At 46.6% G+C, this 212,524-nt stretch overlaps 6 protein-coding genes and 1 long non-coding RNA gene across 37 annotated transcripts; 2 read left to right on the plus strand and 5 right to left on the minus strand.

The window, feature by feature from the left end:
• Positions 1-486: 486 nt before the first annotated feature.
• CDIP1 (cell death inducing p53 target 1) lies at positions 487-22,838 on the plus strand. 15 transcript variants are annotated; one of them, XM_050713831.1, is made up of 10 exons: positions 2,638-2,677; positions 4,520-4,878; positions 5,057-5,199; positions 5,496-5,570; positions 5,644-5,886; positions 18,897-18,990; positions 19,470-19,568; positions 20,123-20,266; positions 20,567-20,831; positions 21,346-22,838. In XM_050713831.1, exons 7-10 carry the CDS (start codon positions 19,484-19,486, stop codon positions 21,455-21,457), a joined length of 606 nt encoding a protein of 201 aa, XP_050569788.1. In that variant the 5' UTR covers positions 2,638-2,677; positions 4,520-4,878; positions 5,057-5,199; positions 5,496-5,570; positions 5,644-5,886; positions 18,897-18,990; positions 19,470-19,483; the 3' UTR covers positions 21,458-22,838. The 15 variants fall into 15 exon arrangements, with proteins under 15 accessions (XP_035404966.1, XP_035404959.1, XP_035404968.1 ...); XM_050713828.1 differs by lacking the exon at positions 2,638-2,677 and adding an exon at positions 893-908 and having other exon boundaries at positions 4,520-5,570; XM_035549068.1 differs by lacking the exon at positions 2,638-2,677 and having other exon boundaries at positions 4,575-5,199; positions 5,347-5,570.
• Positions 22,839-23,478: 640 nt separating this feature from the next.
• Positions 23,479-32,824, minus strand: HMOX2 (heme oxygenase 2). Of its 5 annotated transcripts, none has more exons than XM_035549063.2 (6): positions 32,731-32,824; positions 28,423-28,532; positions 26,600-26,717; positions 25,414-25,905; positions 24,341-24,461; positions 23,479-24,257 (listed from the first exon to the last, which is right to left on the minus strand). In XM_035549063.2, the coding sequence occupies exons 2-6, from the start codon at positions 28,440-28,442 to the stop codon at positions 24,133-24,135; spliced, it is 876 nt and encodes a 291-aa protein (XP_035404956.1). In that variant the 5' UTR covers positions 28,443-28,532; positions 32,731-32,824; the 3' UTR covers positions 23,479-24,132. The 5 variants fall into 5 exon arrangements, with proteins under 5 accessions (XP_035404956.1, XP_035404953.1, XP_035404955.1 ...); XM_035549060.2 differs by having other exon boundaries at positions 23,479-24,260; XM_035549062.2 differs by having other exon boundaries at positions 23,479-24,260; positions 32,666-32,779.
• Positions 32,825-33,071: 247 nt separating this feature from the next.
• Positions 33,072-39,970, minus strand: LOC118249298 (zinc finger protein 501-like). 3 transcript variants are annotated; one of them, XM_035549080.1, is made up of 3 exons: positions 39,862-39,970; positions 38,466-38,579; positions 33,072-34,703 (listed from the first exon to the last, which is right to left on the minus strand). In XM_035549080.1, exons 1-3 carry the CDS (start codon positions 39,938-39,940, stop codon positions 33,505-33,507), a joined length of 1,392 nt encoding a protein of 463 aa, XP_035404973.1. In that variant the 5' UTR covers positions 39,941-39,970; the 3' UTR covers positions 33,072-33,504. The 3 variants fall into 3 exon arrangements, with proteins under 3 accessions (XP_035404973.1, XP_035404975.1, XP_035404974.1); XM_035549082.1 differs by lacking the exon at positions 39,862-39,970 and adding an exon at positions 39,061-39,130; XM_035549081.1 differs by lacking the exon at positions 39,862-39,970 and adding an exon at positions 38,753-38,876.
• A 4,573-nt stretch (positions 39,971-44,543) lies between these two features.
• On the minus strand, positions 44,544-76,781 carry SLX4 (SLX4 structure-specific endonuclease subunit). Of its 3 annotated transcripts, none has more exons than XM_035549077.2 (16): positions 76,711-76,781; positions 70,875-70,949; positions 68,368-69,127; positions 67,021-67,284; positions 66,033-66,198; positions 64,086-64,301; positions 62,855-63,069; positions 61,451-61,764; positions 59,107-59,389; positions 57,576-57,664; positions 54,302-54,448; positions 52,386-52,555; positions 49,071-51,532; positions 47,553-47,655; positions 46,822-47,304; positions 44,544-46,181 (listed from the first exon to the last, which is right to left on the minus strand). In XM_035549077.2, exons 3-16 carry the CDS (start codon positions 68,735-68,737, stop codon positions 45,842-45,844), a joined length of 5,622 nt encoding a protein of 1,873 aa, XP_035404970.1. In that variant the 5' UTR covers positions 68,738-69,127; positions 70,875-70,949; positions 76,711-76,781; the 3' UTR covers positions 44,544-45,841. The 3 variants fall into 3 exon arrangements, with proteins under 3 accessions (XP_035404970.1, XP_035404971.1, XP_035404972.1); XM_035549078.2 differs by having other exon boundaries at positions 70,848-70,949; positions 76,711-76,773; XM_035549079.2 differs by lacking the exons at positions 44,544-46,181; positions 46,822-47,304; positions 47,553-47,655 and adding an exon at positions 47,973-48,088 and having other exon boundaries at positions 76,711-76,773.
• An 8,481-nt stretch (positions 76,782-85,262) lies between these two features.
• Positions 85,263-109,568, minus strand: TRAP1 (TNF receptor associated protein 1). Its single transcript, XM_035548993.2, has 18 exons — positions 109,447-109,568; positions 106,251-106,418; positions 104,747-104,829; positions 104,201-104,341; positions 96,608-96,679; positions 95,700-95,860; positions 94,440-94,549; positions 94,178-94,251; positions 91,492-91,647; positions 91,005-91,125; positions 90,814-90,883; positions 89,523-89,670; positions 88,800-88,985; positions 88,074-88,212; positions 87,480-87,565; positions 86,900-87,045; positions 86,426-86,498; positions 85,263-86,139 (listed from the first exon to the last, which is right to left on the minus strand). Exons 1-18 carry the CDS (start codon positions 109,544-109,546, stop codon positions 86,038-86,040), a joined length of 2,136 nt encoding a protein of 711 aa, XP_035404886.1. The 5' UTR covers positions 109,547-109,568; the 3' UTR covers positions 85,263-86,037.
• On the plus strand, positions 108,614-111,015 carry LOC126913485 (uncharacterized). Its single transcript, XR_007708867.1, has 3 exons — positions 108,614-109,202; positions 109,935-110,158; positions 110,295-111,015. It is a non-coding gene; the product is annotated as an uncharacterized LOC126913485 (long non-coding RNA).
• A 1,064-nt stretch (positions 111,016-112,079) lies between these two features.
• Positions 112,080-206,843, minus strand: CREBBP (CREB binding protein). 9 transcript variants are annotated; one of them, XM_035549087.2, is made up of 32 exons: positions 206,525-206,766; positions 192,318-192,853; positions 192,141-192,191; positions 170,902-171,078; positions 162,036-162,285; positions 161,374-161,487; positions 153,762-154,004; positions 153,041-153,140; positions 152,434-152,580; positions 151,858-151,975; positions 149,068-149,260; positions 148,827-148,880; positions 147,830-147,924; positions 147,088-147,276; positions 145,196-145,612; positions 144,376-144,555; positions 143,957-144,143; positions 138,905-139,023; positions 138,531-138,770; positions 137,966-138,054; positions 132,415-132,495; positions 131,672-131,728; positions 129,698-129,775; positions 129,137-129,204; positions 124,671-124,821; positions 123,724-123,870; positions 123,172-123,285; positions 122,725-122,890; positions 121,111-121,278; positions 117,433-117,594; positions 116,897-117,178; positions 112,080-115,271 (listed from the first exon to the last, which is right to left on the minus strand). In XM_035549087.2, exons 1-32 carry the CDS (start codon positions 206,607-206,609, stop codon positions 113,100-113,102), a joined length of 7,230 nt encoding a protein of 2,409 aa, XP_035404980.1. In that variant the 5' UTR covers positions 206,610-206,766; the 3' UTR covers positions 112,080-113,099. The 9 variants fall into 9 exon arrangements, with proteins under 9 accessions (XP_035404980.1, XP_035404979.1, XP_035404977.1 ...); XM_035549086.2 differs by having other exon boundaries at positions 147,830-147,954; positions 206,525-206,728; XM_035549084.2 differs by having other exon boundaries at positions 145,196-145,609; positions 147,830-147,954; positions 192,141-192,853; positions 206,525-206,730.
• Positions 206,844-212,524: the final 5,681 nt, after the last annotated feature.

Here is a 212,524-nt window from a genome sequence, read left to right on the forward strand (position 1 = left end):
AAATCCCCAGGGACAAGTCCCTGCACTGGCAAGGCACCACACGGACACATCCCTGTGTAGGGCAGGACACCGTGTAGGGCAGCATGATGCACGGCATAGGACCGTGCCAGCAGCCCAGCGTGACTGGCACCCCGCTGAAGACGGGTGCCCTGCCGAGGATGGCTCCTGACCTTCGTCATCCCCTCCTCGATCACCTCCATCCTCTTGGTCAGCTGCGCCGTTTGCCATGAGTCGGTGCCTGGCCTGCCTACGTCCTGCCTGGGGGTCGGCAGCTCCGCGGTGCCCGGGGACCCGCCGGGGCAGCCTGGCTGCCCCTCTGCCTGCAGGAGGAGGGCGCGGGGCCTCCCCCCAGCCCCAGCCCCGGGCTCGAGGTGGCCCCTCTCGTCCTCCGAGACCTGCGTGGAGGCATCCTGCAGGCGCAGGTGCTCCAGGAGGCCGCGCAGGAGGAGGTGGAGGGCGCCGGCGTTGACGCTGCCGCTGTTGGGCGTGCGGAAGGCAACGTCCGCCAGCTCCGCCAGCCTGACCGAGACGCTCATGCTGCCTCCGGCCCCCGGGGCTGCCCGCCCGGCGCTGAGGTCACAGGCCCGTTACCCGGCGATGGCCCCAGGGTTCTGCCCCAGCCCCGTCCCGTCCCGGCAAGCGACCGGCGACCGCCGGGCTCCCGCTGCGGCCTGGCCGCCGGGCGCGGCTCCCGGCTGAGGCCGCGCGATGGGCTCCGCGGGCGGCCCCGCTCCCCGCCCGCTCCCACCGCGCCGTGCCCGGCCTGCCCAGCCACGCCAGGCCGCGGCTCCGCGGGCCTCGGCCGGGCCCTGACAGCGCGGCCGGGCCCGCCCCGCCGCCGCCCCGCCCCGCCGCCCGGCAGGTGCCGGCACCGAGCCGCCGGAGCCGGGAGCCGGGAGCCGGGAGCGGTGCGTGCCGGGTCGGCCCGGGGAGCCGGGGGCGCGGAGGGGGGGGAGCGGGGCCGGGGGCCTGCAGCCCCCCCCAAGCCCGGCGGGGTGCTGAGGGCTGGGGCACGGGGAGGCTCCGAGCGGGGGGACGCGGGGCGAGCTGGGCGCCGTCTGCCCCTAGGAAGCAGACAGGGGAGAAAAGCGGTTAGCTGCTCGGTGCGGGGCCTCGCTGCTCCCGCACCGCGTAGCTGCGTGTCCCGGGCACGGGGGGACGTGGGCCGGGAGAGGGGGAGGCGGCCCGCCGGCACCGGCAGCCTGGCAGCGCTCCTTCACCCGGTCCGCGACGTTGTCCTTAGCGGCCGCGAAATGCCGCAGGGTGCCGGTGAGATCTCACAAAGCTTCGGCTTGGTGCGCTCGGCAGGGCGGGGAAGGGCTGGGACAGAAGGGTCGGCATGTACCGGCGGCCTGGTGCAACGGACACGGGGTGAAATTTAATCGCAGGGAAGGCGAAGTCGTGCGCTGGGGGAGAGAAGGCTTTCCGCTGTAAGGCGAGCGCCCGGCCCGAGGTCGTGCCAGCTTGTGGGGAGGGAGGCCGTGAGCTGCCAGCAGGGCACAGCTGCGGGGGGGCCGCTACGGTGGTGCCCAGACAGATCCCCAGGAGAGGAGGGAGCCCGGTGTCGGTATAAACGCAGGCGTTTCCAGCCATCCCTGCTCGGGAGAGGAGAGCCGGGGCTGGAGCTGCCCGTTTGGTGGTCAGGAATGACGGGCCCATTTTAGAGACCGAACAAGCCCGGTTCTCTTGACAAGCAGGAAGAGAAATGACAACGACGGTGATGATGGGGATGGTATTATCTGTCAGCACGTTGGCAGCGTGAGCCCTGTGAAAGGAGGAGAGCCCTTTCAGCTAATGGATAACGTTGTGCAACAGCACATACCTAGCGGGAGGCTTTAACCATCAGAGCAGTGAGTTCTGGGTTCTGCCTCCCGGGGGGACCAGAGAGGCAAAACTGCGGGAGCTGTTAAGGTGGCGTTCGGTTGCTGTATGGGAAGCACAGGGTGTTGCAATTGCTGCTAAAGGGAGGGATGGGGCTTGGGGACCTGGGGAGCGCTCCCCGGCCAGGCCCACGCAGGGAGTGGGAAGGGGCAGGCTGGGATGAGCGCTCTCATGCTGGCGTCCTCCAGATCACCCGCAGGAGTCGTGCTCAAGCTGAAACTTCTCCAAGTACCTGCGAGCGTAGGTGTGTGCCCCTTGGCAGGACTGGAACAGTTGTTCAGAGACAATCTCCTTGCACCGGGGAGAACTGGTGAGCGTACCCCGGGTTGTTGTCATATTCCAGGTGTGGGACTAGGTCAGGCACAGTGATTTTAACTAGAAATGTTCTAAATTATAAATACAGTTATTTAGATGTAAAATGTGCCAAGAAACACTTTGTGAATATGCAGGCTATCTTCCTATTTGTTCCCTTTCAACCAATGTGCTTGAAACAGTGCTTTCTTTTCAGCAGGGGCCTTCTGCTTTCTAGAGTGTTTGATTGGAGGTAGGCAGTTGAGGGCTGGGAGGACTCGGGTGAGTACAGTGAATACTATATATCCATAATGTTCACTCGTTTTTAGGAACTAAACAAACTCAGGTCAGTGTGGAAAGCGCAGGCTGAAAACTTTCCCAAAGGCTTCTCTGTCTAAAGGTTGCAATGATGGCCACGTGCCCCAGGAAATCCCTGGAAGCATTTCGCAATGTATCTGCTCTGTTGTCACTAGGCGTTGTGTGAGGAGGGAATTGCTGCTTGGAGGTAGGGAGGCAACAACTTTGGGAACTCATACGAGGCTGTCTATGTGGCATGGACTGAGGGCAGAAGGGGCGTGAGGCTGTAACAAGGGTGGGATGATGGAACCACTGCCCCAGGTGTTCCCCTGAGACTGGTGCCAAGCGGAGCGAGCACACTCAGCCTTCCCTTGCTGCTGTTGTACGGCTGGTGAGGCTCTGGTGACTGCGTCCACACAGGGCTGCAGTCAGGGAGGTGCTGGGGGTGTGTGTTCGTATGCTGAGTACCAAAAGATCTTGTTACGGATGTATCTGGGACAGTCAACAGAGAGGGAACTTCTCTTCCTGAGCCTCAGCCCTTCCTAAGAAGACAGAAGGCTGTGCGGAGTTTCTTGTTGTGTTCCCTCAACAGGTTCTACGTGGGTCTGTCTGAAATTCAGTTCCTCAGGCACCTGTTCTGACTGGAGCCTGTCTCAGGAGGGAAGGTGTCTCCAGCAGTGCCGTGTTTCAGTTTATGAGCATGTTTTTGAAGCTCACTTTCCTAATCAGCCATGCTTTTCTGCATGTGAAGTCACACAGTGATGCAAAGCATGGTGGCTGCTTTCCTTTGAGATGAAACACGACTGGTGGATGCTTGCTGGGAGTGCAGCTAATGCTCTCCTGCAGCTAAAGGGCGTTCAGTCAGGGGCCAGACAAGAGCTTGTCCCCAACACCCACACTGTATGTGTTTTGTTGGGTTCTGGGTCCTTGGAGCAGCGTTGTGATCTGCAGAAGTGTTCCCATTGCCGGTATTGCTCACTAACATGGAGAGAGAAGGGCTCCAAGAAACTTTATTATGTAAAAGTTTATCTTTTTTCCTCCTTCAAATTAGAATTTAGAAGATAAACACTTGCATTTAAAGGATGTGATTGATGCAGACGTCTTCCAGTATGAGTGGTTTTGGAGGGAGACATGCAGTCTTCTAGTAGCTGCTCGGATCCAAGATCATTTTTTTTGCTCATAGGTAAAGAGAAGAATGAAGTTAGGTCTTCTGCGTCTGTCTGTGGTACTGTTGTAAAGTTCTACATTCAATTTCTTGTACTTGCTTTAGTCAGGAGATAATATCTTAGATTGAAAGAAGATAAGTTTTAAAAATTCTTTGAAATAGCAATTTTTGTAGGGCCTACAGCAGGACCGCGTGTTACTTCTGTTGGTATGGGTATTACCGTGGGTGTGTACATGGGTATGTACATGTGCTGCATGTATGGTCAGTGCTGTGGTAGCTTTTCTGTGTTCAGCTTTGCACTAAGCTAAGGGTAAGACTGCTGGCTGCCAGGTGAGACTGAGGAGGAAATAGTATTTAAGTAATATGGAGATTAAAATAATCATGAAGACAGCAGGACTGGGTATACTTTCAAGCTTCTAGGCAGGTATGCTAACTTCTGAGTAAAACGTCGGACAGCACAGGGATGAGAAGCTGTTCTCCCAGACGGGTGAGTGCAGAGCTGCTGAAAACAGGAAGGACAAGGAGTTGGGAAACACCACGTAGATGCTGATATGCCTCATGGCCCTTAGCAGCAGTCAGTGATGTTCTAAAAGGAACGTTGTAAATTATGCAGCATTCTTCCCTTCTGCCCAGTACAGTAAAAGTGATAATTTGTATTGGGAACTCCAGTTGTCCTGCAAATCTTTGGAGATTTGGGTTTGTTTGTTTGGTTGGTTGGTTGTTGTTTTTTTTTTTTTTTTTTTACTTCCAGGACCTGATTTTGCAGCTGTTACAAAGGCAAAGCATTCTAGGCTGAAATGGAGATTTACTCTGCTAAAGATTTCAGCACAAGGCATGGGAGCGTACCAGTTTGCAAACACAGATGTGTTTCTTTTTTATCTTCAGAAAACACGTGACCTGCAGCTCCTGCCTTGGGACGTGATGTTCACATCGTTGTTTTCCTGCTGTTTCCAGCGCTTGCTATCAGCCTCGCGGCTAGAGAGAAGCAACACGATTTTCCTAGGCAGTGTCAGACCTATGGCTGCTATGCAGAGGATGTATCTCCTTGTCTGATCAGAGGGAAGACAATTAACACAGAAGCCATAGGAAACCACAATCCATTTTCTCAACAGTACAAAGTCTCAGAGGCAGGGGGAGCACAATTTTTATTTCTGGCACAAGACGCAACGGAAGCTCTTGGCTGCTGTTAAGATTTAGCTTTGGGTTCATTCACTCAGAGGCGTCTTGTGGCTGCAGTCCGAAAGGTGTTGTGTTTGTACCAGTGAAAAAAGGCTGCTGGGGAGCCCAGCGAGCACAGCAGGCCTGTGCTGGTCACAGCCCCGGGCGGAGGATGGAGGCGGGAGGGGAACTGCTTCACGTGCACCGCTCCTGCGTGAGGCCCTGCTGTAGTGCAGCTGTGTCTAATCTGAGCTCTCTTAGCAGGCTTGAACTTCACGTGAACAAATACAAGCGATAGCCCCAAAAGATGGCAATGTAATTAGCATCTGAGGACTTGTGAGTAACAACTGTGAGCTGTGCGTATTGAACTTTGTAGCTCTCAAACCTGAGCTGATCAGAGGACAAAGGTATGAGCTGGGGCTTTACATGCGATTTAAGTAATATATGTCTCTGTCACCTATTGTGATTAGCAAAGTAGCTTTGTATTAGTAGCAGTTGTTTCTTTTACCCGTTTTATATACAAGAAAATGGAATAATATCCAGTTCCCTTATAGATTAAGAGAATTTAAGATTATAAAAGGAAGGATTCATGCTGAGATGGTGGTCCAGAACCAGACGTTCCCAACTGAGGGTGTCCCCAAGCCTTCTTTGATACCGAGTCGCAGCATTTAGAAAGAAAATCTTCTGTGCCTTGTCCTAACAGGCTGGCTACCTATTAGCGCTTTTTGGAAAAGGTGTTTTTGGAAGGAATGTGTCTAGCTTCCACTGCTGTGGAGAGGTAAGTTAGGGTGTCTGAGCTCCCCCCATGGTTTATACTGGCTCTCAGAAAATAAAAAAAAATCTACTCTCAGACCAAAAGGACTTTGCAGTCTGGGATTCTGCAGTACCTGTGACTTCCCGCTGGGATCTGCACGGAGGCTTTGCTCTCCCTTGCTGTTGGCTGCGTGTGCAGACACAACGCACCCTCACAACAGACCTCACCCGGCGCTTGTGGGCGCCGACATCCCCACGTGGTACCTGCTGCGTGCAAACTCCTGTTCCAAAGGAAGCCCTGACCGACGTCCTTCAGCGACTGAGTCTTTCACCAGGACAAGGTGCGGGGGCTGAGGGGCAGCTACACGTGGGCACAGGTTGTGTGCGGGACCCTGGGGCAGCAGGCGCGGCAGGGAGGGCTCGGCGCCTCCCCGCTTCTCACCCTGCTTCTCTGAGCCTCAGAGTGCAAAGTAGGGCAAGCCGGAGGCTTCTTTTCCCAAGCTATGTGTTTGAAGCAGAGTTATCTAGTTGAAAAGATACAGCCCCCTCTGTGGTTTGGGAGAAGTAGCTGAGCAGTTGTGTTAAAAATAAGCCCTTATTGCTCAGAAATCCCTCGTGTGTCCTCCCAGAGCCCCACAGCTGGAGAGTAGGTATAATCTTTTAGATTATAGGTGAGTAAGATTGCTGTTCCAGGGAGCATTATTGTAAAACTGGTACAAATTAGGTCACAGGACAAAGTTTGTCACGTGGAAAAAAGAGACTTCACCGTAGCCAGGCCTTGCTGGGGGCTGGCCATGCTGGAGTCTGCGGAGCGGTGTCGCAGGAGGCCCGTCCTGCTCCGCTCTGCCTCCAGCCCTCCCCGGCCCTTGGCTAATGGCAGCCCTCGCCTGGACAGCAATTCCCTGTTGTTCGTCCAGCCTGTAAGTCTGCTTCGTGCGATGGTCGCAGGGTGCTGGTGCTGCAAGGGCACCACCAGCCTTGCCTGGCTCAGCCAGGGCTAAATTCGCCTCCCAGGAGCAGAGGGAGGGCGACTGCTTCTTACGGCAGTACCATGTGCTTGCAGGGCTTTCGAAAGCAAGGGTTGGTTGATACGTTAATCGATACGGGATTGACTCGTTCACATTGCCAAGACCCAGGACAGCTGCTGTCCATGTTTTCTCTCCTTCCCTTTTGGGTTGATTTTTTTTGGTTTGGTTTGGTTTGTTGTTTTTTCAAATGGCCATGACTCAGCCCTTCCCTGCTGCTCTCCGAGTTTCCTGGTTTCTGAATAGGCTATTCTTGGGACAGTAATTCCTGGCTGATAGCAACAAGGGGAGTGTTGTTTGTGTTAGTTTATTTATTTATTTATTTTTTCTCCTCTGGCCTGTCTTTAAGCCTTGCTTGCCTCTGATCTTTTCCTTGTCCCTGAATTACTGAATCGTCCTAAGTTGCTGGATGCCACCTGGGATATGTTCTTGCCCCTGTACCAACGCAGTGCAGAATCAGGCTGGTCCAGGCCGAGCACCTTGCACAGCTCTAGCTTTACTCTAGTGGCAGGGTGATGGTGACACTTCTAAGAGCATGGAAAGTTATCCTGTTACAGCTACGGCTGTTGTAATGCTTTAAAGCCCCCTGTTTTGTCCCAGGGGGAGGTGCTGGGCTCTCCAGTGGTCTGCCTCGTGAAGGTGAGGGTCACTTCTTAACACTGTGTCCATACAGCACAGGTAACACGGTGACAAGTAAAGGGAAAATACGAACTGGGATTTAAAAACAAGGAAAAGAAGCTTTCTGATTACTTAATTAGTTATTGCCCTCCCCCCATGAATTGCAGAGGCTGGAAACCTGGAGCATTCAGTCACCTCCCAGGGCAGGCAGTGCTCCCAGGCCAGGCGGCACAGCCGCTGGTCTTGCTAAGCAGCTGGGTGGCTGGAAGCGAATGCGGTGCCTAATATTAAGCAATATTTGCTGGCTTGCAACGCTCTCTCTGTCAAGACAGTTACACGAGGGGGGAGTAGCCAGAGCTGTTGTATATTTTGCCTAGAAAATACAGTTGGCTTTTAAAAACAACAGAGGCGCTCTGTTTTCTCAGTCTGTGGTTACCAAGATAAATTTCTTAGACAAAAGTACCAGAGAACTGAAAACACAAGGGCAGTGTTCTTTAGCACCCCTCCACATTTTTGGATATGCTGTATTGTTGTTAAGCCAACCAAGATAAAAGCGTTTCTGTGCAAGGAGGCTTTGAGAACATTCACTGCCGGATTAAATTAGCCTTTCTGAGAATAAATTAGTAGTTGGGACGTAGACAGCCCCACTCACTGCAGCTGTAAATTCCACTCGTGCTAGGACCCACTGCAGATGACTTAAATGATAGGTGTGAAAGCTGTGTTTGGGGCACTGCTGTTAACTTGAGATTGGATTTCTACTCAGTTGTGAGTGCAAACCAGTCCACTGAATTTTCATTTATTTATTCATTTATAAATAAACTTAGGTCTATCCTGTGGGCATCTTAGCGTTATGCACTTGAATTTCCACCTGTCTCATCTCCTGCTGTGAGAGCAGTGACCCAGCCTTGGGACTCCTTTGGTCCTGGGACTGTTTGAAACCCTCTGATCAGCAACACTTGAAGCCTAAAAGTAACGCGCTGCAGTAATGACGTGACAGAGACGCAGAGAAAGGGTTTAGAAACGCTTAGAAGAGGGACTTGAGGAAGTGTGCTGCTGAGTATTAGAGACGCCTTGGAATCAGTCGAAATACCTGGATTTTCAGCACAAGGTCTTCTGCTTTCTTTGTCTGCTCTTCTGGGGTTGGTGTGGCTCTTGTCCCACGCATGCCAAAACTGGGCCGGCGCCTGGAGCCGTGTCCTGGAGAGGCATGAGGACGTCGACTCTCTTCCTCACCCTTGTTTTCCAAGGGAACACAGCCCTGCGCGCCCACTTGCAGATCTTGCTGAATGTGGCTAGCTGGTTTGTGTCTTGGTCAGTGTTCCTCTCAGGTCTGCTTGCGTTTAAGCGAGGCAGGCTCACGATGGGGCTCCGCGTGCCCTCGCCATCTCCCCTGCTAGGACTGCCCTGCGGCGCCTCCGAGCAAGCAGCAGCGGCGAGCAGGGGTTGCGGGGAGCAGCTTTTGGCAGGACCGGAGGCACAGATGTGCAGCAACTCGCTGCATGCCGTGGTTCGGCAGAGAGCGGAGTTTGGGGTAAGGGGTTATGAAGGAGTTGGCAAGAACTTGGTGCTGCAAACTGAAACCAAAGGCACGAATACTTAGGAGCAGGAATGACTTCTCTGGACTGGGAACTCAGCGCGGTCTGGCTGGAAGTAGAGGGAGAGATGGGACCCCAGGAGCTGTGCTGGACTCGGGGCGCATCCCAGTGTGCGTGGTCCTTCTTGGTGGCAGGACTCAGAAGAGAGTTTGTGTCTTACGTTGCAGCTGGGGTGAACCCCAAACCCTGCTTATTTGTCATGGTCTTAAGTAAAATTGAATGGCATAGAGCATTTCTCACGAGTCCTCAGAAAAAAATGCAAGGTGACACTGTACCTGTTAAATTGAAATGTCAGCAGCTTCTCTGGTGCGAAGGCAGGGGTATTTGTGGGGAGAGCAAATGCTAATGTTTTTGGAGGTTGGAGTCGGTCCTATAGCAAGCTGGTGCTATGCCTTGGCTAAGAAAACATCAGTACTTTGACGTATGTTTTGTGCATCTCTTGGAAGGAAAGTGGATCTGGAATCACCATCGATGTATTCAAAATTATTTCATTGTGTTGCAAAATCTGCAAGGGAATTCTGAATAGGCTCTTGGGCACTGATTAATTCTGAGACTGAAATGCGGCTACATCTCCACAAAAGTGCTGATCCTGTATGACTTTAATTTCCTCCTCCCGTGGAGCTCGGTGTGTTATTTGATGGAAGTCACACATCTAATCAGCTTGATTCAGCAATGATGTAGCTGTATTATTTGACTTTCTCTCAAAAAATTCTATTGAATGAGGGAGTAATGAACAAATAGTGTGGATAAAGGAAAAAAATATTTTTACTGTAGTGCTGGGAAAGGGATCTATAGAAGGCTGAGTTGTACTGTGAGAAGCAGTGGGTAATCACCCTGTATTCATCTTCTCTGTGAGAGAACTAGGAGGCAGGCACTGAAATGGGCAGGCAGCAGACTATAACAACTTCCTCGTGACTGTAACACTTCTTTTTCATGGGGGTAACTGAAGAGCAGAGCTTGCCACTGCCGTATGTGGCCGAGCTCAGCGAACCAGTGGGCTATGAGGAAATCAGGGTGGTCCCCGGAGAAACTCTAAGCTGCCTGATGCTCTGGGAGCGGGAGGGAGGGCAGAGGGCTCGTGCTGCCTTTGCTTGCTTCCTGACTCGTTTTTAAGCATCTGTTACAGGCTGCCGTCAGGGACAAGATACAGAGCTGTGGTTGTTGGTAATGCAAGGAACTGTGGGGCTGCTGCCCCGTCGTCTCTGGGATTTATACTTGCCTTTAAGCTGCTTGAGTGGTTTAAACAAAAAACAACTAATATTGTGGCACAGTTAAGCTTGGTGCAGTGTTAAAACACTGTAGAATTGGAGTAATCTTGGTTTTATTTGCTCTAGGTTATTGCAGGTTGCGTTATTACTGTACACTAGATAACAAATGGAAGATGTAACACGGTGTTTTTCCACTCAGGGTAAAGATTAGGTAGATGCCCTGGACGCTGGACGACAGCCAGTGATCTCGCTGGGTACTTTCTCATGGGTGTTACCAAGCGTGTGTTTGGGCTGTTCGTCACCTGCATTGAAAGTCTCACGGAAAAGCTCTGGTTCTCCAGAGATCTGGCTTGTGGCACCCCGTTTCTCATCTGAGTCTTTCGGGAGCAGATTGCTAAGGTGCAGAGGAACACAGGTGTGTCTTTCACATTTCTTTTAATTCACATCTTGTCACCCATGCCAACACCTGGCCTGTTGTAGTCCGTCCTCTCTGGAGACCGGGTGACTAGCTGGAAATGTCTGACGCAGAGCACCTCCCGAGGGGCAGGTGTTTGCTTCCTAGCGGCCAGTGCCAGCCTGCAGGGCAGCCTCTGCTCGCTGCGTGGGCAGAAAGCTGTTTTGCAGGGGAGGAGTACAGCTGCCCAGGCCCTCCCTGGTGCCCCTACCTGTGTGAGGGCTGGGGCTCAGTTTCATGGTCTGGGAAGACAGCCTTTCCGTGCCGTTAGCTCCCTTGCAGCCCCTCTTGGCTCTTGTCACATGCTGCTGCCGGCGCGGTGAGCTCTGCAGAAGTGTGACGCTTGCGGCAGCTGTGTGCTGCAGCTTGGGAACCTGCAGCAGAGAGCAAGCAGCTGCCCCAGTTTGTTCTTTTCATTTTGGATAGTTTTTCTTTAAATGCTCGGGTTAACCAGGTCCTGGCAATGCTGTTTCTGCAGCCAACAAGCACTTGGTCAGCCCATCTGGAGGCGAATAGCACTGGAGAGAATCCCAGAGGCGGCAGCAGGTCCTTGCAAGCCCTCCTCCCGCATGTAACCCTTTGGGGGTGTTGCGGATAAACCATCCTTGTCTTAAGCAGGGGGATTTTGTCTCTGCTTTTGCTGAAATCCGTACAGAGGAGCTGCATGAAGCTGTAATTTGAATTTCTGGCTGAGAACAGCTGTGCCTGGACTGCATCAGGGAGGTTATCTGATTGTGCTTTGGATATAATACCCTGAGAAATCTTGCTTTGGCCACAGCACCTGGCTTCCAGCGAGGATCCCGCTCGCGGCTGATTTTCCTGCTGGGTTATGGTGGCACGAAGAAGGTCAAACGGCATGTCCCAGGTTGCAAGGTAAAATGACTGCAGTGGGGATGCTCCTCCAGAGCCCGGCGTGCTGCACAGCAGCTTCAGCTGTCTGACACAGCCGGAGCGCTGAGGTGAATAACGTTCTCCTCCAGCAGTCCTTGTTCTGAAGGGCTGCCTCTGACCTCCCATCTCTGCGCCGAGGGAAGAGCCTGACCCTCCTGGAAGGAGCAGTTTTCTGCAGCTGACGTCTGACTGCAGAAGTGTGGGACAAAACCGCCTGGCTGTTTCTGCACGGCGGGTTTCCACTCCCTGGCAGGGATGCTGAGGGCGCATGGCTTGTGCTTGGGGAAACACAGCTGAGTCGCTCGGAAAAAGAGCAAACCTTTCCACTGGTCCTTACGCTGGGCTCCCATCCGCGCCGTGCACGCGTGTGTTGTAGGCATGCGCCCTCTTGCTGTTTGCCCAGGACCAGGATGCTGAGCTCGTGAGGTGCCGCTGGGGTGACCGGCGGGGTATAGCAGGGGTACGTGCTGCTTGGTCCGGTACCAGTGCGTGCCCTCCCTAAAGGAGGCTGCAGCACCGTCTGGTGTTATTCCTTCCCTCCTGGCCCCGGGGAGACAACACAAAGGCTGGAGGCAGCAAACGCGCACGGGAAGAGGCAACGCTGAGGGGGAAGTTTGGCTTGCTGACACAGAAAACATCTTTTTTTGCTCTGCGTAAAAGGCAGGCAGAAGGAAGCACCAGTACTGCTTTCGCGGCGGGGATTTTTGCTGTCTTTCCTCTCAAGGTAAGCGCTGCCGGCTGCGGGGCGCAGTGCCCTGAGGAGCGGTGGGAGTTGAGCCATGTCCCTGCGAGCTGCGCGTGAGCAGGCGTGCGGGCATGCGCGTGGCGCGGGCAGCGTCCGTGGCTTGCTCTGTGGCACAGGTGTGACAGCGAGCGTGCCGCAGGGGGTCCGGGCTGGCCTTTGGGGGTGCCGCTCACAAACGTCGGTGTGCTTGCTGCCGTCAGGTACGGCTCTGTCCACCTCCGAGCTGGCAGTGCTCCGTTCAGTCTCTGCTCGCGCCCCTAAAGCCCTTTTAAAGGGTAACAGGCTTTCAATCAAACGGCATTTTGCTAACATCTGACCTGTCTTTTGTGCTCGTACCTAGCAGATTTAACTTCCTTCCTGTTCTCAGTATTTCTCTTCTTTAAGCCCTGAATCAGCAGGTAGATATTTTTTGGCCAAGTGTTCTAGCAGCAGAACCCCTTCAAACCAGGCTGAGCTGAGGCAGCGATCCTGCCTGAGGGAGGTGAGGACCATGCTGGAAGCTGAGCCGAGCCCCAGCTGCGTCTGCGTGTATCTTTGTCAGTATTTGATTTCAGCAAGGCCTTGGCGTTACACTCTGAAAAGACTTTCAGACCCGTTTCTGAAGCAGAAAAAAGCCTGTGGCACATGGTTAGCTTCCCTGGGGCCAGGAAGATGAGGTGGTATTGGCCACGATGCTGTTCCTTTTTTAAAAGGAGCGAGGCTGGTCTTGGTGAGGGAGCCCAGTTTTTTTCAGAGCTCTTGACTTTGTTGTTGAAGATGTATTTACAAAGCCTGGAAGCCGAAGTTTGTGTCTGATTGATCTACAGTGAAGCTGGAAGTGGTTGCATCCTTTTCTCTAATTTATGCATTTAAATGTAGCATGTTTTTTCCTCTTAAAAACATTGGACATGGTTTTTTATGGAGGAAGAGCTCCATAAATGTGCACAGGCAGCTTTTGAAATGCCAGCATCACTGAACGTGGTTGAGTACTAGCAAATGCTGCTTCCCGGCTCAGTGGCTGGAGCCACTGCTCTGGTAGGCAAAACAAAGCTGAATCACCATGGTCTCCAATCACCAAATGCAGAAGGAGCAAGGACAGCGCAGAGCGTGGTGGTGCTCAGAAGCAGATCTGAGCTGCTCTGTGAGGCTGGCTCAGAGCTGTGCGGGGCCGGCGCTGCATCAGGACTCGCACGTGAGTTACTCGCCATCGACTTGGTGCTTCCCCCCAGGTTTGTCTCACCCTTGGCGATTCGGGCTGGGAGGAGGCAGCCAGAAGCACACAGGGCTGCTGCCTGGGCAGAGCACAGCGTTAACAGACTGAGCCTTTGCCTCTCCAAGCAGCGCAGAAATTAGCCGTAGCTGCCTTCTTCACGGCGTTACCTGTTCAGCCCGTGGAGCTGGTGGGTGTGCTTTCGTGGCACGTCACCATACATTTGGCTGGGACCTGCTCTGGCGGCGCAGCTTCACCTGTTCCCTGCTTCCATCCCTAAGCAGCTGGGAGAGCTTTGTGGTACCAGTTTGGGCCTCATCAGTAATGGGGCCTGTGAGCAATGCTTTGGGGAATCAGTCCCTGGTTAGCTAGAAATCTGGAGCCTGGTTTGTTGAGCACGGGGAGGAGGCAGATTCGGGAGTCTTGTGCTTACAGGTGCGAGGCTGCACGCTGCCCACGGCTCTCTGGCTGCGCTCCCTGCTCTAGGGACGCCTCTGACAGCCCTCTCGCTGTCTGGGAGGTGTCCAGAGACCTGCCACAGCTCAGTTCCTCTTCTTGCCCCAAAGCTGCCTGATGGGGGACCCTGGCCAGGTCAGGGAGCGCAGAGCAGCCGCGGAGAGGTTGTGTGGGTTGAGGCTGTGGCCGGCGTGGGCCAGGCCCTTTGCCCTTGGGGTTGCGAGGGAGTTGTGCTCTCCTGCTCGTGTCTGCTGCCGCTGTGCCCTGGCAGGGGGGAGGGACAGGGCTACTGGCAGCAGTGGGAATGCAATCTGCTCTCATCTCTTTCCTTTAGCTAAGCCACATCTCCAGCCTAGCCCGCTCATGGGCATCTACGTAGCTGCGGTTTGCTCCTCATGTCCGTGCTGAATGCAAGCCTCCCGTAACGGCCCCAGGCTCTGAGGCAGGAGCAGAGGACCAGGAGTGACCCGGTGCAGCCCCACGGCAGCACCGCAGGGCGGATGGAGCTCGCTGGAGCAGCTTGGCCAGCCACAGCTCGCTGCCCTGACTCTGCTGCAGCAGGCAGCTTGCTCCAGGGAGCGTGCCAGCGCAGGAGGTGCTCGCTGCTGCCACGGCTGAGCATGGCTTTGGGTCACTGCAGCAGCCGTTCGAGATGTGAGGGGGACAATGGGCTTGCACTGGAAACACAGCCCAGAAATACCCTGCGAGCGCTCGGTGTGCTCAGCCTAGCAAAACAAAGTCTGAGTCATGATATGATGGCTGCTCGCAGAGAGCAGGGAGCGAAGGAAAGCTGCTCAGGCTGAAGAACAGATGGGTATAATCTGGCTACAAATAAACCCAGGCCAGAAACTGTAAGGTTTTCATCCCACTGCTTTGATGGATAGTTTTTTTTTTTTTTCCTGCCTCTCAGAGCAGCAGGGAAGAGTGGGCTTCCCGCAGGAACAGCAGGAGCAGCATGACCAACGCATCGCTGGCAGTTTTGGTGGTGTCCCCAGAGAGGGAAGGAGGGATGGGCTGATCCAGCTGACCCAGCGGGTCCCGCTGCCCTCTGATCCTGGCTCCGCTCAGCTGGTTGTGCCGCCAGCCCACGCCTGCCCTTTGCTTGTCTTTAACAGGAGCTGTCTTCCCAGTGATCGCACGGTGGCCTGATCTTCTGTAGGTAGGTTAAAGCAGAGGAGCCAGTAAAAGCTGTACTCTGTTCTTCCAGTTTAGAAGAACTAACCTGCATTTCTTAGCCAGAAATATAACGTCTTCTGTCCACCCCCATCCCTTTGCTGGTAACCAGCTCCTGTTGAGTCTTATGGTCGTGAGATGGGTCCTTGCTCCCAAGGGACCTGCACCAGACATTCGTGATTCCATCAGATCTTAAACTTAAGTCCTGGTAAACTTAGCCTAAATTATTTGTAATTTTTATTTCCCCTGGGTGTTCAGCTGATTTATGAATGCGGTTATTCCAGTAAGCTCTAGTGTGGATGCAGTGTGTGGGGGAATGGTTATTCCCACGTGAGAAGAGCTAATTCGGTCTAGGCTGCTTTCATGGCACAGATGGCACTGGTGTTGCAGCTGTAATAAACCAGCATGGTTAAAGTGGGGCAGCTTTGTGGTCCTGACCACTCCCCTACACCCCACTGAGAGCAGGTTGGTTTCAGGGAGCTCAGACTTCAATCTGTTCCTGCAGAGGCATTCACACACTGAAGGCTGCCGTGGCAGGACAGGTCAGGGAGCGTGTAATCCTTTGCCGATGTGGCCCAGCGCGCTGCGCAGGTGCGGTCACGCTCATCCCAACGGCGGGCCGCTGACCCAGGGCAGTGGGAAGGGCGCACCAGGCTGTGAGCTGCCACCAGCTCCAAGTCTGGCCCTCTGCGGTGGTGCCACGGGCAGAGGAAGTTTACTCTTCTGCAAGGCAGCTTGATCTGCAGAGCAAAGGGAGCAAAGTAAGTCAGCTTCACCGAAAGCTAGTGGCTGAAACCAGAAATGGTCTCCAGCAAGAGTTCTTTTTACACGATTCTGGAGATCATGCAAAGTTCTGCCACGGTTTTGATGGGCTCTTTCACAGCTGGATATTCCCAGCTCAGTCGTTAACCTGCTTCAGCACGAGGTGCTCTCCCGGCAGGGCACGTGCCGGGTGCTGCTCAGGGAAGCACGGCTGCTTTGCAGGGATGCTGCTACAGAGAGCAGGACTCCTTGCACCACTGCCGTGGGCGCACAAGGGGAGGGTCTGTGCGCTTGGTTCTGGCCCCACTGCTTTTGAGAGGGGACAAGGGTCTGTGCCAGCGCTGCGAGTGATGCTGTCAGCGCTGACCTGGCGCAGAGGGGAGCCCTCATGCCCTCCAGCCCCAGATGACGCTCGCTAGTGGAAATGGGCTGCAGTAGGTTTTGTGCTTCTCATGTTAAGATAAAAGAAAGCACGGGAGAAACAGCTTCTGAGAAGCTTAAAAGAAGCAGGCTTTCCTTTCCTCCAGGGAAGGGCACGCAGCCAATGTCTTGCTCTTCATGGAGCTCTTTTAATAAGCAGAATATTGCATTAAGAGTGACGGAGCCTGCTAACTACGAGCAGAACCGCTCCGCAGCCCATGCACGTCCTTCCTTCCTCCCAGCGCCCGTGGGGCTCTGAGAGCTGCTGGCCATCGCCCTCGCGGTTATCTGCGGCCTGGAGCCGCAGCAGGACACTGGGGAGGGACCGCTTCGTTCGGCCGGACCCCTGGCAGAGCCCGTTGTCCTCCTGCTGCTCTGTAAGGGCTGGAGGGGTGGGATGGGGACTCTTGGCTTTCAAACAAGGAAGGGGTTCTAGGCGCACAAGGGTCTTGGCAGCGCAGCTCTTAGGTTGAGCTTGTTTGACCTTGTGTGCCGACCTGTCTGGCGACAGCCCTCCCTGCTCAGCCACCTGCCCTGCTTCAGGCCTGGGCTGCACCTTCGCTGCCTGCAGCCTGCTTGCAGCTGGTGGCTCAGTCTCTGGCCCATTGATCAAGGAACAGCGTCCCACATGCCGAAATAAGCCTGGCTTGCCCTTTCTGCTGAGGCTCCAGAGCACCGTCCAGGACTCAGCAGTGCTGGAGTCAGCCTTGCAGCTCTGGGGTGGTTCCTGCTTTGGGTGCAGCTCCTGTCCTCCGGGGCTCCGTGTCTCCACCACTCTCCTGCTGGGAGCTCAGCTGGCCTGCCCGCAGACGTGGAGAGATGTCAGCATCAGTGACTGCTGCATAAAGGTAGATTTAATGCTTACCTGGCGGTCTAATCTTTATTCCCACAAACTAGTAAACAAACACGAGTGTCCTGTGCTCCGAGCGGGATGTGCAGCAGCTCCTGGTACCGGAGGCAGCTGGGCAGAGAGCCAAGGTGTCCGCGGTGCTTCTGAGGGGAGCTTCCAGGGGCCACCCACAGCACGTGGGGGGCTTGCCCCCTTGGGCTCGTCGCCTCCTGTGGTTTCTTGCCAGCTGGGGGAGAAAGGCCGGGGCATGCTGAAAGATGTGTTACGGGGAGGCAGCATCTGAGCAGTAATGGGAGAAGCTCGTACACAGCTGGCTTGTGAGGCCAAGGAACTCAGGGACGCCCCGGCTGTGCTGGGTTCATCCAGGAACCCTGTCAGGCATGGGGACAGGCAGCTCCTGGCACGCAGGGTGGCTTGGTTGGCTGCTTTTGGAAGAATAAGCCCTCTTTTTCTTTACATCCCCAGTGAAGCTAAAAGGAACACGGCCCAGTTTGTGGCTTTGTAGGTCACTGAAGGAGAAGGAGGGCTCTGCAGTGCTCTGTGCGTTGGGCACAGGTGCTTTCCTCAGCCTGGGACTGCTGTGTGCTGCAGCGGCTCTGCTGAGAGCATTACACGGGCTGTATCCCCGTCCTCTGGCTTTTAAGGAAGAAAATCAAGAGGAAATGCATCGGGTCTGTGTGTCTGCATCTTAAGAACGCTGGGGAGTAAATACTGACATCCAGGGGAGACCCGATGGCTCTCCTGGGCTTTGCTCAGCTCTGGGGTGTATCAGCACGCTTCTCCATCGGTCACAGTGCTGACGGGGCTCCTCCGTAGGCTTGTGGCCTGCTCTGTGAGACAGGGCTGCCTTGGGGCAGGAGCAACGCCGTGCCTGCTCTGGTGCCATGGAGCCGAGCAGTTATCCGGCGTGCGGGATCAGCACTGGCATTGGAGGGAGCCCGGCTGCCTCCTCCTGAAGCAGGGACCCCGGCGGCTGCTGCCCAGCTCAGCACCCTCGCCCCGAGCTCTGTGGGGCTGTGGCAGCTTTCTGCAGCCTAGTTGTCGTCTGGGCGCATTTTTTTCCTGCTCAGCTGTGGGCTGCTGGAGTGGGAGCTGCTGAGAAAAGCCCCGTCCTTGCAGCACGCTGAGCTGGCCAGCAGGAGAGCAGCAGACCAAGGGACACTGGACAAGCACAGTCACATTTGCTCCTGGCCTGCCAGGGACAGGAGGAGGATTTGGCTCGTCCGAGGGGAGCTCCTAGCGCTGCCTCCCGGGCACTGACAGCAATGTCACTGCGTCCCCGTGCCTGATGGCAGCCTTCCCAAGCACGGAGCGAACAGCCTCTCACTTGTATTTCCCAATTTAGTCACGTCCTACCAGACATAACCGAGCCAGAGTAAACAGGAAAATCGCGTTGCTTGATGTCATCGCACTTCCTTGGAGTGCCGGAGCTGCTGGAGCTCTTCCCCGGCAGCCCCCCCTTGGCCGGCCGGGACGCGGCCAAAGGCGCGATGGCAACGCCAGCACTGTGGCCTGGGGAACCGCGGCTGCGTAACCCCACATCTGCAATGCCCGGCCCCCTGCCAGGGGGTTCTGCCTTCCCAGAGGGGCCTTTGGGGCTGCAGCCCCCTGCCTCACTTCTTGCTTTTCCTTCCAGCTGTACTGGAAGGATCTGGCAAGGCTGCAAGGCGGCTTTCAGGGGAACCACTGCAAGGTGGTGCAGCCCCCCCCGCCCTGGGCACCGCAGGGTCTTTGGGGTCCTGCCCAGCTTACGGGGCGAGAAATACCCTGGGGTGTGTATCAGCTCCTGCAGCAGTGGCTTTGCCATGGGCCGAGCCAGGTCGGGAGCTCCCCGCTGCTGAGCGGGAACACACACAGGCCCACATCTGCACTGGGCAGGGGGAGCGGGGCATGGCGGGCAAGGCTGCGCTGTCACGATGGCTCCTCAGCATCACTGTAACTTGCTCCCTGTCTCCTTCCATGCAGGTTTGGGAGAGTAAGACAGCTTCTGAAGCACGCTGCTGAGAATTTGGCTTCGCCATCGAGACCTCTGAGCTCTTTGCGGCAAGGAAGAGGACAGGTAAGCCTGCCAGCCATCGGTCTTGTCCCACGCCACGGTGATATTTAGGGGTGCTCTCTGTGAGTCTGCTCCTCTGCCCCAGTTTGTGCTTCAGGCTCAGGGGGTGCAGCTTTGCACGGGGCTCTGCCGGGGGGCTTTGGAAGCTGTGGGCAGCTCCTCCCCGCCTGTGGTCCTGGAGCACAGGGCAGGGCAGCCTCCAGCAGGGCGCTGCCCAGGGCAGGCAGGCGGTGCTGCTGGGAGCGGCACCCAGGGGCTGATGTCGCAGTGGGCAGGACAGGGGAAGCCCGCGGAGCCAGCAGCAGGCATTTGCCTTTGCTGCCTGGGTCAAAGCCTGTCCAGCCTCACGGCCAAAGCTTTGTGGCTTTGTGTTTCCCCTTGGTGGGGCTGAGGCCGATGACGCAGTGGTACCAGCCCCAGCCCCCAGTCAGCAGCCACCTCCTCCCAGCGGGCATCTCCCCTCACGGCGTCTTTCCTTGCAGGGCAGCCCTGAGCCATGTCCAATGACCCTCCGCCACCCTACCCAGGCGGCCCCTCAGCACCGCTGATAGAGGAGAAGCACGGCCCACCCCCTGCCACAGGTACCGCGGGGGTCCCAGCTGCTCTGGGGTGTCGGGGGGGGTCTCTGCTAAGTGGGCAGGAGCAGGGGGAGCGCAGCTTCCCCGGGAGCAGCTTGGTCATGGCCCCTTCTCTCTGCGGTGCCCTTGGCGTGCAGGCACTGGGGTGTCTGGCGCGACGCCCTGCTCTGTGTCACCACCTCGCCCTCCAGGGAGGCAGGAGGTCCCAGGAGCAATGACAAGAGCAGAAAGCACCCCCCTGCTTTGCTTGCTCGCTCTGGGGGAATTTCGGCTTCTTGTGGCCCAGAGGACGAGGCTCTAGCCTCGCTCAGCGCAGCCCCACAGGCCTCCTGCTGTGTCCTGGGGGAATTGCCCACTGGGCACAGAGGCAGTTCCTTCCCCATGCTTGTCACAGCCCCTTCCCATTTGCTCTGCCCCCTCACCTCTTCCCTGCAGCCCCCCCCTTCCCATTCCATAGCCCCTGTCCCTGCAGAGGCCACCCACCTCAGACCACCCAGCCAAGCCACCACCTCCCCATTCCCCTCTGCTGCCTCCCGTGACTCCGTGTTTCCTTCCAGATGGCGTCTCCCCAGCCGTGGGACAGCCCCAGGGGGTTCCCATCCCCCCTCCTGAATTTGGGCCCCCTCCCTATGAGCCTCCGCAGCCGGGGTTCGTGCCCCCGCACATGCCCACCGACAGCTCCGGGCCCTACGTGCCGCCTGGTGAGTGCCGCGAGGAGCCTCGGCAGCAGGGGGTGGTGACAGGTGGGGGTCTCGGGTGGGGGTCCCCCAGGTGCCTCAGGGAGGGGAGGCCGCGACCGGGCGCTGGGGCTGCCTTTAGGGGCATGCAGCGGGTCCTTAGGGCAGGCTGGGGGGCACGGCACCCGCCCCGGGCAGCCTGCAGCAGGGCAGCCCCCAGGCACATAACCAAGGGCGTGCTGCGGCAGCAGGGCGCAGTGCCCTGGGGACGTGGCCTCTCCTGCCTCCCGCAGCCGTTCATCTGTGCCCGTTTCTCCTTCCCAGCAGGTTACTACCCACCGCCAGGCCCTCACCCTCCCATGGGCTACTACCCTGCTCCGGGCCACTATCCCTCGCCTGGCGGCCACACGGCAACAGTGCTCGTCCCTTCGGGGGCTGCCACCACAGTGACCGTGCTGCAGGGAGAGATCTTCCAGGGCGCCCCCGTGCAGACGGTGTGTCCCCACTGCCAGCAAGCCATCACCACCAAGATCTCCTATGAGATCGGGCTCATGAGCTTCCTTCTTGGCTTCTTCTGCTGCTTCGTGGGGTAGGTGCTGCGGGCAGAGCTGGGGCCTCCCCACCACCAGCAGCCACTCGGTGATGGTGCTTGCTCTGCCCCGGTCCTGGTGGTCGTGATGCCAGCGGCTTTGGCCGTGCTGTTGGACGCAGTGGGGGGCGGGGGGGCCTCGGCACTGAATCATTACTGGAGCCGCACGGTTGGGGGGGGGGGGGGGGGGTTGGTTCCTGGGGGTGGCAGTGCCTGGAGCCCTCAGCTCCTGCCAGGGGAGGGCAAGGTGCCATTTCCAAAGCCCTGCTGTGGCACCACCGGTACAGGAGCCATCCGTGCCCGGAACCGCAGCGCTGCAGAGCCGTGGTGTCGCCTTGCAGCCAAGGGCTGGCCCTGCTGGCCCCCAGCAGCAGGTACTCACCAGTCTTCTGCACACGTCTGGCCCCAGAGTGACCCCCCCCCCCCCCCACCCCGTGGGCCCTTCTTGCTTTCCCTCCCGCACCTGCAGCCCAGGGCGTGAGCTCACAGCACTCTGCATCTCCCTGTGCTCCAGGTGTGACCTCTGCTGCTGCCTCATCCCCTGCCTGTTCGATGACTTCAAGGATGTGACCCACACGTGTCCCAACTGCAAGGCCTATATCTACACGTACAAGCGCATGTGCTAACAGCACCCCGGGAGCCCGAGCCACTGGAATGAGACCGGCCCCTCTCCCACTGCCGTCCTAGTCTACGTGTGTGCAACACTCCTTCGCTTAACCCGCTGGTGGTGTGTATGTGCATATCCCCGCCTCCCTCCTGCCCCGAGCTGTGACCACCTTCCCCGAGCTCCGGTCCGTGCTGTGAATGTTGGATTGGGGACGCTGGTGTGGGTGCACAGGGGACGAGGGGGCTGAGGACCCAGCTGCTGTGCACGGGGCTCCCTCCGGCAGCTGCCTGGCAGCACGCAGGAGCGGGACGTGGTTCTGCACCCCATATGCTCCAGGGCATCAGCGGGGCCCCCTCGCGCCTGGAGCAAGCTGGGGGCGAGCAGCAGCTGATGGAGGCACCCACCCCTCAGCGGGGGTGCTTAGACATGGTGCCCCGGCCGGGAGCTGCTGCAGGCAGGGGGCACGCGCTAACCTGGAGGGGACGGGGGAGCCCGAGCAGCCAACGGAGCACGCAGTGGAGGATGCACAGTCACCTGGCTCAGCTGCAGCCCTTTTAGGAACGGGCCTGGTGGAGGCTTGGCCTTGAGGAGACAGAGGGGTCGGTGTCAGGTTCTGGCGTGGCTCAACGCCCTCTCCAGCCAGGTCAGTGTGCAGCCCACAGGCAACACTTCCCAAGGAGAAGCACGCAGAGCTGCCTCCAAGGCGTGTGTGTGTGTGGGGGGGGGAACAGGGTGGCTGCCTTGCCCTGGGGCTGCAGCACTGCACCCTTCGTCAGCCCACCCGTCCTGCCAGAGCACCGCCACAGCCGCTCCAGCTGCATGCGCCTCCTGCCAGCCCTGCTGTGGATGCTTTGGGGAAGCAAAGCCCCCCGGCTGCTCCTCACCCACCCGGCAAGCCGTTAGCAGAAGTGCATCCAGCATGTTGCTACCTGCCCCCAGCACCGTAGAGTAGGGGAGTTTGTTACCTGGCTCCCAGCTCTGGAGCAGACCCGCTGCAGCAGAGCTGCACCCCCACCCCGAGCCCAGCAGGGTCTGGGGGGGCACCCCTGTGGCGTTCCTCATTGCATGTGGGCGTAGGGGTTTACTTTTAGCTCACTTCACGTGGGGCAGAAGGATGGGGGCAAGCAGGCAGCAACACAAGCTGCCAGCAGCGCTGTGACAGACAATGGCAAGAGGCCCTGGGAGGCGTTTTCAGTCCCTCTATGGCCACACCTCGCATCCCTTCCCTCAGCTCCTGCAGCTGGAGCACACAGCCCCCCCAGGTAAGCAGGGGAGGCTTCTCAGTAAGCAGGTCTGCAAACACAGCCTGGCCTGCACAGGCAGCTGCTGTTTGCTCAGAGGTGGAACTATGGCACTTGTCCCAGTGTTTGTATGTAAATAAACATCAGAGCCTGAGCTCAGCATACGTCTTTTCTTTCTCCCCGCTCCCAAATGCGCAGATCTACCCCAAGGAAGCTGAGAAGGGATTGTATAAGTGTGCGTGGGGAGGAGCAGCATGAACCCCAGGAAGGAGAGCAGCAGCATCCCCCCCAGCCCACGCTGTTAGGGTGGGAGGTAACAGCCCCAGGCTGCAGCCCAGGCACCCCGCTCCCGTCCACGCAGCCAGCAAGGAAGGGGGCAACAGGGGCAGTGCTGGAGGAAGGCAGAGCGGCACCAGCAGCCCTTGGTGCGGCCCAGCACAGCTCTGGGACACAGAGGGCACAGAAGCAGCTGTGTAACACAGGGCACCTGCCTCGAGGGAAGCATTTCCTCCCATCAGAGGAGAGGACAAGGAGGGGTGACCAGGAGGCTCCTCCGAAGGGGAAAGGCCCAGGTAAGCAGGGGCAGCAGGCACCTACAGCAGCAGCGGGTCACCTCACAGGAGCTGAGTAAATGAACAACCAAGAGGACGCAGCGGGGATGGGGTGGGCATGACAGGAGTGCCTCAGAGTGGGTGAATCAGAACAAGACAAAACTGCTTCACTCCACTAACCTCTGCCCCAGCCTTCCTCCCCCCCAGGCCTACATTCTCCCACACTGATACCTCTGGCTTTCTCCAGCTACAGCATAGCAAGTTTTTATTCCAGTCAAGGCTTCAGCAAAGAATTGATGTTGCACAATATACATCTGACACCTTCATACCCCCAGCCCACACATTTGGTCCTGTCCCTTCACCCAGGGAGCTTCCACCCATGAGTTATGCTTGGTCCCTGGGACACTGCAACAAGCAGGACATTCCTCTGAGCTAACGGGCTCGTGGCACAACCACCGCAGCATGACTGAAACATCAGTTTCTCAGGGTACAAAACCGAGTGCTCTTCACTGAAAAGACTGATGACACATTCTTGGGTTGCAGCCCAGGGCAGGAAACACCCTCCAGAGACTGCTCCAGGGAAAGAGATGAAAAGCCAAGCATGTGCAGACTTTGTCACTACAGGACAAGACGTCTCTAGCCTTAAAAGCTGCTCCAGCCTGAGCAGAGCAGCGCTGAAGTGGAATCCTCACATCTTCTCACCAGACCAGTCCTGTACACTAGTTAGCTAAAGACATTATATTACTGTGCTTGCATTATTGGTGTGCAAAAAGTCTTGGACAGTCTCCCAGATTTCCCCCCCCTTACTTCCCTGCAGTCAACTCCACCAATGGCAAGGGAACAGTTTGGAAAAGGACATGGTGCGCCTTGCCACCACCAAGAGCCGGGTGGCAGCCTTGGCATCACATTAGGTACCACGCTGCAGCTCCTGCTGCCACAGCAACGCAAGCCGCGAGGATCAGCTGCACCAGGGGCTGCTTTGCCAAGGCCACGGCAGCGTGGTAGGGACAGCCGGGTGCTGCCTTGCCTGCTAGAACACAGAAAGCATCGTTAGTGCTGCGAGTCTTTCGCCACATTCATGCAGCTGCTCCCTCACTGCCCGCAACCTACCTAGTGTGTCTGCATAGTAAGGGCATTTGCGTAGGTCTCCTTTTCCATCGTGGACTGGAAGGCCTCCTTCTTGGGCTTCTTCCGTCAGCGACTTGCCGATCTTGTCCAGCTCATCAAATACCTGTGCGTGGGCACAGTGAGCACACAAAGTGAGCGGAGCCGGGCAGCTTTCATCCAGACCCACGGGATGATCTGGAGAACAAGCAGGAGCTGCTTCTGCCTCCCTCCACCCAGATCCCAAACGCAGCATTTGGTACTCATTTCAGAGCGCCTTGCAGGCAGATGTGTGGTGACGTCTGGGATGCGCCACAGCTCAGAAGGCGCAGCCCATACCAAAAGCTGTTAAACCCAGCAGTGAGACGCGGCATCACCCTGCTGTTTGCCCTCTAGCCTGCCACAAGGCAGAGTTCTCCCCTCCCTGCTGCCAGAGCTTCTGCAAGGATCCCAACAAAGGAACCTGCCACGTCCTGCCACACTTCTGAGCAGCTTAAACCACAGTGACCTGCTATGGGCACAGATGAAAGCTTGCATCCAGTAACTGAGACTATGCTCATCCCCCAGCGCAGCTCAGTCACGTTTTATGAGAGGCAAACACTGAGGGAAGTAAAAAGGGGCCACAAGCTTACAGACATGTCTGGCCACTCAGCAACGTGCGGCATCTCTGGGTGAGACATGGGATGAGTAAAGTGCAATGCACTCAAATTGATTGAGGCTGCCTCAAAGGGAGAGCTTTGCTCTCGCTGCTGCTTCAAAGCCACACAGCCCTTGGCAATCTTATGGCAAAGTTATCTCAATTTAGCCTCCAGGGCTCAGCTGTGGTGCTGGTGTGTGGGAGGAATTCCTGCCTGATACCAGCCATGTCTCCAGAAACTAGCAAAAGAGCTATTCAACCTAGAATCCCACACAGCAAAGGCAGAACCTCCCCCCACACACACCAGAGCCCCGCCACCTGGCCTCTGACCCAAACCACTATGCCCAGGTGAGCAGTGGACTGAATTAACCCAGGCCTAAAAGCTGGTCCAGAGCTGGAAGTAGCAGCACCTACATCTATAGGGGCTCAAGGGATGTAGTACCTGCATGTTAAATCTGAAGGCTCTGTTGGCCTCTTCCACGATCCGTTCCTTACAGCTCTTGTCCAAGTCTAGTGCATTCAGCCTCGCTCTGTACAACTGCTTGAACTGCTGCGCATTGGAAATGTTTTCAAACACGTAGAATTGGATCCCTTCATCAGTACTGGGCAACTTCAGGGCCCTCTGGGCTACCTTCTTCAGCACCTGGCCACCTGAGAGGTCCCCCATGTAGCGTGTGTAAGCATGAGCCACTAGCAGCTCAGGCTCATGCTGCCCCACATGGTGGATTCTGTCCACATAGTGCTGTGTTGCCTCTGAGCACCGTATCTTCTCTTTCCAGTCTTCTCCATAGAAATATTTCACGTCTTTGATCAATGCTTCTTTCCGGTGAAGCTCTAGAGGGAAATACAGAGGAGCAAAGACTGGGTTGTCCTTATTGCGATCCATTTCCTCTTCCAGAGCAGAGTATGTGAAGTAAAGTGCCACAGTAGCCAGCTACGGACAAAGCACAGCGGATGTGAGAGGCCATTCACTTGAGAGGCACATGACACTTTGTGGCTGCCCCACCCCTGCACGGAGCTGGGGTACATGAGGAGAAAACCCCCCGGCTCGACACAAAACCTGCCTGGAGAGCCCGAACCAGGCACGTGTCACTTGAAGAACCTTCTCTACCCGTGTTCCTAACAACACTGCCTACAGAGCAGGAGCTAAGAATTAGCCTAATGTTACCAGCTGCATGCTCCGGGCCTCCTGTCACCTTGCTGGCGAGGCACAGGGACTAAGCTCATCCTGAGGGCACAACCAGCACCAACAGCCTCGTGCTAGAGAATACCGAGTGTGCCAAGACTTTCAGGACCAGACAGTGCTACTTGTACCCCAAATCCCACCCCTTCTGTTCAGAAGAAAAAGGAATTTGATCTGAAGTCAAGCTTTAGCTTTGACTAAGACAGAGACTAGCTTTGCCTCCAGAGGCCAAAATCAGTGCCGCAAACCCACCCAGACTTCACTCCTGAGCAGCTCACACCACCAGTGTCTGTGTGGCAGCTGCACCTGCCCCAGGCAGCCCGCAGACACGTGGCCAGACGCCCAGCACTTCCACCCAAGTTGTTCTGGGCCAGCACGCTCCAGCCTGCATCAGTCATCGAGTACGTCAAAGAGCTCCTCTGCCAAGGAGCACAGCCGCACTCACCTTGAAGAGCTCCTTCTTGATCCGTCCTTTCAGGAAGTCTTTGACAAACTGAGTGTTCTCCGCACGGTCGTGGGATTCCTTAGTCCCATCCTTCAGCAGCTCTGAAAGGTCGGTGGGGCTGCAGGCAAGCAGGGAGAGCTCCTTTCACTCCACCTCCAGGTACAGCGAGCAGCTTGTCCCTGCTGCGTTTGGAGGGAGCCTCCAGCCCTCGCCAGCCATCCTGGGGGGTCCCTCAGCCCACCCCAGGCTGCAACTGGCACCACCTGGAGGAGGTGACCGGGGCAGCAGCCAGGCTCCCACGGGCCAGCCAGACTTGCCGGTGCGAGAGGCCTGATCCTTACCGGAGGCTCAGACCCAGGATGCCGAAGCAATTGCCAAGAATCCCCAGGTGCTTGCACTGTTACTTTTCCTTCTCACCCCTGTGAGCCCCAGCAACGCTAAAAAAGGAGACCTTGAGCGTATGAAGGGCAACTACCAGGGCAGGCTAAGAGCTCAGTAGTATCCCTCCTTGGTCTCCACAGATGAACACACAGGCTTTTCTAACTGGGGCATCAGTGGTATTATATTAGTTGCTGAAGAAGAAATGAGAGCCCAGCAACAAAACAGGGCAGGAACATCCTTAAAAAGCTGACTTATCCTGAATTACACTGGTTTTGCAGGTTTTCACAGGCTCTCCTTCTAGAAATGTATCAGCTTAGATTACAGCCACTGCACTACCTGAAGTTTGGTACAGTTCTCAACACCCACGCTCACAAAATTATGCCACAGTGCATTTTGAACATGCTATCTGCAGCTAAGCAGTCATAAAAACTGTGTACGTTAGCTGTAAGGGAGACTTTGAACACTCCACACTCACGCATCCAACAGGCTAGAGAAGGCCTGGACACAACAGGAGCGCCTGGAAGCGTAACAGGCTCAGTTTCGTGAGTAGTCCAAGAGAAGCAAACCCGACCACTCAGGTATCCTGGGAGCCACCCTACTCACCCTTCTCATTTCCATACCTTAAGTTTTTGCTTTTAAGACATGATTCATGGAGTGCATTGAGTGCAACGGCATCACGTCTACTAGCAGGCAGCTACTAATTGCACAGAGGGACAACCAAACAGTTCTGTGTACTGTTGGATGAAGTATGAATACATGTATGTTCTGCAGAACATCACCTTAGAGAAGCAGCCCCAATCTCTGTAGGAATAATGCAGCTACTTATTTCCCTTCGCTGAGGGCAGCCTCAGTCCCAGCTGGACTTGTTTCCAGCTCAGCTTACTCAGGCTGCTCCACATCCACTTTTCAGATCAATCCTGTAGATACTGAAAAGGCTGGAGAAGAGCATAACTGAGCAAGGAGGCTGACGCTGTGCCTGAATCTGTCTTTTAAACTAACCTCCAGGAACAGACCCTTGCCTAGACCAGTGGGTGTTCTGCGAAGACAAGAGATGCAGCTCACTGGAGCAGAGTTCACCTCTAGAGTCATCTTTCAAAATAAGAAGCTGCTATCACACGAGGCTGTCCAGCAAGCCATGAAAGGCCAGTTCACCTTGGCAAGGAAGGCACAAACAAGACTGCTAAATGGCCAAAGCACTTCTGAAGGTTGAGTAAAGCCTAAAAAAAACCCTGCTTGTTGATCATTCCTTCCCATCCCTTCCACCCTTTCACTACACTGTTGATTAAACAGACTTCACTGCACATGCATTTGATTAATCACCTATTCTAGTCCCTCACTCCCTTTCGGATGCGGAGGAATACCACTCCTTTACCTGGGAGCTCTCCCGCCTTGCCCAAGACCCTGTCTGTACCACGTCGCAAGACAGGGCCAGCACTACTCACCTGACGTTGTCATCTTCCATTTCCTCATAGCGTAAGCTTTCCCCTTCGTCTCCCCTTCCGAGCTCTCCACAAGGGACGGCATTGCTGGTCTGTGCTGGGGATTAGGCACTCTGAAAGGCAAAGTTAGAGCGGGATGTTAGAGGGAAGCTGCCTTAATGGAAGGGATGTGTAGGAAGCGTCGAGCAGCCCAGCAGGGAGTCCTGCAGCTGCACCACACACAGGGCAGCAAGGAGCAGCCACCGGCCCTTTCCACTGCACACCAGGACACTTCCAAGAGAACAGCCTTGCTCGTTCAGTTCAGCTCCTCCAAACCTCAACACTAACAGCCAGCCGACAAAACCTTGCTCTCAGAGGAGCCCCACGAGACCGGGAGCAGCCTGCATCAGGTGTCACGCCTCAGGAGGGCTGCTGGCTGAAGGCTACCCGAGACCTCCACGTTAGCAACCTGTACTGAACCCGTGAGCAAGCCGCTTTCCGCTGCTGCTACCAAACATCTCGTCCAAGGCTGGAGTGGGAGCAGGGTAATCGGATGGGGAAGCACCTCTCCTCCGGGTAAGCTATCCGGAAGCTTGGAAGATGAACAACCACCTCAGCTGCCCAGCAGTACGGAAGCACTAAGTCAGACTCTGACGCCCCACAGCTCCTGGAAGAAACGAAAGCCTCCCTGCAAGGGCATATGAACAAGTCCCAAAGCAGGGGCAGACCCCACTGCTCTGCCTCCCCCAGGCTGTTCTCCACAAAGCATCAGAGCAGCTACTATTGAGCAGAGTGAGCTGCAAACAGCGTTCCTGCTACCACCCAGACACTCCTCTCCCACCGAACAGGGTTTACTCCAAACCCCAGAAGCAACTGCAATCTCCCCCCCATTTTGGGAAGAGAAAAGCCTCCGCGGATGTAGCAGGGTGCACGAGAAGCACCCAGAAGCAGCAGCAGGTTTCTACCTGGCTTAGCCCAGCTGAACACCCTGGCTATGCCACAAATCCAGCCACCTCATTTAGAAAATGGAGCTGTAATCCGTGCTGTGCTGATTACACCACCGAGTTCCAGGCAGCCTTGCCAGATGAGGCAGGCACTAAGCTCCCTGCTGGCTCTCCAGGAAGCCCTGGCTGCTCAGAGGGACCCCTCCTGCTCTCCCAGCTTGGCTCCCACCTCCCTGCGCAGGCTGCACCCGTGGGCTCACCACTCGGCCCCCGTCTGGAGGCCGGGGAAGAGATGAGCAGATCGACAGCTGCAGGCACGCCAAGCAAGTCTGCACAGAGCCAGAACAGGGAGATCGCCTGGTGGCTCCAAGCTAGCAAAATGCTAACGCCAAGAGTGCTAGTTATAAATTAACTGCCCCAGCTTCCAGCCCTCGGGTTACAGCTACCCTTACGGCCCTGCAGAGCAGCAGGAGCTGGGGCTGAGCTCACCCCCGGGTATGGAGGAGCAGGGCCCTGCCCCAGCTCGGGGACACACCATCGGGGCAAAGCTTTTACCCATGCTGGGGCGCTCCTTGCACTCACTGCCACAGGGCCTGCCCTGGGTGGGAGCGCAGAGCAGTGCCCAACGGGTCTAAACCAGGCTGCTCCGGGACAGCAGCCAGCCCCACACAGCAGCGAGAGCCTCGGAGGTGTTCTGAGCACAGCCTCAGCGGGACACGAGGGGATGCCCGCAGTGCTGCTGGTTGCCCCTGCCCAGGCCCAGAGAGAAGCCTGCCACGGGCACGAGTGGGCACAGGCTGCCCGCCCAGCAAGGCAGCCAGCTCCCTGCCGACAGAGGGGGAGCTCTTCATGGCGGCCTGGCTTTCTGCTCAGCTGACTTCAGGCCTGGCACTGCCCAAGAAATGCAGCTTCCAAGCCTGAGCCAGAGGAACTGGTTCTGATTTGTCTCATCCCTCCCAGGAGCTGCAGCCCCGAGGCAGGGCGTGCTGCCTTCCCGGCCCCGGATGCAAAGCAGCAGGCACCAGGAGCCACGAAGGGCGCTTCAGCACCGCTCATCGCCTGGAGGAGGTACAAAGGCAGAAGGTGAACCCAACCCAAAGGAACACACAGACCAAACTCCAGAAATTCGGGGGCAGCAATGGTCAGAGGCTCCCAGTGGCCAGACATACACAGCACAGCTCCTGAGCTCATCTTCGACCAAGGCAAGCTCGCTAACACACCCACGAGGCAAGCCCCGCGCCCCTGAGCACACTTTGTTTAGTAGCACTCGCCAACACCGGCGCTGTGCTCGCCAGGCTACGCGGAGAGCATCTGGGGGGGCTCAGAGGCACTTGCCCAGAGCTGTCACCAGCGTTGCGGAAGCACAACTGCTCAGCACGGTGAGCTGTTGTTCAGGTAGCACTGCCACCCCTCAGAAGAAGGTGTTAGCACACAAGAAGTCATTTAAGGACCTCGGCACGCTCTCAGACCCACATCCCGCGTGCCGTTTTTGTTCAAGCTCGGTTCGACGTGCTCACCTCCACAGCAAAACGTAGGGCAGGGACACCAGTCCCTTCAGCACGAGGTGAGGACAGCACACGTACAGGAAAATAAGGAAGCTTAGATCTTCCTGATACAGGCTCTAGCACAGACAGCTCCCTGATGAGCCACAAACTCAAGAGACAAGTCAGCACCAATCAAAACCCCGTCCTCTTCCATATTAGGATCCTGAAGAGAACTTGGAGGAGGGGAAAATCAAAGCGTTGTAACCCATCTCACCACAGACCGCTGTTTTTACTCAATAACAAGCAGCTGAAATTCTATGACATGGTCACTGGTCAGAGCACTGGCTTCTTGGGCCATCCCTCTCCTTCAAAGGAGGCAGTGTCCTACACGCCGAGGGGGAGGTTTGAGCAGCTGCCTGCCTCCACTTCAGAGGCCAGAACACGGCTGCGTTTGCTGGGAGCAGCTCTGTGCTCATCCAGCCCTGGCTGATGTTCAGAGTAAACACATACCTCCCCAGCACCCTGCTTGGGAGGAGTCCAACGGCCACGAGACCTGGGGTAGCAGGGCAGGAGAAGTGGAAAGAAGTTTTGGTACAGGACAACTCAGCACTCCAAGCGTTTATTTTCCAATAACAGCACTAAAGCCCTCCTAGAAGATATTCCCATCTCATCTAGCCGGCACTTGCTTTTCCCCTACAGACATCTGCACAGCGAGCTTCACGCTCGAGGTGCGTGGCCGTTGTTCTCAGCGCAGGACGACGCCTAACCCCGGGATGACCCTGCCCTTTGAAGGAAGTCAAAAGGCTGCACTGCAGTAGGGAACTGAGACTAGCAGCCCTGGCTTTGCTCAGGCACTCTCAGAGGTTCAATAATTCACAGAACACCCACTCAGTACAGAGTTCACAGTTGCCGTTCAACTAGCACGCGACTTGAAGGTGCTTCCCCAAACACACACAGCTTGCATCCTTGCATTGAGGATCAGCACAGCACGGCTGGACGTACTTATTCGTCTCACCTTTGAGATGCTTCCTACAGCTCCAGGCCTAGCAGCTTGAAGCCATCACCAAAGTAACCTGGCAATTATATCAGAAGAGCTTCTCAACTCCTTCTCCCTCTAGGGAGGTACTTGGCTGGTGGAAATAGAGACCCACAGTGTAAGTCACTACATTTCCTGACCCCACCTGAGTTTCAGACTCTGCCTGGACACAGCCAGTACCTCAAGCCTCAGGCACTCCCAGCGGTGCCCAAACAAACACGACTTCTGCCCCCCTCCAGCTGCAGCCCAGCACCTCAGCGAGTTCATCGTGGAGGGAAGCTCCTGGCGAGCTCACAGACCGCTGCGCTTGCCCAGGTGGGTGCTTCAGGGAGCAGCCCTCGCAGCAGGCGGCCCGTCAGCGCTTTACCTTCTCGTGTGGGCCAGGGGAGCAGCGCAGGGGGCAGCTCGGTCAGCCAGGGGCAGGCAGGGCGCAGCGGGACGAGCACCCAGGCACCGAGGAGCACCGGCCCTGCGGGCGCACAGCTGGACGTGCCGGGACCGCCGGCAGGCCGGCACCGGGCCGTTACGGCCCCACGCGGAACGCAGCCGCGCACGGGCGCCGAGAGGCCGGAGCAGCGCGGCCACTCCGCCCGACGGGGGGCAGCGGGAGGCCCCGAGGCCTCGGTCCTCCCAGCCCCGCTGCGGACCGGGCCGGCCCCAGCCGGCCGAGCTCCGGAACGGCCCCGGGATGTGACGGGAGCCCGGCGGGGCCGAGCCCGAGCGCCTCGGCCTGGTGGCGGCGGGCCCCGGGCCCAGCACCGGCGGCGAGTCCCGGCCGGGCTCCCCCCAGCCCCCGCCGTTACCTCAGGGGCGGCCCCGGCCCCGCCGCGTTGCCATGGGGACGGCGCCGCGCACGCGCACCACTCACCGCCCGTCGCCGCCGCCGCCGCTCTCGCGCTGCCCCGCGGCGCTGACGCGACTCACAGCCCGGCCGCCCGGCATTTATATGCGGGACGGCGCCGGCGCGGCCAATCACCGGCTTCTGACGACACGCGCGGGACCGCCGATTGGAGGAAGGGGCTGCCACGTGAAAAACTAGGGGCTCTCGGGCCCGCCCCGCCGTGGCCGGCGCAGCAAGCCCCGCCCCCGCCGCGCAGGCGCAGTGGAGGCTCCCGAAGGGCGGGCGGCCCCCGGCCGTGAGGGGGCGCTGGGCTCCCGGGGGAGGCGGCGGCGCCGGGCGCGGGCGGCGGGAGGGAAACGGGGTCAGCGGCGGTGTGGTGAAAGCTTTATTGGCGAGTCTTTTTGTTTACCTCGTCAGCGGTTCGCAGGCTCTAAGACGGTCCGTTTACTTCCCCCTGTACGTTCTCCAAAGGCACGGGATCTCCCCTCCTCTAAAACACACCACTGGGAATATTCCACGCTGCCCGAACGGCCGCCCTCCTGTCTCCCCTCAGCGCCACCCCTCTGAACACCACCTCCTCCCGCCACGGCATCACACCTCCAGTTCAGCTCTCTGCACCCACTCTCCCTTTCTTCCACCTCTACTTTTTAGGACCTCCTGAAGAATCTCCTTTCCATTCTCCTCAAAAGAAATTGCCTTCACTCTCCATCAGCGGGGCAATCGACAGAGCGAAGGGAGAGCGACGCTGGGCTTTGCTCCCCGGGGATGTCACTGGGCACCAGACCTAACTGCACCCCACTCTCACCCCTCCTGGGGCTCCCCGGCCCTGTGGATCTGCTGGTGCCGGAGGAGCGCAGAGCTCACGGTGAAGCCCTTCCCGCAGTCAGCACAGGCGTAGGGCCGCTCCCCGGTGTGGGTGCGCCGGTGCTGGATGAGGTGGGCACTCTGCCGAAAGCTGTCCCCGCAGTCCGCGCAGGCATAGGGCCTCTCTCCTGTGTGGACCCTGTGGTGGCGGAGCAGGGCTGATCTCCACAGGAAGCTCTTCCCGCACTCGGTGCACTCGAAGGGGCGCTCCCCAGTGTGGAAGCGGCGGTGCTGGATGAGGTGGGAGCTCACCGTGAAGCTCTTCCCGCACTCGGTGCACCCGTAGGGGCGCTCGCCCAGGTGGAACCGCCGGTGCTGGATGAGGGCAGAACTCACCGTGAAGCTCTTCCCGCACTCGGAGCACTCGTAGGGCTTCTCCCCAGTGTGGACCCGCTGGTGCTTCATCAGCTCAGAGCTCTGGCTGAAGCTCTTCCCGCACTCTGCGCACTCGTAGGGTTTCTCCCCAGTGTGGACCCGCTGGTGTCGTGTCAGGGCTGAGCTCACGCTGAAGCTCTTCCCGCAGTCACTGCACTTGTAGGGTTTCTCCCCGGTGTGCACTCGCTGGTGCTGGACGAGCTGCGAGTTCCCAGAGAAGCTCTTCCCGCACTCGGCACACTTGTAGGGCTTCTCCCCGGTGTGGGTTATCTGGTGCCGGATCAGCTTGGAGCTCATGCTGAAGCTCTTCCCGCACTCGGTGCACTCGTAGGGCCTCTCCCCAGTGTGGATCCTCTGGTGCTGGATGAGGTGCGATCGCTGCCGGAAGCTCTCCCCGCAGTCGGAGCAGGTGAAGGGTTTCTCTCCAGTGTGGATTCTCCGATGCTGGATGAGGTTGGAGCTCACCCGGAAGCTCTTCCCACAGTCCCCACATATCGTCAGTCTCCCCGCAGCAGGATTTCTCTGCTGGATGGTATCAGGCAGCCTCCTGAAACTTTTTCCATGCAGCATCACTCGACTTTGACTCCTCCCCAGGGGAGGTCTCTGAACCCTTTCTGACCTGTGGGGGGGAACTTGGTCATGTGCAATACTCTGGGAACTCTTCTCCTTGGATAGTTCTGACAGTAAGCCCTTGGGCTTCCCTGGCCCAGGAATGCCCTGGTGGGGATCCTCCTCTTTCTTGCTCGAAATCCCTTCCTCAGCTGCAAGAAAATGAGAATCAAGAAGAGTCACAAGCAAGAAAGGAAGCATTGGACACGGGAAATCAAAAGGGGACAAGTTCTAAAAACTCAACAGATTGACTTGAAGGTTAAAATTTTCTGGTATTTCCCTCCAACCTACTGGGTGGATTTTGCAGTGCTCACAGGAACAAACCCTGAAAATAGCCCTGCATGCTCTGCAGTAACTTGACTCTACTGAAATTATATGCACATCACAGGTAAAAGTTTAGTGCTCAAATGGAAGAAGATTGCTGCTATTCTGGGATATTATATCTGAAAATGCTATTAAAAGTTGAACTGGAAGTCAGAGAAGGGTCATAAAGAACTACCTTGTTCAGCAGAACGTTACTTTCATTACAACGGATGCAATCTCTGCTCTTACTTGTGCTGCTGGTAATGCAGAGAGAGCAAGTGCACGAAGAAGACATTGGCCCTAAGGCATGAAACATGCCCATCGCCTGCAGCATGGCTTATGCCAATCTTAGAGCAGCAGGAAAGTAACTTTCTGTTTCCAACAGTGCAGAACAAATCCACTGTCAAAGCCACTGTTGGTAGAACACAGTCTGAGCACATCGAAGATCCAGCACAGTTGATTCCAGATTATGAACTGCGGAAATCTGATAAACATGAAAGATGAAGGTACTGCAAGTCAGTGGAAGTAACGCCAGCTGAAGTTATGAACGCCTTCTGGGACACAGGCAAAAACCGGCCCTCTTGCTCACACTGTCTTGCAGAAGCGTTAATGATATCGATCTATGCTACGCAGACCCAGGTCACTTGAAAGCCTTTCGAGGACAAGGTGCTTGTATAGATTTCTAGGGCATTTACAGAGAGCAGTGACTCCTTCCACTGCTGAAATCTGGTTTGCTGAGCACCTTAACAGGCTCAAAAACCAGTAACCCCAACTGCGCTGTGGGCCTTGCTGACAGCGGAGGAACAGCTCTTAGCAGGCTTCTGCACTCAGTTGGCAAGACAAGAGCAGTGAGGCACGCACCCTTCTGCTGTCAGGGAAGGGTAAAAGGGTAAGTGGACATCAGAGGGAAGTACGTGGGATGTCGAAATGGCAACACCTATCTCTGAAGAGAGGTGTCACATCCAAATTTAAGACAGGTTAATCAGGCAAAACAGATTTCCATGGCATCTCTTTACATGGACTTCCAGAGATAAAGGCTGTCTTGCTGTTGACTATATGTAGACCCAAAACATGGAACAGGCTGAAGTCTAAAGCCACAGACATGGAGACCTCCAGATTTTTTTCTCCCCCAAAGTGACATAGATTTGACTGCTACCTTCTGATTCTGTGAAAACTCTTGTGAAATAAACTGGTAACATATCGGTCCTGTGGGACAGACGTACAAACCACAGGCGCTTCCTGTGGTCTGGTAGAGCTGCGATAAGGAACTGCATGCCTTGGAAGGCGAGAGTCACTACTGAACCGTAAGTATGCAATAAAGGAAGGACTTCGAGCCTACAATTTCTAACCAGACCAATATATACACATATTTAATCTTCCTCTTTGTAGTCAGTGTAAGAAAGCATTGCAATATGATTTCACAGCAAACTCCTGAGATAACTTTCATGGCAATCTGGCATGGTAGTTAGTCCAGTTTTTCCCTCAAAGTTTTCGTTAAAATCATCCTTTGAGAGAAACAGGAACTGGAATTTTGCTCTTCACCATGAAGGTATTTCCATTTGCCTGCAGTTACATCCATCCAGGCCTGGAGGAATAGTGTAAGATGATACCCAAACACAGGTTAAGATGACATTTCTGTCAGGCCAGCATGAAGCTCTTGACCTGTACCTCAGACTTACCAAGTAGACGATGGAGCTAGTGAAGTTGCTGTGCTGCTGTTGTGCCACAGAGAGATATTCTTCACCTTCCCTAAATTTGGTACTTACACAGAATTTTGTTTCTTTACGCAGAACTTGAAGAAGTCTTCAAAGCACACAAGAATCAAGTCTTCTACGGTGTTCTGTACTTTTTGGGGAAATTCAGAAATTTTAAGCTTCATATTACATTGTTTACTGCCATGGTTCCAGCTCTCCACTATGAAACTTCTACAACCATTTTTGTTACTTCTGACCTACCAGAAATCTTAACTGGTATCCAGGAAAAGCTGTATGTATAGGGTTTAATTGAAATCATGGTGACTGTAACTTTCTGAAAGTATTTTAAGTGGAAGAATGGTAGAGTGTGCTGGGGAGGTGTCACCCGTATGCTTATTCCCTTCCCTGGCATCTACTTCTGGCCAGTCCTGAAATCCCTGAGACATGGCTCTGAGCCGTACAGACCTTTGGTCCAACTCAGCAGCGCTGCTCACATGGCCTCACAACACAGCTGGACTCTTTTAACTGTTGTACCTCACTGTCAGGACTGGAAGGTGGCTGATGTGATGCCAGAGAAAAGGCTCAAGGGGAGATGCAGGGACCAGGAAGCCCGACAGACGTTCCAAGCAAATGAACAGAAACTGGAATATAAGAATTACTGACAGATGATCAAAGAGGGCATACTGGGGAAGAGCTGGCATGGCCTTTGGAAAAAGTAGTCTCATCTCACAAACCACTTAGAGTTCTTCAGAGATAACACCAGTGTTAGCAAAAGGGATATCTGGCTTCCAAAAACATTCCTGAACGACATTTTTGCTTCACCAAAACTGATGAAGAAACTAAATTGCCATGGAAAAAGTGACCCAAAAGAAGGTACTAATGGAGCAAAGGGGGAAGTGGAGACATCTGCTGATGAGTCTGTGTTATCCAGGGTTAAGGAAACAAAGGATGACTGTAAAGATCAGCTCTGGCACAGCCTTGTGATAGTGACCAATTAGGGGGCAGGGGAACAACAGGGGACATTCACTGCAGGTAAACAAAGAACTGCAGGGGAGGAAAGCCTCTATACCTTGCACTTATACGAGGATGAGCCTAGGGTGTTCTTGGTATCATTTAGGAACAGCATCTTGGCACTAGAACACATTGATGAAAAACACAGCTGCTGGGCATGCAAAACAGCTAACCAAATATTAGCAACTGTTGGGAAAAGAATAGAGGGGAAAAATAGAGTGTCATTCTTCCCTGCTTCTCTGAATCCACAGTAAATCCACATCCTGATTACATGCAAGGGGGAGGATGGATCCCCCATCTTACAAAAGCTCTAATAGCACTGAGAAAAATACATTGAAAAAAGAACGATCAAAGGAATGGCACAGCTTTTTACTGGAGATGACTCATCTGTCTGTTCTGCTTGCAAAAGCTACAGTTGATAGGGGATATAACAGATGTCTGTAAAAGCACAAGTGGCCTGCGGAGTGGGTAGGGATCCATTCTGCCCCATTTACTCTGAAAAAAGAGTTACTGGCATCAAATGAACTACTAGAAGGCGGCTTCAAAGCAAACCAAAGGAGGTAGCTAACTAAGCTGTGGAATTCCTTCCTGTAAGCTGTCATGGATGCTAAAAATGCAAATAAATTCAGAAGGCAAGAAAATACAAAGCGGGCTATGAGATACCAAGACATCTAGCTCAGGAGCTTGTGAAGACACAGACTGCTGAGGCCTGAGAAGACACATGGACACAGCACCGCCTGTTTGCTCTTGCCTGTGTCCAGTGACAGCCGTTGTCGGAGCAGACAACGCTCGACAGACCACGGCGTGACCCAGTACGACCACTGCTGCACGTTCTGGCAGGATCCGGGGGTGCCAGAGCTGTTTTCCCCAGCGGCAGGCTCCCAGACGGTCGCACCGGCCCCTTACCTGGACGGCTGCCATTCAGAGCTGCCTTCCCTTCGACCGCGCGCAGGCGGGAGGACCGCAGCTCTTCCTCCCGGTCCGCGTGGGAGATCATGGCCGGCTCCGCTCCGGGGGGTCCTGCTCGGGGAGAAGAGGGGGGACGTCAGCCTGCCTCTGCCCTTTATCGGGGCGCTCCAATGGGGGGAGCACAACAACCCCCCGAGGAGCCCCCCCCGGGCAGCCCCAGCTCCGCCGGGCGCCCGCACGCACCCCGCGGTCCCCCGCAGCCCCCCGCCGCCCCGGCCCCGCACCGCGGCGGCTCCCCGCAGCCGCTGTGTGCGGGGAACACGTGATGGCGACGGCCAATGGCGGGCGGCGCCCGCGCCTCTGAGGGAGGCGGAAAATGGCGGGCGGCGGCCCGCGGCCCTCCTGCGGCCCGGTGCCGGCTGCCGGCGGGAGGAGGCGGCCGCTGAAGCCATCTCCTGGCAGCGCGGAGGAGGCCCCCGGGCTGTGCCGGGCGGCCCCGGTGGGCGTTCGCCTCCTCCTTGCCCCCGGTCAGCTGCAATAAAAGGGGAATCCCGAGCAGAATGGCTGGTGGGGACAGCACCAAAATGCACACCTCGGTGTCAGATAGGCCCGCTTCTGTTACAACATGGCTCTACAGCACTAGTAGGGGTGCTGGTTCCCCTGACTTTTAGCTTTAACAATGCATTTTATAAGATCTTTAAAAAAAAAAATTCAGGCATTGCCCAATAAGGAACCTACTTTCGTTCATTACTTAAATACCATGGATATCTGCCTTAGTCAGAAGCACTGCTAATATATGTAATTGCCCAGAAAGCTCAAATGAGAGAAAATATGTTACAGAGAGCTTCATCCTGCTGACGTGCCCCAGCGGGGTGCAGCCAGGCCTCCCTCAGCACCCCATGGGCAGGGTGCAGCGGTGCTGCATGGACGATCCACCAAAGCCCCCAGGAACCCAACCAGCTCGGAGCTACCAAGGGCTCCGCAAGCAGGAAAGCTCCTGGCAAACACAAAAGCCTGCTCTGCTCCTCAAAGTCTGACCTGAGCTTACTGGTAAGAAGTGTCAGGCATAGGAGATGTTGAGAGTCTAGCACAACTGCTCCAGAGGGGCCAACCAGCCACAGAAGCAACAAAGAAACCAAATTAATAACTGCAAGCTGATGGTAGGTCCCTGGCTGTCAGAAAGCAAGTGTGCAGCCCTGCCTAGGTATTGCACAGGAGATGCGAAAGATGCACTCTGGGTCAACCCTGCTATTTTCGTGAGACACTGACTGGCTATGGACACACAAGCAAGCTCCATCTTCTTTCCTGCTCATCTCCAGAAGGGGATAAGACATTGGCAAGTCAGATTTTTACCTCTCTGACCGGCATTTCCCAGAAGTCTAATGTGCTTTACCTGCACAGGGGCCACCTGGCAACTCCTCCTCTTCAGAGCCCTTGAGATTGGTGACCAGCTGCCCATCCTCTTGTTCCATGCAAGAGATAATACCTGACTTAGCAATGGGCATCCTCTCCTTAGGAGAGGAGAAATGAGTTATTTGCTCCAAAGATAACTCCATAACACTAAGCACTGCCATGTGTTTGCAGGGGGAGCGCATCAGAGGGGAAATCCCTGCCTGGGAAGACACATCCCTTGGGAACTGTCCTTGCCCACAGTAGAAAATTGAGACAAATCACACGTGATAGGCGTGTGGGAGGGAGACGTGCAAGTGGCTTGGCTTTGGTCTCTTCCGACCTCCAGACTGGCAAAGATGAGTGTCTGCCAGAAAATGGAGGCAGGTGCTACAATACAGTGGCTGGGCTGGGCTGGGCTCCAGGGACCCAAGGAGCCGACCCACAGGTAGCTAACAGCTATTCTGCCAAAACACTTGCTAAGTGTGAAGGCAATGCTTCGCACATCTGATACCAATCGCTTTGGCATGGCTGAGACACATCTGGTTCCCAGCTTTCCTCACCTCAGAGTTTGAAGAGTGCCAGAAGCCAGCAGGGCTCTCCCAGGACACCCAGCCCACACATCGCCGTAGAACAAAGCTGTGCTGTTTTCCTCCAGCCAAGGACAACCTCTTTCAATGAAAGGAAAAGGTGTGCAAGTCAAACTTCCATCACAGTATCCCCAGTCCCACAGACGGCTTCTGTTTTAAACCCTCCTGGACTTAGCCACCTCCTCCTGGCTCCAGCATCACCACAATGGTGTGCACACAGTGAAAAATCACTCCCACTGGGAGACATTAGCTGCAGCAGAAGCTGTTTGAGGTATGTTGCTCATATGCCTCTGGTTCTCTGTCCCCATTTCTCTGGAGCTTGTGCTCACTGTGATTTTGTGCCACAAGGCGTGAGAAGTGGGCAGCGAGTCCAAGGAGGTGCAGGGCTCCTGTATGCTGCCCTTGGGACAAAACATATCCACACTCTTTGCACACCCCACGTGGAGTACATATGGCTGACAAACCTGAGCTCTGAGTACAGCACACAGCTCCCTGCCCAGCAGCTGACAAGACAGATGCTTCAGAGAAAGCAAAGAAAGAACACAACACACTTGAATAAGTAATACCAGCACAGAGCAGGGCGCTAAGGTGAAATCCTTCCTCCTCCTGGGCTCATGGTGCTGCGGTGACTCTGCCATCCAGCCTGTGCTGAAGGGACATTCAGGTGACTTCGCTCTCTGGCCTCCCATAAACGTCAGAGCATGAAAGCCTGTGCAGCTCCCAGCAGGTGCTGCTGGAGCTGGTTGTTCCTGCGGGGAAGGCAGGCACTGGGCACTGCAGGAGCTCACTGGCTTCAGGCCGAGGCTGCCTGGGCAGGAGGCAGCACCAGCAGCACCGGCTTTGGGCAGAGCACATCACTGTCTGTTCTCTCACGCCAGACAAGCAGCTGCCACATGAACAGGATGGCCAGTCACTTGACACTGAACAAGGGACTTTACTGCCCAGAAAAGCAGTCTGTTTGCCTCTCACGGCACAATGAGAGAGCCCTGGCATATGGCCGGGCACCAGTGAAAGAGCACAAAAGCAAGGATGATTTTAGCCAGCTTCATGTCTGTCATTCCCTTTGTGCTGCCATGTTTCTAAAACTGGATGTTGTTATTTAGCCCTACCCCTGTAACCTCGGCAGCTCTACGATGTGAGATGAACATTTTATGTTCATAAAACTGGGAGACTGGCAGGAAAATGAGTCACACTGCCAATTCTGGGAGCTGTCTCTGGGGTTGCCAGCAGACACAAATGTGCTGCAGCCCCTTCCAGCCCAGGATGTCCTATGGGCTGTTGGTACTTCCAAAGTCAGGCCATTCCTCTCTCCTCTTGGCTTCACTTGCTCGATCCCCTTCAAGCGCCTCTCTAACGTGCTGCCATGCCACTGTGCCAAACACGACCATCTTTCACCCTTCTCTGCACCAACACCCAGGAAAGTAAATGGTATAAAAGAGCATTTCTGGGAAGGTTTCTGTCAGGTGAACAGCAAACACGCACCCCAGGCTGAAACACAGACACCTTGTTGCAGAATTTCAATGAAGACAAACAAACATTGAGACACGACAATAACCAACGCTTTCTGAGAAGAAAGTGCCAGAAGGCAGCAAAACAGAGCTCTGGAAATTTGTACTTGGGCTCGGTGTCCTGCTGGCAGATCAGGGCCCACCAGGTGTGCTGCATGAGGTAGCTGGACAGTCCTAGGTCACAAGAGTGGACATGTGGCCTTCGCTGTTGTATAGTGCAACGGGAAAGGGGGAAGTGGGCTTGTGCTGAGCTTAGGCAAGGAGTGCGTCAATGTCCCATACTGAGGTGAATGTATCCCCCAGTTTAAGCTTACTGGATGACTGCATGGGCACTAGAGCAGCTGGCCAGCCAGAGGCAAGAGACCTGGGCAGAGAAATACCGCACGTACCTCCGAAACCCCATTCTGGGGGACAGCAGCTGAATCACAGAGACATCTTTGCTGAAGGCTGTGTCGTCTCTCCCAAGCACTTTGGTGTTTCATTAAACAGCAAGCAGCTTATATGCAATGTCTCTGAAAGAAATGTTATACGGGAATGATTTAAAGCATTAGCAAAAAGCAAATGAGTACATTTGAAATGTATTTCCCAAACAGATCTAGTCCTCTAAAAGAACTGCAGGAAGGATTGCTCTCATATTTATCCCCATGAAATTGAAATGCTATCACTATAAACATAATATTTGTAGTCTGTTGGCCCAGTACTACGGGAAAACACAGCAGTCACTACTCTATGCTTTATAGTACTCTCATGTTTTGTGGTTAAATTGGCTCCTACATAGGTCTTGGCCATGGTGATGGATTATATCCGTTGAAGAAATGTCATTAACAGACAGGGTGACTTCTAGAGTAAGAGGACAGATCTGTGTCTGTATAAGGAAACAGCGCTCTTATCATATGCAAGGTTATTACAAACACATCTGCCGCACAGCTTTTCAAAATAAACCTTTTGAGACTATTTTTTTAGGCAGGAAATGTGACAATAAACAAAACAACACAGCTACAAAACAGTATCCATAAATCAATGACACACATCTTTTGACTGCCACAGTGAATTTAGAAGCTGTGTTTTCCAAAGCTCATTCAGAGTTAATGTACATCCTGGTAAGACAGAAGGTTTCAGCAACGCCAGTAATGTATCTGCTCCTTTTTTAACTTAAAAAAACAATTAAAACCTTAACTGAAAAGGTGTTTTTTTCTGTAGCCTTGGAAGTGTTAAAACAAATAGAAGTATCAATATATTTTTTTAGATGCCACTACACAGTCAGAAATAAAAAATGATGACAATGGATTTTCCAAGGCAAAATATGAGTCTGCATCATGAAGGTAAGAAACACAGAATTACATACAAATCAAACTGGCAACATATGATCATTGGCAGATGGCAACGTCAATGTTAGCTTGGGGAGGCACTCTGCTTACGGATTAATGGAGCAGGCGAATGAATAATTGCTTTCAGAAAATTTGCAGTAAAACGTCAGATATGTCCTTGTGTTCTTAAAGGCTGTAAAAGATTTTAAATCCTTTATCTGTCATCTGAGAAAAATTTTGTAATTACAAGAGACATTTTGTCAGCTTCATAAACAAGAAAGCATTGTAGGTTATGTCCAAACCCTGACAGTACAGATGTGATATTTAAAATTATATTTTTACATTAGACAAAGACTGCCCAGTTGCAAGTTTTATGGATGACAAAAACAAGAGGATGGAGACACTTTCAGTGACTAAAATTCAGACTTTTTTCACAGCATGCTAAACAGTATTTTATGACAAAATGCTCTTATACTCGAACAATTGTAATTTATATGCACCAAAATGTGACACTGCCTTTACCAAAGGTTAAGATGTAACAAAGAATAGATTAAAAAATCTTTGATCATAAATGTAAGTCTTACTTTAAAAGCAGAGCAAAAAAGCTGGGACTGGATCTTATTTATTTTCCCATATTAAGACTGAGAAGTATGGCTGAAGCTTTTTCTGAGTATGAAGTGTGTGCTTGAGAGAAACACATGGTACGCTGAGGGAAACATTTCCTGGAATGCCACTTAAAGGCAAGCCTTGGCCATGTAACGAAGTTTTCTCATAGCAGCTCTTGCACAAGAAGGTGGGGGGGAGAAGTGATGTGATTGCCAGGGAAGAAAACTACCCCAAGTTCCTGAAAATTCACCAGACATGACAGAAGGTTTTGCTAGGAAGTCCCCACACCATTACACATGCTGCAGCGACACTTGAGGGAGGAGGTTCATAAGCCCTCGGTCATGAACCAGTTACCTGTTTCCCCTTCACCAGCAGCCCTCCCTCCAAGGCCAGAGCAGACCCTTTCCCGCAGCCGTCCTGGCAGACTCCAGCACCTTCCCCTGCCCTCCCTGTAGCCTCCCTTACCTTTGGGCCACGTGTCCCTGAAGAACGGGGCAGCTCGTCGCTCTCCAGGTCACCAATGCACCGCTCATCAGTCACTGCCAGGTGGCCTCTCCCATTCCACCTCTCTTTGCTGCAGGGCACCCGCCACAACCCCTCTTCCTCCAGGTTTCTGCTCAGGTTCCGGGCAGTACAGCCACAGACTGTGGAGCTCCTCCTGCTCTCAACCAGACCCAACACCGCTGCCTAGAACGACCCGACCCCCAAGTCTCTCATAAGACATTACTTATAGCTTAGCATTGTTACCTTACAAATTGTTTATTGTATATAAATCAAATAAACCCAAGGCTGTACTGTATCAAATAATAATAATAAAAAAATATTTTCCAAATATATAAATACATCTAGAAATTAGGCTTTCTTTTGAAGTGTTGTGTCCAGTTTGCTGAGTGAGACTCTTTGCAGACTCAGAACTGCCAGAACAGAGAAAAGTCAGACGATGTCATAAAAGTAAATAAATACAAGATGGTAATTTAGGGTCTAAGAGTTCTCCAGGTGTCCCAGACAGTTTACTACCAAAGATCAGTCCAGTTTGAAAATGAGACAGATCAAGGAAGTGGGTTTAGATCAGGTTATGAGAAGTGCTTAAGAAACCCACTGGCCACTATAACACTGTCTTTTTAAAAACATCTCTGTCAAGGGCATAGTCAAGCTACAATACCAAGGTAAAACAATGCTTTGGAAATGGAGCAGATGACATCGTTAGCACAGATCCCAGCATGCAAGTGAACATACACAGCTGAACGTTCAACAGTTTTCACATGACATCTGGTGTCAGAGGGCACTTTGGGGAGCCATCACAAATAGACTAGAAAAAACACCTCCACTGTTCTGCAGCCACTTCTGGAACACAGATTTATGAGTTTTACCAGAGACCACAAATTGAATCAAGGACAGAAGAGACGCACACAATGCTCCTCCCTGCCTTAACAATCAGCAGGAAAATCATATGGTGAAAAAAAGAAGATTGAAGTCACTGGGGTCTTAATACTCAAGTGCTTTACACAAAGGAAAGGGGACTGGCTGGGATGGGTTATTCTACTCAATACTGGAACTTGAAGGGTGAAGTAGGTCACAGCCCAAGACCAGGGCAAAGGCCTTGGCAAGAGTCACTGGAGGAAGCACCTGCTTCCAGAAGCACCAAGAGGAAGAAAAGTTGGGGACCTACTAGAAAAATGGAAAGACAAGAAAAGACAAAAAAAAAATGGAAAGTCAAGAAAATGTACAGGAGGAAAATCGTGGGATAGAAAGAGGCTCCGGAAAGAGGAGTTTGTGCAACTCCGAGGAAGGCCGGGAAGAAAAGCTCAGCTCAGATCCATTCTGCAGCATGTCATCTGGGCAGCGGGCCACAAGGAGGAGCAGTGCACCCACTGATCACACCATCACTGACAGCACCAGCCTGCAATAGGGTTTCCACCTTACGAAGAAGGCCTCCATGTACAGAATTTTCAGGATGGAGGAGTGGGCTCCGTTCAGTATCGTTTCCTCCGTCTTTTGTTCCCCTTTCCTTTCTGCTCCTTCTCTTTCCGTGCTGCAGCTGTGGTAAAGGTGATGCAGTGAGCATCCAAAAAGTCCAGCAGCTTTGCCTTGGCAATCTTAATGCCGTTCAGTTTCAGCTCTGCATGCAGCACAGCCAGCTCAATCGGCTCATAGAAGAGAATCTTGCGGTACAGGGCTGGGTTTGAACGGATGTAGCACCTCACTGCCTCCAGCTTTTCTTCTTCCCGAGCTGCTGCCTGAGATGCTGGAACCTCTTCTTCTTCTTCTTCTTCAGATGCAAATGCACAGGCCTCAAATTCTTTCACAAAAGAACTGAAATCAAGATCAAATAGACCAGAAATCAAAGAAAGAGCAAGTCATATCAAGGACAGGACCAGAGCTCCCCAAGTACCTGGTGGCCAGCCCTTGAGACTACCTTCTGCAGGATCATAGACCAACACCAGCACCCACAACGTGAGCGAAGAAGAACACGGCATGTGTTCTGCAAACTCCCCCATCCCAGCCATGCCAGCTCTGGTCCTGCTCAGCCAGCCCCAAGGCTGTCTGGCATTCCTTGCTCCTGATCCACAGCACCTACTGCGGCCGTACTGTGGCAGCCTGTGCTGAGTCGTGCTGTGCTCTCCTTTCCCTACTCTAGCTGCAGTCTCTCAGTCAGCGCTTTGAGTACTCCTTGTGGTAACTTGCAGAGTTGTTCTGACCAGCCATGACAGATGTGGGCCTTTCCCATGTGCAGTCTCAGCCACAAACACTTTCAAGCTCTGAGAATAGCCCACTGGGAATTAAACTAAAAAACACAAAATCTGTTTCTTTCATAGGACTGTGATGACCTTCAAATAACAAACCCAAGGAGGCAGCAAGGCCCCTTTCAAGCCACATCGACACTCACCTCTGCCATGTTCTTAGCTCATCTCTGTCCTGCACCATTGTTTTGTTTAGCATTTTGTTTCCCTACCTCTGTGAACCAAAAGAGATGTCGCTGCCATCCCCTGAAGAAGTTGTAGACTTCTGAGATGTTGACAGCATCAGGTCTTCACCATCATCTGCCAGAGACCATCCCTCAGGAGATACAGCTGACCTTGTCTGCTCTTTGGCTCCTTCTGGGTGATGTGTCATTTCAGTTCCCTGCTTGGGGGCTGCACAGCCTTTTTCAGGGGGTCCAACAAGGTCATCACCAGCCCTTCCCACAGTGGGCACTGAAGAAGCCGTAGCAACTTGCTTCCTTTTGCTCGCAGCCCTCGAGGCTTTGGGACGCTTTCCACCTGTGGTTTGTGCTGCCTTTGACTGCCTACAGCGTTTGGCAGGGGACTTCTGCGGGGGAGGCTGGGAGGATGGGATTTCATCTTCAAAGTCAGAGTCCACATCCCGGTGAGTATACTGGAATATCTCCTTCAGCTTCAACACCATCTGGCGCTTTGGGAGAGGACGAACTCCAAATCTGAAAGAGAAAGGTGGGAGCTTAGGCTAAGATAAATCACAGAATCATGCTGCAGCCTTCCACTGTCACAGCTTAGGAAGGTGCTCACACCAGGAATTCCAGTGGTTCACTGGAAGAGTGTGATATGACCTCAAAAAACAGTGACTGGAGTTTCACCAAGGCTTCCCTTTCAGTCCACGAGCTTTCTTTCACACTACCTGTCAGCAAGTTTTTGCTCAAAGAGATGTACTCAAGTGGGTAATGCTAACCTTTTCAACTCCTTCTTCAGCTGTGGGGTCTCCATCATGGAGTAAGCTGGCATTGGTGTCACTGGAGTCCTGGGAGACTGGTTGCTCTCCTGACAGGCAGGTTCTGCAGCAGGATGAAATTACCATGATCAGACTTAGCACAGAAAGCACTTAAAATGGCTGATAGCTTCCCCCCACCTATATCTGGTGGCAGATATTCTAATAATGCATAATAATTAAGTAGTACTACTTTTCTGCAAGCTCTTTTACTTACTACTTACCTTCATATTGGACTCAACAGTCAATGCCTTTCTTTTTCTAGACTGGGACACTTGGTTTTTACTGACTTTAAAATGGAAAACAGCTTAAATCAAGACATAAGCCAGGTCTAGAACAAGCAATTCTTGCAAGGCAGTGAAAAAAGTATGTTTACTGAATTCTGTAAAGTAGTTCTGCTCTCAGGAAGGAAATGTCATGAGAGACTTGACGAAGAAGAAACTGAGCAAGTCGAACTTCGGGGATCCTGAGTTAGACCCGGATTTAATGATACCTATTTACTGACATTGTAAAGCACAGTCAGTCTCACAGGTCGTGTTCTAAGCACCTGTTAAACTACTCACTTAGTATGGCACAATATTTTAATTAGATACTATGAGATCAATTATTGGTCTTAGGTGGAAGGAACCATGCAAGTGCAACACAGGTAAAATACGAATCCTTTTAAGTTCTTGAGACCAAAGAGGTTATGTCAGCATTTCAAGTACTGTCAGGCATTCAAGAAGGCTCAACTCCTGCAGATCCCAGTGCAAGCCGGTGGCAAAGACGGGAAGAGTGCTGTGGCTCTCAGCCTTACGTGTGCCCTGTGACCCTTCTCTGCACCCTGCACTCAGGGTATCTGATGGGCACTCAGAAGGCTGTTACAAGGGCCAGAACCAGCAAACAGAAGGCAGCACATGTCAAAACAACCATGCATCAGCAGAGTTTGGCAGGAAAGCATGCATGAAGCAAACCCACAGGCAGGGATAGGCACTCACCTCCAGCTGGCCTCAATACACGGAAACCCTCTGCAGCCTGTGCTAGCTGCATCTTGTTGCTTACCAGAAATCCTCACATAAGCACAAGCATCACTTTGCGAACGCATTAAAAGTAAAAGACTGTACAGAACACCCACTACTACAGGGAACAAATATCGACCAGCATGCAAGCTGAAGGTTCCTTTTTGTTTTGGTTAGTGGTGTTTTTTTTGTTTGTTTGTTTTTTTATTCCAGGTACCTGGAGTTTCTGCAACAAGTACTATCACTATCAAAGAACCAGCACAAATAAAACACAAGTGGGAATGCTCCAAGAATCTCTCATTTAGGTATGTTCTCCCCAACACCAGATGACCCTACCTTCTTTGTGCCTGGCCCTGGCAACTACTTCAGATTAGAAGGCCAAAAGCCCTTTCAACATATCAAGTGAACAACAGGTGGGATGACCACTTAAAATGAAAACAATTTAATGTAGTTCAGTGAATCTGGTATCAATACAAGCTCTTACCAGGAGTCTTTACAGGATTTGCATCTGCTGCAGCTGACACCCTCTGCGACAGAGGAAGCATCTCTGGAAATTCATCTTCCTCTTCTTCTCCATCCCAATCATCCCAGATTTTGGAGTTCAGGTAACTTGGTCTACTGCCCACTGATGTACAAGCCTCAATAGGACTCTTTTCAAGACAGAAGAAAGTTGTTCTTCTGCCAGCAGGATTTCCTTGAAGAGGAGTACTGCCCTTAATTTCCTGTGCTTGGTCTGGGCTCCCCCACTGGTCATGTGAAGAGCCAGGTTTGGGACTGCTGGCAGCTCTGGTGTTTGCACGGCCAACCTGTTTGGAGCCCTGGCTGTTACCTCTGACTGGTGACAGATACTCGACAGGCCAGCACTCACCAACAGGAACTGGGGGTTCATCACTAAGCAAGACACTACTGCTCAAAGAAGCTATACTTATTTCCTTCTCCCCCTCACTGTCCTCCACCTCAACCACGCTGATGTTTGTTTTATCTTCCAATGACTGCTCATGGCCAGGAGGCACAGATTTGGACAAAAAGGAGGTATTAGCACATTTGCTTTTCATGTTGGTGTGGCCAGGGGAGAGGAGAATGGCATCCACTGCAGAAACTGGTGGGGATTTCTCAGAAGATGATTCTGCTTCTGGGCTGACGGAAGGATTCCTTTCACTGACTGAGTTCTCCAGAGGCAAATGTTTGTCTGACAATGCTGATTCAGAAACTTTTTCTAAATTTCTATCCATTTCATGGTTACTGAAAGAAGCTGCTAGGCTTCTTGTGCTGGCTTTAGGTCCTGTATTCTCTGAAGAGTTAATACTTGTGACATGAGTCTGTGTTGAGAAATTTCTGCTTTTGGTCAGAACTGGTGTGTCTGGCACTATCCAGGAGCTGTCTGTACCTGAAGAAACTTCATGGAGCCTTTTTTCAGGGCTCAGGTCTGGACTCTGCTTGCCCTCTGTACAACCATCTGCTTGGCTGCTGAGAGGCAATTCAGTGGACATCTTTACACCATTACTTATATGCACCTTTTCTGTAATGACACATGAGACTTGTGTTGATTTCTGCTCTGTTTCAGTGACTGATGAGTTATATTCAGGTTTTGGTATCTCAGGACCTTGTTCTATATTTGTACATTTCAGTTGCCCAGAGACTTCCATTTCCTTCAGAGCAGAGCCTGACTCTGGTGACTTCTTGTCTTCTTGTAACTCCGTTTCATCATCAGAAGATAAAACAATAACATCACGCTTCTCATTCCCCTGAGCTGCAGGATCTTGAGTTCTGATAACCGGTGATGACAGCACTGGGACATTCATATGCTTGTTTAAGTCAGTGTGGGGAAGCTCTGCTGGAGAAATTGTGTTCTCGTTTCCTGATGCAGTATCCAGCTCATTAGCTTTCTGAAAGAGTATTTCGTTAGATGGGAATGATTTTTTCTTTTTATTTTGCTTTAATGCTGACACATGTTCTCTGGCAAGCTTTCTGTCCGATTTTGGAGACACAGGTGAAGAGCCGACAGCAGGAAAAAGGGGCACATAAGCTTTGAAAGGAGAACCGTACAAAGAGTTTCTACGTGGAGAGAGGTCTTTTTGTGATTTGCTGTTCAGAAGAGAATCATTAATATCAACATGTTTTTCACAGAGAGTCTTTTCTGATTCTTTAATACCTTCTTTCATCGGGGAAGGCTCAGAGTAATCTCCCTGAGTTGCAGAAAATAAGTGTTCATAATTTTCATTTACATTAGTATCATTGTGGAAGCTAGAAAACTGTTTTTCACAGTGACTTTCCCCTTCTACATCACATGAGACCTGAGATGACTCGGAATCCTTCCCACCATCACATCTCCTAACGGTCTCTCCTTCATTAGTGGTGGCATCATGGGATGCTACATCCCACTTTTGAGGTTCACTGTGGTGAGGCACAAAAGGGATCTGTGCAACATTCACTCTTTTGCATCTATTTATATTCTGCATTTTCTCTTTTTGTGCAGACAAGTCACATTTAGATCTTTCCACATCATTGTCATCCCTCAGGTCTTTGAAGCTGTTACTTATTGAAGCAGATTCAGACCTCTTTACTTCTTCCTCCTCCATCTGCTGGTTCATACCTAGGGCTGCCTCAGTGTCACTGCACGTGCTGCAGTCTGTTCCCTCACTCAATTCTGTTTCACGTTGAACTATCTTTCTCTGAGTCGCAGCAAACTCATAGATTTCCTCCAGCTCCTGTTCACCCACCCCATCGTCATCTTCTTTCTCACATTCAGGGTTCAGGACAGCTGCTTCTTCCTCATCTTCACCCACCCATACTGACTTCAATAGGTCTTGGAAGTTCTCAGCTCTGTCCTCACAATCTTTGTCATCCCTCACAGAGATCAGATCATCTTCTGAATCCACTCCAGAAGACACCTGGCTCTCTCCAGTGTTATTTTCACACTCTGCTATCAGCTCCCTCACACCAAACCTGCAAGGATATAATAGTAATGTTAATACTTTCCTCTTCCAGTATTTCTCCACCATTTGGCTGCCTGATCACTTGTGAGCCTTGTGAAGAACCTGCATGAGGATCTTGGTTTCCTAACATACACAAGCTCCAGTGTACTCCTAAAATTCGGAATTCCCTTTACCAGGTGTCACTCACATGAAAGCACCAGGTTCAGTTTTCCTTCTTTTACGTATGAGATTCAATGGCTATACCACTACACTGAAACCCCTTTGCCAATAGCACTGGTGGAAGTCCCATGGCATGGCAGGGGCTGGATGCCTGTTATGTGCAAGCTTCATGGCTTTTTGGTGTGACAGGGCACCTCTCTACATACATATTGTCAAGACCCAACCATCCACATCTCAGTTGCTCCTATTTCAAACTCTTTACTTAACGTGTGTCTAGGTTCATGACCGAGAGCACAGCTGATAAAACACATTAGCAAAACACATCCAATACATTCTGCAAGCGTTCTTTAGATTACACGTGTCAATAGTGCAATGCTTTACGAATCACACATCTTGATGATGTGTGTAGACACGTAGACACACTTGTCATCATTGACAACATCATCTGTCAATGAAAAGGTCCAGGCAAAACTCCTGGCAAAAGTGGGCTAGGCTTATACTGAAAATAGGAAATCTCACACGGATATAACCTGAAGAGAGTCATGGAAAAGATGGGGGTAGGATGCTGTTATGTTCAGGTTTCACTTAAGATGTAAGCAGAGGACTACGGAAGTTGTAAGCTGCTAAAAAAAACAATGGAAGATCTCAGGTTGGGGTCATGGCTGAAAGCAGGGAAGGACCCAAAACACGTTCACAGTACAAACCTGGCAGCCAGAGCCCCGACCTGGGGCAACATCCCAGCAGGGATACCAGCATCAGCAGCATAAAGGTATCGCAGGAACGCACAGGCCGCCTCTCCTGTCACGTCACTCAGCAGTACACGGTGCGTCTGCGCGTTCCCATCCTCCTCCACTAAGAACCCTTCCCTGTGAACCTGGGGTAAGAGGAAAGCAAACAAAGTCCATTTGCTGTTAACGGAACAGCAACATTAATGTTCTTATTCCTATCAGATTACTCCTTTCCTTCACCAAAGGCTTGGCCTAGGACCAGGACCTGATGCCTCTGAAGGAAGCTAAAATGACCAGTTATGTAGAGCTTCAGATGAACAGGCTATTTCCTTCCTGACCCTAGAGCTGTTAGCTTATACAAAAGTTTTTAGTCACACATATAAGAGATGGTCTTAGAGTTCTCCGGTCAGTTTTGAAATGCAGTTACTGCCCAGAGCACAAATTGGGAGTTATCTACACCTTTCTTACGAGAGAGCTTCCTCTGATCTGTCTTGAATTTACCTTCATTTGATACACTGCCAAAATTCTAGTTCTCCTGGTGTCTCACAGGAAAAGAGACATCGTATAAACACTACCTCACTGAACTGGACCGTTGTCTGTGTGGGTCCAACTTGATCTCAGGTTTTGCTGAAAATGCTTCTTCAATTCAGTAAGGTGTCACTTCCTTTGTAGCCAAATCATGTAATGTGCTATCTGAAAATCTGTCCAGAGTCAGGGGACATCATGCAACAGAAAGCATGAGCTCCAAAGCCATCTCTGATTCATTTCTTTCTCATTGTTACTCAAAAGCTGCAACAAATAAGAGCACCTATACAGAAAATAAATGTGAAACATTGCTTTGCAGGTAGGGACTTACTGGAAAACAACTCTCTGCAAGAATAAAAAACACAGCATGGGGGCCAATCTCACAACCGCAGTCACGCAAATGATTTCTGCCCATGAAAGCAGTCGTAGGGAATGGTGAAGCCAGATAGTGTTGCAGGGAAAAAGTAATAGAATCTCGCTAACACATTGTTTTTAAAATCCTGTGTGTTGTGGGCACAGGCATCTTTGCTAGTGGTTGAGAAGATCCCTTAATAAATTTCGCATTAAGACCACTGTATGGCATATATGAGCCTGCTTTTTCCTTTCCCCAACTCTCGTGGACCCCTTAGAAATGGCTTGAGGCACCTTGTGTAGGAAATGCTGCCAACATACATGAGGATAAAACTAATTCCAGTGTTTCCAAAAGGGCAGCTCTTACGAAAAGCTTCTTTTGTTAGGAAGCTGATTGCATGGACTGGTGACAACTCTGTGAAAGAGCAGAATTCAAATCCTAGGTTCACTGCCTTTCACCATGCCGACAGGAGGCTGCAAAGGAGCAGGCTGGGAACTATTCAACCCAAAATGTTTCTGGGAACATAGGAACTATTCACTACTCTTGCAGAACACACAGTTCAGTGCAGCTTCCTCCAAAGCAACTGTGAGAGTGACAAAACCTCTATGCAGGCAATTTTCAAGTACTGCCCAGAATTCCTCTACTCTGCATTCAAGCTTTGCAGCCTAGGTGGAAGGCAGGACACACCAAGATAGACAAGGCAATCTGCACTTGTACAGGTACAAAAATTCAAGGGCAAAGAGCACATAGGAAGTTTTTTCCATTGCTCACAGGCAGAATGCAAAGAAGGATCCTTGCCTCCCCATCATCTCCCCACATAAAGTACTACATTTTCCACCACTTTGTCAGGATTCTGGCTTCCTGAGACAAAAAAAAACAAAACACTACATGTCCAGAGGCACTTGTCATTAGGCCCAGCAGCACTCTGCGCTGATCCTGCAGCAGCACTGATTGTAGGTGTGAGCAGTCTGGGCTTTACTGAATCAGAAGAGAAAAGTGTATCAACAGTACTTACAACCTGAACGGCCTGTGGACACCGTGCATACAACACAAACATGTGGGCATAAATGACTTCCCCAGAGTCCACCTGGAACTGCACGTCACTGAAGTGGGGGTTGTTGACCATTGCACTGAAATCTTCAGCCAGCAACCTGAGGGAGGACTAGAACACGGAAGTAACACAAAGACAAAAGTTATATTACAGCTGTCAGACATTTTCCTAACAAATAAGGAGGGAGAAACCCAGTTGGTCAGTATTGCTTTATTGTGGGCCCCAGCCTGGATGCACTGCCATTGCCTTCTGCAGATGATCAGCAGCCATATCAACTCAAGGTCTTCCATAAGACAAACAACGCAGACAAGTCTGTCAGACATCTCTGGGGTTGCTTTCCTCCCCCTCCTTTCTACTTTTTCACAAACTCGCAATTGTGAAGAACAGGCAGCCATGCTGTATTCTACTCTACTTGCATTACAGCACATTATCACCATCAGATCTTTGCCACACCGTTTCCTGATGTGGTCTAGCCACTGCCTACAGTTGGCCTCTTGATCTGCTGCCATCCACCACATTTTTAGGAAGCTGTAGTTTCCACTTTGATTGACTTGAACTCAATTCACTGTAATTATAGTAAGAGGAAAGAGGATGACTCAGGGGTGGGGTAACGAGCCTTTCTTTTCTTGTTCACTGGCTGGCAGTGACAGCTGAGAGCAGCTCTGCAGCAAGGGGCCCACACAGAATAAAACTAATGTAGGTGTCTAGTTCAAAGGAACTTCTGTGCTTGCTATGGAAACTCTTTTTGAAAATTTCACTCAAAACAAACAAACAACAACAACAACAAGAAAACAAACAATTTCTATTGCAATTCTAGAACCCCTTGCTGGAATTTTGGGGAGGGCTTGTTGCCTGAGCTACCTGTGACTGGTTAATGGTGATAGTAAGGTGAAGCCTGGGGTATGCTGCCAAAGACAGCAGCGATATACATCGTTTCTGCTCTGGAGCTGCTCCCAGTAAAACCCAATCCAGGCAATCCTCTAAAGACTCAGATCCCTCTAGGCAAGTGTTGTGCCTCGGGAGGTGGCCAGCGTGAAATACTCTCAGCTCATGTTGAGAGGCTGTCTGACTGTAAGTGAAAAACAGTTTATACATAATGCAATAGTCAGCGACCTTGTGCTTTTTGAACCTACTGCAGAGCTGACGAAATGCAAGTTTTATTCTAGCAAACATCTGCATGAGATGCAGTTCCATCTGGACAGCACAGCTCTTTATTTTATTAGCAGGTTTCCACATTAGCTCAGTGGACTGTGGAAGCCCAACCTTTCTACTTGCTCCAGCATGTGTTTGCAGGCAGCCAATACTAATTAGCACTGAAACAGCAGCACACACCAGAACACGTCTTCCAGGTCTTCATAGGTGGGCTAGGGAAGACTGCGTGTCATGGCAGTGGTGTGGACTGATCTCCAAGGGGAAGACAGGAAGCTCAGTCTGGAAACTAATCTGATGTTTCTTGTTTTCTTATTCTTGGCAGGTAGGATACCTGCAAGACAGTACCTCAGGAAGCCAGCAAACAGACTCCTGATGCTGAGCTCCAGGCAACAAGCCCAGAACAGCTTTCCTGCTGATGCTAAAATTACAAGTCAAGAATGGGGAAATTAAATAAGACTAGAAAATTCCTGGCTGCACCATTCTCTGTGCAAAGCGAACGGATTGGTCCAAAGACAGTTCCAAGTGGGTATGTGCTCCTGTCAGAGAGCACACCAAGACACTCCCTCCTACCGAGGAGGCCAGCTAGACTGGACTCCACAGATGTGACAAGGCTCTTAAGCATGGGTGGGGGAGGTGTGCTACTGATGCAGCGGATGTATTTGCTCTACATGGTTACCACTGCCGTGCTCATATAAAGCACAAATCTCTTCAGCAAGACTTCGTTTGCTCAGCAATCATGAATCATAGAATCAAACCAAATGGGAACAAATGGTCATTCCGTTATCGCTGGTAGCAACTGAGTTCCAACAACAGTATCAAAACAGTCTCTGTATCGCTAAAGGCCTTTGTTTTAATGTACACAGAAGTTTATAAAACAAGATTCTCTTTCTACTAAGGATATTTTTAATACCTTTAAAGAATATCTAGAGCTTCTGTAACAAGTAGCTGGGATGCCCATATTTAGTACTGATTCGCACCTCAAAGATTTGTCTTCTTTCAGAAGTCTCTTAATTCTATATGCACAACATGAAATTGCCTTCTCAAGGCATCAAAATTTACCTTGCACCAAATTCTACTGCCTTTCATGGCACGATCATTTATTATCAAACCAAAGACAGTAAGTTTCACCCAGATAAAGTGGATGACCCCCCTAATAGGATGAGTTAGGGTTTTTTTATATGCACTTTAATTGAAGAAAACTGATTATACATCCATAGGAGAAAGGAGAGGTGCATCCAGGGTAAGATGTGATTTACGTAACACTACTGGCTTGATAAAAATCATCTGTGACCTTCTAGCCTATGGTCTTCACCTAGTCACCATAGAGCACACTGACTGTTAATTAGTTCCTTTGATATGTGTTCCCACAATTGAGAATTTTATGTTCTAAATCCTTTTGCTGCTAATGCGATCTTCTAAGAAGCGCTCACCTTCCATGGACCTCAGAGCATTCCACCTCATCTGCCAGGCTTTTCTGTCTAAAACTTTAGTGCAAGTCAGTCAGTCCTTGCAAGGATTCTCTCTTCCATTGCTTGGCATGGTGTGGGGAGGAAGATGACAGAAGAGGAGCAGCTCCATGCAGAACCACCCAAAGCAGCTGGGTATGCGAGCCTGGATGAAGCACCAGGCAACTCCGTCTCTCCTGGACTCTAGCTAACACTCTCTGAGGTTGCCTGGGAATTAAAGCAGAGTGCCACCTACTGCAGTGCAGCTACAGCCCTGGTCCCTATCCCAAATATTCTTTGTGCTATAATAACTGTATATAACCGTTTAACTTGATTCTCTTTACATAAATGATGCACAGTTTGGCTTTATGTTACCCGCCATTTTAAAACATCTCATCAGGTGGGACAAGTACTGAAAAATTCACAGCCCTACTTGCAGACATCAAATAAATACCATGTCTGTTGATCTCACCTGTGCCCATGATGATTCCTGAGTGATTGTGAACCTTAAGCACCTCTTTGTTTCCACAGAAAGGAATGCAAAATATTGCATTCTTCTATGAATTGCACAAATGTGACAGCTTCTTTTTTACAGTAGTAAGCAAATACAAAAAAAGCACACAAAAAAAGATTGTCCTTACTCTCTTACAGCTGCTTGTCAGGAATCTCTTCTCTTTGAGTGCTGGGACAAAACCAGTATGTGGAGAGTCACTGGAAGTCAGTTCTTTTCCTCAAAGAAGAAAAAGTACATCGCGGATCATGTACAACTTCCTCATCAGACAGAGTGATGTACAAACTGCTAACAGGATCCCTGCCACAACGGCTCCCTGAGACAACTGCTATAGTCAGCCTGACTGGGTTGAAAGCTCAGCCTCTCTCCCTCTTGGCTTTTTTGGAGGGGTGTGGCTCTGGGCTGTGACAGCCTGTGGGTCCTTGAGTACCGTTCAGTCATGAGCGGCACCAATCTGCAGCAGATCTGTGTGTGCCATAATCACCCAGATCAAGAACTGCTGACTGCAGCATGCTTCTCCACTTCACATCTCAGTTTCCCTCCAGTGAGAAAAAAAAACTAGGGCACAGTGCAGGATGGGGCACACCATGGCCTCTCTATCAGCCAGGCAGAATGCATCTTGGATCTGCATTTCAACTTAGAATAAATGCTCATGGGCCCTGGTGCTCAAAGGCAGCCAGTGAAATCAGTTTTGCACAGCCCGAGCCCTGTGGAAGTCTATACAGTGCACAGAACACGATGTGGAGCGACAGAAGGAATTCAGGTCTTCAGAAATGGATTCACTTGCATTAGTGTCTGCATGGTGGCTTTTCTGCCCCTGGGCTGCTTTATACACACAATATACATTTATGTGTAGAAATGATTTCCCTCCCCCAGGAAGTTATATCTTCAGCGAAAACCCACGAGTAGTTTTATAGGACCAGCAATCATTTGCTGCAGCTTAGTAGGGGAAGAGGAATATTATACCCAAGTGAAAACACAGACAGACAGGTGATCTTATCAACCATGTTCTGTTTCACAAGCGACTAGAAGACACACAGTACTTTCTGCTAAATGGCTAGGCCATTTTAAGGGATATCATTGACCTTAAAATGTGTAGTTGTGCACCACACGCAACTATGACTGGAGAGGTTAGAGTAGCCCAGGGAGGAATTCTAATTTTGTTTTTTTTTTTTTTAGCTTCTGTATAGGTACAGATAAACTTCAGGTTTATGTACCAATGTACCAACATAAAATCATCCTTCTTGCACCTCTCTTTCACCCAATTGTCTCAAGACGCAAAAAGACAGTGCACATAAGAGTGTCCAAATAGCTGGTATGAACATTTTGGCCCAGTCCTTAGACATGTCTGGGCTCCATCCTGGCAAAAAAAAAACCACAACTTTTAATAACTTTAAGAGAATTTAAAACTAAAATTTATTATCTGCTGTCTGGGAGTTCTCTTTGATGCTGGGATATATTAACCACTTTAGAAATGTCAGTTTCACTGTAACTAAAGTTTACAGCAGAAAAATGTCCTGTCCCCCCCAGTATCACCTCCTGGATCAACTTCAACATCCTGGGGGTAATGTCATGGCTCTCCTAACTTAGTACAGCATAAATCTGGCTCTGTGTAGCTGAAGGGACTTAGGGACAGGGCTCACAAAGCTGCCAGAATTTACCTGATTGCTCTGCTGCTTGAATGTGGTCAACATCAAGGTTCCACTGAGTAAGGGTAAGTCCTTCCTTGGCCAGCTCAACTAGGTTCTGCAGGTTCTGAACGTCCTTCTGGCTGTGAGATAAAAACTGCTCATCTTCTTCAGGGCCTGACTTGAATTCATCAGAAGTTTGGTCTCTGACCTTTATGCAAGTGGGATCATGAGAACTGAGGTCAGGCTGAATTTGCTGAGATACTTCTGGTTGATCGGATCCTTCTGATGGCAGAACATTGTCTGGCTTATGATTCTGATCAAAAAGGGGGGAAAAAGATACCAATAAATTAGGTCTTGTTGTATGTATTTGCAGAGCTCAGAATACTTTCTCTAGTTCATACTTTCAAAACATCTAGTAAAGAATTGCAGAATGTTCCCTGGGCTTCTGAGGCAAAAGCTCTCTGTAGTTTTATGAAGGACTCTCCAAAGAAAAGACAGCTCTAAAGAGAAAAAGAAAAAAGGAAACTACAATAGAAAATGCAGAAAAGGTGGTTTCACCAGGAGCATGCCTGTGCAGGCAACTGGCAAGTAGGGACAGAGGAGAGTGGAACTGTTCCCACTCCAATATCTACATATTTCATTAAAGCTGGGGCACCTGGCAACAGCTGCAGCTGAAGCTGTCCAGGTGCTTCTGTTCAGAGATCTAAAACATTTTTGCAGTCACGTGTAACAAAAATCAAACTTTCACCTGTGAGTTGATATTTTCCAGATTTGTTCTATTTCCCAACAAAAACAGTTTTGTTTGTTTATTTCTAAGTAGAAATAGAATTTTAGAAATAGAGATGTAGCCATTTCTTGGAATGGAAGGAATCAGATGGGAAAACACATTGTTGCCAGAACTTTAAAGGCCTTCTCACTTTTATTTTTAAACTTTTCTGGCAGTTTTTTCTTTGACCAAAAGGTCAAAGATCTTCATAGAATGGAGCCCCTCTGCTACAGCCCTAGTTGGGGATAAGCCAATGAAAAGCTCTGGGATTTGACTAAGGAAAAAGTATTAAACAAAGTACCTACATATGCACAGTAGTTTTTGAACAGAAGCACAAAACAATCCTTCCAGAAAGCAGTGAGGGAAGGAAGAGAAGTGATACCTGTCTTTTCAGAGAGCAAGTATGTAATAAGATGAGAGATTAAAAGACCTTTGTCTCCTTCTGTAGGAACTTTTAATAAAAAATACAGAACACTGAAAGAGGCAGGAAATCCAGATGAAAAACAGAACGAAACAGTGGAACTGAAAATAGGATCAAAGCTCTTGTGCCAAGAGCCTGTGGGATGCACAGAGCAAGCCTGAAGTGCAAATAGTTCACAACTGTGGGCACTCCCACCTTCTCCTCTGTGAAAGGCAGAAGTATCAGTCTTCAGTTTAAACTTTTCACCCAGTTCCTTGCTGTCTGAGTACAGCACAGAATCATACCATATCCCAAGTTGGAAGGGACCCACAAGGATCACTGAGTCCAACTCCTGGCTCCACACAGGACCACCCAAAAATCAGACCATGTCTGAGAGTGTTGTCCAAACACTTCTTGAATTCCACCAGGCTCGGTGCCATGACCACTGCCCTGGGCAGCCTGTCCCAGTGCCCGACCACCCTCTTGCTGCAGAACCCTTCCCTATCACTCAGCCTGACCCTCCCCTGTCCCAGCTCCATGCCATTCCCTTGGGTCCTGTCGCTGTCCCCAGAGAGCAGAGCTCAGCGCCTGCCCCTCCGCTCCCCTCGTGAGGGAGCTGCAGACCGCCATGAGGCCTCCCCTCGGCCTGCCCTGCTCTGGGCTGAATGAACCAAGGGACCTCAGCCACTCCTCACACGTCTTGCCCTCCAGACCCTTCACCATCTTCACTGCCCTTCTTTGGGCACTCTCTAACAGTTTTACGCCCTTCTCATATTGTGGTGCCCAAACCTGCATGCAGTGCTTGAGATGAGGCCGCACCAATGCAAAGTGCAGGATGTGGGCAAGGCTCATGTCAGCACTGGAGAAAAGTGCCAAGATGGAACACGTGAGCCAGGCTGCTGTAAACACAGACAAGCTAGTGGAAAAATGACTGGGATGCAGACCCTTCACTCAGTACCGTTCCCACCCATTTTATTTTCTGAAAGGTCAAGGAATAGCATGGCAACACAAGCCTTGGTCTCGTCTCCAAAAGCAAGAAGTGAAAGTTCAAGATCATAAAACCTAACTGGGTAAGACAAGGGGACAACAGTACAGGAGCAGTGAGCATGCAAAGGGTCACTCTTTAAATACCAAGTGATGAAACAGAAGAGTTGCAGGGCAAAGGAGCTAGGCACATACATACCAGAGCAAGGTCAAAAGTGTCCCACCTGCACAGGCTTCCAAGGTACAATCGGAGGGGTTAATCCAGCAGTGTAGAATAATTCAGGGTCACAAGGTCCTGTGAGAGCACTGATATTCCACAAAAAGCAGTCCCTGCTTTTGGGCAGTGGCAAGAGCCAGGCTGCTTTCCCAGATTCATTCTCCAAAATCCTGCTAGAGGGAAGCTGAGGGGTGGGAGGGAATTCAGCCTCTTCTACAAGCAGCATAGCTACCCGTTCTTGGATCCTTTTGCGGGCCTTCTCTGGGTCCTGAAGTAGTAATGGCGGAGGTGTACTTGGGCCTCTTTTACGCCGTTTTTTATCTTTAAAAAGAAAAGGAAGAGGAACCCAGATAAACAAATGGCTGAACACACAGGGCTCCTTCAAGTGTTGTAGTCAGTGGTGACCAAAACGCAGCTACAAGCTGAACACAGCTCTTAGGATTCCTGCAAGGAGTCTGAAGCCTCATATTGCCCCTGTTGGAGAAATTAACTCCAGAAAAGACTGATTCCTGCTTGCACTGCTCTGCTGTCTGTTGGAAGATGTCACATCTCTACAAAAAGTGACTATTGTGGAAGCAACTGCTATTTACGTAGCCTACCTCCTAGACCCACAGAACAGCGCCTATGGGTTTTGACTAGATCCTGGTGCTTCAGAAAAAAGAGAGAAGGGAAAAAAAAAAAACAACAACTATGAAGGACTCTTTTGTGTCCTGGTCACTGATGATAATGAATCACAGCCCACACGACCACTGCACAGCTATTATTTGGCAATCCTGTATCTTACTAGATTTGTCTTACTAACGCCCGACCCCTAATCCAACTGGCAGGAGGAGACCTAAGCAGGGTTGTGAAGAGTAAAGTCCCCCCTCTATACAGCATGCAACACTCTCCACTGGCAGTTATCTTCCATTCTAAACCCTTTTTGCACACGGAAATGGTAAAACACATGCTCAATGGCATGTAATATATGCAGGTCCACTCTAGAAAGAAAACAGAGACAAAAGAGACAAGGCTGAAAAAGCTGCATTGATCCAGGCTGCAGCAGGATGAGTAAGAAAAAATCTACTGCAAGAGAAATAACTATGATCTTTTCGTGTAATTTCTTTTCAGTTTCACAGCTTACAAAAAACAACAGCTCATCTAAAGAATATTTTACAGTTTCAAAACAACCAATCAGTGGAAAAAAAGCATCAGATTCATAAGGGATTTCACTAAAAACCATGGACATGCCACAACCTTTCTTGACTGTATGCGGATTTTGCGTATTGCTAAGCTCTGACAGCTTAAATAAAACAGAAACTGGGCTGTCTTCCGTCCTGTACCCAACAGGAAAGTTCAAGTGCAGAACAGGCTAAGTTACATTACTTCTCCAATAACACAGCCTTTGACACTAACTCACTTTAACACATACCTGATCCTGGCTTCCATTTGATTGGCAAAGCAGCCACTGGTTTCACGTTTGTAACTGATTTTGCCTGTTCCTGCTTTTCCTGCTCCAACAGGGAGCGTGACATTGCCATAGCAACCAGCAAATCTTCATCCTTAGTTTCCATTTTGGCCCTCTTCTGCTTGTTCTTTGAGTCCTCTTTGGAGGAGCCTTTTCGCTTTGACCTGCTTGGTTGATTGCTGAAATACAAGAATGCAGCAGGAAGCCCAAGTTATTGTGACTGGATCAGAGACAAGAAACACTGAGCATTCCAGAGAAGCTGCTCTGCTTCCACAGAGAGATTCCCATATCCGGGATAATGAGAAGCTATTTGCGGTGCCTTCTTCCCCAGCAGAGAGCAAAAGATTCCTTAGCACCCATGGAATTTAGAGCAATTTTGAGAAAATCTTATTTTGAAAAGGTAAGAACACAAGACCACAACAGTGACATAAGTTGTGTGTGTTTTTTAAACATCTGCGATCTCTATCCTAAATGCTTTAAAAATGCGTATCAAAGGGGAAGAAAATAAAGTTGAAGCAGGGCAAAAACAAGATCGCCAAAAAATGCTCTCCCAGTCTCTGTTTCCTTAGTGTACAGGCGACAGTCCCTTCTCAGCACAAAGGGACTTACGAGCCCTCCTACAGATTCAGTCAGGCACAACTTGCTGTACTCTGAAGATTCTGTTCAAATCCAAGACAACAGATGCAGCTCTGCACCTAGCACGTTTCAAAACATCAGGTCTGCTTCCTCCTTGGCTCGAGGTGTGAAGCGCATACATCCACTACAGCCACGAGCTGAATAGCTGAGCCATTGGCAAGACAGATGCTCGGGAGAGACTGCATACACTCGTACTACGTGTTCTGCTTAATAAGCTCAAACACACCGTTCAGCTTTACTGCGTAATTGCCTCACGGAGCACATATATTTCTGACAAAACAGTGTAAAGTTATTTACTCTCCATTTTGCCCCTGCCTGATGATTTTTAAAGTCATCCACTACCTGACCACTCCTGAAGGAAAACAACGTATTTTGTTCCAGCTAACTGCCACACTCTCCTCTCGTGGTACTGGGTCATGGCTCTGCTTGACATTCTTTGGACTTGGGGGCCCCCAGCATGCGAGTCTGCCTTGCTTCTACAGTTCTTTCCCAGGAACGCAGGGTCAAGTTCTCTCAGGACAAAGACAGTAATCAGCATATTTTATTTTCACCAGCTTACCTGGGAAACTGTAGAGGTGCATCACCAAGCGTGGACACCTGCAACTGCACTGCCTGAAGAAGCATCTTAGGGGGAACATCCATCTCGACAGCACAGCGCTTCAAGTGACTGACTCGGCTCTGGGGGGTTTGGAATTGCTTCCCACAGATGGGACATTCAGGGACCAGTGGTTTGCTGGAGGATGACATCTGCGCATCTTCCATCTCATCCAGACACCTGTGAGACGATGGCAAAACTTTAAGGCTATCCATGCTAAGATTTAAGCCTTACTAAAGAAAAGGAAGCACAACCATCTCTGATATCTGCAACAGGCAAAGAAACATCCCCTGAAGAAATAAGTATTATGTACCCACTGCTGTGATGGATATGACATGTAACAGATACACAGAATTACAGCCTCACAGGCATATTAACAACATGTTGCTTAGAAGCAAGTACAAGTAATTAACTTCTTTAATCTCTCTCTGTGTCCATCACCTAATCCCTCTTTCTGCATTGATTGTAACATGCCAGATAATTTCTAAACCACCATTAAAAACAGAATCATGCTACCAGAGAAATAGTAGGTCTTCCTCACCCGGAACATGAGTATTTCTTGTCCTTCTTAGTGCTTTTGTAGGCATGACGAAGTGCAGTGTTGAGAATGCAAGCCATTTTCAAGTCAGATATCTCACTTGACAAGGACAGTGTTTTGTGTCACAGAAAGTAGAGTACTTAGAGTGCAGGATAACGAACTTCTAATAATTTCTGGTATGCCAAGACTGTTCAAAAGTCTTAAAGGTTCTTTTTCTGCCCTCTCCAAAGAGATACACAGTGTCTGTTTTCTTTACAAAGCATGTTATAAAAAGCCCTCCCTGATTAGGGAATGACACACAGAACCGACACAGGTAGAGCTGTGTAAGAGAACATTCATCTGACGTACTAACACTGGTGATTACAAGTTTGCCAGTGCATCTATCCACCTGCAGCTTTACATCTCATGATGAAGACTGCTATCAAAAAATCCACTGCCACTATAACCCTGTAGTCTCATCCTATGATTACATGTTTAACAGTTCAGAAAACAGACTTAATTTCCAAAAAGCATTTCTGACACACTGTCGCTGATTTACACTGTCTGTCCTCTCAACCAGCAATAAGTATCCGAAGACAGAAACAGCAGTAACACCTCCAAAACTGCAGCTGCAGACAGTCCAAAAGAACGCAAGTCACTCAATAGCACGATGTATGACTGGACAAACCAAATCATTCCCAAGTCCCTTAAAGTGCCTTAACGAAGCACGCACAACTGCTCAAATGTGTTGTTTCTGATTCTTTCTCAATAGAGAAGCACACAATTTACAAAGAGCTATCTGCATATAATATACTAACAGTACTTGATATTTACCACTAAGGAAACTGTTCAGTTAAGGGCATTGATATCAATGGAGTTGCACACCATTCTGACAAAAGAGAAGGCAGGGATGCCTTCCCTTAGCCTCTCCACTCTCACCGCCAAGCGTTGTAACACAACTTAGTCATCTTTCTGAACAGCATCACTTTTCCCTCTGCAAGCAACTCGGGTACGCAGTGACATAGTGACATTCTAGCTGTCCTTATACAAACAACTTTTAGCTAAATAGAGCAAGCATTACCTTGCTGGCTGAAATTGGCAGATCTGCAATAGTGGGTCCTCATTAATTTTGCTAGCCACTTTACAATCACAGCCCCTCTGCAGCACCACTGATGAAAGCAGCATTGGCTTTAACATGTTCATGCAGAAGCCCTGCTGCGCGACACAATCAGCCTCTGCTTTGAGATCAAATGAACCTGCTAATTCAGGCCATAAAAGTCAATGTCACCACATAGACTCCCCTGCTACCGGGTTCTAGAACGGCCAAGCTGACCTAACAGTCTGAGGTTAATGGGGAGAGGATGCAGAAAGGACGAATCAAGCTGGCCCTTCACCTGTTAACGTGCTGCTCTCGCCGTGTTGAGTTCATGGCTGAGAGATCCTTTTGGCAGATCTGACAAAAGAACAAGCCTGCATCCTCCAGGGCTTCCTCTTTGGTTTCCTGCTGAAGAGCCAAAGCCAGAGCACCATCATGCTGCATGGATGGAAGATCATGGATATCTGGCAAAGAAGGGAGAGTTAGCTAAGACAGAGAACTAAGAATCCTGTATGGAAGCTGTGGAGCTGTTATTTTTGTCATTATTAAACTGGACACACAAAAGTCAACTGCAATCTTTCTCTTGCATCTTTACACCTGATCTCTCATAAAGTAGTGCACAACATGCACGCCTTAAACAACACAAAACTGCACTACCCAGGGAGCAGTAGGTGGTGATTTATTCATAGTACATCACACGTCAGAGCCAAAGGGGGGAATGCTTTGGCTAAAGTTGCTAGGGAGAATGCGGGATCTTATACATAACGTACTAAACACAGCAGATTTTGTGTCGATGTAGAACAAACAGGGTCTTGACCTAAAAAAGAATGAAGGCAGAGTAAAATTTTTGTCAATTCAGTTCATCTGCATAGAACACATTACCTTTGTGGAAATCTTGGAAATCTTCCAAGGATGGGGTCAATCTATGAGTCATATTTACCTAACAGCTACCTAACACCGTCCCAAGGGAAGGATGACAAGGTTGACTGAACCTGTCACAATCTCAACCTGTTTCCAAGAAGTCAACTATCCCTCCAGAATCATGTTCTCCAGAACATGAGATTAAATCAGCCTCAGAGAAGAGCTGGGAGAAAAGAACAGATTGTCCTTTAACAATTGAGAAAGCAAGTTTACTCAGTGATCTGGAGTGATTTATTCTGTGCTGCACACTGAGCCACTAGGCTAGCTGGGAACAAAGCCCAAGAATCTGCACTGCTTTTCATGCAACCATTCTAACCAGCCCACAGCACTTTCTGCATGTACAAGAGCTAACGGGAGAAACGTACCATTCTCTGGTGAGTTCTGCTCCTGGCTTTCATCAGGAAAATCCCCGCTGGCTACAGACTTTGGCAAGCTATCGTCTGTGCTGTGTTTTAGCTGCTCAGGTGCCACTCTCTTGAACTGCTGCATTCTCTCCACTACCAGCTCTGCTACCCGTGCCTTTGGTCCTGCGAGCGGCGGTATCTTTGAGGTGGGTGAAGAGCAGGCCCCCGGCTGTGTAGCAGGATGGAAGGATAATGTAGTCTGGGAAGAGCCATTCGGAGCATTTACTAGAAGGGAAGAAAACACCAGAGCTTTACCAGTCAGTATTAAACAAGTAGCTGAGCTGCCCCAAGAGCTGGGGGGAAGCCTCCCCCCAGCAGCAGCCTAAGCCAGGCTCAGCTTTGCAACACTTAGTCTTAAAAAGAGACCTGAACAATGTGCTTGGCTATTACATGACTTTATACTTGATATCTATAGTAACAGTATCACACTTCTGTGCTACAGTGTGGTTTAAATACCTCTGTATCCCTTTTAGAGGAAGGACTATTAAGGAAGACCTCACCTGAAGGTCACTAGCGAGGGCAACAAGCAGTGCAGCCCTATAGCCCCCCTCTTCGGTCCCGTGATTCCTGCTGTTCTTCACTCTGATCTCCAAACCCGAACTGACTCAAACTTTCAGGGTCTGAGATGAGGAACCAGGAGTCCCGGAGAGGTGGTAAGAAGCAGCAGGCAGAAGTAATGCCAGACTGACACCTCAGCATACCCCTGCTCTGCTTTGAGGTGTCCTGTGCATACAGGCAGCACGCGAGATCGGACCAAAGAGTTCGCTAGCCCAGTGTCTTGTCTCAGTGCAGTCAGCAACAGACACTTAAGAAAGGCTATCAGGACAGGCCATGTACAAAGTAATCCCTCCTGGTTGACCTTATTTATCAGTTCAAGTTCCTGTACTGGTGACTGCATTCTGGCCATCATGTTCAGTAACTGCTGAAGGACCAATCCTTTATGAATTAATTCATGCCTTTCTTAACTCATTTATATTTTTAACCTTGACAACATCCAGAGGCAATTTATTTCTCAATGTAACAATGAACTGAGTGAAAAGGCACCTCGATACATTCCAGACTTACTTCTAGATGATTTGAGGGTGTTTTTCTAAGTTCTGCTATTGTACAAATCACTGAATAATGACTACCTAACGCTTCGCTTTTTGCTAAGGCTTCATCTTACTAAAGAACATCATCTGCCTGCCTCTAGTGCAGAACACACTGCTAGGTTAAAACCCTAGATAAGCCTAAGTAGCTAAGTGTAGATGGAAACACGAGATGCTTCAATTAGCCTATCTTCTGTCTGAACGACTTCAGTTCACTCACCTGTCAGAGTCCACTGGCTACAGTCACCGGCTGCTGTACTCAGCTGGCTGGCAGGGAAGGGGCTTATCTTTCCATCCCCTTGCTCAGTCTCACCACTACTACAGGCCACAGCGTCACTGTCTTCTTTGTGCGTCAAAGCTTGTTCCTTAGGACCCAAATCTTGAGGCAAGTTTGTTTTCTTTGCTGCTGGAAAGAGGTGATGGTTTTGGCTCGTGGCAGCAGCTTTGCCTCTTCTTAATTTGCTTCTTGCAACAGCGCTCTTTGACCTTTTCTGGGCCTTCTTTGCTGCCTCAGCATCCCCAGATTTTTTCTTCGCTCTACCCAAAAGATTTGCCCACAACTCTTTAAAATCATTGTCCTGTTCATCCATTGGCCTGCAGGTGCCAGTAACACGGTGGCCTAATGCCACTGCATGGATTGGAGGACAGGGGAAGATACCAGAATCAGCTCAAGTTTGCATCCTCCACAACCTGTGACTTTCACCAAGTCCTTTCCACCCCCTCAGAGATCTCCATTCTCCAGACTTCAATGGTCAACACAGCGGGCACTTCTCCACTGTCCCAACAGTTCATTGTTCCACACTTAATTCGCAGCCATTTTGTAGAGCATATTCTTTCTTCAAGCACCCCACGTGCTTTCACACATAATGCATTGACAAGCTGGTTCTTCTGAGCTCTCTAGACCACACGGTAAGCACTACAGTTTGTGCAGACCATGCACAGGATGTGCTAGGGGCTTCAAAAAGACACTTACTGAAGCCCTGAAATAAAGAAATAAAAAGGTGGTTATGTAGGATGGTATATGCAGATGCAGTATGGGAAAGGGTTGGGGCAGAACCCTGAAGGAGAAGACAATTTGTATAAAACAATAAGATTAGAAGAAGCACATACTGACTCAAAACACTCTCGCTATATTTGTACTACAGACAAGCACAAGCTACCTTAGGAGAGAAGAGGAAAACTTTCAAAATAGGTATCTGACACTGGGCTGGCTTTTGGCCTGGGGCTCAGGATTTGAGATTGTCCATTTTTTAAGTGCATTCATACTTACATTTATATAGCACAAGACCAAGAAATGCAGCAAAGGAGAAAAAAAAAATCCTTCAGATCAAGAAGCTATTCTGGAGGTGCTGTGACAGAGCACCTTTAAGGAGGATAGCACAACCTCATTTTGACAAGTAAATAAAGGGAATTTCTTACATTCAGAAGGGTTTTTGGGACGAGTCAGAACAACTCTATCAAGGATGTTCATCCCTTCGCTCTTCTTACATCCACGGCCTGCTCACATTCAGGATTAGTTCTCCTAACTAATACTGAATTCTTCCTACTAGTATTCAGTAAACCATGGCAGTGACCATGTTTCACAAACTGCTGTCAAATACACCAGGTAAACAGACTAAAAAATGATATTTTAAAATTAGTTTCTTAGTCTTTTTCAGCTACAGTAAGAATAGCCACACTAGCTAGGGATTACTTGGAACAGCACTAGGGACAATATCCAGATGGAAATGTCATCAGACCCCAGGCAACACTAAAACTAGATCTCTATTCTTAGACTTTTTGATTGTCCTCTTCTTCCTAGTCCTAAGTTCACTACGGTTCTGGCTATTTTACCAGAGGTTTTATATTGCTCCCCAAACCTATTTCTTTCAAGCCTAAAACAGAGTGTTTCACTTGGAATGGCAGCGACTGCGGTTCAGTTTCTCCAGTAAAGCTCTGGGCACCGAAAGACTCGAAAAGCAGGAAAAACACATGTGAGATTGTTTTCTCAAATGGTTTGGCTGCAGACAGGCAAGGCTAAGGAATGCTGGTTACACACTTTCATGGGTCAGCCTTTCCTATAAGCAATTACAGATGTTAATGGATTTATTTATTTTAAACTCAGCCTCCCAAACCAGCAGAGGATTTTGCCGTGAATCTTGGAGTCATTTCCTGTTAGAGAGAAACTGAAGTTTTATGTAGCCAGTTCATAAATTTAATTTTCGTGGACAGAATCTTGGTGTAGTTATCGCTGTAAATTGACCATTTTCTTCTAAGTAGGAGACAGCACGTGGAGAAAAACAGAATCTCATATCCTCCATGGCTACAGATACTTCTCACAGACACATCTGTACTGTCGTATTACTTACAGTCAGTTCCTGATGTTAAATTTTGAAACAGATCTGCACTTTTGTTTGCACTCAATGGCCAGTACCCCAGGTAGACCAAGTCAGACATACAAACGATGCAAAACTAATGAAGTGTTTATCTGTCTTGCTCTTCCCTTTCCAGACCTGTATTTACAGGTTCCTACAGCTCAGTATTTCTGATGCTGCTGTTACTGGTGTACCTAACAGCCAGCTTTGGCACCAGTTCATAGAGCTGGAGAAGTAATAGCTTTCAAAACAATTTCTTTCAGTATAGTATTCAATTCATTTTGGAAGGTTTTAGGACTCTACAAATCACACAACCTGGTCAAATGAAATAAACAGCGGCACTTACCTATCCACTTAGATACTAAATCCATACCTGGTTGTGGCCTTCAGGTAAATGTGGATCATCACAACAGTACAAAACGAGACCAGTAAGAATGAAAGATGGAACCTGGAAAATGAAAGGAAAAGGTGAAATTTAGTTGCACTGATTGCTCTTTTTTATCAAGTTCTAAGGTGCAGGGGGAGGGAGCTGGGAACAGCACATGCTCCAGTGGTGCCAAGTTCTGCTGCTTCCATTGACCTGTGTCCTTAAACATGTAGGTGACTTGCACACATCGCCCAGCACTGTGCCCCCCACAGCCAGCAGCACTGCACGCTTCTGCAGGAAAAGCCCAGAAGGCAGACTGGGCCAGAAGCTGGGTAAGGCACTGAGGAACCCGGTCCGGCCCCACAGCCAGCTCTGCTTTGAGCAGTGGTTCAGGCTAAAGACTTCCCAAGGCCAGTCCCAGACCAAGTCACCCATCCTGCGACCCTTCAGTCTGCCCTCGCCTTTCTCATTTGGGGCTCATTTTGTTTCCCAGTAACTTTCTTGAAACCAGAACCTCAACATTTCATTCTTAAAAAATCCACCAGTGTTTCCTATTGTAAGCCTCTAGCCATACCACGCTGCCACCTTTCTGACCCTGCTGTTTTTAGGGTCACAGGCAACTACTGAATGGAGTTCCCTGGTTTAACTGAAAATGCCAAGAGAAAGTACACTATTTCATCACTTCTCACTTCGCTTCCTTTTTACTTCCTTGACTGTCCTTTGTTGAGGCAAGGAGCACAGAAGCTCCAGATCTACTCTTTTTGGGCCCCTGAATATTTTATTAAATTATATGTATCCCGTCCTCCAGTGTTTATTCTCTAAAATAAGAATCCCTGTGTTTAATCTTTGCTCAGAGAAGCCCTCCTGGTCCCTAACCATCTCCATCAGCACCCCCCGAACCTCCTTCGCTCTCCCCTTTTTCAGGGTGCTCTGAGCAGTACTGCCATCAGCAGTCTGCTGACTCTCCCAGTGGAGATGTTACACGCTGTTCACACTTCTTCCTCAGCCAAGGCCTTGCTGATCCTAACATCTCCTTTGCCTTTCTCTGAAAGTGCCTGCTTGCTGAGCAAAGGTTTCACCTGCACAGAGATGTCCTGAGCCCTTTCAGTCTCTGGTACCATTAAGGTGCCCCGTAGGATTTCTCTCTTTCTTCACCACTGCGCCCCACGGGTTCAGAACGAGTCCCCGGATGCTCTTTGTGACCCTTCCGCCAGTTTCCTCTCTCAGATCATCAAAATAATTCTTTACCTCTTTCCACTTTTCAAAGGATTTCTGAGTAAGCTGTGTTAATTTGTTCTTTATTTCCTAATTTGTTGCCATCAAACCACTCCATCAGACTTCTGAGGGGCAGCCTCCTGGAGAGACCTGGCTCCCATGCTGGTAAGATGCTATCAGGTTAAAAATGGATGATGACAGACATCTGCAAAGAATTCAGTGATCATTTCAACCAGTTTAATAGGTACATATTAAACACTTACAGGCTTGTAATTACTTAGTTCAGTAACATAAGCCTTCCAGGAAAATAAGAAAATAGGTAAAATATCTGCTATCCTCCCAACATCCGGAGCAGCTTCTCTTTTGACAACTGAAAGCACATTTCTACTAGCAATTCAACCACTTGAAATATCTCTTCTGAGCTCCTGAATATACATCTGGGCCTGTTTACTTACTGCTTTTAATCTGTGCACTTGCTCCAGGAACAATTCTGCCACTTCAGTCTCTGAGAATATGTTACGGCTAGAAAGAGCGGGTCAGCGCCGTCTGGGCCTGACCAGCAGTGCCATCCCGTACCTGCTCCCCTCCTGGCCCCCAGGGCTGCCTCACCACAGTTCCTCCTCAGTGACCATCCCTGCAGCTGGTCACTAACCGAAACCCTGATACTGCATGCCGTTGTGTTGGCACTGGACGTTTCGTCACCCCCCTTGCCCTTCTCCTTTTTTGAAATCTGCAGGAGGAAGATGTGGAGGCTGGTAGCCAAACTTTCAATCAAGCCAGTCCAAATACTGCACAGGGAAAGAATTTCTCTCGTGTTTGCTCTGGAAACCACACCAGAAGAAGGCCCCTAGGGATTTTTCCTGACCAAAGCCTGTAACAAACAATCTTCCTACAGGTTCCCAACACTTCCCATTCCTGATGGAGAAGAGCATGTGCACAGTGCGATTTTCAAAATTTCTCTGTCTTTAAAGACTCTACACTGGACCCTGCACCAGCCAACACCTTTATCGCACAGGGTACCTTCCAAAGACACAACGCGAGAACCGTACAGGGCAGGTTCTCTTTGCTTGCGGCAGGGCAGATATATTAATGCTGAGGACAGCAGATCTCGGTCAGCGAGGAGAAAACACATAAGTGCAGAATGGGAATTCAAAGCCGGGTACTAACCCTCCTGTCCTGGCCTCTGTCAGCTTTTCTGTGCCAGAAAAGGGTAATAAAACCAGATGTGGAAATACAGGAGATGACAAATGAATTCAAGTCTATGTAGGCAAGAAAATGATAGCTAGGCAATCACAATCAGAATCTAACAAGCAATCTTAGCAATGACCAGTAACGATGTCTACCTGACAATACCACTTATAATACCTTATATCCCGTCAGGGTACCATGCTCACATTTCTTTTAGAGACTATACCTCCCCCTGCTAGTACCTTGTACATATGGTAATGTATTTTATGTCCAATAAAAGCTTTATCACATTCTAGGCATAAATTTTAAATCACTACTTACATGACAAAACGCCTCTCTACCTTTCAAACGCAGTACAAACTGACCTTAGTTTACAAAGCGCTTCACCAAAATAGGAAATTTTTACTTTCTACCTCCTCTGGAAGGATAAAGGGGAAGTGACCATAAAAATAAAAAGTAACGGTTGCTCAGGTGCAAATGCTCGTCGCTTGTATGCAAACACAGCAGCATACAAATAAGAAATATATGCAGCTGGTGTTTCAAAAATGCTTATTTGATGTGACTGAAAGCAACAGGAAAATTATTAATTTAAACAGAAACATACAACTGAGAATTAAGGACTGAATAAAAACATTTCACTGGAGGCCCCAAAAATCAATAAAGAGAACAATACTTACTGAGAAGTAATTTATTTTTCAGCGAAGGAGAGAAGTAATCACAGTAATAATAAAAATAAATACGTTAAGATAACATCACAATAAGAAAATTGGATAGCACTGAACATAAACAAGGAACTGTAGTGAAATGGAGATAAAATTACGTAAGATTAATTTTCTGGTCACAAAAGTTAAGGACTTTTAAAAAGAATCTTTGGTGTACATCAAAAACAAGAACAAAGACCTACCAAGGCCACTGGGTGGTTAGAAAACAACCTGTAGAACTGTCAATACTAACTGAAAATATGCAGAACTAAATCTCTACATAAATATCTATGAGAAAACACACACAGATATTATATTCCACAGAATATCCTATGGTCCTGTGACCTGTCCCACAATGCTGATGAACGGAACCTATCCCAACTAATCCAAAGCGTGTTCAGTAGCAGCTATTGAAGATATTTCTGCCAACAGATTCAGATCATTTGCAAGCAGAGTTACAGAAAAACGGGCAAACAGCTCTCTAGGCTGCAAACTGTGATTTTTCACAAGGACAATTAGGGAAGTAAACACCCATCTTTCAGACTGAGATCAACACCAGGCCGTTAAAGAAATGGCTTATATGGGAATTGATGACTAAAGATGGATAATAAAATTAATGCCAATCAACACAATCTTATGAAAACCAAGATCTCCTATGTTAAGCTAATACCTTTTTAATGAGGCCTCAGTGTGCTAACAGAGGTGTAATTCTTTTGTAAACCATTAAGGAAGTACCAAGGGACAAAATGATTAATTAAAATAATTCAAAATCAATACAACACACATTTAAAATGATGAAAACATAGCTAGCTAGGTTTCAAAATGCAACTACAAATAGCAGTTCATTGGGAGCATATGTTTCTGCTACTGTCCCACAGAGATTCGCTCGCGTTTTTCTATTATTTAGGCTTAGGAAATGAATTTGGAGAGACATACAGCACCAATGATCAATGTCTCATGCTGCGGAGAAGGGAACCGTGAGATGCTGCTGATGACAGACAGCGGCAGAAAGAGGCAGGTACTTGGCAAACGAGCACAGACCTCAGCACAAAGTCACTGCTTCGGGACAGGGCCGCATGTACAGGACAGGTACGGCTGTCTGGGAAGCAAGGAGTCCGGAGAGGTGTCGCCGCCAGGGCAGGTCCCTACAGGACCACACTGACACCCACGCTGTAGCAGCAAAAAGGCCGCGCTTCCTCTATACGTGGTACCACCGACAGCGAAATCGCTGCGTGAACCTACAGCCGGTTCATTGCAAACAGGGTGCAGCACCTGCACGTCACACAGCACTGGTGGCACGCAGCTTAGGGAAGGTGCTCCTTCAAACCACCTTTCCAGTGCGAAGCAAAAAGCCTCAACCTAGCCCATCGTTCTTCCAAGCTGGCCACAAAGTTACCTTGTCCCAGGTGCCCAATGCCACCGGACACTGGTAATTTTGACCATTTCAGATCATCTCATAGTTTTGTAGATAAAGAAGGGCGCAAACACAGTTACGGATGTTTGTGGCAAGAAAATCAACTGAATGATTAATGAGGAAGTGAATATAATGAGAAATAGTAACGTTTTAATGTTAAACATTCAAGCCATTTCTTTTCAAGAGGACAATGTTATTCTAAAAGGCATAAGATATTTGGGGGATGTTCACTTCATACAATGCAAGTCCTACAGATACCATTTTCTCCCATAAAGCGTATCTTCTGATTTTAGCTTATCATCACAAAAGCCAACTACAAAGTGAAGCTTAACACAGTATCTTGGTGTCCCCATGTTTTCCAAAATCCTAACAAGCTTGCTTTACAAAGGTTACCACACTCATCGTGGATTCCTGCAGGTGACCTAATCACGTACTTTCTACACTAACATTTCATTAATTTGTAACAATGAATAATTTGCCTTCTTCACAGTTAACATCACATACAGGAGCTGCAGTGAGGTAGATAATGTACTACTTTGCGAGTACGTTGCTTGATGATGTTTTCACGCTACCATCTCTGTTCTCCATATTCCAGAGTCTAATACAAACAGGCTCGGTTTGGTGTCCCAAAAACGCATTTAAAAATTTATTTTTCTTAAAATATCTTCTCCTTTTATTAAGCTCGGTCCCAGACCTCGTCAATATCCAAATATGTCGTTAGCTATAGACCTGATGGGAGCGTTCAGGGAAACCCCGGCATGATACCAGCGATGTTGGGGATCTATTATCATTATTTATAAACGCGTGCCTCCCGCAGCCACAGCGCGAGGCAGCTCACAGACACCACGCCGGTGCCTCCGTGCGTGGCTTTCCAAAATATTATTTCTAGCAACTGCCCAAGGGCCTCGCATGCAAGCGAGGACCCCGGAGCTCAGCCTGAGCTTCACCGGCACGTAACGAACAGCTTAATTCTGTGACTCTGTACCGAACGGTTTAGTTCTGTGATTCTGTACCGAACGCTTTAATTCTGTGACTCCGTACCGAACGGTTTAATTCTGTGACTCCGTCCCAAACGGTTTAATTCTGTGACTCCGTATCAGTTTAATTCTGTGACTGTACCAACGCAGCAGCCGCAGCTCCCCAACACCGGCCCCCGCCCTGCCCCCAGCGCCGCCATTTCGCGGCCCCCACCGCCCCCCTGCCCGGCCCCGCCCCCCGCTGACGTCACACCCCGGCCCCCCTCCCGCTCGGCACCGCCACCGCGCGGCGCCGGCGTCATGACGTCACGCCGCGCCGCCTCCCGCCACCCGGCCCCGCCGCCGACCTCTCCGCCGCGCCGCGGGCTGCCGCCGCTCCCGCCGCCCCGCCGCCCCCGCGGGGAGCCCCCCGCCGCAGCTCAGCGCATGCGCGGGGCGCCAACCGGCTCCCTCGCCCCGCACCGGACGGCGATGCGCATGCGCGCGGCAGCAGCCGGCGGCACCCGCGCACGCGCGGACGGCGGCGGCCGCACCCTCCCTGCGCGTGCGCGCGGGCTTCCCGCCACCGGTTGCCATGGTGACGCCCCCGAGGCGGGCCCGGGCCCAGCCCCAGCCCCGGCCCCAGCCCCAGCCCCGGCCCCGGCCCCGGGCAGCCCTGAGGCGGCCGCCGGGGGCGGGCGAGCGCTGGGGAAGCGGCGGCGGGCCCGGCCCCCGCCCGGGGCTCTGGTGGCGACAGCTGGGAAGAGCTGGTCTTAGAAAAGCAGTAGCAAAGCACACACACTTCTTGTTAATTTAAAAAAAAAATAAGTGGAATTTATAGAAATATAAAATAAATATAGCTAAGGAGCACACACGTCACACCTGCCCCTGACCACCATGGAACTATGATTAAAAGTCACATCCCTGTCCTGACATGGAAAACCTACCAGAGCTGCAACTAAAAGCCCATTAAAATTGTAAAGTCTGTTGTAAGAAAATTGTAAAGTCTGTCATAAGTGGAACGCTTTGGGGTTTTAATAAACTTGCCCCAAGGAAGTTTCAAGGTGAGCAGTTACATAGCTCGAGCTTTTACAGAGCTGATCTCTCCCAGCATTGCCATTTTATTTTGTCCTTTTTACAAGGTGGGAGCAGAACAGGAAAATGGATGCCATTTCTTCATTACAGTCAGCTTAAGCCCTGACACCTCACACTAACGTGGAGTTGCAATCAATAATTATTTCCTCCAAATGAACAATTTATTGTGGCTAGAGGACTGCAAATACTAAAAGCACCAGAGAGAAGGTGTGTGTGTATCCTCACAGTGGCTTTGCCTTTTGAATGCATATTTTGTGTTGAAGTCAGGATTTTATTCCTCAAAATGTGGTATGGGTGTGGTAAGAACCCAAATCACTCCTTGGTAACCCTTCTTAACAGGCCAAGAGGCAGAGGGAGGTTTAGTGGCAACAGAAAGCACTGTGGCTGACTGTCAACTACATTACTATCAGTTTTCTCCAAAAACAAGGTAAGCATTTTACTAAAGAAATACAAAGCACTACTAATTGTGATCAATGTGGTATCCCCTTTACACATAACTTTTTTCCCCCCATAATTACATCTTAATCTCTAATTTAGCGTAACCAAAAGAAATGGATACCGTCACAGCATTGCTTGGTTGGAAATCTTATAACAACAACAACAAAAACCTACAACTTGTAACACAGAAAAAGCTACTGAGGCACCATGCTTTTTCACTTCCCACAAAGCAAGTAAATTTTTAAGCTGTGCTAAATTCAAGCAATACTAGCTAGAAGACCTCACATTTTAAGCAAAGAATTGGTGCCTTTGATTATTTTGGCAAGACAGATCAGAGTATTTTATGCAGTGACTCTCCCCAGGAGGTGCAACGTGTCCATGCCAGTATGAGAGAACCCAAAACCGATATGAAGAAATCCTTTGGTTTGTGTCTTTCAACACTTCGGCTAGTTTATTCAAGTTCTCTCTGAAGTTACTACACTTTATGGGAATTAGGAGCACTCTTAAGAAAACCCTGCAAGAACTTGCAAGCAAATATTGCACAAACACAGTGAAGAATACTCTGGTTATGATGTACTGAGACACCATGTAGGTTCCACAAGAACTAAGCCGAGTCACAGTAATATTCATGGCACAATACCATAAATGCAAAAGCACCAAATATTTAAAAGAATAAACCAAACTAAGTACCAGAGAAGCGGGAAACTTGATTTAGGGAAGAGAGCTCCATTATCCCAAGCAACCTGAGCTTTGCCTCCATGTCCCTCACTGGTGTTCTTCCAAGAGCTGAGGCAAGGCAGGGACCAAGCAGGTGAGGCAAACCCGACAAGCAGCCCACGTAAAACCTCAGCCCTCCCCAAGCCCTAGCTCACAGTCCCATCCTCCCAGCTACAGCACAGCACTGCTGGCACCGAACCCAAGGTAGGAGACTTGGAGGGGCATCTCTGCAGGCTGCAAACCCCATCACATGCTTGTGGACAGGGAAACTTCAAAGCGATGCTGAGCACAGCAAACACACACATCTTCAGCCAGACCAGCCTCTGCATCACAGCTGCCAGGCAACGCTGCAGCCTCAGTCTCTTCTACTGCATTTCACATAGACAAATGCAATTTTCTGTTCTAAAAGTGCTGAGGCACCAAAGAAAAGGGCACCTCGGGAATGTGAAACACAGAACATGTGCAAGCACCTGCTTTTTCACCACTTGAATCTTTTAAAGCTTCCTGTGTTCAGTGCAAGGAGCACAAATCCTCTCAACCTTGCTGATGTTCATAAATGCATCTTTTTAAAGTCTATATTGAAAAGAACCAAGTGAATTGTGGTATTACTAATACAGACCCACCCAAAAGCACAAGCATTTAATAGTGTGAACCAGCTACCAAACTGATATCTATTTCACAGAGCATTTCAGGGCCTGCAACTATTCCTAAGGCAACAAGGACATAGTTGCTGCAGCAAGCTCTGTTCACTATTGCACCAAACATCATTTAGAAGATGCAGCCAGTCAGAGGGAACCAAAGCAGCTCTCCCAAAATCAGGCAGCTGATCAGAGACACTATGATTCTCTGTGTGGACCTACTGGACTTTTGCTAGCAATGTTTTAATAATTCACTTTTTCTCCCAACCAGGGCACTGGTCTGTACCACAGGTGACCAGATGACCACTTCCCAGGCAGGGAGAGCTGGCTGTCCCGCCTCGATGCAGGGAGGTGGAAGAGAACAGTTTTCTGCAGAACTTCAGCCAGAAAGAGATGGCTAAAAAGCGGTTGGAGCAATGACACGGGATGGGGAGGATGTTCTGGGCTGGTGGGGACTCAAAAACCAAAGAGGCAATGAAAGCACAGTATGGCAGAAGCAAAGCTACTTTGATAGACATGCCTAAAGCACATGCATAGGGCCACAGTGCTTTAAACTCTAGTATGAAAACCTTGGCTTGATTTAATATGTGCTTTGGTACTCTCCCATGAATTACAACCCTGTAGATGCACGCAGAGCCCCAAAATAGGGACACTTCTGATACAGGTTGCAAAAGACAGGATATTTACTATCACTCATTGGTGCCGAGTTTCTCTGCAGAAAACTACTATTATGGAACTTGTGGGCACTGTTGTCAGCTCTAAAATATTTTTAAAAGTAACTGCTTGAAGTTATCATGCAGTTGTATTTACAGTAAACATGTAAACCTGTGCATCTATATCTATGCATACACATGTTACAGATTATATATGTGTATGTACCTTTACCCCCACATTCAGCATTTCTCAAAATGTGTTTCCCTTTGCTATCTGCTGAGTCTGACAGGCAAACGCACAGATCTGTGTTAAGGCTTGTAATGCTGGTGGCTTTTTGGCAGCTTCAGATGAACTTTTTAAAGCTTTCAGTACAAGTTGGTTCAATCTAGGTCAACAGTGATCAGAGAAATAGCCAAGAGGCCCAATTCCAATGGCAGTAGGGGAAGGACTGAGTAAAGTTTACTTTTTGCATTAAAGTTATTACATTAATCTCTCCTTCATGGAATCTCATGGACTTGGGCCATGCTCGTCAACAAAGCTCACCGCAATACTCAGTGCACAATACTGAGTCTTTTGAAAGGGCAAAGTAAGCAGCAGTATAGCACTTACCTCCAGAGCAGTTATTTTTTGCAGTTATTAAGTGTCAATTTTGGGATGGTGCATGCCTCCATACCAATCTCTTCTTTTAAGCCTGCTCAAAATATGCACATTTCCATTTGGTAAATCACCCAGCACCAATTAGAGTGTGCACTTCAAATTGACTTGTTATTAACCAAAATTTGTCTGGTTCTCCTGAAAAGTAAAATCAAATAAAATTTCCAAGGAGAATCACTAACATTCAGTAAGGGGACTGGGGTTTAAACTCATGCTAAGAATCTCTAAAAACATCAATAAGACACCATCAAACAACAACAAAAAATCCTAATGTTTTGATTTCTTGAGGCATATTGCAAGACAACTTAGAACACTTATTCTTCAAAATATCTGCTAAATCACTTTAGACAGAAAAAGTCCAGCAATTGAGATGCATTAGCAAAACAACGCTCAAGTTGAATCTCCCTCTGCTTCTAGACATAGCACTGACTTTCCAAGTTTCTAAGAGTTTAATTTGGGACAATTCCATTAAGGCTTTACTTAGTGATTTACTTTTGGAGTAGGTTTTATCCCCAATTACCCCTCATTTACTTGGGCTGCAAAAGAGGAAGAACCAAATTTTGTTTGGCTTCATGGTCTGCTTCCTTGTTAACTGCTATTACCTGACCCCAAATCCCTTGCAAATAACGTCCTGACATTTGGAGTAAAGTTGCACGGCTATGTTTAATGGGCAATTCATTATGATATCTTTTGCCATATAGATTTAAAAAGAGGAGGGAAACTCTGCTTCTTTCACCAATTTTTCATCCTTTCTGCTGTATGTAAATAAATTAATGGCAACGAGACAATCATGAGTCCTTACAAGTTTTAAGTACTTACAGAAGCCTGTGGTCCCTGCACTCCTGCCAACCATTCCATTTGGACCGGGACCGATGGCATTTTTTTTTTCCCTTACCCATTCCCACCTGTTCACAGTCCAGACTGCTTCCAGGAGCAGTGTATGTGAATGAGCTTGTGACTCGAGAAAAATTTCCTGCTAGAAGGTGCTCCAGCTCTGACAGCAGGAGACAGCACCAAGGAACATCCTTTTGTCATGGATGAGAATGGGAAAATGACAGCAGAAAATTAATGGCAGAAAAACTGCCCTCATGGCTTGGACTGTGTTACACCCACAGTATCGGTCACAAAGTGCTCTAGAGAAGATGGAGGTTAAGCGTAAACAGGGAGGGTAAAGGAGAAACAAAATGATTCTGAGAGCAGGGGGAGAACAAATGACTATGTCTGGAAGAAAAACTTCCTGCTGAGGAGAGGAAAGGAAGAACTGTGTTCAGCCTGCTCCAGGACAGCTAGGTGAGTTGTTCTGAGTGTAGAAAGACAGCAAGACAGAACAGCAGGGTCATTTTAGCATACCATCCTCTTCTTCCTGAGCAACAGAGGAGACAACTGTCTGGAAAGAACAGGGTAATTCCAGTAAGCAGCCAAGCTCCCAGGAATTTTTGAACCTGGCGTCTACTGAGAAAGCGTATGATCTCACCAGATAAGGTTTGGGCAGACCCAGAACTGCCCTGGGAAGAATTTTCAAATGAACAGGGTATTGGGCAGGATGCTCTGAAGGCTCCCACTGCATTTATGTTGTCTCATCCAAACCCAGCAGGTACCTGTCTTTATGCCTTTGGATCTGGGAGATTTGTTTCACGTTGTGCTGGGATTCTTGCATCCTTAATTCGGATTGACTGTGTTTCTTAGGGAAATTTGTTCAAACTATGTAGATCTTATTTGTACAATCAGGATATTTCTGAATTACTTATGAAAGTGGGAGGAGTAATTAATAATTGTAAGACACTACAGAAGTGCTAAACATTATTAATGGCTCCCAAGTTTTCTTCTTTTGGAAACAGTGGCCATTTCTTCCCATAATGTTTTAAACAGTTGCTGCTCAAGGAGCTTAGATTGCAGATTCCTGGCCTGTGGTTTGTCCATAAATCATAGACCTGGAGCCTGCCCAAGACACTCTCGATAGTCTCAGCAGGAAGTCTGGACAAGAGCAAACTCTGTTCTCAATCTGGCCCAGTGAACTACTTTATGGGCCGGTCCAGTTTCAAGGTCCTGAGCCAGACGTGAAAGGGATCCTGTCCAAGTTTAAAAGCACGAGGTCTCGGGAATGTCCTTTCAAACTGGATTTCGCTGCCTATAAATATTTTCCATCTTCTGCCCTGGAGGGTATAGGTTTGACTCAGCTGAAGAGACTGGGCAGAGCAGCAGAGAAGGCCACGCTGTTTATCACCAGAAGTCTGTCAGCACATAAAACTTAACTTGTAGAAAAAAATACCAGAAGAACCCAATCCACACTCAAAGCCACTTCTGAATGAAACAATGGACAGGCAGCAGTTTAACAAAGTCCCAGTAGAAATCAAAGAACATAGATAAATTTTCTGTACATAGCGGGGTTCAGCATTGTTTACAGCCAGGAACTCAAATAAGCTCCATGAGGTTGTTTCAGTTTGGAGATCCCGTATTCCATCCCATGGGGAAGTCTGGGGGAGCAAATGCAGAAGCATGGGACAACCAGCCTGTGCTGATGGTTTTCGAGCACAATTCTAACGTGTTGCGCACTCCTGGAACTCATGTTTTGCCTCAACATGCTTGAAAAATTAGGGATCTCTACTCTCACTTCAGGAAGAGCAAAGGCTGGATGGAAACTGGTTAGCAATACAGTGATTTGAGATGAGTAACTTAGGACCTAAGTGGAGAAGGTGGGAGCTGGAAAAGCACAACTCAACCACCACAAACAGCACTGAAGTTCTGATGCAAGATCCATACAAGCCTTCTCTTCTTGCACAGCACATTTTGACATTGTGTAGAAAATGAAAAACCTTATCTGTCATGTTTGAAACGACTCATCCTTTACACTGCTCTTTTACCAAAAAGCCTCTGCTGCGTTCCATGCAAAGGCCCTTTCAGAACCAGTCATCTACAGACTAGCTCTCAAGCAACTTTCCTGTATTCCTATCAGCACGTCAGTTTGTGTTCATCAGCACGATGCCTCTACATCTCTCTTCTCCACTAGGATCATTGTTAGCCATGTATAAAAACTTCATACACCAGTAATCTCTGCAGGTCTTGAGTAAAAGGGAAAGCCAAGACTAAGAGGTGAGGACCTACAGATGCTTCTGGTGCATAGAAATGTGAAACTTAAGACAAAGCACCAGAAAAAGCAGCACGATCAAGTAAGTAAGATTTGGGTCAAAGCACCCTCCTGATCCTGCTGCTACCGCTCCTTCCTGCATACAGAACCCCAGGACTATCACCACTTTTCAGCATGTTTGATGGGCACAGTCACAAAGGATTAGTTTACACTCCAATAACAGAAATTTTGTTTGATCGTTTAGTCATAAATCTGTCATGGCAAAAAATCAGCACCTCAAGGGCTGCTGGGATTCCCTGAGGACTCTCAGGACTGGAGAGTTTAAAGACAGCTCAGATGCTTCATGACCGTCTTGGAGTAAGCATGCTCTGCTCCTGACTGCATCAGATTTTATAAGCTAACATTCAGCTCAGGCACTCTATCAACAGATGCTATTTTTAGCCACTTTATCAGTGAGCACCGGGTAACCAGCCTGCGGGCTGATGCACTCACCTGCAGTACATTAGCCAGAGAAAACCAAAGGTTTTCATTCTTCACTGTTCATGAAACACGCTGCATTGCAAAGGTCTAGCTATGTAGCCACACCGTATTGCTCCTTTCATGTGCCCTACAAAGTTCTGATGCAAATGAATAATACCTAGTACTCTTTTCTGTGTATTTACACCGATTTTGATGGCAAAGGATCTTACCTCTACTTGGAAGAGAAGAATATTGTCTAGTCTACAAAACATATAGCTGAACTTCACGTGTGTTGTCTACTTCCAGGAGTAAAGCCTTGTGTGTTTACCTGTGCCACCTTTGCTGCTGGCTTCCAATCTTTGAGTATGGACAATTTAAGGGTATTTATTGCACAATCAAGGAACTCCAGCATATCAAAAGGCAAGATGCCATCTAGGTCTTACCAGGAACTGAGTCAAGACCTGCAGCCTCCAGCTGAGCTATACAGCTACCAGGGATGTAGAAGGTGGCTCCTTGTTCTCAATGCCCCTTACACTGTCACATAAATTCCTCTTCTGCATGAGCATAAAAATGGAATTTCAGGCAATGTTAATAAAACCTCTAAAATGACACCTCATGCAGCAAACCCTTTTCATTCCTCTTTGCACAGCCAGGTTTCCTTTTTCTTACTGAGCTCATGGCGTTCAGGGAAAGAGCTGGACGTTATCCTGTCCAGCACAGCGCCCCAACATTTAACCAAATCCAGTTTCAGAATCTTAATCTGGCAATTTAAGGATAAGGTAAACAAATACCACAGCTGCCTCACAGCACTAACTGAGAAAAGAAAAGAATTCTTGTAAACCAGTTTGCATGGTGTAAACCTGATGCACAGAGGTAAATCTCACATGGTATTTTCTGTTACAAGCATCTCTTCTGTTGAACAGCTATTGCTCCTCAGAAAATATTCAAAGGGCTAAACTCCATTTTCAAGGACAAGGCTAACAGAATTCAAGGGTGGAGATTCTCCTGTTTTCCTTCCACACTCTGCTACAACCTACTGTTTTCACAGCCCTCTCTACCCACCACTGTCCAGTATCCAATGCTCTGAAGAACAAAGGAGCATCTGACAAGAGAAGAACCATGAAATCACCTTCTGGAAGACACAAAGACCAACAAAGTAAGAGGAAAAGAGAAGAGTGGAGCGATTTGGAAAAGAGGAATTTATTTATGATAAACACAGGTCAGCTAGGCATGCAATTTATCCCAGAGAAGAGACAAGAACCCTGGAGACTTTCCAGAAGGCTGTACTGTGTTCCACACACTGCAATACTGTTTCCCAGTTACTTCTTTTTCTCTAAAGTGAGATAAGGATGAACATGATTATTCAGCAGCTCAGTGATCTTTTCTGCCATAGGAATGTACTGACATGTTCCACCAACAGTATCTGTCTGCTAATGGCAGCAATCTATCTCCATGCCACCTAAGTGCTCCTGCCTGGTCAGAAGTTGAAGTTTCTTCACAAATTAATGGATTCTGCCAGGGCTTGTTCAGAGCACAATGGTGCACAAGAAATCATTCTTCAGTGGATGGGGATATACTCAGAGAGCTAACTCGGACTTCACAGACCTAACTGGGACTCTTGCTGTTTTGGGAAAGGACATTTCTAGAAACAGTATGAAACAAGGTTCTCAAGGCTTGTGTCAGAAATTTAAGCATATTGTTTTAGCAGCAATCTCTGGATTTTGCTCTCACTAAGAACACTGCACTTTGAACAGGCTGATGACATGATCTAGTAATTACAACTGGCTCCTGCCCACGCAGTGATGGTTGGAAGTCCCCTGCATTCTCCCTAGCCACCTGCCAGGTGAGCCCCTCACTGAACAGTGCCTGCAAGCAGATGCTGCAATAGCTGACAGAGCAACTGCGCTTGAGGAAAGAGATATCAGCACAGAGTTCATCCTTCAGTTTTCCAGGGCTCAGTTTTTCTCCAGGATTTTTGTGAGGAGTTCGTTCAGCCGGCTCACCATTGGTCTGGGATCTTCATTCAGTCCTGCTGCTATCATGGCATTCTCATAAATCTGAGAAAGAGAAGAACATATTAAATAAGCAGCAGGAGCGAGGTGAATGAGAGCTGGGGAGGAAATGAATGTCACACTTCAGGAGTTGCATGCTGACAACAAGCATGTCTTCTAGGCAGCCTGGTAGGAAAACACATTGGCCACAAGCAGCAGAAATACACAGAATGGGAAACACAGGAGAATGAATCCAGCCTGCTAAAAGGGCTCCACCCTTGTTCCCTGCCACACACAGTCTGCAAGCTGGCTCTGGGGAGGATGGTGGTGCCTTTGCAGACCTGGCTCTCACCTGATCAAGTAACATCTGGGCCAGATCAGGCTGACTGTCCTTCAGCTCATTAAGCTTCTTAATCAGAGCATGCCTGTAAGAGTAAGAGAGATCCATACTAAGATTTAGCTTTTTTGGACATATGAGTGTTTTGTTTTTTTTTTTCCCCAGAATAAGCATCTTCTAAGCCAAGGCGGGACAGAAAATGTTCTAACTAAAGGCCAAGACAGCTCCACCTTTCTTGCTCCTGTTCCAGGGGCTTCTCTCTTCTCTCCCATCCCGACCCTATAACCCCCACAATCCTCAGAGGGCTGGACACAGTATGGGTGGGTGGCTCATGTCCACCACGCCATGCAGCCTCATAGATCGAGGCACCGTAGCACACAGCACACTTAACGGGGAGAGTTCTGCTAGCCTAGGGGCTTTAAGTTGCCTCCTCTCTGCTTCCACCCCAACAGGAATGCAGTGCTTAGCACTGGTATTGCAACCCCTTACCCTGTGTTGATCTCTAGGGTGGGCTGCAGAAGCTGGGCACGCTCCTCTTGGGTCTTGGCCAGCTGCTGCATGCGAAGAAAGTGGCGGGCAGCCCCCATTTCAAGCACAGTGATCATGGCGGGGTGAGTGTCCAGCCGTGTAGTCACCTGGGGCAAAAACAGCAATCAGTGCTGAGATGGAAACACACAATTTAGAGGTGGGTGAGGTTAAAGGACTCAGTCTCCTCAGCACAGATCCACACCAAGCCTCTGCACAACTTGTCCCCACCCCAGAGGAGCTGCCTAAATAGGCAGGAGAGCTGGGGTCCCAACTGGCCCTACATAACCTAAGTATGACCTGGTAAAATGGGCTTCGCTTGTTACACATTACGAAGTGGTTCTTCCCATTGCCACAATGACCACCCAAATGACAAACACCAGCATTCACACCACTTACAGAAAGGATGCACAGAAAATGATTTTTCTCAGAGTCCAAAGTAAAGTCTGTGGCAGGAGACCTCCAGTCAACCAGTGCCTTTACTTCCTAGACTATGATCTCCGTGGATCTTCTGTACTCAGTTACCCAGCCACAGAACACCTACCTTAACATCAGTGACTCGAGAGCCTAAGACATTTCTCATCCAGGCCATCAAATCCCCAGCCTCTCTCTCTGTCAGACGTTCTGCAGCTAGCAGAGGAAAAAGGGCACATCTGAGCATTCATCTATTGGGTATCAGTGGACAGTGAGCTTTACTCCTGATTTCAGTCCATCTCACGCTTTCATTTACTTGCTATATTGTGAAAATGGGAATGCAGCACCACTCAGCACACACCTCCGTACATCCCCTCATCCCAGACCATGACATACCCGGAGAGGGCAGGCTCTTTCCCTGCCAATGCCTGCCTCCCTCTGTCAGGGCACCAGGTGTGTGTCTGTTTTTAAAACTCCATGTATGACATACCATCCGCTTAAATTATCAAATGTCTTAAACTTTGACCTACAGCAGTATGTGCGATGAAAGGGATCTGCAAGAATTACAAGCTGCCTCCGCCCATGAGAACTGCAGGATGGAAAAGAGCGCTCTTGCTCATAGACTCAGGAACTGCAAGAGTGCTGGAAGAGGCATACCCTCACTGGCTGACACAGGGCAGCAGGACTGCATGCAGCAGGAAGGGCCAGGGGAACCTCACGATACCTGGGCGACTCTCCTCAAATTTCTCTTCCTTATAGTGATCAACAACAATGTCCGTCTCCACCGAGATCAGCTTCTTCTTGTCAAACTCCCGAAGGTGCAAGAGTGTCAGCTCATCAAATTGCTCATAGCAGAACAGGACCTGTGCCAAAAAAGCAGACAATAACATGTTGTTTGAGACAAAACAGCACTTTCTCTCCAGAGGCAACTCTGCACTAAATGGCAATAACATCACAAGGGAAAATAGCAGGTTCAACCCTATCGTGACTATCACTCAGCACTCCAAATAAAAGCAAACCCATACAGGACTTCGTTACCACGGATGGCAGGGCTGCAGCTGGACGAGTTCCTCCTCCCCAAGGGAAGCTGAGAACCAGCACTGACTCCAGTCCTGAAAGGGCCACCTGCCTGCAGAGGACTCCTATAACAACGCTGTTACCAGCACTGCACAGCAACTCCTAGGCTCCTGCTCCAGGGTTCAGCAAAGGCAATTAACAGATGTCAGAACCAGCAGAAATATCTAGATGTCTGCACAAGCACTAACCCACCTGCACAGGGTGCTACATGTCCTTCCTGGCCCCATGCTGTACTAGCCAGTCTGAGTAGAGACAGAGGAATACAAAGATGGGGACTGTCACAGGCCTCACTGCTCTGCTCAACTCCGAGATCTAGCTGAGCCCCAGGCTCTGATGCAGCGTCCTCCCTGACCACAGCACACTGCTCACCTACCTCCATGTCCTTTTTCTTCATGGCCTCAAAGTACGGGGAGTGCTCGGCCAGATGCCGGTTGGGTGCACACAGGTAGTAGATGTTTCTGCTCCCTGCCTTCATGCGGGAGGCATACTCGGTCAGGCTGGTCAGCTGGCCTGTGGGCAAGGCAGATGATTCGTAACGCAGCAGCTTCGCAATGTCCTCCTGAAAGAAACGTGCTCTTGTGAGCTGAAGGCAGGTCACTATAGCTCTACCTGATCACTCCCAGTTCCAGGACCTCTTTTTGCAATGGGCAGGCTTGTTTGCAGTTTGTACTTCTGCAAAAAAGGCTCAGAGGATTCCGGGTCCCACCTTTCCTGCTCCAGATATTACGGAGGCAGAAGAATGACCTAGACGGGATGTAGGCCAAGCTCTCCTGGAAGTGGGAATCCAGGCTGAAGACAACAGCAGGGGTAAAGCCCTACTTTATCGCCTGCTGTAGGTCACATTCTATCAGTGAGGGCTGACAACAAGTGTGGGTACAGAGACCCTGCAGCGTCCTGAACTAGAGTGGGAAACAGCACCCAGTCAGAGAACATCAGTTAAGGCAAGGTGCACTAGAGCATCCATAGGTCATTAGACCCAGAACAAGAGTTAGAGGTATATAAGATTCACAGAGAAGCAGCAATGCCCCTCATCCCAGGTCATAGTAGGAGCCCATTCTCTTTCCCATCAGCTGTAGCGTATCAGGACTGCTGGTACCTTAACATCCTGCTCTGCTATCGTGACAATCCCCTCTCTCATGAATACTCCGTAGTCCTCAAAGAATTTGGCATATTTCTCAGGGTCCTTCTTGCTCTGGTCAATGAAGAACTTTATCAACCTCTTCTGCAAAACATCTCGGAGTTTCCTGCAGCAAGAACAAGCCTTTTTAAAGATGGCTGCTAGACCAAGACAAGTGGACATCTCCTCATGCAGTGTTTCAGTGACGTGTTTGGAAACGAGGAAAAAGAAGAAACTCTACGGCCACTGTCTCCTTTTCCCCAAGGCTCTACATTTGTTCTTTGTACCTCAATCAAGAGAAGTCAAGAGCTGGAGAGACAGCCAGGGCTGCTGTACAAACGCAAGGCTGAAGCTCAAATCTTCAATAACTTCAGTGACACTGCAGTACCTAACCAACTGTGCACAGGACATTCACCACACTCCCACAGCTACCCTTAAACACAGGAAGGAAGCAGCTATAAAAGGGTTACACTGGGAGGACCCCTTTCTGACAGCCTCAAAATCCAGTGAAGTGGCAGAGTTATTTTGATGATTACAGTGAAGCTCAAAGCATTTTAGCAGCCACTGAATGCAAGTTAGCCATTAGACCTAACAAGGTAACAGCAAAACCAAAATGGAATAAGAGCCCACTCTTATGCTTGTATATCAAGTTCCAACGACAGATGTTTGAGAGGCGGACCTGAAGCACAAAAATTAAGATCCAGGGGCATTTTTTATTTTATTTTGAGGAGACTGGCCTGTTGGCGGTCAGCTTCCCTACACTTCAGAACCAAATGAAAACCCTGCTGGCTTGCACTCAGTGTTTGACAAGTATCTGTGAGAGCATGGCAGAGCTTTGAAGGCAGTCTGGAGACAACAGTTACAAGATGCTGTTTGAAGGCCTACATGGTGACACTGAGGTATGGACCAGCTTCCTAGCACTGACTTACTGTTTGGTTTTGTTTTCCAAACCACATGGTGGTGGAGATCAGACGCTTTAAATAGCGAATCCACTGTTACTACTATTCACCAGAGATACGAAAAGGCAGCCTAGTGCACAAATTGCACATGGCCAAGGAGGAAACAGCAGATCGTATGACAGCACAGTGATTACACATCTTTAGATGTGACCAGCATGGCTGCGAAACTTTACATCCCGTGTTCACTTTACAGACCAAAGAAATTCTCAAGCATGGGAACGCTGCAGCTTGCTTACATCCACACCCCTCTGACTACCCCGCAATGCCCCCTCCTCAACCAGCAAGAAGCCGTAAGAGCCTCAGCCTCTTACCTGATAAGGGCACTTTCTTGCAGAAGCTCCCTGCTGAGGTTCAGAGGTATATCCTCACTGTCCACAACACCTGGAACACAGAGCAACCCTTGAACAGCGAGACACAAGTGCCAGGCTCAGGAAGCAGCCCCTCACCTAGCCCCCTTGGAAGCCACATTCCACAGCCCACTATTCCTGCTCCCAGCACACACCTCTGAGGAAGCGCAGCCATTTAGGCAGGATGTCTGCAGCTTTGGTTTGGATGAGAATTTTGCGGCTGTAGAGGGCAACGCTGGAACCCAGTTCTCTGCTGATGTCGAACATGGATGGTTTCTGCAGGAACAAGAGACAAAGGTAACATCAGCACTGTGCAGGGTGCCCAACCATCAGGTGCACACCATTCTGCGGCAATCTGCTCAGCAGCACCAGCTGACCAGGTCATACTGCGGTCACCTTTACCAGTACGGAGTCCAGCAGGAGCTGAGATCTTGGCTGTCTTCCCTAGGGACCTACCTGAGCCACCTCCAACCCTGTTCATGGCTCAGTACCCCCACCATTATCCTGTAGCACCCAACCCACTGCAAAGATGCCACAGTGGATGCTCCTCCTTGCAATTCTGCCTAAGGAGCAGTCCTATTCTCTCCTCTTCAGAGGAACTGGGCAGATCTCCCACTGCTCTCTGGAAAGAATGGCACGTACTTGCTCAGGCACATAGAAGATGCTGCGGATGTTGAGGGGAGCGTCGGTCTTGTAGTGCAGGACATAACGGGGCTTGTCGTAAGCCTGAGCGATGAAGCGGTAGAACTCTTCATGCTGCCACTCACCAATGTCCTTGGGGTCCAGCATCCAAAGTGCCTGTGGAGGAGCAGGGAGATGAGTCCCCATCAGCTCTCATCACCTATGGCCTCTCAGCACAAAGCTGCTCTTTCAGTTATATTTTTCCCTCCAGGGTGCCTGAGCAAGGAAATACCGTCTTTCAAACAAGACACACTCTCCTCTGCACAGCAGGAGGGCAGTGGGATGTAGTATGATTCACACACTAACAAATTACTGCCACTCAGGTGACCTCTGGTCACCTTCCATGCAGGTACTCTTGTCCTGCAGCACATCTAAGGCAAATTTGTTCAGCCCAAAACAAAAGGGGTTTGGCTAACCTCCAGTACTTGACACTTGTCACTGGCCAAGAGCATCCCAGACAATTACCACAGCTCAGCTGACTGGCAGTACTGGTCAAGCATCTCAAGGCTCAGACCAACAAGCAAAAGAAAAGCGAAAGTTTAAGTGGGTCTATTCCAAACCATCTGTCTCCATGATGGGAGTCCCATCCCACTGCAAGGTCTGCTGAGTGCCTGTGAAGCAGGTCCTCCATTACCTGTTTTCTGCTGATGTATTTTGGAGCATTTCAGGAGTTGCTTCGTGAACCAATTGGCCAACTGTGCCTCAGCAGTACAGTTTCACACATCAACACGTGAGTTAGAGTCATGAGCTCCAGACCATGGCTTTCCCTGTAGCCATGCTTTCCACCCACTGCTGCTCTGAACCCCACAGATGCCCAGCATTCTCTGGAACACTTAGCCCAGTGCTCACAGCACATTTACATTCTCAGTACATTATCACAAGATTACCATCTAGCAAAGATTTGGGAGGTTCCACCTATTTAACAAGCACTGGGACCAATTAACGAACTCTTGTTTCCAGCGATGAAGACTACTACACTTAGTACAACTCTTTGCCACTCGAGCCCTAAATACTAAAATATTTAAGTACTTAAGTATTTAAGTAATATTTATGTATTAAAACATTTAAGTACATCGAGTGACAGTTGTGATCGATCACCCTGGGCAGTGCAGATATCCAGCCCACCCTCAACCTACCAGTCCAAGGGATTCAGGGCTCTGGCAACCCTGCCGTGCTTCTGTATTCCTTAAAGCTGCTTTTACCTCAGAGCATTGTTACACAAGCAGCTTCCTAACATTTCCAGCATACACAAGTGTCCTGGAGGGTTTGCAGGATCACAGGTAGGATTAGGGACTCAAGTGGGTACTAAGGTGCTTCATAGCAGCTGTTGTTAGGTAAAGTCCTGCTTTCCCAGAGTCTTACTTGTAGCTACAGCTATCACAGTTAGAATGGAAAAGCCTCTAATTCTATGCTGTCAGCTACATGGCAAGCATTCAAGATCTTATCTAGGAAAACCCACAGTAGGGATCTAACTACAGCTCTGTTTACAGTGAACTGATGTTGATGTGTGGAAAAATGGAAAAAAAGATCCCAGATAAAGAAGAGGCTTGAAATGGGAACATAGTGAGAATAAAGCTGTTGCCATATCCCAATGGAGAAAACACTTTCTGATACAAAGATAAAAGTACATGACTCCATTAAGCACATTTCACCCCTTGCTCTAGTACTGCTCTTCTCTAGGGAGTGTTTTCTATTGATTGTGAGGTAGGAAGACCAAACAGCTGTCTAAATTAAAAAACTAGAAATAGATTTAAGGGAAACAGCTAGAAAGCCTTTGGAACAGAAACACTATTATTGTAGGAATCCAAATAAATAACAGTCACTAATAACACCAATTGCAGAACATTAGGTAAATTAACATGATAAAATATTTAAGTACATCCTTGAAAGCTTGCACATTCAGTGCCACTTCCCAGGAAAAAGCAAACAAACACACACTCTCTACCTACTCTCTTAAATGAGGAAGATTTAACCAACCAGAAAATGAGATGCTGGAGGAAAAACAAGTCATAGATTTTTATTTTAAAGATAACTACTTTCACCTAGGAGATTCCTGCAACAGGGCCAGAACTTCTGACTAAGGTGGATCTGGCTGTATCATTTTAAGTGGTCAGAAAAGGCCAGCATTAAAAAATGCAATTAAATTTAAAAAAATAATTAAAAAGCAATTAAAAAAAATCAGACAGTGAGCTGAGACACAACAAAACCCAAATGTCCACTGGCATTGGCTATCCCACAGCGAAAGGCAAGAAGAACTGCAGCAAGAGGTGTCAGCACACTAGTGACATGAGCAAACCCTACACCACTAACATGTCACCTGGATTAAACAGCTAGAAGCAGTATTAAAATCACTGAGACAATCATTCTGATTAGGGAAGAATCCAGAAGATATCTATAAATAAGAACTGCTTTGTCAACCTGCAAGTATTCTCTCCAACAAATGCCAATAGGCAGTACCAGATATGATTTATGCCAGACTACCTCCTCTTGTTTTAATTAACTTGTCACTAAAGGATCTGTGATATCCTGGACAATCCTTCCCTGACTACCAGAGACAGCAGCAGCAGCTTTATTGTGCTCCTGTCTCCGGTGGAAGATTACAATGGTTCATCTCCATGAGCAACCTGTCTGTGGCCCTCCTGCTTACCTGTAATGTGTTAATTCGTCTCCCGTTGAGATACAGCGGGAAGCTGATGAAGTTGCTGTATTTTGTCACCACCTCTGGAATGGAAAGAGGACGTCAAAGAGTCATGTTTGTGAAAACAACAGAGTAAGAATTTCTTCAGTAACAGCATGTAACAGGTGCCACAGGAGAGTACGAACACTGTACATTCACCTCCCACTCATGGGGAACCAACAGACTCCGTGCATCCCCTCAGTGGGTAACAGCATTTCCCTCCTCCACTCACCCTTGACTCGGTCTTCATTTGCAAATTCCTTGCAGTCTTCTTTGAGATGTATAATAATCTTAGTCCCAGTTCTGACACCAGAAGCTTCTGCAATCTCGAACATTCCTGAGCTAGGATTAGAAACAGAAGCCATGTCAGCTTCTGCCTCAGATACAGCCATGACGGGACATGAAAATATGTAATTAAACTGACAGCATGCACAACACCTCAGCACCGAGAGGAAAAGGCAAAAAATCTCAAATGTTTGAACGCTCTCTGTGCCTTCGAGAAGGCCCCCAGATAACATGGCTGTCTTCCTACAGATACCCCAGACCCCTCTCTCTACAGACACCAGCAGCCTCTGCAGAAAAACTTCAAACAAACTTCAGCTTGCATAGGCCTAACATTCAGCCTCTCCCCTACATTTGACAATTCTGATTTGTGGGCCCACGTTCCTACCTCCACTGGACAGCAGTACCTTGTGGCAGTGAAAAGCAGCTGTGCTCTGGTAAAGGCAGCCTGTTCAGCATGACCACTCCTATTCTACTGCTAAGCGAGTGCCACCTGAGAGCACTGACCTAGCAGAGAGGCAGGCAAGCCTTCAAAGCGTACAGCAGTACAGACTGCAGTACACAGCAGCTTGTTGGCATCCCAAGACAGGCTGATGTCTCAGTTACAAGTTGTTTTTTAAGAATTTAAATAACTTGGTAACTAGAATCATAGAAATACTTCAGTTCTAGGAGATTTTAATGGGATGCAGAACTTCTCACCCCCAGGAGCTCCAATTTCAACAGGGTCCAGCACAGCACAGCTTTGCCATCACAGGTGTTTGCAACTTGGAAGCAAGAAGCAAAGGCTGAACACGCAGACCCAGTCCACACAAGACACGTGCCTACAGAGCCACAGCACTGCACCAGCCCTGCCTACCATGGGTGCCCTCGAGCAAAAAGCCAGGGAACAACTAGACCAAAGACAGTAAATTTCTCTCTCTAGTCTGGAGTGCTGCTAAGAGAAACGCCTGCCAGCAGGGAAGGAACAGGAGAGGCAGGTACTCTCTTTGTCCATAACATGCCTGCTCTGACAAAGCAAGCTCGTCTCTGTAGTTGTTCACCCTGGCACATTTGGCCATGCTTTCTTGCTATGTATAATCTGAGCAGGATCTAAACCAGTAAGCCCAGTCATGAAAGACCACACAAGCTGTGTCTTGCTCTGCTCAGCTTTCAGTTCGTGCCTGATCTGGATGCAGCCCCTGCACACTTCCACCACATTCTGCAGCCTTACCCGTCTGAAGACCAGTGGTAGCCTTGGCTCCCCGGCTCTGCAGACTGTGAGAACACCTCCACTTTATCAGCAACCATGAAGGCTGAGTAGAAACCTACTCCAAACTGGCCGATGATTTTACTACTGGCTTCCGCTTGGCTCTGCAGAGCATCTAAAAATGCCTGGGGGAACAAAGGAGGAGACGTAAACCAGCGCACCAACTCCGGGACCGCTGCGAGGCTGTGACCCGTCCTCCAGCGCGGCTCCTGTGCGCACTGACACAGCCCTACGCCAGGCACCGCGGGCCTGGCCGCTCAGCACCCGCATCCCACGCCTCTGTCAGCACTCAGGAGGGCGACTGAGGACAGGGGTTTCTCCCTGAGGACAGGGGTTTCTCCCGCAGGGAACGTGCCTCTGGAAAAGGGAAGCATCGCCTAGGGCAACACTCGCTGCAGAGAGCAGTAAAGGAGAACAAGAAAGGGCTCAGTCAATAAGGAGGAAGCAACCTCAGAGTAGCGACTTGGGAGATGGACAAAAAAAGGTAAATATGACAGTTTGCCAGCACAAGGACACAGCTGCTGCCATCCTGGACACAGTGTGAATGCCAAATGAGCATCTGCCCCTCCGTAACGATGGTCTGGGGAGGAAGGCATTAACTTTGGGAAGCGAGGGCAGCCAGGTGCAGCAGCATTACACACAGGGGCCATTAGTGCTGCTTCGGCACCACAGGCCTCCCTGGCACACAGCAGAGACCATTAAGAGCCAGAAGACTCCATAGGAAGGTTTCACCTTCCAAGACGGGTGCAATTTCACAGCTAGGCTGGGGTCCAAGGGAAGAGACAGAATGAGAAGTTACTGGGAGAACAAAAGCGACTGTAACTGGAGAAGGCTTCTGTAAGGGGAGGAAGGGGTGCCTCGTCCCAAGTTACCTTTGAGCCCGATCGAGCAATGGTACCAAGGTTAGAAACAAGTTCCTCCTGGGTCATCCCAATACCTGTGTCCTGAAAAAAAAAACAGCAATAGCAGCTGAAATCCCAGTAGAGAACTGCTGTAGCAACCGGCACCCAAGCAACTCCTACCTCTGACCAATGCTCTCATCCAGGCAGCCGAGCACTAAATGCAACAACAGCAGGCTCCCAGCTGAGACTCCACCTGCACAGAGGCAGGACAGCAGACGCAGGAGGGACACAGCTCTAAGGGGCAGCCACAGCTGTCTCGTGGCTATAAGCCATTAAGAAGTTTAGAAACTCAAGCGTTATGTGGAGAGAAAACAAAAACGTGCCAAGACCGGCTGGAGTCTGCACCGCTAACACCACACACAGTGTGCCAGGGCTGGAAGGAGATCTCGAGCCAGGTCACAGCCTCCCTGCACCAGGCACCGCGCGTGCACGAGGCACCCTCCGCTCCTCTGCAAGCACAGAGGGGAGTGAGGAGCAAGAGAAGCAGCTTATTTCCAGCCTGCAGGTAGGGAACTGATGCCCTCACCCCAGGAGTCAGAGGCAGAGCAGCAAATCCCTTAAATCTCAGGTAATGCAGACCCTTGGCTACATGCTCTGCTTTTGCTGGTCTCCTTCTCCTGCCTGTTCTTTCCCGTCTCCTCTCCCCCTCGCATTGCGCTCTGCAGAAGTTGAGCATGAAGCTGTCAGTGTGCAGAGCCACGAGTCTGAGAGCTGGACACTGCAGTGCCTGCGGGAACAACCTAACCCCAGCTGGAAGCACAGCGCCCAGGCCACCCCTCAGTGCTCAGCCCAGGCTTTGAAGACATGGCTTCATCTTGTCCCCAGTTTATATACGGATTCACACTCCTGCATGCAGAAAAACAACTCCCTGCTGCTAGCGCGTGCCCCTCAGGCAGCAAACCCTGCAGCACCACCCAGAAAAGGCTGCAGCACAGCTCAGACTAGGCTGCAACTTCAGTTGTTGTCACAACACGTTTGCACGACCCCAGGGCAGCACGGACAGCAAAACCCAGCTAGGAACGGCCACATCCTCACACAGGACCCCAGCAAAAAGCTTTCCCACTCACAGCCAGTTTTCAGACTTGCTCCACACGCACCTTCCTAAGAAGCCAAGTACAGGCTAGTGGCCTCTGCAATGCTACTTCTGAAAGGAAAGAGCCATTCCTCCTCCCAAAATCCAGCAGCTTCTCTACCTGCCAGAAACATCCCGAGAAGTCACCCTGACAGGTTCTCTGAGCCACTCGGTAAGGCGGTGGCAGCGTGAAAATTATGCACGTGAAAGGTGATCCTTGCTCATGCGAAGAACTTGGCTCTACTCACGTACCTGTGCACACAGCTGTCAAAGCTGACAGCACCCTGCATATCCCAAAGCGTGCTGACACGCTCCAAGCGTTACTGATGCAGGGGTGGCAATTTGGCTGGCTGGAGTCAGCAAAACAAGCTTGAGCAGAACCAACTGCTGCTAGATGGCTCAGAGGTGGGATGCCATGGAGATTTCTGGCACAGGACGCTTCTACCACCCATGTAGGGCACTCAGTGGGCTTATTCACTAATAAATAAGATGGCATAAAAAATACCAGTACCTGTCTTTTGGTCTAGTATTTAACTCCACCGAATGATCAAACTGTGGTCAACTTGTGAGGTTGCTGAGTGAAGTGCCACGTGGACAAGACATTTTTCTGCATCCCCACAAGTCACAGCACAGCAACATCTTCCACATGATTAAATACGGTAAGGCCTGTCACAGTCATCCTGGCTAAGGGGGAAGATGACAGGTAAAATCTCAACAGTGGGAGATGAAAAGCCAGGAGAAACAAACAGAGTATGGCAAAATCTCAGGAATCTGACATGGTCCCTTCCCCCAGGGAAGGAAAGGCCAGAAAAAAAAAAAAAAAAAATGTTTTCAGCATCTGGTTCAGGTTTCGTTCATGCCAGACCCTGAACAGAACTCTTAACTCCTCTGAACCACTCCTATTTATAGCACAGCGTGTCATTCCCAAATTCCAGTATGTTAAAAAAAATATCCCTACCCTGTGAATATATTTGGCTATTGAACTCGGAGCTCCCTGCCAAACTTACTGCAAAATGCTTACGGACAATTCCTAGAGACCAGTTCGATGAGGGTGAATTGCAGCGAACAAAGAGAGCCTGGCTCCAAACACCGCTCGTCCAACCGTGCCGAGCCGCCAGCAGGGGAAGCGGAAAGCGTGCCCCTAGGTGGCCGACCACAGGCCCTGCCAGAGCAGGCATTTCCAGGCAGGAAAACACCTGGGTGGATTCAGATGGGGAACGCCACCGAGACTCAAACCGCTCCTGCAGCACACGCGTTCCCTGCGGCTGGCCCTCTCGGCTCCCTTCGCCAGATGGTGCCACGCTGGGGCGCAGCGCTGGGAGCCGAGTGGGCCCAGTTCTGCGCTGCCCAGCCACCGAGCCTGCCCACGAGCAGCCAGCCTGGGCCCGGCCGACACGGGCGCCTTGGGCAGGAAGCACCCTGTGGTCCCACGGCGATTTACGAACACTTTCTATCGGCGATCAGCCAGCCTAGCTGCAAGGACTGCTGTTGCTTCACCGCCAGGGCTGCAACTTCACTTCCCCTGCAGACAGCTTCAAGCCCTCTCTTCAGTCTACAGGAAAATTTCTGCTAGCCTGAGAACAGCCACAGCAGTGCTTTTTGTAAAAGCACGAAGCCAACGGGACACAGGCCTCCACAAACGAGAAGAAGTGAGGGATATGTTCAGAGTTCAAAGCGTACAATGACACTCCACAGCTTCGCAGAGGAGAAACCAACTGCTGTAAAGCATGACACAGATCCAGGGCACTGATGCTTCGTTAGCTAGAGGCTAATTACAGAAGCCCTTCTGTTGCTCTGCTGAGTTACAATCTACTCACCTGGTCAAATTTCCCTTCTGGGACTTCTCAGGGTGGTAAACAGCCAGCCCCTGAGCCACTCCCTCTGCAAGACACCACCAGGCTGCATGCAGCCCTCCTCTACAGGGCGGCAGGAGCACTGTGGTCACTTGCTGAACTACGCATCTGAACAGAGCAACATTTCCCCTGCAAAAAAACAGCAGCTGCACATGTGTTTTCAGCACTCTTTTCTTTTTACGTGAAGACCTCCTAGATACAAAGCGTGCTGTTGGGCCGCACTGGACCTTTGTTCTTTCTCTGCACTTTGTTCCAACCCTCCTGGTGCGGGTGCTGGAAGCGTGCAGAGCCCACCCTGCGCAGCTACGGCTGGGTGACTGCCTGGCACGCAGTGCCTCGGGGATCCCACCACCAAACGCCTTCTGCTTGCTCTGCAGCTCTGAGGACTTACGTCGAAAGACGTAAATGAACACCTTTGGCCCCACTACCCATCTCATCAAATCTATCTTGCATCCATATCATACTTTTTGGTAAATTAGAAATGAACAGCACACAATTACAGCAACAAATCTAGTTTAAGCTAACAAATTGCTTCGTTTAGCTGGTAAACAGGAACCTAGGTAAAGCATCATTATCTTTGCTCATTACCTGAGTCCAATCTAAGGTATTGCAGAGCCTCGTTACACAAAACAATCTATTAACTAAACAGTCTGCTGCCTTCACCACAGCTGCAGAAAGAATGCTTGCAGTTAGAGATACATGTTAGAGCTACTGTGCCTTTCCTTTTGCTCTGTGGCAAAACAAAGCAAAACATTTCATTGCAAAATCTCGATTGGGTGTCAGGAGAACATTGACTACCTTATAAAATAAGGACGTGCTGCTTTTGCCAACTAGCAAGATAATGGAATCCCCAAATGTCAGATTAACAACTGTCCCCCCATTATTAAACGCCTTGCTTAAAGAGACTTAAAATCCACACGACCAGGACAAGGGCCACGCCAGAGCAGCGTTCTGGTTTAGAACCCATAATGAATGCATCTGCAGCAGCAATGAAGGGAGGAAACAGCACGCTAAAATTCATGCGTTCCAATACAAGGTAACCTTGCCTAATACATGGAATAAAGGCAGAGCCTGATGTTTTCTTTCCTTTCCAGTACCACATATTCACATTATCACATTATCCGCAACAATGCTGGGCATCACCACAGGCACAGCCTCCACCCATCCAGGTCTAAACACCTGCTGTTCAAAAAATTGCTTCCTTTTATCCACTGTGAATTTCTCATTTTTAAATGTGACGTGCACTTATTCTGACATGAACAGAAAGAAAACAAAAGATTCTGCACTTCTTTCTCTAGGCCACAGATTATTTGAGATGCATTTATATGTCTGAATCCCTAGCTTACTTGTTAAAGATGATGCAACAACTGGAAGCTCAACCCACCCCTGCAATCAGAGGCACATTTCTGTAAGCTTCACTCAACCCGAGGCTTCCCCAGGCAGAGAGCTTCACCCCACGTTTTTGTCCATGCCAGCACCCTCAAGCCCAAGCGGCAGTAGGATGCTGCAATGCTCCACACCTTCAGGATGCAGCCTCTCTGCTGCAGCACAGTGGCACAGGGTGGCTGCCAGGAGGTGACCCAGCACGGAGCAGGACCAGCTCTCCACCTGCACCACGCTTTGTTGGAGATGTGGGTGCACCTGCACTGACCTGCTGAAGTCCAGAAGACACCTCAGGTCCTTATCAGAGCCTCAGGACAGCTCAGTCCTTGCTGCAGACTGTTTATAGCTCAGACGCCAGGAGAGATTTGCCCACTGACCCAGGGAGCTGTTGCACGGTGGAGTGAGTGCTGTTTGCAGGCATTTGATCTCCTCCCAAACACAGCAAACTTGTTATTTTGAGGCTTTGCAAACACTGCTTTTGGATGATTGCAAGGGTGAGAAGAAAGCCCAGCACAGGGCACTGAGAAGCCCAAACGCTGGCAACAACTATGCCGCTACCCCTGTTAAAAGAGTAGGCACGCTCCCTCATCCAACAGCAGCCATCAGCTCTGTAAGTGCTTCAGATGATTTCTTCTAAACCACTAGCACTGTCCTGGCCCTAAATTAAACGAGGCCACAGGTGTCCTCCAGCCCCCCAGCTCACACGAGCACAGGGTTATCAATCAGCAGGTGGAGCACTAGGGCAGGCGTGCGGCCACCCCAGAGCCTGGTGCCGTCACCACATGCGGGTGCTTACACCGAGCTCTGTGGTCATGGGGCTTTGGGGTCCGTTCCCACCTCAGACACACGTCTGTACAGCCTCAGCAGGCAGAACCGCTGATCTTTCCTCAATGAAAACACACCCCTAACGTTTTCAAGAGGATTTTCTTAACAGACCTGACCCCGCAGGCTGCAACTGCTACCAGATGGAGCTGTCCTAGAAACAGAGCAAGGCAGTTTTCAAAGGGGTGGAGGAAACCACGGCGTCTGCTGAAACAACAGGGCTTTGGTGAAGGCACAAAGGTGGTGTAACCTGGTGGACTAGGCAGTGAACTCCAACACACACACATGTTCCCCTCTGAGCAGACACAACGTCAGCAATGCTTAGGTAGCACCCCTGAACGAGGACTCTCAATTCACCTGGCAGAGAAGCAAGCAGAGCCGCAGTCACTTCACAGAGACGAATGTTGTCCTTCATGGGAACAGGATCATCCCTCCCCCAGGGACGTGCCCGTCAGAGGCCACCACGCACCACAGCCCTGCCATTTCTCAAACGGTGAGGCACAAAGAGGTGCTACGTGGTTTGGAACGGGAGAGGAGGCAAGATTCAGCGGACCCAGGGGCAGAGAGCAGCCTAAAGATCTGAGAACAAGGACCTAGGGGTCAGCATGAGAGAACAGGACCTTTCTAGAAAAAAATAGGGTGACCACTGCTGGAGATGACACGAGGGACCTGCTGATTCTGTTCCAGTGGGTCCTAGTGGGGGCAAAACCCAAAACGTTGACTAAAAGGCATGTCCATCTCTGCCTCAGTCATTGCGGGCAAGGTTTTTTTGCACCTTTGCAATCCTGAAAGGTAGGGGGATGTTCTGAGGCTTGCTCAAAATAATCCTTATATTCAGTACATTTCTTCAAGAGGTTATAAATAAACCTTTCACTGGAGGTAAGGAGCTTTAGGCACTGTTGAGAAGACAAACCTATTAAAAGAGATTGGAGCAGTGCTGCTCTCTCTCCCTTCTCAGAGTGCAGCACTGCTGCAGTTAAAGGCTTGCTCATTTAGTCGCATTAGAGATGCACAGGCAACCAGATAGGGGGTTATAAAAAGATAAATCCCTAAGAGCTCTAGTTGGGTATGACATCAAACGCATGCTATCTGCAAGGTGGGCAAACAGGTCTCTTAGCCAAAGTGCCACAGCTTCCAAAGTCAAGGACAAGAATGACAGGCTGTCTGGATGGGGTCAGAGGCTGCATGCACACTGCGATCGCAAAAGGGAAAGGAAGAGCAAGGCAGGGGTGATACCCTGCTCGGGGCTAAGCCAGAGCTCATTAAGGAATCAGTGTTACACAGCAGTCAGAAAAATGCAACAGTCAGGTGTGATAGGAAAAGCAAAGCCTCTGCATTATGATCTGAGGATCTTTGGGTTGATAATCATGTTGCCCACTAATGATCGCCAACTTCCCCATGGCAACTGCAGCCGCTTGTTCTGCAGAGAAACACAAGTATAAAATAACTGAGCAGCCTCTAACATCAAGTGCTTTTGTCCATGTGAAAAATATCAGACCGTGTGCTTTGTCTGTGCCACATCCCTCACGCCTGCTGCCATCTGCATCGTTCTCAGATCTCCTGAGAACAGTACGAAGTTACGCTCTCACAGATGATGTTGGTCCACAAGGAAAGTTTCCAGTTTGCCATCTCTGCATTAATATATTTGCCATGAAAGCACCAAAACTGAGCCTCAGCCTTCCATCCTGGACAATGGTCACCAACAAAAGCAATCAAAGTACAGAGAGCAGTACCAGCTCCACCTGCCCTCACCACGCTGAGGCCCACAGTTGAATGTGCTTACAGATTCCCCCACTCCTGCTAAGCATTTTGTCACCAGTAGTGAACAATCAGAGCCAGGACTGCAGAAAGGAGGACAGGCAGGTGCCATGGTACTGCCACAATCCATAGTCCCTCCTGTTCATTAGGGCAGAGCTTCAGCTGGTCTTGGCCTGTCCTAGAGCAGGAGGACATGGAGATGATCGGCAGTGGGAAGTTCTGACCACCAGCCCAGTATCTCCCAGCAACCCAGGTGAGAGAGGTCTGCTAGCTCGCAGGCAACACAGAATTGAGGAGCGAAGAGAATTCCTACACAAAGGTCAGGGTGAAACCAGACTCCCAACTTCTCCACTACTGAGAAATATACGCACAACCTAGGAAGTGCACTGAAAGGATACTGGGAGAAATGCTTCTGGTAGCTCCTAAAAGGAGAGGAAGGAACAACAAATTTTCCTGTTAGGGAAGTTTGGAACAGACGAATTGGTAGTTTCTCATCAAATCCTGATATTACAGCTCCATGAACCAGAGCCCAGCTGAGGACAGAACAATTCTCCAGGCAGGCTTGGGAATCCATGGGGCTGCACTGCCACTCAGCTTCCACCAGTCCTTCACAGGACCGAGGCTAGTGGTGAGAGCAGCAGGGAGTAACATTCTCCTGGTACTAAAGGGAGGTACCTGGATAGTGATGGTTCCCTTTCCACCGTCCGTCTGCAGGTGGATCTCCATCTCTGGCAAGGCCTTCCCTTCTGCCATCAGCCGGTGACGCAGTTTCTCCAGCGCATCGCTGCTGTTGGAGATCAGCTCCCGGATAAATACCTGGGGAAGAGACAACCTGACACTGCAGCCTGGCCTTCCCCACTGCACAGGGCTCTCAGAGACCAGGAACTCATTGTCTACCCACAAACTAATTCCCAGCGTGCTAGAAGAACTGCCTTTCCCCATTATCTGCCAGGAGAATGGTTTGTCTGAACTCACTAGCAAAGCACAGAGCCTCTGAAGCCCACAGAGGAACCTTGGCCATACTTAACGTTTGTTTTCAGATTTTCAAGGTGTCTTAGAAAAGAACATTCAAGAAAGAGTGGGATATGAATAGCACAGGATTTACTGTGAAACAGAGCAGGTATTCTTCCAGCTCAACTGCTGTGAATATAACCCTTGACAGAGACGGGACTTTGCTCACAGAAATTCTACCAGCGCTGGGGCAGGTGGCAGATGCCCTACCTCCTTTTCTGAGTACAAGGAACGGGCAACGATGTCCAGTAGCTTCTTCGTTTCAGCCTGGAACTCATGCTTGGAGGCCGCACCTAGAATCAAATCAGAAACACTTATTTAAGGTACTTCACCAGGGTCGCCGTGGGAAGAAAGGCAAAACTGCATTCTTACCACGTACTTCAGCTTCCCAGGAGTGAGAGCCTGAAGCGGGACAGGACACAGGCAGCTGTGGCCTCCAAGGAGATGACAACAAGAGTGCCATTTACACACCTGTATGTTGTAGCACGCTTTGCCAAGCAGATGCCTGGCCTCTGCACCTCAACTCCTTGCATACAAACCTCAATACAGGCACAGACTGCAGTGCCTGCACGTTGGTCACCACGTCCAGGCTGCAGTCAGGTAGCCAGGAGCGAAAGAAGATTCCCCTTGCTCCTCGTGTGTGGCCCCGTGTGATCCCCAGCCACTCTCTGAAGTGCCCCCCGTGGCGTATAGCCTGCCTTCCGTACTCTTCCTTGAGTCCACCTGCACATGCCCAGCTCTAAGAGCTTCTGCAGCCAGCTGTTTTTTCTCAGGCCAAACAAAGCTCTGAGCCTTACACAGAAAAAGCCAGACTCTCAAATGTCTCTGTGGGGCTGGCAAGGGTATAGATTTACACCTATTTATGCAAGTGGGTGGCTGTGCTCTGGAAGAGAATTTTCCTCAGAAAGACTAAAACACCATAATGCTTCAGCCGAGAGACCATCCTTGGCTTTTTAAAATTAGCATTTCTCCTGCTAGAGGCTTTAGAGAACCCTAAAGCAACACAGGGAAAGTCACAGGTCACACACCTGCCAGGCCTTGCTGGTAAGCACCTACATTCCCTGGGGACAGAGGCTAAGCTGGGGCATGGACAGCAGCAGGAGCAGTGCATCAACCCTACCGGGAGCTTCACAGCCTGGCAGTCACAGCAATACCTGCCAGAAAAACCACAAGAGCACAGAGTTAAGATGCTATTTCTGTGCTCAAATAACTCAGGCAGTTTTGCTTTAAAGCACCTCTCTCTGGAGATGTGCAAAGCAATTCATTCTAATCAAAGTGCTGACAACAGGATTCTCATTAGAGCTTCACGGTCCACAGCAATGACCTGGGCAGAAGCTGTTTTGGGGACAAAAAGCCTCTTTTCAGGCAAACTCTAGTGCCTGTGAAGCCTCTACACACATGCATAACAGTCAACTGCCTGGCTAAGCTCACAGATGCAACTCGTTCCCGCAGTCTTGATGGCCTCATTTCTTATTAAAGGCCATTCTAATTTACACACTCCAGTTTGGGGCGGGTGATGGTGCAACGCAGATTCGGTCTGCAGTCTGCTGGCTAGGATGGGATGACCACAACCTGCACCTCCTCCAGAAACACTATCCCAGAGGGCTCACCCTCACGGTCAGGGCACAGTTACACCCAGACAATGCTTTGACATTGTCCTGGGTCTGTCTGCAGCTCGAGAGTGCTCCCACGAGACACCAGCGTCCGTGCCTACCTTTGACGTTCTCTGTGTTGCTGATGATGGTGTGCAGGGGCTCCTCTTCCTTGTTCTCTGCTGTCTGCGTGCTGTACGTCCGGCCAGCAGAAACACAGGTGGCAGGAACGGTGTGTCGGAGGCTCCAACAGCGGAGTATTTCTCTCTGGAGGCATGCTGGTCCTCTTGCTAGAAGATACAATTCAGGACGTTTCAGTAAAAGACACAAGTATCAGCAGCAACAGGAGCACTCTTTAAAGGCCCTGTTTCAGTAGTCCCGTGGGGAATGACACTGGCCAAGCAAGACTGAAGTTCCCTTGTGACACTTGCCATTTCCCTCCAGCAAGTTGCTGCCCTAGCCTGTCCCCTCTGAATTCGAAGTCTAGCCAGAATATGGCAACGTGTAACTTTCACAGTGAATTAACTGGTGAGGAAGAGGCATTCTGCAGCTTCCACTGGTGTTATCTTCTCTGGATGCTACACTAACGCTTACCATCAGGCAGACCCCTCGGCACCAAAATCCTTCTGCTTGCTTTCATCTCACCAGCAGCAAGCAATTCCTTTACGAGCTCACTCCACTACCTCCAAACAGCTCCAGCCAGCCTTGCCAGGCCCCTGTGAGCAGCTGAGCAGCTCCTTTATGGCAGTAAATACCTGGCTGTCAGAGCACAGGGACTACATCCTCCAGCCAAGCCAGCTCTGAGATAAGCAGCACGTGGAAAATGAGGAAGCCAGGGAATGGCACAAGCTCCATTAAGGAGTGGGATTCCCTTTCGCCCTCCTTCCAGCCCTCACATCATGGTGCCCAGGTGAACTAAGTCTTCTCTCTGTTGGGAGATGAAACTAAAGCCAAACCTGGACACCAAAAAACTATTTACAGCACTACAGAGCTCGTTCCAAAGCCAGTTGCTTGGTGCTATTTCTCAGTGGCGTCTCGCACGGCCTGCGCCCCAGGGACAGCCCGGGGGGTGCAGATCCGAAGGTGCAGCTCCGCTGCCACTGGTGCTGGGGAGGCCTTCCCCAACCTCACAAGGAACACAACTGAACCAGGCTGTTGTGGGGGGACAGGTGACCAGGATGGTTTGGGCAGAGAGGGGAGAAAACGGATAAGCAACAAACGTGGCTGGAGGCAGTGACAAGCCCAGGCTTTTCTTACGACTCATTCTGTGCTTGCAGGCAGGGGAAGGAGGCAAGCTCCGCACCCTAGGCCTGCCAAAGGCATGCCTTCAAGGTGTCATTGCTTTAGACGAAGGGGTACAAAAAAAAAACCACACTAACAGCAGACGGAACTGAGAGCCATTTGCACAGTGAGTCCTCACAGTGCAACCGTGAGCCCTCTGGACGCTGCTGGTTTGGCCGCACGCAGCCCTGGGGTGCAGCTGACACGGGGGCGCTCAGCTCTCCTCTGCCTTCCTCAGCCTTGTCACAGCCCTGGGCGAAGCCGGCACCCGGCCCTTCCAGACGTACCTCGCATCCTCCAGCTCGTCTGGGAGGTCTCAGGCACTGATCACAAGTAACTACAACCCCCTGCCCACCCACCGTGGCAGGTACTAACAGCTCCTGCACCAACAGCAGGTTCTGCCGCTCCAGACCTCCAGCCTGGGCTCTCCCTCATCGCTGTTCAGGTGAAGACAAATCCCGGAGCCTTAACAGCACTCCTGGGCCTTGCACCCCCTCGCCAAGAGCCAACCGAGGAGGCTGTCCGTCCTTGTCCTTCCCTGTGCTCGCAGAAAGCTCTGAATCAAGACGCACTTCTCCAGCTAGAAGCTTGAATTACTCCCCAGTCACTCTGTCCTTACAGAGAAGAGCCCACAAATAGTTCTTAATGCATCTGAACACCTCCTACACACACAACTGATCGTTCTGCATCGTGGTTCTGCTGCATTATCACAGGACCCATTCTTCACCTTTCACCTGACCACCTTTGTTGGTCTCATCTCGGTGAGCAGGAGAGCGGCCGGCGGGACTGAAGCCGCAGGAAGCGGAGGGCTCACCGCGCGGCTGGACAATTTCTAGCATCATGTCTACGGGCAGCAAGGCCCCAGAGCTACCAACGAGGTCATTCCCCGGCCCAGAAGTGCTAGCTGTCTCCAGGATCTACAACCATTTACGTTTTTTGTGTATTCACATTTTTTGCCTCTCTACGCCTACAGCACAATAAATGAATCCATTTAGAAGGTATTTTTAGATCTGTGTGATGCTTGGCCTTACCATCCTTAATTAACAGCCTGTCCCGTGCCAGGTAGAGACAAGGCTCGTTAAATGCAGGCTGCAGCATTTTCAAACCATTTGTCTCCTGTGGAGTCCTTGCCTGGCCTGCAGGGGAAAGGCTCCAGGCAGTTCTGGATACAAAACCACAATTAATGTCTCACAAAGTCTATTGAGGAAGCATCCTCTGAGATAACTGGGTAAAGCGACACTCTGAAGGAGCCCCAGAAACAAATTCCTGAGACCAAGAGATGAGGAAGGACTGGCCCTTACCGTGTGTGCTGGGGCAAATTGCATCTTTCACACAGAGTTAACCAGGGGCTGAGCTTTATGGCAGCCCACACACCTTCCTCCCTGCGCCCTCAGCGGGCGGACACTCCCGCTGCTCTCCAGCTCCCAGCTCTCAGGGAATCCTGCGTGGTCCCACGGGTACGAACACGGGCTGGCCTTGCACGTGGAGAACAAGACACAGAAAAGAGGAGGGAGGACCTTGGGCCCTGGGGCTCCTTTCGGTGCAGGCACCGGGATGCTCCCGTGGTTCCCGAACCCAACCAAACCGCAGGAAACGCAGCCTCTTCTGGGAAAACGACCACAGCGAGCGCTCAGTCAGGCCAAGCGGCAGTTGGAAATTCAGGGTGGGAAACCCTGCCCAAAGCGGCACGGAGCTCAGAAGAAGGCGCAGAATTTCGGTCAGCAGAAGTCACCCTGACAGCCCGGCTGTGTGCGGCCGCAGGCCTGAGGATGCCCTCGCGAGGAACGCCAGGGGTAAGGGGCTGCCGGCCCGCACCCCGCCGGGAGGGCCGGGACCACGTCCCGCACCGACCGAGGGAATTAAACCCCGGCGTCACCGGAGCCGGGAGGGATCGCGGCTCGGGGGCGGCGGGGGGAGCTCAGGGCTGGCCGGTGCCGGCTCCCGGCGCGCCCCTCACCCCCCCGCGGCACCCCCGGGCCCCCTCGCCCGGCCCCGGAGCTGCTCCGGCGGGCAGGGTCCCGGCGGGGCCCAGCTCACCTGCGGCCACCCGCGGCCCGGCCCCGAGCCCGGCCCCGGCCCCAGCCGCAGCGCGCAGCAGAGCCCCGAGGCACCGCCCCCGCCGCGCCGCCGCCGCCATGCCGCCAGCTCCCGGTGTGCCGCTCGGCGCGCGGCGATGGCGTCATGCGGCGGGGCGTGACGTCACCCCGGAGGGGAACCCCACCCCCCCCCCGGTCCCCAATTCACCCCCCCCCCCCCCCCGGGACCCCCACCCCGCGCCCACCTCCCAGCCGAGCACGGGCAGGGCAGGGCAGAGCCCCGCGGGGCGTCCCAGCGCTGCGACACACCGGCTCCGGTGCAGGCCCGCAGCGCCCTTGCGCCCCCCGTTCGCAGCCCGCCGACCCCAAGGGCCTCAGGCAGCCGCTGCCAGCTCCAGGCGAGGTGAGGAAGGGGCCGCTGCCCCCCCCCCTCAGCCTTGGTACCTGCTGCGGCTCCCGCTGGAGGCCTCTTCTTCCCCGCACCCACAGCGTCCCGCACCCCTCTGCTCTAAAGCATCCGGGGGGAAGAACGGAGGAGCAGGGAGCAACGGGGGTGACCCTCAGCTGCCGCATCTGCAGCAAGAAACACGCTCACAGCCTCTTGCTGTAGCGGTGCTGGTACGTCAGGACAGCCAGCAGCAGAAAGCAGAGCGCAGTGGAGAGCTGGAGACAAAGAAGAGCAGAGAACCAAGGTGCTGCAGCTCAGCGTTCAGGTGTGAGCACCTTCTTTCCCTCCAGAATTCAGCCATTTGTTCGCACGGGGGAAGGTCTCAGCCACCACCTCCAGCGATGAAGATCCTGCACCAAGCTCCAGCGCATTCTTCCACTGTAAATTCTCGTGTTCCTCAGGTGCTGTTCCTAATCGCCAGTACCACCCCCAGAAAACACTGGCAAGGACCTGAAATATCAGACGTCCATCCAGACTTCAAATATGCTGAGCCTCGTATCAACATTCAAAGGAAACTGGACCAAAACCTCTCTATGGGGCTGCAGGGGCTGTACTCCAAGCCCAGCCTCTGCTCACGTTTCGCTTCAGCTTTGCTTCACTTCTCTCCCTAAAATACCCGCTCCTATCTGAAACAGTTGCTCCAGCGATCTGGGGTTATCCAGTCTAAATCTACCCCTTGCTAGGTGCCCTCAGCATACATTAGGTTGTACTTAAAAAACATTCCAGTATTCGCTTCCCACCAGGTCTCTTTTCACTCTTCCCCAAGAAGCAGAACCCAAGTGAGCTGCAGCCTGGCAGCCACGCAGCTCTCTCTGCTCCGTACAAGACCCAGCTTATTCAAATAGGGAAGCCGTGCCAACATTTTTTTAAAATGGATGCTACTTAAAGGTATTAATGAGATTGGGTGCGGTTATCTTAACCTTAGGCATCAGGCTCTGCTGATCCCAGTGGGCACCAGCCAACTGGAAGCATCCTTCAATCCAAGCAGTTTTACCAGCTTTTATTAGAAACACCAGCACATTTCAAGTTTCCTCTTTTGATCACAAATATAGTATTTTCCTCTTTTTAAGTACACAGCATGAGACACAGCATCAGGGCTTTCCATCTTTTTTACAGCAATTTCTTTTGGACAAGCTTTGGGTTAGTGTTCACTGACCTCACCCCAGCCCCCAATTTTGACATCTTGAATTGCTGAAGACAGTTGCATGGGCAGATGAATTCAATGGTGGTGCAAAAGGTACAATAGTTAAAGGTTGGCAAGAAAAGTTTAAGCAGAGACTTTATAGTTAAGAAGGGAGTAGCGCCACAGCGCAATACTGTTTTCAGAGCACGGGGACAAAAGTTCTCCTTTCAAGAGAGAAACCATGCGCTCTTCTCGCCCCGTCCTCCCCCAGCCCCACTCCTAAAAATGCAAGGCTGGGGGGAGCGCTAACCGAAGGTGAGAAGCCGAGCAGGCCAGGTGCTCCCCCCCGGAGCACGAGCAGGCTGCTGGGCGTTGCTGGGTTTGCTGTGAGTCCCACGTGAGTTGCATGTAATCGAGAAGCCTCAGGTCTGAGTGACGGCATTTTAGGCTAGTTGTGGTTTTAGCTCACACCTACGCTGGGAAAGTTTCCCTGGATTTTAACTTGGAGAAAGTAATTCAGTGGGAGGAGAAGGGGCAAGTATCCCAGGAACATGAGGGCATGGTGACAGGATATTAAAGGGAACATGTACATGATTTGTTATTTTTTATTCCACAGAAAACCCTCAAATCTAGACTCAGAGTTAACAGCAGAAAAATAGTGTTAAAGTCAATAGGTTCATATTTTACTGTAGACTAAATAAATTAGCCTAGAATTAACTCAATACTCTCTATTTTCCTTTCATTGGTGATCCTTCTCTAAATTAATGCAGATTTTAAAAAGCAACAGCTATTAATAATTTATTCCAGTTAACCCTTATGGATGAACACCTGTAAGTATTAAATGTATGGGAACCATTCCCCTCTCCTCTCCCTCCCCGAAAAGGAAACAATCACTAAAGGGTGTTGTAAAACAGACATGCTACCCTACAATACTCCATGTATCGTGCCACTCCTACCGATGCCTCTGGCTGCTCTGTGTAATGAGTGAATATTCATAGCCATGTCTTACAAAGAACATGATCAAAAAATATATAAATAAATAAAAACCTTAAACATTCTTACATGGATTTTTAAAGAACAGAATACATGTTAAAAACTTCAGTAATTTATATCAATTTTAAGCAATACTTTATATACAATGGAAAAAAGACATGCATAGTCCAAATACAATGTTGAAAACAGCATTTTCATAACAAAAAACCCAAACACTAAGTGTTAATACCATGTACATGAATTCAAGAAGGACCACCCTTTTTTCTGTTGCACACAGTTTATTTAACAATATGATATTATAAGTAAGAAATGAGTTTTTTTTTTTTACCATTCTATACAGTGATTGAATCTTCTTGGATTTTCTTATTTATAGTAATTATAGCGCTTGCATGATTTACACTAGAATTGCTTTTCCTCATTTCAAGTTTCACATAGAAGAAAGAAAGAAAAGAATGCTTCTTCTCTATTCAAATCAGCACGGTCTAAGAGTGATCATCCCTATTTTCATCTAAAACCAGTTTTATCAGAGAAACAAAGCAACAATTTCTACATCTGCAAGACAAAGATTTTGGCATTGGCCAATGTGTGTTTTTGTGTGCAAGAGTCAATTCCTATCTTTCCAGGGGTAATACTTCAAACGCCTGCAGAGTTCGCTATAGAAAAAAAAATCTTCCCGCAACGTGTCAAAGTTACCGGGATACATTATAATGTTGCATTATTTCAGGAAACAGTTTCTGAATATTATTTTTCTTCTTTTAAACGCAAATGTTTAAAGTCTTGAAAATACAAATAAAAAATATGAATATAATGAACTTGTTTTCCCCGTTAAAAAAAAGGTATGAGTCAACAGCAACAAAAAAATAAAAACCAAAAAAACCCACAAAAGAGACCAGATATTTTAACTGCCTGGCTTTAACAAAAAAATATATTCTTTGTATTGTTTTTTTTTTTTTTTTAAACAGCAATTCATTCTTCCACGTGTAGGAAGCAGCAGTTCCATCTAGGATTCAAAACAACCCAGATGCCTGAATTTTCAGTACAAAATGTCCCAAGAACACGAAAGGAAAAAAAAAGTGATGCTCCCATAATGCTACAAACCCTCCACAAATTTTTCTAACGTGTCCCCCGTGGTATCACCGACCAGAGACAACTCGTTAGACAACGCACTCCTGTTCGGGGTGTTTAGTTGTGGAAGCATTGCACTCTGTTCTGGGTTGCCCAAGTGTCCCTGATCCATGGAGCTAGCCATAGTAACTGCGAGTCCTGGGTGGGGGGAACCAGTCTGAGGAGAGACGTGGTGCGGTGATGGCTGGGGCTGTATCCGCGGTGAAGGGCTGGAATGTGGCGGCTGGGACTGGGGACGGGGAGACTGAACGGGCGCTGGGGACCGCACCTGGTTGCTGAGGGAGGTGGCGATCTGCTGGCCAGGGAGATGAGACGCCTGCGGTTGTCCTGAGAGCATGTGCTGCTGTGGGCTCATGGGGTTGGGCTGGCCCGGGGACCCTATCTGCTGCTTCATCTGCTGCTGCTGCAGGATCCTCTGCTGCAGTGCTTGCTGAATGTTGGGAGTGCCGTCTGCCCCCATGCCGGGCTGGCCCATCTGGTTCAGCTGTCCCATCTGAGCCATCTGTCCCATGGACCCCCCCTGTATGGATATATGCTGCTGCATCCGCTGCTGCTGCATGGCCTGAGGGTAACCTCCCGGTCCTTGAGGCTGCTGGAACTGGCTATGTCCTGCCATCCCTCCTGCCATGCCAGCCCCTCCTTGCTGTTGCTGCTGCTGTTGCTGCTGCTGCTGCAGTAATTGCCTCCTCAGTATCTCTCTGTACTGCGGACTCATGTTTGCCATGCTAGGGTTGTGGCCAGGGTTCATAATGTTTATCGCTTGTCCCTGGGGATTCATAGCTCCTATCCCTTGCTGCTGGGGAGGAACACTCGGTCTCTGCACTCCCGCTTGCATCGCGTTCATGTTCTGTAATCCTGGTTGAGTGTGCATGCCTGGCTGTTGCATGCCGGTCTGCGGCTGCTGCATCCCAGGCTGGGGCTGTATGCCTGCTTGCGGCTGCATCCCGGGCTGGTTAGCCACGTATTTGGCTGTTCTTTGCTTTATAAAAGCTGCCATAAGCTGAGGGTTGGATTTAAGGATATTAAGAACCTGCTGCTGTTGCTGCGGAGAACTCGGTGATTTCAAGGTCCTCAGTAAGTCCTGAAGTGCGTTCGGGGGGATGCTCCGTGGCGGCTGTTGCACGCCTGGCATCCTGGGCCCAGCCACTGCTTGTGGTGTTGCCATCGGCATAACTGGTCTCGCCATTCCTGGCTGCATTGGTTGCTGCTGCGGCATCGGAGGCGACTGCCACTGCCCAGGCTGCATGTTGGACATCACCGGGCCACTTACAGGGTTTGGCCGGGGTACATTCATGCTGACTTGCTGCATCTGGTTCACTGAACCCACCGTCGGGTTTACTAGTCCTGGGCGACCAGGAGGCAAACCATTGTTAATGTTGTTGACCCTGTAGAGTTGCTGCTGCTGCTGGGCAGCTTCTCTCTCAATCTGCCGAGCTGCTTCCACTGCAGCTGGCGGAGGCTGGGCCGGAGGTGGAGGTGCGGAAACCGGGTTTGCGGGTTTTCCTGCTGAAACAGTAGTGGGGGGCTGAGTTCTCGACACACTGGGAAAGCCGGCCGGTGACATACTTACAGGGGAAGGCTGGGGCTGGGGAGGAGGCTGCGGTGTTTGCGGTGTACTTGGCTGCTGTGTAGGGGTACCAGGCGTTGCTGAGGTAGGAGAAGGCAAACTTTGCTGAGGCACGTTTCGGGTGTTCATGGTAGCCATCCTTCTGCGCATGAGCTGAGCCTGCTGCAGGCGATGTTGGATCTGCTGCTGTCGAAGCTTGTGTTTGATATTGAGACAGAATGGCACAGGACATTTGTTCTCTTGGCAGTGTTTGGCATGGTAGCAGCAAAGAGCTATGAGCTGTTTGCACACTGGACAGCCACCGTTGGTCTTGCGCTTGCAACCCTTGGTGTGCTGGACAACCCGTTTCATCTTCTGGCAGGATGGCAATGAGCAGTTTGCATTGCGGCACTGACAGGCATGGACAAGGGACTGAATGCAGCGCTGGATGCTCAGTCGTCGTGACTCCTGGGGGCTCTTGGACTGCTGCTCTCCTTGGCTGTTGCTCTCATCATCCAGACCCAGGCCCCACTTAACCATCTTGTGGTCATGGCTCTTAGTGTTGTAGCAGTTAATGCAGAGGTCGTAGTCCTGAAAGCAAAGAAAATTCAGGGTTCAGTCATCTGTAAAGCACTAACTACAACAGTAAAAGAGGAGGACCAAGAGTGCTGCTAGGCGAGCAACATGACCCTGATGCGGAAGCACACTGACTTTCAGTGGGTACAAACACACAGCTGAACAATAGCAAGACAACTGCTACGCGCTGCGAGCAGCTGCCAGTTTCAGTACACTCCTGGTATACTGAGGTAGAGAAGTGGCTGCGCAGCCCCCAGGACAGTGGGATTGGACCTTTGGGGCCAGAAGTTTTGGGCAGCGGAAGGCAGAAGCCCCATCAGCTGCTTCAGCAAAGTGAGCCTGCAGTCACAGGTCTTGACTGTTGTGGGTGATAACGCAAACGGGCTGTAACTGTCTCTTCATTTTTCTTATATAGCAGTGATGTGCCTCCCTACCTTTTGAGTATGGTAACTTTACTTTGCTGTAGTGTCTACTGGGCTACCTACACAAGGAGAGCTGACACCTCCAAACAGTACAAACAAACCTACATAAGTGCTTAAAAATCAGGGCTTTGCTCTCCGTTTTACTATTCTTCGTGTGATTACTGACAAATAATTTGTAACCTGAAATGTATTTTTTAATCTCTAAGTGCATGTTTCATGCCGAGACAGACACTTATCTGAAAACCTGCTCAAACACCCGCATTTTCACTGCCCTGTGCTTTTTTTTTTCCTGGAGAAAGGTCACTCTCTCATACAGAAGTACCCAGAAGAAACTTAAAGGCCACACTTCCTTCCACCACTTAATTCCCCTAGTCCGTACGATCCGTTTCCTGCAGTCTTGCCTCAAGAAGCTCTTTTCAATGCTTTCCTCAGAGGGATTAATTAAGATTATTCCACCACAAACCTGGCAATAACTTGCAGTGTAAAAACTAGGTTGCACTTATTCAAAAAAAATTTTTTTTGGTTCAGCTACAGCCAGAGGTCATCACAAGCCCTCTAGAGGCTATCTTCCCCTCAAGTCCATCTGTATAACTCCACGTGTAATTGCTCTCTAACATAGTTCAGTGGAAGTGATCTATCCTGTAATAGGACCAGACATTAAAAGTACTGAGCCAGGTTAGGAAGCAATTATTTGGGCTGATCGGAAGGGCAAGCAAGCTCCAATGCTGGGCAGAAGAGAAAGCGATGAAGAACTGTGGTAGCCTCCTCACCCAGCTTCACAGCAGCCTGGGCACACACCTGGCTGCGCTCATTACAACACCAAGTACCACGTACAAAGCAGAGCTAACCTCTCTCGTGGACATCCATTCCATGGGTATGAGCTATTGTCCTGCAGATGCCTACTACTCTGGCAGTGTCACACCCTACCACCTCATCCTGAAATTCCCTAAAGCAAAAGCTTGTCTATGCAGAGGAGCTAACTGACACAGCCATAGCGGAATAACTCAGCTGTAGCCATTCCAGAGTATCGCAGGTTTCCACACAGAGAAACTAAAGGCACTTATTCTAGAAGAGAGACCCCAGTGTTGCAGTCAAATTCCCTTAAGGTTTAGCATTCCTTACATCAGAATATGCTTAATTTGGAAGAACTTTGGGCAATATTTAAAAACAAAACAAAAGAAAACGGGTTGGTTGAAGTGTCAGGTGACACACACGTACCTCACAGACAGTGCAATGCCACCTTGTTTCCACATGATGTTTGCACTCATTGCACGTATAGACAAAGCGATCCTGCCCTTGAGTATGTAGTTCTACCAGCATGCAGAGCGTGGACCACTTGGATCGGCGTAGTGAGGAGAACTCCCAGTGCTTATCTCTGGCTAAGGTGAGGAAGGCATCTCGCCCATCCATCAGATCACAGCTAAGTAATGGATCAGGGTCCACAATGGGAGGCAGAGTGTTAATTACAGGCCCAGCATGTAAATGAATCACAAAAAAGACCTGCAGATAAACACGGAAAAAAAGCCAACAATGTTAGATAATCCTGCAGGAAAAGCTCACGTTCTGTTGCAGTAACATTATGCTGCAAATGTTATTTAGTTGATTTAGTTTATGGTAATCTCTTCAATATGTTGTTACATAACTGAAAAAACTCAGAATAACCAAAAGCTTTACTCTCCCTGATTTTTCAGTTCTATCATCATGCCTCGATTTACGGGAATAAAATCTCTTTACACAGCACATTTTGACAGTACCTCTTTATGCTTCTCCATGGTGGCATACAGCTTCTGAGACAGATCATTGGACACATTTGGCATGCTGGGTTTCTTCTTGTTAGCTCTGCTGATACTACTCTTATTCTTGTTGGTTTTTTTGTTGTTCTTTTTCTTGGCATTTTTGCTGTCACCTTGGCTTCCCTGCAATAAATGCATAGGAAATGTGTTAAACTTTATAGTGCTCTCCCATTCACTGCAGCTGAAAGTGAAACACTTCTGCTGTCAATAATAGAACTTTGTTCCAATGCCTGCAAATCAACCATACTGTGTTAAATATATCCTATCCTCCAGGAAAAATAAAAAGTCAAACCAGGGAGCAAGAAGTTTAAAATGTTTAAAAATAGTCCATTTTTTTCTTAACTATGCATATACATTAAACAATTTTCAGTTTAGTTTTTTCCTTCTCAAACATCGTACTTCAGCTTCCATTGCTTGTTTTTCAAAATCCTGAAGACATTTGATAATAAAATGAGTTACAAATAGAATGGACTTCAAAAAAATTCTACAAGAGTAGATTTTGCTTTGTTGTGCATTTAGGACTTCACACGCTTGCTCAAGTTCTAATTAATTACTTCAATCAACAAATCTAAGGCTAATGCATAGATAAGGACATGTAGGATTTGAAACTAACAAAACACATTTTTCCCAATCCTGAAGACTTGCTACTGCATCTGTAACTCCAAAAAATAACAAGCCCTCAAAACCTTCACTTGTTTATAATTACAACATAGACCACTGTGAACATATTCTGAATGCTACTCAGAGTAAAAAAAAAAAAAAAAAAAAGCAAATGATGCTATTTAGATGACCTGCGAAAACAGAAACAGTTTTACATTTCTAATGTCCCTGAAAAACAAACAAACAAACAAAAAGCTCCAAAACACAAACTCCCAACAGGGAGCACACCACCCAATAAAATTCCCCTGACTACTACAATGTTGGTCTGCAGAATGCAAAAATAAGCTACTGAAATCCTCTGATACATATACATACAACAGTTTCTTTCATGAACACTACGTACAGGCAAACAGGTTTTATTTGCAAGCACATGTGTTCAAACAAAACAAAAATACTCCAACTGACGAAGCAGTTCTATGTGTAGACCATATGCCTCATTGCCATCTTCCATTCCATTCATTAGGCTTAGACAGGAATTCCCTGTCAAACCTTGTTTTTTTCGGTAACTAATTTTATTGACTTTTTGACCAAAGCTGTTTGGAAATTAAAACTAAGGGCAAGCCAGACTGAGCTCTAAGTGATTTGCAGGTATTTGGAATTGAATTCAGTACGTTCCTATGACTTCCTTTCCCAAAGTTTTCTACCGCCCTGACGGCATTATGGCATGTCTCCCCCTCTGCCTATTCATTCTGGAGGACCAACACAGGTTCTAAAATTTGAACATCAAAGGAAAAAATAGATTGAAACTTAGCTGACAGCGTAATTCCGTTTCCTTTCTACTACATCTTTAATTTATACATGGTCAATCACACAAAACTATTCCAAACATTTTAAGAAGATTGGTTTTGTACTCTTTCATTTTGATACCATTTAACAGATTCAGTCAGGTTTGCCAGAGACACCAATGGCATGGTTACTCACTGAACCTTGTCTCTTCAGAACCTTTTTCATGAACTCCTGAATATTTACCACCTCTTTAGAATCTCTTCTAACCGATGCTTGTGGCACACTTTCAAACAAATTCTCCTCCTTCCTAGGGTGAGCTTCAACATCCTAGACGCTTCCTCCTGTTCCTCCTAAAAATCAGCGAACCTCAAAGTCCTTTCTCATTGTCCCAGTACAGTTAAGGACTGAATTTCATACTACATGACCATCTCTGGACTGCAGTAGAAATGTTTGCATCCCTTCAATCTGTAGCCAGCTTCCTTGGGAAGTTTGTAGACAAAGAGGAGAAAACGAGATCTATGGTAGTAATAGTAGGAAAATGCAGGACGGTACTGTTATCTCTGATCCCTAACGTTACTTTTGTTTTTCCTATTTTGTTCTGATCCTCCGTTTCGTTCCACAGAGCACCACTTCAGACAGGACAGCAGTTACACAGCTGACTTCTCCATGTTTTCAGGATGCCTGCAGAGCTGGGGCACTCTCTACTGTTCAGCTACACTTGACTTAAACTTTCTCTCCACATACGTGAAGTTTATCACAAGAACATCACAAAAACACAAACAGGTTCTGTACAACTGCAATACAAGGCAAACTGCTAAGATTCATCAATTGTTTCTACATGTGGAGATCCCCCGTTGCTGGGCATACTTTCCTCTACAAAATGATGCAAGTTCTGGTGACTGCACTGGACAAGTCCTCACGCTTTCGTTTTACTCTTTTTCCTGAGCCAAGGGGCAAAGACCACACTGCTTCATTTTTATTGCATTTCTGGTTAACATCTTGAGAAAGTTGGATGCAGACTTTGTTCCCACCACACTCCAAGCAACAGCAATGGCATTAAGTGGAGCATACGGATTTTAACAGTCATGGCTGTGTCTTCTCACTTCAAGTAAACTCATGAGTTTAACAGCTGTTCTGGGGATTTTAAAGCACCTTTTTTTCCCGCCTCTTGGATGCACATGTTTACCCTGGCATTTTCAGAATGGCAGGCTACAAGGGCAGGCTATGATTTATTGAAAGTGATACTGTTAACAAAAGAATACCGCAACATAAATTTCAAGCCTTGCCTTTCAGTTACTTTTATGCTGCTATGTTTGTTGAAATATTTCAAATTTTAAAATTACATTCAGAATGAAAAAGGTGAAAGCCATTAACTTTACAGTTCCATAAAAATAGCAGCAAACTATATTAGCTTTGAAGGAGCCGGTAAGATTTAATAGATGGAACTTTCTGACATAAATGAAATTGCTCCACATCAATCACACGTAATACATACTGTATGCAAATTGTCACAGCACCTAAGCTGAATGCAGTTTCTTCCCAGTTAAAGCTTCTGGTTCCACCTTGATCCTGACTTCAGATTTTCCTACTATATTTTCAAAATATCTTGCTGTAAATCACAAGGGAAAAGGACAGTATAAAAGCACTACAACCATTTGGTTACAGATACAAACCAGACAAACATAAATAATGAAATTCTGGCTGGGAGGTGGTTTTTTTTTTTTTTTTAAATTATTCACACAAAGAGAATGCTGGTGAAGGAACACCACCATCAGGATCAAAATTTCACACCAGTGTAAAGCTTGTAACGGTTGGGAACTGAAATTCAGAAGCATTAATTGCAAGTGACTGCAAGTATCTTTGATTAAATAAAGGCAAAATTTAATTTAGCTCTGAAAAATATAGCATCTTCTAAAACACAAACACCTTTGCAAAGGTGTGAACCAGAAGCTCTGCTGAATGACTGCAAGCCAACGTAGCAATCATGATGCAATCCAAAAGTAGCTTAACACACTTCCCAGAAACGCTGAACTACATAACTGACTTCTAATTCCGTTAATGAAGTAACAAGACTTCAGTATACTTCTTACCTAAGAAGAAAATCAGAAATGCAGATGAAAGGAACCCCTGATTTAAGATCTGATGTGAATGACCTTTTTCCTAGCTTACAGGCTGTGAACTCTTTAATTTACTGAAGTGTTAACTGTCAGCTTTGTGATCCAGAAGCACATACAACAAGTAAAGCTAACTCACCTCTGTTGTTTCACTAGCTGCAGTGCTTTCTTCCTTCTTCCTTTCCTCCTCCTCCTGCTCCAACTCTTTAATGCTTTCCTCCAGGACATTGGGCCAGAAATCACCTTCAAAGTACGGCAGCTCCTTGGCACTTGTCAGCCTGTCCTCAGTAGCTTGTTTGAAGATGTCCTGTTAAGTGACACAATACCAAGAACAAATAAATGAAGACCACTGAGAGCGATGGGAGAACCATAGAGGCAATCCATGCTACACTGAGCATCTGTGCTTCGCTCATGGCCCATGGTACACTCCTTGCAGGCCTTGTTTTCTGAGAACAGCGCAAAGATCTGGTCTGGCAGTAGGGCTAACAGCTCACTCCCTGCTTCAGCTTTGAAAGAGGGCTGCTGAGGCTCTCCTGAACCTCCATCACGCAACGGGTGCATGATGGTAGAGACAGGGATAATCCTGGAAAAGGTAACAAAGCCTTCCCTGCTAAGTACACCAATTAAAAATCAAGCCCCACCACTGAGCTTTTCCTACACTGCTTCTGAACAAGAGCAGAACCAACAGCAAGTGCGTCTCATCTAACCCTTTCCCTGACAAATCTGAAAGTCTGTGAGCTCTTCATCTGGGAACCCACTACTGGGTTCCAATCAAGACCAGCTTATTGGCAAAGAAAGAGAGATTCTAGCTCTTTGCTACTTCACATCAGATGACAGGGTTTGATCTATGCTGTTCTGTTCCACACATTTAGTAACTGTCATTTACAATCAAAACATCAATTATTTTTCCTGCACTGTCACTACCATTAAGAAATTCATGTAAATTTTAGCATGTGTAGGGAGTGGCAAATGCTACCTTTTCCACTCTTAACTTACTGCCTTGGGTACATGTGTGACTACAAAAGCCATCCTTTTTCTTCAAGTGAAGAAGCCATTTTTATAAGCTTTTTTTTTTTTTTTTTTTTTAAATTTCATACTAGTTAGGTCCCATATTCCACCTGATCCTCCAGAATCACCACAAACAGTGTCTACCCTCCCTCAGCACAAGCTAATACTGATGACCCTGTCCTTTTAACCAGTCAGTACAGTACAGGAAAGTCCACTTGCTTTTGCTCATTCCTCTCTCCCTTAAGCACCTGAGTAGGGATGCCACGGGTCCACTTTAGGAATGCCTGCAGCATTTCTTACAGAGTTGACTGAAGAACATGAACTGTACAATTCACATGCTCAGTGAAGAAAGCAAACAGAGACAGCCCATGACCTTCAGTGATGCACAGCTTCACCAAATGATTTATTTCCCCAAAAAAACATTAAGAAGAAATGCAAAAGGACTACACTGCCCCAAATTTCCCAGATAACACTGTTGCTCGAAAGCTTTTAAGAAGATACACCTCTTGGTTCTAATTCGTGTAGTGTTTTTGTTCAAAGTGTTAATAAGGCAGAAGCCAACCCTAAGGAGTTTCCAATCTGAAAAGTAGAACTTCAGAAAATTTAAGGAAATGAAGACACTAGCTAGCTGAAAATAAAAACACTCATACAACACTACCACAGTTTTACATCTTATGAGACAATACTAGCTATCTTCAAATAAAAAGCCCATAAAAAATAATTCAGCAAATAAACAGTAGCAAACCTTGTAGTCATGAATGATTCTCTCAGCAAATGCCTTGTCCAGCATCTTCTTATACCATTCTTGTAATCGTTTGGGTTTGGGTATTTTCTGATCAGGTGGATGGCAATGAAAAATATAGTCATCTCCTTCACTTGGAGGACAGGCCCAGATGTGTCCTGTCACATACCTGCAATTTACATACACACAAAAAAAGAACCTTAACGATATTGATTACCATCTTTAAATTAACTCAGCCAGACAGAATGAAAGAAAGAATCCTAATGACAGAAGAACAACCTTATTGACAAAATCCAAACACTCTTCCCACTGCAGAAAATGCACGTGTTCCACAGGCCTCAGAAAGGGCAAAAGTAAAGAGAGACTACTCCAAGTGCAAGGCTACTTGGCATCCTGGATAAACAAAATGCTAAGAAAAAAAACCATTTCTTAACAAGAGATTTCACTTACCCCAGTTTCTTCACGTACTCCAAATATCCAATGAGGATTTCATGATAAACTGCAGTTCGGAGACAACGGGGGCGGAAGAAATGAATACTATCTAGATACGATATGTACACACGTCTATAATAATGAGAGAAGAATGAAAAAAATGATGTACAGATGAACTACATTTTTTTCTACTGAGAACTGACTTTTACAGAAGGTACATATACAACCATACTGAACAAAAAAGATGATTGTGTATTATTCTAATGAATATTTAAGCATCTTAACATGATTTAAACAGCCCTCAGAATGAAAAGATGGGTAACATTTTAATACAGCAAGAATATATATCAAGAGGTAAACTTAAATAGATAATACAAACAAAATTTTGGAAATTATAACATTTTTGTTAAGTTGTCCCCTTCAAAGTCATTTGCAGTTGCACTGTAGGACTTATTTCAGCCACAGAATTGAAACACATCTCCCACTCTTCTGTGGTTGAAAGTAATCTCCCAGTGAATGGAGCAAGATGTTCTCTGTGCATGAGCCACTGGTATAGAAATGAAAGATTACCTTGTATTTGGAGGGGGACAATCTGAGCCATACTCCTGTACATGCATGCCAAAGAAGCATACATCTACTCCGTCAATCTCCTCGAATGCAAATAGAGCTTTGGTACGGTAAGGGAAGGATTCTGACATCTCACCAGAATCCACAAATCTGGAGAAAAGAGTGACAGGAAGGAAAAAGAAGAAAAAAAAAGACAGTCACTAAACCAGCATCCTACCAGAAGGAGAAAACTCTTTTTAACTTCCTTTTAACTCATTAGAAATATTTATGCAGAAGTTAAACTAGGGTCAGATCACAGCTGTATTAAAACAGAGCCTGTCACTGCACAACTCATGGGAAAACTGTCCATATAGTTAACATATGACTGCATAGGCAAGCACTGAATACAAGAACACCCTCAGAAACCACCAGCTTTTAAATATACTGCAGAGTAAAAAACCTGATGCGCTACGATGACGTGACGCCGACATTACCTTTATGAATTAAATCCCAAATACTTTATAAAAATTTCAAGTTTTTCATTTACCATTAAGTAGATTAAATAATAACTTCTGAAAGCTAAAGTATTTATAAAACACAACAAATTGAAGGAACAGTAAGTAACAATCTCAGCAAATGTTCCAAAGTAAACTATGTATTCAGTAACGTTAACCAAAGCATGGTCAGACTCTCCCTCTAGATTTAGTAATACAAAGTCAGAGTATTATAACCAAAACCAGAGTGTCCCTCCACATGCCCACCAAACAGTCCAAATAAAGCTGTCAACCTCCTCCAAGATCATTTGCTTTGTACTACTTTTTCTTACCTTTCATAACCTGCTTATTCATGCCTAAGTTTCAAATTTCTGCAAAGGGATTCAGGTGTAAATTGGCACAGTTTGGCAATATGTGTGCAGGAAGGCATCATAATAAAATATTAAGATTGTGTTTATTGCAATTAATATTACTAACCTGGATTTCATTCCTGGTTTAACCTCTACGGTCTTATCTGAACTTGCTACCACTCGGACAAAGACCTCTCCAGCTTCAGGATGATTCTGTCGCCGCAAGAACTTGTTTACTCTATCTTCCAAATGATTTCCTAAACGAGTAGTCTGTAGCCCTGGAATTGAAGGGGGAGAACATGACAACACAAGTGTTAATACCAGTGAAACCACTTCATTTCAGGGTCAGTTATCATGTTTGTACAGTGTCTCAGCTCACTTCTCTGCATAACTATACTTTCTTCCTTTGTTTTACCTTCATATGAAAATTACGATGTTTTTTCTTTTTACAGCCAAAATTAAAACAGCAAAGCAACCCGTGTTTTTAACCAGAGCATAAGCATTCATACAGTTACATGGAAACTAAAACCACTACAGTGGAAAAATTACTTAGTAAGTGAACTAACAAAGAAGGCTTTACGTAGCTTTTTTAAATTTGCAGGCTTATTTTATGAACACTGCAAATGTTTTCTCCTAACAAAAACACTATTTGGCTGTTTGACAGAGATTACATCACTTTATAGATCTGGCTCAATGCCACACCTTTTCAAGCAAAGCAAATCAACAGAAATGAAAAGCCTTTTGACTTCAATGGAGATTTCATTGCTTTTTCTTTTCTTTTTGAGAGCTTTTAGATGGAACAGTTACAGTAATCTGCACATAAAGCTTGAATAGTTCTTGCACAGTGATACAGGTCTTTAAAAGTTCAAGTCCCCATATTGTCCAGATCCCTTCTCTAAGTCTTTACATTTACAATTAGCTTTTGTCTGCATAGCTGCTCTTGTACTAATACAGAAAGTTTTCAAATAAATCCACAACAAATTACGGAAATTAAGATGAAGATTGTTTTAAATTAAGAAAACAAAAGTAGCTCACTGCTTTGACTTGAAGATTAATAACCACTTTTCTTACCTTACTGTTTGTATTTATTTTAACACTAATATTTCTACTTTCTATGGCCCACCTACTATCTTTGGCTAAAATGATGGTTCAATCTACAGATGTTCATTTTACTAACATGCATTTGATTTTCAGCTCTCTGTTGACTCATTTTTCAGTTGTTATCTGGCTACTGACACAACACTGTTGATTCTTCTTCCTGACTACTGAGCTTGCATATAGAATGCTGCAATAAAAAATCTTTGATAAAAATTATTTTAGGCACCGACACTGGGAATGGAGCCACGTATACTCAAAGGAAGATCTTACTTTCTACATACTTGAATGCTTATTTTGCAATCGGTTTATACAAATTGTCAAACACAACAATCTTATTTTACATCTTTCAGTCTTTCCCCTTGTCCAGTGAGGTTCTTTGGTTATAACATCAGTGACACAACACTGACGGCAATCAATAAAATAATTTGAAAGAAGGTTAAAGTACAAAGATACTTATTTCCTTTACATATTCCAACACAGTACTGGCTAAAGATATTGGGATTTCCATATATAACGGAAGGTGATTGATTTTAAAGAATTTTCAGATATTTTCTGAAGAAAACATTTAGTTTTGATTTCTTTCAAGACAAACAAGAAAAAGTAGAAACAGCTCAATTTCTGCTAATGAGTTGGTACATTTTTAGAAAGCTCTTTTAGTTAAATCTACAGTCTTAGTGTGTTTTCATTTTACCATCTTTCTAATGCTAAGCAACCAAATGATATCTGCTTCTCCCTTATGCTGCAATGCAAAAAGACTCGAAAAATTAAGAAAAGGGCCAAATAAGATAGATAAAAAAGGAGCATTAAGATTACATGCACTGTAAGGAATGGATCTAAAAGCCACGTATTTTGATATATGAGAACTTTCAAATTCTTTTAAAAAGCAACCATATTTTGTTTCTTGGACACATCTAACACATGTACTTCCAATAAAAGCTCAGGACTTGGACTGAATGGATGGACTCGATGATCCTTATGGGTCCCTTCCAACTCAGGATATTCTATGACTCTATGACTATCAAAACTGTAGTTCAAATCTGAAGAACGGTATCCAAACCGATAACAATGTAGTAAGGTTTTCAGGCAGCCTAAGTACAGAAGTTTTGTTGTAGTAGCAATGGCAAATATTGGTTACTGGATGAGTAATAGGACAGACAGGAAGAAAGTCAGACTTCTGGCTTACTGTCATTTTTTGTCGGGATGCTTCTTTAGGTGACTTATTTGTCAGGATATCTTTAGGCTTTGAAACATTTTCTGCATTAGCTACTAGTCAAACAATATTTATATATTTTCTTAGTACGAAAAATTCTTCAACAGATAGGAACTTCACAGCAAACCCCAGCTGTACACTCGTTTACAGGTTGTATTTAGTCTGCTATCAGCTTTATGCAATTTACTTGCAAATGTGGTTAAGATAACTGGTTTTATTTAATATGCATTATGTCACCAGAACAGCTGAGCAATAGCTTTCAGCTGAGGGATGTGCTTTCTTGATCATTAGGAGTGATGACATGTTTGAGAGTGTGTAGAAATACTGATGATAACTCAGTAAGGGTTATTATGGGGAGTGAAAAGAGGGGAAAGGAAACATGTTAATGTTTTAAACATTCACCACTCGTATTTGTTTTTATGTCCATAGTAAGACCAAGGTTTTTGACAACAAGAGGAAGCTTTCCTTCCCAGTTCTTGTGTTTCTATTACAGCACTGTTACACAAAACTGATCTCAATAGCTGAGCCCACCAGTAGGCTATGGCTGGCAGCAGGACTCAAATCATTATGGGAAAAAGAAAACAGGATAGGCAATGAGAAGGAAAGGGAAATCAATGCCTCCTAGTTATCCCACTTAAAATCTCTTACTATGCTGGAAATACAATCAACCACATATGATCATATGAAAATCTTTAATGCAAAACCACTCCTTTATTAAAATGGAGAAGATTCAGGTTCACAAACATTGTATGACGAGGTAACACCCAGAATTTCAAAGGATCGAAGAACGAGGGAGAGATCAAGTACACCTGCATGTTCTAGCCATTGAAGTTTGTTTGGATTTTGTTTGGATTTCTTCAAAGTACATCTGAATCACTGTTTCTGAACTATTTTTCTACTTTATGCTGTTGACACTGCATTTCCCATAATAGCCTCTCTGCTTTTTTTTTTTTTTTTTTGGCTTTTGTCCTTGTCCTGGTTTCAGGTAGGACAGAGTTAATTTTCCTCCTAGTAGCTGGCAGGGTGTTATGTTTTGGATTAGGATGAGAAGAGCGCTGATAACATGCTGATGTTTTAATTGTTGTAGAGCAATGCTTACACCAAGCCAAGGACTTTTCAGCTTCTCGCTCTGTCCTGCTAGCGAGCAGGCTGGGGGTGCAGCAGGAGCTGGGAGGGGACAGACCCAGGACAGCTGACCCAAACTGGCCAAAGGGGTATTCCATACCATCTGACGTCATGCTGAACAATATATAGGGGTGGCTAGCCGGGGCGGGGGGGCCGGCTGCTCGGGGATAGGCTGGGCATCGGTCAACGGGTGGTGAGCAATTGCGTTGTGCATCACTTATTTCGTACACATTATTACTATTATTATTATTATTATTGTTATTATTTTTCCTGTCTTAATAAACTGTCGTTATCTCAACTCACAGGCTTCACTTTCCCGTTTCTCTCCCCCATCCCGGAGAGGGAGGGGGGAGGGTGAGCGAACGGCTGTGTGGTGTTTGGCTGCCAGCCGGGCTAAACCACAACAGTCCTCTACAGTGCATAAAGGTTCTCAGATTATTCTCTCTGATGTTAGCTGTGTGCAAGGAACGCCTGTATGAGGATTATTAAGGAGATGGAGACTACTTGATCCTAGAAGTTTTTGGCATGCTTCAGTAAACATTTCAACAAGGTTACAACAACAGTTACTTCCAAACCTACACATATGATGCTATTGGCTACTTATTCCATCTGACAGTTCTTATACCACAGTCCACTCTAGAAGCAAGAAAAACTCTAGAACGACATTAGTGTTTGGCACCACCACAGTATGCCTGAAATGCAGTGCAACTTGTTACTACATAGTTTTTGAAGGGCCTAGATGTGACACTAATTTACTTCAGTTTCAATACCACATGGAAACGTGTACATGCAGTCTAATGTTTCTTCTGTTCCTTTTGTTTCCTTTTTCCTTTCCGTTCCTTTCCTTTCTTTTTTCCTTTTTTTCCCTCTTTTTTTTTTTTTTTTTTTTAAGTCTCAGGGAAAATAGGCACATAGATGCTAAGGACATCAGGCAGCATTAAAGCTGACTAAACTCATGAAGAGTAGGTCTATAAAATACTAACAGCTACTGAAGCCTTGGGTGACGCTACTCCCCATTTTGCAACTGTTCTCATACTGTCTACCATGACAACAGAAAGTCTCAATCAAAAAAGCTAACATATTAAAAAAACTGCAAAAGAAGAAATTAGTGATGGCAGGGAGAAAATAAAAATTGAACACACAAATGGAAACAAACTTACTTTTAGCACTGAATTTGTTTTCTTTACGTGTTCTACCAGTTTTCTTCAGACAATTGTCACAAACAAACCTGCAGAGGAAAAAAAAAGCGCCAAAAACTTATAAATAAATAAAGCCTTGCTACTGGCTACCTTAAGGTCAAAGTTTGAACACACAATATTAACTGTCAAGGTACAATGTATTCTTCTCTGGATTTGAACAGCTTACACCTTTTCGTTTTTGAGGGACTTAAAGCCCTTCTGAACTGGTTGAGTTCTACTAAGCAGATAGAACTGCATTTGTTAGTTAGTACACATACCTACCTCCAATCAGCTTCCATTGTTTAATTTTTAGAAAGAAACCACAGAAACATGAGTATATGAACAAGTTTGTTTCGTCTGTTTTCACCTGAATATAGTGAAATGAGACCACAAATGCAAAAAAAAATTTAGAAATGCTTTGTCCATCTGTACTCAACTACTAAAAGACACTAACTGAATATTAAAAAGCAAATGCAGAAAATTCTTAATTATATAAACATCTCTCTTATTATACAGGGGTTAAAAAGCTAACAAACATCTTACCCTGAAGGCCAAATAATATCATAATGTAATACACAAATCTGGTGCATCTTCCGACCACACTCTTTGCAGTCAACAAACCTGAGAAGAAAAAAATAACAGCCAATCACTTTTGTTGTTCGGCAGGTAATTTTCCAGAATTGTCTAACCCTCTGCTAGGAACTGAATCAACTTTGGCAGATCCAATTTATACACCAGTTAAAAACAGTACTCGCTAAACAGCTTCAGATATGCATCTAATTATCTCATGTGCAAATAGGATATACATCTATATATACATATCATCTATACATCTATATATAAAGACTTGTAAAATGTACTAAATTTATTAGTTAAAAATGTGAAATTTGTTTTTGTGCAAAACTTCCTGAATCATTTCTATCTGTTTCTAAGTGGAGCTTTGAGTTTTCCCAGCTCCACAGAATTCTGCTTAACAATACCTTCACAGATTTAATTTTCAATTGTTGCAACAACCACAAGCTGACTAAATGGTTGCTCAACTTACTGTAAATGTAAAAACTAGTCATTCGTGAATAACTGTGCCAAGAAAACATGTATTAACTTGTCTTCGCCTGCATAGCTCTGCAACACTGTGTTTTTTTCTTTTTTAAACATATGTCAAAAAATAAAATTCTCTTTTAAGACCTGCAACACTGTTTATGGAATCAAATGCAATGGTCTTAGCTCAGCAGCCCATCATCAAAAGGCTGACAAAGGAGCTCTATCTAGCATCTGCAAAGATGAGAAAAGGTATTAAAATGTGTTACATATCAAACTGCCAGAGAACAGAACAGCAGTAAGATCAAATCTTGCAGAAGCTCGTTAAGGACAACAGGAGTACCACTACAATGCTACTACAGGAATATCCCACATGACTTTCACTGAACTTCCCATGGGTAACAGACTCAAGTAAGGAGGATGCCTTTCAGTGGCTGAGCACTCAGGTGAAGAGAAAAACGCGTTTTTAGAAGTCTAGCTAAATTTGAAGAGAAAAATGCTGAATTCCCAGGTGCACACCCACCATGCTTGCGGCTTGGTATGAAATGCTCGGTACAATGGAGGGCCATTTTTAGGTAGGTTGTGCAGTGCCTTGCAGAACACGCCTTAGAAATTACTCTTTTATACTCTTGGCTTTATTTGAAAGTTACTTAAAACACCTGCCAACCTTTTTTTTTTTTTTTTTTTTTTTTGCTTAGCACAATCTTAAACTCTTTCAACTTGTCTCTCTATTTAATTTAGAAAGGTCCTGCGATTAACTGCATCCTGTTCCTCAGCATTCAGCATCTCATGTAGCTGGGTTACAGGAGCAGTAAGTTACATGAGGGGGTTACAAGGCAGCAGGTCACCACCAGAAGAGATCTTGCTCTTCTGTCCCACCCACAGCGATGCAGTTTCGGTGCTTTCTGCACCTTTACTGGGCCATTTTAGATCACTACCCCAGCAGGAATGGAATTTCCCCCACCCATTTTTTTTTTTTTTGTCCTGGGTTAGTTTTCCACTGTATGACAGGCACCCAACAGCCTGAATTAGCTCACCTAAGTGCACCAGGGTGGTGCAAAGCAGCAGGGCAGAACCACGCAGCAGAGAACATGAGCTCCCTTTCAGCAGCAGCAGCCATTAGAAAAGTTCACATTTAAGAAGTAAATTTGCAGCTAGATTGATTTCTAATCCCCCTCCCTTTGAGCATTTGTAGGTACCCAAATATTCAGGGGAAGAACATAGCACTCAAACACTAGGCTTTTATTTCAGTAAAACAGAAACAGTCCACTAAAAGGGGCTCACGTTTTTGTCTTGGTTATCGATGGTGGACATCAAATTTGCATGTTGTGCTATGAACTCTAGAGAAAGATTTTAGTGTGTTTAGGCAGAAATGAAGGAAATAGGAAGACTTTATTCACTGTCTAATTTCTGAAGTGCTGGCTAAAGAACAAGTGAAAGTCATGAGACTATTTTAAAAAGAATGGCATGGTTACTTACGGCTCAGGATCTAGTGTGTCATTTTTCTTCTTCTCAAACTGATCTTTAGAGATGGTTCTAGAGACAAAGAGTTAATATGAAAACTCAGTACTACCTTTATATCAGAGGCTGAGACATTATCATGCTATTCTGAACTGCAGCAAATAAGCAAACCAAATCTGAAGAAAGCACATCGGCATTTTCTATTCTGAGAAAGTAATTCAGTTCATTTTATTTTAAGCTACAGAAAATATTTTTCCAATTTAATTTTCTGTGGTAAATTAAAAACAAAATAATAAATAGCCAAGTATATACACAAATTTTACATCACAAAGAACAAGGGAAGCTATTGTCAGTAAAGCAGCCACCTTCCAAAGCAGCTTGTGTTCCTCATAAATCTTAGGGCATCTTATTCTCTGGCCAGGTTAAAGACAAGCCATTGGTTTCATAAACAAAAGCTGTGCTTCAAAAGGCGAGACATCAGGATTAGCAGAAGTCTTTCATTTGAAAAGATAAGGGATTAGTGACATTTATTGACACAGCTTCCTTCTCCCCCCGCCCCAACCACGTTATTTCAGTGAGCAGCGTAACCAGACACTGCTGCACAGACTTCGCACAGTAACAACTGTTACCTGTTACTGCAAAAATCTCTCATTAACAAGAAAGCCAGCATTTCCCCATCGACACCACATGTTTGCATCAGGACTACACATTGCCCCCCTCCTTCTAAAAACGAAATGTGAAAGAGAAAGGAACCGACTTACGTTTGAGGCTGGGAAGGGTCATCACCCAGGGTGACATTCTCCCCCTGGATTTCAGTGAAACACTTCTCACAGAAGTGATACCTGTCAGCAAGAAGGCCATATTTGGGTGAACTGGTCCAGCACAATATACAGCCACCCAAGCACGGAGCCACCAACCAGAGCAGGGCAGATCACCACGACGAAAGGGGGGGCGTTGTTGGTTGATTGATGGGTCAGTGTGGACAATGAGAAGGAACAGAGGGGAGGGAAGGGCAGGATTAGAGAACAGGGAAGGGAACAAACAGCACAGACGTAAGAGGTAGGACGCAAACACCAAGACAACACAGAGCAGAAAGCCAAGGCAAAGCACAGATTAGCATTCGGTCTCATTTTATACATTTCGGCCATCATTACTAACAAATAGTCGAGCGTCAGATTCAAAATTTGGGCAGGATAAATGAAGTAGCTACCAAGCGCTACGTAGATACAGACTTCAAATTTAAGAATTTGGATTTGATTTGCATCACTTAGGGAAAAAATGCTCTTTGATTCCAGGCTCTAGTCTGATCAAGTTTCCTTTGGTTAAAAAAATAGCCTGTCAAAGAGCTTTAAGAACACACTTTTACAGATTTAAGCAATTAGAAAATATGCTGAAAGCATTTACTGGTTGTCAGTAAAAACTATAAAAGCAGAAACACTTGGTATTGAAAAAATCTATAAAAATATTAAATCAAAAGTTATTTGACTATAAGATCAAATGTGACCAATTGCTCAGCTTATATTATTTAATATAAATGAAACCAAATCCATACTCTAGACAAACATTTAACAGAAATGCAATTATGGGTCAGAGTTTCCAGCCATTTATCTATATAAATACAATATATGTATATATGTGAACAACATTAAATATTGTACATACATACAATATATTTATCAAATACGTTAAGGATGTGCAATTAAGCTTTACAAATTGAATACAAGACAGAGAATTTTTGGTCCCCAGACCAACAGCCAATCCAAGTTATACTCAGCAAAACCAATATTGCAATTTAACAAGCAGAGCTGAGTAAATTGGAATGAAACTCTACAAAAATACAATCTGCATTTGAAAAAAAAAATCTAAATTACACAGAACTTTTTTTTGGCATTGTTTGTTTGTTTTGTTTTATTTCAGATGAACTGGAACCAAAGTTGTCAGGGTCATTAAAAAAAACAAGAGGCTAAATGTTTGGAAAGGATATGAATTCACACATGAACAAAGGTAACAAAGAGAGGCCACAGCTGTAAAATGCAGGAAGGCCACAAAGGATCATCAAAATAAAGGAGCTTTATGGAGGATCAGGAGTGAGAGAGTATAAGCAGCGATGGCAGCACAGTAGATGCAGTTTTAGTACTCAAACGCTAGAACTGTAAGAACGGTAAGTATAAAAGGCATCAAACAAGACTCAGTGTCACAATGAACCAACAACTTAAGGGATGGAGATTAACTATGGCAGCTTGCCCCTTAAAACACATACTCAGACACTTAAACTACTGGAAGCCAGGTGACAGATCTCCAAGACTGTGAGACAACAGAAGCCATTTATAGGCCTCTGTTGAAATTTACGGATCAGGATTTCTTCCTGCGACACGCACTGGCCATGAGGTCACCACCAGACATTTTTAAAATGCTTGTAAAACACAATGCAAGCAAGTGGGACTGGGTCCTTCAGCAGTGCCCGAAGAATCGAGGAAAGAAGTTCCTAAGAGTGATCTGCATCTTCGCCAAACTGGAGCCAGGTCTGTGTTACCATAGCATAATTTACAAGAGCCTTAAAACTTCTGCAAACTCTGCCAGCTGGCTCAGGCTTCAAGAGCTACTCCAGCCAGCCAAGAACCACTTAAATGCAGCAGCACACTGAATGCTGCTTCTGCTGTGGGATTGGGCGTGCAGCGACACAAAGAGGAAAAAGGTGTATTTTATTCTAGTTAATATAGCCCATACTGACATATCCATGTAACAATCTTACCAGCAGGGCAGCTGCAACTCTGATAGCAACCATGTGAGCTAAAATGTCTGCTCCCTGCTTGCCAGCCTACCGCAAGTTAAACTGCAAGTGACTTGAATTCTCTGGGTCAGCTCAACTAGGATTAAACACATCATCCTCTCAAGCAAAAGCAAGGCTTTTGGAGCTGCTAATGCAACAGAATGAGGCCAGCAGAAAAGATTTATTCCACTATTTTGTAATCACTGGGAGTGATAAATATTTCACAACTATTACAGAGCAATATTACAGAAGAGCATTTTGGGAGTGGGTAGTGACACTTCACATCTCATTTACACTGACTTCACTTGCTCCTCAGCCCATACTCTGAAACAATACAGTATCTTCTAGTATGTTTTTTAGAGCCATAATAAAGGTGACAGTTTATATCGTTTTTTACACATTGTCCACTTTTCTTTTCAAGTCATCCCCTCTAAAATTTTCTTCAATTTAAAAACAAAAAACAAACCCACAAACACTAATCCCCACTGATTATTTCCTTATTAACAAGGTTGCTTATTTTAGGAGTCAAATTGGGAAGGACTGAAACACACGAGGACCCAAACAAAAGGGGTGTATGTAAAGAAAAAAATCCCTGATCAAGGCCTCTATAAATACTGTTACATTTAAGCAATCCCAGAAATAGTTAATTCTGATCCATTTTCAGAACCATTTATGGGCTTTCAAAGTGCTCCTCTGAAGCTGGGCAGCAAAGCTGCCTTCAATATTGGATTAAGGACACACCACACAAATCTAACTAGCTCCACTGGTCCCGATTGTTCACCCTTGCTTCACGCTGCAGCTACGGGAAGCTCGGTCTTGCAGGAGACCAGCGCTGCGGTTCCCCAGCAATCCACAGATCGAAGCGGAGCACGGGATTTTTACGTGCTGCAGAACCAAAGCCTAACGCTAGCAAGAGTCAAGCCTTCATACATGGTATTAAAATGAAGAAATGAAAATTGAAATACAGTGAAAATGAATCACCTGAAGATCATGAATTTCTGTCCATAAAATAACCAAGGTGAAACAGTAACTGTAAGTTATTATGAACATGGACCCTCAGAAATGGAGACCTGCTTGAAATTCGTTGATTTTTGCATGCCACTACAAATATTCAACAAAAACTTTAGGAAACATACAATATTTTAGTTGTAACAGTCAGAAAATCCAAGGAATGTACTTATTGCAACACATGAAAAATGAAAAGCTTTTCAAATGCAGACTGTTCACGTGACTGATTCCCGTTTATCAGAGAAGAATAAGATTACGTTTCAATATCAAAGTCCAGAAAAGGCTTAGTTTCTACATTAACACGTGAATTTCCAACTGTAATTGAAGTGTACTTGAAGGAAATTCTAAATTAGTAATTGAATGCTAGCACTGATGTGAAACACCAATCACTTTTTTCAAATGGATATTGACACAAAAAGCATATTTTCTGAACACTTATTTTAACCTAAGCTTCTCTGTAACGTATGGAAGCCAAATAGTTCTATTCCAAATAACTAATTTTAACCACAGAACTGCAGTGCTGGAGTTCATTTATTCAATGGTGCCTAAATATTCTTAGTTGTAATTTGTTTATGAAATACATTGGACTTCAAGTAAATCCAATGTTGACATCTTCCAATTACAGAACATTTGACCAAGTAAAGATCAGCTGGAGCCACAGTTTTTTTTTTTTCCACTGATTTAGCATTTTAAGAGAAAATTAAGATCTGAAAATTCTTGTTATAGGAAACAGTTAATTTAACTGTTTTATAGCAATACAGCTGTTGAATGAGGGGTCTCTGATCTGATAAGCTAAATGTACACTTAAAATTTGATGACTGATCTTCAGAAATATCTTGTTAAAGCAAACACACTACAAAAAACATTCATCAGTCAAGATTTAATTGGCCTGAAATAAAAACCTCAAAAAAAAGCAAAATAAAACCAAGTCACAAAAAAAATCCAAAAGCCCACAATCCTTTCTCAATGTACCTGGATGAACAGAAATCTATGTCTAGTTCAGTTCTGTTGCTGGCCTATTGACACTGAGGCAGATCACCTCCCTTTCCCAGTGCCTCTTTTCCACCTTTTGTAACTACCTTTTTAGACTGGACTTTACAGGTAGGAAATTGAAATAGCATGCCACCAAGTCCAGAGGAACCCACTGCCCCATCAACCCTGTACTTCGTGCTAGCAACCAACATCGCCTTCCACTGAGCAATCCAAATGACTTTCTACTAACTTAAACAGGAGAGGTATAACAAAGAAAAATGACCCCTTCTTTGATTATTTTTGAAGTTGCTATTCTTTTCACATACAGTACTATCTGGATGCATAATATTAAGAGTATTTGAAATTCTACCACACAGCATTGGTATTTAAGGATCACAGTGGCTACTGAAGTACTATCCATTTAAATGCATTTTATTTCTTTATTTCTCTTCAGGCTGACTTTTTTTTTTTTTTTTGAGAGTTCACAGCAGCTGTATAAAACCTTTTATGAGAGCCTCTGAATTTACATTCCTTCATAACAATACTATCTGCCTCACAAAAGCCACCTCAGACCCAACGTGTTTTCATCTCCCATATCTGAACTGCTTTGGCTATGTGGTATACAACAATCTTGCGCCCCCTTACAATGTGTTTTGTGATGTAGGGATCATTTTAAGAGAGACTAAATGCAAGCACTGACTGTCTAGATTCATTCCACAACCTCAGTTAGACAATAGCCTGCTGTGGCACTTCGAAGTTGTAAGACTGATAGACTGTCAGGCCTCTGCAAAGAAATTCATAACTTTGTTTTAAACAGGGAAAAGGAAGTTTGTTTCTTAGCCTGTTTATGTTTCGTAATTTTTTTGGAGGGAAAAAAAACAAACTAAGGGACCAAACCCAAGAACAAAGCTAAGTTCTAAGTTCGCTTTGTTATCCATTATAGAACTGTTGATTTAAGTATTAAACGGAAAATATTAAAATACTGTTGTTTAATAATAATACTAACATCAAATCCTAGTATTAATAAAAATTTAATATAGAGTATTATTTTCCTAGCTTTTCATGGAATCTGGGAAGTTTCCAATGCTAAGTCAAAGCTAGTTTAAAAAGAATTAAATACTAACTGGGAAGACAACGTGAGTCTTAAAATTTATTACCATACTGTTTGCTTTGCAAATTTTGTCAGTAATTTGGAAATAAAACTGCATGTTTCTGTAGTTCTCCCAGAACAAGGCAACATACATCTCTCAGTGCCTTTTTGCAGTTCTGTCCTTCTCCCTCCTGTAAGGCCTGCTACTGATTTTGTGGAAAACATGGAGAACTTCTACTTCAGTGGTGCAGCCTAGCTAATAGCAAGCACTTAAGTGCTGCGTGTATCAACCTGCAGTAGAGGAAGCTAAAGGGTCACCTGCAAAAGGACAGCATGCAAGGATAAACAAGTAACTTTTTCCTGATTTAGCAGATGAAGGAAAGAAAAGGTTAATAATCCTCCTCCACAAGTGCAGAGAACTCAGAGGATTTTGCTTCCCAAGTAAGGGAAGAAAAAAAAGTCAAGGACTTACCTATTCTGGTAACTGTAGTAGGCAGCATCACGGGGAATAGTACACAACTGCTTGCCATAGCAGCACAAGGTCTGTGGAGAAAACTCATACTGCAAAACAATGGGGAGAAAAGATGCTTTAAAATGTAAACTTATATTAATCAAGTATCTATTAGGCATGTTCGACGCTTAAGAATATCATAATACATTATGTTTATAACACTTTCCTAAGCTATTGTAAATATACTAGTAAAGCTCTCTTACTGGAATTACAGTAACTATATGAACTAAAAAGCTGACCCCCTCTAGTCACCTACTTTATTGCAATGGACATAAGAAGCAAAGCATTTTAATATTGCTTATGATCAAAAAAGGTATTCTCCAAGGTAGAAAAATACAATAATAGATTAACAGCAAGAACGATGCTATCCACTTTTTTTTTAGCTCTTAGCATGCCAATAAAAAGCTAAACTTTTACTAGCACTTTCATTTCCTTATTTCAATTTAAAAAAAAGTACTCGAAGCATATGTTTTATCTGATCCATCAAGCAAGCTCTTTGGAAAATGCAAATCCTTGGAATACTTACCTTGCGCCCACAACAGTAGCCAAGTGATTGCATAACAGGATCAATTTCTTGCTCAAACACCTCCGCGAGTTTAGTGCAAAACTTATAGACCCTGGAAGTCTTGCGATTGTAAAGCCAGGCGTTGTTAAACATTAGCCAAACATCGTCCACATACTGCCACGGTTCTTGGTACTGCCCAGTATCTAATTTACGTTTAATGGTTGAAAGGTCCATAGGATTCTTCACAATGTCAAAGTAGTCCTTCAAACACACACACAAAATCCTTTATTTTTAAGATGTCAACTGCTCACACTATGTTGAACAGAAAAGATAAAACATTTATATGAGAAAAGACAAAACACTAAAACATTTAATATGTTTTAATGCCAACTCACCGGAATCCCTAAAAGCTGGGGATCCACAGGCTGTCTGAAAGGTAGAGACTCTGGGTCCTGCCGGTACAAAGCTTCAAGGGTAGGCATGAGAGCCTGGCGCAGCTCCTCGGGTTTGAAAACTGTTAAGGAAAGTTGGAAAGGTTAGAAAGTTTCCTTTCAGGTATCCTAACCACTTGACTCCCCACCCCCAAAAATAAGCTATGTTAACATAGAAATCTCACAAGTGATTTCCTGATCTGCACAGGTGATTAAAAGCAAAACTTAAAATCAGGAGACTGAGTAGCTTTTCCATTTACTCAAATCACACTAGACGATATTCTCAGCATAAGGGGATAAGAACAACTGCAAGCCTCAGCGATACAATATTCAAGAGGATGGAAAATTTATCCAGAGCCATATTAGCAATCAATTGCTTCAACATGGATGAAGCTTATCTCTTCAGAGATGAGACTAGCAGCCTATTTTCTTCTCCTTCCCTTCTGACATCTTTTGCTATTCCTGTGTTAAGATTCTTCTAGCAAAGGAACCCTAGTGGACAGGGCCAAAGAGCCAGCTCTTCAGAAGGTAACCAGATGTCTCGATAGCTGGCACAGGAATTTTCTGGCCATAGTATACAAGCAATCCTGGTCTGATGGACCCTTAATTGATTTTGAAAGTGTTAATACTTCCAAGATAAATATGCATCATTACAACCACTTGGCAACAGTGGCATGGCAACAGCCATGTTTCTTTCAGTAGTGGATGACAAGGACAAGAAAGGCAATGCATTTTCTGAAAAATAATGATAACTTGGAGAGCTCTTTGAACATCTCAACAGCGTAATTACATTTATTTCCTTAGGAACAGAGCATTTAAATCGGGAAGAATGCTTATTATTCAGAAAAAAAAGTCAACTAAGAAGAGCAGGTTGGCATCTAATATTTATCTACCTGGTTGAAATGAGAACAATACCAATAAAATGGAACAATTAGGAGTTCTCATGAAAGCACTTAAATCAAAAGGGCTACAGAGACCCCTTTAAGGCTGATCGTTGCTTTTGTCACTCAGATGGTGCTTTGGTAAGATACAAGTTGTTTGGGGGGATGATTTCCGGTTAAAAATCTATGACTATTATAAGTTTTTTCCCCTCTTTTTTCATTAGGGTTATACTTCCAAGAGGGAGGCTTTGCCTCAACTGTGCTCACTGAAACTACACAAAAAAATAAAGCACGACAAGAAATCAAGTTGACACAACTGAACGATTTCTGAAACATTATGTTCTCGATGTTTTAAGCGTTTGTGGATGCTGCAGCTCCTGGAAATTTTTAGCCAGGATAGAAGTAGTACTTGGAGAGCAAAGGGAAGCTGTAAGAGTTTGAGTGCATTGCCTGTAACTGGAGGAAGGACTGCTGCTCATGCACATGAGAGGTAAGACAGCATCCCCAAGTCAGCCAAATCATGGCAAAAGACTATGTAAGCTGCCATAAGGGCTTCGGCAAGGGCTTGCCTTACAGATCCATCAAGATCTTATGCTGCAACTACTGAACTCGAACCAGACAGATTAAAAACAAGATGAGCCAGAGGCCTACCTTTGCTGTTACAACAGCAAATGCAACTTTATGATCAGTTCAGATGTTGCCATTATCTCACTCCTGACAAAATGGTAATTCTCTTCCATTATACTGGCACTTTCCCATGAAAAGAATACTACCATTACTCTCAAAATTGTATAAACAAAGTTATATTATGGAATTCAAGAACAGTAGGAAATACAGAATTCTGTTCGTGAGAAGAAGTATTTTGTATTGCTTCTGGAACTGTTTTACTCTGGCTCAGTTACTTTATAACCTGATAATCCAAAGTACTTAATCAACTAAGATTTAAAAGTCAAAAAGCATCTTTTAATAGTCTATTCTGGCCACCTGCTTGACATTGCTGTAAAAAGTTTCCCTGTACTGACCCATATCACAATATAGCACTAAGCTAGAGAATCTTTCAAAATAGAGAGAATCGAGAATCTAGATTTAAAAGCAAACAGTAGAGCTTCTGCAGAACTTCTGCCAAGTTCCTTAAAAATTAATTATCATTGCTGAGAAAGTTTACAATCCACTTTCATTCTGGTTTAAAAAAATGAATTAAAATCCAGTTGTTATTTAGGTTTATGACTTCACCTACAAATGTAAAGAAAAGACGCCTTCATCTTTAGCAGCAAAAAAGCTTTTCTGCCTCTAAGGAAAATGACTAATAACAGAACGTTTGATCATATGACCTCTCCATACACAGGTTTTACAGCAAAGTTTCTGTTCTCCCCTCTCCCACAATTATATGCTCTCAGTTCTCCTGTAGCATGATCTTTGTAAGGAGCTGGCATCCAGTTATCCCAATTTTGTCTTGGATGCGTGGGTGGTAAGAAGATGGGATCTTTGCCTGCATCATGATGATGCATTATCTGCCAGAAGAGAGTATAATGCTATATTTTTTTTCCTTTTTTAAATTTTTATTTCTTCAGAGGAAACACTGCTTATGATTACTAGGGAGAAAATTCTGAAAGGAAGATGAAGACTTCTTCAAAATTATAGGAACGATACACCTGAAAAGACTCCCCCAAACCAGGCCCTTGCAGGTTTTGAATTATTATATCTTATAAAGAAGGAAAAAACCAATAAAACTAATTTTGAAGGCCACCAAGCTGTAAGGTGGCCTCATCCACGAGAAGACAGGAGCACTTTTTCTTTTAAGACTGCAAGGTAACAGGCAAGTAAACAAAAACCTTCCCTTCTTGCTTATATTAGATGCACAGAAACCAAACCTGAACCCCAAATTTGGAACATGGGAGTATCAAGCCCCCATTTACAAAGATGAAACAGGGAGAGGAAGGATAGCTTGCTGAAACAGGTGTCTGCAATTCTCCAGAATAGCTAATCTACTGGAATTCTGGTGCAGGTGAACTGAGCAGACCTTTAGTTCAGCATTATTAGCCTGCTGTTGTCTAGCCCTTACAGCATTTCCCACTTTGTCAGTCAGGTCACAATCTAGTAATACTGATGAGTACAGCCAGGCCTATGGTGTTCAGTACGCCTGGATGTGTGGGGTACAAATAGATGAGAATTCCAGCTCCACAACAGAAGCCACTTGTACCCCCAAAACCACTCCTTTAAGGCCCAGGTGAATCTTTTCAAACATTAAGATGCCTGTCTACTGCTTGCTAAATGATCTTACAGCATGCACCATGCCCACTTCCAGCTGGGAGACTTCCCTCTGGCAGCTGCAGCACAGACCTGCTGCAGCCCGGGTCATTCTGGCATGCACCTTAGGAACTCCTCATCCCTCCTGTGCAGTCAGGAGTACCAAATACCAATGAAAAATGAAACCAATGAAAAACATGAGATGAATCTCATGAGTGGTTTTAAGATATAATATAACCCTTAAGCACACTTCTTGGTATTTGCTCTTGAATACCTCTTGGCTTATTTAGCATTTTCATACAAACGCTCTATTAAAGTTGGATAAACTACTTGGTGGGAAAATGACTCCATTTAAAACTGTGTATGTAGTTGTACCCGCTCAAGCTGCACATGTATTATACTATACGGCTACTTAGTGACAGTATTTCTAAGACAAGAAATGTGTTTCTAAATGAGGTGTTGGAAATGCTGGGTAACCCAGACAGAATCACTGGAATGATACGGTATAGCTCTGCACAGACTAATGCTGTAAGAGCCTTCCTCTTTCAACCTCGCCTCTGGATTTACTTGCAAGCACACTTCTAAACAAGCAGCAATGATTCTTTCCACTGGGAAGATAACTGGTTTATAAACATTAATAAGCTTTCCACTCCCTATGTTACATTTTGTTTGAAATAGACTCTGCCAGTTAGATCTGCAGTGCGCTCTCATTTGGCTGGCCCACTGTGCTACAAACTGAAATTACCATCTACGGGAAAATGTTTTACTGTGTTTTATTATAAAAATCCTATGTTTGGTAATTAAATGCAACCCAAGGCATATACAAGAGATCAAGATTCAAGTTGCACAAACTAAATCTTTGAATTCTTCATCACATTCTGGAAAGCATACACCTGTAATGTTCTTCTAATGTAATTATAAGTAGCTTTCTTCAAAAGAAAAGGCTAAAAATGAAATGGAACATAATTTTCAGTTTTTTGACATTTATATCATGTTGAAGGCTTACCTTTGGTCAAAAGCAAAACAAAGAAAGGGTCATCTCAAAAAAGAAGATGCTAAGGGACACAGGTATCGAGACAGATGAAAGTTTTGGGGCCTGGGTCCAAAAAACTTATCTTGCAGACTTGGACTACAGGTAAGCCTGCACCACAAAAAGGAGTGATTTCTTTTTGCCTGTTTTCTTTAATAATCTTATTCACACATTTCTTACTAACCAAAGGCATGCAATCACTTCTGTTAGTCCATTCAAGATCTGTAACACCTTCAAGTTTTCTTTTGAAAAAATATACTGTATAGATGCATTCAAATGCGAATCTGTGCTAACACTGTAGGTTAACTTAAGAGACTAGTGACCTAACTATTTCTGAGGAGAAAAGTTTCAAACAAATAGTACACAGCAAACTACAGAGGACTTTTATAAATTTTAAGACCAGAATAACAGTCTAGTCTTGGAGAATCCAGACTTAGGAAAAGAGCTCAAGCACCTGATTCTCAGAGAAGTAAAGGCTAAAGCTCAGCTTTAAGGCTGTGCATGCAGCCTCTTAGAGAAAACCAAAGTAATGAATATTTCTTGGTTACTGACAGCGCTGTATCCACACTGAGCTTCCCATGAAAGAGCACTGGCCAAGGTGTACAGGGAGAGATTTAAATATGTAATCTATGCTGCAATCACTGTCTTACTACCTTTGGTCCTCTGTGCAGAACCAGGAAGCTGTGAGAATACTGATGGGATCAAGACCACAAGATGCTTTTGTCACTTTTGATTCAAGTAACATTAAAAGAATCCTACTTTCAAAAATAAACACACCTCCCAAGCATGAACAGAGAGTGTGGAAAACAAAAGGCTTGTATAAAGTACCCAAGAAAAACTCAGTTTTCATATACGTACTTTTTTTGCGGGGCTGAGATGGTGATGTAGATTGTGAAGTGGTTCCATTAGTGCCACTTTCCTCTTCCTCCTTAACATCTACTTTTATTTCAGGCTTCTTTTCTTCTATTTCCATTGGCTCTTGTTTCAGTTCTGTTCCATCTGTTTCTTCTTTTGTTTGTGAAGATCCTTGTAAATCCTCCTCCACCTTAAGAAAGGATGCAACAAGATGTACTGTTACATCTATGACTCAAACTTCAGTCATTCAAAATATTAGCTTTTGAGATCGTCAAAGCACTCTCCATCCATGGCTGTCCTCAGGACAGTTACTTTGCAGTAACTACCCTCTTCTCACCCCTTAGCTCACCAATTCAGACACATCATTAAGTGCTTTTATATCTATCACTGCTTTCAGTTAAGCTGTATAGAATCTCATTTACCTCAGTCTTAGCTTCCACTTGTGTCTCACTAGTCTCTGGCTCAGTTTCTTCAGTTTTAACTTCTGATTTGCTTTCTAGCATTGGTGCATCTGGTCCTAGTTGCTGGGAATTCGTATCAGCACTAGCAACTGAGGCAGGGGTGGGGACCCTGTTATCAATACTAGCTGCTGCCTGGGATAGCTGTTGTAAAAACAGTACAAAAGAAAGACACTGCATATATAGAAATATTTTCCTTTACTAAAAAATGAACAGCACAAAAAAGACATGAGATGATATTCTAAAACAGTGCAGAACATGGATATAGGAGCTCACTGTAGTCAAGTTGCTATAGAACACATTCAGTAACTCTGTTTTACAGAGGAGAAGCCAAGGAAGAATTCTGCCCCAAAGAGGCTTCTTTTACAGAGAAAACACCTGCCCAGTAAAACACGGTACATTCCTTGACATGTGCATTCCTCCTGACTAAAGCTTAAAAGAAAAAAACCTATGCAAATTGTATGTTCAGGAAAGACTGACTGTGATCAAGGCCAAATATAATATTAGGCCTGTTATTCCTCATCTTTCCACACTTTGCTGCCATTTTTACTTTGAGCAGTTTGAAGTCATTCATTATGCCCCCCCTCCTTCAAATAATGCCAAGAACATCTGAATGCACATTTTTACACATCTAAATAACGAACCCTTTGCTCTAAAGTAGAAGCTATTATTGACAACCATATAAAGTACAGGCTCTATACATTCACAACATGGTGCTATACATAGGGAGGACTCATGTGGAACACCACTACACAAGAAAAAAATGCAACTCTCTGGTACTTACTGGAGTGCCAGGTGGCTGTGCCTGCACAGATGTTGGCTGTTGCTGGGGTGGCTGCGGGGTTGGCACAGACTGGGGCTGAACTGGGGTCTGAGGCTGCGGTGTAACTTGAGCCTGTGCTGCAGTCTGCCCTGTAGGTGTGCTTTGTGTCTGTGTTGCGTTTGGAACAGAACCCGGGGTCGGTGTAGGGGTTTGTCCTGAAGATGAGACTGGTGTTGATGGCTGAGTGGGTGCTGCTGGTTGAGGAGGAGTCATTCCAGCTGGTGTTTGGTGCTGAATAGGTGGCATCCCAGCAGCAGTGGACACAGGTGGCGTAGTCTGAAGTAGAGGTGGCTGGGTCACTGGTGGACATAACTGACCACTCTGTGGTCCTAGCATGTTCATGGAGTTGGGAAGAGCAGCACTGGGAACCTGCCCCTGCTAGAGTGAGAGAGAGTCTCTTAGAGACACGTTACTCCCCAGACTCTGGGAATCACACCCACCCTTTAAGTCACAGCACTGAAGTCATCTTTAAAACAAGTCTTAATATGCAATCACCTCAAAACAAGTGGTGCTACTGCAGATAACTATGCTCTGACTTCTCTGATCATTTTTATCAGCTCTTAATCAAAGACCTTGCTCCTAGACCTAGATGCGCCTCACGCATCGTTTTACTTGAATACTACTGGCACAGAAAGAGAATCCTCGCGATCTCTGAGTAAAACAGAAACCCGCAGGCAGACAAACTCCAAATCATGCCATTAGCTGGGCAAAGTTCAGACTTTGCATACAAAATGGTTTCAAGCAAATACACATTTTAGGCCAGGACTCTAGAGCAGCCCTGCTCTGGAAAACAGCTCAACACTTTTAATGCCTGCCCTATCACGCAGTGCAAGACTTAAAGTAGGTGGATTTTTTTTTCTTTGATCTTTTAAACTCCAATTAGACTAACCCAGATGCTGAAGGAAATGGTGGATCTGTTTTTTTCAAGACCAGCAACAATAAAGTATACTGGACATACACAGACTTTTAAACTGTTTTACTAAAAACTGCATCAAATAACTAGTGATAAAAAAGAACACTACCCTCAGATGTATATTTTACTCTTAGAAATCCTTATCAACTAGTAATTTCCTGCAGATGAGATTTCAAATTTAAAACTTACTTCTATATTGCCTGCATATAGTCATTTTTAAGACATTAAATGCATTAGGATTTTTTTTCCTACGACAAAGGTGGTAAAAATAACCAAACCAGCGTGTAAGAAATTGTAGATGCTCCATCCTGAAGATAATCAAACCTTGACATAGATCAGATTATGAGTGCTAAGTTCTCTCTCGTTTGAGGATTGGGCTGTACTAGAGAACTGCGGAGGCCCCAACTAACCTACTTTACTTGAACAGTGAGCTAAAACAAACAAGCATCTCCCTGCAGAAATGCATATACCTTGTCATCATAAACAGCTGTTACTTCACTGACCACTACCTGCAACAAAAAAAGTCTACCTGTCAGAAAACATTTTCTGCTCAGAAGTGAGGTTACAAATTTAAAAAGATTATCCCCAACCACTTTATTACAATTCTTGATTTAAAGTTGGCTAATAAGGTCCACACAAAAACAAAAGCATATGCTCATGAATGCCCCATAAACTAACTTTTGATCTCCCTAAAAACCTCATCAGCATGCATTTTTTACAATTTACACCAGGAATTACAGGGCATTGCCCCCAAGTTAGTATATGTAGGTATGTTTATATAAACCTAGTTCAGAGTTCACAGAGAAAGAAGGTGTAGCACAGGATTCCTTAAAGTTAGGAGTGACTACAATAAACAATACATATAAAGATACACAAACAAAATAAATTAGACCAAAATAATTAAGAGTATTTAACCCAAGTATTAGAAAATGTATCTTACCTGTGCCACCCCTGCCTGGGCTGTTGACTGACCCATGCCTACATTGTTCACATTCATAGCCCCACCGGGTGCTGGAAACTGATTCTGGGGCAGGAATTGGTTCTGGGTAGGAGCCTGACCCATCATGTTGTTGGAATGAGCTCCCATCATGTTCTGTGGCTGAGGCATTCGGGAAGGAGACATTGCCATCTGAAAATTAACACCCAAATTAAATCTATTAACTTTTATCATCATGTAGCAAGGCAAAGGAAAACACCCTCAAAGTAATCAGCCCAAAGATAGGACAAAAACAAAGGGCAAAACTGGCTTCAGTAAAGCAAATGGAAGTGGGCATAGGCATATAACATTAGCATTTTTTTCCATGGTATTCATGAGGGAGTTATTTTTATACATCTAATATTCAAACTATACTTTTTTCTGAAGAATAAAAACATGTTTTCATGGAAGAATAAAGAAAGCATATATACTGTACAGACACAGGTTCCTGAAAGAACTATGCTCTTCCACAGACGGCTGGAGAACATTGCAACTCTGGCATCTCTCTCTCTAAAGACTCTTTTTTAAACACATAAATAGTGAAAACAGATACCTCAAAGGAATCCTGACAGGCTTGGTACATTTCTATGAAATTATCCTACAATTTACAGCACTATTCTATGACATGGCCTTTTCAGAACAGCTTTAACACCGCTAAATGTAATCAACCAATTTTGAGAAGAACTTGATAGCAAGAAGTACGAACCGCAGGAACAGCGCCCATGTTGTTCATTTGTACAGGATGGTTCATTGGAGAAGCTGCACGGGGTCCCATGGGTGCTTGTGGCATCTGTACATTCCCTATGGACATGGGGTTAAACTGATTCATTCCTGCAAATGCACCCCCAAAACAACTCATTAGGAACAAGTCATCAGAACTTATCTACGTATACTCTAACATTCACATTTATTATGACTAAAATTTAACCACCCTACATGTTTAATGTTGAAGGAACATCTACACGTTTAATGTTGAAGGAACGTGTCAATGTTCCTTTAATGTTGCCCAAATTATTTGGCTTAAGAGAGAAATCAGGATGCAAAAATTTTTAGAAGAATGTCAGTTAAGGGGAATACACCTTTTGGTGTCTAAAAAAATGCAAAAGATGAAGAGAGTGGATGATCTGTACACACAAGATGCTATTTATATATAACACCAAAGGATCATTTATTGAAATAAAATAATTGTGGATACTCTCTTGGGGGAAGCTGAAGCATCTCAGTGTAGCCCACATCCTAAATCAGTGATGGCAAACCAGCAGTGCTATCAACAAGCTAGAATGTCTTTTTAATGCACTTTGCATGAGAAACCGAGAGGATACCTATCATCAGTTACACAGATTCTAGGATGTGCAGGATTAGTGTGCTAAATTTGCAGCTACAGGTATGTATTGGGCTAACTAACTGATAAAAACATGCTAATACCCCCCCAAGTTAACATATTTTAAAGGACAGATTATCCACAGTATTCCTCCTCTTTTTGAGATGACTGAATTACTTCCCAGGTGCTAGCAAAGTGTCTAGTACGTACATGTAGACATGCACTGAGACAGCTCCCATCACAAAGCAACAACAAAGAATGATGCTGAAAAAAGGGAGACCCAGCAGTTACCCCCCCACAACTCCAAGAGAAAGCAGACAATCAGGTTTTTCCCCCACTGGTTTATATCGTACCCACGATCTAGAGAGGAAGACATAGATACCTTGAGAAACCTGCATACGACTTATAGGCACGGTTGGCATGGACATAGGCCCATCTGCAAGGGAAACAAGAATGGATAAAGAAAGATTAACATATGAACTTGAGATTAGCCTAAGTGCACAAAGACACAAATTGTGTGGGGCTATAGCCAAAGGAAAAAAATAAAAAAGAAAGAAAAAAGCAGCTGTTGTCCCTCTTTCTGTTTTCCCTAGCTGCTCTCACCCCCACACAGAAGCACTTACTGGGAGGCCTCACGGGCTGTGCCTGGCCCATGGCAGCAGCAACCTGTGGGATGCCAGGGGGCTGAGGTCCCGGCGTCTGTAAGGCTGGCTGATTTCCCAAGATCCCTTGTTTATGTAGACGAGACCTCCGCTTCTCTTCCAGCTCCTTTTGTATCTTATAGATCTTCTCCGCTAATAAATGATAGTATTCGTCCTAAAAAAAGAAGGATAGCACTCAACATCAAGTATAAGAAAGCAATGACCAAACTCATGCAGCCTACCTTTTTTTTTTTTTAAATGAACCTGCCTATTTCAACAAGAACTATTTCTTTTCAAAATTCTGTTAAATTGAGACAGTCTCATCACTGCTTTAATGCAGATAAGCAAAACCAAGCTTCCAGAAAACACATGAGACTTGGCTTTATGACTATTCACCCTATCTACACCGTGTAGATTAGCAGACAAAGCAGAAGACTGCAGCTTCTCTGTTGCTTGGACAAAAAAACAACAGGAAGCTGTGATTTAGTTTCTAAGCGTTAATGATTTTTAAATGTTTTCATAAAAGCATTTCAACTAATCCAGAGACAAAAGAAAAGATATCCCCAGAAATACAGTCAATCTATGTGAAATTCAGGAGACAGGTGTTAAGGACAGATCAATTTTTAAATAATGACAGGAGCCACTTTTCCTAAAGAGTCTGACTACCAACAGTCATTGCAGGCAATAAACAAAAACAAACAAAACCCCAGAGGAATGGAAGGAATCAGTGAAAAATAGTCCACAGGCACAGACAACTAAACACTACATCTGTGCAAGACAAGAAATCCATTTTACTCAATAAACATTGATAACAGATCAAATAAGGCAGTCACAGTGCACAGCAAAGGAGACAATTTTGCTTGCCAGCAATTGCCAGACACATCTGCAAAGTGTGTGAGATTAGGCACCTGCTAAAGGCAAAAAACCCCAACAACTCACAACAACAACGAAAACACAAAACCCCAAGACAATGTTTCTTTTGTGGGGTCACCAGTGCTCTTAAACCCAGTGGTACATGGAGCAAAGGTTGAGTGATACTTGTCCCACAATCATTTCATCTTCAAACTGGACTAAAATTTGTTGTTACAGCACAATCTGGTTCACTTCAGAAAACCAGGATGAGATGGGTATCCCTCATGAGTCTTGCTAAGAAAGCCCAGTGTTACAATACAGAGCTTTGTTTCTAGGTCACTTCCCTCCTCCAAACATCTCAAAAATCCATCAATACAGGCACTTTCCACTGTCCAGTTTCAAGGTGCTAGAGCCCCATCCCTTTTTCTGCTACAAACACTTCACCTACAAGTTCCTACTGGTAAATTTAAGATTGTGCTACTTCCACGTTGCAAAGATTCCTGAAAAATACCGTATTTACAAGGAGAGCATATTAATAAGCAGTTTGACACCTCATACTAATCTGTTTTTCAATGTCAAAGTAGAAGTGATGCTTCTCAAAAAGGATGCAATACCACATGGAATCGTTTAGAATGTCTTAACTACTCCCTTCTTCCAAATTTGCTGCTTTGGAGCCAAATAAATTAGATGAATTCCTATAATGGAGATCTCTGGCAATGAGGCTCTGACAGCTGTTTTCAGTGGTGCTGAGATGCTTCTGAGTATTTGTCTGGCATAGAGGTCAGAAGGTATCTAATTTTATAACCAGAAGTCTACTACTCTCATTCATACTGACAATATATGGAGATGTTTATGTACATCTTTGAATTTCTCTCTGAAGTTGTTCTGTAAACCTACCAGGGTGCTCAAGGGTGATCACTTTTAATCACACTCAGTCTTCTTTGATAAACAACCACTGGGTAGCCACAAGGAGGACACTATATTGCCACTGACCAATGCTGACGCAGCAGCAGCATTACAAGTATAGCCACTGCCTATAGGAAACAAAACTCGCTTCTATCTTCAGCTCTTCTGAGAGCTAATCTGAGAGGAGCATCACCTTTAACACCACTGATTGCTCTCTTTAGGTAACCCGTATCTAAAGAAAGGACCTCAAGATTCTGATCAGGTAAGATCTCATTAGCTATCAGTCCTGGTACTACTAACACGGTCTTAACCTGATGAAAACTTTCAGGGAGTGGTTCCTTTAAGGTGGAAGTACCACAGTGACATAAAGAAATAGTATGCTCTGTGTGTCAATCAATAGGGTTTTGTTCTCTGAGTAACAGATTTGAGCTGACACCTCACTGCAGACAAAGAATTCATGAACAGGTAATTCTGTCTTGTTTCCCATGCACAGTATAAACACAGGCAAACTGATTTCTTATTCTGTTGAGACTTGAAACTGCTATTTGTCTTAGCCAAATCACTCTCAATGCTGCTGAGTAGCAGAGAAATTATTCCAACACTGCAGGTAAGAGGTAAGCAGTTTAACAGGACTGAGTCCTAGACAAAACCTCCAGTGGTAAAGAGGCACTAAAACTACCACCTACGCAGACTTCCATAAAGGAGAAAGTCAGTAAGGGAAACATCAAGAGCTCTAAAGTCTAATGCATGTCAATCAGACTTTCGGGAGTGAATGCAAACAGGGCTAGGACTATGTTGTCCTGTTTTCACAGACCTGAAGGAGACAGATTAGTTCAGAGTGATGTTAACCAGAGAGTATGGGACTACACAAATGCTGTAACAGAAGATAGCATGACTTTCTTCAGCAATAGAACAGTGAAATTATTCTCCATGATTGGTTTTCATTATGCTTATTAGACTTGTGATACTACAGCTCTTGAACATATGCTGAATACCCAGACTGAATCAACATACCCTACTGTTAGCAGATTCATACATATCTCCTTCGACTTTCCTCGCATAAGCCACCAAGTTCTCCATGCGGCGATCCTTCAGTGCTGCTGGATCAGGAGTAGGGAAGATGGCTTGGACACTACAGTAGATGAGAAAGAATAAACGAAAAGTTATTCAGAGAAAAATTAATAATACTATGCAGCTTTATAATCTTCACTCTGCAAATTCCCTTGCACAGAGATGTAAATGTTTATCAAAATTGTTTAAGAAAATCTATAACATACTACTCCCCACAAGATTAAAGCTAATTTAGTGGTGAGAGAATGAGGTTTGACTGTCTAGAATCTAAATACTCCTGTTTAGTACAGAAGAACAAGTTTACTAGCCATATGAACTGCCTACCTCACCCCTTAATGAGCAAGAGGAATGAACTGAAGAAGAGGGTTAAAGACAGTGGCTCGTTCTCAATGGAACAGCGTCAAGAGAACCTCTACTGACAACCTTCTCCTCAACAATTTTTCAGCTTGATAACAGAACTACAATATTGAAATTCTTTAAAAACATTCAGGAAGAAATGTGGTCTTGGTGAATACTTACAGTTTATGCACTAAATGATTGCGCAGGTCCTGAGTGACATGTTCATGCCATGCTTTCCTTACCCCGGTACTAGAAGGAGGTGCAGCCGTTGGCATTGAGCTGAGGTTTCCAACATTGCCAGAATTTGTGCCATCATTCATTAGTGGGCTAAAACAAAAAAGAAAATGGACTGTTAGAGTATAAGAATGCCAAGTTTGGTGCTATGTTTGACGCCTGAAGTAGTTTTTAAGTTATTATTTTAGTCAATTCTAGGTATTGCATCAAACATTCTGTAAATGAAATTCTGATATCAACAAGTCATAGAGCATACAGCAGCAAAGCTCAGGAGACAAGATAAAGAATCACAACTGTTAAGGTATTTGTGCATTTAAAAATACAAAATACTCTTCCTTTGGGAATTCCTTTAAAACTACTAAATATTCTGGAAATCTCTTGGGGGACAAAGTGGTAGCTGTAGAATTGAAACAGTGAATAAGAGTGTAGCTGAAGATGGAACTGATCATTTCAAGCAGCAATACAATTAGTTTTTAAAGTATTCTCTTTATTTACATTCATAAAGCACGTAAATAGATGTTTAAATGAGCAAGAATGAAAATGTGGGCATTACTTATTTGTCCCAAGGGATGTTGGAAGAGCAGTTTCAGAAATTAGACTAGCTTGCTGGTCTGTTGTTATTCCTCCTGTGGGAAGGTTCATCTGGTTGGCTCCTTTGGGACAAAATTAAACATCATTGGTACCCAGTTCACAATTTTGACAATAAAAACACAAAACTACACTTTATGGACACAGTTTGTTAAGAAAAGAAACCTTGTATCAGATATGCACTTTTATAATAGTATCTATGTATGGTGCATATATACATCGCTACTTCATAAGCTAATTTTAGTATAAACATTTTTTCCTAGAAAAAATGAATCTATGAAAACTTAAAGTTCACAAACTCTTGCTACTAGTTCTATAAGGTAATAAGATAATAATGATTAGGTTCCTGAAATAAGCTAGCATTTGAGACAGAATAGTCTGCTAGAACAGGTGAACTACTTGTTAAACAAACCAAAATCCTCACGGAATTCTATTTAATCACCTTAGAAAACGAGAAGTTATGGACTGTATTTTAGAAGGAACTAAAACTAATACCATTTGGCCGAAGAAATATATACAAAGCTTTCTAATATTCAGGTGTAAAAGAACAGTAGTGTATATACAGTCTCACTGTAAGTTATTAATCAACATGAACAGAAAGCCACTAGTCTAATACTGTTTGTCCTAAAAAATCCATAGTTTGGTTTATTTAAACACCTTACTTTCTTGCTATATTTTCCACTTACCCAAAGCATTAATGGTCCTCATTTGCTGGTGAGCCTGAGGCTGTGCTGCTTGTTGGCCTTGTACCTGGGGCTGCAACTGTGTTTGGGGCTGGTTGCCATATGGGAGTCCAAGAGCAGCGTAGGCTCGTTGCATGGAGCTGGGGTCAATCGGATTAGGATTACTTAGCGATGGATTATTCTGCTGGCCTGTTCCAACAGAACCAATGGAATTCTGCATTCCACCGGCTGGAGACCCTAAAAGGGCTATAAAAAGAAAGGATAATAGAAAATTGAAAATCTATGAGGACAATCAAAAATATCATCCCAAGAATCAACAGAACATGTGTATAGTTACATGGTACGTATTTTTGTGCCAAAGGACTGAATGACACCTGAGATGCCAAGTGCAAAACTCAGTCTTTTATTCTACAGGACAGAAACCACAACAGGAACTAATACATACAGTCCAAAGAAGTGCTGTAAATTTTAGGCAGATAAGCCCATAATTACCACAATATACGTAAAGTACAGGCTCCAATATAAGGTTAAACAGTCTACTTGGAACAGTCTACTAGGAAAAAAAGATTAATTCCTCTACTTCTTTCCTTCCCACCAATCCCATTTTAGGTCAAAATATTTGGCTCCATCCAGAACAAAGATCCTGAATTCAGGATCAGCACAAATACTGTGTCCTTGGACACAAAGGTAATATTGAAACTCTGTTGGTAGGAATTTTTATTCTGAATAGTTGCTAAATGAATCCCCTGAAGGCCAAAGAAGTTAGCCTAAAACCCAAGTGAGAGAGATGAAGAGCCCTGATAGGCTTCTGTACATACAGAATCTGAAACAATCTGGAAAGTCAGAAAGGGGATGAGTCTGCTGCAGGCTTTGGTAAACAATTTAGATAATATTTAGGTACTCATTAACCTACATGACCACCATGACCACGTGACCACTCTCACCACACAGATGTATGGAAGAGTCATTTCTATTTTAGACAGGAAATGGAAACTGTAGGGAAAAGTAGTTTTTACTAAAACAGAATTGAATAAAAATCTGTATTCCAGTCCTCATTTTAGCTGCCACTCCAAGTAATAACATGTTCCACAGCAAATGACACACGGAGCATATCCTTCACTATGGAGACACTGCACTCTGCTAACTGAGGCTCTGGTAGAAGTAATACTTCCAATTTCCCCCCCCCCACCTCAAATAATTAAACATGTAATGTGCGCTACAGATTTGTGACCTAACTATAGCAACAACGATAGCTTTTAATATAGCAACAATAACACTTTTAGAGAAAAAATTGAGAGGCACAAAGTTAGAAAAAAAATGGGAAGACAGGCCTTCTGAGAAATTAACAGCATTGAAGACTTTCTTAAATCCTTACCACTATGGAAACCGAGAGAATGACTGAAAGAAATGCACATGCTTTCAGCTTCTATCCGAGAGAGAAAATACAAATAAAACAAACCCCATAGACATCAGAGTCCAGACTTTTCCCTCCATGGATGGGAATTCAATTCCACCTCACCTGCTGAAGAACTCTAAAAACTGTCCCAGATGCCCCTCCTAATAGTTACGAATAAAACGCCCCACAGAAGACACCCCCAGCTTTCCCCCCCATGTATTTCCATGGCATTTTGAATGCCGGCTCTACCACGGATGTAGGCATGCTTACATTCTGTGGACACACACCTAGCTTTTGAACTCACTGATCATTTTCAACTGAGTTTAAAAACAGACAGAAACTTGACTGATGTCTATTTCTTTTAAGGGAAAGTTCAATTAAATAGAGCAAGTGTGCGAATTCCCAAGTGATGGAAAAAATGCAGCATGAGCACAACCCTCGGACTCCAAAGAACCTACCCTGGCCAAAAACCTGAGAGCTTCAACCCCGAGGAAGGTTCCAGCCTTCCCCCCTCCCTCCATCCCTCTCCCAGGCAGGCTCCCCAGCGCTGGCGAGGCCCTGACACTGAACACTTCCCCTGCAGTTAGCCTGTGCAAGAGAAGGGGTAACTCCCCTCCACCACTATGTACCATCGCTATCAATGTATCGATCACAAACAAGTCAATTGATCACAAGACCTCTGTTCAATGGGAAATAGGAACTAATTAGCTCTAACATGCATTAGCTACTTCTGTTTTCTGGCAGGACCAGCTTCTTGAAACCCAAGCGCAGGCAGAGAGGATGCTCTGTTTATTCAGAAAAACCTTCCTGAAGGAGCTCAGTTTAATACTTCCAGAAGGTCTTCTGTCAAAGAAACCAAAATGAACTCTATCTCTCCAGGATTTCTCCATTTCTGAAATCCTTAAGACACACAAAATTGTTTAGTCTTACTGGATTTGCACATACCCTCTGGGCTTGTGCAATCTAAGAGAAAGATGCCTTTACACTGGTGCAAGCCCAGAAATAGGGAGCCTCTAAAAAAACGTTAAATAGCACAAAACTTGTGGCTCTTTGGAATCCATGAGGTTTCAGAGGCTGTTGTGGATTGCTTCAGGAGCTAATAAAAACTTCAGCTTTTAAAGAAAAGATGATAGTTCTCCAGAAGATCTATGACAAAAAACACATACGCTTTCTGTGTTGGTTGTAAATCAAAGGCAAATCTCTCTGGATATGGCAGAACGACCACAGACGAAGCTGGAGTTTGTGAACAGGAAAAAGGCTTCTAGTCACCACACAGAGGCTAGCCAAGTGTTTCACTGTTCCTTGTGCTCCTCCACGGAAAAAGAACACCACCCTGGCAACAAGACATCACTCCAAGCTGTGAGACGTAAGCACAGGCAGCACCCAGGCAATTTGAAAAGACTAATGATCTCTAAGAAGTTCCACATGTGTGCACATACCTACTCAAACAGGCAAAACTCGCAAAAGTTGGTAAACAGCCAAATGTTACTTCAATACCTTAATCTAATATATCTTACTACAGGACTTACTACTACCGACTAGATGCTTACAAGTAGCGGTACACACAGCGCGGAGACAAGTGGCTCTGTCTGGTGTCAGCTTTTCTCTACTTTGTAACTCAATAACAGACTGTACTGAGTCTTTTCACAAAATCAGGAATCTGATTTTGAAGGGGTTTTCTCTATTTTCATGGTTTTATTTTCATATGAATGCATGACAAGATCTCAATCTGTCCAACAAGAAAATGGAGGAAGATGGTATTAAATTCTATACTGGACAGATCCAAGTGCAAATGCAGTCCTCTTTCTATGGCAGATACCAGAGGAAATCAAGTCAATTAAAATAATTACAGGATTGAAACAAACAGTAGTTATCAAATTAGCCTACTTACTACATGGAGCAATGTCTAGTGTGATTTTTCATTAACTGATGTTTTAGACATTGATAAGTTCCTATGAGAAACTGTACATGCAAAGAGAGGTCTGTACAGAACTGTTCACATTCTAAATCCTTTAAAAACAATTAAGCTTCATATGCTTCTGTTACAAACTCATGTGTTTATATATTTTAAGAGCGAAAGTTCAAACAAGCAGAAGTTAAGCAGCTTCAGAACTTCCTGAACAGTCTGATTAGACCCCTCCTGGGTACATGCATTAGGATGTAATTGAAATGATCAAGCACTATCTATAGGATCCTGTTTCAGCGTGCAAAGCAGATGACGCTGACTTAATGTAACTGCATGTATGCTTTATAGAGACAATTGAATAGCATTTATTTTACATACAGACTCCAACTGCCATCATAACCATGAATGCCCAGCACTTCTCTAACCGGACCACCTCGTTGGAAGCAACATTAATAAATGGGAGAAGTTTGTTCTACAGTGTTTGTTTTGCTTCCATATTCTGGAACTAAAGCTCATTCAGCAGCATCCAAATTCGTTGTCCTGTAGTTCCTCACTCTCCGTGTTATACCCCTTCTAGTTCAAAGGGACTGGAGCAAAACTTCTGCTGGTAACCTTGACTCACCTCAGCACAAGCCTGTCCTGCACCCAAAATTAGGCAGGTATAGGAAATGTAACTGTACGTGGTTGTCTGATTAAAAAGCTACATCATGAATCAAATCATGGAGTAAATAACTACATAAGCAACTTCAAAGTAGGAAGTGTCAGCATCAAACTTTACTACACCAACAACATTTAAACTTTTTTTTTTAGTAAGCATTAAACTAAAAGCCTTCACAGTATAGCATCATATTAGTCAACGAATGGAACTTTTTAATTTGTGGTCTAACCATTTATCATATGGCTCAGTGGAATAACTGATAGCTGGTACGTCACCATTCTGTACGATTTCCAGCACTAGAAGAGCAGGGGAAAAAAAGGACATTCTGTTTGCAGAATTCACAGGCAGTCACTGACAGTAAGACTTGACCAAACTAGATGTAATTTCCAGTTTTCAAAGAAAATCAGCTCCAGCAAACTAGTTGCTGCCTACTCTTCCTGAGCAGACACTTCCCTGTGCATCAACGCCCTCCTTCCTTCTCTACAACTGGCGAGTTCCTAAATGTTCTGGGTCCAGATCTTCTTTCTTTTTCTGTCCATGCTCAACCACCTACTCCCTCAGCCTTGTTTCCTCTTCCCTTATCCAATTCCTACCCTTCATCCCTCAGTCTATACATCCTGGAATTTCTGGCCCAGTGTTCTTAGAAGTGACATTTTCAGATGAAAATTGGTTGTCTCAGATTTACTCTTTCAGTCGAGCTTTCTGCTGACTTCACCCTATTTAAGTATTTTTTTCTTCTTCAACAACTCCTACAGGGAAAAACACAGAGGAGACTGGCTCCACGTTCACAGCTCCACCTTTCAGTCTTGCCCACCTGAACAGGGACCATGGAAAGATTCCCTGGAGCCCCCCAACTCTGGAATGAAGCATGTCGGCCTTGCAGGAGTGCGGTGCAGCACACTTAGCACCATGGGGAGGGCTGCAAGGGGAAGCAGAGAGAGTAGCTGCTTGGTGGTGCAATACACACCTGCCCAGGTCAGGCACAAAGAATTAGGAAGCTGTTGCATGTTCCTGATGAGACAAATTTTCAGAAAAATAACTGTTACAATAGAGCTATAATGCTAGCAGATGTATCAACAGCCAAGAGTTACAAGAGTTTATACCTTAATTTGCGGTAGGCTCAGGAGGGAACAAAGTGCTCCTAACAAAAACAAGCCTCCAAACCCAAAATATTAGTACCAATTTTCAAGTAATTACTTCAGAACACAGGAGCAGATAGCCTGTTCAAAAGAAAAGCTTCATGTTTTGGTATATGCAGTTGGGGGGGGAGCAGTTTCTCTCTGTATCCTACCCCAATCAGAGCTCTACATGGCATATACATAAAGAGCCATAAGGAACAGAAAAACAGTTCCGGCCTTGTCCCAACACATCCTATTAGCAAGTCACCTTACTACCAATAATGGCACCAAAGAAACCGAACACCAAAATGTGGAGTAAGATGCCTCTAAAGAGCAAGCTCTGTTCTAAGACCCTGCACACCGCAAGCAGTCCTTGTTTCCAGCAGGAATCCCCAGAGGAGCAGGAACAGATTAAGAGCACAGGAACCACTCTGCAGGGACAAGGTGGAAGCAAGACACTGTATTCCAGCATTTCAGAAGTGCTGACCTGCAGAACTTTCTAAAAGATCGGCACACTTTAAAGGAGCTGCTTGAAAGCCTGGCACAGATACAACAGGAATCAAAGTACCAATGGTAAAATAGGCAACAGCACAGGAAAGAAGATTTGAGGACTCAAAGACTTTAATGACCACGTGATAATTCACTCTGCAAGAATGACAGCCTGAAAAGTAGCAAGTGTAACTACACTTTATTTCTTTTTTCCCTTTCCAAACGTTCTCAACCTATTCTGCCATATCTAGAATCCCCTAACGCCTCTCAGTTAGGAGTAAATAATTACACCATCTACTAAGAGGACAGATTTCTTCAGGTCTTTAACCTAGCTTAGGTTAGTTTTTACCTGATCAAGCAGTGTTTTCAAACACATCTATTAATGTAAATTATTTAACAAACTTCTTTGAAAGCCTAAAAAGTGGTATACCTTATAATACATCTAAACAAGTACTCTTAGCATTCATCTTTAACCTTCAAACAAACCAGGAGGTGTCATATGCATGACTCAGACGTTCAGAATAATGAGACTTGCACACTAAGCAGTACATTTTCATGGTTATTCCTGTTGGATTATCGGTTACTTGCACAGAGAGGGAGATTTCATATTTATTTTCCTCTGCATGCAACAAGAACACCAAACTCTACATTTACCCATTATAATTCTGTTGCAGTCAAAACAAGACATCCTATTTGATCTCAAATTTACCTTTTAAGGACTTTCTTTTTGGTTAAAGTGCCTTCTCTTTTGCTAAGCTGTATGAATGATGTAAAAACAAATACTGCACAAGCTAGTTTTCTACTACTGCTCGTATTAAAAAAATTCTATTGTGCTTTGATAAGAACTGTGTCGTATGGATGCTATGCACAAACAGACCGTGTCATATTAGAAAGCAAAGCTATCAAAACATTTTTCAAAGGCCAAACATGACTAATCACTTGCAACAAATTAGTTTTACCACACAAAAAATATATTTTGGTTATGAAGGAGACATTTGGTTAAATGAAAACAAGATCCCTACCTCCAAGTAGCTCTTTGTTTTTATTTTATTTTTTTTTTTGGAGGGAAAAAACCCTCCTGAAATTATAACAATAGCATCTTCACTAGTTAATTTGGACAGTCTTACCAGTTATTCTCCTCTCTGCCTTACTCACCCAACCTAAGGGCTCTTCACTACCCTGCAAGGTTTATTAGCTTTCCTCACTGCAGCCTCAGCCTAAATGGAAATTAGCAGAATGCTTCCAATACCATCCAAATGTAGAAGCTGCACAAGCCCTTCAGCTATTTTCCGCTTCTTAACCCTTCTTTAAATATACTTAGGCACAACATTACTTAGACTTCTAAAACTGCTGCATCTATGCTGTCAAATGTTCTATCTTGGCATAATTTCAAAGGAACCTACCAACCTAAGCTCAGTGTTTTCTGTTTCAAAACAAGAGGGAAGAAATGCACTAGAAATTGACTGCCCCCAAACATCAGCAACAGCTAAGCCATTATGAAAAAAGGGACATGGGCAAAAATATTATGGTTTGTAGATCTAGTCAGTACCAGCATTAAATACACTTAATGATTAAGATGCTCAGACCCATTCTTTTTCTGCACAAACATACACTTCTACAGATATTTTTAATTCTTCTTCATTATTAGCATGTTGATTTAAGTTATTTTAGCAGCATGAAAAAAAACAATACAAATCTGCCCCAAAACTCTACCTACATCCAAAATTTATTATAACTGGAATCATAATTAGACCACGGCAATTATTGACCTGCCTCACCAGAAAATACCAGGCAGAAGTTGCCACACCATGTAAAAACAAACGTGGGCTCGATCTGAGACTTTCCCATTTCACGTATTGTATATTTAAGTAATAATTGCATTCCATGATCAGAAGCAAGAACTCACTAGTCCATTCATCTTTATATGAGGTTAGCACACAGCTGTTAAGTTTGTTGAGATTGTCAAGGTTTATTCTTACACCGTACATGTGATTAGCTGCATTTTAACAGTATAATTCCATTGTGACAGCAGTAAAACAGCTACTTACGCTGTTGGTTTCTCTTGTCACTGGCGTTTTTCAAAGGAAGGCACACAGGACAGTCGTGCCGAGTACAATTCTTCCAGTGGGAAATGATTTGTCTCGAAGAAGCACAATGAGCAACTACGACAAGGAAAAGCAACAAGACTGAGGTCACTTTCTTAGCTAACTCATTTTAAATAAACTCTTTTCATTTTTAAGAGCCATTCTATTCTCTCCACTACAAGCAATGATGTATATGTAATTAAACACAACTAACTGCAATTAAACATTTTTGGGACTCACCGACAACGCCATAGTAAGTACAGAAAATAGTACTAAAATTTAAGAAATTCTACATGACTGAGTTACAGGCAAACCAAGGTGGATATTAGATCCTCTTTATACAAAGGAGATAAAAGAGTCTCTCGAGGCTACTGTTGGTAGTAGCCTATTTCTAACATGAAAATACTGCATTCTGTTTTCTACACAGAAAAATGCAAAGAGATCAGAAATGGGAACCAGGGTAAAGGTAGTGAAAAGGGAGCTGCTGTTTAATTAAAGAGCTAGCTATTCCACTCATTTGTGCTGAGTACAGTGGTCTTTTGGACAAAAGGGAAACACTGCTGACAAATACCCAAGAAGTGGCACACAGCTCATTTGCAAGAGTAGCTGCAGCGACATGCTCTCACCTTGACAGGCCTTCCCAGCTTGACAGTGTGTCATGTGGTTGAGGACATTCTTCATGGTTCGACAGTGTGGGAGAGCACAGGCTCGCACCTCCCCGTTTGCTTGCTCACGCCTCTGACATTTGTGAGCATGAAGCAGCAAAACCAATTGCTGCTGGATCAGTTTGCGCTTCTCCGGATCTGCTGTTGGTCCAGTTGCCATTGCCTGCGTTGGTACAATCCCCACTTGCTGTACTTGAGTTTGCATCTGGGACTAAGAAGAAAGTTAGTTTAGCATCACGCCTGCAAATCTAAATTTTGATCTTTATCTTGTACAGTAGTTCTGTCATCGCAAGACAATTCACCAAGCATTCCCATATTACAAGCTACAAGGATCATCATAGCACTCTGCAGCATTCTCAAGCATTTTGTATTCTAATCTCTGAACATCATATTAAGAGATTCCTCTGTTAAGACATTTACAACCAGTATTTTAATCAAAAAGTCAACCAGAATCTTCTGTTTATTATGCAGGGAAATACTTCAGGTAACAGGAAATACTTCAGGGCCATCTAGAGAACTCCTGACCAAAGCCTGCTTGCTGCATTTTAAAAAAATCAACCTTAAGTGACAGAATACACCATTAGTAGCCCACTCTATTTTTGACCTTTGAGAAAAGTTTTTCCACTAGGACTCCCCAGAAAATACCAAAACCGGCAAAACGGGGCACGTAACAGCAACAAAACTCATTTTCTTAGGTCAAAGCAAGGTTCCCTGACACATGTTCTCATTACTCCAGCAGCAAGCTTTGCCCTCAGCTTTGCCATGGCACACGAGGCTTTAAAGAGCTGGCATTTCTTCTGTAGAGCAATGCACACAAGTCGCATACAGAACACCATGCCTGGTGCTTGATGGAGGAGACGGGGACTGCCACTGATGATGATTATAGTTAAGTCTGAAACAAAAAGGAATCACTGCGTCTGTTTGTCTAGAGCTTGCAAGATGACAAGCATTAAAAGAAAAGAGGGCTATGAAAAAGCATCCAGTTATGCTCCTAGGGCATGCAGCTGTAATTTTTAAGTCTTCCATTTCTGCTGTGAACAAATCCGTGAGAGCAGACAGGTTTTGCTGAAACAATTCATAGGTCATGAATAGGAAACAATTAGTTTAGCCAATCTGCAGAAAAATAGAGAGACCATGCCAAAAAAAATCTTGCTGGTTGTGATGTTTTCATTCCAGTCAAAGAATCGTTGCCCTAGCCAAAATTCTACTTTTGTTACTACTCTACCAGTTAGCAGACGTGACTGCAGCTTAATCAGCACAGATACAACGCCCTGACCCAAAGGGGTTTCTTGAACATAGAAGGACAAGCAGTCTTGATCAAGCAGAGAATGTCTGCAAGTAGGCATAACCAAACAAAGAACTCAGCATATTGCCAAAGTTCTTGACGTTTATGGTAGTCACTATTTCAACCCTGTTAAACCCAAACCTGCAAACACAATGATCTTTCCACCACCTCACTTTTCAGACTTGGCTGCTTGAGAAAGCTGGTCTCTTCCCTCTTGTCTTTTAAGAGCGGTGGTCTGCAGGAGCAGTGTGAAAGGGGAGATGTGTCAGTGCACTGAGGTCACCCCCAGGCTGCCCAGCTCCTGTCATACACAGGAATCCTTCCACTGCAAAACAAGCAGGAGGCTTCGCATCGTCTCACGTGAATGACTAACAACTTTCTTGATGAAGCAGGAAATTCAGGTGCTTCTGCTCCCACAGTTACAGTAAGTGCTTCGATAGTCAGATATATGAGGAATAAAGACTGTTTTGTTTCTCTTGCTGGGCTCCACTACAAATCAAACACATCAGTGACTAGAAGTCTGACACAAACTTTGACAGATGAAGGCTTCATTAACCAGATTTCTAGAAACAGAGTAGTACAACCCTTCTATTGTGTGAAGCAATGATTAATGCCATTTAAACTTATGGAAGCTATACATTCATTCAGCAAGATAGCTTTGCCCTGCCCCTGCTCTAAGGAGCAGAAACTCATGGGCAGCGCAGGTGCACAAGCATCCTGCGTTCATGGACCTGGAAGGACGCAACGTTCCCTTGCAGCTTCACGGAGATGACCAGTAACCCTCCACGCTTTGATGTGCTTATATAAAGGCGTTCAACGTCATCTCTTAAGATAAAACGCTATCTACTACCTTTTCTTAGAAAAAAAGGCACCAATTACAGTAGTACTGGCAATGTCTCAACAGGTAAACAGCCTCATACAAAGTCAGTGTCTGTCAGTCACGCTTCCATATAGTTTACATCTTTAAAGTACACTTCCTCTTCCACAACTACTACTAACTCCCATTTTTTTCCCTTCTTCCTGATGTTAACAGAAAACTATCTTCTGGAATCACTGTATCAGGCTAAATCCTGCATTACAAAACGTCTTATTTCTTTAAGACAGGTTTCTAGTCAACAAGGGACCTGAGTGAGATTATTAAGGAGTGACTGCCACGGGGGATTACTATTCTGATACAGATGTTTGCTTTGTAGACCTTTCATTGCCCTAACCAGAAGGCAGGCTGCACCAGGTGATGGCTGGACCAAATGATCTTGAAGGTCTTTTCCAACCTCAATGATTCTGTATCTCAGTCTGCTGACGTTTAGGACTAAGAAAAGGAGGTTATTTACTATTAGCAACACAGGCTTTGGTACGTCATCCACACGTGCATTTACACTGTGGGCACATCCAGTCTCTCAACTATGACTTTACAAGCACCAGCTCTCACAGGCAGTATCCACAGAGAGCAAGGTGGCATCGCACCTCTGGCTCATGCATGAGCACACAAGGCAAAGCACACCCAAACCTCTTCGGTCCCCTTCACTCCCAGACAAGGGATGATCCTGAGGGTCCCTATCAGAGAGGGACAGTGGGCATAACGTGGATATACACACAGACTGTGAGTCCTGAAGGACACTTCTAACTAGGAATGTCTCTTCTACCTGAATTAAACATTTGCAGTGTGACCAACTCCAATCATACACCCTGCATGTTTACACGAAGACTGGAAGGAGCCCTTCCTGCAAGCAGCAATCACAGGAAGGCTCTAATAAGCACCGAACCAGCTCCGAATAACCCAGAAAGCACTCTTCTGTCACAAAGCTAGAACAGCTTTCTGATGGTATCAAAGACCAGCACGTTTCTCAGTGCAGTCACTTCACGAACCCAGGCATTCGCCAGTGACCACCAGAGCTTCATTTTGAAAGTAACACAGCCAGTTTACACTTCTTACATCTGAGGGTAAGAGAGCAAGAGAGCTTGCTTCTAAAGCCAGCAAATGCATCCATATTATGCAGTTGACTGTGCTGGGAATCAAGGCTGGATCAGTGTCTTTCTTAAGGATTCACTTTTGGAGTTTTATCTCCTTGTATTTATAAGCTTTTGGATTTAAAGGACCAGCAAATGGCAAGAAACACACAAAGGAATGCTTCAAAGCAACAAAAAAGGAACAAAACTGGATACAGCAATCTGCAGAGTCCTGCTCTTGCAGACAGGTATTGAAATGAACAAAGCATTAGGAGAGATTTATATAGGATTTACTGGGTGACAGAACAGACTGAGGAGTGATCAATATTAAAAACCCCAAATAGGAAGTCCGTGGATAATAGACAAATGAGAAGTTTGTAAGTGGAGGAAAGCTACACTGGAAGTGCTAGCTATGGGGTACTTCACCTCAGCTGGTGGCAGAGAGCAGAAGTGGCGCTGGATATTCCCACCACACACATGCACACGTGGGGGAAGGAGAGAGGAACACGAGCCAGGGTGCTGGGGAAAGAGCAGATCTTCCTCTTCAGCTGCCTTCATCATCCTGGCACCGTACCTACAGACGGCGCAAAAACGACGAGGTCCCACCATTCAAAGCAGCACGTGTTCCCAGGATGAACTCCTGCCCCAAGACTGAATAGAGACAGGGCTCTGCTCCCGGTACAGTAACACAGTTTCTCTGGCACCAGACGCTACCTGTCAGATTTGTTTCCTGGTCATTAGGACCTGTGCCTTTAGAAGACCCAGGCGCAGCAATGTGCTCAGGAGATTTTTGCAGCTCTTCGCTAGGCTGCGGCTCCACCTCAGATCCGGTGGGAAATCCCTGAGCAAAAGACGAGTGAGCATGCTGGAAAGAGCAGCTTTCAAGGAGCAGGGCCGGGCAGGCACGGGGAAAGGGAGCTCACCAGAGACTGCTGCTGGGAGCGATGGCAGCACGCACGGGGGTGACAGAGCCACAGACAGCCCTGCAGCAGGGGAGGAAGCTGCTCGTGTTTGCTGCAAGAGGGGAAAATCGCTGAGAGGTTACAAGAGGAAGCCTTCCGTGCTGCAAGTACACAACAGAGGAGAGACTTTTCAGAAAACCTTTTATTTCTAGTCCCTAGAATAAGAGTTGTCTATTTTAAGCAACCACAGTTCTACTCATGCTAATTATATCTGGCTTCAGAGTTGAAAACTTTCTTCCTCTCTTTAGGAGGCCGACAGCAAGACACCCCTACTACACCCTCATCCCCTACTCTTAGCTGAAGACCTTTGTTTTCCTATTCTGATCAAATTCATTACTAAAGAAATCCAAAGGACACAAAAAGGAGAAACAAGGAGGAACACACCTCAAAACTCAAGTAATGCAGAGATTTGAAAAAAATGCAACAGAAGATGAGCTGCTCCAGTTCTAAGTAGAGAGAACCAAAGAGAACTGATTTTGTCACCTTTCAAAAAGTAATATTCTCTCAACTCCATCTGCTGGTCAGAAGGGTAATTGTGAAACCAAGTTGGCGTCTGTAAGGCACAACCAGACGAACTTCATACACTGCACTCCTAACCCATCTCGAAATAAATACCAGATTTCCTGGTGATGTCCACGAAGAAACCATCCATCACCACCATCTGAATGCACTGCACCGCAGACACTGCAAGGCTTCAGCAAATTTGATGGGAAAGGCTGACGGGGCTCCCCTCACTGACAGCACATCCCGGAGCCACCGCACCCCAGAAGCAGGAGGCTGACGGCTCCTTTCCCCGCTGCGCTGAGCGCCAAGGTGCAAAGGGTGGCTCATTTCTACCATCCAAAAAGTCTGGGTGATCTCACTGCGGCCGAGTATGGCCAGTCCTGCATACAGCTTCACTCACACTGAATCTCACAAAGTGTTTCATCAAAACCTCCAAGGAATCAGAAACAACATCTTTTTTTTGGAAATGAGACATCTACTCAGGCCTTCAAGCTGCCCATGCTGTAAGAAGACTGACCGTGTTCTCCAGCGGCCATACAAAGCCAGAATTACAACTGCCTACTCTGAGACATTTCCGAAAGTTAGAACTTGCCACAAAACTACAGGTCACAAATGAGAGTTTTTCAACCTCTGCATCAGGAGCCATTCTAAAAAACAAATTTTTCTGGTCCCTTATGAAGTAGCACTGCATTTTTTTTTTTTTTTTTTTTTTTTTTTTTTAAATAGGCCATCAATCCACTACAGAAAGCCCAGGCAATCAGCCCGTAAGAAAAACTGACACAGTTCCAGGATCCCCGGATTCACTGTTTGGATCCACAATTAAAACAAAAAACAAGCAAAAAAAGCAATCCATCCTGCTGGCACTGAACATTAATACCTTAAAGCTGACCTTTTAATACCATAAGGTCTGTTACTTCTTTCCTAATTAAAGAGATTAAACCAAATGTGCTTCTCGGGGCCTCGCGTAAGGTCAGGCTTGGAATAAAGGCTAGAAGATGCTCTGAGCTGATGCTTCCGAGAACCACGGCACTTGGGGGGCTGGAGGGGTGGGGAGAGGGAGCTGTTCTTAGCAGAGCTGTAGCCTGAGTATGGGCAAGAAAATCCCCTCCCGCAACAGAGGTTTGTCCTGGCTGCCAGCACCAGAAGGCTGGTTCAAGTTTGGGATGTGGGTGCCACACAAACACCGCAATGATGCTCAGAACAATGTGGGTTAACATACATCCTCATCTTCCATTTTTACTTTTGCGGTGTACACACAAGCTTACAGAGAAAGGCAACAGATTGAAAAGGAGTATTTCAAAAATGCCTTTCTTTTCAGGACCAAGAGGTTTTAGGACATCAGCCTCACCACTTGTTCTTCCCTCTTCTCTTATTTACATATGCTTAGTGGCAATCAAAGTATTTGATTGATTTGTCTGCTGGAATCTGATTTCCTGCCTCAGGCAGGCCATATAAAACCAATCTTTTAATTCACATGGGTTTGTGTCTCACACAGACACATCCTGGGGGCTGTTTAAGATAAGGACCCCACAGAGGGCTGGTTAGCGAGATAATGTGGTTCCACTCATCTCACAAAAAAAACTGGTGGTCCTTTTAAGCAGCAGCTGGTCCTTCTCCTGTTGTGGTAGCTGCAGGCCGAACTGATCCTCCGCTGCCTCGCTCCAGAAGGACGCTAACGCAAGGCGTACGCCTGCCGCGGCCTCTTTCGGGAGGCATCATGGGCCCTTCCCCAGCAGGCCGTCACAAGGCCAGATGCGTTAAATCCAACCACTGCCTCCAGGACCCTGAAGCGTTACAGTAGTTTGGTGTGACACAGCAAACGACGAAGGGATTGCAGCAAGAAGGCCCAGGGCAATAGTTAAACACTTCACCTCTGTGCTAGGGAGGTGCCTCCACCACAACCAACTTCTCACAAGCGCCACTCGGGTCCTATTTTAGTTGTCCAACGTGAGACAGAGACATCGCTTCCATGAGCTACAAGCACACATCTGACACGAACACCCCCTTTATCCTTACATATGCCTTTACTCATGAAATGAAGAACGTTTCAGCAAGCCAGGGAACCTCCAGTCTGGAGTCAGCAGGTTCGTCCAGCCTCACCCCGTGCCTCAGCCTCCTGGTTAAAATGGGGAAACCATCTTCGCAGAGGCGCTGTGAAAGTTAACTCATCCAAGTATGTGCATGCTTCAGTGAAGACTGCCACAGAAAACACTTGCTGAGTGAAATATATTACTGCAAACAGCAAACAAGGCCCACAGCTACGCTCTGAGCAGCAAAACCAGAAGCGAATGTTGACTATGCGCCCTTTCAGAGGGCATCGCTCACACTGTACACTGAATAAAGCAGTGCCCCTGTGGATGAAATAGCATATGGCCACGTGTGTACTACTACAATAATTACACTGCCTTACGCAGCCAAGTAAAGGTTGAAATTTAACACATCTGACACTTCCTTTTAAATTCTTGGCTTTACAATAAAAATGTTTAGATGGAAACTTTAGTTTTTAAAGACGAAAGTTTTACCCCCACGAGGAACAAACTGACCACCGCAAGATCCATAATGTTGTGGCCTGATGGCAGGGCCGACTTTTTAGCTCTACAGTACGCATGTCTATCAGCCCAAACAGTTATTACTGGCTGGAGGGAGAAAAAGATATACTGGATATATGAAGGTTTTGACACCTGAGACACAAAGAAAGATGGTTTTGATTGTCCTCCCAAAAGACAACTCTCATTTTTGGCATTTTAAAGAAACTGCAATCGATAATACCAGACAAGTAAGTTTCCTGGATTTTGCCTTTTGGACAAGGAGGGAGAGAGGAAACAAGGTTTCTTTCTTTCTTTTTTTTTTTTTTTTTTTTGTGTCCCATGGCTACTGCCTTTTTTATTTCACCTATCTGCCACTACATCCTGTACTGATAAGCGAGTACATTCAGAGTTACGCTTCCCAAAAGCAGACATTTAAATGAGAATAAAATCAGGCTTCAGCATCATCCAATCACTAAGATAAATACAGTACTTTGGGCAGATTTTCAGCTTCTCTGCAGAATCGTGAGATAATTCATTTGCTTTACACCTGAACCAAACTTAAAATATTTTAAAAATAAAATTAGAAGAGTCATGCAGCAATTTGTCTTCTACAAACATTCTGCACGAGCATAAGTGGTATTCTGAACACGGTCTCCATTCTAGTTGCCAGCTCCTTTCCATAATTGCTAGCAGTAAATTACAGATGATGTTAGACACAGATTTCACGGTGCAACTAAAGGAAAATTAGGAAGTGCTCCCATAAAAATCAGGAAAAAAGAGGAAGTTTATCACATCCCATTCCTTCTCCTAAATAGCGTTATTAGCTATAGGCAGGTAGCAAACTCACTGATAGAAGAACAAGCATAGCTTGTGCCAAAAACTAGCTGGTTTTCAAGTTAAATTAAAAAATAAGCAATTTGCATCTTATGGAAGGTTTTACAAGTTTCTATAGTAACTGCTATCATGTATAAGAATATAAAATGCAACAAGCTGGAGTTCCCATAGAAACGACACAAGCGGTTTGATTAATACACAGACATACTGAGACAAATGGGAATATTTCATTTCGTTTTATAAAGAAAACTAGTAAACAGAATACTATAAACTTAGGCAAGATATCCTAATAAGAATATCCTCATAAGCTTGCGAGCTGCAAGTTATGCACAATATCAACTGAAAAGCATGTGGTGTGCTTACTATATTAGATTCAAAGGATATGAAAGGCACTATTTAGCTTTCATGGAAGTTTATGGTGTATCCAACACAAATTCTAATTGATTTAGGCATTTAAACTTACAAGCAGCACTTGCAAAGAAAACATCTTCATCTGGTTTGGAACTAAATGTCCCAAACAAAATGAAAGGATGTAATGCAATCTTATAACAAAACATATTGCTTGCTTTGGAAGTTAAATTCCTGTATAAAAACGCACACAAACTTCCCACATGCTCCACAGAGCAGTAGTGAAGAACTCTGGGGCATCTCTGACATTTAAATAGTCATGCAGAAGTCCAGTAATGCTGCAAAAGCCATTCAACCCAAGAATTCAGAATGCACGATCAATATACAATCACCCAAGGAAACAGTAAGATACAACTCACCATATTGGGCACACTGGTGACCGGAGTACTCTTGATGTCAGCAGGGAAGGCCGACAAACTATTTGCCATGCCTGGCTTGGTTGGTAACTGAGGATTCACTCCTGTAGCTCCCATCTGCTGCCCTCCAGTTTGACTGAAAGGTTGCCCAAAGGGACTAGTGTTACCTGTCATTCCCATCTGGAAAAGAATGAATGAAATTATAACTTTATGGAGTCTAAAGGGACACTAAAAACAACAACAAAACAAAAAAAACCATGTAAAATATCCATCTTTGCATCCACAGAGCCCAAATTCCTGTTTAAGTTGTTCCATATTAGATTCTCAATTTCACAACTTCAACCAAATCATAAAAAATGTTAATATTAGGCTTTACGCAGCTCCCGTGTGTATCCGAAGTCTTGCAATTTAACAGCACTGTGCAAATGCAAAGTAGAACATACAATTATCCTTCCTAATCTGCATCAAGAAAAAAATTACTTTTTCCAATTCCGTAAAAATTTCTGAAAACCACACAAGCCTCAAATGCACTTTGCGCATTCTGTGCACAAAGTGTGACTTTGTGCACAGACCAGATGGGAAGGAAAGGGAAACAGAGGGCAAATGCTTATCTGCTTGTTTTGGTACTTAAGGAAAAATGTCTGAACAAAATGACATCCATCTAAAGCCAACATCCATGACAAATTACACCCCCAAACTCCTTAAGAATAGAGAGCAGAAATACAATCCCTGCTGAATTAGCAAGAACACCGTCCATCCCAAAGAGCCATTCTGCCTGAAGAACAGCCTCACAAGAGAAGTGGTGAAATCTCTATTAGTTGAGCCAGTTAATATTACACTGGACAGAAGGCCCCGAAAAGACACATTAACGGGAATTTACTTCTGTCAAAGAGGATGGCTAAGACTATGAAACCCCCATCCCTCAAACGAAGGCAACACAGAAAAGTGGAATGGATAATCATGTTTGTGCTCTTTTCCCCCACACTGGGCGGAATTCTAGATGACTTTATCACCCGTCAGAATATAAACTGAAGCACTGAGCAAGCTTTTGTGTGAAATATTAAATCCTATTTTCCCCTCCCTTTGACCTCTGCAGCGCTCCCTTGCACAACACCCCAGCCGCCCACCGCCCCGCTGGTTTCGCTGCCATTCCCAGCAGGAATTCGCGGGGGGACTGTTCCCAGGCACGCGGCAGCTTTTTCCCTGCTGAAGGAGCGGGGTAGGAGCTGTCTGCCACGCCGGGGCAGAGTCCAGCACACACCGCCAAGCTCGGCCGTGCACTTTGCCCCGCGTCTCAGAGCGCTGGCCCGGCAGCTCCCGACTCCCTTCAGCTGCAGAGACACCGCCACCAGATCCAGGCACGTTTCCACCACACAAAATGTTTTATCCTTACAGAAGGATCTGGTCCTACACCCACTCATTTTAAAAGAGCTGTTACTTTGCAGTGTAAGAGTTTATCATTTATTTGCTGCGCTCCAGAGCAGAGCTGAGTAATACCAATAGCCTACATGACCAAAAAACCCCAATTGCTTAACAAGATCAAAAGCTTAGAAGAGTGGTATCAGGTACTGTTACACCACGCAGATTTCAAGAATTTCTACTTTCTGGACTTCTGCGTTTGTTTTGTAGGAGTTCCTAAGGAAAGCACCCTGCTGGCTTCCCAGGCGAGCCCTCGGATGCCGGCCAGCTGCCAGGCCTGCTTCCCCAGGCTGCCCTAACAGCTCGCCCCGGGACCAGACTCGGGGTTTCGAGCACAGGCCAAGTCCTACATTTTCCGTTGTTTCATGAGAGGCCTAGAAATGTCTGCAGTGTGTTCTCACAAGGTGTGCTGTAATCCCAAAGTCTGGAAGAGAGGCATGGACTGGACGGAAAACGGCAGTATAAATGCAAGTACCTTAAAACACCTTTAAGAAGAGGATTTTTTCTTTTTCAGGAGCTGTTTTTACTGAAATGCTCCTACTGCCAAAAAGATACAACGTCCTGAGAACTGCAACACTGGATCAGCTTCCATCTGAAACGTTCAAGACCCTGGATGGTGCATTTCCATATAGGAAAGACTTTGCAATATCTAGCTCAACTCTTACACTGAAAATACTACAAAGCACGACATATACAAACACACAAAAAAAGAGGTACAGCCAGGAATAAAATGCTGCACAGAAAGCATTCTTAAAGCACTGTTTCCAAAAGATGCCAACATTCTGAATTCAGTACATACAAAAAGCCCGTACAGTATTTTCCACTTTCTATACAAATGGTTTTCCTTTCAGTACTTGCAAACTAGACGTAAGTCAAAACGGCCTGAAGTATAACCCAAACTTTAGATCCACACAACCTGAAGCAATCCGTGCTGGTAACACACCACCATACGGTCAAAGACACTTAAACTTATTTATTTATTCATTACAACATGGACTTAGGCAGGCTTTCTCTGAAGAATAGCAAAGTATTTAATAAACTTACCCACTTCTCCTAATCCACTATTTCAATGTATGAGAAAGGATCATGCAATATCCAGAGCTATTCCTGCACACCGTGACAGTCTACCAGATTCCTTTTAAAGGGTGAAGAAAGTTTCTGAAACTATGCGTGTGACCGAGCAAGTAGCTGACGACCTCAAACCTCTCCGAGGCCAGGAGCAGGAACAAGAGCAGGCTGGGCTGGCTGCTCCTCGCCTGCATCCCCAAACACAAACCTCATCTGCCTGCAGCACTCGGCCCTCCCGTTCTTCTGTGAGCGTGCTTGCAGGTTTGCTTGCTTTGCGCTGATCAATGCATTGCCCACACTGGCAAGCACTGCTCTGCTAGAGCTTCCTACGAGCCCTACAGCCACCACGCAGCGGCGAGCCCCCATGGGGTAACAAGCCTGCTCCCACCGCTCCCCTGCCCTGCTGGGCCCCGCCAGCCTGCGGGCAGCTGCGCACATTCTGCAGGGATCCAAACACCTGAATCTGCAGAGAGGGAAGAGCTTGCTCTGGTTTTGTTTGGTTGTTTGCTTTTCAAGGGAAAGGGAACGTTAAGCAAGTTTCACACCAAATTTCAGTTCTTGCTCCGAAAGAAAGGAAAAGGTATTATTCACCTGATTACATTATCATGACATTAACAAATTTTTAAAGGGATTTAAAAAAACTTTTAAAAAATATTTCAGTTAAAAAAAAAGTTAAGTTAAAAGTTAAAAAATTTTTTAAAAAAGTTAAAAAAAAACTTTTACAAATATTTCAGTCTCAAAAGATGTAACAAAACAGTCATTTTAAGCTTGCCACAACCCTAAACCTCTCAGACTATGCCAAAAGCTCCAAGAAACAGCAATCTGACCAGGCACCACCACATCCTTGCCTCATCGTTTTTTAATATTTACTTTTCAATAGGTCTTGTTATGAAACATTTCAGAACTCAGCACAACAGCAACAAAACAACCTTTCAAGTCATCCGAAGTGAGTGCTTCATATGATGAGAATAATAATTCCCTTTCTAGGTGATCATTAAGTGACAGACACCTGATCAAAATTTTAAGAAATTGCTGTTCTCTGAACTCGAGCTAGAAGCCGACTAGCTTCCAACTGAGAACTTGCATTTCTTTACATCCGCTCTCTGCCACAAGGAAGGGAACCCATGGCTACAGTTACGCCAGACCACAACTTTTTTTAATAAAAAAAAAAAGCGCTTACTTTGATAACATTCTAAAACATTACACGTCCTTTAAACTTAGCTTCGTTTTTGTAAATTACTGCCACTGAACAAAAATGCCAAAGACTTCTAAAAAAAACAACTTCCATCAACTAGAAAAAACAACTAGAAAAAAATATATCTCAAGAAGTAGAAAGACTTCTCTCTCTTATGTGGCAACCCACAAAGTAAAGACGGAGACAAAGATCAGGAGGGAGCACACACAAGACAAGTTTACTAAAACTCACAGATGCTTGTAGTCCCAGCAGCTGTAATTTTTGTTTTAAATCTGTTTTGCCTCAGAGCAGTTAAGCTTATCAGCAGGACTAGGATTCCCGAGACTAGCAGTGCACAACCAGTACAACAGGTGCTCTAACAAACCCACACCTATTGACAAGTCCTCAGCTCTGGCTAGGAAGACCAAGGAGTTTTGGTGCTCAACAGCATCGGCACGCAGAGCTCCGGCAGTGTGGCGCAGGTCAGGACAGCAACAAGGGGAGGTGGGAGGAGAGACAGGATCACATCCTCTGCGTGCCCCGCCAAAAATGTGCCCAAACACATAAGGCATCAGCTGGCATTTCCTAGTTAGTTATAAGAACGTTTGGATCAGGTGACCTTCCATAAGAAGTTGATCTGAACCAGCACCGGTTGAAATCTCCAAGGCAACTGGCAAACGCAACCGTATGCTTGGGCACGGTAAAGATTTTACAGCACTTATTCATTCCGCAAACTGAAACCAGCGGCTCCAAAGCGAACGAGAGTCAGAACGCCCCGGCGCTGCAGCTCCCCCTCGGGCCCCCAGGTTCTTTCCTGTGAGAAATGAGGGGGCAGGCAGACACTCAGAAAACCTTCCTTTTTGTGTCCCCGCGCCCCTCCTCCGGGGATCCCAGCCCAACCTCCAGCAGCTCCTGTTGTCTACTCCTCTTCCTGCATTCTTTCAGCTCGCACTTGTCGCTCGGTTCTCCGAGGCCACGACTGCAGCAGCTCGTGACGAAGCAGAGCAAGCAGGGCTTTCTGGCCAGCTACACGCCTTCTGCTCGCCGTTCCTGCAACTGCACTGGGGCAGATTCGGAGCACACCAGCACAACCCACGAGTCAGGGTTAGAAGTGCCTGAAGGAGCAGCGAGCACAAAAAAGGTTGTCTTAAGTCACTTCTGCTCTAAGCCAGTTCTTCTCAGAAACAGGTCAAATGCTACTCTCCTTTAAGGTAGATGATGAATTTCATTTGATAATTCTGCCATCCCAGTAAGACAAGCAGATTCTCTTTCCCCTTTTTTCATCACTATGGCAACTCTCTAAGATACTGGAATCTATTGCTGAAATGGATAGGAAGATAAGAGCATTTCACTCTCCTCTCACAAGCCAAGAAATTTACAAACTTCCAAGCTGAAAAAATTAAAAACCTGTGTTTAGCTGACTTGGACAAGATGAGACATCTCACACTGCAATGCTTTGGGCAGCAGGTGTAGGAGGTACTTCCCTTTGTTTTGCTTTCCAGTTATTTTCAGGGCAGAACAGCAATTTAATTTCCTCCAGTTCCTGGAGTTTCACAGATATTATACATCGAGTCTGCGACCAAATCTATGTACTTCATTCAGTGGTGTAACTCAGAGCCGACGCGACAGAAATGTGTGTTCAGGAATCTAATTCAAAGGTAAGTCAGGACCAGACTGCATCTTAATACCACACCGTATCTCCTTCTTTTAAAGCTTACTTTCTTCCTCCCTTCTGTACCACTGCTGACACACCACAGCGTTTCTTCCTCTAACCTGCATCAAGGAGCTACTCCCTTTGTACACTAAGTGTCTGGGCCATTAATAAACCCTGTCCTTTTCTCCTACTCGAAGTTTTTATTAGCTATCCCTTCACCTCTGCCACTACAGCCAGTTCTCTTTCAAGCAGTTACTTCATTACCACTTATTCCTCTGAGGCTCCCAAGACATGCAACCAATACAACATGCTGCAAAAATCATTCACTGCTCACTATTCAAAATCCACTTTTTAAATTTAAACTTCCCCTCCAATAATGCTGTCATAAATCACAGATGTGTGTGTGTGTGTGTGTATATATATATATATATGTACATTTCTGCTCCTTGCTATCCTTTTTCCTTTGGGAAACTATGCTCTCCTCTGTCACCCTTAACCCATCTTTCACACCAGGGCTTCCAGACTTAATAAAAGGTCTGGCAGGACAGACTGAAGCTGCTATTAGTTTTCTTGCGAGAGAGAAAGCTGTCCTCATTTGCAGGCACAAAAACATGCCAAGGAGCAGCACCTACCTCTGACAATGCTCCTGCTTTTCTATCCTGCAACACCACTGCCTATGTAAAGTTAAAAAAAAAAAGTTAAAGCTGTGCTTTTTTTTTTTCTTCCTTTTTTGAATTAGTTGGTCCTACCAGATCAGTTCAAAAAGCCTCCAAGTGAAACGTTGATTTTCAATATGTTTTGAATGACTGACTCTTCTGCACAAAAATGGAAAAAGGTTTTTCTGGCCTCATATTTAAAAACAAACAAGCAGAACCAAATAAATTAGGACCAGCCTGACATTAGAAAAAAAATATTGAAAGGTTGATAGGAGAATCAAAGCAATATGGGTTCAGGTGAAAATACACTTGGCTGAAGTAATCTGATTATGATTAAATCCTGTGAATTAAAAATAAAAGTTATCATTAGTATTCAATTCTGTATCTACATGATTTATATCTCGAAAACAGTCCTAGAAAGAAAGGAAGTAAGCTAGACAAGCTTGGCCGGACTGTCTTTGAAACCGTAAATCTGCAAAGTGATTGAACAACAGATCTGAGCTCTTACTATGACAACAGGAGGTCTGAAAAGATGACTGGGTGAGCGGAAAGCGACATCTTCATGCTTCTGGCTCGATGTGAATGTTACTGTAATGATGACAATCATGCTGCATTAGTTCTTCACGACTGATATGTGAAAATGACAGGATTCAGAAAGGCCTCGAACTATTCAAAGGACTAATAGGCCCAGTGACAATATGTAGTCTAATTGCAGCCTAATAGCCTAATTTACTTAGCTTATTATTTGAATTTATTAATTTGTTTAGCTTATTATGGCAAGCACTGAAATGATCCTAAAGTACCACTTTTGGGAACAGAAAGGTGACAACACAAAAATCTGCTATCTAGCAAAAACTTCTTAATAGGTTAAGATCTGAAGTTTTCCAGCTTAAACCAAAAATAAGAAAAAATGTAAGTGCCCAAATGCCACTGAAATTAAGTTTATATTTACCTTTTCTCTAAATAGAGTGTACTTCTACTTCTAAACAGGAATTAATTCACAAAAGCCACATGGCCTATGAGGTTGACCTTGCGTCGCTCATTTTTATACGCTTAGCCCTTTATAAAATGGAACCTACTGATAGCGAATGAGAAGTTCTCTTCTGCTTGGCTAGAGACAACACAAAAAGGCGAGAACAACTTAGCTCAGGAAGCAACAATGATGCAATAGATGGACCACGCTGCCAAGCCCACCAACTGGCCTCAGAGAAGAGCACCAAAGCCCAGGAAAGCAGAGGTGCGGACCAGAAGCCAAAACCCACAGCCAGCCCCTGCACCACCCTCTGCCCTGCAGAGCCCTGTTAGAGCGCGGCTCCAGCCGATGGCTCTGCTCAGGACAGGGCAGCAGCGACGGGGGGTCCTCAGGCTGACGGGGACTGCAGGGGCGCTCCTCCCTTCCCCAGATCAATTCTTCTCTGACCACTTTGGAATTCACCAGCTAATTTGACCCATTTTTGTGAAGGCCTCACAGATAATTAAGTTCCTAAGACTGCTGAGCAGATAGACGGACAGGTAAATGATGACTCTCCGATGAACATCGCCGTGAAGCAGAGGCACAAAGGACTCTGCCATTTCCCATTGTGCTTGGCCGCAGACAGGCAGCGTCTCCAGGGCTCTGAATGAGCCCCCATTATTGCCGGTTTTGTCCTGTCAGCACATCGGAAAGATTATCTGAGGACGCAGCAGGGAGCTGGAAGCAGGACAGGAGGCGTTCACAAGACCCGCGGGGCGGAGGACCACAAAGCGCGGCAGTGTAGGGACGCGGCTCTTAGGCCGGGCTGCTTGGCGGTGGAGAGACAGCGAGGGGAGAGCCTCTAACTGCTCCTGTTCCTCCTCATCTCACCAAACAGGAAGACAAAGACAGTGTTTCAGTGAGCTACCGCCATCCTTATATTATTCTGGATCTAGTCTATGATAGAAAAGCTAAAATCGATGTCAACTCTAAGCCCCAGATTAATCATTTGAATTACCAGCTCTGAGAACAGAACCTGCACGTCGGAATTAAGGAAAGACGAGAGACCAGTGGCATCCCAGATGTGATCTGGTTTGAACAGAACGGCAGGGTTGAACAGCCGCACACATGAGAGCTTGGCTGTTCAGCAGCAAGATCTGCGCTGCTGAGACCTCCGCCGCTCACCACTGCTCTCTTCTACATCTCCCTCTGCGAGGATGTTCCCCTTGCTTATCACTGCAAGAACCCGCTGATGAATAACAGGCCGAATGCTGAACAGATAACCATTTCCACCTTTCAAAAGCTACCTGTGAACTATGATTCAGTTTTCTGAATGTCTGAACTACAACTTTAAGGTTATGCCGTTATCGAGAGCCTTAGGTTGACTGAGCACCAGCGCACTACGCATGAACATCCTGAAGAAAATAATCCAACCCTTCCAGAGCCATTGCTACTCAACATCTTCTGTGCTTCATGTAAAATCCCCCATTATCTTACCAGTATGTAAGGGACATTATTTTTTCCTTTTTTTTTTTTTTTTTTTTTAAAAAAAAGAAACAACTGGCATGGAATGGAAATTCTGCACTTCCCATTGTGACCCACAGATCCAAGACTTGTCCTTTGGGTTTGGCATGCACAGAATCATCTCATATAGAGAAACGGTCTACTGCTCATGCCTCCAAGCTACTGCTACCATCAGTCAGTAGGGGACAGGGATGATCCAGAACTTCTGCTCTTGCTGCCACCAAGCCACGCAGCCCCATGCACCCTCCACTCCCTTCTGTGGGCCTCACCAAAGCAGACACTTAACACTGTTACTGGACTGAGCCTTCAAACCCTTTGTCATCGAATTACTAAATCTACTCCAAATCTGCGCTTTCAACATGCAAGTTGGTTACAAAGCTCAGCATTTTGTCCCCCCTTCTCCCTCCCCACCCATGGATGTGTTTTTGCTACCACAGACTGTGTCACCTTGCTTTGTTTAAATCATTCAAATAAGTTAGAGTAAGCTTTCTAATACGTAAGCTTTCTTGTGATCTTCCTTATCCTTCTCTCAAGGCAAGGAAATGGAGCATTCAGGTGTCTCAAACGCTCACAAATCATCAACTACAGTTACACAAAGCACTGGGAATGCAGGAGCAGATCTGCTGTAATGGAGGAACATCAGGAAACCCGACTGATGGACACCAGCTGCTTCTGACACGGCCAGGAAGCACCAGCGAGGGAGGACGGAACGGTGCATTTCTGCCTTCTGGCCCCACGACCGGCTCCCAGGCGCGTTCAGCCCATGCACGTCCCAGAGCTTCGGGGAGCTGGCAGCAGCCTCCCAGCGCCGATCCCTCCTTGGCTGCTCGGCCTGCGCACCCAGGGCAAGGGCGGCCATCCACGCGCCGAGGACTTCGCACTTTGGACTCTTATCGCCCTCTGGTATGAAGCACAAATCTTTAACACGAAGCAAGGTCCACCTAGCTTATTAAGGCTCTCGGAGAAGTGTAAAAGATAGGTCCATTGGGAATTTATGTTCGATTGCAAAGTGGGAAAGACAGGCTTTCTTTACTACTTTGGCATCATCTTGTATCTGTTTACTGACAAAAAAAAGACGTAAGCCTCTGCTAATTGCTATTTCATCCTATAGTAATGTGTTCCAAAAGAAAAGTCACCATGGTGCTTGGAATGTAAATGCCAGAGGGACAGATGGAGAAGCAAGGAAAAGATTAATCATTTTATGGCAGAGGGCCAATGGCATTACCAAAAAAAAAGAAAATAATTCAATTTAAGTGCAAGAACACTGGCCATCCTATTATCTAAATTTAGGTGAGAGCTCCTCACCTAAACCAATCTGGCAACTTGACAAAAATACCACTTCGGAAATATTCACTTTTACAGTCAGTTAACAACAGGGCTGCCTAAAATGGAAAAAAAAAAAAAGTGTGTGTGTGCAACTTTTTAAGAATCAATTTTGGGAATTAAATCATGATCTGGTTTCTGGCTAGCAGTGTGCAGAGGAAGCCTACCTTGCACTGAAAATCTCTGCTCTCCTAGTCTTTACGCTAGCTGCTGTTACAAAAAAAGCCTATTGAAACAGGTCTATGAAGGTTCTAGAGCATCTTGCTCTTCAGTAGCAAAATAACTCAAAGAAAAATACTCAGGCCCAGGAATAATTGTAATTTACTTCACCCTCTATTACAGGATGAAAGATTTTGTGAAGCTAGAAATAAAATCTTAAAAATCCCATTAAGACGAAAGCCAGGTGTTTTATTACCACTTGTAATAACATTTGAAAACCTCTTCCAAGGTTTTTTCGGGAGGTCAAAGACAAACTTATGTATTCCAAGGCAACAAAAACCTCTTAAAAATATGTACAAATATTTCTGCATTGTTACTGAAATGCAAAGGTCAGAATTTTGTGGAAAATGCTCTTTACAAATGACTGTCTATGCAGTAAAAAATTCTTAATACATTTAACTAGAAATTATCCTGTCTCAGGAAAAAAAAAATCACATGCTTGCACTGTACACCTGCATAAGGAAAATATCTCCAAACTTCTTTTGGGGAAGGTCAGCTCAAGCCTGAGTGTTGATAAAATGGAATATACCACTGGAAGAATCAAAGCTTTGGTGTTACTGAGCATCACTGCTGTACATCTTACTTTGCAGAGAGAGTAACCTTTGCAAATAAAAAAGTCAAACTGATATATGTAGCCCTGAGTGATCAATGTATTCCAATTGCCTCAAGAGCTTTTATGATTGCCAAGCAGAGAAAGTGGCTTTCTTCAGAATAGTTTGCTTACTACATAAGGAACAGAAAGTTAACCAGACCCACATGGAAACCAGTAGCTAAAGAGGTTTCAAAGGTTTGTTGCATCAAGTCTTTTTTTTTTTTTTTTCCCTCTCAGAGAAACAGTTACTCAACACTTAAAATAGGATTTTGAAGGACTGAAATTCAACTAAGATACACCCACAGAAACACCTGAGAGAATATTCGCAGGCCAAAATCTTTCTGGGTTAACAACAGAAGAGACACCAGGTTTCCTGCAGCACATCCACAGTCACATCAAAGCAGAACACTGTGCCACAGAAGCTCAACCCAAACATCCCCTCCACTCCCTGCGGCTCCCATAGCGCAGCCTGCAGCACTAAGCAGAACGTGGCTTTCTAAATGTGCGATTCGAGCTTCACAAATTCAGTATTAGAAGGAATCAACTGTTTTGGTAAGAAAAGCAGTAGCAATATTTAAGATGGATTTTTTTTCATATTTATCACCAAGAAGCCGTCTGAAGATGCGTTATTGGGCATCTTGTGTGACAGGATATTCCATTATTCTTCCCCATATTATATGGGGAAGAGGCAGCAGCAGCTCTGCAGAGCAACAGCAATGGGAAAGGTGCCTCCAAAACACTGTGAAGAGGGGCATTCAGCTTCCTTTCCTTACAACAGTTTCAGTTTCCTTTCCTTACAGCACGTACGCTCCTTGGCAAACATGAATCCTAATGGATGAGTGGTTACTCTAAGGGAAAAATTGTGTTTCTACAACTAATAGATAATTATCGTATTTCAATCCACAACCAGAGGAAAAAGGAAATCAAAACAGGCAAGAAACAAGTTTACGCTATAAGTTACCATAAACACATAAAAAAAGTCAATATAGTTTACTCAAAACAACCACTTAGCACAAATATCATAGCGTGACATTAACAGTAACTCGAGAGAAACATAACTATAAATATTTTATACTGTTGAAATAATTTTTAAGTAAGTTTTAAGATCCAAACGCGTTTATTTTGAAACACCACACTGGCATTAAGAGCCACCCTGAAATCTCCAGCCTTTCTGTAGAAATACTCTTCCCTGAGGACTTATGTGAAGCTACCGAGGCTTCTCAATAGGTTTTAAAGGCAGGTAGGATCTGACGGCCACCTTTAGGACACATGTGTAAGCTAACGGCGAGAACCAACCCGTCCTGCGCACGCACGGCTCCCTGGCGTCACCCGTGGTGGCGTTTTCCAGCCGGAGCTGTGCAGCAACACGCCGAGGAAGCGATCCTGCCCGACCGAACAGCCGCAGCGCACAGCTTGCACACACAGCTCGGGAGTGAAATCCCGTGTGTCAGGCTCATCGTGGTCTGACCCCTCCACTTCCAGGGGACAAAGATCCTCCCATCTTAAAGAGGGTTATTTTATTTAGCCAAATTGCCAAGAGTATCAAAGGGCATTCGTTCTGGTTTGTTTGCTCGTAAAACCCATTTAGAAAAAGATCTGTTACAGACAGGTAATGTTATGCTGCAGCCGTTCTGAGAGAACAAAAACTTTCCCAAGCCAGCAGCGTTTCTTGGAGGCCAAGTAACCTATTTACACACTCCTCTAAAAGTCTTTTTCATGGATCTTTTTGGCAAGGACCTCTTATATTTAACATGCCTTATTTTCATTATGATACATGCTAAAACAAAGACCCTCATGAGTCCCTTTTATGGCGCAGCATGCTTCTTATTTGCTAAGCTAAAGCAGGTACATACACGTAACAAAGAAACAAAAAACAGGTGTTAAGCCTGTCACTTTGGGGCCTGAGCATCTACAGGACACAGAACAACTCACCTTTCCAGATGCTACTCACGGGTAGTCCCTGTAGTGTCAGAAGGCCAAAAAACAACCAAGAGAACACACCATCAGACATCTTTGTTCATCTAAATCTCAATTCCACGAACTATTTCTGGTCTTGAAGTCAAACCCATTACTTGGATTACATGGGAGCACTTACAAGGCAAACAACAAGCTTGGCATGCCACTTCCCTCCCCGGTCGCAGCAATTTCTCCAGTAATTATTCTCTGCTGCAGAGGCAAGAAGGGGAAGGGTGGGGAGGAGGAACAAGCATGTGCGATTCATGGCCCATGGACAAATCTACAGCAGGCAAACCGTCCACCAATGCCACACGCAAAAGAAATTATGCTTCCAAACACAAAACAACAGGTATTTCCTCAGAACATTAGCATTCACAAGGAGGAAGGAAAATGCTATTATATTTTGCCATTATTTGTACTCAGCCCTGCACAGTAACCAGCAATTGTGTCAGTAAAGAGCTGAGGATTTTAATTGAGAAATGGGAGAACGTGTGTATTCAAACACCTTTTTTAGTTTACAAGTTTACCTTAAAAAAAAAAGAAAGAAAAATAGCCTGCCCACTATGAAGTAGACTTGGGCATGCACTGTGTAGCCACTTGTACTGAATCCAACCCCTCCAGCTAAGTGAAGAGATTTCAAAATGCCAACGTCAAACTCTCAAAAGAAATGTCATCTTTTGTCCAGCAGTGGAAGCCGTACCGTCCGCACTTTGGGTGTTCTCTCACCCAAGGGGAAGCAGCAAGGAGAACCGCCTCCGTTTCTTGCTCCTGATCAGCTTCTTAGGCAGGGTGACCGAGCGCACCACGCCACGTGTAGTTTTCAAAGTTTCTTGCATTGCCTTTTTTCTAAGAAAACAGACCACCAGCATTTTGTTTTCAGACCCTAATATGGGCTGTTCTGACACGTTTCTGTATGGACTTCCAACTACATGATTCACAACGTCATCGCATCTCCCTGTCAAGCACAACGATGAAGTGTATTATTAACTATGGAAAAGGTTTTTAAAGCTCTTAAAAGATCCTGTCATTGGAAACGCTCCTGCCCAGTAGGATCTGTGTGTATGACTGGACCCTAGTAGGAATACTACAAAAAAGATATTCCCGTCTGAATTAAATAACCAGGCATTTTGTAACTTCCACATTTAACATCAACATTTAAACAGGCAGGTTTTCCTCTCTTAGGGAGAGATATTTTCACCTGTATATTAGAAAAAACAGATGATGAACAGCAGCAGGAAGAGATGTGAAAACAGTTTAAAAATGAGAAAGAAATCAATAACAAGGACTTGGAAGTTTATTTTATAAATAACATTTTAATTTAGCATTTTAATAAACTTTTTGAAACAACACAGCTTTTAATCTGTGGCTTCCGTAAGAACTGGTGGATCTCTTAATTTGACTTACAAAACCTTCTTTCATGTAAACTCCTAAGAAATAAACCCTATTCCAACAACAAGAATTGAAGGATTACAAGACACTAACCAGTATGAGTGAGAGTTGGTGACAAAATCCTTAATGGCTGTGTTACTGCACTAGAAGATAATGGCACAACTCTACTCTGAAAAGATACCGTATTGCACTTCTCTCAGCTGGACAATAAGCCAGAGCAGGTTTACCAATGCTGGGTTTTTAACTACCCGAGCTGGAAGCAGAAGGAGAGGAAACGAAGCTGTGGTTTTCCCCTGTGAAGGCTGACTGCTCTCTTTTGCAAGTTCTTTTGACTTGCAGCAAGCAGTCAGACTGAACGCAGGTACCTGCATAAACACATGCAGAGGACAGAAGCCAAGTGATTATCGCTTCAGAGATCTTCAATGACATTGCACAAGTGCAAATGAAATGTAACTTAGGTACTAGAAATAGGAAACAATTTCAGGTGCCAGGAGGAATAGCTGTGGTAGGAGAGCTTTTTAAGTCACCAAATCTCTTTGGTATATCAAAAGTCAAGTCATCTGTGAACTACCACATCACATGGTCATGTTTCAAAACAAAACTGTGTTACAGATATTTTAATTTTACTACGAGTCAGTGAGTTTTGCTGTTACATGTTTCTATGTATTTATATCCTACTTCTGTTTGTTATTATTATAAAAGCACTTGTCTCTTCTCAATAAAAATGCTGTTTTGGTGATAAAGTTGTTGACCAGGGAACCAAGGAAATGGTCGAGTCTGTAACTTGATGAAGAGTCCACAGAAACTGGGAAGCAGCATAAGGTGGAACATGATTTGGGCTGGCTACCTGAGCTTGCCAGAGGCATGGCCTGCTAAGAGGCAGGCAGCTTGGCAACCGACTCCGGACAACTTAGAGGATAAGCAGCAAATTATGCGCAAGTCACGTTAAAACAATTCAGGCAGATCCAGACAGATTGAGTCTCACCAAAGAAACAAACAGCACCAGCAGTTTGCTAAAACAAACAGAACTGCAACGAAACGAGAATATCCTCAGCTGACTTAATTCACAATCAGCAAGCGTATCTAAATCTGGTACTTAGCAGTATCAACTGGGTAACCTGTTTAAATAGCCTGCTTTATTTTTTTCCCCATCATAAGTTTTCCTTACTGCAGATTCCTCAAAACACAGACTCAACCACCATAACCACATATGCAGGAGAAGCCTTGTATCACAATTCTTGCTCTTTAGAGTCATTCACTATCTTGCTACATTTCCTGACAGCTACTATCCAACACCAAAATATCACTGAGCAAACAGTCATGGGGAGCAAAGCCATGAATCTGGTGTTCAAGGCACACACATACATGTACACTCAGCACTGAAACAGCAAGTAACAGAATCCAGTTCTTAGACAGCTCAACAACAGGAAGCGAGACGACTGGTTATTCTCTTGATAGACATAAACAAGGATTTTACTGTTTTCTGAACGTCACTTCTGGTAAGAATTCCTCCTCCTCTTTAATCTTAAACTTCTCCTACTGCCACTTGCACTGCCAAGTGGCTATTTTAACTGAAATAAAGTTAAAAACATGAACTATTCAAATTAATCATGCTAACATACAGTTAATAGACGAGATTACAGAGAAATCCAGCATATTAAGATCTATTTTTCACACAGCTGGTGAGATTTTGAACCCGTAAGATTTTGGTGTCAAATCTGTTACTGACACCAACTTCCAGGAAGAGGTGCGTGTGGGAGGGGTCAAGCACATTATACACAAGTAGGGAAACACACATCTCTTGTGCACACTTTGACCTCTGTATCTAAAAGCACTGCTACTAGATCACTTCCTGAAAAACTACACTGGAAGACCTGCCGACCAGGTCACCATTTGTCTCACTTCCTGCTTGCCATGCAGCTTCCAGCTTATATCAGCACAAATATTTTCCTTCAGAATTTTCACAATACATATAAAGAAGTTACCTAAAAGCTACAACCTTGAAAGGACATTTTACTGAAAACCACTAATGCTGGAATCCTCGTAACTAGGTATAAAAATAACCAACCATTTTCTCCTGATTGACGTGTTCATAACTTCAGACTAAGATCTGACCAAACAATTACTTCCATTTATTGCCCATATAGAGCCCAATAATGTTTGACTAAACTGCATCTTTCAGAAAGGAAACTAATCTCGAGGTAGGTTTAGTAGTCCTATAAAGACAAACACATTGAAAGCAACTCCCAGAGAAGCTTCAAGTTCAGATTTAAAGCAGTGGCTTCTGCAGATCAGGCACACGCAGCTTCAGAGTGTTTTTGCTGTTGGGTACCTGCATACCCTTATTTGAGCGAGACAGCTCTGAAGTTACTGAAGAAAAGGTGATTCCTTTTGCAGAATTGTAGAGAGGCATTACGTCTCAGGAACATATGAAATAGAAAACACCGAAGAGTCCTACTCACCTCAATGGGACTTTACTGCTTCTTAATGGAAAGAGCTAAAGTAGCAATTAGGTGAATCACTGGCAAAAACTCTTACCAGAGTGCAGAAAGGAGATTTGAGAACCATACAAAATAAATAGAAACTTTCTGAAGTTCTCTTCTAATTTTCCACAGGCTTTGATAGCAGTATTAGGAAGACGGGAATGCGTCTCAGCAAGAGACTATATACCATCTAATCTCCAGAAACACAACTTCAAGCTCTAGCTGCCAGCCACAACAAACTACATGAAGGCCTCATCTCCCTCATTTGGAAAAGATGAACTCTCACAGCAACAGAAGAGCATTAGGCACAGAACACGCTTGCAATGAAGTGCTCATTTCTATGGAAGCAATAAGCCATCTGCTTAGCTTTGCTACCCCTTTAGATGTTCAAAAACCGACAACCTTCAATCTTTTGAAACAACCCTAATTTAGGAAGATTTTCTAGATGGTTTGAACACATTTTCTGGACCTAATGGACTTTACAGAAAACAAATTACAACAAAAAGGGGCAATTCTACTCCTGTTAGAAGTCACTGTGACAAGACAACCTGTTCCTCTACCCCTACCACGTGATACTTGTTCAAAGAAGAATCCTTCTGCTCTTTGAATCCGATTTTTTGAGGAACTTCAACCGAAATGAAAACTATCTTTGTGACATTCATTGTCCGAGAAAACAGGGCCATAATCCCAAAGTTACAAGCAAAATTGTTTCAGGAGAGGAGTCTGGCAGTGAACTGAGCAGAGAGAGATACTATAGCATAAAAAAGGTTTCCTCAGCGGTTTCCAGACAGGTCAGTAACTCAGGCAGGTCAAAATCACAAGGCAGGCACTCTACACAAACCTGAAAATGCAAATCACACAGTCATGGCCAGTGAAGAATTCAAATCCTTGCTATAGTAAGCTGCTGTATCTTTCATTCACAAGATCTTTTCAGTGCCTAATCCATTCCCTATTTCCAAAAATATTCTAGGCTATCAAGAACATGCTACGTACTCCCAAGAAAACATGACTATGACTTCAATAACTATCGTTTTACTTGTATTGACAGGTTGCTTCTTCTGGAGGATCATATGAAATATGAGAAATCCTTTGCTCATGTCTCTATAGACTGAGGAGGCGTTTTGCTTTAATCTCTCCCTACTGACGGAGAAACATTAGCCCTGATGCCAGCACCTCACAGCCTTCTGATGTGGAGACTCAGCTATTTTTCATTCCATTTTCATTTGGTTAAAGTTTATCTGCCACCTTCAGCTTATGCAAGCACGTGCATCATGAATTTGAGTTACCATGAGTTTCTGGCCTGCTTCTCATTGTCAAGAGCTGCCTTAAAACAACAGGTCCAGCTTAAAAGGAACGGTATTGGCTTAAGATGCTCCAGGTGAAGTGACTCCCAGTTACTTCTGAGAGCAGGTGAAAAGATAGGGTTCTTTTTAATCCCTCTTACTAGGGAGAATTGGTATAAATTCTTGGAAAGAATTGGTGTAATTGGCATATTTTTATACAAATATAACGCACGGAAGAAAAATAGAAAAAGCAAAGACTTACACAATGGACTTTCCTTGATTAGTCACTTACTAAAAAAGGGTTAGAACAAACCACCACGGAAGCAAGGTCTCAACCAGCAGCCCTGGTCCCGAACTACGCAGGGTCACGGGACTGCTACGCACTGCACGTAAACGTGCCGAGCTACGGAAAACAGGCTTGCAAGCCTTACTTGAAGCATCCACTGCGACCGAGGAAGCACAAATGACCCCTGGTAAAACAAACCCACCTCAAACGAACACTGCATAGTGAGCACAACGCTAATCCACCTACAACAGATTCGGCAGGTCAGGCAAGTCCCAACGGTCCAGCAGCTCCCCCCCGACTGCCCCAGGAACATCGGGGCAGGGCAGAGCGCACGTCTAGAAAGCCTGGTGCGGCAGAGCAGCCCAGGCACAGCCTGTGCAGCGCTAGGAACCTGAATGGAGACAGTTCTGACCACGGGGATTTCCAGAGACAACACAGATCCGTAAGAGAGCTCTCGTGCCCTCCATCTGCACGTGCTTAGACCTTTGTCAGCGGATTAAAAAAAGTAAACCCAGCAGAGGGGCTGCAATCTTACCTAGCTATCAGGATACTGAAAATCCTGAAATAGAACAACTAGACTGGAAATAAAAGAAATCAATCAGTGATGCACATCACTTAAACATAATGAGAAAATCTTGGTTTAAGACTACTTTTTTTAAAAAAAATAAAAATCTGCATTCGTATTTCCCACCTCCTTCCCTTAAGATACATTGCTATAGTTACCACCTAGAGAATTTGTTTCCTGCCTTGATGCAGTTCTTCCAGCATACGGCAGCTACATTTTAAACAGTTTACTCCAGTTAGGCAAATCAGCTGCCTCACCATTTTAATTGCTACTCTTCAAATCTTTTTACAGCGTGCACATTAAGTGGTAAACATCAGGGAACAGGAGGTGAAAAAAAAAAAAAACAAACTAACCCACATTCTCCTTCAGCAGAAATTTCGGTTTCAGAACAACAGACAAACCCACCGAAATATTTATTTTTCTTAAAAGCCTTCATCGCAATAGGAGCACCAATAAACAAAAAAAGCTAACACGAGCACCGTTGATGACCCTATTAGGACAACAGACTGGGGGACAGGAAGAGACTGAACAGGATGCTTGTCCTCAAACGCCAATGCGAAGAGGCAAAAATGGAACGCTTCTGCTTGTCAAGAAGAAAATTCAGGGAGAAAACCAATCACTCCAAAATGGAAACATGAAATATTTGTGTAAAACATCTCATTTGCTTGCTCTCTTACCGAAAGATAATTAAGATGTAAATAAAGTAAAACTTTTATAAAAATGCAATGCTTTTAAGCTTCATCTTGTTTGGCAAGAGATGGAGGTCTGGAAAAACACCAAGTCTATTTTTTCAAGTTTGCCAAGGTTTTAAAATTGTTTTTTTCTTAAGTGCTAGCACTTTCACAGAAGCGCTGTTTTATCACTTACGCTCTGTTATTAAGTAGTCATACCTTTTCAGTTTCTCCAAACAATTCTGCTTCTAAGGCCTCCTGAAAGCACTAATTTTGCTCTAACCTGTTGGAAATGCATCACCAGTGCTGAGCACAGCACTGTGTACAAGAAGAACTACTGACATGCATAATAGGGGTACTTCCACTACTCTTTTTCAACATAATCCATGCACAAATTAACTTTACTTCTTGAACCTGAATCACGCTGAAAACACCCAGACCATCTTCCTCAGCTGGTGAATCCCACTTGCAGCTGGCTTCAGGCTAAGACTGAAATCCTTGAAAAGTGGAATTTGTTCTGGCCTATTCCTTACCGGGGTGGGGTTGCTTAAAAGAAACCAAGACATCACAGAACCTCTCCCAGCAGAGCCATATACATTCAGTCAGGTAAGACCTTAGGCAAGTCCCTTTGCTTGGGGGTATTCTACTTAAATTAGTTCACATCAAAAAATCAGTAGTTTCATTGTGTAACTGTGCAGTGGCTAGGGAAAATCTACTCCTGAACATGGATATCCATAAATTTATAGAAATAAGCTATGCCAGGTAATCAGAATTTGCCACTCTTCACCCAAATTACAAAGAAAAAAGAAACAAAAGGGAAACTTATTTCTTTCTGTGCAGACCAATCCCTCCACATGGCAGATTTAACCGATCTGGATGCTAGAGACAGGTGCGCTCACTTTTACGTGCTATGACCATCACCCAGAGCACAAACATGTCTTCCTTAAGCAACGGGATCCCTTTCAGTGCCAATGGAATGTTTTTTGTATTTTTATTTTCAAAAACTAAATGAAATGTGCAGTACTGCACAAGGATGGCAATATTTCTTGAGAGTACATGGACTTGCTTTTGTCAGGCAATGATTTTTTTTTCCAGAATTCTTAATGCATCCATTAAGACTCTCATGTTAATAAATTACAATGATAATGACTAGCAGTGTATGGATAGATAAAAGAGTAGAGATGGAATTCTCTTCTGTATACCAGAATAGAGTAGTTTTGCCATCAAAATTCCAAGAAGGAACTACATCAAAGCAACACAAACAAGAGATGAGATGCACTGCTTCCCAGCCAAGGCAGGAGGAGCAGCAATCTCCTTCTCTAATCATTTCTCTATGCTTATAACCAGGCAAGTCAAGAGCTAAAAAGCAATGACTGTGTCAAGCAGGGATCAGAGCAGTGTCCAAAGACAAAGGTAGATACTTCCACGCATATATACTCCCTGCCCCAATCCGTAACGGCCCCTGAGTTACTTCTTGCCCAGCTACCACCCTTCCCTTTTGCAAATTTTGCACTGGCTTGGCAATCCATGTGAAATTTAATGTTTTCAGATCAGTGCTTCTGTATTTGAAAAAAAAAAATCACTGCACAGCTGTTGATAGCGGTCCTTGACAAGAGGACCAGTTGCTGTATCTCTGCCCCTTCAAACTCAGAGCTCTAAGATTTCACGTTGCTTTAAATAAAGATACTGCCGCCTGGCAGATAAAATGAGATCCTGCACAGAAGTAATAATGTTTTCTTCTCGCAAGTTTAATCTCTTATTTTCTAATTCAGCCTGCTAAGATACAGCGAAGTGTTTTTTAAACAAGTGCTTTCATTTCTGATCACATGAGAAATACTGCTTCAACCATATTCCTTTCATGATATCACTGCCGACTGAAACCGGTAACTACAGACTCAAGAAAGTGCATTCTTTAGTTCTGTTGCAGAAAAAAAGTCCATTATTTTTTTCCTTTTTCCACACGGGTATTTAGAAAACAAAAAACTCACAAGTGCAATAAATTGGATATACTAAAGCATATATACATACTTTTGTCATTGCTCCTGTCTGTGCTGTGTTCAGTCCGGTGTGACCAGCCATCTGTGGAGATACTTGGGTTAAAGTCTCTGCCAGCACACTGCCTGCATTCCCCTGCATGGCAGGGGCAGAATATTGCATTCCTGCTCCCCTTCCTCTTCCAGCTGCCCCAAGAGATCCATTCATTACCTGCCCTTGTCCTTGCTGAGGCTGATTCATTAAACTGTGACCAGAATTACTGTTGAGAAGGCTCTGGTGTGTCTGACTGAAATTAGTATTCATACATATTCCAGGTCCAGTCTGTGATGTTGCAGGGCTGCTTGTCACCATCCCCACTTGTTTTTGTGCTTGAGAGTTCAGTGTTTGTGATGCAGGTGTGGTAGGTCCAGAGGTGCTGGCTACTTGCTTTGCCAGGCCTGAAGCAGACGAATCTCCCTGGTTCAAAGGGCTCTTACCCATAGCACCCAGATTACCAATATTAGCACTGTTCGGCTGCCCTTGAACTTGACTACCAACTCCCTGCTGGACAGGGCTATTTGAGTTCACATTTCCAATTCCTGGGTTTAAGGAAGAGCCGCTGCCTCCCCTCAGAAGTTCGGAAAGTTGCTTGTGTTTGGAAGCTGCATCTGGAACGAGGTTCCCACTGCTGTTTAAAAGGCCCAACTCGCCATTGGGGATCAGCTCATCAGGAAGATCATTTTCCAAGTCAAACAAAGATCCAAAATCTGCAAGTTAAAACAGAAACACAAGTCAGAAAAACACAAGTAAGTGACTAAAATATTCACCTACACTACTACATACTTGTCTTGTATGTAGTCAATGTCACACGTTAAGGCCTAACTTCACCCAAGACTGCCAACGTTGGTGGCGAGTGCCCACTGACGTGAACTCTGGCACCCTTCAGAAAGCACAGTCCCGGATGGCATACGGTGTACACGCAAAATCACAGGGTAAAACACAGGCCAGTAAGTAGGGTTTTTTGCATGATTTGACAAGACATTATACCATGCTTAAGAAATGGAGGTGGAATGAACAGCGTCATCTGACCTAAGCCCCAAATTTTTTGTTTGGGCTAAAAGAACACGGCAGAAATATCAAGGGAGGTTTTCCAATTGATGTACTCTCCCGACAGAGCTATCACATCACATTATCTGACCTCTCGAGTAACCCCATTTCATCCAACAATCCTACCTCAACACTGCAACTTATGTTTGCGTATGGCCAAAGACTTCTTCCAGCTACGCTTCAATGCTTAAGCAAGAGAACCACTACATAGTAGTTTGCTCCCAGTCTCTCCTATAAATGCTTTCAATATCCATTTCTTGTCATTTTTTCCCCATGACGTACTACCTCAAAGGATCCTGAAAGACACTCAGCATTTTCTCCTCCTAATGCCCGAACAGCTCAAATAATTCAAATTGCTCTCCAAGTGCCAAGCCCTCATTTATCATAGCCAATATTGACAGAGGTAATCCACACGCTGTCCAGATGGGCAAAATAAATCAATCAATCCTTGAAGGAACTGCTTTGACTGGCTGGAACACCAAAATTCATTAAAATAAAAAGTTGTGTTTTGTTTGTTAAAATTAGCAGCTCAGGTTCACTAGAATGTTTTATTACACATTGTAAGTGGTGTCTGTAACAGTGTTATTTTAGGTATTTAACTAGAAACAGAAAGTTATCTGATTGTATATAGGTACTTTTTAATTACATATCTGAAGACATGAGGACGAGTGTATACATCCAGATTAACAAGACGTATCAGCAGACTAGCCTCAGTTCATCAGAGCAGCTGTTCAAACCTGACACACTGCTGAAAAGTTTTCCAGTCTGCAGGCATGATCTAAACCAACCACTTTTTACTATAACATAACAGAACTGTACTGAAATGTTATTGTGCCCCTGGAAAGTGAGGCCTGAAGATCCTAGCTCCTCAGAGTGAGAAAGACAAAATGTTTCTAGGTTAGAGCAAACAGAAGTTCTCTTCTAAAGAAGGAAATCCCAAATGCTTCATGATCATTCAACTCACTCTTCCACATTCAACTCACTCTTCCACAAGGAAAAGCTAGCGCAAGACTCAGGCTGCAGAAGCGCCATAATCTCATTCAGGAAGCAACAACCTGGACCACACCAAGTGCATTAAAAAAAAAAAAAAACACAAAACAGCAGCAAAACCCACAACCCATTTCACCTGCATCACACAGCTAGGCTGTATTACCATTAACTTCCAGTACAGTGGAACACAATGCATGCCATCAGCATTCAAATTCTCAGTTCATCCTAGCTAGAGAAAAATAAGCCCACGTTTTAGATGTGCTGCAGTGACCACGGAGCGACACCAATCATCTCAGTAACATGCACAAAAACGTTCGATTCACCCCTGTATGAGGCTGCACATATCTGGCCCTGAAGCATCCTTACAAGCTTGCGGGAGGCTGGCTGTGACAAAACGCGCTACGGCTCAGGAAAAGACCTGTTGCCTTGCAAGCAGGGAAGGAGCAAACCAGTATTTTCTTAAGCCAATTTTGTTCATCACTGAAGTATTCTTAGTTTCTCTCTTATTTGCTACCCTTCGGTTGTTCAATTCACCTTTTGAACATCTTTTACAAAAACCCCTGGTGTACTGCACGTTTTGGTGATCGCTTCATCATCATCCCTCCTCCTCTTTGCACACAACCGCTGGGTGTTGGGTGCCTCTCCCATACCCTTTTGTTCCACCTTTCCTCTCCCAACAGTTCAGATTTAGCCCCACACACGGCCCCGAGAGCAGCTCCTCTCCAGGCCGGCAGGGCCCTGTCCAAGACTTTGCCTTCCTTAAGCACTTCTGGTCACCCCAGCTCATCGGGCACGTTGAGGCTTAAAGAGCTTGTTCAGGGAACTTGTGTAAATCCCACGAATGCTGTTTTTCCAAGCTTCTGCACTAAAACTGCTCGTTCTTCAAGAACAAAAAGAGCCAGCCACGTGCGTGTGGCTGTGCGCGGCCGGAGGGAGATGAGCAACAAAAGGAGAGGGGAAAGATGTTGCTACGGCTAGAAAAGAAAAGAAACAGAAGTTTTTTTCCAGTTGTATTTCAAAACAGGATGCTGGAGTTGCAGTGCTCAAATTTTTCTGTTTCACTGGCTGGACTCTTAACCGTGTTGCCAGAGCCAAGGACTGGAAATGTTTTTGCAGTTTATGAAAAGAGTGAAGCAAGCATTTGGGAATACTTAAAATATTCTACCACTCTTAAGCTCCTGTAAAAAGTCTATACATTAATGTTAGGCGTGGAAAGTTTACAACTCTGCCTGCAGGAAAATACAAAGCAGGCAAACAGCTTAGCATTGCAGCCGTGTAAAAATTCACCAAGTATTCGAGTTCAGGCAACGATTAAATCAACACGAGGCATTTCACAGTTACACAACAGAAAACTAAAGTCTACTTAAGCATGTCTGCAACATGCTATGAAGATAAGAGATTGTCTTGGCAGTTATAAATACATGCACTTATACACATGTAGAAGTCTGACTTAATGGGAACGACCCATTTCTACTAGTAGCAAAATGAGAAGTGACCTCCCCCCCATCCTCACAAGAACATAACTGATCACGTTCTCGGTGCTTCAACTATTTCTCAAAACAAACAGCATCCACCAAAAGCCTAAAAAAATAAATATCAAGAGATGCCCGTGCATTTAAACAAAGTTATCCGAACCAATGCACAAAATATACCCAAACAGAGCAGTCTTGCTCCACTCACCGAGTTTTGCACCCACTGCATCTCTCAAACCCCCTGCTTGCTGTCGCGCAGAAGAACAGAACAGTTCCGAAGGAGGTCAGTCTCCCTTACCCCACAACGAACGCACTTATTTCAGTGCTCAGGAAGTCACAGGCTGGAGATCTACATGGTAGCATCTCTTCTCCAACACAGCACTTCTGATCGCAAACATCAACACCTTTCCTTATCTCTGCTAACATAAACCCAAATGGCCTCTAAAAACAAAAAGAGCCAAAACCCACAGATACCGCATCTTTTGGAAGGGAAAGAAAAGCACTGAACCATCAGAACCCACCCACTTTTTCCAAAGGGCTCCTTTTCCAAATGGAGAATTTTGTGTTCTCTGAACATCTCTTTTCACGCACGGGAGACAAACACATTCCCCTCATTTCAGTGTTATGGGCTTAAACGTAAGTTGTTTGCCATCCTGTACAACGCTTTCAGCGGCCATTAAAACTTTTTTTTTTTTTTTAAAGAAAAAGTTCTGTTTCCTCCCAGACAAGAAACCGTGCTGCATCCTCAGGCAGAACACGTTCATCTGCGTGACTACTCGCAACTGTTATCAGGAGATTCTTCCTTAGCACACACATCCAACCAACACGTTTCAATGTCACCAGCTCTCCCCCTTGGCTCCTTTAGGCCAGCCTGGAGAGGTGACACATTGTAAGGTATTTCTTTGTCGTATGTTTAAGATGGTAAGGCAGGTGGTCAACTACCAAACTCAGCTTCAATTTTACAGAGCTATCTTCGCTTGGACGTGATTGGGAGTTTCCCTGCCACAAACGTCGACTGCCCATCCACGGAGTCGATGCTGAAGTCACCCTGGAAGTCCCGGCACACAAGCAGTATTTTCACTGTGCCTTTCTTTTCATGCCAACAGAGCTGTTACATTTCAGTGAGCCCAATTTTGTTTTGTAAGGCTTCTTTCAATCATGCCAGACCCCAGCAGACAAAGCCTCAACAGTTCAGAGCTGCAGTCATTCCCTACAATTCGATGTCAGGTAACTCAGCTCAATAGCCACACTGTTCGGTGCAGGCAGCAATTACCACATCCACCCCAGCCTCCTTCCGAGGTTTGAGGATTCTGTAATTTATTGTTTCATAAAAGACAATTAGCACATTTAAAGTTTTAAGAGCAATTAAAAATGCCCTCGTAGAAAAAATAAAATTTCCAGTAAGGAAATTTTACATTAGCGACTTCACCTAACGAGGCATGCAAAAAGACTGACGGGCATCTGACGCTGGCTTGCAGCTTTCAAAAGCAGACCACCGCCTTCTCAGAAGCTGATGTTTAGCGACCAGGCTGTGAAAGCCAGCAACGAGGGACCTGGGTGGGCTGAGGAGACGCCAAAGACTGGGTGGAAGGGGTAGGGGGGAAAACAAGGGATCCATTAGCGGGCATATGGATGAGCCCCAACCAGTTACAGCTTGCGTAACAGGAGATTAGAATAATTAACTAAACTTCTTTCTGCCCAATCGTTTGAACTACTTGTATTTGGGATGAGAGAGAAGTACTGTTTTGGTTTGCTCATTCCTAAATTAGTGGATTGGTCAAAATTCAAATACATCGATACACAGAAATGAGCTTCACCTTCAGACCTTCTAGCTACTTGCCCCCAGGAACCTCATTAGGCTAATTATCACAGTGTTCCCTCGCCAGAGGCAGGGCTGCTGGACAGAAGGGACAGCAGGAGGCTGGAGGCCAGGGCCTCCCCTCACCTCACGTCACTTCGGCTCCAGCACCCGGCCCCTTCCCGGCAGCGTTTCGCTGGGCTCGGTGCAGCTGATCGACGCGCTCCCTGTAACCGGGGCTCCTCTTCATCTGCTCCCGGCAGTGCTCTGCAGCAGGGGGACACCCCTTCCTGGGGCCAGCCTTGGAGGCTGGAGTTTGGCAGCACCCCGGCCCCCAGCCCTCCCCTCTCGCCGCGCACCCACCCCGTATCAGCGCGTCCCCCAGCGCTGTCACCTGCTCCAGGCCCTTGATAAGGATATCAGTGCAGACTCGCTCCGTACAGACCCCTGCACACTCGCCCCTCTTACTGGCCTGCAGTTGAATGCGTCCCACTAAGTACTACTTCCTGAGACCAACCATCCAGCCTTTTTGTTTTCTGTTTGCTTTTGTTTTAAAAACACCCACCTTAGCCATCCACTCATCCGGACCATAACATCCCGAGTTGGAAGCAAGGACATTCCGGGGGATCAAGCTGGAAGCCTCGCTCAGGTTGAGGTAAATGACATCCACTGCTTTCCCCCCGGCCCAGTCCTTTTAATCACAGAAGGCAATCAGGCTTGTCAGGCATGACTTAACCTTAATAAATCGATGCTGACCGTTCCTCGCCCAGAGATTTTTTCCCCGAGAGGACCTCCCCCCATGATCTTCCCCGCGACGGGAAGCAGGCTGACCGGTCTGTAGTTCCCTGAATCGTCCTTTTAGCCCTTCTTGAAAACAGGCCCAACGCTTGCCTCCTCTTGCTCTCCTGCTGCTGGGATTTGGGGCATGGGACACTGAGATGGAGGCATTCGATGCCCCTGTGCTTCCTTTACAACTTGCCTTCTGGCGAAGCACACTTCTCCACAAATGAACACCATTCAGGGTACACCTAAGCAGTGATAAGTTCCCAAAATCAATTAATTTTGATACAAAATCAATTCTGTATGTTCCAATAACCAAAAGGGACGCTACCAGCTTAGAATATAGTTAATCTTGAGAACAAGCAAAAGTAATTTCAAGCTCCTAAAAAAATCTCTCCCAATCTATTTTTATAAGACTTCAGCAACTAAGTGACTTTTCAAAACTGAAGCTCATTACACAAAGCAAACAAATCAAAAAGTTAATGAAAAAGGAAAGAATCTGTTCGTTCTCTGCTAGCCTCTGCTGCAATACTCCTAAGCTATCAACTCAGCTTTAAAAACGCTCCCGACTGCAGCCCGACCGCCAGACCTACTGCTCAGGAAGGGAAAAGCAAACGCAGCTAAGTCCCCTAAACCACAACTGACGTGTGTGACACCAAACAACTGCCTGGGACAGGGAAGTTCAGCTCCTCTGCCCCCCTTCTTTCTCACCTCCCTGAAAAAAAAGAAAATGGTATAAGCTGAACCCCCTGTTTACACTGAGTTTGGTTCCCAGCCTCTCTTTTTCCACTCGCACATTGTATATCATCACGTCATTACCTCATGTTTCTCTCTCTGCTGTACCTATCCAAACCACCCCGACCATCTCTCTTGCTACACTCACCATGAAAATACAACGTGCTAAAGGTCCGGAAAAACCTAAGGTACTAACTTCAGAAATAATCACTGTTTTCAGACCTACTATGCTTCTACTAGAAAAAGATGTTACCACCACCACACAGATTACTTGAGTATTCCACTACTAACACAAAGTAGTACACAAGGGGATGTTAAATGTACCTGGCACCAAAGTTCATGTACAGAAGAAACTATGCAGAATGCATTCAGACAAGGAGCTAGTCTCTTCTCTTCCCAGATGCCAGAGGGGAAAGAGAACACCAAAAAAGCAGAACAATCCCAACAAGAACGCTTACTCTGGTCTACCCTGGAAGTACGGGATGGCAAATGATGGATTAACTTTCCTTTCCTCTGGTCCTACAGAACCTCTCCATAACTGTTCTTCCCTTTAACTGCTTCCCAAGGTGTCTTCACCGAGTGGACACTACCGCTATGCCTGCTCTTGCAAGTAACTGTAGATCCTCCCCAGCAGCAGCACCAGCACGGATGTGACCGCCGCCACCCCGCGCAGCAGCGAGTTTCTGTGCCGTGAGATCAGAAAGCTAGGCAGGATTGGAGAAGCCAAGCAATCTGCCTACCGACACGGAGACAACTGCACCGGTCGCATTAACTTTTCTTTCAGGAGATCATCCTGATTAAGATTAAATATTTTAGGGTTCTTGGAGCACTTTAATGGAACTGGGGTCTCACTTTCTCCTCCTATCACAAACACAAGCATCTTTTCTGTTGCCCTATTTTAACAGCTGACAAAACATTAATGTTCAGGACGACCATTTAAAGCAAAATCATCTGAGAATCCAGTAATAAAAAGCGAGCCCTTGCTTAAGGCAGCATGAAATGCACACCAGAACAGAGTGTCAGCATGAGAATGCCTTCGGTTAGCTCACACAACTGACAGATCCACTGCTTCATGCTAAGGCTGTGCCACCCTCACTGCACATCTGGAAAAAAAATCAGCAGATAGCTCACAAAGATGTGAAATATCTTGACAAGCAAACTTTAACTGTGACATTCTCTGGCTGGAGACTTCTTACCAAACACACAGGTTCACACAAGGTGTTTCAGATTTTAAATCTCTCACTCCTGCATCCTGCCCACTATGACTGATGGCACGGGTGGTGAGAACTCCATCCTAATGCTGCCTTTTAGCTCAGGCTGCTTCAAACGTTCCCCCTTCAGCTGCACAAGTCCTTCTGTGAAGTCCTCACCTTTGTGCACCTTCTGTAATACAAGCCCAGAACAGATCTATTTCTGCGAAGACTGAAATGGCAATGATTAATGTGTATTTGAAGCAGTATTATGAAACAAAAAGAATTAAACATTATGCAAGACTACAATAAAACAGGCAAGTTTTCTGTCTCCTTTGTGATTTATAATAGCTCAAAAATCACGTTTCCTTTCTCTTTGTTTTAATGCCGTTTTTCCTCCCTATTTCTGGTACCAAATTACAAGCAAAGGGTGGTTTGTTCAGTAATTCAAATTCATCTGTGCAAGAACATACAACACAGAGTACACCAAACGCACATACGGAAGCAACAGCAGATATGATTTTTTTTTTTTTTTTACTTTTAAATAATTTCACTCTAAAAAAGCTTCCAACTATAACTAACTGTACACAAAAACACAATACCTGCTCAAATCTGTTTTATTGTAAAGCACTGATTCAGAACAGCCCCTGCTCACTGCCTTCTCATTAATACTTTCCTTAACGGAGTCTATGAAACTTAGGAAAAAACTTCACAGCCACTACAGAACAGATCAGCACTTGAAGTTTCCAGCTTTCTTCGCCCCATTAGATAACGCCACGCCGGAGATGACACAGAAGCTGCGTCACCCGTACAGCGACACCCACTAAAGCAGTCATCAAAGCGCAGGCCGTGGCAAAGCTGGGCGGGCAGGGAGAGAAGCTTGTGCTCTTCAGGTGCGACGCAGACGGAGGGGCTGGAACCTCAAACCCCGCTTTCCTTCCCCCTGTGCAACAGGCAGCTGCTGGCCCAGATGAGGACCTCAGACGCCCGCCAGCAGCGCAGCCCCAGCTGCTCCCTGGGAGGCTCACTGCCTAGAGAGAGTAACTCGTGGGGCAGCGCCAACGCCCTTAGCATGTCCCCACAGCACTGAAGAGGACCCTCAGAGAAGCAGACAGCTTCACGTCCCTCTCTATATAAATAAAGTAGTTGCAGATCGAAGATACTGTATTTATCCAGCGCTCCAAACAACCAGAAAGATTCTTACACCTCTATGGCGAGACGAAGCGAACCTCTGGTGCGTCTGTGTGCTAAAGATTGAGACTCTGAGTTCCTTGTGATTGTGAATGAGCCCTGATAATGGAAGTTTCAGTTTTCTTTTGATTCACACTATGATTCTGCACAATATAGTATTTGTTGAGACATCTCTATTAAAGAAAGTATTCCGAATAAAAGATTTAGGTTCTCTCTGTATCTTAGACATCTGAGAAGACAGATGGAAAACATAACATATGTTAAAAGGAAGATTTACAAAGCAAAAATTCTTGAAAGTGTAAACCAAATTAGGATGAAAGTGTCAGATTTCTAAGTTGTCCCACATGCTTTTTTATTGTATAAGAACAAACCCCAGGTTTTTTCAAATCCTGTTTTTCGACTCCCCCGATTTCTCATTAAACTGCAGTATTTTGATAAAACAGCAACATTTTTGCTCGCATTCTTCTCTATTAGCAGGTAACAACAGAGAGCAAAGCCTTCAATAGAAACAAACACCAAGGATAGGTGGATTTTTTAATGTGAAGTTACAGATAACAGTACTGGAACGCAGCATGTTGCTGTGGAAATAATTAGTGGCACTGGACTATGACTCCAAGGGAACATTCAGCCAGAATAGAAAGTGAATAATCTGCAACAGAAAACTGGGAATTATTTCACAAGCTATCAAGAGATCTCCAGGGTACAACAAAGACTGACCCCCCCGAGCACAGCCTTTATTCTCGTCTGGTGTTGGCAGGGCTTCTCCAGGAGCCGTGTTAATTTTAAGTCATGAAGAAAATGAATGAATGTGATAAAATCCCAAGCATATATGCAACTATCACTCAAAACATGAATAAAAAAGCAAAAAAAAAAAAAAAAAAGCAGGGGGAGACAACTGTATATAGACTGTCACATACAATTAGACTGGCAGACCTTCTGCTCAACATTTTCATCTCATGCAGATGTTAGTGTCAAACTCCTTGGAGAAATCTACAAAAATCTCCCCCAGATGAGAAACTGTAGAAAACCCTGCTATTAGCAGTGCTTCCTGAATTGGCACAAACGTGCTGCATTAGATTCTCAACAAGCAAACCAATTTCTAATCTCTCGAATCTCTTGGCCCAGATGACAACTGCTGGCACAGCGCTATGCAGGTCAGTCGCTTCAGGTGCAAAGAAATGCAACTTGTGTCAAACTTCAGACAGCTCACAAAGTAAACACTTCTGCTTGGCATGACATCTCTCATCCACCATTATACATATATGGCAAGAAACAATACAGCCATAAAATATCACACGCTGCATTTTTCCCATCCCAGCTAGTTACAGCGCAAGTGCCACGAAATAAAGGGCATTCCCGTGGCAAGTCAGAACTACACACGTGCCTTCACCTACTTCTTTTCAGAGAAAGCATTTCTTCTCCTGATTTTCTGCTTAGAAATCCAAGCCTGTTCGCTTACTGGAATTACCCTTTTTCTCGTCCCAGAGAGAGATGGAGAAAGCTTGCATATAAAAGCAATTTCTTACTGTTACAGCGCGCAACTGACAATGAAGTTTTGCTCACGTCATGTAAAATGAGCACACCGATTAAACAGGCTTCCGGGAAACTTCTCAGCTACGCAGGAATGAACCCTAAAACACGCACACTAATGCTCTCATGCGCATGAAGTTTGGCTTTAGATAACTGAGCAATCAGCTCACCTGAACTCCCAGCTAAGTACAGGAACGCTAGCTGTGAAAGCCTGGGTGTCTCCGTTAAGTTACTTTGTTTGAAAGGCGGACCATCTCTTTTAAAGCTAAAAGCTGAATCCCCTGAGAGATACACCTACCTGGTTTTTGGCATACTGCAAGAGAACAAGATCAAATCAGGCCGCGTACTGAGACACAAACTCCCCTCGGTGAAGTTCCGTAGCTCACCGGGAGCTAAGCAGAGCTCTGCTTATCTCAGCACAGGCGAAGACACGTGTGACAAGACCAGTCTTTCCCCAGCGTTAAAATACGGGCACCGCAACGCTACCACACCGGGCCGTAAAGAGAACGTGAATTACTGGAGTTCTCAGCCTGCAGCTTTCGCAGCAGCTGCACCACTTAATCTGTTTATGATCTGAAGCTGTGAAAAAAACATGAGAAAGTATGAGGTGCAAATCCAGCTCTAATGGACTTTTGAAGCTGCTCATCTCACCTTCTTTCCAACCTCACCTACTTCAGGAATACGTTAACTCAAGCCGCAGTTCAGGACACCCCCTGCTCTGGCCCACATTATCACTTGTCACTTCTGGAACTAGCACAGCCCTACAACTGCAGAAGGCCGCAGGGTACGCAACAAATTCCGACAGATGCGTTACTCACGGCGCAGCACACAACGCCACCGAGCTAGCTATCTGCAGAGCGGCGGTGACAGGGCACCTGAAGAATGCTGGCTTTACTGCCGCTCGATGCAGGCACACTTTGCACAACCTACGTGCAGAGTTTAGACCAGGACCAGCCCAAGAACGCTGCCAGTTCGCTGCATGTTCTGCTGAGCGATCAATACCGGCAGCATTTGGAGCAGTAACACCACCCACCATTAAAATAACATTCTGCCATAACCAAAGTTTCTGCAATTCTACTTTTTGTATTAAACCCTTGTTTACCCTGCAACACGCTAGATCAAAATGCCTCGTAACAGTTTAAATAAATAAGGATACAAGCACTTAGGTATGAAAACTATTATGTATCTAATAAAGAGGTAATTAGACAAAAGCACTCCTCCTACCTGGCTAGATAAGGGAAAATCTCTCCCACGGATACACCAGCGTGTGAGCCAGCTCTTTGAGTGCTGCTCGGTAACGGTCAGCTAACAGCCCCGAGTCTCAACCTTCCTTTCTGATTCAAAGGGCAACGAGACGACTGCAGAATCTGACTATCGCGAAACCTTAACCATATTCACAGCAAGCCTTTCTGTCATCCCTCCAGTTCTCCTGCTTTCTCTTAGCTCAGACGTTTGTTTTAGCTGCTTTACGGTACGCAAGCAGACCGATTTCGACTGCACAAACTTCGCTACGGTAAGCTAAGGCGCTCTTTTTACCAGAAAGATTAAAGGCAGTTAAAATTTATCCTGACAAAAAGAGTTGCTTAACATTACCGCATCAAAGCATAAGTATAAACAGGTGTGAGCAGTTGCGTTCTGCTGAACAGTCAGGCCTGCCACCAGACCCTTCGCCATCGCGCTGCTACACTCACTTACGAGTGCCTGCAGGACCCGGGCCTTCGTGTTCAGCAGCAGCACAACTTGGCCTACCAAAACGTCTTTCAAGCACGTCCCCAGCACGTAAGCTGCAGCATCAAGTGGCATGGGTTTACGACTGCAGCTACAACTTAGTTAACCATCCCAGAACTCACTGCCTGCCCAGGACGCAAGCTGCACGCACACCTACACAAAGACAACTTCCCAGGTTGTCCCAAAACTTGTTCATTTGAGCCCCACCGCAAGAAAGCGGGCAGTTTCAGGTTCAGGAGCAGGTATTTGATAGCAGTCACCACTCATACTACTTGCATTGCCCGATACAATGCATAGAAGTGTGCAGCAATCTTTCCACCAACAGCCTTGGCTGCTAGGATCGAATCTAAAGCGTAGTTTTTGGAAAAAGCACCGCCAAGTGCACGAACATACCTGCGCTCTCCAACAGAGAGGCATTTTGCCTGGGGATCATGGCACAAGACTATGGATGCAACCCTACTTCTCCAGAATACAACATGGGGCTTTCCGTCCCTGGTGGCCGAAGGCCCCTCCGCTGTGCAAAACTTCCCGCAGATACTGGAGCCTACATCTCTAGCGCTGCACAGAGCTCCCCGAGACGCATTAGAACTTGCTGAACAGGACGTAATTATGACTGAAGCATTCCAGAACAGACCAAGACAACTTCAAAAAAAAAAAAAAAACCATTCAGCTTCAAACAGCCTTCCCTGGCTACCTGTACAGTCTAAAGGTCTGAGGAATTTCAGAAAAACCGTGCTTTTCCCAGGTTACTGTGGTGCATTTCGTAGCAACTTACGTATCAGCCTTCCCTATGGCATTCTGTCACTTCCACAAAAGAGATTAACGCCGTTCGGTCACAAGACCTCACCTAGATATTTTTCTGCCAATTCTTACTCTTAATACTGTTTCTTTTTGGCATGTTTCATTTCTTGGGAGGTTGAGAAGAAAAAGATTTCATGAATTAGAAAAAAAAAAAAGCCTGAAGTATCTGTAAGCTACTGCCAAATGCACACTAAGCAAACTGAAAAAAAAAAAACCACAGAATTTATCAGCTCAATTATAGTAATATTTTTTTCCTATCCATAAAAAACACAGCAGGCACACCACGATTAACTTATCACCGACCCTTCGACGAGATTCAGGAATCTCTGAGAACAGAGGTGCAAGTCAAACACACTACACGATCCTATGAAGGCACTGCCTCGGCGATTAAAACGGAACGCTTCAAGACTTGAGTACACGCACACACACGCTTATGCACACACGTGCGTACTCGCAACGGGCGCACGCTTGCTGGAAATGAGAAATTTTGCTGCGTTTTATCACCTACGAACCCCCTCGGACAAGGAAAGCACGGCGAAGACGCTACGCGACGTGGAGACGAGTCGCAGCTACCGCCGGGCTGCCGGGCATTTCATCACAACTTGAGCGCCTGAGCGGGTCTGCAGATTTATTATTTTTTTTTTTTAATTTTAAATAGGGAAAGAGCTTGGAACAGGTCGAACCGAGCGCCTTAAACCTGCCTCACCGCACTCAAGAGATGGGAGGGGGGGAATAGAAAGAGATGGGGGGGGGAATAGAAGGAGAATAATACTAATACATATATTAAAAAAGCAGGATAGGGATGTGGCGTTGAGTTTTTTTTTTTTTTTTTTTTTTTTTTTGCTCCGCAGCACAGCCCGGAGACGCAGAGCGGAGGGGGGGGTACACAGAAGGGGGGGGGGTGAAGGAGAAGCATGGGGACCCCCGGGGAGAGGAGGGGACCCCCGGGGAAGGGTGGGGACCCCTCAGAGAAGGGGGGCGAGCGGGTGGGCCCGGCGACCGTTCGTCGCCGTACGGCGACGAACGGTCGCCGGGCCCACCCGCCCTCCCCTGGAAGGTGGGGGAACCCCCAAAACACCCCCCCACACCCCCCCCCGTCCCTCCCCGGGGTCTCACCTGTGCTGTCGCTCGCGGAGAAGCCCGGCGAGTTGAGCTTGGCTCGCTTGGGGTTGGGCGGCCCGTCGAGTAAGTTCTCCGCCATGGCAGCCGCCGCCGCCGCTCGGGGCCCGTCCCGAGGCGCTCCCGGAGGAGAAGAACGAAGGGGGATGGCGAACAACAGCGCCGCTCAGTGCCCGGCCGCCGGCGGCCCCCTCTCCCCCATACCCGGGGCCGCAGCAAGGCCGCAGGGAGGAGGGCTCGGGGCGGGCTCGGGGGGAAGAACCCAAGCGCCCCCTCCCTGCCGGCCTCGCTCCTCCCGGCCTCTCCCCCGCCCTGCCGCCGCCGAGGAGGTGCCCGGATGGCGGCTCCGGCAGTCACTCGGGGAGCATAGCGGGGCCTCCCCCCCCCCCCCCCCCGCCGCCCCTCCTCGGCCCTCCGCGATGCCGGGGGGGGCTCGGCCCCGGTTCCCGGTCCCCCGCCGCCCGCTCCCCGCCGCCCCCACTCGCGGCGAGCCGCGGACCCAAAACGGGGGGGGGGGGGGGGGGGGGAAGGGGGGAGCTTGGAGGGGAAGGGAAGGGAGGGAAGAAAAGGGGAAGGAAGGGGGAGGAAGGCGGGGGAGAGGAAAAAAAAAGAAAAAAGAGAAAATTGGAAAATTAGGAAAAAAAAACGCCCCAAAACAATGAGCGCGCCGCGGTCGCCGCCGCCGCTCCCGGTCCCGCTGGCGGAGCCCGACGGGCCCCGTCCGGCGCTGCCCCGCGGCCCCGAGCCCCGCTGCCCGTCGGCGGCGCCCGGCGCGGCTGCCCCGTGTCCCGGCGGGCGGCCCCGCTGCCCCGGCCCGGCCCGGCCCGGCCCCGCTCCGCTCGCGCCGCGCTCCGGCTCCGCGACAAGATGGCGGCTGTTGATTCCTCAATTAAAAAAAAAAGTTTTTTTTTTCTCTTCTCTTTTCCAGAGACCATGGGGGCGGGGACGGGGCGGCGCCTGCGCGCTGCGTCACCGCGCACCGGGCACGCCCCCCCGCCGCCCCCCGCCGCCGCCGCCGCCGCCGGAAAGGCGCGAGCGGCGCCGGAAAGAGCGGAGTTCGTCCTCAGTTGCTCCGCGGCGTCCTGGGGTGGGGGGGGGGCGGGTGGCGGAGCGGGGCGGCCGCTGTCGGCTTGCCCTTCGACGCCCCCGTGGTGCCCGCTCGCCGCGCCCCCCCCTCCGTCTCCCCCTCTCAGTTCCCCTCAGCCGCCTCCTCCGTGTGCCGTCCCAGTCGTTCACCTCAGCCTCCCCCGCTGGCCTCGGCCGGGCACCTCGCAGCACCCCCTGTTGCCCCCTCACAGTGTGCCGCCTCACATTGTGTCTCAGTGTGGCACCTCACAACATGTCCACTCACAGTCCCCTCAGTGTGCCCCCTCCATGTATCCCCTCACAGTGTGCCCCCTCACAATGTCTACCCTCACAGCGTGCCCCCTCACAACGTGTTTCCTCACAGTGTCTCCCCTCACGGCCCCCTCACTGTGCCCCCTCACAGCGTGTTCCCTCACAGAGTCTCCCCTCAGTCCCCTCACAGCATCCCCCCGCATTCCCCCTTCTCACTGTCCCCTCCCAGCCCCACCACAGGTTCCCCTTCTCAACGTCCCACTGTGTCACCTCTCAGCCCCCCAGCACCCTCAGGACCTGCCAGCCCGTGCCCTCCTGCAGGGCTTTGGGGCAACGCTAAGGCCATGGGGCCTTGTCCCCCCTGTTGCCTGTCTGCCTGTTGTCCCCCCAGAATGGCCAGCTTCCCTCAGCACGCCCCTGCGCCTGTCCTCATCCTCTGCCCCCTCCAGCCCTGTGCCCCTCATGCCACAGGGCTTGGGGACACCCCACACATGCCCTGCCAAAACACCCGCCCCAGTTGGTGCCCCCAGCACCCAAGCCTGGGCACCAGCAGCCAGCGAGAGGCTGCTGCGGACCCGCTGAGGGTCCAGCTTCCAGCAGGCCCAGCGTCCCCCGGTCCCTCAGGGACACCTGTCCCCACCCTGCTGGCTGGCACAGCCGCACACCAGGGCATCGCTCAGGCACCAGGGGCCGAGCCCAGCGGGCGGCGGCGCCAGGAGACGGCTGGGGCTCCTGCCTTTAAAAATGCCTGCACTCTGTCTAGACAGACTTCCCTGGCTTAAACAGGTTTATAGGACTGGAGCTCATATGCTTCAGTGGATTTCCATACTGGTTCCCAACTTGAGAAGCAGGTCATATAAGCCCTGGTGACGTGGCACGCCAAGGTAGTAGCAGATCACCTTGTACCCAAACTAGTTGCTTGGGGCTGTTTTCATCCCCAATATGTTGACATATCCCCAAAGACCAGAAACTACTGGAGGCCAGACTGGAGAAGGGCACTGGGACAATGTCAATGAAATCCATAAGCTGAGATGGATCAATCAGCAACTTTGCATTGGTTTAAAGGAGATCTATAATGACACCTTTTGCAAAGGGCAAGTCTCTCTTTCGTTTACTGCTAAACTCGTATTCATTACATTTACTTTGACATTTACATGCATTTCATTACATTTACTTGCAAATTCAGTATTTATTTACATGGTGCCTGTCCATGCTGAGGTCTGACTGTAATCACGCACAGGAGGTCTCTTATAGGCCTCTGCTTCTACCACTACATTACTCATTAGTTACACAGGTAGCGTTCCCTAGTTATGTCTGCCATACAGACATTTCCTTCGAAAGCAGTGTTTCTGTATGCTTTAGGATAGGTCAGGGTGGGACAGGGCTTAGTGTTTCACAGCGGCTCCAGATGTGAATGCTCTGATTCTGAACTGGTTCTTGCACCAGAGACACCAGTCCTTTGGGTGGAAGGCTCAAGGTCAGTCAGTGAGGCACTTGCTATGGAAACACCACTGCTGCAGAAGCAGCAGAAGCTGGTGGGCACAACGGGCCACTAGCCCTTGGCTTCTGGTCTTAGCTAAGCTACTACCTGTCTGTTTCAAGTTTAGGAGCAGAAAAATGTCTACTTGTCCATCATTTTAAAAATGAGGGCAACACACAGAGGAACAGTTCTTCCCTTAGGCAAATAGGGCATCTAAACCACTGAAACAAGGATCTGCTTCTGTCCAGCAGTGTTTCACTGTAATATAACGCAAATGCCCTGGTTTAGGTCAAGGGACAATGAGGTGGATGGATGGAAATCAGGTCAGATTGTCTGTCTGTCAGGCACAACAGAAGACAGCAGTGCCCTTTGCTATCTGCTACCTGAACTTTTTAAAAAAGTATGGTCTGAACATTTTGAACTGCAGCTAGCACAAGTTATTGCCCTTGCCTTGCCCATTACATCACTTGTGGTCTTGAAAATGAAGGACTCGCTGGAGCGGCTATCCCCACGAGATACCCATAGTGTTTTGCCCCCTTCTATACTGCTGCAATGACTCTACAGCTCTGGTCTGAAGTCGGGATGGGGATCTACTGATGGGGACAGAACCTGAGTGGACCCACAGCTTTTCTCCAGGAAGGTGTTTATGCTGACTGACTATAGACGATGTGCTGGTGTTATACCAATACTGCAGCTCTGACTGTACAGCTACAACACACAAAGCCCAGATACACCACCACAACTCTAACAGCAGCTCGTGTACCAGTGTGCCTACTAGGGCAACACTATGCTCTCGGTGCTGGGAATGGGGAGCAGGTGGAAGCAGGCCATGAGTCCTCTCCCACAAGCTGGGAGAGCTCCTCTACCTGGCCAAACCAGACTTGCCACATAAGCAAAATCAGAGGGGGGCTTTGAGTCCTGGGGAGTGGGAGAGGAAGGAGGTGCTTTGGAGGAAGGGAATCCTATACCCTGGGGCAGTAAAGCAGGAGGAGGATCCTATTGATGCTGTCTTGCAGCTTCTCCTTGTTGAGGTCTCCTTAGGGTGGCCCCAGCTGCCTCCTGCCATGGGATCAAAACAGCATGGGCTTCGTGGCAGGAGTGAGTGGAAGAACTTGACTCTTATCCACCACCCCTATAAATAGAGCTATGATAGCTTGCCCAAAAGGCTGCCCGAACAGTACTGCAGAGCTTGGGGTACCATGACCCTTTGTAATAATGCCCACTGAAAATGCCAAACACAGAATGAGCTCAAGCAAATACGACGATTTTGTGAGAAGGTACTGCGTAGCAAGCGAATGAGCCTCGTACTCCAAACTCGCACCCAGTGTTCCCAGTCGCAGATCCCAGCTCCCCACTTGCCCAGCCAACAATTAAGCACTTGCATAGATTCCTGAGGACTTCATTGGTGGTGCTCAGGAGCCACCGTGAAGCAGGTGCTTAATGGATAACCCCTTTGTTCAGGGACTAGTTCCAAAAGAAATTGCATAATAAAATCTGCACTGCTGCAGCCCATTTCCAGACTTCCTATCGCCAAAACTAAGCTGCTTAAAGACACTGTTCCCGAGATCTATCTTCCTTCCTCAGCCAAAACATGGAAGTATCATTTCTATAGCATACAACCCGTGATCCTTTCAGCCAAACAATTAACAATGTTTGAATAACTTCTGAGGAGCTCTGCTCTGTAACTTGTAGTCAACATGGCATCATCCGAACAGTCCTAACGGGAAATAAAAGGGTCATTTTTTCGTGGGAACATTATGTCCCGGCATTTGGTTGCCTTACCTGCCATATTTGCTGCCAAATGAAGCTGTCCCAGGCAAAAAGATAAGCCCAGCATCCGTTATCTCCACTCCTCCCAGCTGCTGAAGAAGGTGCTGCCTATTCTTCCTCCAAGTACATCTGTCTGGTTAGACACACCCTGCACTCTTGGGATTGTGGAACAACTTTATGTGACATAACTGCTGTTTCTGGCTTCTGATTTTCATTGTATGTGTGAATTCTTGTTGTGTTCAGGAAGTGGTGGTAACCCCTGGGACCGCAATCATAGTGCTGTTTTGTGTTTAGCTAGATGTCTGTGCACTTCTGCAAACCCTCAGTTCCTTGGGCTACGGAGCCTAACTAAAATCTCAAGTAGTCTGCTTGCTTCATTTTCTCCAAAATAAAATATCTGCAGGTGGCTAGCTGTGCTTCATAGGTGCCAACCTGTAATGCAATGCTGTCAAGTATCAGCCAGACCTGATTCTGCATTCCTTGTCAATGTGTATTTATCATTTTAAAGCAATTTCCTACCTACAAGTTGAACAAAGTCTAGTGGGGACGGGATGCAAGCATGGTTATTACTGAGGGCTGCTCAAAACCCTGCCCATTGTCTGTCAAGACCATCCTCTCCACTGGCATAACTCTGGTGTAGAGGAATCATCCATTTAACAAGTAAGGCTCTCGCTGAAGTGAGAATAACAGTTCAGGAAAAACATGCAGTCCTCTGTCACCAGCACAATCATGTCTCTCGCTCTGCGTGGTCCTTTCTTCTTATGTCCCAAATGTGAAGTCCTTTTGCTGGAGTTGGCCTGTCATTTTGCCACGCCTGACAAATTGTTATGAAAAATCTGTATAAATCTGTGTTTATATTCTCATCCTGGGCTCTTTCTCTAGAAATCATGGTTTGCACTTTGTCTGAGACAATAGTCCATTTGCTTTTCTTTTTTTAAAAATTATTTTTAAGTCAAACTGCTATGAAAAATGTCTGTCTTTGGACTCTGTTACACTACAGTTTTGTCTGTATGCCACCAGCTCTCAGCTTCACAGTCAGTTTGAAAATTGTATTTCTATCCATAAAATAGTAATCTGTGTAATCTCAGCAAGTTCCATGTCTGCCAGTTCCCTCTTAGCAGTTGCAATTAGTGGTTTATGGGAGGCTTCAGCCAACACAGGCCAAAATAAAGACATGAAGCTTTTTTTTTTTTTTTTTTTTTTTTTTCCCCTGCAGATCCTGGTGAAATATTCCCCTTTCCTAAGCACATGGAAACATGGGGTGCCCTGAGGTACACTTGACCATTCAAGATGGATGATTTCAGAAGTTTTTGCCTCCCTGCTCTCCGCCATGTCCCTCTGTCAAACACAGTCCGGTGTGCCAGCTTAACCCCAAATTAATGGCAGCCCAAGTTAACGTGCTGAGCTGT

The sequence above is a fragment of the Cygnus atratus genome, chromosome 15 (genome assembly GCF_013377495.2).
Source record: "Cygnus atratus isolate AKBS03 ecotype Queensland, Australia chromosome 15, CAtr_DNAZoo_HiC_assembly, whole genome shotgun sequence".
NCBI classification, from domain to species: Eukaryota; Metazoa; Chordata; class Aves; order Anseriformes; family Anatidae; genus Cygnus; species Cygnus atratus.

Coding starts and splice junctions, on each gene's coding strand:
- CDIP1 (XM_035549073.2), top strand. CDS start 19,484: ATGTCCAATGACCCTCCGCCACCCTACCCAGGCGGCCCCTCAGCACCG. Junction 19,569..20,122: donor CGGCCCACCCCCTGCCACAG/GTACCGCGGGGG, acceptor GTTTCCTTCCAG/ATGGCGTCTCCCCAGCCGTG. Junction 20,832..21,345: donor TTCTTCTGCTGCTTCGTGGG/GTAGGTGCTGCG, acceptor CCTGTGCTCCAG/GTGTGACCTCTGCTGCTGCC.
- HMOX2 (XM_035549060.2), bottom strand. CDS start 28,442: ATGGAAGATGACAACGTCAG. Junction 25,906..26,599: donor TCAAGAAGGAGCTCTTCAAG/GTGAGTGCGGCT, acceptor CTTTGTCCGTAG/CTGGCTACTGTGGCACTTTA. Junction 24,261..24,340: donor TTACTATGCAGACACACTAG/GTAGGTTGCGGG, acceptor TCTGTGTTCTAG/CAGGCAAGGCAGCACCCGGC.
- LOC118249298 (XM_035549080.1), bottom strand. CDS start 39,940: ATGGAACAAGAGGATGGGCAGCTGGTCACCAATCTCAAGGGCTCTGAA. Junction 38,580..39,861: donor GCCAGGTGGCCCCTGTGCAG/GTAAAGCACATT, acceptor CTCCCCGAGCAG/GACCCCCCGGAGCGGAGCCG. Junction 34,704..38,465: donor TCTGAATGGCAGCCGTCCAG/GTAAGGGGCCGG, acceptor ATTTTCTTGCAG/CTGAGGAAGGGATTTCGAGC.
- SLX4 (XM_035549077.2), bottom strand. CDS start 68,737: ATGGATGAACAGGACAATGATTTTAAAGAGTTGTGGGCAAATCTTTTG. Junction 52,556..54,301: donor GTCCACAGGCCGTTCAGGTT/GTAAGTACTGTT, acceptor CTCTTACCCCAG/GTTCACAGGGAAGGGTTCTT. Junction 47,305..47,552: donor CTGAAGAAGGAGTTGAAAAG/GTTAGCATTACC, acceptor TTTCTCTTTCAG/ATTTGGAGTTCGTCCTCTCC.
- TRAP1 (XM_035548993.2), bottom strand. CDS start 109,546: ATGGCGGCGGCGGCGCGGCGGGGGCGGTGCCTCGGGGCTCTGCTGCGC. Junction 104,342..104,746: donor CCTTGTACTCAGAAAAGGAG/GTAGGGCATCTG, acceptor TCTCTTCCCCAG/GTATTTATCCGGGAGCTGAT. Junction 89,671..90,813: donor CAAGAAAGTGCCCTTATCAG/GTAAGAGGCTGA, acceptor TTCTTGCTGCAG/GAAACTCCGAGATGTTTTGC.
- CREBBP (XM_035549083.2), bottom strand. CDS start 206,609: ATGGCGGAGAACTTACTCGACGGGCCGCCCAACCCCAAGCGAGCCAAG. Junction 147,955..148,826: donor TCGTATGCAGGTTTCTCAAG/GTATCTATGTCT, acceptor GTGCATTTGCAG/GAATGAATCAGTTTAACCCC. Junction 117,179..117,432: donor CCATGGAGAAGCATAAAGAG/GTACTGTCAAAA, acceptor GTTTATCTGCAG/GTCTTTTTTGTGATTCATTT.